Genomic DNA, 288,358 nt, shown 5'->3' with positions numbered 1-288,358 from the left:
TTGTACAATGGTAAGGCTGAATTGACTAGATGCTTCTAAAAATTCAGTGAGGGGCCTGAGGAAGATTTCCATTTAAGGACAATTGCGTTATGTTCATAAAATAGTAGAGAGTCCTAGGGGCCTTACGAGAAGCTAGGGAGACCACCAGACCCAAAAGACACATCAATCCTCATCTGAATAGTAGTAACTGAGAGGATGACAGAAATTACAGGCTTCCAGAATGTCTGGATTAATGAACACTGCCAGGAAAAATGAATGAAGTCTGCTAATTCTGATGAACACTAGGGATGGTCTCTTGATGTGTTCGGTTCCTAGTCCCAACCCAGCTGAGCAATCCCGACAGGGAGCTGTCACTGCACACCGCCGAACATGAGCAGCCTAGTCAGGGCGCGTGTATGTGCAGCTGCCTCACTGCCTATGACTGGCGGTGTGCAGTGATGGCTTCCTGGGGGATTGCTCAGGTGGGTTGGCACTAGGATCCGTACATGCCTGAGCCCATCCCTAATGAACACCTCCAGCACGTATGAGTTCACTTCTGCGTGTGACCTCGGAGGTATGGGGCTCTTAAAAATTTTTTTCTTATTTTTTTACTTTTTATTTTTTACACTGACCCTTCAATTTTTTTTATCACTTTTATTCCTATTACAAGGAATGTAAACATCCCTTGTAAGAGAAATAAGCATGAGAGGTCCTCTTTATTGAAAGATCTGGGATCAAAAAGACCCAGACGTCAGAGGTCACTATGGTCCTCCAAGGGTATAGAGCCAAGTGAGGGCCATCTTGCCCTCACCTTACTTCCTGCCCAGCCACGAATCAGACCAGATCGCTTCTAGGTTTATCTACGGCTCTGGTATCGCCTATAAAAGTGATCCTGCGGCGAATGCACCACTGGGACCACTTTAATCTGAAAGCCAGCTGCCTGCTGTAAAGAAAAATAGTGGGGTTAAAGCAGCTAGCTGCTGCCATACCCCGGTATTTAACGTCAAATTAATGATGCATAAGTACTAAGCCTGCTGAATATAATCGCCGAATCGCGATGCGACCCTTCGCGATTCTGCATCGATTCGGGGTGATTGAAAAATCGATTACCTAATGACGTCAGTTCCGGGGGCGGGGACAGAAGTGAAATGGCGGCGCTGGCCGGGCTTGTGGAACACGGAGCTCCTCCTTGCGGCGCGGGAGAGGAGAGCGGAGCTATCGGTGCTCTCTCTGGCCCCGGGATACACACGGCATGCCCACTTAACACGCTGCTGCCCAAGGGGCGTGGCTTCCGGCAGAGTGAATGGCGGCTTTTTAGCTCCGCTCTGCTGGCCATCGGGGACACTGACCTCTTCTACGACCCCTTGACACCATCTACAGCCTCTGCACCGCTTGGCTCCCCCTACCACCGCAGAACCGATGACTCACCGCAAATAGGACCCCGGTCAGCTAAACAAGCTGGGGGGGTTCTTCCTTCCGCACGGCTCCAGGCTCCAGAAGCATGGCGGCGGCGGACCGCACCATAATATGACTGCTCAACCACGGACATCTCTGCAGCTCTGCTTCCTGGTAAGTCGGGGCACTACAGGGCCCAGCATTCCTCCTTACCAGGGCCTGCTATAATACAACTAGGGGCACTACGCCCTGGTAAGGAGGAATGCTGGGCTCTGTAGTGCCCCTAGTTGTAGTACAGTAGGCCCTGGTAAGGAGGAATGCTGGGCTCTGTAGTCCCCCTAGTTGTAGTACAGTAGGCCCTGGTAAGGAGGAATGCTGGGCTCTGTACAGAGCCCAGCATTCCTCCTTACCAGAGCCTGTTATACTACAACTCGAAAAAGAAGTTTGGTTCCTCAGGCCAAAAAAGAGAAAGTGGGATTTTATAGGCAAGGTTAATTATTATTCATTTTATTAAGAAAGGATTACATATAAAAGTAAAAAAACAACAAAAGAATAACAATGGTTGCATAGGTAATGGGTATTACACAATAGACAATTTATGAACCATTTTACTTATTAAATGGTGATTCCTGGTTGTAGAACTAGGGTTCCGACGCGTTTCGGCATATATTGCCTTTGTCAAGGAAAAAACATCACCATTTTCTATAAAGTGAAAAAGTGAGAAATACAAAAAATTAGTGACTTGTTGTGAGAAATATATCAAAACAAACAAATAAACATCGTCTTTTCTTTTTGTGTACCTAGACTTCAGGAACATCTGTGCCCATGGGGAAGTGGGGGGAAGAGAGGTTCAGGTCCTGTGCCCCCCAGGCTTGTTACTGGATCCTTGGGCCTATTGGTCTGAAGAAGGGGGAAGGTTGGTTTTATGCAGGCATGTGTTGTTTAGTGCCATGTTTAAGCTAATAAAATTGGGTTTCCAAAATTACCTCAAGTATACGAATAATGCCTCTTAGGGATGAATAGGGTCCTGGGGTATGTAGCAAACCCCAAGCTTCTATGTGTAACCACAAATACTCCTGGTTTCCCTAGGAGAGTGGATAAAATTTCAGTATATAAGGTTGGCGTGTACAGAAAAGAGGCCTGGAAGTACGGTAGGTATGAAGCAACACTTACGTTTAGAGAAAGGGATAAAAGACACTGGTGTCCTCCGATTGGTCCCAAAGGTGTAAGCATATAATCCTATGTAAAAAATAATAATTTGCAATAAGGGAAGGGAAAAAGGGGATTTCCGAAATAATGATGTAATAAATAGTCGGTATGATCAGTGTGTTGGCTTACTGGAAGTTTTAAAGGAGAGGTCCTTGGATTTGACAGATTCCGAGATCAGTAGGGGGAACTGACCCTCTTACCGAGGATGCAGGGTCACTGAATCTCTGTCTGGCAGAAAGAATACATCATTTTAATATAATATAGGTAGTATTTGGGATTGGCCAGCAGGTGGCGCTGTGCCACAATTTGGCAACTTACTTTGTAAATGCTTGTCCTCTGCCACAGATGTATGAAACTCTGTCTGACAGGAGGAGAGAAAAATAACTAGTTTTAGTATGTAAAAAATGTGTTAGAAATGGCTAACAGGTGGCGCTGTAGCGTGGCTTACTTGGTATCCTGAGGGAGCAGTAGGAGGCTGAAGAGTCTAGGCAGGTGCAGACCGCTGGCTTCGGACGTTCACTCCTCGCTGGTTGGAGCGGAGTGAAGTCCTGTGGATCCCCGGCCGTCTTTATATGTAAGTCGCGCATGCGCAATGAAGCGCCGGGCGACGCCGATGTTAGGTCATTGACTGCGGCCGCACGTACTGTGTGCGTGCCACAGGCTGCGCGCGCAGCCTGTCAGTGAGATGACGCGGTGGATACATATTCAGATGCCGCCGACACGGGGGTTGGAGCCAAACTGTCCCAGCGTGTGCTGGGTGGATGCGAAAGCATCAGATCTTGCTTTGACTCCCAGAATGTGCCCCCCCTGGAGGGAACCAGGGGGGGCTTGCCGTGCCGGGTACAAGGGGCTGGATGGGCAGTAAGGACCCGATCTTCCTCCCACAAACATGGGTCTAAGAATCACCGAAGATCATGCATGCCACCTCCTTCCCAGGATTAAATGAGAATGAGAGCTACCGGGCATTCCTGGAAGGCTTCTCATCAGGAAAAACCAACTAAAAACCTTCATTGTTCCATATATTTTTATTTTTATTTCTATTTTTATCTTTATCATTTTTTATTTATCATTATATTATTATTTTTCATGTTTTTTACTTTATTTTCATTTTTTATTCCATATTATTTTTCTATTTTTATCCTTTATTTTTGATTTATTTTTCCAGCATTTCACACATTGCGGGGAACCATAACCCATTCCTTTCTTTTGGGTCAAATCCATCCCCATGCTGCCCCGAACCTATTTTTTTCCCCCATTGCCTCTCAGTGCATGATTGCTCCTTACTATCCAGGAGGATTCTCCTTTATTCTTGCCTAAATTGCTTCGTTGACCTTATAATAAAGAATTTAATGATTTTTAAATACATGTAGACATGTTTAAATGTTATTGTGTCCTAGATCTTCGGTGATTCTTAGACCCATGTTTGTGGGAGGAAGATCGGGTCCTTACTGCCCATCCAGCCCCTTGTACCCGGCACGACAAGCCCCCCCTGGTTCCCTCCAGGGGGGGCACATTCTGGGAGTCAAAGCAAGATCTGATGCTTTCGCATCCACCCAGCACACGCTGGGACAGTTTGGCTCCAACCCCCGTGTCGGCGGCATCTGAATATGTATCCACCGCGTCATCTCACTGACAGGCTGCGCGCGCAGCCTGTGGCACGCACACAGTACGTGCGGCCGCAGTCAATGACCTAACATCGGCGTCGCCCGGCGCTTCATTGCGCATGCGCGACTTACATATAAAGACGGCCGGGGATCCACAGGACTTCACTCCGCTCCAACCAGCGAGGAGTGAACGTCCGAAGCCAGCGGTCTGCACCTACCTAGACTCTTCAGCCTCCTACTGCTCCCTCAGGATACCAAGTAAGCCACGCTACAGCGCCACCTGTTGGCCATTTCTAACACATTTTTTACATATTAAAACTAGTTATTTTTCTCTCCTCCTGTCAGACAGAGTTTCATACATCTGTGGCAGAGGACAAGCATTTACAAAGTAAGTTGCCAAATTGTGGCACAGCGCCACCTGCTGGCCAATCCCAAATACTACCTATATTATATTAAAATGATGTATTCTTTCTGCCAGACAGAGATTCAGTGACCCTGCATCCTCGGTAAGAGGGTCAGTTCCCCCTACTGATCTCGGAATCTGTCAAATCCAAGGACCTCTCCTTTAAAACTTCCAGTAAGCCAACACACTGATCATACCGACTATTTATTACATCATTATTTCGGAAATCCCCTTTTTCCCTTCCCTTATTGCAAATTATTATTTTTTACATAGGATTATATGCTTACACCTTTGGGACCAATCGGAGGACACCAGTGTCTTTTATCCCTTTCTCTAAACGTAAGTGTTGCTTCATACCTACCGTACTTCCAGGCCTCTTTTCTGTACACGCCAACCTTATATACTGAAATTTTATCCACTCTCCTAGGGAAACCAGGAGTATTTGTGGTTACACATAGAAGCTTGGGGTTTGCTACATACCCCAGGACCCTATTCATCCCTAAGAGGCATTATTCGTATACTTGAGGTAATTTTGGAAACCCAATTTTATTAGCTTAAACTTGGCACTAAACAACACATGCCTGCATAAAACCAACCTTCCCCCTTCTTCAGACCAATAGGCCCAAGGATCCAGTAACAAGCCTGGGGGGCACAGGACCTGAACCTCTCTTCCCCCCACTTCCCCATGGGCACAGATGTTCCTGAAGTCTAGGTACACAAAAAGAAAAGACGATGTTTATTTGTTTGTTTTGATATATTTCTCACAACAAGTCACTAATTTTTTGTATTTCTCACTTTTTCACTTTATAGAAAATGGTGATGTTTTTTCCTTGACAAAGGCAATATATGCCGAAACGCGTCGGAACCCTAGTTCTACAACCAGGAATCACCATTTAATAAGTAAAATGGTTCATAAATTGTCTATTGTGTAATACCCATTACCTATGCAACCATTGTTATTCTTTTGTTGTTTTTTTACTTTTATATGTAATCCTTTCTTAATAAAATGAATAATAATTAACCTTGCCTATAAAATCCCACTTTCTCTTTTTTGGCCTGAGGAACCAAACTTCTTTTTCGAATTATCACAGGGATGATGGCAACAAATCCATCTTAGTTTTTATATCTCTAAAAAACCACCCCCGACTGTTATACTACAACTAGGGGGACTACAGGGCCCAGCATTCCTCCTTACCAGGGCCTGCTATAATACAACTAGGGGCACTACAGAGCCCAGCATTCCTCTTTACCAGTGCCTGTTATACTACAACTAGGGGGACTACTACAGACTCTGTACTGTAGTCCCCCTAGTTGTAGTATAACAGGCCCTGGTAAGGAGGAATGCTGGGCTCTGTAGTGCCCCTAGTTGTAGTACAGTAGGCCCTGGTAAGGAAGAATGCTGGGCTCTGTAGTCCCCCTAGTTGTAGTACAGTAGGCCCTGGTAAGGAGGAATGCTGGGCTCTGTAGTCCCCCTAGTTGTAGTACAGTAGGCCCTGGTAAGGAGGAATGCTGGGCTCTGTAGCTCTGTACAGAGCCCAGCATTCCTCCTTACCAGAGCCTGTTATACTACAACTATGGGGACTAGTTGCGGTCCATCCAACGCTGCCAGGTTGCCCTTCAGTCTGTTCAAGAGCTCAGTGATGCCCTGGTCCAGATCTGGGAAGAAATACCCAGGATACATTCCATTGCATCATTAGGAGCATACCCCCACATTGTCAGGCATGCATACAAGCATGTGGGGCAATACAAACTACTGAGTACCATTTTGAGTTGCTGCAATGACATTTCAGCAAAATGGACTAACCTTCTGCATCATTTTTTCACTTTGATTTTCTGGGTGTCTTTGAATTCAGCCCTCTGTAGGTTGATAATTTTTATTTCCATCAAACAATGTGTCAGGAAAGAGCTCACCTGCTGGTGGCACTGTAGCTCCCAGATCCATAGGCTGCAGTTCCAGTGTCCACCAGTGGGTGTCTCTCAGTAGTCAGAAGCGAACATCTCATGCAATCAGTCATCACCTGATGCTGGTTGCAGGAAGTATATTTAAACCCTGTATATGCTTCTTCTCACTGCCTTGGTATTGTCTCCATGTGCGCCTGACCTGCATGCCTGTGTCCCTGTATCCTGATCCTGGACTCTGATCCTGACCCTGCAGCCTGATTCCTTCCTTCCTTCCTGTTTGCTTACTCCGTCTCCTGCAACCCTCTCTCTGTTCTGTCTTGCTTCTCGGCCTTTTGGCTAAGATCAAGTGTAGTATCTGTTCTTATCAGTGTTGGAATGGAACCTGAAGGTTAGTATCGGTGGTGGCCGAAGTTAACCGGGGCGCTCTGGGCGTAACTGGAGGACCGGAGTAGGCCAAACCAGAGAAAGCCGGATGGTTCCAATGCCTTCCTGATTTGAATGGGTCCGCCCCTACCAGTTTGAAGGGAGCGAGAAAACTGGATCTGTGGCCAGTTAGTACTGCTCCTGGATGTGATTGGTAAGGAACGGCGGATGGCGGTGGGAGGGCCTTTCCTCCTGGGTTGAATCTGGCCTTGCAAAAGGCTTGTCCCCAGTTGAAGGCAGGCTCACCCTAAGCTGTCTAAAGTTCTGATGCCTCCTGGTAGGTTAGGGCTACACTTGGTCTGGCCTTAGGGCCGGGGTGGAAAAAGCCCGTAGTGTATGTGCCCCTGGGGTGGCAGCCCAGGGGTGCCTTAATTCTCACTGGTGAGGGGCAGCTCGCCTTGAGTTTTTCGGCACCATGGTCACTGCACCTACGCATGCTTTTTTAAGCACCTGCCTCTTGGGCAAGGCCTTTTGGCTTCGACCAGAGGAATTTTTATTCCGGCCAGAAGGCCTGCCCTTGTATTTTCACAAGGGCACTAATTCACCTCTCCACTTCCCCTTCCCCACCTTTTTGTTTGTGTGTGCTTTTTCTTTGTAGTTTGTCACTTTCTATCACCTTTTTTTCACTGCACAACTTGTAGGGTGTGGGTCCTCGGGCCCTGCCTTGAGTCTTGGGAGGGGGTGGATATGGCCTTTTGGCTTAGTCCGCCCTCTCTCATGGGGTCTCCCTTCGGGGGAGCCCTACTTAGTACTCGGTGGGGGCTGTTTCGGCAGTCCCCCTGAAGAACGGGGTCAGTCTGGTTTCGGCCAGACAGACCATGAGTACCTTAAATCCCTGTCAGGAGTCTTGCGCCCCGGGGGATCGAGGTTCGGGTCCTACCTCTTCGGAGGGAAGACCATTTGTGTTTGCACACCCTGTGCACTTTTTGTGTTCCTCACGTTTGTGTGTGTGCACTTTTTTATGCACCGGGTGAAGTCTTTTGAGTGTGTAAGTCCTGGAAACCAGGAAAGCTACTTTGTTATGGCGAGACACTTCTGTGTCAGAGTTCTGGTATTGTCACATGACCCCATGGCTAAGTCTGCAGACAACTCGTGGGACCCCAGCAATGGGGTACCTGCTGTTCTGAGGGACTTGAAGTATCAAATTCTGTACATGTCAGAGGATCTGGCCAGCAGGACACCCAGCCAGTTGCTTGACCTCAGCGGTGAGATACCCAGTCAGTGACCTGACCCAGGCGGTGGGACACTTTGCCTATCGTTGGATCTTGGCAATGGGGCATCTCGCTTGGAACCCGGCACTTCTTCAGCCTACAAGGAACTTTTGCTCTGGATTTGTGCAGCAAATGACTGTCTTTTATGGACTGGCTTAGCTAGGGTTTTTTGGAGGGTCCTGAGGCAGCTCCTTAGAGGGGGGGGGGGGGGGGTACTGTCAGGAAAGAGCTCACCTGCTGGTGGCACTGTAGCTCCCAGATCCATAGGCTGCAGTTACAGTGTCCACCAGCGGGTGTCTCTCAGTAGTCAGAAGCGAACATCTCATGGAATCAGTCATCACCTGATGCTGGTTGCAGGAAGTATATTTAAACCCTGTGTATGCTTCTTCTCACTGCCTTGGTATTGTCTCCATGTGCGCCTGACCTGCATGCCTGTGTCCCTGTATCCTGATCCTGGACTCTGATCCTGACCCTGCAGCCTGATTCCTTCCTTCCTTCCTTCCTTCCTGTTTGCTTACTCCGTCTCCTGCAACCCTCTCTCTGTTCTGTCTTGCTCCCAGCTCCCTCTGCTTGATCTCCCGTGTATGACCCCGGCTCTGTTACTATTACTATTCATTTATCCTGTTTTGTATATATTTGGTTTGAGCAGTTGTTCGCTGTGTGTCACTATTGTTTGGTTATCTGGTTGGATTTACACAGTTATAGTTTTCTGGAGGTGCGTTTACATTTGTGTTATTCACTTATTTTTAAATAAATTATATTCTTTACACCTTAATTATGTCTAATGTTCTCTGTGTCAGTCTACACATTTCTGGTCACACCTGTTGCTGACACAATGTGGCATACTTTCCTTCCTAACACATTAGCCAGTCCATATCAGTATAGATACCCAGCATAATCTTTTTCCCCATTGAGAGCTGATGTGTTTTCAAAGTGTTCCTTTCATTTTTTTTTGAGCAGTTCATATAGATATATATACACACAGTGCCTTGCAAAAGTATTCGGCCCCCTTGAACATTTCAGGCTTCAAACATAAAGATATAAAACTGTAATTTTGTGAAGAATCAACAACAAGTGGGACACAATCATGAAGTGGAACGAAATTTATTGGATATTTCAAACTTTGTTAACAAATAAAATATTGAAAAATTGGTCGTGCAAAATTATTCAGCCCCTTTACTTTCAGTGCAGCAAACTCTCTCCAGAAGTTCAGTGAGGATCTCTGAATGATCCAATGTTGACCTAAATGACTAATGATGATAAATAGAATCCACCTGTGTGTAATCAAGTATCCGTATAAATGCACCTGCACTGTGATAGCCTCAGAGGTCCGTTTAAAGCGCAGAGAGCATCATGAAGAACAAGGAACACACCAGGCAGGTCCGAGATACTGTTGTGGAGAAGTTTAAAGCCGGATTTGGATACAAAAAGATTTCCCAAGCTTTAAACATCCCAAGGAGCACTGTGCAAGCGATAATATTGAAATGGAAGGAGTATCACACCACTGCAAATCTACGAAGACCTGGCCGTCCCTCTAAACCTTCAGCTCTTACAAGGAGAAGACTGATCAGAGATGCAGCCAAGAGGCCCATGATCACTCTGGATGAACTGCAGAGATCTACAGCTGAGGTGGGAGACTCTGTCCATAGGACAACAATCAGTCGTATACTGCACAAATCTGGCCTTTATGGAAGAATGGCAAGAAGAAAGCCATTTCTTAAAGATATCCATAAAAAGTGTTGTTTAAAGTTTGCCACAAGCCACCTGGGAGACACACCAAACATGTGGAAGAAGGTGCTCTGGTCAGATGAAACCAAAATCAAACTTTTTGGCAACAATGCAAAACGTTATGTTTGGCGTAAAAGCAACACAGCTCATCACCCTGAACTCACAATCCCCACTGTCAAACATGGTGGTGGCAGCATCATGGTTTGGGCCTGCTTTTCTTCAGCAGGGACAGGGAAGATGGTTAAAATTGATGGGAAGATGGATGGAGCCAAATCCAGGACCATTCTGGAAGAAAACCTGATGGAGTCTGCAAAAGACCTGAGACTGGGACGAAGATTTGTCTTCCAACAAGACAATGATCCAAAACATAAAGCAAAATCTACAATGGAATGGTTCACAAATAAACATATCCAGGTGTTAGAAAAGCCAAGTCAAAGTCCAGACCTGAATCCAATCGAGAATCTGTGGAAAGAACTGAAAACTGCTGTTCACAAACGCTCTCCATCCAACCTCACTGAGCTCGAGCTGTTTTGCAAAGAGGAATGGGCAAAAATTTCAGTCTCTCAATGTACAAAACTGATAGAGATATACCCCAATCGACTTACAGCTTTAATCGCAGCAAAAGGTGGCGCTACAAAGTATTAACTTAAGGGGGGTGAATAATTTTGCACGCCCAATTTTTCAGTTTTTTATTTGTTAAAAAAGTTTGAAATATCAAATAAATTCCGTTCCACTTCATGATTGTGTCCCACTTGTTGTTGATTCTTCACAAAAAATTACAGTTTTATGTCTTTATGTTTGAAGCCTGAAATGTTGCAAAAGGTCGCAAAGTTCAAGGGGGGCGAATACTTTCGCAAGGCACTGTGTATATATATATAAATAAATAAATATATATATATATATATATATATATATATATATATATATATATATATATATTGTGACAGGAAGTCAGGTAAATCTGTGGATGTAGTCACAGACAGGAGATATATTTCCACCTGGTTTAGAAAATTCACCATTACTATAGGGTGTCGGCTGCAGAGATAGGCAGCAGGAAGTTGAAAACCATTCAGCTGTTCAGAATGAGGAAATGAAGGCCTCTATAATTTGTCCAAAGGAAGTCTAAGGATTGCTGCCTCTTGACGCTGTGTGGGCGTGGGGAGAGGAGGACAGTCAGATGTGTGCCCCCTGAAAGCTGTGTGAGCATGGGGAAGACCTCCTGAAGCGATGTGAAGCTGAGGAGGGTAACAAGTGTGAAGATTACTCAAAGTGAGGTCTTGGATCGTTTCTATGTGAAAAGAAACCAATGGACATTTCCTGTGTGAAGGGGAAATTAATTAAGACGGAAGACTACTCAAGGTGAGGTCTTGGACTATTTCCATGTGGAAAGAAATAAATGCACTGTGTTCAATGTGAAGAGGAAAAGGGACATGATCAATGGACATTTGTTGTGTGAAGAAAAAAAACATGGACTATTGAGTGTCTGCTGTAGGATCAGCAAAGTTTGCCCAACAGTAGGTTGGAGACAGACTCCGTAGGTAGGTTCCTGTATGTGAGAAGGTAGCCGCCCACAGTGGCAAGGATTTATTTTATTTATGTTTATTTTGAATTATGCTGTTTTTGAGGCTTGCACTTGTGTGAAGTAAATTGCAAGAATAAACCAAACTGTTGTTTGCAACCACTTCTCGGCTATCTCCCTGTGTAACTAACCCCCCCAAAGGGGTCATCCACGCCTACCACCGAGCTAATCAACCCCACATATGGTGGAGGTATGCATTGGGCAGAAGCAGAGATCCCTGCAAAGAAGTGCATATGTTCTATGAACTTTGTCTGGTGCATGAGATTGCACAATCTATGTGTGCAGGAGAGGAAATCCTGAATGAGAGAAAAACAACTTGTTTAAAGAGACAGTGGTCTCAAAATTTTTTGCTGTACTGTGAAAAATTTATTGTGGAGTTATTGAAGATGGGGCGATCAAAACGCCTGAAAGATGCAAAGATAGCTGAAATGAGAGACCGGATTCTATGGATGGAGGGGATGCTACCGTATGAACGAGCCCCATCCATGCCTGAACAGAATCTGCTAAAGAGAAAGGTTGTTGTCCCTAGCAACACTCAGGCAAATGTGGATTTTCAGCGGAGCTTTGCAGCTCAACAAAAGGCTCACCAAGAGAGCGTGGCAGGCTGGAAGCAGAGACACCAGCAGCCAATGGAGGCCATCGGTTTGGAGGAAACTGAGTATGTGTGCAGGGCTGAGTTGGATGCCTTGCAACGGAAAATGGATGAAAAGGAACACGCCCTGGAGTTGCTTAGGATGGAGCATAGAAACTTGCAGGCTCAGGTGTTACAGTGGGAAGAATCCACTGCTCTTCTTTTTTCCGAGTTACAAAAACGTAGAGAGACTATAATGGAGAAAGATACCATCCTCATGGAAAAGGAAATTGAAGTTCAGACTTTGCAGGAGCAAAGTATGCGTGATATGTTGGAGTTGCGTAATCAGCTGGAAAAAAGTCTTCAGTCTTTGGAAGCTACCAAAATAGACCTGCAGGGGGTGCAGGAACAGAATGTCGCTCTGAAAACGACATTGTCTCTCAGCGACAAGGAGAAAAGTGAGAGAGAGAGGCTAAATTACTGAGTACTGTGTATGAGCTCACCACTTTGAGCAATGTGGTAGATGAATTGCGTACGGACTGTGAAAGTTGGAAAGATGAAGCCCAACGTTTTCAGCAGCAGTTAAAGGAGAAAGAAGCCTGTGTGGCAGAATTACATTCTCGTTCCCAGAAGCTAGCCAATGAGGTGAAGGCTCTTATGCAGGGAAAAGGAGATTGTGAACATAAGAGGGAAAAAGTAGAGGCACAGCTTCTGGAATCGCAAGTCAAGGTTTCAGAAGGTGACCAATTGTGTGCTAAGCTGTCAGAGAAGGCAAACTGACTGCAGGTTGAGTTGGACAATGTCACAAATCAGCTTTCTCAAGCAGACAGCAAATCTAGAGAAATTGCGGAAGATTTTTCTATCTTGGATTCGCAGCTGCAAGACACTCAGGAACTCTTACAGGAAGAGAAGTGTCAAAGGCTGAGTTTTAGCACAAAACTAAAACAAATGGAAGATGAGAAAAATGGCTTCCTGGAAAAATTAAAAGAGGAGGAGGAAGCAAAGAAAAACCTATCTGAGCAAGTCGCAACATTGCAAGCTCAGATAGCGGATATGAAAAAACGCATTGAAGAAAGCATTGGTTTATTAGAGAATGTTGAAGATGTGAAAAAGAAGTTTGATCAGATGCTTGGTGAGGAGAAGACTGTGTCTGCAAAATATGCAGAAGAACGCGACCGTGCATAAGCGGAGGCGCGTGATAAAGAGAGCAAAGCCCTGTTCTTGGCTTGCTCCTTGGAGGAAGCTCTAGAGTGTAAGGTTGAACTAGAAAGAGTTAACAACCAGCTGTGTACAGAGATGGAAGATTTGGTCAGCTCCAAAGATGATGTTGTGAAAAGCGTTCCGGAGCTAGAAAAGTCTAAGCGAGCCTTAGAACAGCAAGTGGAAGAGATGAAAATTCCGTTGCAGGAACTTGAAGAGGAATTACAGGCAACAGAGGATCTGTCACAAAGAGGGGATAGTGTGCCTGATGCAGTTTATAAAAGGATCAGTGTTTTGGGGTCTGTCCTGAGTGAGCATCAGAAATTTGATGACATGTTGTTTGAATCACCCCCCTGGAATAAACATTTCCTTCAAAAATGCCACCTAGTGGAGAAAACTAAGGCTGTTGGTGAAAACGTGAAGCAAATGAAAAGTGCCTTTCAGGGAATATTTCCAAAATGGAACTGATGAAAGACAGGTGGCAGAAGCTTGAGCGTGATCTTGAGATACATTCCATGTGGAGTTCAGATAGAGAAAAGGAACTAGGTGACCTTGAGCGGTCAAATAGTTCAGCAGAAATGCAATTCAACCGAGGCAAGGAAATGCTGGGGGAGCTGCAGGGGAAAAGTGGTGCAATGGCAGAAGGTGCATTGAAGAAACCTGTAATAGACTGTGTTGCAGTTCCATGCTTCTTCACTGATGCAGAGAGGAGGTCTGTAATGGATACCACCCAGATCGCTGGGTTCAACTATCTACGGCTAATTAATGAAGCTACTGCCTTTGACCCATATGATGGTGGAAGGAAAGTTGATGATGTCGCTGGAAAAATGAACAGGGGTCACTTTGAAGAAATGTGTGACAGCCTGTTGTCGCAAATGGAAGGCCTTCTGCACAGCATCTTAGAGCAAGCCAAGCTCAAGAAGGCATTTCTTGGAACAAAGCCAAGTGAAGCAGAGGTTCTCAAAGTGTTGTGGAAATCATTTGTTGATTGCAGAGAGAGGCGTCTTAAGAATGTTGAAGACATTAAGACTAGCACAATTGAGTTGCCTATGGATCACGGACCTCCATGGCGGATAGGACAGACGGTTATGAGGGACAAGCTGTCTGACATTTATGAGAAATCTGTCAATGAAGATGACAGAAACAGTTTCATCCAGAAGCTTGAGGATAATAGGAGGCTTATCAGTGAGAGTCAGCAGTGCCTGACACATGCGTGCCTGGAAATATGTGTCCCAACCCTAGGGTTGAAACAAGAGGGGGGGGGGGTATGTGACAGGAAGTCAGGTAAATCTGTGGATGTAGTCACAGACAGGAGATACATTTCCACCTGGTTTAGAAAATTCACCAATTACTATAGGGTGTCGGCTGCAGAGATAGCCAGCAGGAAGTTGAAAACCATTCAGCTGTTCAGAATGAGGAAATGAAGGCCTCTATAATTTGTCCAAAGGAAGTCTAAGGATTGCTGCCTCCTGACGCTGTGTGGGCGTGGGGAGAGGAGGACAGTCAGATGTGTGCCCCCTGAAAGCTGTGTGAGCATGGGGAAGACCTCCTGAAGCGATGTGAAGCTGAGGAGGGTAACAAGTGTGAAGACTACTCAAGGTGAGGTCTTGGATCATTTCTATGTGAAAAGAAACCAATGGACATTTCCTGTGTGAAGGGGAAATTAATTAAGACTGAAGTGAAGACTACTCAAGGTGAGGTCTTGGACTATTTCTATGTGGAAAGAAATAAATGCACTGTGTTCAATGTGAAGAGGAAAAGGGACATGATCAATGGACATTTGTTGTGTGAAGAAAAAAAACATGGACTATTGAGTGTCTGCTGTAGGATCAGCAAAGTTTGCCCAACAGTAGGTTGGAGACAGACTCCGTAGGTAGGTTCCTGTATGTGAGAAGGTAGCCGCCCACAGTGGCAAGGATTTATTTTGTGTTTTATTTTTACTTAGCTGTTTTTGAGGCTTGCACTTGTGTGAAGTAAATTGCAAGAATAAACCAAACTGTTGTTTGCAACCACTTCTCGGCTATCTCCCTGTGTAACGAACCCCCCCAAAGGGGTCATCCACGCCTACCACCGAGCTAATCAACCCCACAATATATATATATATATATATATATATATATATTAATAAATAAATATTCAATAAAAAAATGTAAAAAATCTAATTTCTTCATCAATTTAGGCCAACATGTATTCTGCTACCTGTTTTTGGTTTAAAAAAAATCCCAAAAAGTGTATATTGATTGGTTTGCGCAAAAGATTTTTTTGTTTTTTTTTACTAGTAATGGGGGCGATCAGCAACTTCTCTGTCACTGTAATAATGACACTGGCAGACAAGGGGTTAACATCTGGGGCGATCAAAGGGTTAAATGCATCTCTAGGGAGTGCTTTATAACTGTGTGGGGGATGCTTTAACTGTGGGAAGACAGAGATCCTTGTTCCAGCTAAGCATTAACACAGGATCTCTGTCTTCCCTTGTCAGAGAACGTTGATCTGCATTGTTTACATAGGCAGACTGCTGTTATGCGTCTGTCGGGAATGATCGGCGGGTCCCTGCAGACATCGGGCCTGGTGGACCCGCTGAGCCCTGACACCATGGTAAGTTTACGCACCTCCATCATCTGCAGCTTTCCTTTCTGCTCTCCCCCGTCCTCTCCCCCTTCCCTGCCTGTCAGCTCAGGAGCCTGTGTCTCTGTCTCCACCCCCCCCCCCCCGCTGCTGTTAATAAAAAAAAAAACACTGCCAGCCCCTCTCTTTTAGGCTCCCATCCTGCACTGTATAAGTGTTTGTAAGAAACAAAGCCTCTAAATACCTTTTTTGTGCTGTATCTTCAGGCCGGTAACGTGATTCCCAGCTGCTCTGCTATTACGATCCAGGGCTACAGTGGCAGGAGCCGAGCTGCCAGTCATGCGGTCATGTGATTCCCAGCTGACGTCATAGGGAGAGCTTAGCTCCTCCTGCTGTAGCCCTGGATCATAATAGCAGTGCGGCCGGAAGTCACATGACCGGCCTGAAGATACAGCCCAAAAAGCTATTTAGAGGCTTCATTTCTAAAAAACACTTATACAGTACAGGATGGGAGCTGAAAAGAGATTGGCTTGCAGAAAAACATTTAGGGTTACAAACCTTTTAAGGGTATAACATTGATGATCTTGTAACAATGGCATCTGAAAGTCATTGGTTTATATTAGGCAGCATGTGACCATGTTGTCCCTGAAGTTGTGTTGAAGGCAGAAAAAATGGGCATCGCAGTTTGTTGTGTATGGAGCGTATGGAACGCAGGCTAGTGTGAGTCTAGCTAGCCTAATAATAGCATTCTTGCTATGCAGCTTCGGGGATTCTGTCTACAGTCTGTGTTAGTTTCCTTAAAGGGCAACTAACATGAATGGTAGGTTTTCCCATACGTTACACAGTTTTTACCGGATTGACAGGGAACTTCAGACAGAAGTATATTACCAAATTCCTAAAGCATAATTACAATATTTTACCTCTGAGCCATTCTAAAAAATGAATGTTAAGAATTGTGCAATGTAAAATTAAAAATCATTATGTAACTTTGTATAATGGGTTTTAAAATGAATGGTTACCATACAGTATGCTCCAAGTGTTGTGTCTGTGCTGTTCTTGTAGGCATATTCTACATGGAAAGAATCTGTAACCTTCCAGACGCATGTGTTTGGAAGATGATGTCATACATTCAGGCAGCTAAACATAAAGCATTTCCATCATACCCTGGATAGCATTGCCTTATGAGCTGGCCCGAGTGTACAGGATCAGACTGAGGAGTCTGTTCTCCGTAAACTACCTGCTCTTATGTCATTGTGGCACCATGTTTACAACAGTCAGAGGATCACTACATCATCCTGGCATAAAGCCTAGATAAAACATGAATGGAGATTTCCAATTCAACCTATTAATGTTTAACCCCTAATATTATCCTACAATACTACATATATGAAAAAAAGGCCCTGTTTTAACACCTCCACCATTTGTATCATAAGCAGTATGTACAGCATTTACCATTCCTTATGAAAATACCCAATTGTGGCCAATTAATAAAAAAATAAAAATAAAACCAGGAACCCAGATTATTTAGCAATCAAAAGTTAACCTCCATGGCGGTCTGATTATGTCAGAATTTTAGATCTCAAAGCGGTACATTGTTTTGCATGGAAATCTGTTGTTTTATATTTTAGGCCTGTAATTCTTAGGAATAACCCACCTAAATCTGTCCAAACAAGAGCCTAGTAGACATCCCGGGTATGATAAAGTTTGAAACACAAAATCATCAATTATAATATAATAATAATATATTTTATTCAAATGTCTTCTTTGGTCACTGGTTCCCACTTCCTGCATCTTAAAAACTTCTGATGCGTATCACATTGTTGCTCTTTTTTTTCAATAACTTCATCGGTCAGAAATAATTGTAAGTATGCCAAGGGGTTGTCATGGTCAACGTCAACTTTCATACCAGGTGCTCCAGTAAATGGAAATCTTGGGGGCGCTGCCTGATCCGTACCGCAGTCAATAGTGCACCAAGTCCGCACATCGCTGAGTTCAGTCGCAGAATCGTCGCTGTCGTCGCTTTCAGTACCGGATGATGAATTTTCACACGAATCACTATCGCTCAGTTCTTCAAATAATTCTGATCCATTGTCGCTGTTTTCCAGTTCGTCTAAAAGCACTTTTGAGCTAAAGGAACGCTTTTTGGACGCCATGGACATTCTCAATTTTCCAGGCACAGAGAAAAGTACAGGCAGGGTACTGGAAAAGTCACTAGGTGAAAAGCTAGGGTAAAATGGCTTGGTGCAAAGTTGTAATCCTAACAGATTACACTGTATTATGTCATTTGTTTTATTTATTTTTTGAATTTCCAGCCGGTTCCACCCCCCTGCGTCGTGGCGCTCGCAGGGAAGAGAACCGGAAGTCAGGTAACGGAATCAGCCGGATCACACAGCGAGGACAGTGGGAGGATGGCTGCAGGACGGCGGGGGAGGACGGCGGGGGATCGTAGCGGAAGGTAAGTGTGATTGTGGGGTAATCCCGAGTGTGCCTCGAGTTTACCGCTTCGGGCACTGCAAATTAACCCTGGGCCATAATCGGAAATACCACCAGGGAGGTTAATGTAACTATTTTAATTAGCACTTTCAATTTTAAATGCTTCACTATGGGGTTTGAGCTCTTGTTTCTCCTTTTTGTTCTACAAATAAATATTGATGTGCAAGGTGCAACCAATCAGATCTCTCTTAACTGGCACATTGGTTTAGGGTAAATTCTGATTGGCTAATTACTCTACTCAAAAGTGTTTGACTGCACATTACAACTATGGCTAAAGGGTGGCACTGGGCTTCTGTACAGTGCATGTCTATTTATCTCAGCACAAGTCCTCCTTCAGTCTTGGTCACAAAAAGGCCCAACACATGTAATTGTAATTGCATTTATACAACAAAGTTAAAACCCATAAGAACGTTGACCATTAAACTGATCAGGCAGATATAATAGACACATCTTAATGAAAGTCTCTACTTATTAGTACATCATTCAGTGTAAGTAAACCCCAAAACTATTTTTTTTTTTTTTTAGTATATTTGGCATCTTGTCTCACTATAGAGTATATTGATTTCTTTAGAAAATAATTTTTTGTGACTCTGTTGCACAGTGTCTTACCTGCCCGCACTTCTTCCTCACAATTAGCAGCAGGGTTATCAGCCTGCTTTTTACACTCTTCCAGTTGATTGTTGAGCTATCTATTAGATCTGTCAGAGAGACAGACCAAAGGCCAACTGAAGGAGTGTGCATGGTAGGCTGACCACACTGCTGCTAATTGCAGTGTAGGGGCTTAGCGTTGTCAGTCTGCAACAGGAAGTGTTGTCACTGACAGGATCTACAGGTGGGACACTTTTCAACAGAGTCCCAAAAAATAATTTTCTGAAGAAAATTGTATATAGTGAGACATTAGGCAAAACATACTGAAAATATATTTTTGGTGTACTTAAATCCAAACAGTGTTAAGTACCTTAAAGTGGATGTAAATCTTCTTCTATACCTAGTGAAGTGAATAGCCTCAGATGAGGCACAGAGATGAAACAAATCTCCCATATAAGTTTTATTTGTATATCTGCTGTCTTCAGCTTTATATACTGTTTAGAAAGAGTATACATTGTGTTAGATTATTTTTCTTCCTATTTCAGCTGTGGGAGCGAAGTCTTGGTATAAACAGTGTGACAGCTGATTGGAGGAAAGGCATGCCCCCCCCTCCCCCCCGTCCTCCACATAGGCAGAGGAAGGAAAGAATGTGCAGAGCTGTACTGTGAATAGACCAACTCTCTGATATTCTATTTATAGCACCCACCCTAACATACATTTTCAGCTGCTTTTATCTCCCGTCTCAGGGAACTTGTCAGAAGTTATCATGCTGATAACAGAAAAACGGAGCAGCATAAAGACATGAGACTTAGTTCTTTGGAGAGAGATAAGTATACACTATAGATATATGTTCCCAGTTCATATTTCAGGAATCAGGTTTACATCCACTTGAACTGGACCTGTTTTCAGCCTCTTGCAATCCACTGTACAGCAGAGCTTAGACTAGAAAAGAGAGATAGCGGGCTTAAGTTTGGGAGACAGCACTTAAGGGTTACACACTTCTCCTAATAATCTCAAGTTAGAGCTCTGCCTGTTACTTTTCCTACAACGTGAGCATGTAAAATTATACTGTGAGTTTTATAGCTGCTAAATAACTAGTGTGCATTGGGGCTGAAAATCAATACTTGTAATAAAGGAGAAACAGAATGATCTATCTTGTTTAGTGAAAATGGTTGTGGGCTATAAAAAGACCACCAAGGTTCAAGTAATTAAGAACAGTGTGGTGGGTAGGAAAGTGCGCTGATTCAATAAAGGGTGTGCTGCTACCTTAGAGTGTATGTTGTAGAATAGGTAAAGAAATCAGGTGCGCTGCCCTAGTGCATATGTGCAACATACAAAATGATGTAAACAAATAAACCAAAAATGCAATAATAATGCAAAAAAATGAAAACGTATGCAAATCGTGTAAAACAAAAAATGTCCAGAAGGTGACTAGTGATACACCAATGTGCAATAAACGTCCATATTATAAGTCCATAAATAAAGTGCAAAAAATGGTGACAAAAACTTCCAGCTTGGGGAAAGGTGAACTGTGATTGGAAGGTGCAAAGTCCCACCACCAGCTTGGCCTCTTACCAGAAGTTAAACGTTAAGGGCATATATGAATATGACCGCTCCAAAGGTCATGCAGCCAGGTAGAAAAGTTCCCAGAAATACAGAAGGCACTCTGACACACTCGTGCTCCCTAGACTCTTACCGGACAAAAGCCAAACAAGAAGCCTGGTTCTATGGTGATGAGTGGTCCTGCCGGGGGTTACTGGACTCTAGGATGGCTGATGTAGTTACTTGTGTCCAAGAGGAACAGACCCAGTCAGAAAGCCTGACGAAAGAAGATCCTGCCAAAGGTGGCTAGACTCTGACTGGCTGCTGTAACTCCTTAATCTGGTCGACCTCAATAATAGGGGACACAACAGAGGGGACCGCAATAGTGCATTACCAACAGTAGATTTTTATTAAAACAAATGGTTGCACTTACAGTTGTGAAGACAATAATAGCGAGTTCCCTCACGGAGGAGCTGTATGGCGGGGTCCGCCTGCAGTGCGGACCGCTGCCTGGTCTAGATGTGATGACGCGGCGCCTCCTCTCTGACGCGTTTCTCCCGATAGGGCATCCACTTAGATAGATAGGAGGGCATCCTCCTATCTAAGTGGATGCCTATCGGGAGAAACGCGTCAGGGAGGAGGCGCCGCGTCATCACATCTAGACCAGGCAGCGGTCCGCACTGCAGGCGGACCCCGCCATACAGCTCCTTCGTGAGGGAACTCGCTATTATTGTCTTCACAACTGTAAGTGCAACCATTTGTTTTAATAAAAATCTACTGTTGGTAATGCACTATTGCGGTCCCCTCTGTTGTGTCCCCTATTATTGAGGTCGACCAGATTAAGGAGTTACAGCAGCCAGTCAGAGTCTAGCCACCTTTGGCAGGATCTTCTTTCGTCAGGCTTTCTGACTGGGTCTGTTCCTCTTGGACACAAGCAACTACATCAGCCATCCTAGAGTCCAGTAACCCCCGGCAGGACCACTCATCACCATAGAACCAGGCTTCTTGTTTGGCTTTTGTCCGGTAAGAGTCTAGGGAGCACGAGTGTGTCAGAGTGCCTTCTGTATTTCTGGGAACTTTTCTACCTGGCTGCATGACCTTTGGAGCGGTCATATTCATATATGCCCTTAACGTTTAACTTCTGGTAAGAGGCCAAGCTGGTGGTGGGACTTTGCACCTTCCAATCACAGTTCACCTTTCCCCAAGCTGGAAGTTTTTGTCACCATTTTTTGCACTTTATTTATGGACTTATAATATGGACGTTTATTGCACATTGGTGTATCACTAGTCACCTTCTGGACATTTTTTGTTTTACACGATTTGCATACGTTTTCATTTTTTTGCATTATTATTGCATTTTTGGTTTATTTGTTTACATCATTTTGTATGTTGCACATATGCACTAGGGCAGCGCACCTGATTTCTTTACCAATTAAGAACAGTGTTATCCAGCATTTATTTAATATTCTTTTATCCGGAAAAGCTGGAAAATGGTAATACTATGCTATAATGTTGTTATTTTTTAAATATAATTTATGTGTGACTAAATCAAATTTGCACGTTAGAGGTACTGTATATGTGTCTCAGTGAAATCTATGAGATGTTATGGGCACTGCACTTCAAAGTGCACAGGAAAGTGCAAAGAACTGCAATTTTGCTATTCAGCTTAATACACCCTTAAGATCCAGCTTCTAGGGTATCTTGCTTTTTGATTCAAGTGCATACTAATCCTTGGATCCCAACACCTTGAAATGTGGCCCCAGCCACAGTTTAGTATAAAAAACAGCGCTGACTGCAATGCTCATCTCTGTTTACCCACTGTGTCCTGCAGTACATCTTTTCTACCATAAGATGTCCTCAGTATCCGGGTTAAATAATGCCATGCTTCATTCATTAAAGAAGACTGAGGACATGCTAGGAGTGCAGGGTGTCACAGGCCCACCTCTAAGGGGTTGTCACTACCGTGCCCTGTCCTCACAGTGTAATGATTCATCATTGGGGACTACCCACCACTAGGAGAAGATTTGAAGGGGAAGATAGAGGAGGATAGAATAAATAAAGTGAAAATAGCTTACTAAAAGAGGGTAAGATAACAAGGCATACTATTTCATTTCATTTCACGTTAACATCAGCTTGTATAATAAAAAAGTTAAATGGACCAGAGGAACCAGGTGGAGAATGTACGGATGATTAGAGTTCTGAAAATGATAACTTCAGTGTGTACTCCATCTTTAACATACATTAACTATCTGGACTGATTGAAGTCCCTAATTTAAACTATGTAACAATTAAATAAAAGCGTAGCTGCTGACTTTTAATAAACAGACACTCACCTGTCTCAGGATCCAGCACAGTCCTTACCCAGGTCGGTTTCTTTACTGGTCTTCTGTCCCAGTGCCTGCATATTAACTGTGGGCAGCTGGCTGTGACAGCTTACATCTTCCCAGCCAGCTGGCCACTGCGCACTGCACTTTGACATTTTCCAGAAGGTTGTAGGCTAGGGAAAAAACTTTTGGTGGATCACCGTGGAGATCTGATCAGAAGTGGGAGTGGATACCTGTCAAAACCACGTACTCTCAACCTCCCCCCCCCCCCCCAAAAAAAAAAAAAAAAATATGTGCCAAATATGTTGGGGGAGGGGGGAGTGTAAATTCCCCTTTTGGGTAAAGTTCCACTTTAAGCTAGGGAAAAAAGTTTAGTATTACCTTCCTGAAAATACTGTACATGTGCATGACCCCTGTACCCCCCCCCCCCCATTTTTACAACTAGCGGGGGATCTTCTCCCCTGTAACTTGCACCTATAGGTAAGCCTATGATAAGGCTTCCCTATAGGTACTGTAAAAATCTCCTAAGCATGTACCGTTTAAGAGATATTTACTTTGCTGGCGCATGCTCACTGAAGGAATGGCTGCCCGTGCCGTGAACAGTGGCTCCACTGCGCCTGCACGGGAGTGACGTCATCGTGGCTCCGCCCAATTTTGGGCACATTAACAGGTATTAGTTCTTTCAGCGTGTTTAAAGGGATAACACATAGGGAAATGTGCATGCATTCCAGAGATGTACTAAATATGTTTATTTTTATTTTGCCTCAAACATATGCTTTAAATTATTTTACTGAAAACATATGCATGCCTACTCATGTATGACATCACTTACTTTAAAAAATTGAAACATGATGGAATATATTACTGTATCATTGGAAGCAGAAGAGAAGAGATCAAGATATGGAAATCACCTCATGTCAATGGAATGTGTAGATTAGTGGGGTTTATATAATAATACCTTCTTCTCAAGACATTTTCTTCCTATGCTGCATGCAGTCATCAGTCTGTAATTCATTTTAATTACGCTGCACTGAAATGGCCAACACTGATAATGCCCAAATGTCATACAATATTCCCAAGTGATGCAACCAATTGAAGTTTTACTTGTATGATTTAAAGTACTGTATCTAAGACACAAATCCAGTTGGAAAGGGTTATAACCTCTGTCAGGTTTGTATTACTCGTTTGGCCGCCCCTAGGGAGATTCGTCCCCCCCCTGTTTGCCCTGGTGACCATTGACAGCTGTCAGTAGAACAGAAATAGAGAAGCCATTTTCCAATGTGGATAGTTCTGTTAACAACTGTTGTATGTGCAAGTGAGAGTGCCAGTGGCTATTACAGCTGGCATTATATGCAGAAGAGGAGTGCCTGGAGGTATGAAGGAGTGATATATTCTAGATACTGTATATATTACAGCAGGCAGTATGTGAAGAAGAGAAGTGCAGGGGGTATAGCAGTGGGCAGTATGTACAGGAGGGAAGTGCCAGAGGGTATGACAGCAGTCAATATGTGCAGGAGTGGAGTGTGGAGGAAGGAATTGGCAGGGGGGTATGATTGCAGGCAGTATGTGTAGAAGATGAATGCAGGAGCATGACAGTGGGCAGTAAGTAAGTAAGTGCAGATTAGTAGAGCAACGGGAATGACAGGGGGTTATATGTGCAGGAGAGTAATGCTGAAGGGTATGACAGGGGCAGTATGTATAAGAGAGCGATGCCAGAGCATATGACAGGGGCAGTATGTACAAGAGAGCGATGCCAGAGGGTATGGCAGGGGCAGTATGTACAGGAGAGGAGTGCCAGAGGGTATGAGAGCAGACAGTATGTGCAGGAGGGAAGTGTATAGGTATGACGGTGTGCAGTATGTGCAGGATAGTAGTGGGAAGGGAATGACTGAGTAGTATGCACAGGAGAGGAGAGCAATAGGGTATGATGGGGCAGACTGTGCACAAGAGGAGTGTAGAGGGTATGACAGCCAGTGGTATCTGCAGGACAGAAGTGTGCAGGTTATGATCAGGGCTGGCCCAAGGCATCGTGCTGCTTGGGTCCAAGAATTAAATGCTGCCCCCCCAAAAAAAAATTCACGCCCACCAAAAGGCCCCCACATCCATCCATGATTATTAAAACTAAAATTACATTTATCAGGAAGCCAGAATTACATATAACAAGCACCTTGTCTATGTGCAAAATTATATGACATACCATTATGTTCAATTCCAGACCACATACTCCAGTATTGGGGCACTGTGATAGCACTGATGGGGCACTGTGATTGCAATGATGGGGCACTGTGTTGACACTGATGGGGCACTGTGATGGCACCGTTGGTACTGTGATGGGGCACTGTATTGCCACTGATGGGGCACTGTATTGCCACTGATGGGGCACTGTGATGGTACTGTTGCCATTGTAATGGCACACTGTATTGCCACTTATGGGGCACTGTGATGACACTGATGGGGCCCTGTTGGCACTGTGATGGCACTGATGGAGCACTGTGATGGCACTGATGGGGCACTGTGATGGCACTGATGGAGCACTGTATTGACACTGATGGGGCACTGTATTGCCACTGATGGGGCACTGTGATGGTACTGTTGGCACTGTGATGGCGCACTGTGATGACACTGATGGGGCACTGTATTGACACTGCAGCAGCGTCAGCTGAATTGGCAATGGCGCCGGTTTGTTGAAAAGTGATCATAATTGGATGGAGCGATTAAACTGGCGTCATTGCCGGTTCAGCTCACGCTGCTGCGGGGACTCTTTCTCCTCTCGTGCTGCATCAGTGGTAAGGGGCCGCTGTCATTGCCCTTTACCCGGATCCATGATGCGCTAGGTCCTGCGGACCCAGCCATCACGGACACTTCAACGCATGCAAATGGGGGGGCCACTATATGATGGTCTCCCAGAACTAGCTGGCTGCGCTGTAGCCGTCAATCGGCTATAGCGCAGTTGGCAAGTGGGAGGGACCTGAGGAGCTGAGTAAACACATTAAAAAGAGCAACCAATTAAATCAGCCACTTGCATTATTACCTAGATTTATTACAACTCACTCACCAGCAAAGTGGTTTGCCTGAGCCTTCTTGCAGCACTGGTGGTAAGCGGGTTCTTGTGCTGAGTGCTGTGCTGCCTGGAAAGCTGCTCCGTTCTCTAACCCATGCGTTGCTCTTGCTCTGGCTCCGCCCCACAGCCTGCCAACCCACACTGCTCCAAACCAATGCCGACATTTGCGCTCTTCCTGCTCGGCCGCTCCCCAGCCAGCAGCATAGTGGGAGGTACAGTGCAACACTCTGGAGCCGAAACAGAGACGGCGGCCGGCCCCTGGACCAGTGTATTTGGAATATTCCCATCCGCGGCCGCAATAACACTTTAACCGGGTACTGGCAATTTAGCTTTTATTCTCCTACACTGGCTGCCTTTCTGGTGGGATGTAGTTACGTAGAGGTGACAGCCGGGCCGCGGCCGCCCCTGCTCAACTGCCGCCTGGGTCCATTGGACCCACTGGGACCCATTGTAGGGCCGGTGTTGGGTATGATGATGAACATTATGTGCAGGAAAGGAGTGCGTGACAGTGTGATGGGTGGTATATGCAGGCATGGGGTGCTACAGGCAGGGCCGCCATCAGGAGGGTACAGCCAGTACTCCTGTATGGGGCCCCGGCACATAGGAGGGCCCGGACAGCAGGAACATCGGTAGGATGACAGCATACCTCCTGCCGATTGTCCCGCTGTACAGAGGCTTTGTCCGGCATAATTCTGGTGATATATGTTACCTTCTAGCTCAGAAGGACCTGCAGCAGTTGGAACATTTAGAACAGCCAGGGATTGGCTAACAAACCAGCTGGGTGTGCACTATGCAGCCACAATGAGAGCCTGCACCTGTCAAATTCATGCTGTGATGTCGGTAATGGGCGAGACTGCTACTCAGACCCGCCCCCTGTGTCAAGCAACACGTGCATAGGGAAGAAGGAGAAGGAACATATGGCAGCCAGCAACAGAAAGGTATTTTAGAAAGGTAATCATGTGGAAGATGGGAGACCTTTGGGGAAGATAAGGGCAGAGGAGAGGTGTGTGTGTTGCAGAGGTTGTAGCAGTTGGGAAGAGGTGCAGTACAGAGGCATTTTTACGTACATTCGCTACTGTGTACAGCTTGGTATGGCACTGCTCCTGATTTTTAACATTGGCCTCAATGAGAAATCTTGGTCACCTTGGTATAGCACTACTCCCGATTTTTAACATTGACCTCAATGGAGAATCTTGGTCACCTTGGTATGGCACTGCTCCCTGTCTAACATTTGCATCTATGGGAAATCTTGGTCAGCTTAGTAAGGCACTACTCCCTATCTAGCACTCTCCTGAACCCTGTGCATAATGCACTCCTGCACTCCAGAACCCTGCATTCCTTATCTAGCATTCTCCTGAACGTATTCCTGACCCCTGCACTCTGTACGTAATGCATTCCTGACCCCTGCACTCTGTACGGAGATAGGGTTGTGAGGGATTTGGGGGGTTGCACTGTGAGGGGTGATTGGGAGAGATTTCTGCTAGGAAGAGGGATTGGGGGAGGGGGTGATAATATAATTTTGATATTTTCGGTGGAAAGGAGGGCCCTGTCAGGTAGGCTGTATGGGGCCCAAGGATTTCTAGCGGCAGCCCTGGCTACAGGGATATGAAAGCAAGCAGTTTGTGCAGAAGAGGAGTGCAGGGGTGTGACAGTGGGCAATATGTGCAGAATAGCAGTACAAAGGGTATGACAGGGGTAGTATGTGCAGAAGAGGAGTGTCATTGGGTATGACAGGGACAATATGCACCGGAAGGGAGTGCCAGAGGGTATGTCAGCAGACAATGTGCAGGATAGGAATGTGGAGTGTATAATAGTTGTGGTAAAGGCAGTAAAGGAGTACTGGCAATATGTCCAAGAGAGACGAGTGTATATGTTTGACAGTGGGCAATATGTGCAGAATAGCAGTGTGAAGGGTATGACAGGGGTAGTATGTGCAGAAGAGGAGTGTCATTGGGTATGACAGGGACAATATGCACTGGAAGGGAGTGCCAGAGGGTATGTCAGCAGACAATGTGCAGGATAGGAATGTGGAGTGTATAATAGTTGTGATAAAGGCAGTAAAGGAGTACTGGCAATATGTCCAAGAGAGACGAGTGTATATGTTTGACAGTGGGCAATATGTGCAGAATAGCAGTGTGAAGGGTATGACAGGGGTAGTATCTGCAGGAGAGGCATGCCAGAGGATAGAACAGGGGCAGTATATGCAAAAAAGGAGTGTGGAAGGTGTGACAGCAGGCATTATGTGCAGGAGAGGAGTGTCTGGTGGTGTAACAAGGCGGTGTAATCAGGAGAGGGGTGCTAGAGGGGTATGACAGCATCCAGTATGTGCAGAAGAGGAGTGTAGGGGTATGATGTTAGGCAATATGTGTAGAATACTATAGCAAAGTGATTTGCCAGCAGTGTATGTTTGACAAGGGCAGTATGTGTAGAAGAGGAATGCTGGAGGGTATGATAGCAGGCATTATGTGCAGGAGAGGAATGCGGATGGTATGACAGTGGAAAGTATGTGTATAAGAGAAGTACAGGGTATAATGGCAGGCAGTATGTGCAGGGAGGAGTGTCGGAGAGCATCACAGGGGTAGCATTTGGAGCAGAGGAGTGCCAATGGAGTATGTTGGTGGGCAGTATGTGCATTAGAGAAATGCAGGGCGGTCTTTAATATTGATTGGACCCTGGGCATACATTTTCTTGGGTGCACCCAAGCTATTTCGCTCTCCACCTGCTCTGAGACATACAATAAATAGCAACTAGACTAAAAATCAGTTTACTGAATCAGATCGGGCAGCAATTGCGATTGGTTGCCAGAGGTTACAGTGTTACATTACTGCTCACTGACTGGCTGCTAGAGGTTACAGCAAACCGTGTGGCTCACTGTTTATTTGCTAGAGGTTACAGCACATGACTTCTGCTTGTTGATTGGTTTCTAGAGATTACTGTACAAAAATACTGCTCACTGATTGGTTGCTAGAGGTTACTGGATATCCTTACAACTCGCTAATTGGTTGCTAGAGGTTACTTCACATTATTGCTGCTCACTGATTGGTTGCTAGAGGTTAATGCATATCATTACCGCTCAATGATTGGTTGCAAGAGGTTAGTGCATATCATTACTGCCCACTGATTGGTTGCTTGCCTTCACACCATAGACTGGGGAGGTGAGGGGACCCATCAATAGATAGAAAACTCCTAGGAATACTCGCGTCATTCCCTGCTAAACAGCTTCTGGGCATGCCTGCGCCAGAACTGGCTTCAGCTGCCCACACCTGAGATGGCAGCGCTGGACAAGAAATTTTCAAGGTAAGCATGTCTTCTAAAAGGTAAGTGAACCTGGGGACAGTTCAGAGGCTATCATTGCTGAAATGCACTAGCCCTGACTGTCCCGGGGGTATTTTTATCTAATTTTTTTTTTTTCAGGCCGGAACTCCGCTTTAAAGATGTCTCCTGATGGCAAGCATTATGAGCAGAATAGCAGTGTAAAGGGCATGTCAGAGGCAGTATATGCATGAGAGGAGTGCCAGAAGGTATCAGATGGACAGAATTGGCAGGAAATGACTGCAAATTGTGTGATTTTAGGCAGCATATGCAAGAGTGGATTTTGGAGGGTAAGTGGTAGTTTGTGCAGGAAAGGAGTGACAGAAGGGTGAGACAACAAGTAGTTTGTGCAGACGTGTGGCAGAGGGTAGGGGCAGTATTGGCAGGAGAAAAAATGTGGAGGGTATGAGAAGCAGTATGTGCAGCAGGAGTACAGAGCAGAGGTAGGAGAGCAGGCAGTGTGTGCAGTAGAGGAGTGCGGAAAGTATGACAGTTGGAAATATGTGTAATGCTGAGCACTTGTTGGTCCTCTGTACAGAAGAAATTGGTGAACAGGAGTTTACCCATCTCCTGCCACCTGGTATTCTGACAGTGATAGCTAAACTGCTAGGCTTATCTTCCTCTCATGAAAGGGTGGATTACAGCAGGATGTGGAGTGTTAAAAGTCTGGACTCCCAGAAGCGGAAGTGAGGCCCACACCCAGCCCAGTCCACTGCGGTGGGAACAATGATTTGTAGTGTAATGAAGTCACATCTAGCAGTCTCATGTAATATGCCCACAGGTATACACCTTCATTTTTTTTTTTTTAGTTCAACCAGCAGATTGAATGGATAAAAAAAAACCTAAAAGATGATTGCATCAACACAAGATCAGAGATGTATAGTAACGAAGTAGAACTACTTAAGTACTGTACTTAAGTACCGAAATGCGGTATCTGTACTTTCCTGGAGTAGAATTTTTTTCTCCTACTTCCACTTTTACTTCACTACATTTTTTCGATGATTTCGATACTTCTACTCAAGTATTTTTTTTTTGTGCTGCATAGTTACTCGTTACTTTTAAAAAAATTACCACTGCCAGAACAGTAGATGGCAGGTTACATAAAGCTCAAAAAAATGTGTATAATGTCATTTGTAAATCAGCGCATACGAAAATAAAGGCTGTGTATAATAAAAGCTGCTATACCAAATCTTTCCAATAAAAAGAAAATATGAAACAAACAAATAAATGGTGCTACAGCGCTTAAAGTGCACCAAGAAACTACTAACAAACACAACTTGGCTGTGCGAATAAAGTGCCTGTGCAATTGATATAATATCATCGTTGCCCCCAGTGCCCTGCCCACACTCCACACAGTACCAAAAATAAAGTGACATGAATGTGCTAAAGCCTAAATGCAGTGAAAATAATTATTCCCACAATGTAACAGTAAATTCAATTCATATAAAATATGACAATAAATCACAATAAAATAAGTTATGAAATAAGTTAGGTCCAGAGATGTATAGTAACGAAGTAGAACTACTTAAGTACTGTACTTAAGTACCGAAATGCGGTATCTGTACTTTCCTAGAGTAGAATTTTTTTCTCCTACTTCTACTTTTACTTCACTACATTTTTTCGATAATTTCGATACTTCTACTCAAGTATTTTTTTTTTGTGCTGCATAGTTACTCGTTACTTTTAAAAAAAATTACCACTGCCAGAACAGTAGATGGAAGTTACATAAAGCTCAAAAAAATGTGTATAATGTCATTTGTAAATCAGCGCATACGAAAATAAAGGCTGTGTATAATAAAAGCTGCTATACCAAATCTTTCCAATAAAAAGAAAATATGAAACAAACAAATAAATGGTGCTACAGCGCTTAAAGTGCATCAAGAAACTACTAACAAACACAACTTGGCTGTGCGAATAAAGTGCCTGTGCAATCGATATAATATCATCGTTGCCCCCAGTGCCCTGCCCACACTCCACACAGTATCAAAAATAAAGTGACATGAATGTGCTAAAGCCTAAATGCAGTGAAAATAATTATTCCCACAATGTAACAGTAAATTCAATTCATATAAAATATGACAATAAATCACAATAAAATAAGTTATGAAATAAGTTAGGTCAGGTGCGTGCAACAAGTTGAAGTGTGTAAACCTATCTATAACGAAAAGTCCATAAATGAATTCCAGTGTGCAAATCTAAAGTGTCACTTCACTTGTCAGATGCTTCCACCTCCTTCAGTGCTCGAGTGACCGACCAACACACTTAATGGTGGTGGCACTGGTGGATAGCGTCTGGGTGGCACTGGCACTGACTGCACTGGTTCAAAAAGCCATATATATTTAATTATTTCAATTCTCAATCTCATAGGTCCTCTCCTCATAAGATATTAATAACTTAAGATTAGGTGATGAACTTCTTGGCGGCCCTGGCAGGATGACGGGGACACCCGCCACTTCTGGAGCCGAGCCGCTGTGATTCCCCAACATGTGACAAAGTGACAGCCAGGAGATCTAGTGGCTAGTAGTGCTCAACAATACCGCTTTTATATATAAAAATGAAATAAAATATACTGACTCACAATTTAGTAGTAGTAGGTAGCGTGTAGCAGTAGGCAGCACAACTCAATTCAATCAATCCCACAGCCTCGCTCGCGCCGCAGCCCGCGGAATCACTGTCATAATCATCAAGTTAAGACCGCACTGGAGGAGCCGTGTTGCCGTCTTCCCGCTCGAGGTCTCTGCCTCTAGACGTGTTGTGTGTCACTCAGACTCCACCCCTTAGGGCCCTTACTGAGAGGAGTTGTGACACGGGCGGCGGGACTCGGAGCATTTTCTTCATTATCTCATCTTCTTCTCTATGAGGTGAGTGAGGTGGACCGTGGAGAGGGCCTAATCCTTGCCATGGCAAATGTGCCATTTGAGAATCAAATAATCAATATAAAATATTAATATATTACATACACACGGGTCATGGGTGGCTTTTTTGAACCAAGAAGAGTGAGACTGACGGCTATGATGATTATCCGACCATCCATGGTCCATGGACCATAAGTGTTGTGTTGTGGTGGTGCCTGTGCTTCCTGCGGCCTGCCTCTGCCTGTGCGGCTGTGCCTGCACTGCAGTGGCCACTGGCAGTGGCACTTGACTTGAGCAAAGCAAATGAGCACTACTAGTGTGAAGGACAGGTGGTGGAAGCATGTTCTGACAAGTTCTTATAATGAAAATAATATAGACAGCTTTTTGAACCATTGCAGTGCCAGTGCTACTAAGGTGAGAGGCAGAGAGAGAGGCTATCCAGTCCACCACTTTATTAGAGCAGATCACAGAAGAAAGGTGGAAGCATCTGACAGCAAGTGACAAGCACTTCTTAGATTGCACACTGGAATTCAGTTATGGACTTTTCCTTATAAAGTTTAGTTTACACACTTAAACTTGCACCTAACTTATTCACAATCACAACTTGTTTTATTGTGGTATTGTCATATATATTTTATATGAATTAAATTTTCATTGTGGGAATAATTTGCACTGCATTTAGCACAGACATGTCACTTTATTTTTGATACTGTGGGCGATGATTTTGAATACAAGAAGAATATATATATATATAGATATATATATATATATATATATATATAATTGCAGGCACTTTATTAGCATTTTTAGAACAGCCACTTTGTTAGTAGTTTTTGATGCATTTTTCACTTTAAGCGTTGTAGGTTTGATGAAGCTGGCCTGGCACATCATCAATTGAGCAAATCAAATCAAACCGCGATTAAGAAGACTGCGCATGCTCCTGTTCTGCCTTTTGATCAGCTGAAAAGATGGACGAACCAAAAACACCACCTTCCACCCCTGGCCCTTCAACTTCAAGTGATCTGCCTGGCTGTGAGAGTGAGGAAGCTCAGGAAGGAGACCACCCCTGGCTTTAAAAGGGGAAGGGAGGGACATACTTTATCTGTTTTTTGTTTACAAAAAGTTACAGCCTAAGGAATTGTGATTGTCCTTTAGGTTAATCATTTGAATAAATAATTTGAAATAATAAAAAAAAATATGTTCAAACTTTTGACTTCTTTCTTTAATAACTACATAACACAGTACTTGTACTTCTACTTTCAGTACTTGAGTAGAATTTTTTTTTCAAAACTACTGGTACTTTTTACTTTTAGTACTTAAGTAACACATTTTTTGAAAAAACTACTTGCAATACTTAAGTAAAAAAAATGTTGAATACTTTAGTACTTCCACTTAAGTAACTTTTTCTGCGAGCACTTCCACTTCTACTCAAGTCACTTTTTGATCGAGCACTTGTACTTTTACTCAAGTAGAAATTTTGAATACTTTATACAAGTCTGCACAAGATGCAGGCATCTCTCCTGCTGAACTATTGTACTCTAAGAGGAGGACTCCCATTGGCTACAGGCAGTGCCGGGACAAGGTCATCCAGTGCCCAGGGCAAAGATGCCAAACTGTGCCCCCCCCCTTCCCTTAGGGTTAGGGTCAGGGTGCCCCTCATCCCTGCAATAAATCATTGTGCCTAGGGCAGCCACCCTTCCTGCCCACCCCTTGTCCCAGCCCTGGCTGCAGGCTATGGTCAAATCCTAGTTTTCCAGCAAGACCATTTGACAGAAGCCGGGCGCTGACCCAGTTTCTGTTGAACAGACAGCGGTACACATATACTGAAAGTCAGCTAGTTCCTGCTGAACCGGCCAACTTTCTGTATGTGTGTATCAGGCTTCAGACTGTCTCCTGCAGTATGCTCCTGGTCTCCAGCCACTCTTGCAATATACACTCTCAGACCATCTTTTGTATCATGCCTACAGTCTTGGACTAACTACTCCCGTCCCGTATGTCCACAGTCCTAAAGCCCGTACATGTGATAAGAAAATCGGAAGTCAAATTTTGTCCGAAGAATGATCTGCTTATTTTCGGATTGTTAGTATAGTGCTTTCAACAGCTGATTACAAATTTCCGAATGACAAAAACTGAATGTGCAGGCTATAAAATTTTTAGTGTACATGCACACAATGTCTTATTTTCATTTATTTAGCAGAGTTTTAGTCTGAAAAAAATCATAAGAACAAGACTAGGCATGCTCGGAAATGAAAGAATACATACAAAACAATTCAACACATGACATCACTTCTGAAGTTGAATTCTGCCGTACGAGAATTTTCGCATTAAAGTAACCTCTTCACTTTCCATATGAGACTAGCATGAAACAAAAAACAGAGGAAAATTCATCCAATAATTTGATCGTGTGTTAGAGGCTTTAGTTTTCTCAAGCAATTTTCTGTAGCATCACAATCAGTAAATGTTATGGGCTGCCCTTAGGTGATGTCAAATGCCACAGTTTAGGCTCTGTTTATTTAGTAACAACCACTTAGTGCCTTAAAACACTACCAGCATGATAATGTATCTCTCATACATGCAGACAACTAAGGGTTAAAGAGGCCCGGATATGATATCACAGCGTAGATTTTAAATTAAAAATAAAAAAAAGTTAGGATCCAAAAGCCAGCTCCATAGAAAATGATATGGATAGTTTCTTCAGGCCAGACGCTCAACAGAAATTGTTAAAGAATCCCCCTGAAGGCAAAGTGGCTACGTGGCGTAATATGACATGTCAGAGGTAATGCATGTGATACAGTATCCTATCTCGTTCTCACACAGGTTACACCAGATCTGCTTAGGAATATTAACTACACTTTTACATACAAAGCTGTGCCGTGTTCTGCAGATGATATCATAGGAGCAGTGATAGCTGCATTTTACATATTAAAGGGCCAGTGACCTAAGCCCCAAGGTTTTTAAATATACAGCTATTAATAGCAATATTGATGATAATTCAGAAAAGGTTCTAGTACTGAGAGAGACATTTTCCTGCGCTCTGCTGACTTTCTGAAAGGCTTCATTTCCATACACTAGGTAGGTGCTAGGCAAAGTATAGTGGGTCTTAGCTGCTTAACAGCAGGGCCATGATTTTCATCTGTGCTGTCAAGTCTCCCAGGTGTGGTTATTGAGACTGGGGAGTCTCCCCACTGGCTCCAAGAGAGGGCTCACATTGGGCAGTGGAGGAGACCCAATCGATGGCACATTCAGGCCTGTATCTAACTCAGAAAGGCAGATTCTGCCACCCAGGATTCTGGGAGTGGGTATAAGTTTGAGGGGAATGCATGACGCAGCTTCTTTGGCCGGAAGCAGAGTCCCAGGAGGGAGAGTACGGCTGTCTCCCCTCCTGTTAGAAGATCAGGTGTCCCGGGCGGCTTGCCTGAAGGGACGGAGCTGAGCTGCAGAGAGGATCCGGTGTGCCAAGGACCAGCAGAACAGAGGGGGGTCCAGTTTCAGGAAAGCATTCCCAGTTCATGAGTACTGTAAACTGCCCCTGGGGATCTGCCTGGCAGAGGGGACTACTCCGGTGAAGGTCCAAGGGATCCAGGAGCCAGCTAGCCCTAAAGGGGTGCCAGTGTTGACCCTGAAGTGTAGAGGGGGTGCCTAGTGAGAGGACCCTGAAGTGTAGAGGGGGCGCCAGCTGTTGGGCCCCGAAGAGTTAAAGTGTACAGTGTTGAGAGTTGCAGCAGCACAAGCAGTTACAAGGAGCTACCTCAGTAAGTGAAGGGCTGGAGGGAGCTGTTTACAGGACTTTTGAGCTAACCAGAGTGTCAAAAGTCAAGTTCAAGCACAGTTCAGCAAGTCAGTACTGTATTTTCCAAGCGCCAGTAAGCTTTGGTCGGCATCCAGCTGGTGTCAAGACAGCGCTAACAGGCATTTTTCTGCAAAGTGTCCCAGTTTTACCTAGTTGAGCCAAAGGAGTATCCCACTCATTCCCTTCTCCCATCTCCGATATCAAATAAACATAACAAACCAAAGATGCCGGAATGGTCATTGTCTCCAATCTCACACTTGGGTACTCAGATTAAATGAGCTGAAGGTGTCACCGGTAACAATGGCAGACCCACCTCAGGCCCAATGCCTGGAAAACCTGCTACAACTATATTGTCAAAAGTATTGGGACACCTGCCTTTACACGAACATGAACTTTAACCACCTGCTGACCGCCCACTGTATATATACTGTGGCAGGCTGGCTCGGCTGCGTGAATCGTTGTACCTGTACCGCGATCTGCGGGAGCGATCCTGGGGGCGAGTCAGTGGGGAAGCTGATTCACATTGCCGCCGGGCACCCGGGATTGCTCCCTGTGGGGAGAAAACGGAGGTCTGCTGTTGTAAACACAGCAGACCATTGTTCTCTCAGGAATCAACACAAAACTCCTGTGTTCCTCCTATTTAGGAACACAGGTCTCTGTGTTGATTCCACAAGCCCATCCCCCTCACAGTTAGAAAACACCCCCTAGGCTCACATTTAACCCTTTGAGTGCCCTGAGTTAACCCCTTCCCTGCCAGTGTCTTTATTACAGTAACAGTGCATATTTTTAGCACTGATTACTGTAGTAATGTCACTGGTCCCCCCAAAAATGTCAATAGGGGTGCGATCTGTCTGCCGCAATGTCACAGTACTGCTAAAAATTGCTGATTACCGCCATTACTAGTAAAAAAAAGAAATGAATAAAAATGACATAAATATTTCCCCTAGTTTGTAGACGCGATAACTTTTGCGCAAACCAATCAAAATACGCTTATTGAATTTTTTTTTACCAAAAATATGTAGTAGAATACAAATTGGCCTAAAAGGATGAAAAAATTGGATTTTTAATTTTTTTTTTATATAGCAGAATGTGAAAAATATATATATTTTTTTTCAGAATTGTCACCCTTTTTTTGTTTATAGAGCAAAAAATAAAAATTGCACAGGTGATCAAATACCACCAAAAGAAAGCTCTATTTATGGGGAAAAAAGGACATCAATTTTATTTTGGTACAACGTTGCACGACCACACAATTGTCTGTTAAAATAATGCAGTGCCGAATCGCAAAAAATGGCCTGGTCATTAAGGGGGAAAATCTTCCGGTCCAGAAGTGGTTACTGGCGTCTCAGTCTTAGTCCGTAGGGTTTAATATTGAGTTGGCCCACCCTTTGCAGCTATACCAGCTTCAATTCTCCTGGGAAGGCTGTCCACAAGGTTTAGGAGTATGTCTATGGGAATGTTTGACCATTCTTCCAGAAGTGTATTTGTGAGGTCAGGCACTGATGTTGGACGATAAAGCCTGGCTCGCAGTCTCCGCACTAATTCATCTCAAAGGTGTTCTGTCAGATCAACCACACCACCACGATCTATCTGCCACAGTGCACCTTCGGGTTACCTGCACTGAGCCATGGACTTCTGTTATTAATTGTTTTCTGAAAGCTCCTAAAAGTAGGCATTTTGGTGTGCTTTCAGAAAGTGCACCACATCTGCAGCATATAATAGAAGTCTATGGCAAGGTGCAGGAAATCAACAGGTGTACTGCGCTGCACCCACAGTGAGGGTAAACCACAGCACATCAGTGTGAAAGCAGCCTTAGGCCCCTTTCGATCTGATCGAGTTCACCTGTACGTTTTAAGACGGACCCTCCATTCAGCTCTATGGAGCGGCAGATGTAAACAGACTTGTGTCCCTTTACACCTGCCTGCCTCCAATACGATCCACTAAAAAAACAGAATTGGATTGGGAGGCCCATGGAGTAGAGCGGGCTGTGTCTGTGTCCGACCTGCTTATGCAGAGTTGACACCAACCTGTAATCCATCCGCTCCGCTCCGCTCATTGTGGCCCACAACCAGTTAACAAATTGCTTAAATGGCCCTTGCTCTTCAAAAGGTTGGGCACCCCTGCTCTAAGACATTTGTCACTAGAACACATTTTTCCATTGGAAGATTTTCTCTCAACCCCCTGTTCGTTTAACAACTCAAAAATGTTAGATTTTCCATCACTTTCTGTACCAGGGACAAAGGCCACCAGAACCAAATGTTAGGGTAAATCTCCCCGTATAGGATACAGACAGCAATGAAAACCTGCCAGAGATTCTAACCCTTCTACATGTTATACAAAACAAACTAAAAAAATTGTGGATTTACATACACTTTTAAAAGTAACAGAAAAATATATTTTATTTCCATCATTCACTGTCATTGTATCTTTAAAGCGGAGTTCCGGGCAGAGAAACGTTTTTTGGATGAACATACCCCCGGGACAGTCAGGGCTAGCACATTCCACAATGGCTAGCCTCTGATCTGTCCCGGTTCGCACTTACCTTTTAGAAGAAATACTTACTTAGAAATTTTCTTCCACAGGCATGCCCAGAAGCTGTTTAGCAGAGGAATGCGGCATCGCCCGGAAATGACGAGCGGGGCCGGTGCGGCGCATTGATTCCTGGGAGCTATGACGTTTAACTCCCAGGAATCATCGCGAGGCAGGAAGTGACGGGGTGAGCCTCGGCGCTGGAGGAGGAAGCTGTCATAGGTGAGTATTTACGATCGTCCATAAAAAGGTGAGTAAACAAAAAAAAAAAAAATAACTATCCAATTCCTTTTCAGGTGCGGCATACCTAGCGGAGGGGCACAAAAAAAAAAAATCTTTTTTGTGCCCGGAACTCCGCTTTAAAAAACTTTGTGCTATAAAACACTGTGAGGATAGCCATGATTGCTATAAATTCCACAGGAGCTCCTGGAGGGTACTTCCAGGCAACTTCTATAATCAGTACTAGCTGTGCTAGTCATGCACACGGCATACTTCTAATTCTTGGCAACATACCGTCAGTATAAAATACTAAATAATAGTAAAAAAAAAAAAAAGGCGAGTATTCAGTTTTGCTTAATATAGTGCAAAAAGAAAGGTACGTTTTAAGTGAAATAATAATTTAAAGAGGATGCTGGGGCTTTATAAAAAAAACAAACATACATACTCACCGCCATGCTGCAACATCGATCTGATGCTGCAGCTTTCCCCTTGCAGGCTCTATGACCGAGAACTGAGCCATTGCGTAACTGCTTATCAGTCTGCCAAGAGTGGAGAGCAGTGACTGACAGTGACTGACTTGCTATCAGCTGACTCTGGGTCACAGGAGAGCAAAAGTAAGTGCACTCCTGTCACCCAGAAGAGAGGTATGGCCAAAAAAGCTTTGGCCTTACTTTTGTTTTAACTTACACCATAAATGTCTTTCCCTTTATGACCTACTAATAGGAGTAACATACTAAGCACAATGGCCCATGGTTTGTTTAGTGTGTTGCTCAGGCTCGATCACTGTGGGTAGTGTGGGTGATGCCGCGTCCGCTGCAGGAGTGCCAGCAAGGGATGGAGCTTTTCCCAGCTCTTGTAGTCACTGGAAGGATGAGAGGAAAGATCCCTTGTGCCACACATCACACATCCATGGAGTCCTCTGGTGATATGAAAGAGGCAACCTCAGTCTGGGCTACCGCCAGGCCACACATTGGGGCGTAGCCCGGTGGGAGCCCAGGCCGAGGTTGTCTCTTTTATACCACCATTGGACTCGGTGGATGTGTGGCACCAGGGATTTTCCTCTCTTCTTTCCAGTTGCTATGTGCAATGGTTTGGTGGTAATGCCTTGCATCACTGGGATTCTTTGTTCAAATCTTGGCTAGGGGACTATTTACATGGAGTTTACATATTCTCTCTGTGTTTGCATGGGTTTTCTCCTATGTTCCAAAGAGATGCTGGTAGATTAACTGTCTCTTTTCTAATTTGGCCCTAACATGTACCAATCGGCTATGCACATGTGTTATCACATTCTGCATGCCAATCCCAAACCAAAACAAGTGTGGATGTTTGGGGAAAGACCTAGGGACCTACCTTGTAAGAAAAATTCTTTAGGATAGAGGTTTCATGGTGTCAAGGGGGAGATTGCTGCTAAATTTGTTTTTGTTCTTCTTTCCATCATTACAGAGCTTGAATCCACACCAAGTGTCTCTTGCTGTGATCTTTTCTCCACTTGACTGTATGTTGGGAAGACAGAAGTTGAAGTCATGTAGGGCAAAACGGCACATCAAAGGTACCCAAAAGCCCAAGGACATCAAAGTCCCCCATAAGAGAAAGGACATACTCAAAAGTCATCCGAAGTTACCCAAAGGTCCAAGGACATACTCAAGGCAACCCATACAATTACATCGTTATTTCTTTAGTTTTAGTACCTGGGGGTATAGTGCTGCCGCACTAAAGGGAACCTGTCAGTGAACCTGTCAGCCATTCTAGTGGTTCCCATTTCAGGTCATAAACCTGAAGAGAAGGCACCACAAGGTAATGAATATACCTTCTGTAACCAGAGCAGCCTCTTCTCTGCACTCCTATGATTCTTGTTCTATTTGGGCTCATGTCACGCTTGTGGTCCTGAAGCTGATGACCACTTGCCAGAACTTATACAGGACATGGCAAAAAAATGTTCAACAGTTTCCACAGGCAGCTGCATTGCCAGGTGTTGCTGGGGGAGAGGTGGATGAATGACAGGACCCTCTCCCAGGTTCACAGAACACGCTGCATTCTCTGAAAACAATACAAGGACTTCTTGAAACAGGGCAGAAAGGGCCAGGTGGCTGTCGGGACTTCTTCCATGTACTGCAATGTTGGAGCCAAGGAAATTACCCTCCGCATTTCTGGAAGAAATATTTCTACGTTATGGAGAAATCAGCAGGACATGAGATATACTTCATTAGAGAGAAGTAATGTTACTGAACGTGAGTTCCAGAAAAACATTTTTAACTAAACTGCAGCTTTAAAGGGGTTGTAAAGGTTCAGATTTTTTAAAATAAAGATAACAAACGTCATAATTACCTGCTCTGGGCAAGAGTTTTGCACAGAGCAGCCCTGAACCTCCTCTTCTGGGTTGCCCCCGGCATTCCTGGCCCCTCCCCTTTATCAGGTGCCCCCACGGAGAGTCGCTTTCCATGGGGGTACCAGTGCGGGCGTGCTCCTAAGTCCCGCTGCTGTGTCTATTGACTGGGCGCCACTCCCTTATCTCTGAATTTGATTGACAGCAGTTGGAGCCAATGGCCAAAAAAAAAAGCATAAACAAGTGATCAGCCATCCCAACAGGAACCTCGATCACCTGTAAGCCGTGAACAATAAAAACCCTTTTTGGTAGAAATAATATGCACCATTTAAGAACAAACGCAATAAAAACAAAATGTAATATAAATATTTTTATGTAATTTGATCATTCTACAGTAACATATAATAAATGTACAAGGAGAGAGCGTTGATATAAGTGGAATATGTAGGTGTCTCAGTCCCAAATTTGTACACAAAACAGAGGGAATGGCCCATGGGACTTTTAAAGAGACACATACCAAATATTAACCACTCTACGACCGCTCACAGTAATACTACTGCGGCAGAGTGGTTCGTTATCGTCCAGCCACGTAGTATTAACGTGACTGGACACTCCCCCTTCTGGGCGGCGCTTGCGCACCGCCGGAGGCTCGCTCCCGCTGTTTTCATTCACAGCGGGAGTCGGGCCAGGGGAGGAGCAGCGGCGATCGCCGCTGCTCTTACCCGATCGTCGGGGATCGAGTCTGGAGATCCGCCCGCTGTGTGTAAACACAGCGGGCGGATCTCCATAGTGACAGGGAGTGACAGATCGGACTGTTCAGCATAGCTGGACATCCGATCTGTCCATGACTCACATAGTCACCTCCCCCCCTACACGTCAGTAAGCACCAGGCATACATTAACCCCTCCCTCTCCAATAAAATTAACCCCTTCCCTGCCAGTGTCATTTTTACAGTAACAGTGCATATTTATAGCACTGATTACTGCAGTAATGTCACTGGTACCCCCAAAAGTGTCAAAAATGTCAGTCAGGGGTCCGGTCTGTCCGCCGCAATGTCGCAGTCCCGCAAAAAAAATTGCAGATCGCCGCCATTACGCGTTAAAAAAAAAACACCAAAAATGACAGAAATCTTTCCCTTTGTTAGTAAACGCAATAACTTTTGCGCAAACCAATCAAAATACGCTTATTGCGATTTTTTTTACCAAACATATGTAGCATAAAACAAATTGGCCAAAAATTTTTAAAAAAATTGGTTTTTACATCTTTTTTGGGGGGAATTTCATATAAAAAAATGTTAAAAATATTGTTATTTTTTCAAAATAAACGCTCTTTTTTTGTTTATAGCGCAAAAAGTAAAAATCGCACAGGTGATCAAATACCACCAAAAGAAAGCTCTGTTTGTGGGAAAAAAAGGACGTAAATTTCGTTTGGGTACGGCGTCGCACGACCGCGCAATTGTCAGTTGAAGTCGCACAGCGCCGAATCGCAAAAAGTGGCCTGGATGGAAGACAGCAAAATCCTCCGGTGGTAAAGTGGTTAAAAATATACAAGTTTATTGCACATCATAATGTACATTTAAAATCCAATATTGACAAAATGGTGAATTAATCAATGGAAGCAACACAAAAAAGTAATGAAACACAAATTCATAACATATACAACTTCATATAGGAATAACAGTTTGTGCTGTATAGGTCTTGTTATGCACAATATAATGTAAAAAACAATAATCTATGCTGCATGGATCTCAACGCGTTTCACAAAATCTTTGATTCGCTTTATCAGGAGAAGCACAGATGCATATAAATGATACAGTAATTCGAATCGTTGCAAGTGACCAGGCGAGGGTCTATAGCATCCAAGTGGTCATCCCATCAATGAATATTATCGGCAAAGGTGACAGGGAAGTCCCCCCCCCCCCCCCCATAAAAAGGTGCATAAATCTTCCCCCCAGGAGTTGGGGAGAGGAGGAAAGTCCAATCACAGGGGTGTTACCAGCGTCCCCTGGGTGTCCCGGGGAATTGTCACGGTCTGACAGGGTCAAGCGGGGATGTCAAACCGGAAGAGTTTGACCTTACCCGCTTGACCCTGCAGACCGTGACATGTTGTACTTTTTTTCTGGAACTATAAAGCACTTGGAACCCATATAACCCACTTTCCATGCTATTTTGATGCAGGAAAAAAAGCACTGCACTGCACTGCATGTGTTGTGAACTGGCCCAATTAGATACTAACTTCTGCTAATCTATCTCCCTTGTCAATACAACTCTGCCACTGTCACTGCTGGTTTTATCTATATCTCATCTCATCCTCACCTTCTTCTAGGAGAGAGAGGGAGGGGGAGATAGAAATAGAGAGAGAGGGGGAAAGAGTATGAAAGAAAAAAGGAGGAATGGAGAAATAGAGATGGAGGGAGAGAGAAAGGTGGGGGGGAGAGGTACAGAAAGAGGAGAGAAAGAGCTACAGAAAGAGAGATTATGAGAGGTAGAAAGGGGGAGACAAAGGGAGAAAGAGGAATATAGAAAGAGGGAGAGAAAGAGAGAGAGAGAGAGAGAGAGAGAGAGAAGGAGATGTGTGAGTGGCTTGCGTGTTGGTAGGGACACAAGGCCCATGATCGCCTATTGCCCAGGGGCCCCATGAGTTGTCAGTCCGCCCCTGAATATGACTACAGAATAGCTCCCTCTTCCCATAACTTAGGGGAGGATTTGTGTAGTCCACATACTGAACTGAGCAGAGGTAAAAACAGACCAAAAGGGAGCAAATAGGAGACATGTAATGTTAGGGTTTACATGTATATAATGCTGACTGCTTTCTGCTGTATTCAGGAGTGGAAGGTAACCTGTACTGAGGAAATGATGCACGCTACTACTGCTGATCTGACTCTAAAATGCCATGTGCCTGGCTATCTCTCTCTGGCTTCAATATCTGTGTCCCTTGGATAAAGCATGCACTTATGTTAGAGTGAAGACAGTACTCTGGACCTACGGTACATACTTTTTCAAGGTTAACTACTTAGAAAGTACTAAATCCTTAGACAGCAAGGAATCTAAGTTATAGAAGTATCATGTAACAGAAGAAGAGGTCAGTGATGGCAGCCAGCATATTATCCTCTCAGTGGAAGTTCCTTTAAAACCCAACTTCAGGCATTACTTACCATTCTCTGTGGTCTTTTAGGCTTTACAATGGTCTAAATGCAGCGCTAGATAGTTCTGAGATATCACTAAATCCAAATCAAGAGATGACAGCTGCACTCACTATTATCCACACAAACAAATGATATAAAGCCTATAAAATCACATGTGTTGTGCTGTCATATAAATAATCAATACATTATCAAGTAAATGATTAATACATACGTGCACAAATCCAACAAATAAACCATAAAACAAATCCAAATCACAAAATGAAAAACAAACAAAAAAAGTCCAGTGCAGATATAATATACCACCAAAATGTCCATTCAGGGAAAAGTGCATCCAAATAATGTGTCCTATAAATCGTGTAATCCTCTTCAAAGTCACCACAGTGCACCCAAGCATGTGACACAAAATCTGTTTACCAGAAGATTAGACCCCAACACATTAGGGGTCTAACAGTACTTGTAGGGGGCAAACCCCAATGATGGATGGATAAGATCAATGGCCTATCCAGATCTAATTCATATTATAGTTGAATGTTATTATAAATTAACTTTCCTTTTCAATCTGCAACGCTGTAATTCTCTGTAAAGTGTAATGCAATATGGCTACCTGGAGGTGATCTGTACTCAAATGGTGTACAGAACAGAACACCCCCACCTGAAAATGTAATTTCCTGCTTGTGTGATTGGCTTACTGATTTTACCAGAAGTCTGCACTAAGATGCACATCAGATTTTTGGCATCCTCTGCAACAAAATGTCATTTCTGGTGAGATACTATCAAAAGGAAAGCAAGTCTAAAGGGATGCAGACCCTGTCACTTTGCTCATTAGAGCCTTGCAGGTGCAGCAGCTGATAATTCTAAAACAATGCCCATTCTCCATGCACACAGACAACAAATACCTGTATCTTCAGAATACCAAAAAGTAGGAATCTGCAACAAAGTCTTTTAAAATATTTGCAATGTACATACTGTAGATCATCCAGGGGGGATTTTTTTTTTTTCTTAACAAAAGTGGAGTTACGCTTTAAAGTGAAACTAGACATTCCTATCCTTTACAGCCAAGGAAACGTCCATCTTAGGCTCTGTTCCATCTGCAGTTGCCTTGCTGCTGCACATGTGATCAGCTATGACACCAGGCATGCAGTGAATGATAACTATCACAGTTGCTTGGGCTTTAAACCAAACTGTAAAGTCATCAAATGCCTGGTGTCACAGCTGACCATGACAATTGCAGATCAAACAGATGCTAAGATGGAAGCATCCTTGGCTGTAAAAGATAGGAGGGTTTAGTTCTGCTTTAACTTGGTGAGTTAAGGCCCGTACACACGATAAGAAAATCTGAAGGGGAATTTCGTCCGACGACCGATCTGCCGCTTTTCAGATTGTTAGTATGGTGCTTTCGACAGCCGACTCCGACTTTTCGGCTGACAAAATCCTGGTGTGCAGGCTATAAAATTTTTGTTGTCCGTAATACAACGTCTGATTTTCGTCTCATTAGTACAGATTTTGACGGGAAAAAATCTTAAGAGCAAGACTAGGCATGCTCAGAGATGAAAGAACACATAGAAAGCAATCCAACACATGACATCACTTCTGAAGTAGAATTCTGTCGTACGGGAAAATTTGTATGAAAATAACCTCTTCGCTTTCCACATCAGACTAGCATGCCACAAAAGACGGACGACAGATCGTTCGATAATCTGATTGTGTGTACGGGGCTTTAGGTTCCCTTCTAATCGGCAATTGCTGCATAGCTTTGGAATCAGGTAAGTGTTTCATTGTATTAGAGCCCCTTAGACTAAACAAGCATTATGTGCTGTGTAAAATGCTTGTGGGGAGGGGGACACCCAACATATAATTATTTAAAAGCAGACCAAAGTATATTTTTAGGCTATTCATTATGATAACATTCCTGCAGAACCGGGACAAAGGGGTGGGCAGGAGGGTTGGCTGCCCTGGGAGCAAATTCTTTATAGCAGGGATGGGGGCACCCTGTGCCAGTTGCTTCTGTTACAAAGCTGAAAGGAGTAGTGACAGTGACATCACTGCTAACCTAACCCTAACAGAAGGGGTAGGGGGCAGTTTGGCTTCTTTGCCCTGGGCGCTGGATGACCTTGTCTGGGCACTGCAATCCAGCCATTAGCACAAAGGAGCACAGTTGTTCCTTAGACTAGCCAAACACGGCTAGACTTTCAATAGATTCTTCTCATTCACGCCATATTGTGTGAGAAATCTCCAGTCCCGGCTATTGTTATCAGACGGCCACAGTTTCCGCAGCTGCCTGAATACCCGAACAGCAGAGATGTATAGTACCTAAGTAAAACTACTTCACTACTGTACTTAAGTACCGAAAGGCGGTATCTGTACTTTCCTAGAGTAGAATTTTTTTCTCCTACTTCCACTTTTACTTCACTACATTTTTTCATTGATTTCAATACTTCTACTCCGATATTTATTTTTTGTGCTGCATAGTTACTCGTTACTATTATAAAAATTACCACTGCCAGAACAGTAGATGGCAGGTTTCATGAAGCTCAAAACATGTGTATTATCAGCGCATACCAAAATAAATGCTACTGTATGTATAAATAAAAGCTGCATTTGAAATAATAAAAAACAATATGATGTTCAAACTTTTGACTTCTTTCTTTAATAACTACATAACACAGTACTTGTACTTTTACTTTCAGTACTTGAGTAGCAATTTTTTTTCAAAACTACTGGCACTTTTACTTTCAGTACTTGAGTAGCAAAATTTTTAAAAAAACTACTTGCAATACTTAAGTACAAAAAATGTTGAATACTTTAGTACTTCTACTCAAGTCACTTTTTGATTGAGCAATTCCACTTCTACTCAAGTCACTTTTTGATCGAGCACTTGTACTTTTACTCAAGTATGGGTTTCGAGTACTTTATACAACTCTGCCGAACAGTGGCTGCATCTCACTGTCACTGTTTGACTGGCAATTTTCCACATGGCTCAGTCAATTTTTAAATTGACTTTTGTGGTCAGGCAGATCAGCAGGCCACTCACATAATGAATTGTGGCTGATTCAGTGGGAATCTGGTGAAATTGGAGTTGTGTATAGCTAACATTAGAGGGCCAATAAATGCCAGATGGCTTTAAATCCAGAAGAAGAAACAAAATTAGGTTCACCATGTGATTTAAAAGTCAAAATTACATTTTTAGTCCTTGGTGTGACTAATTTAGGAAATATGTTGAAGAAAATTATTAACAGAAACTTAAACTAACGCTTATTTCCCTCAGCACAGCACAGGAAAACTGTATGCCCCCCAGTCATCCTCCAAAACACCCCACAGAAAGTATTATATGTTGAAAAATGTTGCCCACCTGTCTATATATTTAATTGCGGCTGCATACAGTACATCTTAGTCATTTCACTAATACTTTGTACACTCATACTTTGGATTGCACTCACTCTTAAAGAGGAAGTAAACTTCCATCTTTACGTTTTACCTATAGGTAAGCCTATATTAAATCTTAACTATAGGTAGTGTAAATATCTCCTAAACATGCACCGTTTAGAAGATATTTACTGAGCTAGCAGCCAGTTATGTCACTGATGCATGCGCTCTGAAGGAACAGCCACCCGTGCCGTTTCTTCAGAGAAGTGTGCGGTGACTGGCAGCTCCCATGCAGGCATGGGGGTGACGTCATCGGGGCCCTGGCCAGTCACAGAGTTGGAGCTGCGAACCTGGAAGGAAGACCAGGTAGAGGTGAATGCTTCCTCCAGTGATGGCATCACATTCCTGGAATGCTTCGTTTTCATACATAATATGCGATGCATACTAGCACATTATGCCTTTGCCTTGCAGGTAAGAAAAAAAAAAAAAGTGTAGCGGTTTACGATCGCTTTAATATACTGCTCAAAAAAAATTAAAGGAACACTTTTTATTCAGAGTATAGTATCAAGTCAATGAAACACCTGGGATAGTGATCTGGTCAGTTAAGTAGAAGAGGGGGTTGTTAATCAGTTTCAGCTGCTTTGGTGGTAAGGAAATTAACAACAGATGCACTAGATGGGCAACAATGAGACAACCTCCAAAACTGGAATGGTTTTACAGGTGGAGGCCGCTGACATTTTTTTTCCCTAATTATTTTTTCTGACTGTTTTTCACTAGTTTTGCATTTGGCTAGGGTCGGTGTCACTACTGGTAGCATGAGGCCATACCTGGACCCTATAGAGGTTGCACAGGCAGTCCAACTCCTTTAGGATTGCACATCAATACGTGCCATTGCCAGAAGGTTTGCAGCACAGTCTCATGAGCATGGAGGAGATTCCAGGAGACAGGCAGTTACTCTAGGAGAGCTGGACAGGGCCGTAGAAGGTCCTTAACCCATCAGCAGGACCGGTATCTGCTTCTTTGTGCAAGGAGGAACAGGATGAGCACTGCCAGAGCCCTACAAAATGACCTACAGCAGGCCACTGGTGTGAATGTCTCTGACCAAACTATCAGAAACAGACTTCATGAGGGTGGCCTGAGGGCCCGACATCCTCAAGTGGGCCCTGTGCTCACTCCCGGGTACCGTGGAACTCAATTCGCATTTGCCATTGAACACCAGAATTGGCAGGTCCAACACTGGCACCCTGTGCTTTTCACAGATAAGAGCAGGTTCACCCTGAGCACATGTGACAGACGTGAAAGGGTCTGGAGAAGCCATGGAGAACATTATGCTGCCTGTAACATCGTTCAGCATGACCGGTTTGGTGGTGGGTCAGTGAGGGTCTGGGGAAGCATATCCATGGAGGGATGCACAGACCTCTACAGGCTAGACAATGGCACCCTGACTGCCATTAGATATCGGGATGAAATCCTTGGACCTATTGTCAGACCCTACACTGGTGCAGTGGGTCCTGGGTTCCTCCTGGTGCACGACAATGCCCGGCCTCAAGTGGCGAGAATATGCAGTCAGTTCCTGGAGGATATAATAATTGATACCACTGAATGGCCCCACACTCACCTGATCACCTAAATCCAATAGAACACCTCTGGAACATTATGTTTTGGCCCATCTGACGCTGCCAGGTTGCACCTCAGTCTGTTCAGGAGATCAGTGATGCCCTGGTCCAGATCTGGGAGGAAATACCCCAGGACCAGTGGCGTACCTAGAGCATTTGGCACCCAGGGCGGATCCTATATCTGGCACCCCCCCCCCCCCCCCCGACTTTAAAATGTAAAAACACCCACAAAAAAAAGTAATGTTTTCAAGAATATTTTTTGCACAAATTTCACAGCCCCCCATCACAGTGCCCCTTGCAGTCTGCCCTCCGTCTCTCTAATCACAGTTCCCCCTTTTGCACTCTCTGCCTCCCCTGCACAGTCCTACCTTCAGCATAGATAGATAGCTAATATTATTAGCAATGTGTTTAAGTTTGAGTAATAGATTGTAGACTTGCTAGAGGAGATATTCAGAGACTACAGACATGATACAGGAGATGGTCAGAGACTGCAGACATGATACAGGAGATGGTCAGAGACTGCAGACATGATACAGTAGATGGTCAGAGACTGCAGACATGATACAGGAGATGGTCAGAGACTGCAGACATGATACAGGAGATAGTCAGAGACTGCAGACATGACACAAGAGATGGTCAGAGACATACAGACATGACACAAGAGAGGGTCAGAGACTGAAGACATGACACAAGAGAGGGTCAGAGACTGAAGACATGATACAGTAGATGGTCAGAGACTGCAGACATGATACAGGAGACGATCAGAGACTGCAGACATGATACAGGAGATGGTCAGAGACTACAGACATGATACAGGAGACGATCAGAGACTGCAGACATGATACAGGAGATGGTCAGAGACTGCAGACATGATACAGGAGATGGTCAGAGACTGCAGACATGATAGAAGATAGAAGAGCACTAGGGGGGCCGGAGAGCACAGACGAAGCAGAGAGCACTGGAGGTGCTGAAGGGCATGGTGGGGGGGGGGGGCTGGAGAGAATTAAGAGGGGGTTTGGAAAGCATTGTAGGGGGGTTGGAAGGTGCAGGGGGTGGATTGTACTGGGGGGGGGACAGGGAGCACTTGGGGGGCGATTAGGGAAAACCAGGGGGTGGAGAGCACTGGGGGGGGGGGGGGGCAGGGAGCACTTGGGGGGAGGGAGAAAGCACTGTGGGGAGCTGAAGAGCATGGGGGGGGGGGCTAAAGAACAGGGGGGGTCTAGTGCACTGGGGGTGGGGCTTAAAGCACTGAGGGAGGGATTAGGTGCACAGGAGGAGGTTAAGAACTTTGGGGGGCCAGCAAAAGAAGTTGTATAGGAGGGGGATGGGGCAGCTGTATATAGATGAATTGATCTTTCCCTATTCTTCCTGCAGGAGGGAGAGGAGGAGAATCAGTTATTCAGCAGGAAGAATAGAGAAAGATGAATTCCTCTATATGCAGCAGCCCCATCCTCCTATCCAGCACACACTTTTGCAATGGGCACTCACCTTCTTCCCGCCGAGGCTCCGCCCCTTCTTCCCGCCGAGACTCCGCCCCCTTATTCCTGCCGCGGCTCCGCCCCCTTATTCCCGCCACGGCTCCGCCCCCTTATTCCCGCCACGGCTCCGCCCCCTTATTCCCGCCACGGCTCCGCACGGACTGAAGGAGCTGCCACTGCAGCTGCCTTCACACTGCGGGATCTGTCTGAACACAACCGCTGACACCCCCCAGTGAGTGGCACCCGGGGCGGGCCGCCCCCCCGCCCCCCCCATTGGTACGCCGCTGCCCAGGACACCATCTGTTGTCTCATTAGGAGCATGTCCCAATGTCGTCAGGCATGCATACAAACACGTGGGGGCCATACAAACTACAGAGTACCATTTTGAGTTTCTGCAATGAAATTTCAGCAAAATGGACTAGCCTGCTGCATCACTTTCACACTTTGATTTTTGGGGTGTCTTTGAATTCAGCCCTCTGTAGATTGATTATTTTCATTTCCATCAAACTATGTGGCATCCTTTTGTTCCTAACACCTTACCCAGTCCATTTCAGTATAGATATCCAGCATGAGATGTTTTCCCCATTGAGATCTGATGTGTTTTCAAAGTTACATTTTTTTGAGCAGTGTACATGACTTAATACATATTTGTGCTATTACCTCCACTGACAGATGTTATCTAAATTTAGAGGTATTTTAGAATTCCTTAACCTGATATAAGAATATGTTGATGACACAGCAGAAAAATGTTTTGCAGTAAGGATTCTTTCACACCTGAATGCAGTGTGGAAAGCCCGCAGTCCATGTGCGTTTCCCGCACCACATTCAAAACGCACTGGGTGTGCAATCTGCTGTGCATGTCAATATATACGTAACGGCACCCCAAAAACGCAGTGCATACTGCAGTACCATACAGTTGTTTGCAGTACGTTTCTAAAAATCAGTGCATAAACACATTTTTGTGCGATTTTCAGCCCATTCAAATGAATGAGCCACGCAGAAATTGCTGAGGAACACAGACAGCGTTGTGTTCTAATTACAGATATACTATATTGCCAAAAGTATTGGGACACCTGCCTTTACATGCACATGAACTTTAATGGCATCCCAGTCTTAAGCCTCGTACACACGCATCGAAATTCGGCAGGGAATTTTCGTCCCACGACCGATCTGCCGATTTTCGGCTTGTTAGTATGATGCTTCCGACAACCGACTCCGACTTTTCAGCCGAAAAAAATCTGGTGTACAGGCTATAAAATTTTTGTCCGCCGTCAAAACATGGCCGATTTTCGTGCAGTCAGTACAGATTTTGACAGGGAAAATCGAATGAGCAAGTCTGGGCATGCTCAGTGAAGAAAGAACACAAAGAAAGCAAACCAATACATGACATCACTTCTGAAGTAGAATTTTGTTGGGCGAGAAAATTTGTGTGCAGTCTAGGCACATTCCAACCAACAAAACACCACTCTGGACGATTGGTCGGCTGATAATCGTTGCGTGTGTACTAGGCTTTAGTCTGTAGGGTTCATTGTTGAGTTGGCCCACAGCTATACAGCTTCAACTCTTCTGGGAAGGTTGTCCACAAGGTTTAGGAGTGTGTCTATGGTAATGTTTGACAATTTTTTCAGAAGCACATTTGTGAGGTCAGGCACTGATGTTGGAGAGAGGACCTGGTTCGAAGTCTGCACTTTAATTCATCCCAAAGGTGTTCTATCCGGTTGAGGTAAGGACTCTGTGGAGGCCAGTCAAGTTCCTCCACCCCAAACTCGCTCATCCATGTCTTTATGGACCTTGGAGCCAGGCCTTCTCATAGCCAGCCGTGCCCACCTACTCCCCAGCCTAGCAGTCAGGTGAGCAGTGAAGGAACAGTGAGGACCCAAATCTGACCCCTATTTCAATGCCTTTCTTACACCCCAGCAATGGGAGCTGGTCCTATTATGAGGCAAGGCAAATAGTCTGAAAATTGGGGGAATAAAACTGCAATACAGATTCTGCTACCTGATAGCCAACATTCATAAATAGAAAGGGAAGAAGATTATTGTGGGAGCACTTACCACTGATATTGTGGGTAATGCTGGCCATACACTATACGAAAAATTGTTCATACTCATTCTTGAAAAACGAACACTCGGCCGTAAGAGTAAACGATCGTGCCACCATGTAATGACCAATAAATCGTTCAATAGACATAAATGAATAAGTTTGTTGTTTGTTTTTTCACATATACCTTGTGTAAACAGTTTGGAAGAGAAACACATTAACCTTTTAATTTATTGTTCGTTCGGCAGAAAATGTCCAAACTTGTCCTTTTTTTTCGGCTCACAAACGTCACAACCGATTACCGATTTGTGGCCATTAACTGGCCTGAAAAACATTGTGTGGACACTTTGCATACCTCTGTCGATTTCCGCCCGCCCAATGACGTCATCTCCCGGCGCAGGAGCGGGACGACGGGAACAGGAGACGCCGGTGCTTCTTGGTGATACCGCTGGCTGTTTTCACAGAAGTGGCTGACGCATTGCCTCCCCAGTGCAGGACGGCACTTGTGTGCTTTAGTTCATCATTGCGACATGCTTCTGCTTGATTCCTCATCAGCCTCTGCCAGGTCCGGTCTCCACCACATCCCCTGCTTGTGGTTTCATCTTCCCCATTGCCAATTGTCACCTGCACTGGCTTCTGCTAAGGTACTGCCTATTTCTATCTATGTTGTTCCACATGGTGGCCAGCATCCTTATTATCATTACTTGGATCATTTATTGTGATGTTTTCAATAATAAACAGACTTTTGCACCTTCAGTCTTCAAGCAAGTTATGTCCTTGGTCTGGGGGAGCGCTTGTTATCCCATTTTGCTGTTTGTGTTATCTACCTCATTGGAATTGAGTGTGGGTCAGCAGCACCCCTGACAGGATTTATTGTCATTACACCTTACTTTTTGGTCTTTATACATGTCAATTCTCAGCGCCAGGTCTCTCTGTGTGTTTTTCCGAAAAACGAAAGAACTATCCAAATTACCGAATTTCAGCCGATTTTTCATATAAGGTATTGCCAGCCATAAGGAGATTTAAATAAAAAGGAATTTGGCAGCTCCTTTTGTTAAAAAAAATATTGAAAGGTTTTCTTTGTTACTGGTTAACCACTTTCTGACCAACCGCTGCCTTTTTACTGCGGCAGGGTGTCTCTACTGTGCAAACCGACATAGATCTACGTCGGTCGTGCATGGGAAGCTAGGGGGAGAGCGTGCGCCGGCAGCAGCGTGCTCCCACCCCCACTCGGCAGCGGGGAAGCCGATGCCTGTGTCAGGCGGCTCCGATTGCCGCCTGACACCCACCATAGCTCCCCGCAGAGAAGGACGGTCGGCTGTTGTAAACAGAGTCGACCGTTCTTCTCCCTGAAATGATCACAGAGCTCATGTGATCCTTCTATATAGGACCACATTTCTCTATGGTCATCTCAGAAGCCCCCCCCCCCCCCCCCCCCCACTGTTAGAATCACTCCCCTAGGGTCACATTTAACTTCCCTGCCAGTGTCATTATTACAGTAACAGTGCATATTTTTAGCACTAATTACTGTAGTAATGTCACTGGTCCCCCCAAAAGTGTCAAAAATGTCAGTTAGGGGTCCAATCTGTCTGCCGCAGTGTTGCAGTCCCGCAAAAAATCGCAGATCATCGCCATTACTAGTAAAAAAAAAAACAATAAAAATGACATAAATCTTTCCCGTAGTTAGTAGACACAATAACTTTTGCGCAAACCAATCAAAATATGCTTATTGTGATTTTATTTACCAAAAATATGTAGCAGAAAACAAATTGGCCTAAATTGTTAAAAGATTTTGATTTTTAAGGTTTTTTTTTTTGAGAATGTCATATAGCAGAATGTGAAAAATATTGTTTTTTATTTTTTCAAAATTGTTGCTACTTTTTTGTTTATAGTGCAAAAAATAAAAATCGCACAGGTGATCAAATACCACCTAAGGCTGCATTCACATGTCAGCGTATGGATCACGGGCAGAATCGCTGTGATTCCGCCCACAATCCGGAGATTATTGCAAATCGCGGGACGCCTGTGCGTTGCCTGTGATTTGCAATAGCCCCCCCAAACGCTGAGCGATGTTGCCGCGATTTCCCCCTGCCAAATTGCGGTAACATCGCGCAAAAAAAATCGCGGGACGCATTACGCCCAAAAAAGTACAAGAGCTTCTTTGGAGCATATTGCGTCCCGCGATTTTTTTTGCGCGATGTTACCGCGATTCGGCAGGCGGAAATCGCGGCAGCATCGCTCAGCGTTTGGGGGGCTATTGCAAATCACGGGCAACGCACAGGCGTCCCGCGATTTGCAATAATCTCCGGATCGCGGGTGGAATTGCGCCGCAATCCATACGCTGACATGTGAACGGAGCCAAAAGAAAGCTCTATTTGTGGAAAAAAAAGGACGTGAATTTTATTTAGGTACAGCATCGTACGACTGCGCAATTGTCCATTAAAATAATAAAGTGCAGAATCGCAAAATAGGGCCTGGTCATTAAGGGGGAAAATGCCGCTGGTCTTAAAGTGGTTAAAAAAGTTCTACTTACCTTTTTTAACAAGACATCCAGGTATGAGCAGATGTGTATTGCCTTCAATAACTATAAACGCTTAGGGATGTAAAAACAAAGCACTGATAAGGAAATGATGACTGAAAATTCAGGTTATAGAATCTGAATTAGGATGGGTACATATATATGCGGCAGTCCTGTGCGTTTCTGTTCACCGGTTTCAGATGTGATTCAGATGCAAAGTTTTTCCTGAATTTGCACCTGAACCAGACCCAAAAATGCACAGCGCCCTTTTCAAAACCACACCGCGATCACCTGTGTGAACTGGCTCATTTGAAAGCCAATCACATTTACGTGTTTTGCAAAATAAAAACGCATTCAATTTGCATATACGTGAACCCAGCCTTAGACACCAACTTGTCTTGGTCTTATAATCTATCACTAGCCTTACTAATTTATTTCCCAGTCAATCCCAATTGATCACTAAAATGCTGCATTTTGTGCTGTACCTACCTCCCTTAAGGTGGAAGTAAAGACCTTTGGTTATGTTTAACTTACAAGTAATACGTGGTTCACACCAATGCTTTTTTTAGTGCCTTTTCAGTTTTGCAGAAACACACTACAGACTATTTAACATGGTTTCCTATAGGTCACATTCACATCTGTTCATTTTATGGAAAGGGCCAGGGGCTCTTTTCTGTGTTTTGGTTCTATAGACTTCAATGGATTAAAACATTTATTGAAAAAAGCAAAATGTACTTGGAATATGAAAACTGCAACCTGCATAGGTGTGAACCAGGCCAAACCTATAATGACATATTTACTTGTGAAGCAGCCAGTGACATCACCAGTGCATGCGCTCTGAAGGAACGGCATACCCGTCCCGTTCCTCCAGAGCCCTGTTCCGTAAACAGTGACCCCCGTGTGTAAGCATGGGAGTGACGTCATCGTGGTTCACCCATTTAAAGGACCTGGAGCCCACCAACCTGGAAGGAAGACTGGATGAAGATGGAGATAATTGTGTAAACTGCTGCGCTAAAATGTGATAATGTACGAGGTGACTCAACTGAAATGAAATATAACTTATAAAATGTAGAACAAACACACGTACATACGGTATATAGGTGAAATATGAATACAAGTGAAAAAAATGTCCAGATTAGGTCTTCCAAAAAAACACAGAGACAATTTGCAAAAAAAAAAGGGTTCAATCCACTTTAAAAATCACCATGTGAGCCTTCGCCAATCAAAAACAATGGACTCTTACCAGAACATGAGGACTCCACTACAGAGTCAAATCAGCATCAAGATGACAATCCCATCAAGCAGAGTTAAGCAGAGATCCGGTTCATATTGTTTGGCTGAGGTTCAGCAGTATATCTCATGAATCCAATCAATGGTAACATCAAAGGCATCCATAAATGCATGCAATTCCACATAAGATCAAAATGGAAGAATTCACATAGCGTAAAACACTCGAAATGGTTTTTATTGCACTTCCAGGTATGAATGCTACTCACATGAAACAAAACAAAACGCGCTTTGTAGGCATAACAATCCCAAGATGCATTAAAGAGGTTCCAAACAATGCTTCACAAAAAATGACCAGTTCAAGTAGGCGTGGCAATGTCACATGCGTTAACTCAGCCCAATGCGTTTCGTCATATGTGAGAAGAAAGACAGAACAGAGCTAGGTGTATTGAAACAAAGCTGGATTTTGTTTCCCTGCAAAGCACATCCCTTAGTAAAAGCACCACATAGTAAACACAAAAATACTAGTTAGGCGCACATTAAACCCTTTGATCCCCCTAGATGTTTAACCCATTCCCTGCCAATGCCTTTAGTACAGTGACAGTATATTTATAGCACTGGTCACTGTATTAGTATAAAAAAATAAATAAAAATTCCAGTATATATACATATATATATATATATATATATATATATATATATATATATATATATATATATACCATAGTTTATAGACACTATAACTTGTGCAAATCATTCAATATACGCTTATTTGAATTATGTTCCTTAAAAACAAATATCAGAATACATATAGACCCGAACTTATAAAGAAGTTTGATTTTTTTACCATTTATTTATTGGATATGTTTTATAACAGAACAGTTAAAAATATTGTTTTTTTTTTTTTTTTTTTTTTCTTCTAAATTGTCTATTTTTTTATTTATTGCACAAAAAAAACAAAAACAAAAAAAAACAAAAAAGCTGTGGTGATCAAATACCACCAAAAGAAAGCTCTGTTTGTGGGGAAAAAAATACTATGAATTTAGTTTGTGTAAAGCGTTGCATGACCGCGCAATTGCCAAAGTAACACAGTAAAAAATGCTTCAGTCATAAAGGGGATGAATCTTCTGAAGGTGAAATGGGTAAGCATTAAAAAATAATTAAAACCATTAAAAAATAATTCCATGCATTTATAAGTGTTTACAAATCCCCTATAAACACATGCATGTCATTGCTACTGTGATTGTAGCCACAATATTATTTCCTAAACTGGGACCATAATAAGTTCCTTTCCCTTTCACCAAGCTGCTACAATGTATACTTGTAACAAGTATCTGAGCATGCGCAGTGCCCATACACATGGCTGACTTATTGGGCCCATCTCCCCATTGCGCATGCTCAATTCCCACAGACGTGGCCGCCCTTGTGCAGCAGTCCCCCTCTGAGCATGCGCAGTGATCACAGCCTCCCTCTAGATGCATCTAACGGTATCTGAGTGTGTGATGTGTTCTGGCTACTCCCATTATGACTTTACAGGGAAGATCCGCAACTGACAGCGGAGGAAGCAGAGCCGGGGCGGGTGAGACGGAGGTGACATGCTGGATGGAATGAATGGAGGGGGAGCCTGGGCTGCACGGAACGTGTCCGGATCTGCCCCCGGTGCAGCAATCGCCTCGCAGCACTATGTGGGGAAGCTGCTGACTTTACACTAGACACAGGAGAGCAAGCAGTCCTCCCAGTCCCTGCACCTGGGACCCGGATCCTGGGGACACTCTGCGGCATGTGAGTACCCTTCCCTATCCCCATCACTGACATCAGATCGGGGACTTTCTACATTGCAAGGGACTCATCGTTATCCCTGTGCTGGGCACTGATCATTACCCCTGTGCTGGGCACTGATCATTACCCCTGTGCTGGGCACTAATCATTACCCCTGTGCTGGGCACTGATAACATTACCCCTGTGCTGGGCACTGATAACATTACCCCCATGCTGGGCACTGATCATCACCCCCGTGCTGGGCACTGATCATCACCCCGTGCTGGGCACTGATCATCACCCCCGTGCTGGGCACTGATCATCACCCCCGTGCTGGGCACTAATCATTACCCCTGTGCTGGGCACTGATAACATTACCCCTGTGCTGGGCACTGATCATCACCCCCGTGCTGGGCACTGATAACATTACCCCTGTGCTGGGCACTGATCATTACCCCAGTGCTGGGCACTAATCATTACCCCAGTGCTGGGCACTAATCATTACCCCTGTGCTGGGCACTGATCATTACCCCAGTGCTGGGCACTAATCATTACCCCTGTGCTGGGCACTGATAACATTACCCCTGTGCTGGGCACTGATCATTATCCCTGTGCTGGGCACTGATCATCACCCCCGTGCTGGGCACTGATCATCACCCCCGTGCTGGGCACTGATCATTACCCCCCGTGCTGGGCACTGATCGATACCCCTGTGCTGGGCACTGATTGATACCCCTGTGCTGGGCACTGATTGATACCCCTGTGCTGGGCAGTGATTGATACCCCTGTGCTGGGCACTGATTGATACCCCTGTGCTGGGCACTGATTGATACCCCTGTGCTGGGCAGTGATTGATACCCCTGTGCTGGGCACTGATCATTACTGATCATTTTCCCTGTGCTGGGCACTGATCGGTTTCCCTGTGCTGGGCACTGATCGGTTTCCCTGTGCTGGGAACCGATCGGTTTCCCTGTGCTGGGAACTGATCGGTTTCCCTGTGCTGGGAACTGATCGGTTTCCCTGTGCTGGGCACTGATCGGTTTCCCTGTGCTGGGCACTGATCGGTTTCCCTGTGCTGGGCACTGATCGGTTTCCCTGTGCTGGGCACTGATCGGTTTCCCTGTGCTGGGCACTGATCGATACCCCTGTGCTGGGCACTGATCATTACCCCTGTGCTGGGCACTGATCATTACCCCTGTGCTGGGCACTGATCATTACCCCTGTGCTGGGCACTGATCATTACCCCTGTGGTGGGCACTGATCATTATTACTGTGCTGGGCACTGATTGTTATTTTCTGTGCTGGGAAGTGATCATTATCCCTGTGCTGGGCACTGATGGTTACCCCCCGTGCTGGGCACTGATTATTATCCCTGTGCTGGGTATTAATCAGAATTCCTGTGCTGGATACTGATCATTTTCCATGTGCTGGGCACTGATTAGAATTCCCAATGCCTGTGTTGGGAACTGATCAGAATCTCTGTGCTTAACACTGATCAAGATTCCCAATGTCCTAGCTACATACTGATCAGGATTCCTGTGTTGGGCACTGATTATTATCCCTGTGATGGACATGGATCAGGATTCCCGATGTCCTAGCTGGGTACTGATCAGGATTGTCCCAGCACTGCACAATGCAGATCTGCAGTCCACTTTGACTCACTCCCCCCCTTTACATCACTTCCAATGCGGCAGCCTAGCACAGCTCATGATCAGGACAGGGATGGATTATTTTCCAGTAATTAGCCTCCATCCAGTCCTATAACTTTACCATGCTGCCCAGCTGTCTCTGATGTCAAGTACAGTCCTATTCTGCCTATACACACACACTGAGCGTTTCTGTGGATTTAATCAGATTTTAGCTTTGTTTCTGATGCATCAACGCATGCCACTGCCATCTATGCCATAGAGATATAAAGAGCTGGTATGTGAAAGCTTGCTGTGCTTTTTGATTATTTGCTTTTGAGATTGAAAGTGTTAAAAGATTGCCCTGTGTATTAATGCAGCACTAGGGTCTGAGTTTTTTTCCGGAATATTTATTTATTACAAATGTTATTCAAGAAACTTTTTTTTATAGTCTAATAAATATTTTTAACCCATTCTAGTAGATATGTAATGGCACAGTAGTGTGATCCTCCCAGACAATATTGTGAACCTAACTTTGCAGCACTACCTCAACAGTAAATGGGACTTTTCAGGACGGGCTTATTGTTCCCACGACCAATGTGATTATAATAGTTGGTGTAACGCATGATTACATACTGTATATGTGTATTCTGGTGCTTTGCAGGGCATTTCTTATTGCACTCGGACACAACAGAAGGCACACACAAATAATACATTGTAGAGCAGATGCTATTTTTGTGCCTTGAGGAGTATTAACATCTTATTCAAAGTGAACTGACTGGCTAATGCACCAAATGTGCTTTATTGCATGCAGGGTGTAAAAAAGCTTAACACAAGGAGCAAACTGCTGTAGGCACCAATCAAAATGTATATCTCTCAGATCTGCCGGGAGCTCTGGTTCCCAACCTGTGGCCTAGAGGCAGAATGTGGCCTTTTGGCTTTATTGGTGCTTTGTTTCAATGCTTTCCCAATCCAGTAAAGAAAAAAAATTCTTTAAAGTAGCCAATTTTCAACCAGGGTTCATTCCGAGGTTGCTAGGGATACTTAGAGCTGTGTATGGTTGCTCTTTCACCTGATGGTGTCTGGATAGCTTCTGCCTCAGTGCCACTTGGCATTGCTAGCTGCCTTACACCAGTGATCTTTGAACTGGAAATCTGACCACCACTGTAATGGCGGCATTCTTCGCAATAACTCCTAATGTAAGGAGCTTTCTACCCGCTGACCCCCAATGTAAGGAGCTTTCTTCCCAGTGACCTCCAATGTAAGGAGCTTTCTTCCCAGTGACCCCCAATGTAAGGGGCATTCTTACTGACCCCAATGTAAGGAGCATTCTTTTCACTGACCCCAATGCAAGGTGCATTCTTCTCACTGACCCCAATGTAAGGTGCATTCTTCTCACTGACCCCAATGTAAGGAGCATTCTTCTCACTGACCCCCAATGTAAGGAGCTTTCTTCCCAGTGACCCCCAATGTAAGGAGCTTTCTTCCCAGTGACCCCCAATGTAAGGAGCATTCTTCTCACTGACCCCCAATGTAAGGAGCATTCTTCTCACTGACCCCCAATGTAAGGAGCATTCTTCTCACTGACCCCAATGTAAGGAGCATTCTTCTCACTGACCCCCAATGTAAGGAGCATTCTTCTCACTGACCCCCAATGTAAGGAGCATTCTTCTCACTGACCCCAATGTAAGGAGCATTCTTCTCACTGACCCCCAATGTAAGGAGCATTCTTCTCACTGACCCCCAATGTAAGGAGCATTCTTCTCACTGACCCCATGTAAAGAGCATTTTTCCCACTGACCACCAATGTAAGGAACATTCTTCTCAGTGACTACCAATGTAAGGAGCATTCTTCTCCCCATCAATGTAAGCAGTATTCTTCTCACTGGCCACCAATATAAAGAGAATTCTTCCCAGTGACTACCAATGTAGGGAGCTTCTTCTCACTGGCAGCCAATGCAAGGAGCATTCTGCTCACTGGCCACCAATGTAGGGAGAATTCTTCTCACTGGCCACCAATGTAGGGAGAATTCTTCTCACTGGTCACCAATGTAGGGAGAATTCTTCTCACTGGCCACCAATGTAGGGAGAATTCTTCTCACTGGTCACCAATGTAGGGAGAATTCTTCTCACTGGCCACCAATGTAAGGCATGTTCTTTCCACTGACCCCTAATGTAAGGAGCATTCTTATCATTGACCCCTAATGTAAGGAGCATTCTTATCATTGACCCCTAATGTAAGGAGCATTCTTATCATTGACCCCTAATGTAAGGAGCATTCTTCCTACTGAAAATCAATACATTATTTTTAGCAGCAGTTTTCTGAGAACTGAAAATGGTTTGAAAGGTTCCTCCAGATAATGTTGAGAAAGGCTGCTTTAGGGCTTGTGTGGCTCAACTGCCTATTTTTACCACCCTGGCCATAAGTGTTAATAAAACCTTAGAGTGTCCTCTAGATGTTATTGATTTGGTGAATTTTTTTTTTTTTTTTTTTTAATATCTTACTTTTTTTCTGTGCTGTATATGCCTGTTTTCTTTTTTCCCTCTCATCTTTCTTAGTGGATCTAGGAGAAATATCAAATGTGGCACAAATCATTTTAGGAGGGCTGAAGGAAGCACAAATGTTGAAGTATTGATTTGTATAGGTACTGAAATCTCAAGCAGTCTCTTGTGGTGTGTCTCCAGTCTATGACTGTCTCCTGAAACATTTTCTAGTTCTATAAACTTCTATAACTAACATGTTTCAGGCTCCGATTATCTCCTGTTCCTCGTCTTCAGTCCCTGATCATCTCCTGTTCCCTCTCTTCAGTCCCTGATCATCTCCTGTTCCCTCTCTTCAGTCCCTGATCATCTCCTGTTCCTCCTCTTCAGTCCCTGGTCATCTCCTGTTCCCTCTCTTCAGTCCCTGGTCATCTCCTGTTCCCTCTCTTCAGTCCCTGATCATCTCCTGTTCCTCCTCTTCAGTCCCTGGTCATCTCCTGTTCCCTCTCTTCAGTCCCTGGTCATCTCCTGTTCCCTCTCTTCAGTCTCTGATCATCTCCTGTTCCCTCTCTTCAGTCCCTGATCATCTCCTGTTCCCTCTCTTCAGTCCCTGATCATCTCCTGTTCCCTCTCTTCAGTCCCTGATCATCTCCTGTTCCTCCTCTTCAGTCCCTGGTCATCTCCTGTTCCCTCTCTTCAGTCCCTGATCATCTCCTGTTCCCTCTCTTCAGTCTCTGATCATCTCCTGTTCCCTCTCTTCAGTCCCTGATCATCTCCTGTTCCCTCTCTTCAGTCCCTGGTCATCTCCTGTTCCCTCTCTTCAGTCCCTGATCATCTCCTTTTCCTCCTCTTCAGTCCCTGGTCATCTCCTGTTCCCTCTCTTCAGTCCCTGATCATCTCCTGTTCCCTCGTCTTTAGTCCCTGATCATCTCCTGTTCCCTCTCTTCAGTCTCTGATCATCTCCTGTTCCCTCTCTTCAGTCCCTGATCATCTCCTGTTCCCTCTCTTCAGTCTCTGATCATCTCCTGTTCCCTCTCTTCAGTCTCTGATCATCTCCTGTTCCCTCTCTTCAGTCTCTGATCATCTCCTGTTCCCTCTCTTCAGTCTCTGATCATCTCCTGTTCCCTCTCTTCAGTCTCTGATCATCTCCTGTTCCTCGTCTTTAGTCCCTGATCATCTCCTGTTCCCCGTCTTCAGTCCCTGATCATCTCCTGTTCCCTGTCTTCAGTCCCTGATCATCTCCTGTTCCCCGTCTTCAGTCCCTGATCATCTCCTGTTCCCCGTCTTCAGTCCCTGACCATCTCCTGTTCCCTGTCTTCAGTCCCTGATCATCTCCTGTTCCCCGTCTTCAGTCCCTGATCATCTCCTGTTCCCCGTCTTCAGTCCCTGATCATCTCCTGTTCCCCGTCTTCAGTCCCTGATCATCTCCTGTTCCCCGTCTTCAGTCCCTGATCATCTCCTGTTCCCTGTCTTCAGTCCCTGATCATCTCCTGTTACCCGTCTTCAGTCCCTGATCATCTCCTGTTCCCCGTCTTCAGTCCCTGACCATCTCCTGTTCCCTGTCTTCAGTCCCTGATCATCTCCTGTTACCCGTCTTCAGTCCCTGATCATCTCCTGTTCCCCGTCTTCAGTCCCTGACCATCTCCTGTTCCCTGTCTTCAGTCCCTGATCATCTCCTGTTCCCCGTCTTCAGTCCCTGATCATCTCCTGTTCCCCGTCTTCAGTCCCTGATCATCTCCTGTTCCCCGTCTTCAGTCCCTGATCATCTCCTGTTCCCCGTCTTCAGTCCCTGATCATCTCCTGTTCCCCGTCTTCAGTCCCTGATCATCTCCTGTTCCCCGTCTTCAGTCCCTGATCATCTCCTGTTCCTCCTCTTCAGTCTCTGATCATCTCCTGTTCCCCGTCTTCAGTCTCTGATCATCTCCTGTTCCCCGTCTTCAGTCTCTGATCATCTCCTGTTCCCCGTCTTCAGTCCCTGATCATCTCCTGTTCCCTGTCTTCAGTCCCTGATCATCTCCTGTTCCTCCTCTTCAGTCTCTGATCATCTCCTGTTCCCCGTCTTCAGTCTCTGATCATCTCCTGTTCCCCGTCTTCAGTCTCTGATCATCTCCTGTTCCCCGTCTTCAGTCCCTGATCATCTGTTCCCCGTCTTCAGTCCCTGATCATCTCCTGTTCCCCGTCTTCAGTCCCTGATCATCTCCTGTTCCTCCTCTTCAGTCTCTGATCATCTCCTGTTCCCCGTCTTCAGTCCCTGATCATCTCCTGTTCCCCGTCTTCAGTCCCTGATCATCTCCTGTTCCCCGTCTTCAGTCCCTGATCATCTCCTGTTCCCTCTCTTCAGTCTCTGACAGTTTTCTGTAGTATTTCTTTCATTGAATATTATGTGGCCCTTTGATGATACCTAGGACCCCTATATCAACTAAGTTGACCACCATTGGTGTGAAGTAATCTGACTTACTACCACAATTAACCATACATTATTCCTTCCATTGTGGTAAAATTAAACTTCACCCTAAAGAGAAAGTTCTGTTTCACACCCCCCCCCATTTCTTTTCTGTTTTTTGCACTTTTTTGCGGGGTGGCGGGGGGGGGGGGGGGGCAGTGGGTACCTGGTTTTGACAGGTACCCGCTCCCACTTCTGGACAGATCACTGCGCTGTTGGAAATTCTCCTCCCCCACCTGCAACCTTCTGCGGGACCATTCATAAAGCACAACATGGCTCGCGCATGCACAATGGGCAGCTGGCTGTGCAGCCTCAAGGAATCACAGCCAGCTGCCAACAGTTAACATGCCAGTGCCAGGGACACGAAGACAGGTAAAGATCCAGTTTGGGTGGAGCCTGGAGCTGAACCCCTGGACAGGTAAGTGTCCTTTTATTAAAAGTCAGCAGCTACAGTATTTCTGGCTGCTTACTTCTCATTTTTTTTTTCCAGACAGGGTGAAGAACCGCTTTAAATACATCTCAGAAATTGTGGCCTCAGAAATTGTCAGATTTTGGCCAGCAAGTAAATATTTCACAGCGGGTACTGCCAACACTGCCAGAAGGCTTCTAGATGTTCAGACCTATAATTGCCATTTGCTCCCGCGCAAGTCATATGCTTCTTTTGGGTGGCTGATAAAGCAATTCATGTCTGAAAAGCAAAGTTTAATTGGGTCATATCAATTTGCACAAGTTAGAGTTTCTGTTGTAATTCTAAAAGATATGAACAGCTTGTTCACTGTTGGCCAATGTTGTGCGTTATGGAAATTCTTCTCATGCCATTGTTCTTAAATGTAATCGTCTAATATTAGAATAAATGGGGGGGGGGGGGGCTTTAAATATTTGCTCCCAAATGATTAGACTGCTTTATTATTGACATATAGGTTGTTTTACTGCATGGACATGTATTGTGTTACAGTCTGCTGTTGGAAAAGTGATACAAACCTATACCCAAAAGGGGCTTTGCTAGGACTACTGTGAGGAGCAAATTAAAGTAGGATTCCAGCTCTACTATGACTATAAATATGGCACTTTTCCACTGCAAGTACCGGCTCGTACCGGCTCGGCTCTACTCGGCCCTGCTTGGCCCGGTTTGCTTTTCCACTGCTGGTACCGCATGGTATAGTGTCGGAACGGTTCGGTACGGTACGGTATAGGTTTGCTTTTCCACTAAAGTAGTACTAAAGTTAAGTGGGTGGGATAACAACGGGGTGGGTGGGATTCTCTGACCAATCAGTGGCTAGTAGTGACTGCATGCAAAGGATTGTGGGATATGGTACCAGTTTGGTACCTGTTGGAACCACAATCGAGTAGGTACTGTTTTTTCAGAGCCGTACCGTACCGTTCGGTTCCATGCAGTGGAAAAGCAAACCTATACCGTACAGTACCGAACCGTTCCGACCCTATACCATGCGGTACCAGCAGTGGAAAAGCACAAAAGCGTGCCGAACCGGTACGGTTCCATGCAGTGGAAAAGCGCCAATAGTTTGTTGGGGCTAAGCTGGCCCAAATGATCAATTTTCTTTACATAACGATGTGGCCGCTGTGTGTGCTGCAATATACAGTTGTAGCATTAGCCGTATACAGTAAGCAGACTGTAGTCTGGCAGTACGGGTGTCTTTCTGTCTGTTGCCAGCACTAAAGCAGGTTGGCCTGAATACATCTCCATCAATCAGGAGAAGCCTCATATTTTTATCAGTGAATATGAGGCTTCCTCTGATTGGCTGAGATATAGAGGTGGTCACATGGTGTCACGATTTTTACCAGTCAGAGAAAGCCTTGTATTCATTAAGGCCGTGTTCACATATGTGCGAATTGGATGTGGTTTTCACCAATTCGCATGACATGTCAGTGTGACCGGCGTGGCTGCGGTGCCGTTTTCAAAAGGGTCCTGAATCGCACCTGAACCGAAGAACAGAAACGCACCGGACCCCAGGATGGAAACCGTGGCGACACATATGTGAACCTGGCCTGATGAAAATACAAGGCTTCTCCTGAGACGCATTTAGGCTGACTTTATTTAGTTATGCAGCTGAAAAGAAGTCTAAACTGCTGCTGCAACAAAGCACTACTTACTGTATGCAGGTAATGCTACTACGGTATAATACAGCGCACACCGAGGCCACGTCATTACATAAAGAAAATTGTTTGGTCCAGCTTCGCCCAAACAGTTGAAAGCCGGAATTCTACTTTATAGCTGAACTCTAGACATCTAAGACAAAGGCAGGTATTATTGCAGCTCTGTAAGTAGTAATCCATGAATGTATTTTTTTTAAGCAAGCATTACCTGAATTCAACTTATTATGAGCATCTTGAAGGCCTACTGTATAGTGGATTTTAGAGAGGGAGGTGGTAGCAGTAGAGGGACCCATTTAGCTGTGCTGCAGTGCAAAGAGCATGCTGATAGGTGGAGAAAGCGGAGTTGTAGGAAAATTAGCTTATCAATCTTCTGCTTCTCCTTTTAAAGGAAAAGTACAGCAAAAGCTCCTTCGGCTGTTCCTCTCCTGTGGATCACTGTTCTGCACTCCTGTTAACTATTTTCAGCCAACAACGGGCTAAAGCTTGCTGTCAGCAGACGTCATGAAGCCAGTCCAGGCTGGGGCTAGCCGCTCCTGCCCCCTCAACAGCCCAGTGCTCTATTGAGCGCTGGAGGGGAGAGCAGAGAACCACTGTCTGACAGTCACAGGTCTCTGCTCAGAGCAAAAGGGAGAACCGACCGATCAGCTGGGTTTACTCGCTCAGTTCTCAGCCTAAAGCTGTATACACACTATACGACTTCTGTTGTTCGATTTCCTTTAGATTTACCTTCAACTATGTAGTGCAAGGGTCTGCTTGATTGCATACAAATTGAAAGTGTTTAGGTCTGACCTCATATTATATGGTTTTGGTAAATCTAAAGGAAAAAAAAATTGTATAGTGTGTATCTAGCTTTAGAGGCAGCGGGGAACAGATGCAGCATCAGACTAATGATGCATGCTTACCTAGGTAAGAATGATTTAAAGAACAATCCAATACTTCTCCTTTAACTATCCAGTCACATGGTGGGGGATGGAGAGGAGACCAGTAAGTGAAAGTGTAACTGCAACAGAGAAAGATCCAGTCCCCTCCCTTGCTCAACAGGGCTGTGTACATCTTGGGGCTGGATGGACAGTCAGAAATACAGCTCATTTGGCAGGGAAAACAGCTCTCATATATACAGTATTTTCTCTGTGTATTTAGGCTTTTGCCTGAACAACAGTTTTGATTTATGTATTTTTTGGAGATCTTCGTACAAATTTAATGCTTCCCCCTTTTATTTTTATTTTTAGCATTTGAAATTTCCATGTTATTTTTAGTATAACTGTCACTAATATATGAAAGTTCAAAGTCAAACTCCTGTGTCAGAAATCAAGCCAGTGCAGTCTACAATTAGTAAGTGGGTTTAGTTATTTTCCTAGTGTGACAGATGAAAATGGTTTGTTATGGAGGACTCAGCTGTCTACAGTTATCTCTAGCTGGCTAGGAATACTTGTATGGACACATCATTCTTTGCTTACTGTTACTGTACAGCACCAAGAAATGTGTGAACCTCTTCTACAGGCACAGTGGAATCCTTAACTTCAGGGAAGTTTTAAGTTGGAACTCTTCTTCTTTGCTCCGGTGGTCTGGCTTGTGGAAGGGCCTTCATCATCCTCACATACAGTGCAGGGCTGCTGGTTCTGGATTGTACCTGATAACATCAGAGTGCCTGTGACCGATGGAGTGACATCCCTTTTGCCTGCTTTAGCCCCTTTAACCTTTCACCAATGCTCCACTATAGAGCGTCACATTTGGCGGTTGCAATGCCTGCGGAAAGTAACAGTAACAAGGTTTTTTGTTTAGGTTATAAAATTTTGTAAATAGATAAGTTTTTTCCTGCACTGATGAGGAGACACTGATGGGGTGGCACTGATGGGGTGGCACTGATGGGGTGGCACTGATATGCAGCACTGATGGACACTGATAGGTAGCACTGATAGGCAGCGCTGATGGGCACTGATAGGCAGCGCTGATGGGCACTGATAGGCAGCGCTGATGGGCACTGATAGGCAGCGCTGATGGGCACTGATAGGCAGCGCTGATGGGCACTGATAGGCAGCACTGATGGGCACTGATAGGCAGCACTGATGGGCACTGATCGGCGGCACTGATGGGCACTGATGGGCACTGATGGGCACTGATGGGCGACACTGATCAGCACTGATGGGGGGCACTGATGGGCACTGATAGGCAGCACTGGTGGGCAATAATGGGCACTGGTGGGCGGCACTGATAGATGGCAATAACGGGCACTGGTGGGCAGCACTGATAGATGGCATTGGTGGGCAGCACTGATAGGGGGGCACCACTGGCAGGCTCTCTGAGCCCTGTTTGCCATCCCTGGTGGCCATGGTGGGCATCCCTGGTGGCTCTAGTGGCATCCCCTCCCCCCAGGGCTGCACTGGTAATCAATCATCTGATTACCAGCACAGACCCCCCCTGTGATCAATGAGTAATTAGAAATACTCACTGATCACCCCGGCTGCAGAATCGATCCTCTCCTTCTCCTCACACTGACAGGATCTGTCAGGAGGAGAAGAGATCGAAGCCGTTACAACGGCTGTATTGACATTACATGACGGCTGTGATTGGTCACAGCCGTCATGTGATCAGGAGGGCCAATCACAGGGCCCTCCTGCCGAGTGATGTTGCTCTGTGTCCTAGGGACACAGGCACATCGAGATCGCGCCGCTGCGCGTGCCCGCGGCGGCGCGATCTCTCTCCTTCTGAAGGACGTTCCGGAACGTCCATTCAGAAGGACGAGACTCCCGGCCGTATATGTACTATGGCCCGGGTGGGAGGTGGTTAAGCAGGAAAATCTTCAGGTACAGAAGTGGTTAATAAGGATAACATAGGAAGTAGCAAGTGTCACTTAAAGAGGAGCTCCAACCACCTTTAAAAAAAAAAAAAATAGAAGTCAGCGGCTACAAAAAGTGTAGCTGCTGAGTTTTAAAAAACATCCACTTACCCGTCCCACGGTCCAGCGGTGAGCTCACTCCAGCCATCTTCATCTTCTGTCCTCTCTCAGCGGTGCCGGCATCTTCACTGTGGGCACCCGGCTGTGACAGCTTGCGGCTTCACAGCTGGGTGCCCAATGCGCATGCGTGAGTCGCGTGGCACATCCTGGATTGGTGGATGCAGTTTTCTGGGATCTGTCAGTGTCCCAGAAGACTGGGAGGGGAGAACTTCCATTCCGTAACGGAAGTGGGAGCAGGTACTTGTCAAAATCGAGTACTTGCCCCCCCTCCCCGCTCCTCAAAAGTGCCAATTGTGCAAGAGGAGTGGGGGACGAGTCCCTAAAGCGTAACTCCCCCTTTTGAGTGGAGTTCCGCTTTAAGGTAAAAAAAAAAAATGTGTACACTATACATTATTGTCATGTCATTACTAACGTTTCTAGTATCTTTTTTATAATCTGAAACCCAGATGATTGTATCAGTGGAAGAGAAGCATTTTGTGTTACAAGTGGGCGTTTTGTTTCTGTTTGTCCCTTGTAATGCTGTAAAGCAGAAGTGAAAACCGCCTGGCACTGCAGATTAGGATAGCATAGGCTGTATTTGGGAAATGAAATAGTGGATGCATGCCGTCTGAGGGATGCTTTGCACGGTTTCAATTGGCCCGATTTCTATTTTAATTTTCAGATCTGTACAACACTTCAGTTTTATGGAACATACAGTACTTGGGGTGGATTTATGCACACTCTGATGTATCCAAATGTATGTACTACAGTGCATCCAGAAAGTATTCACAGCGCTTCACTTTTTCCTCATTTTGTTCTGTTACATCCTTATTCCAAAATGGATTACGTTCATTATTTTCCTCAAAATTCTACAAACAACACCCCATAATGACAACGTGAAAAAAGTTTGGTTGAAATCTTTGCAAATTTATTAAAAATGAGAAATGAAAAAATCTCATGTACATAGGTATTCACAGCCTTTGCCATGACACTCAAAATTGAGCTCAGGTGCATTTTGCTTCCACTGATTATCCTTGAGATGTTTCTACGACTTGCCTGTAGTAAATTCAGTTAATTGGGCATGGGCATTGGAAAGGCACACACCTGTCTATATAAGGTCCCACAGTTAACAGTGCATGTCAAAGCACAAACCAAGCCATGAAGTCTAAGGAATTGTCTCTAGACCTCCGAGAAAGAAATGTATGGAGGCAAAGATCTGGTGAAGGGTACTGAAAAATATCTGCCGCATTGACGGTCCCAATGAGCACAGTGGCCTCCATCATTTGTGAATAGAAGAAGTTTAGAACTACCAGGACTCTTCCTAGAGCGGGCCACCCGGCAAAACTCTCGGGGGTGAGAGACCTTAGTCAGGGGGGTGACCAAGAACCTGGAGGTTCTCCAGTGTTTGTCTGTGGAGAGAGGAGAACCTTCCAGAAGAACAACCATCTCTGCAGCACTCCACTAATCAGGCCTGTACGGTAGAGTGGCCAGACGGAAGCTACTTCTTAGTAAAAGGCACCACAGTCCACCTGGAGTTTGCCAAAAGGTACCTGAAGGACTCTCAGTCCATGAGAAACAAAATTCTCTGGTCTGATAAAACAAAGATTGAACTCTTTTGCCTGAATGGCAAGCGTCATGTCTGGAGGAAATCAGGCACCGCTCATTACCTGGCCAATATCATCCCTACAGTGAAGCATGGTGGTGGCAGCATCATGCTGTGGGGATGTTTTTCAGTGGCAGGAACTGGAAGATTAGTCAGGATTGGGGGAAAGATGAATGCAGCAATGTACAGAGACATCCTTAATAAAAACCTGTTCCAGAGCACTCTGGACCTCAGACTGGGGTGAAGGTTCATCTTGCAACAGGACAATGACCCTAAGCACACAGCCAAGATAAAAAAGGATTGGCTATGGGACAACTGTGAATGTCCTTAAGTGGCCCAGCCAGAGCCCAGACTTGAACCTGATTGAACATCTCTGGAGAGATGTAAAAATAGCTGTGCACAGATTCTCCCCTTCCAACCCGATAGAGCTTGAGAGTTCCTGCAAAGAAGAATGGGAGAAACTGCCCAAAATAGGTGTGCCAAGCTTGTAGCATCATACTCAAAAAGACATGAGGCTGTAATTGGTGCCAAAGGTGCTTCAACAAAGTATTGAGCAAAGGCTGTGAATACTTAGGCTCCTTTCACACGGCCGCTCCGTGTGAAAGGTCCGCTGCGGGACTTTTTTTTTTTTTTTTACCACGGAGCGGATGACATTTCTGTCATCCGCTCCGTGTGCCCGCATATCATCCCATCCGTTTGCGGATGATATGCGGACATAATGTATGTCTATGGCACTGCGGATGTCAGCGGATGACACCGCTGACATCCGATTTTCCTTCCTTTCCGTGTTTTACACGGAAGAAAAAATGGGTTCTGTTCCATTTGTAAAAACGGAACAGAACTGAATGGAGGAAAATCGGGTGTCAGCGGGTGGTATTCCGCTGACACCCGCAGTGCCATTCACTTACATTATGTCCGCAAATCATCCGCAAACGGATTGGATGATTTGCGGACACACGGAGCGGCCATGTGAAAGGAGCCTATCTGTATGTACATGTGATTTTTTTTTTTTTTATTAAATAATTTGCAAAGATTTCAAACAAACTTCTTTCACGTTGTCATTATGGGGTATTGTTTGAAGAATTTTGAGGAAAATAATGAATTTAATCCATTTTGGAATAAGGCTGTAACATAAAATGTGGAAAAAATGAAGCGCTGTGAATACTTTCTGGATACACTGTATGTATCCTACTATATTGTCATTATTTCTAATAAAATAGTTTTCATGGGACAGTAGTCAGGATCTTTGATATACCCTTAAAACTAGAATAAAAACTTATATAAATGCTTCTAATTTATAAAAAATACAAGGACTCAAGACTTGGCTTAAAAATTGGCCGCGGCCGTTTATTACTGGTTAAGCTTCAATAAATAATCAATAAAATTTTTATTAAAATCCAGACAACCCAGCCATTACAGCTCAGGCTGCATCAATAAATAAAGCAATTTTTCTTCAAAACAAACTCCCATACTCAATAACAAACTTGTCCACCCTTGCATAGTTGCAAGAGTGACGTTCCACATAACAAACAGCCGCGACATAAGGGGAGGGGGGGTTGGGAAACTCCAATGTTGAGTGCTGTGAGGTGAATGAGCCCCTCAGGTAATGCCAGCTCCTTATATAACCTATTGGAACGTTCTAGAAATTCCTGAGGTGCCTTCCCACTTTCCTCACTAACTGACCTATCACCTGACAGACTGCCTAAACTCCACCCTTTACTACAATATCTCTAGGCAGGTTCCCTGAGGTAAATTCTACCTGCTATCTTCCCGCCTAAAACTGACTGGAAATATTCTGACCTGCCACTTATCCCATGAGAAAAAGGGGGGCATATGAAATGCCCCTTTTTCTTTCATTCTCTACACAGGCAAAATCATGATCACTAGAATTCAGGATTAGTACAGTAAATTAAAAGACCTGTAAACAGTCCTGATCCAATGCTGAATGCGATCTGCTAGTACTGCAGTGGTCAACAGCAATAAATAGCCTGTACCTTACTGCCGTCCTGAGCTTCAGTTGTAGCTGGGATAGGCAAGCAAAGGGTTAATATTTAAGCCAGGGAAAAATGATGTGGTTTGGATCTAGTGAGTAGACGGAAGGTCAGAGACAAGGTAGGAAGAGATGTATGAGCCAATAGGAGCAGAAGACTTCAACAGCAGAAAACTAAGATCTGTCGCTTTACCACTCCAATGCAGGGTCACTTTCACCCCCTTCCTGCCCAGGCCAATTTTCATCTTTCAGCGCTGTCACACTTTGAATGACAATTGTGCGGTCATGCTACACTGTACCCATATGAAATTTTTTATAATTTTTTTTTCACACAAATAGTGCTTTCTTTTGGTGGTATTTATTCACCACTGGGTTTTTTTATTTCTTACTAAAAAAAAAAAAAAAAAAAAAAGGAAAAAGACAGAAAATGTTGAAAAAAAAAGTTTTCTTATTTTCTGTGAGTACATTTTGAAAATAAGTAACTTTTCTCCTTCACTGATGTGCGCTGATGAGGCGGCACTGATGGGCACTGATGAGGTGGCACTTGTATTCTAAGAACGGGAGGTCTCCCAGCCATCAGAATACAATGATCATTGTTTGCAGGTATAGCTGCCAACAGTGATTTCCCCAGAAAAACCAGACAAGCTGGTTGTACTGAAGTGGATCGATAGATCCACTTCCGTACAACTAGCTTTCCCTTAGACCAGCCCTTTTCAACACAGAGGAACCCTTGAAATAAATGTCTGGTCTTGGGGAACCCTTGCTAAAAATTAATCTACAACTCATTAGTGTGATAGTCAGTGGGAAGAATTCTCCTTACTGTTGTCATCCTTGGGAAGAATTACCCCCCCTTACAGACAGCTAAAAGGAACAATGATGTCATTGGAAACTTATCTGAGAGTAGAAATTGCCCATTGCTTAAGGAACCCCCAGCAACCTCAGGAGGAACCCCCCAGCAACCTCAGGAGGAACCCCCATCAACCTCAGGAGGAACCCTCAGCAACCTCAGGAGGAACCCTCAGCAACCTCAGGAGGAACCCCTCAGCAACCTCAGGAGGAACCCCTCAGCAACCTCAGGAGGAACCCCTCAGCAACCTCAGGAGGAACCCCCCAGCAACCTCAGGAGGAACCCCCCAGCAACCTCAGGAGGAACCCCCCAGCAACCTCAGGAGGAACCCTCAGCAACCTCGGGAGAAACCCTCAGCAACCTTAGGAGGAACCCCCCAGCAACCTCAGGAGGAACCCCCCAGCAACCTCGGGAGGAACCCTCAGCAACCTCAGGAGGAATCCACCAGCAACCTCAGGAGGAATCCACCAGCAAACTCGGGAGGAACCCCCATCAACCTCAGGAGGAACCCCCAGCAACCTCAGGAGGAACCCCCCAGCAACCTCAGGAGGAACCCCCCAGCAACCTCAGGAGGAACCCCCCAGCAACCTCAGGAGGAACCCCCCAGCAACCTCAGGAGGAACCCCCCAGCAACCTCAGGAGGAACCCCCCAGCAACCTCAGGAGGAACCCCCCAGCAACCTCAGGAGGAACCCCCCAGCAACCTCGGGAGAAACCCTCAGCAACCTCAGGAGGAACCCCCCAGCAACCTCAGGAGGAACCCTAGGGTTCCACAAAACCCTGGTTGAGAAACCCTGCCTTAGATGGATAACAATTGTGATCTGTCTGTGGCCAGCCTTAGAACATTAGAAGGTAAGTTCCTATTAGACGAGGGCTGATATGGTGGGATCTATGTACCCTGTAATAGGTTTGTTCGATATACATAATAAATACTACCCTGGGGTCTATGGTCGTACATGTTAGAGATAAGACTTAGGAACATTGGTGACCTTGGACAGCTCTAATTTTATCCAGAGGAAAGATGAGCTGATGGTAGGGGTGTACTGTACGTAGCTTTGTCCATCTTCAGTACAAGAAAAATGCTAGCATTGCATTTTAATTTTATGTCTTCATAGCTATGCTATTTGCATCTGCTTCAGGCCCAGTATGTCACCGGCAGCTATGTGATCTATACTGTACACCCACATTCCACAGCTGTTAGTGAACCACTTTTTCAGCTTAATCCATACTTCAGATGAGTCTGGTGTACAGCAAATTGATTGTATTCCATACATGGAGAGGACATGTCCTGCACACACTTCATTCATCATACATATGGGGCTTCTGCACTCTTCTGCTTTATTGTATAAGAAATAAAATTCCCGTATTTCAAACCGTATGTATGGTAAAAGGGATTCGAGCACAGATGTTTATAATGAAGGCGAAATACAGTCTTGGAGCTGGTGCAATGAAGAAATAAAAAACACTTAACCGAATAAGCATCTTTCATCTTTTTGACCATGCTCCCGTACCAGGGAACTCAAGCAAATTTACACAACTATTGTTTTACTTTTTTCTTTTAGATGTACTAACATCATCACATTGTCTCTCCTGCTACAGAAACAGTGTGCAAAAGCTCAGCTCACTGGAATAGTCATAGCTTGTTAACTCCAGCAGTACTGGTCGGCATTGCCCAATGCAAAGACAATGCAAATAGCCTTATGTCCTATGATTTCAGTTTACTACAATGTGCTCCTGTTTGCATTGAATAAAGGTTTCACAGCAGTGGTTAAAACATTAAAGTTGTAAAAAGGTTAAAACAAATATGTACTGCAACTCATGATAAAGAACACATGCCAGCCTGCACGAGTAGTTCTGCACAAGGTTATGGACATTTCCTGGGTTGGGTGATTCTGGGTGTCCTTCAACAAGGGAGACTGAAGACATCTTGTGATAAAAGAGATTACTGCCGACGACATCTCTAGGGTGAGGGTGTATACTGCATCCTAAACTGTTTTTTTTTTTAAATACACAGACTCGAGGATATTTCTTTAGGGAAATAAGCCCGGAGTTGTGCTTTTATTAGCCAGGTGCGTTCATTTTTTACCTCTCAGCACTATACATTTCCAGCTTCTGGACACTCTGTTTCTGTCAGTATTAAAGTGTTGCAAAACTCACAACAGTAAAATCAGTCTGTATATGAAGAAAAGCATGCTTGTTATACTCCTTGTGGACCTAAGGGGTTAATCCTCCGCATTGTGTAAAAAGGCTGTTGGATCCTATTTTCTCTGATCCTCCTCTTTTTTACTGTCCATTATCCATCTGCTGATAGTACAGAGCCTTTGAGGCACTCTACACATGCTCATTTTGGTGTGTATTGCTAGAAAGCTTCTTTTTTTTTTTTTTTGGGGCGGGTGCATGTGATCAGCACAGGACCAATAAGCACTGTCCGGACAGAGGGTCAGGAGTCATGCAGCCTCATAGGACAATCGGAGGAGAATGAAAACTCCTCCTACAAGCTTTAGCCAGTGCTCAGCCGGACACTGATATAATTCACAAGACTGCTATATACTGCTGATGAGAAAAGGTATTTAGCAGGTGCATCTCAAAAAATTAGAATTTTATCAAAAAGTTAATTTATTTCAGTAATTCAAAAAGTGAAACTCATATATTATATAGAGTTATTACACAGAGGGTGGTATATTTTAAGCATTTTTTTTTCTTTTTGATGGTTATGGCTTACAGCTAGTGAAAACCCAAAATTCAGTATCTCAGAAAATTAGAATATTGGGAAAAAGTTCAATATTGTAGACTCATGGTGTCACACTCTAATCAGCTAATTGACTCAAAACACCTATCAAGGTTTCCTGAGCCTTTAAATTGTCTCTGTCTGGTTTAGTAGGTTACCCAATCATGGTGAAGACTGCTGACTTGATAGTTGTCTAGAAGTCAGTCATCGACACCCTGCACAAGGAGGATAAGTCACAAAAGGTCATTGCTAAAGACGCTGACTGTTCACAGAGTGCTGTATCCAAGCATATTAATGGAAAGTTGAGTGGAAGAAAAAAGTGTGGTAAAACAAAGTGCACAAGTAGCAGGGATAACCGCAGCCTTGAGAGGCTTGTGAAGCGAAGGCCATTTAACAATTTGGGGGAGATTCACAAGGTGTCGACTACGGCTGGTGTCAGTGCTTCAAGAGCCACCACACACTGACGTATCCAAGACATGGGCTACAATTGTCGCATTCCTTGTGTCAAGTCAGTCCTGAACCAGAGAAGTTTCCACAGTCAGTGATGATTTGGGGAGCCATGTCATCTGCTGGTGTTGGTCAACTTGTGTTTTATCAAATCCAAAATCAGGAAATTCTAGAGCACTTCATGCTTCCCTCTGCTGACCAGCTTTATGGAGATGCTGATTTAATTTTCCAGCAGGACTTGGCACCTGCCCACACTGCCAAAAGTACCAATACCTGGTTTATTGATCATGGTATCACTGTGCTTGATTGGCCAGAAAACTTGCCTGAGCTAAACCCCATAGAGAATCCAATCCAACCCAATAATGCAGATGAGCTAAAGGCCGCTATCCAAGCAACCTGGGCTTCTATAACACCTCAGCAGTGCCACAGACTGATCGCCTCTATGCCAGGTCACATTGATGCAGTAATTCATGCAAAAGGAGCCCCGACCAAGTATTGAGTGCATACTATACTGTACATGGACGTACTTTTCAGTAAGCTAACATTTCTGTATTAAAATCCTTTTTTTATTTTATTTTTTTATTGGTCTTATGTAATATTCTAATTTTCTAAAATACTGAATTTTGGGTTTTCACTAGTTGTAAGCCATAATCCTAAAAATTAAAAGTAAGAAATGCTTAAAATTATATCACTCTGTGTGTAATGAATCTATATAATATATGTGTTTCACTTTTGAATTGAATTACTGAAATAAATTAACTCTTTGATGATATTCTAATTTTTTCAGATGCACCCGTATTTACTAAAATAATTGCATTTCCATGTTCTGTGTACTGTGGGAGACCAGATATAGTGAATGCAGGCTCCTGGGTTTAGTAACACTTTAACACATTTCATCAAATGGCCACAAACCTGGCTTGGTCATACCAGTAAGCAAAAGTAAGATGGAAATGTCCAGTGTCTGCTTGGAATATTGGCTATGGCAAGGGGAACATCATGATACCTTTACAACTTTATATTTGTGTTGTGTTTCAGATGCACCAAAAATTCAACCCATATTGACCTAGTATCCTTTTGTTCTCTTCCTCCAGATGTGTGTCTGCTGCAGTCCTGGTCCTGGAAGGTTAGAGTCGAAGGACGGAAAGAGTTATTTTCATTCCAATGACTTCACGTGTTGGAAGTGAACAAAAATATATTGTTTATATTAGAGCACATTATTGGAAGGCAAGCCAACAACTACAGCTTTATGGATCAAGATAAGTGACAAGCAGCTGACTGATGCAATGCAAGATGCATACTGTTAGGTAGTATGCATACTCAATCAGGCCAGGAAGTGTTACCTAATCCAGAGAAGAGTCCCAACTGAGATGAACAATGAGAGTTTGAAGTCAATGCCTTGTTTGTATCTGCTGGGATCCGCACAGTGAATACAATGGAGCCCATGGATACAAGGTAAGGGTGTCTGGTCTTCTGTATTGTTTTATGTGTGTTACAACGAGACAAAAAACAAAAACTTAGGTAAAATGCTTTTTCCTATATTTAGCCAAAAAATATTTCCAACCAGTGTCAGGCTTTTCTTTTTTGGTGTTGGGATTCGCACTGTGCCCCAGGGTACCGGCGCAAAAAAGATTTTTGTTGCTGATCAATATCTAGTCAGTTTGTACAATGACCACCTCTGTTCATGTATGCACTTGTCATGCATCTTGGTTTGTTCATTTGCTTTGGTGCCAGAACTGAGTTATCCCCAGAAATCTTAACTGCCTTAAATGGTTTACAAAGTGATGTTCTTGTCGTCAGTTGATGGCCATATCGTAATGCCTATCTAGACAGTATAGGAGACATTCCAGTGCTGATCTGTGTATTCTGATAGGGGGGGAGTCCCCGCTGTCAGAAAACAATAGAACTACAGGGGAGCTCCCTGCATCCACATAGCTTGTGTGCTGGTTGAATGAAAAAAACCTTTTAAGTGTATTGCCAGCTTTAGCAATTTAGCAAACAAAAAAAAATCTGGGCAGGGCTGACACCACTTAGCCCACAAAAATGCTGTGTGTTGTCAGCTCAGTAAAGGAATTCTGATCAGAGTGCATTTCTGGCAGATCTTTAAAGGGATTAAACGTGAGAAAATGTGTATGTATCACAAAGATGTACTGTCCAGTTTATGATAGAAGTTGGAGACCCTTTGTCAAACCCTCTAAGGCCTCATTCCCATGGGCTCTGAGACCTGTAAATGGGCCATCCCACTGTTTGCATTCAGGGCTGCTCACCTGCAAGCCTGTGACATTAGGACGAGTGGCTCTTTGTTGTGCATTCTAATAGACTTGACAGGGCTGCCTGTACGCAGCACTTGGAGGCTAGGGGGCCAGAAAAAAAATGACCTGTTAATGGTATTTGGGCACCAGCGCCCATGTGCATAGAGCTGTGAGTCGTATGTGTATGTGTATGTGTGTGTGTGTGTGTGTGTATATATATATATATATATATATATATATATATATATATATATATATATATAATATAAAACCCAAAATTCAGTATTTCAGAAAATTAGAATATTACAGAAGACCAATAAAAAAATAAAAGAAGGATTTTTAATACCGAAATGTTGGCTTTCTGAAAAGTATGTCCATGTCATGTGGATATCTATACTGATATGGACTGGGTAATGTGTTAGGAACGAAAGGATGCCACATTGTTTGATGTAAATTTAAATTATCAACCTACAAAGAGCTGAATTCAAAGACACCCTGAAAATTAAAGTAAAAAAATTATGCAGGAGGCTAGTTCATTTTGCTGAAATTTCATTGCAGCAACTCAAAATGGTACTCAGTAGTTTGTATGGCCCCCTAGATGCTTGTATGAATGCCTGACCATGTCGGGGCATGCTCCTAATGAGACGATGGATGGTGTCCTGGGGTATTTCCTCCCAGATCTGGACCAGGGCATCACTGAGCTCCTGAATAGACTGAGGTGCAACCTGGTGGCATTGAATTGACCAAAACATAATGTCCTCGAGATGTTCCATTGGATTTAGGTCAGGCGAGCATGGGGGACATTTATTGGAATCAATTCCTTCATCTTCCAGGAACTGGATGCATACTCTCGCCACATGAGGCCGGGCATTGTCGTGCACCAGGGGGAACCCAGGACCCACTGCACCAGCGTAGGGTCTGACAATGGGTCCAAGGATTTTATCCCGATACCTAATGGCAGTCAGGGTGCCATTGCCTACCCTATAGAGGTGTGTGCATCCCTCCATGAATATGCTTAGTGATGTTACAGGCAGCATAACGTTCTTCATGGCTTCTACAGACCCTTTCACGTCTGTCACATGTGCTCAGGGTGAATCTGCTCTCATCTGTGAAAAGCACAGGGTGCCAGTTCAATGGAAAATGTCAGTCCCACTCCACAGGGCCGGGCAGTTAGCACAGGGCCCACTAAAGGACATTGGGCCCTTTGGTCACCCTTATGAAGTCTGTTTTTGATTGTTTGGGCAGAGACCTTCACACCAGGCCTGCTGGAAGTCATTTTGTAGGGCTCTGGCAGTGATCATCCTGCCTGTTGGACTGCCTGTGCAACCTCTTTAGGGTCCAGTTATTGCCTCATGCTACCAGTAGTGATACTGACCCTATCCAAATGCAAAGCTATGTCAGTGGCCTTCACCTGTAAAACCATTCCTGTTTTGGAAGTCTTCTCATTGTTGCCCATCTAGTGCACTTGTTAATTTCATTAACACCAAAGCAGCTGAAACTTAACTGACCAGTTCAATATCCCAGGGGTATAATTGACTTGATGCTACACTCTGATTAGAAAGTGTTGCTTTAATTTTTGTGATCAGTGTGTGTATTTATATGTATGTATATAATAAATATATATATATATACACACACACAAAAACACAAGGGATGGCCCGCGGGACTTTTAAAGGGACGGATACCAAATATTAAAATTATACAAATTTATTGCATATCATAATTTAAAAACATTGATAACAACATGGTGAATTCATCAGCAGAAACAACATCAATAAATGATGAAATACAAATTCAAACTATATACAGCTTCATATGTGGATAATGATTTATATTGTATAGATCCTGTTGTACACAATATCACATAGAAGCGACAGTCTATGCTGCATACATCTCAACGCGTTTCTCAAAATGTTACATTCGCTTCATCAGGAGAAGCACAGATGTGTATAAATAATGCAGCAATACAGATCGTTGCGAATGACCCAACAAGGGTCCAAAATATTTCAACAGTCATTCCATCAAAAAGGGTTGTCGATAATGGTAATGGAAGAAATCCCCCCAAAAAAATATATAGAGGTGCATAGATCTTCCCCCCCAGGAGTTGGGGAGGGGAGGAAAGTCAGATCACAGGCAAATCTCCAGCATTCCCTGGGAGTCCCGGGGAGATGTCGCTATCTAAGAAGGTCAGAATGAAATGACCAGCCAGGGTCATTTACAGCACTCGGTCTTTTTGGGTATGAGTCTATCAGCATGGCACATCTTGACTTGGCAATATTTGCCCACTCTTTGCAAAAACACTCCAAATCTGTCAGATTGCGAGGGCATCTCCTGTGCACAGCCCTCTTCAGATCACCCAACAGAGTTTTATTGATATTCAGGTCTGGGCTCTTGCTGGGCCATTCCAAAACTTTAATCTTCTTCTGGGGAAGCCATTCCTTTATTGATTTGGATGTATGCTTTTGGTTGTTGTCATGCTGAAGGATGAAGTTCCTCTTCATGTTCAGCTTTCTAGCAGAAGCCTGAAGGTTTTGTGCCAATATTGACTGGTATGTGGAACTGTTCATAATTCCCTCTACCTTGACGAAGACCCCTGTTTCAGCTGAAGAAAAACGGCTCCAAAGCATGATGCTGCCACCACCATGCTTCACTGTGGGTATGGTGTTTTTTTGGTGATGCGCAGTGTTGTTTTTGCACCAAACATATCTTTTGGAATTCTAGCCAAATAGTTCAACCTTGGTTTCATCAGAACGTAACACATTTTCCCACATTATTTCGGGAGACTTCAGATGTGTTTTTGCAAAATTTAGCTGGGCTTGGATGTTTTTCTTTGTAAGAAACGGCTTTCGTCTTGAAGAATATGGGAGATTGTTGTCACATGTACTACACAGCCAGTACTTGCCAGATATTCCTGCAGCTCCTTTAACCACTTCTGAACCGGAAGATTTTCCTCCTTAATGACCAGGCCATATTTTGCGATTCGGCACTGTGTTAATTTAATGGACAATTGCGCGGTCGTGCCATGCAGTACTCCAAACAAAATTAATGCCTTTTTTCCCACACGTTAGAGATTTCTTTTGGTGGTATTTGATCACCTCTGAGATTTTTATTTTTTGCGCTATAAACAAAAAAATAACGACAATTCTGAAAAAAAAAAACAATATTTTTCACTTTCTGCTATATAACATTCCCAAAAAAAGAAAATGTAAAAATCTAAATGTTTTTACATTTTAGGCCAATTTGTTTTCTGCTACATATTTTTGGTAAAAAAAAAAATCACAATAAGCATATTTTGATTGGTTTGCACAAAAATTCTACTAACTATGGGAAAGATTTGTCATTTTTATTGTGTTTTTATTTTTTATTTTTTACTAGTAATGGCAGCGATCTGTGATTTTTAGCCGGACTGTGACATTGCAGCGGAGAGATCGTACCCCTAACTAACATTTTTGGACACTTTTGGGGGGACCAGTGACATTACTACAGTAATCAGTGCTAAAAATATGCACTGTTACTGTAATAATGACACTGGCAGGGAAGGGGTTAACACAGTGGGTGATCAAGGGGTTAAGTGTGTACCTAGGGGCATGTCTCTAACTGTATGGGGGTTGGGCTTGTGAAATGATAACAGAGACCTGTAATCCTATATAGAAGGATCACAAGGGCTCCATGATCACTTCAGAGAGAAGAACGGTCAGATGTGTTTACAACAGCTGACCGTTCTTCTTTCTCAACGGGGGAACGATCGTGGGTGTCAGGTGGCAATCAGAGCCACCTGCCCCGTGAATCAGAGTTCCCGCGGCCGAGTGGGGGTGGGAGCGCGCCGCCAGCGGCGTGGCTCGCCCCTTAGCTGCAGGTGTGCGACCGACATAGACCTACGTAGTTTCACGCAGGAGGGGCCGCCCTGCCGCAGTAAATCGGTGGCGGGTGGTCCAGAAGTGGTTAATGTTGCTGTAGGCCTCACAGCAGCCTCCCTGACCAGTTTCCTTCTCGCCTTTTCATCAATTTTGGAGGGACATCCAGATCTTGGTAATGTCACTTTTGTGCCAAATTTTCTCCACTTGATGATGACTGTCTTCACTGTGTTCCATGATATAGCTAATGCCATGGAAATTCTTTTGTACCCTTCTCCTGACTGATACTTTTTAATAATGAGATCCATCTGATGCTTTGGAAGCTCTCAGCGGACCATGGCTTTTGCCGTAGGATGCAACTAAAGCCCCGTACACACGTACTGATCGTCGGCCGAACGATCGGCCGTCTTTTGTCCAGGGCTGTCGTGTCTGTTGAAAACTGCAAAAGACTGCACACGAATTTTGTCGGCCAACAACAGCCGACTGCAGAAGTGATGTCATGTGATGGTTAACTTTCCTTGTCTTTTTTCTTTTCTGAGCATGCCCAGTCTTGCTAATCTGCTGTCTGTCGGCCGAAATCTGTACTGACTGGCGAACAATCGGCCGTTCTGGTGACGGCCAACAAATATTTTAAAGTCTGCACGACAGATTCTGTTCGGCCGAAAATGCGCTGTCGGCTGTCGGAAGCATCATACTAACAAGCCTACAATCGGCCGATCGGTCGGCGGCCGAATATTTACGGCCGACAATCGGTACGTGTGTACGGGGCTTAAGAAAATGTCAGGAAAGACCTACTAGAACAGCTGAACTTAATTTGGGGTTAATCAGAAGCACTTTAAATTATGGCAGGTGTTTACTGACTCCTATTTACCATGAGTTTAAATGTGATTGCTTAATTCTGAACACAGCTACCTCCCCAGTTATAAGAGGGTGTGCACACTTATGAAACCACATTATTTTATTTTTACTCCAGCACTCCCCCCCTGGCCCCCCAAAAGATTTTAATTTGTTTTTCAATTGAGTTGTACAGTTTATATGTCACGTTAAAGGTCGAAAAAGGTGGAAAAAGTTCTAAAATTATTTAACTTCGTCTCATTTTTTTTCCATCACAGAAACCTGACATTTTAACAGGGGTGTGTAGGCTTTCTATACCCACTGTGTGTGTGTGTATGTGTGTGTGTTATATATATGATGTGTGTGATGGCCATGCTGATGTGACAACCCCTCTACTTTGGATACTTTGTTATTATGAACACACATTACATTTCTAGGAAGCGGAGTATTATGTACTTCTACCTCTCTTGGCAAATTTCTAGATGATATCACAGTGAAAATAGGAAACAGCTTGCATAGTACTTTCTGTAAACTTATATTCCATCTCTTCCCAGGAGTGAGATGAGGTCATTCGTTTTTCAAATTTCTTTTCCCAGGTTCCAAAACAAATGATAAGATTCAAAATAAAATTGTTCAGTTATATACTAATTCTGTTTTTATAGTGCATAGAAGGGCATTGCTGGGTTTCTCTGGAACACATTAAATCTCTAGGCAGATATAAAATACACAGATGAATGCAGCTCTGTAAATCATTAATACATCAATAAATGCAGGCTGTGTAAGTACCTGAATTTGTCCTCATATCACCTTCCTGCAGTCTATGTACTGCAGGGCTGAAGTGTGAGAGGAAGTGGTGGCTCTATTCACTTTACGTGTTAAGAAGCATACTGATAGGAGAAGAATTCAGGGTTTTAGCTGTCTATTATTAGTGCTTTCAGGAGACTTTAGTCCTCATCAAGCCTTAACCCAGGTCCCCTAGTGCATTCTGTCGTGATTTTGTTAACATCGAATGCTCAAGCCCGGAAGAAGGGGGAGGCTTTTTTCACCCAAAACACATTGGCTGTATTTGATGCTTCTAACCACTAAATATTTCAAAAGGTTTTCCACGTGCTCCTCAGTACACATTAAAGAATTTACCATCTGGCGAGTATTTCCTTTGTCACTATAAGAGAGGTAGCAGCATGGGATCAGATGTTAGCCAAACCGTTAAAGCGGTTGTAAACCTAAAAAAAAAAAAAGCTACTGTTCCTTTAAAGCTTTAATAGCAGCAAAGTGCTGTTGCTGTGTTGTCCCTTTCTATGTTCTAAAATACCTGGTTGATCCTGCCTGTTCCTGTGTTCCCCTATGTGAACTGACCACGGTAATCATGGCTGCTGATCTAGAATACAGTGATCAGTTTACGTACCTGTCTGCGGAGTACCCGAGTACCTGTCTGCGGAGTACCCGAGTACCTGTCTGCGGAGTACCCGAGTACCTGTCTTCGGAGTACCCGAGTACCTGTCTTCGGAGTACCCGAGTACCTGTCTTCGGAGTACCCGAGTACCTGTCTTCGGAGTACCCGAGTACCTGTCTTCGGAGTACCCGAGTACCTGTCTGCGGAGTACCCGAGTACCTGTCTGCGGAGTACCCGAGTACCTGTCTGCGGAGTACCCGAGTACCTGTCTGCGGAGTACGCGTAAACCTGTCACCAGCCCATCAGAGTATCTGATGGGCTGTAGACAGCTACTCAGGTACTTTGATAGGCTGGTGAAAGGTATTTTGATGGGCTAATGACGGGTCCTCTTTATTGGGAGGGGGGGGACAATCAGTGTGTTTACTGTGTACTGTATGATCGGTGACTAGCTGTTAGCACAATCTCCTCCTCACACAGGATTGGTGTGTGAGGAGGAGAGCCTGGTAATAGCTAGTTACCGGGTTTGTTTACAATCAGTGACTGGCTGTGATTGGACACAGCCGGTCATGTGGTAAAGAGCAAAATTTATTGGCTCTTTACCCAGATCGGGGATGGACTGTTTCAGAGTGACAATTTCTATCCCTGATCGCTGCACAGGGACAGTGCATGTGGCTGGCTGTGATTGGACACAGCCAGTCATGTGGTAAAGAGCCATTTTTTATTGGCTCTTTACACTGATCAACAATTGGGCTGTGTCCCGAGGGACATGCCGCATCCCTGATCATCGTGCTGCGCGCCCCCGGGGGCGCGGGAGAGCGGCGAGAACGGGCGAACGTCATATGACGTCCGCTCAGAGGGACATTCCTGCCAGCGTCATTTTACAATGCATCGGTAGGGAAGAGGTTAATAAAATATTTGAACAAGAAAAAAAATCCCTGTAAGCGTATAAAGATTGGTTTGCGCAAAAGATATTGCGGCTACAAACTATGGTATATATCCTGCAATTTTTATTTATTTATTTTTATACTAGTAACGGTGGCGATCAGTGACTTATAGTGGGACTGTGATATTGCGGCGGACAATCAGAAACTAACTGACACTTTTGACACTCTGTGTGAACCAGTGACACTAATACAGTGATTAGTACTAAAAATATGCACTGTCACTATACGAATGACACTGGCTGGGAAGGGGTTAAACATCAAGGAGCGATCAAAGGGTTAAATGTGTGTTAAATGTATGTCTAGCCAGTGTTTTTGTATACTTTGTGTGGTGTCTTTACTAGGGGATGCAAAGCAGGGAAAGAAAATCCATCACATCCCAGATGTCAGAATGGAGCTCTGCCTTGTTTACATAGGCAGAGCCCTACCCAGCCTCTATTCCCGATGATTTGGCGGGTGCTGGCAGCCATCCATTGGCCGACACAGCTATACAACCCCACAAATCACTTTTAGGTTCCATTCACACTTGTACGACTCCAAAGTTTTTGGAGTGCAACTTTGGTGCACATTTGCTGAAATGTTTGACGCAACTTTAATGCAGCTTTGGGTGGGTGTGACTTTGATGTTACATATAGTTACATAGTTACATAGTAGGTGAGGTTGAATAAAGACAATAGTCCATCCAGTTCAACCTGTGTAGGTGTGTGTGGCTGTAATCATCTCACATACCCCTGAATGTTCTGATCCTTGAGATGCAAGTCTAAGAGTCTTTTGAAAGCCACCATACTACCCGCAGAAACCACCTCTTGTGGTAGAGAATTCCACAATCTTGTAGCCCTAACAGTAAAGAACCCCCCACGTTGCCTGTGGTTAAAACGCTTCTCCTCTAATCGCATTGTATGCCCTCGAGTCCTCATGCAATCCCTTCGAATGAACAGCTTTTTCTCTAAGCTGGGATCCCCATTAAGATATTTATAAATTGCTATCATGTCCCCACTCAGACGTCTCTTCTCCAGGGAGAATAAATCGAGGGATTGTAGATGCTCTTCATAGTCAAGGTCCTCCAATCCCCTAATTAGTTTAGTTGCCCTTCTCTGGACTCTCTCCAGCTCCAACACATGTGACTTGTTGTCCCTCTACAAAGTCAGACCCACTGTTGCATGTAAAACATTGAGGTATGATGATTTTGAGCTTTTGAGGGTTAACATTGAAGTTTATTGCCCTCATGTCCAATGAAAGTTGGACCAAAGTAGTGCATGAACAGCTTGGAAGTCACTACAACTTTAATTGCACATATATGAATGGTCATCATTGGTAAACATAGGGTAGGACTTGTCATGCGACTTTGATGTCCAAAGTCATACGACAAGTTGCACGTGTGTGAATGAGGTGTTACTTTACAGCCACGAGCCGGCTGAAGAAAACGAGCAAAAGTTTATGGCTGCTACTGCAGCCATTAAAGTGATTGTATAATCTCTTGTGTTTTATTTTCTTTTTTTTTTTTTTTAATATAACAAACCTGTCATACTTATCTCCTCTGTGCAGTTGGTTTTTCACAGAGCAGCCCCGATCCTCCTCCTCTTCCCTGCTCCTGGCTCCTCCCTCTGGTTGAGTGCCCCCACAGTGAGCAGCTTGCTATGGGGCACCCGAGCCGAACTGCAGCTCCGTGTATCCATTCAGACACAGAGCTGCTGTTCGGTCCTGCCCCCTCTCTCTCCTGATTGGCTAACTGACTTAGATTGACAGCACCAGGAGCCAGTTGCGCCGCTTTGTTTCAGCCAATCGGGAGGGGGAGTCCCGGATAGCTCGAGGGACTCGTGGACTTGGCTGGATAAAGAGGGGTCTCAGGTAAGTATTAGGGGTGCTGGGGAGACTGCTACACACAGAAAGCTTTTTATCTTAATGCAAAGAATGCATTAAGATAAAAAAAACCTTCTGACTTTACAACTCCTTTAACTTGTACTTAACCCTTCAATCTATTGTCATCAGTTGCAGATTAAAAGCAATTTAAGCAGCCTTAACAGTGGATGCATTAGAGAAAGGTGTTTTTTTTTTTTTTTTCATGTATCCTTACAGAAATTGTAGGCACGGCTGATAATGCTTTCAAACTTTATAGTGATAAAAATTGCAGGTAAAAGCACAGAAAAACATAAGCATTTTAAATATTAAAGCAGTGTTCCAGCCTCCCCCTCCAAAAATTAAAAGTCAGCAGCTACAGTATGTTTTAATATTACGACACTTACTTGTCCTGGAGTCCAGCGATGTCGGCACTGCAGCCGATGCTTCCATCGGCTGTCAGGTGCTGCCGCCGCCATTGCCGGTGAGGGAACCCGGCAGTGAAGCCTTTCGGCTTCACGGGCGGGTCCCTAATGCGCATGTGCGAAGCGCGCCGCGCATTCGGATTAGCTTGGTGGTGGGGGAAGGAGGAGGGGGCCAAACTTCCGAGGGACAGCACTGCGGCACCGTCTCCCGGAAGTGTTTTTGACAGGTACTCGTCCCCCCCCCCCCCCCCCATCCAGGAGATGCGTAGGGTACCATTCATCCTAATGGCACCCCCACAGACTGGAAACTGCAGCACAGTTTCCCGCACTGGGAACCACACTGCATTATGTGGTTTTCCATGCGGTGGCGGTGTTTTCTGAAAAGGTGCAGGGATCTTTTCCCTGCGTTTTCAGTGGATACAGCAGCCCATCCAAATAAATGGGCCGCTGTACACGAGCAAACATGGCTGTGAGGGAACCGCATATATGTGAACCAAGCGTTTTGAGTGTTTATCATATGTAAAAGTGTTTGCTATAATGATGTGGGATTCATGCCAGAGTCACAATACCATGGTGTTCGCACTGTCCCTTCCCCCAATAACGGCTTTGGATTCGGCATGACCCTGGTTGTCTCAGCACCACCCTTCCCAGCTGTGATGTAGAATTGTAAATACATGATGCAATTTTCTTCACGATCCAAGCTTCGTCTCTGTTTATAAAAGATCTGCATCAGTTTCAGTGTTGCTAAATGTTGCTTTGTCTGTTTTCCTATCCTGTATGTTCTACATCTTCGTAACCTGAATCTAAAATTAGACGCTGAGTCATTGTTTCTTGTCCGCAGTCCCTGCATACTGTGAGCTGTGGCTTCGGATCCTCCTTAGAGTTTTCTGTGGACGCTGCAAAAGCATTCTGCACTGATCATTGTTATAATGGGAGTAATGCGCTCCATCTGTATAATAAAAATTTGCTAAGAGACAGAGAACATTGTGGGCATGCAATAACGTGAGGCTGCAGACAAACTGTGGGAATGTTATATTGTCTATGGAAGTGCCTCTGTGTGACCTCTACTGCCCCAGTGCCTTCCTTGTACCAATACGTGGACACACTTGTGGAATTTGCATAGCACCATTTGCTCAGTGGCTTGTCTGGTGGTGCATTGGAAAAGGACTGCATGACGCAATTTTCACTTAATATTTGTTCTTGTTGGATGGCTTGGACCACATTAAAGCGGAGATCCGGGCTAAAAAAAATTTTAAGCTAAAAATACCCCCGGGACAGTCAGGGATAGTGCATTTAAGCAACAATAGCCTCTGAACTGTCCCCTGTTTCACTTACCTGTAAGAAGAAATACTTACCTTGAAAATGTCTTAACCAGCGCTGCCATCTCAGGTGTGGGCAGCTAAAGCCGGAGAGTGTCCTCTTCGTGTCCTCTCGGTGACGTCGGAGTCCAAGAATGCCCCGCTCGTCACTTCAGGTGCAGGCGCGTCATCCCTGAACAGCTTCTGCGCATGCCCAGAAGCTGTTCATCAGGGAATGACACGCCTGCACTGGAAGTGACGAGCAGGGCCGGTGTAGGCGCATTGACTCCTGGAATCGATGGCGCTCATCTCCCAGGAGTCAATGCAAGGAGGAAGTCGCGTCATGGGCCGTTGCCGCAGAGGGAGGAAGAGGAAGGAAGGTAAGTATATTTTCATTAAAAACAAGGTAAGTGAAACAAAAAAACATTTTTAATTATCCAATTCTTTTTCAGGTTCATCTAAGCTAGCGGACGTGCAAAGATAGTTTTTAGGGTGGAACTCCGCTTTTAATAATGTATTGGCTGACTACAGTTAACCACTTCTGAACCGGGCCTGTCGGCGAGCTGTAGGCGGAAATCGCCGAACGCTGACGAGTGCTACCAAGTGTCGGGAACACGGCGGAGCGGAGATAGGCGAACGTGATAGCAGGACTGTCTGGGGAGCAGCGGCGGTGTCTTGATCCGGTACCCTGGGGACGGTATGATACTGGTGAGCCATCGGTCGCTGAACCTTCTGGCCAACTCCTCTCGTTTATATGCCTAATATTGATATTTTACATGTGAGTTTTATGTGAGGGGTACGGGGCTTGGGTTTTTTTACAATAAAGTTTTTTTTAGAACTACTGCCCTATGAGTTTTCCCTTTCATACACATGTGATGCCGTTCTGAGTGTTCCAGTCTTCTGTGAGCTTTCCTGAGAGAGATCCTTCTGGTCACCTGCCAGTGTTGATTATCCTGAGGAGTGATCCGGGATTTATATTGGTACTCTGAAGGCTCAGTTGTTTCAGGCATTCGGTGAGTGTTGACTGCCTAAGGGGTCACGCGGTGTGGTGGAAGTTTGCCATCCATTATCTTTTCACTTCATGGTGACGGGTCATCCCCTTTCCGATTGGTCAAGATGGACTTTTGTATTTATTACTAGTACATCTATCTCACTTGATTGCTGTATTTTGCACATATGGTTTATGTATGCACTCATTTAAGCGCTGCTTATGTGGTACTTCCTTGTCTTTGACTTTGAGGCTATTCACATCTTTTTATCAGTTTGTATTCATCAAAGCAGCTGCTAGACACTGCTATTTACTGTATTATACAGTTTAGCAAGTTCACATCCTCCTACCAGCGCAGGGTGATAGAGATATTGGGCTTAGGTTTATATTCTCTGTCTTTATGTTTTGCAATAAAATGGAGATCGTTGCAATATTTTTTATCACATTGTATTTGCGCAGCGGTCTTATTAACGCAATTCTTTTTTGGAAGAAATACACTTTTTTGAATTAAAAAATAAGAAAACCATGAAGTTAGCCCAATGTTTTTCTATAATGTGAAAGATAATGTTATGCAGAGTAAATAGATACCTAACATGTCATGCTTCAAAATTGTGAACGCTCGTGGAATGTCGACAAACATTTGTAGTTAAAAATCCCCATAGCGACATTTTATAAATTACCAGTTTAGAGTTACAGAGGAAGTCTCGAGCTCAAATTATTGCTCTCACTTTAACGATCGTGGCGATACCTCACATTTGTGGTTTGAACTCCGTTTACATATGTGGGCGTGACTTGCATATGCGTTCGCTTCTGTGCGCGAGCTAGCGGGGACAGAGCACTTTAAATTTTTTTTTTCCTATTTATTTTATCTTTTATTTTTTTATTTTTACACTGTCCTTTTAAAAAAAAAAAAAAATGATCACTTTATTCCTTTTACAAGAAATGTAAACATCCCTTGTAATAGAAATAAGCATGCCAGGACCTCTTAATTGTGAGATCTGGGATTAAAAAGACCTCAGATCTCACATCTACACTAAAGAAAAAAAAATGGGCTCTTTTAATCCGTTGCTAGGAAGCGATGTATGACGTCGCTCTGGTCCTCCAAGGCCAAAGAGTAGGGTGAGGGCCGTCTTGCCCTCACTCGTCTTCCTGCCTGAGAGGACAGTGGACCGTATAGTTTTCCCCGCTACCGACAGATCCGGTAAGCGGAGAAAACGGCCGGGAAGCAGCGGGGGGGGGCACCTCTCCCGCCGCCCATAAAGGTGATTCCGCTGGGACCACCTTTATGTTAAAGCGGACCACCTGCCGTTTAAAAAAATACTGTCCGCTGCCATAACCCGGTATTTAACGTCAAAATACTGACGTAAATACACGGTGGGGGATCCATAGATGGTTAATAGGCCCCTTGAAAAAACCCAAACATTTAATATATTGCAGTTTACCATGCAGTTTGCTATCGGGTGCTGATGTCGCCATCTTGACTAAGGGAAACCAGCACCTGTGAGGTGTTCAGGAAGGCTGCAGGGAAAGGGGGGGGGGGGGGCGCGAACGTAAGCCTCAGTTCACATCAGAGACGTCACCGGAAGTGACGAAGCGCGTAAGTTTTGAACGCACAGCGTACGTGACGTGGTACGCAGGTGGAACGCAAGTCGGAAGTCTTCCCGCTCGCTACCCTGCAATCAGTCTGCACCGATATCCACGGTCATGAGCGGCCGTTTTTGGCCTTTTTAATTGGCAAACTTTTTATATATAATATTTTTGCTTATATTGCTCTAAAGACCTTGTACTATTATGTTTTTTATCCAATTTGGAAACTAAAATTTATCAAAGTTACTACACTATCCGGAGCTTTTTTTGTCTTCCCTTATACCTGGCCTGAGGTGAGAGGAGAGAGAGGGGGAGTCCGTCATCCTGTCCAACCTTAGCAAGCCACGAGGAGACTCCTTCATAGCCTGGAAGGCTACCCAAGCTTGGTTGGTCTTGGTGCCATAAGGCATACACGACCCACGCTATTTGGTAAGTGATTCAATCTTACCATTTGTCACGGTGAAAATAAAAGCTACACTGACTGAGCACTACAGAGCGGATTGAGAAATCACTACGCTGAGCACTTGCACCTATTGTTTGGAATAAGCACTGTTTGCACCATAGACTCACTGTATTTATTTATTTTTTGGATTATTTATTAGATTTTAAACTTTGAAAACATTTTCTGGACTTTTTTCTTCTTCAACATTTCACTACAGTCACTTTATGGAATTTTTTATATGAATTTTATATATGGAATCATTTATATTAATCACTATATTGTCACCATTATCACCTTATGAAATTTATGTATGAATTTTAGGTGTAATAATATTTATTGAATTAATTGATTACAGCAAGCGCTATAGGTAGCCATTTTAGACTACTTACCTGCAACACGTATACCCTTTTTTTTATAGCAGCTGCTACAAACGCACAACTTTGTATTTATTTAAATTATTCACTATATTAATTTATTTTTCACATACTTATTCACATATTTATTCTGAACACTGGGCGCGGGGCATATACCAAAGTATATTCTTTACATAACAATTGAGTACTGTCCATGATACCTTTTTATTTCTATTAACATACGCTTTTTAAGGACAAGATTTCGGGGTATGCCCCCTTCATCAAGGTCCTAGCAGTTCTGATTCACAAAAGTTTAAATCAGTACTGCTTAGACCTCGATGAAGGGGATATACCCCTAAAGCTTGTCCTGAACAATTGTATGGTAGTGCAAATAAAAAAAGTTTCACAGACGGTACTCAGACGGTGTTTCTGTTGCAAGTGCACTAATACGGCTACAATCACCTCATACAGGAAGACCATTTAGGTGCTCAGTGACAACACTAAATTTGCTTTGGCGCATAGTACCACACTACTTTTGGTTTGGTGCTTAGTGACAAAACTACATTTGGTTTGGTGTTCAGTTTTAATTTTAAACTTGCAATAGCAAATTTTCAAAAAATGCCCTCCCCTGCTATATTTACACCAGTGGACCATTGAGCTTCACAGAACATATCCTATTTAATTGTTCTCAATGGACTGCATGCAGCCCAGCACTTCTCTCTGAATCATTTGATCGGCCCAAACTTCAGCAAAGTGAAGCAATATGCTGAGTCAGCACTATCCCAAAATGGCAAAGGGAAGTCACTGAGGAGCCAGAGAGGATTGACAACACCATGCACAGAAAATAGTAGAATTGTTAAACAAACTTTGATGCAGCTTGTCCAACAGTTGCATTACAATTTTAAATTATCCTTGAAGAAATGCCAACACTGCAGGCCATGATGCTTTTTTTTTATTTATTACAGCTCCTTATATAGAGCCGTCAATTTTAATGCAGCATTTGCCCTCAAGGAGCTTGCAATGCTTACAGTGCCTTTGCAAAAGTATTCGGCCCCCTTGAACTTTGCAACCTTTTGCCACATTTCAGGCTTCAAACATAAAGATATAAGGCTCGGTTCACATATATGCGATGCGGGAAGGCTGCGAATTCGCAGCCTGTTCCTGCATCGCACACGCACCCCCGGCAGTTCACACTGCCATATGCGATACGCTGGGGGTGTCAATGTAATCTTAACGACACCCCCAGTTTGATCGCATATCGCAGTGCGATCGTGCAGCTCGCACAGGATCGGATCGCACAAGTGTGAACCGCTGTGCGATCCGATCCTGATGCGGCTAGAAAAAAGGGTCCTGTGCGTGTTTGGTGCGGCTGCGGTGCGAATTTAGCCATACAAACTGTATGGCTAAACTCGCACCGCACAGCCGATCGCATGTAATGTCGGAGCAGTGCGCTCCGATATTACATGCGAACCCCGCACACGCACAAGTGTGAACCGGGGCTAAAACTGTATTTTTTTGTGAAGAATCAACAAGTGGGACACAATCATGAAGTGGAACGAAACTTATTGGATATTTCAAACTTTTTTAACAAATAAAAAACTGACAAATTGGGCGTGCAAAATTATTCAGCCCCCTTAAGTTAATACTTTGTAGCGCCACCTTTTGCTGCAATTACAGCTGTAAGTCGCTTGGGGTATGTCTCTATCAGTTTTGCACATCGAGAGACTGAAATTTTTGCCCATTCCTCCTTGCAAAACAGCTCAAGCTCAGTAAGGTTGGATGGAGAGCGTTTGTGAACAGCAGTTTTTAGTTCTTTCCACAGATTCTCCATTGGATTCAGGTCTGGACTTTGACTTGGCCATTCTAACACCTGGATATGTTTATTTGTGAACCATTCCATTGTAGATTTTGCTTTATGTTTTGGATCATTGTCTTGTTGGAAGACAAATCTCCGTCCCAGTCTCAGGTCTTTTGCAGACTCCATCAGGTTTTCTTCCAGAATGGTCCTGTATTTGGCTCCATCCATCTTCCCATCAATTTTAACCATCTTCCCTGTCCCTGCTGAAGAAAATCAGTCCCAAACCATGATGCTGCCACCACCATGTTTGACAGTGGGGATGGTGTGTTCAGGGTGATGAGCTGTGTTGCTTTTACACCAAACATAAGGTTTTGCATTGTTGCCAAAAATTTCGATTTTGGTTTCATCTGACCAGAGCACCTTCTTCCACATGTTTGGTGTGTCTCCCAGGTGGCTTTTGGCAAACTTTAAACAACACTTCTTATGGATATCTTTAAGAAATGGCTTTCTTCTTGCCACTCTTCCATAAAGGCCAGATTTTGCAGTATACGACTGATTGTTGTCCTATGGACAGAGTCTCCCACCTCAGCTGTAGATCTCTGCAGTTCATCCAGAGTGATCATGGGCCTCTTTTCTGCATCTCCGATCAGTCTTCTCCTTGTATGAGCTGAAAGTTTAGAGGGACGGACAGGTCTTCGTAGATTTGCAGTGGTCTGATACTCCTTCCATTTCTATATTATCGCTTGCACAGTGCTCCTTGGGATATTTAAAGCTTGGGAAATCTTTTTGTATCCAAATCTGGCTTTAAACTTCTGCACAACAGTATCTCGGACCTGCCTGGTGTGTTCCTTGTTCTTCATGATGCTCTCTGTGCTTTAAACGGACCTCTGAGACTATCGCAGTGCAGGTGCATTTATACAGAGACTTGATTACACATAGGTGGATTCTATTTATCATCATTAGTCATTTAGGTCAACATTGGATCGTTCAGAGATCCTCACTGAACTTCTGGAGACAGTTTTCTGCACTGAAAGTAAAGGGGCTGAATAGTTTTGCACGCCCAATTTTTCCGTTTTTTATTTGTTAACAAAGTTTGAAATATCCAATAAATTTCGTTCCACTTCATGATTGTGTCCCACTTGTTGTTGATTCTTCACAAAAAATGACAGTTTTATATCTTTATGTTTGAAGCCTGAAATGTGGCAAAAGGTCGCAAAGTTCAAGGGGGCCGAATACTTTCGCAAGGCACTGTACATACACATATTAGGGCCAGTTTAGACAGGAGCCAATTAACCCGCCAGCATGTCTTTACAGTATAGGAGGTACACGCAGTATCCAGAGGAAACCCATACAGGTAATAGGGGAACATGCAAACTCCAGGCTGGTAGTGCCATGGCTGAGATTCAAACTGACAACCCTAGTGCTTCTAGGCGGAAGTGCTAACCACACACAGCAATGTTCATAATGCATTTTTTATTTACCTGGAGAGCTGAACCGCTTCTCCTGCCCTGCGTTGCCAGCTCACAAGGGTAACATCAGGTGCTGGATCTTAGAGTACCGTAGCACTGATATCATTTCACTAGGGTTTCACAGCACAGTAGCCTCCTGGGTAAACATAGATGCTGCCACTAGGTGGAAATAAATCTGCTACAATGGTAGCAGGTGGTAGAACCCCTGGGGACCTCTTGTAAAATCCTAGGCTTCTGTTGGTTCCTGGTTGGGAAACAGTGTGTTTGCAGCCACTGTAGAAAAAAAAAAAACAGCGTAAATAAGACATCAGTAATTTGCCACAATAATACCCCTTTAAAGTGAAGTGCATAAGAAGCCTTCCTGAGTAGACACCAGTAGGTTTAATCATGCACTGGTATGTGAACACACTTGGGGATCCTTAGGAAATCTTCAATCCCTGATAAAAATAAGTGGTGTCATCTGCTGACTGTGGAGTTCTCCTTGGAGAGGAAAGTGAAATGTTGCTTCCCTCTGTCATATACATGTATCAAATGTTCTGTTAACTGGGGACGACTTAAGTTATTGATGGGTTTAAATACCAGTCTGTGCATAGTGTAAAGGCAGTCTTTGAACCTTTCCAGTAAGCTCGTCCATCTTTAGGCCGGGTTCACATAGGTGCGAATTGGATGTGGTTTTCACCGTATCCAGTTTGCTTGACAGACGAGTGTGGCCGGCTCTCTATGGAGCTGGCTCACATGTGTCCAGGGCAGCCACAGTGCGAATTCCAAAAGGATCCTGTGCATTTTTTTTGGGTCTGGTTCAGGTGCAAATTCAGACAAAAATTTGGACCTAAATCACACCTGAGCCGGGGAACCGAAACGCACTGGACCCAATGCTGAAAACTACGGCCGCAGATATGTGAACCCGGCCTCAGACTTTCTTGATATGGATTCTGTAGAAGTAATTCCTATCAATCTAGACTCACCGGCCACTTTATTAGGTACACCTTGCTAGTACCTGGTTGGGACCTCTTTTGCCTTTTAAAACTGCCTTAATTATTCATGGCATAGATTCAACAAGTTGTTAAAAACATTCCTCAGAGATTTTTGTCCATATTGGCATGATGGCATCATGCAGTTGCTGCAGATTTTTTGGCTGCACATCCATGATGCCAATCTCCCTTCCACCACATCCCAAAGGTGGAATTGAATTGACTCTATTGGATTGAGACCTGTTGACTGCGGAGGCCTTTGGAGTACAGTGACCTCATGGTCATGTTCAAGAAACCAGTTGTGAGATGATTTGAGCTTTGTGACAGTGCATTAGTCTTCCCCACTCCGATGTTTGGTTTGAACTTCAGCAAGTTGTCTTCACCACGTCTACATGCCTAAAGGCATTGACTTGTTGCCATGTGATTGGCTGATTTAGCCATTTTTGTTACCAAGTAATTGAACAGGTGTACCTAATAAAGTGGCTGGTGAGTGCATACTGTAATTTATTTTTGATTGAAGAGACCCTTGCTGTGGCTAAGGGCAGTCCTTGGTAACCAGAGACATGAACTCCTATCAGTAACTTGCTGTGACTTGATCACTTCCCCCTCAAACATTCCTTTACACGTTGACCTGTACAGAATTTTGTAATGAGTGCAGCAAGGTCAATATTATTTAAGTAATGGTAAACTCTGGGATCAGCAAATATTGTCTAATTACAAGTAAAGGGATATTTTTTAATTCTGAAATGCTTTGTGTATTTCTTCCAGATCTGTACAGTAATCCAGTATGAAACCTTTCCTCTGCACAGGAGCTTCCTAATTTTGTCATTGTTGCTCTCTCTCCTTGTGAAGATGACTGGTCTTATTTTCTCTTTTGTTCATTGATGGACACAGCTCCTGATCTTCTTAACCATTGGGTTATACTGCCCCCTACAGGAGTAGAACAGTAGGCAGAAAAAAAGACTGACTATGCCTATGGATAGTCCCAGAGGCTGACTGGCAACTTTTGGCCCAGGGGGCAAGTACAATCCTAAGGTCCATGGTGCAATGACTCGGCCCCACTCCCACTCTCCCTCTTCCCAGATTCTTTCTGACCCCCATTCCCAGCTAAAACTCCTGTCCAGATACACTCTAACCTCCGGCTGAATCCAGGTTTCTGCCCTAGCCAGCAGGGGGTGGTTGGGGGGAGCTCGGACAGCTCCGTTGTGGCTGTCCGGGGGAGAGTCTCCAGTGAGGCATGGAACAGGCCTTTCTCAGACACAGTTTACAAATTCCATGCTTGGGGCTGCACTCTGTCCTTGTCTTCATCCTGCACTCAGTAGGTCATCAACGGGGGCTTTTTACTTCTCTTCACCAGGAATCATTTATGTATGTCTGTGGCAGAAAAGGTGCAGCCTTTTTACAGGGCATCAGAGTGGCTCAGGGGGCAATTGCCCCCTTGCCCTCTCCTCCCCTGGGCAGTCCCAGGGGGGTATACTAACCCTCTCTGCTATAGGTGGTTTTTTCTGCCTAGTCAGGAGTAAGGACCTAGTTCCTTTCTGGGAAGGGTCCTGGCAATTTTTCCTTTTTAGAATTTTTTTTTCTTCTATTTTTTTCTACAATCAACTGCTGGAGTGGGCGACGGGCTGGATAATCTAGATCCAGTGATCACCCCAGTCTCGCACGTGCAGACCTCAGCTCTGCGCTAGGTTGGCCGTGACATAGCCCCACCGGACGGGGGCTGGCCTGCGAGTTAAACGCCTCGCGAGGTTGGATATGACCGGGTTTTGGCCTGTGTCTCAGCGTTCCTCCTGGCTGACAGCCCCCCATTTAGAAGGAGTTGAGGTTCTGTCTGGAGCAATGCCTGCCTATTTCCTGGTATGGTAAGTAGTTGTCCCCCCTCTTCCCCTGGAGGGTCTTGGGGTGGACGTAGGCCCCTCAATGGGAAGGTCAGACCCTCAGTTTCCACTGTTTCCCATTAGGCCCCCCCTCTGGTGGTGTGTGGTAGTCCCTGTGGGCCATCTAGCCCCCCTCCCCCTCTCTCTTCCTTCCACCTATGCTGGGATTGGTCTGGCCTACCTCTTGGGGCTGGGGCAAGGTACTGTACTGACAATGGGGGGGGGGGGGGTGCACCGCCTGCGACAGAGCGATCAGCTGTGGGAGGGTGTACCTAGTGGGGAATGCTGCCGGGGCCCCCCCTTCTTGCCTGTGCCTGTTTCTGAGGCCTAGGGTCCCTGGGAGCCTCGTAGTGCCGCGCGGGGCCGCCATTTTCTTATAGCCTCTATGCTGTAGTGAACGGCGGCCATGTTTGTGTAGTCCTGTGGCCATTTTGCGGTAGTCTGGCATTGGAAATAGCAGCGGCAATGATAGTGGAGTCTTTATGGGCGGCGATTTTGGCTGTAGAAGCCCCTCCTCATCCCCTGGTGCTGACTTCTGGGTCTTTTCATTTCTTGGACGCTGCACCTAGAGTGCAGATTATCCTGGTGTTGCTAATGCTTGTTCTGTGGGGTGGTGAGTCTGGTGTAGACCTCTCCCTCTCTGCTGCAGGATCGATTGGTGCTCTGTTTCTGGCAACTGGGAGGTGCCGCCAGAGCGGTGGGGGTGTCCCTTATGTGTTTTGCAATTTTTTTGTGGGGGGGTCCCCCGATTGACTCATGGAGTCCATGGAGCACGTTTCCCCACCTGACCCCCTCTCAGAGGCTGCGGGGCCCTCCCGGGTCCCAACCATCCATTGATGCACTGGCGGCGGTCCTGGAGTCCTTTGTGTCCCAGGTGGAGGTGGTTTTTGGGCGGCGGGCTAGGAAAAAGGTGCTGGTGGATGCACTGATTTTGTCTGTGTGTGAGACTTTAAAGATGGAGGATGCAGCTGAAGTAGCGACAAAGGCACCGGTTCCCTTTTGGCTCTCACAAGCCGTCAAGAACCGCAAAGGTGTTTCCTTTCCCCTCCTATTTTGACAGGATTGTTGCTAAAGAGTGGGGGCAGCCAAAATGTCCCCTTGTGGTCCCTAAGCGATTTGCTATGCTGTACTCCTATGAGGAGTCCCTTCACTGGTGTCTGACCCTTTGGTTTCCAGATTGAATAAGGCAACCATGATTCCAGTTGAAGAGTCTCTGGTATTTAGGGATCCAGCTGACAGCAAGGTGGGGGCTGTGGCCTGCAATATGTACACTGTGGCTGGTTCGGCACTTAGACTGGTGTTCACCATTGCTCTGGTTTCGCAAACTCTGACCAAGTGGGCTAAACTTTTATGCTGTGACCTGGACGGGGAGCAACTTCCCCCTGCCTTTGTGGAGCTAGCAGACCCGTTGGTCCAGGGACTGCAGTTTATCTGTGATGCCTCTTTGGATTCTGCTTCCCTACTTGCTAGGCTCTCTGTTTCGACAGTGGTCCTTAGGCATATTTTATGGCTCAAATACTGGTCTGTGGACCAGACTCCTAAAAAGGCATTAGGTGATCCCCTTGAAAAGGAAGATCAGTTGTCTGGATGACCTCATTAGGAGTCTCACAGGGGCTCACAAGAAGTTTTTTCGCCCCTCAGGGTTGAATGACAAAGGATCGAAGTCTTTCAAGGCCTCGGGAGGATCAAAACGACCTTGGTCTGGCAAGTCGAGAGCGGGCTTCTCCAGACCCACAGACAAGGCTCCTTCAGCATGAAGGTGCACCCTCACCCGTGCCTGGGTTGGTGGGATGTCTCCGCTGGTTCCTGAACCCCCGTGGACTTTCTTGGTGCAAGACAAGTGGGTCCACAAAGTCATACGGTCCGGCTACAAGATCGAGTTTTGTTCTTACCCTCCGGAAAGGTTATTTTCTTCCAACGTGCGCCTGTCCCCAGACTGCTTACAGGCTCTCTTTGGGGCAGTGCAAGACCTGGTACTTCAAGGGGTGATTGTTCTGGTTCCGGCTTCAAAACATTTTCAGGGGGTTTATTCAAATCTGTTTATAGTTCCCAGGAAGGAGGGCAAGGTGCGTCTAATCCTGGACCTCAAGGCACTGAACTGCTTTGTGCGAATGCAGAAGTTCATAATTGAGTGCATTCGCACGGTGGTGGCATCACTGCATCAAGAGGATTTTCTTGCCTCTATCGACATCAAGGACGCTTACTTACACATTCCAATATGTGTCAGTCACCAGCGCTTCCTCCGCTTTGCCATGGGAGAGGAGCATTTTCAGTTTGTGGCTTTACCCTTTGGTCTCACTTCCGCTCTTCGAATCCTCACAACAGTGTTGGCCCCGGTGCTAGCATTGTTACAACTGCGGGGGGATCACGGTATTGGGCTACTTGGACGACCTTCTCCTGTGAGCGGAGTCTCCTACTGCTCTAATGGACAATGTGGAGATCACTATACAGACTCTCTGAGGGAGTTCGGGTGGATTCTGAATTTTCAGAAGTCTGCTCTGGTTCCTTCTACAAAACTGGACTATCTGGGTCTGACTCTGGACTTGGCTCTAGCCAGAGTGTTCCTTCTGGACTTGCATGCAGGTGCTGGGCCTGGCGGTTTCTACCTTCAAGGTGGTTCCGTTTGCACAATTCCATACGAGGTCCCTGCAAAGGGAGATTCTGGCCAAATGGGACAAGTGTCTGCAGTCTCTGGACAATCGGATCCGGCTGAGCTGGGGATCAAGCGGGTCCCTGATCTGGTGGGTTCGCTCTCTGGCACTTCGACAGGGCAAATCCTTTCTCCCCTTGTATTGGACAGTGGTCACCACGGATGCCAGCCTGTCCAGGTGGGAAGGCGTCCTAGACCGAAACTCTGCTTAAGGGGTCTGGATACTGGAAGAGTCCAGACTACCGATCAATGTCCTGGAACTCCGAACGATCAGACTATGCCTGGATCATTGGACAGATCGTCTTCAGGGGTATCCAGTGCAAATTCAATCGGACAATGCCATGGCTGTGGCTTATGTCAATCACCAAGGGGGCACAAGAAGCGTTATGTGGCTCTGGAGGTAGCCAGCATTCTACGGTAGGCAGAACATTTCATTCCAGCCCTCTCCACCGTACACATTCTGGGGTGGAAAACTGGCAGGCGGATTATCTCAGTCGGCAGGCATTGGACCAAGAGGAGTGGTCCCTTCATCTGGAGGTGTTTAATCAGTTGTGTTTCTGGTGGGGCACCCCCGAGGTGGATTTGTTGGCATCTCTGCTCCACAGAAAGGTGCAGAGGTTTGTGGCATGGTCACTGGATCCTCTGGCTGACGCCACAGATGTGCTGGTGGCCCAGTGGGGCCGATATCTGATTTACGCCTTCTCTCCTCTCAAGCTTCTGCCAAGACTCCTGTTCAGGATCGAGGCAAAAGAGATTCCAGGCATTTTAGTGGCGCTGGACTGGCCTCGCCGGTCTTGATACGCCGACCTGGTGCAGCTGGTCGCCTGATGTTCCTTGGAGATTACCTCTCAGGGAGGATCTGCTGTCCCAAGGGCTGATCTTCCATCCTGCTTTAGAGTCGCTGGTTTTGACAGCTTGGCTGTTGAAAGCCAGGTGCTGAAGCATAGAGGTTTGTCTGAGTTGGTGATTCCAATGCTGATAAAAGCTAGGATGTCTACTTCTGGGAAGATCTACCATCATATGTGGAAGACGTACATTGCGGGGTGTGAGTCTCTCGGGGGTTCATCCTCACTCTTTCATGGTGGCTCGTGACTTAACCTTCCTTCAATGGGGGGTTGAGCATGAATTGGCTTTGAGTACCATCAAGGGCTGGTTGTCAGCCTTGGTGGTCTTCTTTCAACAACCTTTGGATACGCAGTCCCTGGTGGGTACCTTTCTTCAGGGGGTTCGAAAACTTGGCTCCTCCAGTGCGATCTCCGTTACCACCTTGGGACCTCAACTTGGTGGTCTCAGTTCTCTAGAATCCTCAATTTGAAAATCTTAGGGAGATTCTCCTGCTTACGCTGTCCCAGAAGGTGGCCTTTTTGGTGACAATCACCCTGCTCTCAGGGTGTCGGAATTGGCAGCGTTATCCTGTGGTTCACCTTACTTGGTGGTTCTTCGCCCCGTCCGTCGTTCCTTCCAAAGGTCGTCTCTAATTTCCATTTGAACAAAAACATTGTGTTGCCTTCCCTGTGTCCCAGGCCAAAACATCCTAAGTAAATTGCTTTGCGTGCCCTGGATGTGGTTTGGGCAATTCAGGTGTACCTGGCAGCTATGGAGTCTTTTAGGAAGTCGGACTCACTATTTGTGCTCACAGATGGGCTTGGAATGGACTGGCCGCTTCCTCTGCAACCATTTTCAGATAGATCGGACAGACAGTGGCTCAGGCTTATTCAATTAAGGGTCAGGGTCCTCCTTTCCCTGTCAAGGCACACTCTACTTTTCTTTTGGCTGCAAGGTTTTGCAGGCTGCATTTTTAGAGGACTTTGAGGTTCTAATGTTTTTTTTCAGGTGGGCTTCAGTTGTTTTTGGTTGAGCTCCTTACCTGGTTGGCTATGGTTTAGCCTTGGGTATTTTTTCTTGCTGTTCCCCTCCCTCATGTTTGACACTGCTTTGGGACATCCCAATGGTTAAGAAGAGCAGGAGCTGTGTCCGTCAATGAACGAAAAAGAAAATGGGATTTTTGACTTACTGTAAAATCCTTTTCTCTGATGCTCATTGATGGACACAGCACCCACCCCTCTGTGGAGTTATTCTTCTGACACTGCTTGTAACTATAGTACAATGCACCTATAGCAAAGAGAGGAAGTATACCCCCTGGGAATGCCCATAGGCATAGACAGTCTTTTTTTCTACCTAATGTCCTACTCCTGTAGGGGGCACTATAACCCAATGGTCAAGAGGATCAGGAGCTGTGTCCGTCAATGAACATCAGAGAAATGATTTTTACGGTAAAACAAAAATCCAATTTTTTGGTCTGTTGCAATTTATTGAAAACTCTTTATTTTAAGGTTTTTATGAACAAATTATGACCCCAGAAAAATTGAACACAACCACATGGCATAAGAAACAACAGGTCTGACAGTTGAAATAGAACTCTAGGCAAAACTTTTTTTTTTTTCCTTTTGGCTAGAGGGTCACAATACCCTGTCCATTTATTTTTCGTCATCTATGTCCCATTGGAGAGATTTCCCTTCACTTCCTGTCCCATAGCCAAACCAGGAAGTGAGAGTAAATCCCTACTAATTAGGGAGTCCCTTGGGGACCCTCTGGTCACCAGTACTAGTGTCCACATTGGAAGATTTTTTTTTTTTTAATCATCTGCGAGTACCGATACTTGTGCTCAAGTACTCATTGATACCGATTACTGATATGTTTTGCGGTGCAATTTGAGCCAACAAAAAAATGAATGGGCTCAAATAGCACTGCAAAAAATTGCATGTGATTTGAATAGGAAATGTGATGCAATTTTTGTGCGAACCACACGTGGTTTCCTGCACTGCTCCCGTGTGAACACAGTTTAAAGTCATTATGACAAGCCTAGGTTCACACAGGAGCTGTGGGGCAAAGCGCGTGTGGTTCGGACAGAAATCACACCACATTCCTGTTCAAATCACATGCGATTCTTTGCAGTACAATTTGAGCCCTTTCATTTTATATGGGCTCAAATGGCACCGCAAATGTATCGGTTTCCGGTATCGGAGCATTTGCGCAAACGCTTAGTATCTGCACTGATACCGATATAGTATCGGTGCAACCCTAGTAAGCAGGACAAATAGGGTGAATCTCCCTAACTGGGCACAGGCAGCAATAAAAACTAACAGATGTTCTAATCCATATTCACTTTGGCCAAAACAAAACAAAGAAGAGTTTTGCTTTTAGTTGTGCTTTAAGTCTGAGAACTGTAGCAAGAACCCCAGTTAAAGCACTAGGTATACAATCATTTCATATTCCTACCAGTACAATGTATTTAAAGCGGAGTTCCGGGCACAAAAAAGATTTTTTTTTTTGTGCCCCTCCGCTAGGTATGCCACACCTGAAAAGGAATTCTATAGTTATTTTTTTTTTTTTTGTTTACTCACCTTTTTATTGACGATCGTAAATACTCACCTATGACAGCTTCCTCCTCCAGCGCCGAGGCTCACCCCGTCACTTCCTGCCTCGCGATGATTCCTGGGAGCTAAACGTCATAGCTCCCAGGAATCAATGCGCCGCACCGGCCCCACTCGTCATTTCCGCGCCGGAAGTGACGAGAGGGGCCGGTGCAGTGCATTCTGGGACACGAAGACGCGGAAGAAGACAGAGAAGAGGACCGCGCCGGCTTCAGCTGCCCACAACCGAGATGGAAACGCTGTGGAAGAAAATTTCTAAGTAAGTATTTCTTCTAAAAGGTAAGTGCGAACCGGGACAGATCAGAGGCTAGCCATTGTGGAATGTGCTAGCCCTGACTGTCCCGGGGGTATGTTCAACAAAAAAACGTTTCTCTGCCCGGAACTCCGCTTTAACCCTCCTCTTATGTTAGAATTCTGTTACTATCCAATATGTTAATGGGTCAGTTTTGACCCGTGTTTTAAATCAGCCATAAAATACCCTCTGAATAATTATTTATCATCAAATTTGTTTCTTACCTCTTGGTTACCTTGTTAGTCTTCTTTTTCTTTGAAAAGATTGGTTTTTAATATTTTTGGTGTGACAACTTAGACCTTTCTTTTGATAGCATACCTCTCATTTTCAAATTTAAAAAATGGTAAAATAAAGTCAGCAACTCTGAAATGAATTTGTCCTATGTTTCTTCACTTTATTTAGAGTTGCAGACAAGCAGGAAAAGAGATAGGCCCCTCCCTAACTACAGCTCACAGGGTTGAGAGGTGATTGGCTGTCAGTGTTACTAAGCAGAGAGAGTGTTTATGATTTCAGTTTTGGCACTTATTAGTGTCCTAAAATCCTATATTATAACTGGGTCAGAATTGACCCTAACACCATGAACGTCTTAATTTTCACCACAGTATTTTATAATTTAGTGAAAAGGATTCTTTTTCTATTACATTGTTTAAATAGAGGTTCCTGACAAAGTAAAAAAATCTTGATGCAATAAAAAAATTTATGTGATACTTATAGACATTCAAAACCTGAAAACGGGTCGGTTCTGACCCTAACATAAGAGGAGGGTTATGCTAAATGCCATACGCCCATGAATGTGCAAACTTAGAGGCAATTTTTACTGCTTTCTGGCAGAAAAATGCAGCATATTCTAAACATAAATTCTTACGTCTGTGTGCATGAGGCCTTCTAACTTTTTTTTTTAGGGACATTATCTCTTTCAGTATTCTTTTTTATTCAACTATGGCTGAACCAATATCTAATGTTCATAAAGTGCCATAAATTACAGGCCCGGTTTACATAAAAAGCGGCGATATTTACCTGTTGCTGTGTATTCTATGTGACCCAGAGCCACTCTGCATGTAGAAGCACATTCTGAAGAACGATGCAGAGATAGTATAAAGTACTCTCCACGGCGGGCAGGTGTCAGCAATAAATGCAGACCTGGGGCAGAGTGTCATTATCTACAAGAATGCTTAGCAATCACTTTCTTTTTGTTATACTCAGTACTACACGTAAGTATGAAGTTTTAGTTATCATTTTACTTTAGCTCTTAACTCTTGCTATATTCATGTCCCTAGACCAGGGGTCTCCCAAACTTTCTAAACAAGTGGCTAGTTTACTGTCCTTCAAAATTTAGAGGGGCCGGACTGTGGCCCGTGAGAGAACAAATTGTCCTGGCATCAGTCGGATTAAACTATGCCCCATCATTGGTATTAGGGGGTGTAATAGTGTCCCATTGTTAGTATCAATGGAAAGAATAGTGCCCCATTGGTGTCAGTGGGATGAATAGTGCCCCAACATTGGTGTCAGTGGGATTAATAGTGCCCCATTATTGGTGTCAGTGGCAGGAATAGTGTCCCATCATTGGTATTAGGCTATGTAATAGTGCCCCATTGTTGGTATTAACGGAAGGAATACGTGCCCCATCATTGGTTTCAGTGGCAGGAATAGTGCCCCATCATTGGTGCCAGTGGGATGAATAGTGCCCCATCATTGGTGCCAGCTGGTGGAATAGTGCCCCATCGTTGGTGCCAGTGTGAAGAATAGTGCCCCATCGTTGGTACCAGTGTGAGGAATAGTGCCCCATCGTTGGTGCCAGTGGGAGGAATAGTGCCCCATCGTTGGTGCCAGTGGGAGGAATAGTAGCCCATCCTTGGTGCCAGTGGGAGGAATAGTGCCCCATTGTTGGTGCCAGTGGGAGGAATAGTGCCCCATTGTTGGTGCCAGTGGGAGGAATAGTGCCCCATTGTTGGTGCCAGTGGGAGGAATAGTGCCCCATCTTTGGTGCCAGTGGAAGGAATAGTGCCCCATTGTTGATGTCAGTGGGAGGAAAAGTGCCCCATTGTTGGTGTCAGTGGTAGGAATGGTGCTCCATCATTGGTGTCAGTGGGAGGAATAGAGCCCCATTCTTGAAGAACGATGCAGAGATAGTATAAAGTACTCTCCACGGCGGGCAGGTGTCAGCAATAAATGCAGACCCCGGGCAGTGTCATTATCTACAAGAATGTTTAGCAATCACTTTCTTTTTGTTCTACTCCGTACACGTAAGTATGAAGTTTTAGTTATCATTTTACTTTAGCTCTTAACTCTTGCTATATTCATGTCCCTAGACCAGGGGTCTCCCAAACTTTCTAAACAAGCGGCTAGTTTACTGTCCTTCAAAATTTATTGGGGCCGGACTGTGGCCAGTGAAAGAAGAAAATGTCCTGGCATCAGTCAGATTAAACTATGCCACATCATTGGTATTAGGGGGTGTAACAGTGTCCCATTGTTAGTATCAATGGAAGGAACAGTGCCCCATCATTGGTGTCAGTGGCAGGAATAGTGCCCCATCATTGGTATTAGGGTGTGTAATAGTGCCCCATTGTTGGTAACAACGGAAGGAATACTTGCCCCATCATTGGTGTCAGTGGGAGGAATAGTGCCCCATTATTAGTGCCAGTGGGAGCAATAAAGCCCCATCATTGGTGCCAGTGGGAGGAATAGTGCCCCATCATTGGTGCCAGTGGGAGGAATAGTGCCCCATCATTGGTGCCAGTGGGAGGAATAGTGCCCCATCATTGGTGCCAGTGGGAAGAATAGTGCCCCATCATTGGTGCCAGTGGGAGGAATAGTGCCCCATCATTGGTGCCAGCGGAAGGAATAGTGCCCCATCATTGGTGCCAGCGGAAGGAATAGAGCCCCATTCTTGGTGTCAGTGGTAGGATGGTGCCCCATCATTGGTGTCAGTGGGAGGAATATTTCCCCATCAATGGGAGGAATATTGTGCCAAAGTTTGGGTCAGTGAGAAGATTAGTGCTCTATTGTCAGTGTCAGTGACAGGAACTTTGCCTATCAGCAACAGTGTGTGTGTGGGGGGGGGGGGGGGGATTTTAGTGCCTCAAGGGCCAGATACAAGCACTGCCCTAGACAATTATTCCCAAACCTCTCCATAGATTGTAGGAATAAGTGGTACAGAACAAAATAAGCAATTTGTAAGAGCAGTTACTCATACCAACCAGTCTGATCCTAGTTTTACTCTAGTTATATCAGTGAAAGCATTAAAGCTGGTGATGCACCGATTTATTGGCTGCAGATAGTTATTGGTGAAAAAAAAAGAGGGAAAAGATAGAATTGGTGATTTCCTCTCACCTTGACCATTTGCAAATCACCTTGTGTTCTGTTCACAGAATGCGAGGTGTCCTGGGAATGGAAAAGGGGAGAGTAAAGGATAGGTAAATGACAGGGCCCCTTCCCTGTACAGGAGCTGAGGTTTCATAACTCTCATACCTGCAGTGCTGGCTGTACTTTTTTTTCATAAATGAAACAAGGATTTTGCCCTACACATCAGCAATCCAGATCTAGGGTAATCCTCATTAAAACTTGTTCGTACACAGAATAAAAAGTGTTCCCTGAATGAAGGGGAGAATAGGGACAGGTAAAAGACAGGATCTCCCCTTGTCCATTCTCAGAAGACCTTGTTGTGACAGACCCAACCAGGACAGGGGCTATTGGAGGGGACTGCAGGGTAGCTTCTTGCCTACGGACTATGGCCCCGGGCATTTGAGGGAGCTACAAGCATTCAGGAAGATATCCTGGTATATAATGCAAGATGACATTACTACATTTACCAGTCAATGAAGCCATGATGGTCTCTGCCAACTTGAAACTTATTGATAGGGATGGGCTCAGGCGTGTTCAAATCGTAGTCCCAACACACCTGAGAAATCCTGCCAGGAAGCGGTCACTGCACACCGCCAATCATGAGCAGCTTGTGTATGTGCAGCTGCGGGCCGGGTAATGCCTTACTGCTTATGATTGGTGGTGTGCAGTGAGGGCTTCCTGGTGGGATTTCTCAGGTGGGTTGGGACTATGATCCTAACATGCCTGGGCCCATCCCTACTCATTGAGAAGATGTATATAAAAGGAAAGCTGGTTAATGAGATTTGGACAACCCGGGCCTTCTTGAATACTGGTGCTGATTTCTCTGTGTAAGCACTGACCTGAGTCACCTAGGCTTGTCTAGGTGACTAATTGTTAATTAGCTTACTGTTTAATTAGATTACTGTTTGTTTGTGTTGGCTGTTTCTTAGATGTGCTATTGATAGTACTGTTTACAGTTTGCATTATTTAGGATAATGTGATCAAGCTCTCACCTTATCTTGTGTGGTAAATATTCTGTGTGAAATTAAAGTAGAGTTCCAGTTTGCACTTAAGCTAGTGTCGTCTAGTTCTTGGGTGCACTTCTCAGCTATAATAGCTGATTCCTGGTTCCAGAGTTGGAGGAAGCTGTATCTTGGTGGAGGCATCCAAGTGGAGTGGTAGGCAGTCTGTCAGGATAATTATTACAGGTAGCTTTTTTGTTCACAGCACAAGTCAGTGTCAAAGTTTCCTTGTAGAGTTCCACTTTAAGTAATAGTAGTTAGTAATGGAACTTCCAGTCTAGCTGGAACTGAGCAGAACACTTCAGAGCTGAATGAGACTGAGTCCCGGTTCACACTGGTGTGATGTGGGAAACACTGCGAAAATGTGTAACGTATGCCAGGCTGCCGGTGGGTGACTCATTCCTGGCCGTGGAGTAATTTATGAGCAATCTCTGCACACTCTACTGACTCATGTGTAGTAAACTGACTTCACTTAGTGTGTAAAACCACATAGAGCTCTGAGAGTAACCATTGTAATGGGTGATGGAAAATACCTACTTCAATCTTCCTGGCATCCTTCCCAGCTCTGTATGTGAGTTAAACATGCCACAAACCGTACACAAAAACGTGGACCGAGCGCTTGATGATTTAATGTCTTTCTCATTGTCTTCTGATGAATATTATAAGATTGCTAACTAAGCAATAGCTAAAGGAACACTGAGTGTATGTGACATGGGCTGAGCTCCATGACTTTTCACAGATGGATGCCAGTACGGCCTCAGGCTGCAGTGTCATCCCTCATCGACTCCTCAGCCAGTTCCATGCTGACATACTGCTTTCTGAGATGGGACAGAAAGTGAAGGGAAAGCTTCCCAATGGGCCATGGATTACAAGAAAAAAAAAAAAGCTGACAGAGGTCATAACCCAACCTTACTCAATCTAAGATGGGGGAAAAAAAAATGTTTGCCTTCATTTCTACTGTACACTAGTTGAATTAAAATAAATAAATTCAGATGCACAAAATGATTGAATTAAGTCCCAGCAATACCTATTTTTTTTTTTTAGTTTTGGATAGAGTGGAGAAGGATTGGAACCCTTTTTTCGCTATCCAAAGATCCATTAGTTCCAATGTCAAGGGTTTCCCCAGATGGGAAGTGAGGGAAAATCTCCAAAGGCAAAAGAGGCAGCAAAGAAAAGGCTTTTTATTTTTTGTTTGGCAAAGTAGGCTTTTTATAGCTGTCTATGTTCTTGTTGAAGAATCTCCCTAACTTACAGTCAGTGTGTGGACAAATGAAAGGATACGTTCACCTTTGGCAACATGTTACATCTATAGTTAGGTTGTAGCATGTCAATAAAGTGCACCTGCTTGCACATCCCGATCCCCCACCGTGACAGCAGGTAGGGGACCTTCTCCCCTTATCTACTGTCACAATTTATTCATTCATGATTCCGAAATTCTGGTTAGGGGGCGTGCAGCTTCTGCTGTGACAAATCACAGACGCTGATCAGCGGTGCCGGCCAGTGTATAATAAAATTCAGCACATCTCCAAAGCTGGCCATACATGGATAGAAAATTTTTTGAAAAAGCGTTCGATAAGCCCGATCATTTGACTTTGGAAACCTTAGATTGTCCGCTGCAATACCACAGTCCCACTATGTCGCTGATTATCGCCATTACTAGTATAAAAATATAAATAAATAAAAATTCCAGTATAAATCCCATAGTTTGTAGACATTCTAACTTTTGCGCAAACTTATCAATATATGGGATTATTATTATTATTTTTTTTTATATGTATTGGCCTAAATGCATGAGAAAATGTGTTTTTTATGTTTTTTTATCGGATATGTTTTACAGCAGAAAGTAAAACATTTTGCTTTTTTTTTTTTTTTTTCAAGCTGTCTGTTTTTTTTTTTTTTTGTTTATAGCATTAAAAATGTAAAAACGCAGAGGTGATCAAATACCACCAAAAGAAAGCTCTATTTGTGGGGAAAAATATTATTTAAATTTCATTTGGGTACAGTGTCACGTGACCATGCAATTGACAGCTAAAATAACGCAATTATGGCCTGGTCATGAAGGGGACTAAATCTTTCAGAGGTCAAGTGGTTAAAAAAAAGCCTGGCTGTGCAGGGCTTTGCCAGCACAGCCGCATCATTCATTCAGAGTTCTGTTTAAATGAACTTCAAGTCCCATCTGCCACTGCGGAAGAAAAGTTGTGTAGTTTTCAGTGAACAGCAAGGGCTCTGGTGGGCACTCTCTTACTTTATTGATTCTTCCTGCTCTTCAGTAACTGCCTGCCCGTATGGGAGATACAGGCAGACCACTGTACTGAGTGTCTGCAGGAGCCTGGCATTACACCCACAATCTGCTGAGCACTTGCAAGTGCAATGCTCTGCAGGCTCCTGAAAAAGTAGGTAAATGCGCTTTTTTTTTTACCTGAAAAAATATGTGCATTTATTTTTTATTTTTTTATTCACACTGATGTGGTGTGAATTTGCAGTGATTACTGTGTGTTTTCCGCACCGCATCACAATTGCACTCTTTTCATGCAAATTGCTTTCAGTGGGGCGTAAATGTTAAAGGAGATGTACAGTCAAAGCTTGTTTAGCTGTACATCTATGGATCACAGGAGTGCAGTTCAGTCTGCACTCCTGTGACCCGTTTTCAGCAGAGAGTGGGCTGAAGTCCGCTCTCTGCTGATGTCACAGATGTCAGTCCAGGCACCGCGTCATCGTGACCACGGAGTCGGGATCCGCCAGGTGCCTGGACCAACATCCGGCTCAGCCTCTCAGCAATCTGCTGAAAACCTCCCTGACCCTCCACAGCCCAGCACTTCAGTGAGTGAGGAGGGGGCAGAGCAGAGAGCGGTGACTAAAAGTCAGCAGCTCTCTGCTCAGGGAACCTCTCAGAACCGAGTGATCGGCGGTGTTCGATCCCTTGGTTCTCGGTGCAGAGGCCCTGGGGGACAGATGCATCACCGGATTGATGCTGCATCCACCTAGGTAAATAAGACTGGGGGAAAAAACAGAAACCCCATACTTCTCTTTTAATTCACCGACCCCTCAAAAATGGGTCGAAAAACGCAGTGCGATTGGCTGAATCAGATCGCATGGGTGTGAACACCAATATGATCTGAATTCCAGTGCGGCAAAAAAAAGGTGCAATTCACCTTTTTTTATTTGGATTTGTTGCAATTTGAGCCATTCTAAAAAAAATGGCTCAAATCACACTGCAAAGAATCATACGTGATTTGAACAGGAATGCGGTGCGACTCCTGTCCGAATCCCATTTAGTTTCCCACAATATGAACCAGCACTAAAAGCTGAACTTGCCCTTACACCAGACAGGAAGTGAGAGCTGAATATGTCGCCCCCCCCCCCCTTTTTTTTCTTTTTTAAGACCTCTTTCGCACTGGCATGTGCATTTTTTAAAAGGGCATGTAGATTTCTGCTGCCAGAAAACATATCTGTTTAGACACGTTTAAAAGCATTTACAGCTGTTGGTGCGTTTAAGTGCGTTTACAGGCTTTTGCATGTGGTAAAAATTCCAGATCTGTACTACTTTGAATGCCTCTCTGCTCTATTATACCACAATGCATTGTTCACATCTGGGCGTTGGGGTGTGATAAAAAGCGCGTGTATTGCGGTGCGCTGTCTGTGCATAGGGGTGCCATTTAGTGAGGTGCTATATAAGGCCAGGTAGAAACACATTAATGTATTATGTTTTTAGAATGAATGAATTTACACTATGGGTCAGAAAAGAGTACAAAAAAAACCATTTCTGCACCCGGTAAGATTTGGAAATGTAACTCCAATTGCAATTTACAGCACTGCCATTTGGCTACTGGTCCGTCCCATGAAGAAAGGAAATAATGGAGGTCCTTGCTATCAGATGTTTCCTGGATGTCATGTATAGGGGATATGTTTGCTCACAGAGCAGAGGCCATGGTACTAGTAACAGATGTCTCTGGGATCAGTTACTCCTCCATCTGTTTTCATAAATGGCAGCAGATGATTGTGTGCTGAACGCATGATGCCATCTGTCATTTACAGTAAACACTAACTAGAACCATTTACTCAGAAAATCAGGAAAACTTCTAGAAAACATTTAGGCCCTGTTCACACCTAAGCAGCGTTTCTCAGCTCATAATATACTCATTTCTGAAGTCTCAAAATGCCCAACAAGCAAAATCCCATTAGTTTCAATGGCCCCTGTTCACATATGAGCGTTTTGTCGCCTGAAGCTCAAAAAAGTGCATGAACTTCTTTTTTTTGCAGATTACAGGCAATTTTGTTAGATGTCTCCAAACACCTGCGATAAACACCCGAAAAAACGCCTGAAAAAACGCCCCCCAAAAAAAATGCTTGCAAACAATGCGCTCAGGTGTGAATGGATACTAAGAATTCTTGTTGCACATGCTTTCAGGAGTCAATTTTTGAATGCACCTTTGCAGCAGTGTTAATTTTGGCAGCAAATTTCAATTTAGTTTTAGTCTTAGTCTTAGGACTAAAATGGCATTTTAGTTTTAGTCCTATTTTAGTCTTCTGCAAGTGTTTTAGTTTTAGTCGTATTTAGTCGACTAAAACTCCAGTATATTTTAGTCGACTAAAACGCCCTACATTTTAGTCGACTAAAACTCATTTTAGTCATCTATAATCAAATGGGTTTAGCCACATCTTGGGCTCCAGCCCCGCAACGGATATGGACCATTGGAGACACAGACAGTTATCCAGGTTCATAGCTGCTCTTCCACGTCCGCTGCGTGACTCCAAGGATTTGAACCCAATTGAGGAAATATTGTCCCCTCGGGACCCCCCCCTTCACTCCACCTCGCAGTTTTACAAGGCACTTATCTCATTGCAAAGCCAACCTTACCCGGATTTCTTACACAAGTGGGAACTAGATATTGGATCTCAAATTTCCGATAGCCGGAAGGACAAAATTCTTGCATTGGCTCACGTTTCCTCTCTCTCCACCAAGGTGGCGGAATCCAACTACAAGTTATTGTCCCGTTGGTACTATACCCCGCGGAAAATGCACATTATTTCTCCGGCCATCTCCCCGTTATGTTGGAGGGGATGCGGAGATATTGCATCGCACGCACACATCTGGTGGCACTGTTCAATAATACAACCATTCTGGATGGAAGTCCTTCGGCTTATACATGTGATCACGGAAGTTACCATCCCATCAGATCCTTGGGTTGTCCTGCTGCATGGAACTAACATACCGCTCTCTAAGTACAAAAGATCAATGATCCCTCATATGCTTAATGCAGCCAAAGCCCTGATCCCCGCCCTCTGGGGCTCACCGACCATCCCCACGATACGTCACTGGCTACGGAAAATTGATATGACATATCAATTAGAGGAACTTACTTTCATAGCCCGTGACAAACTTGACCGCTTTCACTCTACATGGCAACCTTGGTCCTCTTTTAAAAGCACTTCTTCCTATGTGGCCCTACTCACTGAAGACACCCCCCTTGGTTTATTACCTTCTAATGTAATCCTATCTGATTAAAAGTTTTTATTAATTGGTACATAAGTCACCCGTGGCCTATTCTCCCACCCTCTCCTACCCCCTTTTTCCTCCCTGCTGCCCTCTTCTCCTCTTTCTCTTTCTCTTCTACTTTTTACTATCCCTTCACTTTCTTATAGGCTCTCTCTGACATTGGTTTTATGATGCAAGATGTTCTGCTATCAGTATGTTTTCTCAGCCTTTTCATGACTGGGCGTGCTTGACGCGCTCTTAGATGTTTATGTATTCATTGATATTGTTTCATGGCTACTTGCCGTATTCAATGTCGGACTGTGTGGTCTATGTTCTGTTTTTCTTTGTCTTCTTGAAACATTTTTTTCAATAAACAGAAATTAAACAAAAAAATAATCAAATGGGTGTAGTTCAATTGTAATTTGTAATGCATTATTTAAGCATTTCTCTACAATTTCCAAACTCATTATATACTAATGCTGGTCCTGGAGTGAAAAATCTAATATGTTATTATTTATGCTTTGAGCATGCACCAGTGTTAATTTTTGGCAGCAAATTTCGATTTAGTTTTAGTTATAGTCTTTTGACTAAAATGCCATTTTAGTTTTAGTCGTATTTTAGTCTTAAGACTAAAATGCCATTTTAGTTTTAGTCGTATTTTAGTCATCTGAATTGTGTTAGTCGACGAAAACGTTTTAGTCGGTTTTAGTCGACGAAATTTACACTGCTTTGCAGGCAGAGACATCTAAGGCCCCTTTCACACTAGTGTGACTTGTCCCTCGATTTTGGACCGCAAAATCGCATGACAAGTCGTTTTCCATTATTTTCAATGAGCCCCATTCATATCAGTGCGTTTTGAAGTCGCACCGACTTCAAAGTAGTTCCTGCACTACTTTGGCACGATTTTAATGCGTTTTGAGGTATATAGCCCTGAGCCATTGCTCAAAATCGCGTCAAAGTCGCGTCAAAATCGCGGTAAAATCGCGTCGCATAAGTGTGAAAGGGGCCTAAGTTGAAATGTTTGCTCCGTTTTGGATTGTAATAAAAAGCTTATGTCACGTATTTACGCTCATTTAGTAGCGGATACATTACTTCCGTTCGATAAATTATGTGCTAAATGGGAGAGGGATGTGCCAGGTTTAGGCCCAGAGGACTGAGATAAGATCTGGGATTTACCATGTAAAAGGACCGACAAATTCAGTATAAAATAGAGCTTACTCCTGCTAGATTACAGCGGATGTATCCATCACGTTCTCCTGAATGTTGGAGATGTGGAGACCGTGTGGGGAACTTTACACATATTTTTTGGTCATGTCTTAAGATCGTTGGGTATTGGGAGGACGTTTTGGTGGTACTTAATGCACATACAACAATCGTTATTCCTAGCACTATTGGAATCAGTTTACTGGGTCTGGTGACTTCTTTGTTACACACCAGAGCTGAAAAAGTATTAGTTAGTCTTCTATTTCATGCATGGAAGGCCATTACCTTACATTGGAAGAAAAGGGTTCCACCTACGGTTTCCTTTTGGAAAGGTCTGGTTAATAGTAATCTACCATTGTATAGAGAAACCTATGAACATATGGGTTGTTTGAGGAAATATGACAGGATATGGTCAGGGTGGCTGGCGGATTCTGGTACGGCCGCATAGGGGTTTGGTTTTACCTTCTTTAATCCTGGAAATAGGTAGGCATTGAGTAGGAGTTGGGAAACTTTGTTTGTAGATAACATCAAAAGTGGTGAGGAGGGTTATGCATGGGGGAAGGAGGGAAGGATGCAATAAAGGTGTTTTTTAATTGTTGTTATTATTTATGTGAATGTGTATTGTACGTTTTGATGTATGTACAAACTAATATACAGATTTATGAAAAAAAAATAATTCTTCAAGGTCCATACCACCAAATCCAGGACCCCCTTGTCTGTTTTGTTTGGTCCCATTTGCTATTATCAGCCATGTTTTATTCACCATATGTAGGTTAGAAATTGGAAACAGATTGGCCGCCGCACACAGCACCATCATCGTGAAGCACAGTGGGCACTAACCACGGTCTATCATTTGCTTAGAAGATCCCACGGTGCTGATTGTTGGGGCAAGGTCAGATGAGTCTGGGCATTTAAAACCTTTGAGATTGACATCACCTGGTCTTCCCAGACGATGATTGAGAACAATCCATGACACTGGCAGGTCTCAGCCTTGCAAAGGGGGCAGTGCATGCTATGAATTCTGTAGACGCCATTTTTTTGTTTTCTGTAATTTTGAAAGTGTAAATGATGGAAATAAAATCTAACTTTTGTTGGCATATTATTAGAATGTCTAATCTGTAATTGGATGCCTTTTGGAGATTTTTCTATCTTGCCTTGGCTTCTTTATGCACATTAATACAATTTTTTACCTGGGGTGCCCAAACTTTCGATCCCCACTGTGTATGTATGTATATATATATATATACATCCATTACCAATCACCTTTCTTTTTTAACCACTTGCCTTCTGGAAGATTTGACCAGGCCATTTTTTTGCGATACAGCACTGCGTTCATTTAAATGACAATTGCGCAATAATGCAGTGCTTTTACCCAAATAAAATGTGTCCTTTTCTTCCCACAAACAGAGCTTTTAGAGCTATAGACTAAAAAAGGCTGACCATTTTGAAAAAATTTTACTTTCAGCTATAAAACATATCCAATAAAAAAAAAAAATGTAAAAAAATTTCTTCATCAATTTAGGCTAACATGTATTCTGTTACATAATTTTGGTACAAAAAATCCCAATAAGCGTATATTATATATACACATATTAATGTATATTATATAACATATAATAATTATATGTTATTACATTTTTTACTATTAATGGCAGTACTTGGTGACTTATAGCAACAGTCAGGACACGATTTGACACTTTTGACACTTTTTGGGGACCAGAGACACCAATACAGTGATCAGTGCTAAACATATGCACTGTCAGTGTACTAATGGCACTGGCTGGGAAGGGGTTATATATCCGGGGCGATCAAAGGGTTAACTCTATGCCTAACCAGTGTGTTGTTGGAGGAGCTTTTATTAAGGGAAGGCATTGATCCATGTTCCTGCTTTGCAGGAACACAGGATCAATGCCTTCCCTACTGACAGAACGGTGATATGCCTTGTTTACATAAGCAGACTGCATAATGATTAGCAGGTGCTGGTCTTTGTCAGTGTTTAGAGTTGAGCGGACACCTGGATGGCCGTGTTCGGTCTGGGTCCGGCCGAACTTGAAAAAAAAGTCCGGGTCCGTGACCCAGACTTTTTCCGAACTTGACGCGGACACCGAACCCCATTGAAGTCAATGGTGACCCGAACTTTCAGGCACTAAAATGGCTCTAAAAAACCAATGGAAAGGGCTAGAGTGCTGTAAATGGCAGCAACATGTAGTTAAGAGCATGGCAAGTGCTCTGCAAACAAATGTGGATAGGGAAATAACTTAAAACAACAAAAAAAAAACAGAAAAATAAAACAATTTTCTTCATCTGAGAAGGACGAGGCCCATATGGAGTAGGAGGGAGGTTAAGGCAGAGGTGGCGGTGGATGTGAAGCGGCGGTGGAGGGGGACGAGGTAGCCAACACTGCTTTTTTTTTAGTCATTTTAAATTAGGGTACACCTCAAAAGAGTGAGAAAGATCAAAAATATAACAATGGCTGGGTGAGGCCGGTATCCATCTCTATTCTGCACAAGGTACGGAAGTCCTGTGGGATCCATGCCTGGTTCATTTTAATGAATGTGAGCTTGTCCACATTGTCTCTGGACTGGCGGCTGCGCTTGTCTGTAATAACGCCCCCAGCTGTGCTAAATACACGTTCAGATAATACACTGGCTGCAGGGCACGCCAGCACCTCCAAGGCGTAAAGGGAAAGCTCAGGTCATGTGCCCAATTTGGAGACCCAGAAGTTGAAGGGGGCAGACCCGTCATTCACTACATGTAGGCGTGTGCACACATACTGCTCCACCATGTTGGTGAAATGCTGCCTCCTGCTAAGACGTTCCATATGAGCTGCTGGTGCTGTTTGTTGTGGCATGCTGACAAAGCTTTTCCACATTTCGGCCATGCTAACCCTGCCTTCTGAGGTGCTGGCGGTGCCCTGGTTGCGTTGGTGACCTCTTCCTCCTCCTCCTCTGCCTTGGCCTTGTGCTTCCACTGTGGCCCCGCTGTCAGGTGGGAATGCCAGCAGCGTGCGCTTGTACTCGCGCATCTTGTGATCACTCTCCAGTGAGTGAATTAAGGACAGTACGTTGTCCTTGTAACGGGGATCCAGCAGCGTGGCCACCCAGTAATCAGCACAAGTTAGAATGTGGGCAACTCGGCGGTCGTTGTGGAGACACTGCAGCATGTAATCGCTCATGTGTGCCAGGCTGCCCAGAGACAACGAAAGGCTGTCCTCTGTGGGAGGTGTATCGTCTGTGTCCTCTGTATCCCCCCAGCCACGCACCAGTGATGGCCATGAGCTGGCCTGGGTGCCACCCTGCTGTGAACATGGTTCCATCTCCTCCTCCTCATCCTCCAGAACTGTGCCCCTGCTGGACAATTGTGTACCTGGCATTTGTGGGTGCAGGAACCCACCCTCGGAGCCACTTGTGAATGACTGCCCTGAAAGCCTTGGAAATGATCCCTCTTCCTCCTCCTCCTCCTCCTGTGCCACATCCTCTTCCATCATCGCCCGAATCGTTTTTTCAAGGAGGCATAGAAGTGGGATAGTTAAGCTGACAACGGCGTCATGGGCACTGACCATGTTGGTGGAGTACTCAAAACAGCGCAACAAGGCACACAGGTCTCGCATGGAGGCCCAGTTATTGGTGGTGAAGTGGTGGTGTTCCGCAGAGCGACTCACGCGTGCATGCTGCAGCTGAAACTCCACTATGGCCTGCTGCTGCTCGCACAGTCTTTCCAGCATGTGCAAGGTGGAGTTCCACCTTGTGGGCTCGTCACATATGAGGCGGTGAGCGGGAAGGCCGAAGTTACGCTGCATCGCTGACAGGCGAGCAGCAGCAGGGTGAGAACGCAGAAAGTGCGCACAGACGGCCCGCACTTTCTGCAGCAGCTCTGACATATCGGGGTAATTTTTAAGGAACCTCTGCACCACCAAATTCAGCACATGCGCCAGGCAAGGGATGTGCGTCAAACCGGCTACGCCCAGAGCTGCTATGAGATTTCGCCTGTTATCGCACACCACCAGGCAGGGCTTGAGGCTCGCTGGCAGCAACCACTCATCAGTCTGCTGTTTCATGCTCCTCCACAACTCCTGCGCAGTGTGTGATTTTTTCCCCCAAACAGGCAAGTTTTAAAACTGCCTGCTGTCGTTTACCCCTGGCTGTGCTGAAGTTGATGGTGAAGGTGTTACGCTGACCGGATGAGGAGGCGGTAGAGGATGAGGAAGCGGAGTAGGAGGAGTTAGGAACAGGAGGCAAACTGAAGTGCCCTGCAATCCTGGGTGGTGGAAGGACATGCGCCAAATTGCTATCCGCCTCAGGCCCAGCCGCCACTGCATCTACCCAGTGTGCCGTTAGGGAGATATAACGCCCCTGACCATGCTTACTGGTCCACGTATCGGTAGTTCGGTGGACCTTGCCACAGATGGCGTTGCGCAGTGCACCCCTGATTTTTTCCCCCACTTGGTTGTGCAGGGAAGGGATGGCTTGCCTGGAAAAGTAGTGGCGGCTGAGCTCGACGTACTGTGGGACAACCACCGTCATAAGGCTTTTAAAACTGTGCGTCTCCACCAGACGGAATGACAGCATTTCAAAGGCCAAGAATTTTGAAATGCTGGCATTCAGGGCCAGAGATCGCGGGTGGGTAGGGGGGTACTTCCTCTTCCTCTGAAGTGTTTGGAAAATGGAAAGCTGAACGCTTCCACGGGACATTGTGGAGATGGTTGGTGACCCAGGTGGTGGTGTTGCTGACAGATCGTCTGTTTGCGGGGTGGCAGGTGCCGGTATCACTACAGAGGTGGATGAAGAGGCCGAGACTGCAGCAGAAGAGGAAGCAGGAGGAGCCAGAGACCTTTCTTGGTTTTGAAGGTGTCTACTCCACTGCAGCTCATGCTTTGCACTTAGATGCCTGATCATGCAGGTTGTGCTCAGGTTGAGAAGGTTTATGCCTCGCTTCAGGCTCTGATTGCACAGCATGCAAACCACTCGTGTCCTGTCATCAGCACATTGTCTGAAGAACTTCCACGCTAGAGAACTCCTTTGACCTGGCTTTGGTGCGCTCGGTCCCTTGCTGCATTGGGCAGTAGCAGGCGTAGTGTCTAGGGCACGGCCGCTCCGCTTCTGCACCCTACTCCCTCTTCTGCTGTGCTGGTGGCTCTGTGCGACCACCGCCTCTTCCTCCAAATTACTCAGGTCACCTGCATGACCTTCATTCCATGTGGGGTTGAGGACCTCATCGTCCTCCACATCATCTTCCACCCAGTCTTCACCCCTGCCCTTCTTGTCGGTCTCCACAATTCTGAGTGCCGCAGCAGTTGGCACCTGCTTTTCGTCATCATCGGAGACGTGCTGCGATGGTCCTTCCATGTACTCATCTTGAGAAATAAGTGGTTGGGCATCGCTGCACTCAATCTCTTCCACTTCTGGGGCAGGGCTAGGTGGATGGCCCTGGGAAACCCTGCTGACAGAGTCATCAAAAAGAAGAGACTGCTGCATGACTTGGGGCTCAGACTGCTTGCCTGATTTTCAAGGGGGTGAGGTAAAAGACGGTTGGACATTGGCTGCAGGTGCCAACTCTGACCTTTCTGCAGTAGACTGGGTGGGAGACAATGTGAAGGAACTGGAGGCACTGTCAGCAACCCAATCTACTATCGCCTGTACTTGTTCTTGCCTCAACACTTGTAGAGGCGCATGATGCCCTACCAAATACTGCTGCAGGTTCTGTCGCCTACTCACACTTGAGGAAGGTGTTTCACTTGTGCGTGTTGCTGGCACAGATCGACCACATCCTCTCCTTGCAACAGGAGCTCTGCCAGCAGCACCACGACCCAGGCCACGGCCCCTATTTGACGTTCTCCTCATATTTCTGTAATTTATGATCTTGCCCTAGAAAGGTGTTTATTGAATAGCGGAACAAAACAACAACAGTATTCCACGGGTGTATCTCGCAGTCAAATATGCAAACTATGCCGCAATAGAAAAAAGTATATAAAACGTTGTATCTCACACGTACAAACACAGACTAGGCCCTGATTACAATTTTTTGTACCCTAAAGGGAGGATGAGGATGAGGAAGAGGAGTAGGAGGAGTTCGGAACAGGAGGCAAACTGAAGCGCCCTGCAATCCTCGGCGGTGGAAGGAGATGCGCCAAACAAATTTAAAAGGTGTATCTCACACGTACCGATACAGACTATGCCGCAATTTAATTTTTTTCACCCCAAAAGGGTGTATATTGAATAGCGGAATAGAAAAAAGTATATAAAACGGTGTATCTCACACGTACAAACAGAGACTCCCCTTTAAATTTGTAATTTTTAAATAGCAGATTAGAACAGCACAGTAAAGGCTGTATGTCACAGTAACGTATGAATGAAAAAAATTAATAATTATTTTTCACTTTAATTGGTGATTTTTCAATAGCAGATATGAACACAGCAGTGTCTTATGTTTTATGTCACGGTCAGCAGCAGGCTATGAAGGGGGAAAAAAAAAAAATTCCCCTTTTTAAATTTGTAATTTTTAAATAGCAGATTAGAACAGCATTGTGTAGTAAAATATAGCTGAACGCTGCACACAACAGACTGATAAAAATATTTTTTTTTCTCCCTCCTCCTCCTCCTCCGTGGGCTCAAGTGAGGGCAAAAAGATGGTTCACTGCACCACCCCCCACACAGCAAAATCGATGTAGATCGCTAACGGACGATTGTTCTGTCCTGTGTCTCCTAATCTCTCCCTGCCTACTCTCTCCAGCCTGTCCCTAAAATGCTTTTTTATCTTTCCCTGCCTACACTCCGACCTGTCCCTACATTCTTTTCTGCCACAATGTTTTTTTTTTCCTGTCTCTGTCCCTAATCAGCAGCAGCCAGCACCGTTGTGTGTGCTCTCTCCCTACACTAGAACAGACTGACACGCACCGCGCTGTGTCTCTAGCTTATAAAGACCTGGGTCACATGCTTCAGCTGGCCAATCACAGCCATGCCATTAGTAGGCATGGCTGTGATGGCTTCTATGGCACACCAGTTAAACGCTTGTTGATTTGCTGTTGAAACCGCGCCATTAAAACCGCGCCATTACATACAAAACAGGAAATAAAATTACCGAACACGGATTTTAAACCCGAATATACAGTAAAGTTTTTGGGTCCGGGTAACAAAAATCCAATTATCCGGTACGGACCCGAATAATACAGTCCGTGTTCGCTCAACCCTATCAGTGTTACAAAATTTTGAAGCCAGAGGATTACCATGAGAGCCCAGCAACTAGTATTTCTTTTTAGAAGGAAAGGTTGGTTCCCTCATCACTCTAATTAACTTTAGAGTTTCTCCTATTGTGGTCAATAATAATTGTTCTCCAGCATCTTTTAGGCTTCTTTCACACTGACTTGTTGAAAAAACGCCGTAAAAATGTTTTTGCCGTGCCTTCTGTACTTCTGATTCCAGTCATGCATCTGTAAAACTTGAATATGTGACTCAACAAAATGCACCAAAAATGCACCGCGGGTGCGTTTTTTTTTTTTTTTGCTTTTTTTAAAAAAAAGATCTATGGGAAAAAATCAATCAAATTTAAAAGCACACCAAAGAGGCAGTGTGCAGGACTTTTACAAATGCACCGAACCCGCAGCGCACTGGGGTGAAGAGTTCATAGGATTTAAAGCTATACATTTTTTATACATTCTTCTTCCACTTTTTTATTACCCCAAAAACACCTAAAAAATGGATCAGTAGGAAAGAGTGGTCATTGGCTCTCACAATCTATATTAATTCATGTTTGTGTGTATTTGGGTTTAATAAACATTTATTATAGCTTTTTTGAATAGTTTTGTTGTGAAGTTGCCTTGTACATTCATTAGAGAATATAAAACTGGTCTTGTATGTTCATGCGTGACATTAATTACTCTGTTTGGTTTTCCCTGGCAGGTTGGTCAGGGTAACAGTCCTACATGACTATGTTGGCTGTAGGACATTCGAGGTGCCCCTGTCAGCAGATGTGGAGGACATCAAGCAGCTTATCTACAGAGAAACAAATTTTCCTGTCTCAGAACAGCGCCTCTTGCTCCATGACAAAGAGGTAAGTAGCAAAAAAATTGTATTTCTTTAACTTTTTATATTCATAGTCATCTTTTAGGACTTCCACAGTTGAAGAAGGTTTGTGTTACCATGTGTTACCAAGGTTACCATGGTTCATGTGGCCTTGCTGAACTCAAGAGAGCAGTTTTTGAATAATGATGATGAAGATGACTACTGGCTCCCAGAATTATTTAGTGAGTAGCCATTGTCTGTACACTGGGACACACTATCTCAGGACAAGCCAACCAACTGCGTGGAGTTGGCCAAATTAGTCTCGTAACTGGAAACATTCTTAAATGAAAATCTCCCTATTGAATCACTTTGTCATGCATTAAAATACTGGTGTATCAGTTTCAATAAGTCACTATTGGATTAGGACTGAGTACAGTTAGGATGTTTTTTTTTTTTCATTTTCTAGAAACATAGATGAGTTACAGAAAAGGCCAAGTGGTCCATGAAGTCGATTCTATTATTTATTTAATACAGATCTGTGTTTGTTCCAAGCTGGAAATCTGTTCCAAGTATTACTACTTATCAGTAAAAAAAAATGAGTGCTAAGATTCGTTTTGAGTTTTCCTATTTTTAGTTTGGTGTCATGTCCTCATGTTATTGAAAATATTGCCTGAACATAATTCAAACTATTCTTTCTATTATTTTATTTCAAATTTTCATGATCTCCTCTCATCCTTTCCTCCCTTTCCATTCTACCCTCAAGACTGTGTTTTTTAAGTTTCTGAAGTCTCTCCTGATATTTTATCCCTCAGAACTTTTATCCCAATATTTTTGTTGCCCGTTTCTCGACTCATTCTATCTTATCAATATGTTTTTTGTAAAAGTAAGATTTTCCTGCTACCTCTTTGGCCCAACCTGCTTCTTGTGGTCACCACTATCCCAATAGGCTTTCAGCCAGCCATGCAGACAGGTTGCTCTTGCTCTTTTATTCTCCTAGATAATTCATCATGAGAAATAGAGTGCATCCTGCAGATTGATTACCAAGTACTCATGGCATTGGTAGAGACAAAGCAATGGAATTCAGGGTTTGCAACCTAAAAGCCCAACTGAACTGTCAGTTAAACACACTCCAGGTGTATCAAAACAAAAGGTGTGCAAAGTCCTGCAGTTCTTATTTTCTTTATAAAGCAATAAGGAAGGGGAAAAGTCCCAGGAGCCGCACATCACACAAAACTCTCATGTAAAGAGTGGGAGCAGCCTTAGCCTAGACTCTGTCCAGGCCACACCCCTGATGTTTAACCCCGCCCTCTTTACATGATGACTTTTTTCGGAAGAAAACACTACTAAATAAAAATCGTACAATCTGGTGTCATACAAGAAACATTTTCATGTTTGTCCCTTCGGATAATTTTGCATGATCTGTCGTGATAGGCTCTGGAAAGCTGTGTACTAACGATCAGATTATCGTACAATTGCGTACGAACTGTATTTTTCGTCCGATTTTCTGATCATGTGTACTAGGCTATAGCCTGCCACTACTGAACTCAGACAGTCAGGTATCCTTTATTAACATCTCCTGCTAAGCAAAATGCTTGCAAGAGGGAGGGTGCAGAGAGATTACCTTATCATTCTTTTTTTCTACTCCTTAAAGCGGAGTTTCACCCTATTTTTTCAGATTAAAAAAAAAACCTGAAAAAGAATTGGATAATTATAATTTTTTTTGTTGCACTTACCTTATTTTTAATGAAAATTTACTTACCTTCCTTCCTCTTCCTCCTTATGTGGCCGCGGCCCTCGACATCACTTCCTCCATTGCATTGACTCCTGGGAGATGAGCGTCATCTATCCCAGGAATCAATGTGCCTGCACCGGTGTCCCCTCGTCACTTCCGACTCAGGCGCATCATTCCCTGCTAAATGAATTAGAACAGCTTCTGGGCATGTGCAGAACCAGCTGCGGGATGACCCGCCTGCCCCGGAAGTGACGAGCATGGCATTCTGGGACTTCGACATCCAGGAAGAGGGACGCTACGGCTTCAGCTGCCCACATGGCAGATGGCAGAGCTGGACAAGAAGTTTTCATGGTAAGTTTTTCTTCTTACAGGTACACTAAGCAGGGGACAGGTCAGAGGCTATCATTGCTTAAATGCACTAGCCCTGACTGTCCTAGGGGTATTTTTATCCAAGAAAAAATTTGGGCCAAAACTCCGCTTTAAGTGTTCAGTCACAGGTAGCAGAGGAGTCGGGGTGCTAGGCTGACTGTGTTTTCTATCAAGGTTTTGTAAATCACAAGACTGGTCGGGCACAAATTTGAATCCTTTGTCAGCCAAGAAAACATCCATATATGAATTTCAATAGTGTATTTAGCTGTTTGCCTGGAGTTCAGCTTTAATCTGCGCAGTCCCATCTAACAATCCCCTAATTAGATATGGTTTTTGGTCTCCTGTTCCTGACCTCCAGTGCACTGGACACCTGTTCCTAGTTGTTCCCGATCACAGGGAAGCCACTGAACGGCTGTTATAAAATAGAACAACATTATGGCATCCCGCCAGAGACTGAGTAATGCTGTATTCTAGTTCAAGAGCCTCCACGGAGATTACACTAAAGCTCTAGTATCTTTGGAATTACCCATGTTGAATTTCAGCCAGTGTTTCTGTACCCCGCAACAAACTGCATTTTAAAACCAAGTGATAATTGACACATTACTGTAGTCTTTCATCAATTTAAAACTGTTATAGTACAACTGAATCCGTTTAGAAAAATGTCTGTAGTAATTTCGTAGGGATCTCCAACATTTTTTAAAATGCACTCTTTCCTAATCGTGCAGTACAGGACACTGGCTTTTTCAAAGGAAGCTTTTCTCTCTTGATTTCTTTCAATGATGATTCCTTAATCACTCAGCCACTGCAGCTCTTTATGCGGCTTCAGGATTGATGGACTCAGCGGAGCCTAGGGGGCCCGTACCTGGACCACACCTGGTAAAAGTTGCTTAGCACTGAATCCTGCTTACCAATGGCAAGTAGTGCAGTGTGTTAAGTGAGCTGCAGGATGCTTTACTGGTCCAGAGCATTGGCCTGGACCAGGCGAAGTCCAGTCTGTAAAGACCCCTGCAGGAGTATGCCCATCAAGTGGTTAATTTCCTCTTATTCCTACTTCTGATGCAGTGACTACCAGGGTGGAAGCCCTTTAAACATGAATCCCAGGGTGCCCAGTTATTCCCCTTTTGGGATGAGGTAAAACCATTTTCCACCCTGCATGGTGTTCCAGGATTTCTGAGGTTTATGACGGTTTGGCATCATTTAGTTGTCTTACTGCAGGGTACCTGGTGTTGCACTATGAGCTCCCCCTGTGTGTTGCACTACTTGGACCAAGAGGTTTATTAAATAACTTGGCTCTCTTATCTGTGCCCACATCCCTGATATTCATAAATCTATATAGACAAAGATTTTTTTGGGGGGCAGGACTTTTGAGGCACCACACAATTACAATCCTTTTTAGTAAAAACAATATATCTTTATTAATACAGTGTTTATTAAACAATGACATAAAATAGTTTTTAGGTAAAATAATAATAGCAATATGATGATAATGACCCCAAAATCTAGTCTAATTTTATCACCCGCTTTACTAGAATATTCATTAACAGACCATGGGTAAGCCCCATACAAAAATAATTTTCTCCTACAGTGACTTTGATTGATCAATGTGTTTCTTAGATTCAAAATATTCCACTTCCATATTTTGCTGTAAAACAATCAAAATCTATTTGTTAGAATCCATGTACATATATTTTTTTTGGTGTACATTCACTGTATGTCACCCAGGCATATTGCTCACCTTTTTAAAGGTCATTGTGTTTTATCTACCTTTTATTGATTAGGCTTCATTGTTTTTACTGAAAAGGATTGTAGTTGTGTGGTGCCTTTAAAAGCCCTGCCTCTAAAAAAAAAAAAAAAATCTATGTGTGTTTTAAAGCTTATGCACACTGCAGCTAAAAAAAAGAAAAAAAAAAAGCTGCTGTTATTTGTCTGCCTAAAAGCTTGTTTTTTTTTTTTTTTTTTATTGCACATTTTTATTGTGCGTTTTTGAGCTTTTTTTTATGTCACAAACCCTCTCCTCAGCTAATTTTTCCTATTTTCTGTGTGCTTTTTCAAGCCTTTTCATGCTTTTTGCACGTTTTTTGGGTGCTTGGGTGTGTTTTCTGCTTGAAAGCTCCTCTCAAATATGCGAGTTTGGTGGTTTTTTTTCTGCCTGTAAGTTGATATCTGCAAACTCCTGAAAAAGCCATAGTGTGCATGGACAAATTGGCTAACATGGAGGGGAGTTTCCAGGTAGAACAAAAATAAGCACAAAAAAAGCTCAAAAGCCTGTAGGAACGGCTTATTTCAACTTCTTTGAGATGCAGTGTGCATGAGCCCTATGATTGTAAGCGCTAACGAGCATGCCCCCCCCCCCCCCGATTCATCCAGTATTGAATTGTATTGTAACTGTATTGTTTACCCTAATGTTGTAAAGTGCTGTGCAAACTGTTGGCACTATATAAATCCTGTATAATAATAATAATAGTAATAATAATGATTCATCAACAGTACACCTCTTTTGAGATTTCTACACAAACCTCTTTATGGTTCCTAACTGAAGGGGGAAGTTGGGCCCAGTCATGATCTGAAGACTATCAACCTGTGGGCTCAGAAGTTTTGCATGAAAAATAGTCATTGCTTCCCTCCTTCCAGAGGATTAAGATTACAACATCTATCTCCTTTTAAAGGACCAGTCCTTCCTCTGTCCCTGTTGGCCAACAGATAGTACAGACTCTGCAGTGCTTGGTTAGAGCCTCAATCAAAGAAAGTTATCACTGGACTCTCACACATTGGAGTACCTGCACCTGACATTAGACACAGCCCTGTCAAGAATCTTCCTGCCTCGGGATAAACTTTTGTCCCTTCACTGTCATGCCTGGACCCAGAGGTAGCCCCATGCGTCTGACCCCAAAGATAATGCTTTCCTACTGTGCTGAATTTCAAACCCAGCACTGGAGTTAGGGAAACCCTTTGCTCCACAGACATGAAAGGGTCTCCCGATGGATGCCAAAGCTGACCTCAATTGTAAGGACACCTGACGAGAATCCAGTCGGGCAATGCCACAGCCATGGCCTACATCAATCATCAAAGAGACTGCATAAGTTGAATTGCTCAAGAAAAGCAGATTTGATTCTCTCTTGGCCAGAACGTTACGTTCTGCCCCCTGTACATATCCCAGGTGTGGAAAATTAGCAGTTGAAGAATAGGCTAAAGGTGTTTTAAGTCCTTTGCCACAGGTAGGGGGATCTGCTGGTGTCCTGATTCAGCAAAAAAATTGCCAGGTTTGTCGCCAGACCTAGGGATCTTTGGGCTTTCACAGTGAATGTTCCTTTAACGTCATCTGGATCTTTTGGTCCCAGGAGCCAGTTTTCTATCCTGCTTCTCAGTCACTGGCATGCATGTTAAAGCCAAGGTCCTGAGGGACAGGTGTCTTTCAGATTTTGCCAACCCTAATCTCTTGAAAGCTAGGCAGTCTACCTCTTGTAAAGTCTACCATTGCACCTATAAGGCCTATATGGCTTGGTACAAGTCTGGTCTGGATCAGTATCTGGGTTTGTATACCCTCAATGGACAAATCTAAGTCTTTATTGTTTAGTTTCAGAGATCTTTGGCCTCTCACACCTTAAATAGGGCCTTTGTTTAGGGAGTAGCTAATTATCATCCAATCATGTGCAAGCAAAAATGCTGTTTTTATTTTCCTGCAGTACAGTGGCCAAGACCATACAGCGGTTTAACAGGACAAGTTCCACTCAGAACAGGCCTCGCAATGGTCAACCAAAGACGTTGAGTGCACGTGCTCAGCGTCATATCCAGAGGCGGTCTTTGAGAAAAGGACATATGCGTGCTGCCAGCATTGCTGCAGAGGTTGAAGGGGTGGGCGGTCAGCATGTCAGTGCTCAGCCATGCAGACCACTGCATCAAATTGGTCTGCATGGCTGTCGTCCCAGAAGGAAGCCTCTCCTAAAGATGATGCACAAGAAAGCCCGCCAATGGTTTGCTGAAGACAAGCAGACTAAGGACATGTTTTACTGGAACCATGTCCTGTGGTCTGATGAGACCAAGATAAACTTATTTGGTTCAGATGGCGTCAAGCGTGTGTGGTGGCAACACGATGAAGAGTACAAAGACAAGTGTGTCTTGCCTACAGTCAAGCATGGTGGTGGAAGTGTCATGGTTTGGGGCTACATGAGTGCTGCAGGCACTAGTGAGCTACAGTTCATTGAGGGAACCATGTTGACAACATGTACTGTGACATACTGAAGCAGAGCATGATCCCCTCCCTTCGGAAATAGGGCCACATGGCAGTAGTATTCCAACATGATAACGACCCCAAACACACCTCCAAGATGACCACTGCCTTGCTAAAGAAGCTTAGGGTAAAGGTGATGGACTGGCCAAGCATGTCTCCAGACCTAAACCCTATTGAGCACCTGTGGGGCATCTTCAAACGGAAGGTGGAGGAGCGCAAGGTCTCTAACATCCACCAGCTCTGTGATGTCGTCATGGAGGAGTGGAAGAGGACTCCAGTGGTAACCTGGGAAGCTCTGGTGAACTCCGTGCCCGAAAGGGTTAAGGCAGTGCTGGAAAATAATGGGGGCCACACAAAATTTTGACACTTTGGGCCCAATTTTGACAATTTCACTTAGGGGCGTACTCACTTTTGTTGCCAGTGGTTTAGACATTAATGGCTGTGTGTTGCATTATTTTGAGGGGACAACAAATTTACACTGTTATACAAGCTGAAAGAATATAATAAAATATTTACAAAAATGGGAGGGGTGTACTCACTTTTGTGAGCTATTGTGTGTGTGTGTGTGTGTGTGTGTATGTATGTGTATATATATATATATGTATATATAGGTATATATATAATATATTCACACATAAAGCAAACGTTTAAATCGTCCCTCCTCTTGTGCTGTATCCACACGCTATTGTGGTGCTCTTCCCCCTCCTCCTATCCCAAGCCACCATTTTTAGAGATGATAACATCTGTGGTCTGCTTCTTCTTCCTTGTTCTTTGCCAGCCCACCAATGATGTTGATTGTGATTTCATGCATGCACCGTATGAGATTGGGGCAGCTTGTTACTGAAAAATAACAAGCTGTGCCAGATTAGATACAGCACATTATCCTAGCAGTGCTATAGTTTAGAGCTGTATGTGCCAAAGGACAAATGTCCAGAACACAGGTTGCTTGCCTTCCAAGTATTTGTCCCGGGGTGCATAGAACACTAAATGATAATACCACTTGGTGCAGATGCAGCATACGTCAGCCTCCCATAGTTTGAAAAGCAGCCGGCAGCAAGGCTGTACTGTCCAACTGTGCCTAAATGGCAGGGCATTATGTATCAGGACTACCCAGTGTATGCAGGGCTGTTGTTAGAAATCAAGGGCCCCCGTACAGCCTACCTGGCAGCCCCCCCCCCCCAAATATATTAAGACAATATTTTCACTAAGAATAAGCTGAAATCATTATTAGCGGACACAAACCTAACTGAGAAGCTGTGCGAGTTAGCCCTTTTTATTTGGTTCTTTTACTTTTTTTTTTTAATATATTTACTTTTTTTAAATTTTAAAAATGTTTACATTTATTTTATTTTACATCTTTTAAAAATGATTCAATACAGTCGTTTGATTACCGTATTTTTTTTTTTTTTTTTTACAATTTGTTATTTTTTTACAGGACAGTGAAGCCTGCAGCGCTGGGGGGGGGGGGGGGGGCGGGTCAGAGTGAAAGAGGGGCACACAGGGAGGGGGGGAGGGAATCAGAAGCAGGCAGAAAAGGGAGGGGGATTGGTGTCAGAGAAGTAATTACAGGAACAATGCCCGGTGTCTCTGTCTCTCCCTGCAGCGGCTGAAAGCTTGCAAGAGGGGGAGAAACTGGCTTTCAGCTGCTGCAGAGAGCCGCACAGGGCATCCTTCTGTAATTGCCCCTCCGCACGACCGCACTGGTTCCCCATGCTGTTGAGGCCCCCCTGTGTGCCTGGGCCCCCTACAGGAGGACTGGTGGTCCCCCCTATCAGCAGCCCTGAGTGTACATGAGGCCTTAAAGTGCAGTGTACGAAGTGCAGTAACCTATCGCACATGCTTTGTAATCATCATCAGGTTTTAAAGGTTCAACTTTGGCCCATTTGTCATCTTCCACCCGTATCCTGTCCCCTCTCCCCTTGCTCCCACTCTGTGTGGGGCTCTGCCCATGCAGACACATTCTTCATTCAAAGATTCCTGCCACCACAGCAGACGGACTTGTAGATTGAATGAACTTCAGCCATGCTGATCAACACTGCCTAAGGCCCCTTTCACACGAATGATCCGATCAGATCCGCCGGTCAGTTTTTTAGGCGGACCTGATCGGATCCTCCATGCATCCCTATGGGGAAGCGGATGTCAGCAGTGACATGTCCTCTGACACCCGCTGCCATCCGCATCCGATCCTGTCCGTGAAATCCGGATGGATGGAAACCCTATTTCTCTTACGTCCTCCGACAGTCGCCGCCTCTTCATATTGGTCACATATGGGGTATTAGAGTTTGCTCCGAAGGAGTAGCTAGGCAACAGAATATGTTAACAATAAAGCTTTAACATATCCCACCCTCAAGGGGTGGTCCCCTCAGTCAATACCCTCCTACTTCCTGCAACCATATCTCAGTTTTAATGTCTAGCTTGTCAGGAGTGGCTGGCTCTCTCTGTGCTGGGACTTTTTGTCCCAGACTCTTTCTTCTTTTTGATATTTTGTTTGAGTTTTCTCTCTACCTTTACTTAGCTGTTATTTTTGTCAGCATTAGTTAGTTCTTCGGACGAAGAGGATCATGCGGACTGGGTCTCGGGCTGATCCCCCTGGTCGCAGGTCGTGGGTCAGTGGCTTCCCAGTCTGCCATCGAGCGTTCAGCCAGGTAACGCTCCTGGCACAGTGAACGACCCATCCCTGTTCGGTGCAGGGATGATTGGTGAGGTGGCTACCTCACCGGACGCTGTGCGGTTTCTGAACCGCCATTGTGTGCGTCTTGAATTGCGACTCTCCCTGCCTCATGTGCAGCGGCTTGTTCGCCTGTGCGGGTTCCCCACGCCATGTGAGGTAAGTGTATCTATGTGGGGACCTGTCTGTCTGGGGGGGGTCTCAGTCTGGGACTGTGTAACCTGCCTTTAATCACACTGCTTGTCTCCCTATCTCTCGGCTGCATGCTGTGGGCTGCAAGGGGGGGGGGGGGAGCTGTATGACACTGTGTGTGTCAGGCTGGGCAGTGTGAGGAGCTGTGTGCTGTGGGGCATGTTTTTAATGGCATGTTGGGGCATATACAGCGATCGCTGCGGCGATCTAACATGTATCCATATAATGGGATAATATTGTGTGTGATTTTATGCACTGTGGAGCGGCGATTTCGGCGCCAAACGACGCCATTTTACCGGCGCCCGCTCCGGCCGCATGGTTTACATGCACGGCGGCCATTTTCTTGTAGCCTCCATAGGCTTACATAGAGCGCCCTGGCAGCATCACTTCCTCTCTCCTGGAAGCACCGCTCGAGGCAGCAGCAGCAGCGGAGTCTCCTCAGGTTTTATCCTTCTATTCCTGTGTTCCATTGCCTGTATTCAGTCTGTATATTCCCTGTGGGGGTCTCATTGTGCCTGAGTGTGGTGCGGTGGGCTGCGCTTGCCGCGCTTGCTGTAAGGGGGCAGTTAACCCTTGGTTGTCTGGCATACAGGGGCAATGGATTCTCAGGAGGGCAAGTTTCCCACAGTATTGGTGGAAAGCCAGGGGACCGCTGTTTCCCCCCCAGGGGGGGATTTAGCCGCTATTGTGGCTGGCCTTGCTGCACAGGTGCAAATGCTGGTGGCTGCTCAATCTACTAAACGGCCCAGAGTTGCTCTGTCCTCTGATTCTGAGGGTGAAGGTGATGGGGCTGTTCTGGCGGGGACCCCCCTAACGGGGTCCCGCTCCTCTCTTGATCTAGTGGGGTCTGAGGTAGAGGCTGAAGTTGAGGGGGTTGATAATTCTCCCCCGGGCTCGCCTGAAGAGCTTGCAATCATGGATGAGTTGATTGCTTCCATTAAGCAGACGCTACGTTTGCAGGACGAGGTGTGTCCCCCAGCTGCCTTGGCGGCTTATGGGACGCAGAGAAAACGCAGGACGCCGCAGGTTTTTCCCTGCAATGCTGATTTTCAGCGCGCTGTTAAGGACCAATGGCGCGATTTGCGCAAGCCTTTTGCGGTACCAAGTAAATTTAAGCTGCGTTATCCTTTCTCGCCTGCCACTGATGAACGGTGGTGTGTGCCTCCGCCAGTGGATCATGCTATTGCGGTTTTGAACAAAGCCACTGCGATCCCTGCAGAGGGATCCCCTGTTTTCCGTGATGCCACGGATAGGAGACTGGAGTCTCTTGCCCGTCATACTTATTCTGTTACGGGTTCTATGCTTAAGGCTCTGTTTGCTTCTCTCATGGCGGCCCAGGCGATCGCAAGTTGGACGCAGATGCTTAGGCGCGTCCTAGTGGCCGATTCGGCCTCGGCGGCGACCCTGGATATGGTGGATCAGATCCACCAGGGTGTCATGTATCTGTGTGATGCGGACCTGGACCTGATTCCGTTGGCCGCGCGTGTGCACAGCGTGGCGGTGTTGTCTCGCCGCCTGGTTTGGTTGAAATGTTGGTCGGTGGACCAATCTTCACGTAAAACCGTAGCCAATCTGCCTTATGATGGGTCTCGCCTTTTTGGGGAGTCCCTGGATGTGTTGATTAAGGGGATTACCGGGGGTAAGAGCACTCTCTTGCCCCATTTCCCCAAGGCTAAGGGGGCTTCTGGGAAGAAGCATGCTCATTTTCGGCCCCCTCAGGGGTCCTTTCGTGCCTTTCGGCCGCACTACAAGGGCAAACCGTTCAAGGGCCAAGGCTCTCAGAAGAAGCCCTGGTCTGGGAAACAGAAGTCCGGTCAATCCGGACCTGCGGCCCATAACAGTTCGGCCTGAAGGGGCGCCCTCACCCAGTTTTGGGGTGGGGGGACGCTTGCTCGGTTTTCTTCAGCCCTGGTTGGCCCGTGTGAGGGACAGATGGGTTCTGGAAATCGTTCGATCTGGTTACAAGATCGAGTTTCTCTCTCGGCCGGAGAGCAGATTTTTTCCCTCAAATCTTCAACTGTCTCCAGAGCGCCTGCGGGATCTGCACCTGGCGGTGCGGGACCTGAGGGCTCAGGGAGTGGTGGTTCCGGTGCCTCATCGGGACAGATTTCGGGGGTTTTATTCCAATCTGTTCACCGTGCCCAGGAAGGAGGGCAAGGTTCGTCCGATTCTGGACTTGAAAGCTCTGAACCGCTCTGTGCGAGTTCGCAAGTTCCGCATGGAATCCCTGCGCTCGGTGGTGGCTGCCCTGGTTCCGGGGGAATTCATGGCCTCCATCGATTTGAAGGATGCGTACCTTCACATCCCCATATTCGAGGGTCATCAGAAGTACCTTCGATTTGCCATTGCGGAGGATCACTACCAGTTTGTGGCATTGCCCTTTGGGCTCGCCTCGGCTCCGCGGGTCTTCACCAAGGTGCTTGCACCGGTTCTGGCATTATTGAGAGCCCAGGGCATTTCTGTCCTGGGGTATCTGGACGACATTCTGGTTCGGTCTGCGACCAGACAGGGTCTGGAGAAGGACCTGTCTGTCACGATGCAAACTCTGCAGGAGTTCGGTTGGACGATAAATGTTCCAAAGTCGACACTGAGTCCGTCGGTTCGTCTCCCCTATCTGGGAATGATACTGGACTCGGTGCAGGCGAAGGTCTTCCTGCCGGAAGACAAACTCAGGACTCTTCAGGAGGAAGTCAGGTCCCTCAGGGACGTTCCACACTCGTCTCTGCGGACGGGTATGAGATGTCTGGGATTGATGGTCTCGGCCTTCGAGGCGATTCCTTTCGCGCAGTTTCACACGCGGGGTCTCCAAGCGGAGATCCTGTCCAGGTGGGACGGGCGACCTCAATCTCTGGATCTTCAGATCTCGTTGAGTCATCGCACCAGGGAAAACCTTCTGTGGTGGCTCCAGTCCCCGTTGGTGTCCGGGGGCAAGTCGTTTCGTCCGATCTCGTGGACGATAATCACCACGGATGCCAGCCTGTCGGGCTGGGGTGGTGTTCTGGGCGTTCTGTCCGCCCAGGGGACCTGGTCGGAGGGGGAGTCTTCCCTTCCGATCAACATTCTGGAATTGCGTGCGATAAGGCTCTGTCTTCATCGCTGGACGGACCGGCTGCAGGGCTGCCCGGTTCGGGTGCAGACGGACAATGCCACGGCGGTGGCCTACATCAACCACCAAGGGGGCACCAGGAGTGCCCGAGCGGCTCGAGAAGTGGCCGACATTCTGTCTTGGGCCGAGACTCATGTCCCGGCGATAACGGCGGTTCACATTCCGGGAGTGGAGAACTGGCAGGCGGACTATCTGAGTCGCCAGACCCTGGATCAGGGGGAATGGTCTCTCCACCCGGCTGTCTTCCAGATGTTGTGCGCGAAGTGGGGTCTTCCAGATGTGGACCTGTTCGCGTCTCGCCTCAACTACAAGGTGAAGAGGTTCGTGGCAAGGACGCGCGACCCTCGGGCAGACGCGTCGGACGCGTTAGTGGCCCCGTGGCATCAGTACAGGCTGATGTACGCGTTTCCACCGATTCAGTTGCTGTCCAGGTTCCTTCGCAGGTTGCACTCGGAACGCAGCACGGTGATTCTTGTGGCACCGGACTGGCCTCGCCGGTCCTGGTACGCAGACCTCGTGAATCTGGCGGTCGACGCTCCTTGGCGTCTGCCTCTTCGAGACGATCTACTGTCTCAAGGACCGATTTACCATCCTGCTTTACAGTCGCTGGCTTTGACGGCCTGGCTGTTGAGACCGAGGTCCTGAAGGAGAAGGGTCTCTCTCCAGAGGTCGTTCATACTTTGATCAACGCGAGGAAGTCTTCCTCGGGGAAGGTTTATTACCGTACTTGGAAGGCCTATTTTGCCTGGTGTGAGTCCAGGGGGTTTTCACCCCGCACGTACTCGGTTTCCCGTGTGCTGTCTTTCCTTCAGACGGGTGTCGATCAGCGTTTGGCGCTGGCTACGATTAAGGGTCAGGTGTCGGCGCTGGCCGTTCTGTTTCAACGTCCCGTGGCTTCCAACTCCTTGGTTGGCACTTTTATTCAGGGTGTGCGGCATCTGGTTCCTCCTAGGAGGGATCCTTTGCCCCCTTGGGACTTGAATCTAGTTCTATCTGTGTTACAACGTGCTCCTTTTGAACGTATCAGGGAGATCTCGTTGTCTATGTTGTCCAAAAAGGTCGCCTTTTTGGTGGCGATCACTTCGGCTCGCAGAGTGTCGGAACTGGCGGCTTTGTCCTGCAAGTCTCCGTACCTGGTTGTTCATTTGGATAAGGTGGTCTTGCGACCTCATCCTTCTTTTCTACCGAAACGAGTTTCGGAATTCCATCTTAACGAGGATATTGTTTTGCCTTCGTTGTGCACGAAGCCTAAACATCCGAAGGAGGTGAGATTGCACTCTCTGGATGTTGTTCGGGCGATAAGGGTTTACCTTAAATCGACTGAGTCTTTTCGTAAGACTGACTCCTTGTTTGTTCTTCCAGAGGGTCCTCGGAAGGGCATGGCGGCTTCCGCCTCTACCATTGCCAAATGGATCAGGCAGACCATTGAACAGGCCTATGCCTTGCAGGGGAAGGTTCCCCCTGTGCCTGTGAAGGCGCACTCTACTAGATCACTGAGTACGTCTTGGGCCTGCCGTCATGGGGCTTCTGTAGCCCAGGTGTGTAAGGCGGCGACTTGGTCGACCGTACACACTTTCACAAAATTCTACAAAGTAGATGTTCAGGCATCGGCGGATGCTTCCTTTGGCCGCAAGGTTCTTAGTGCGGCTGTTCCATAGGGTCCCTTGTTGGGGATTCCTGGCTGTTGGGATAGTTTTTTGTATCCCCTGGTTTTTTTGTCTTTTCCTGGGTTGTTGCTCCTGTTGAGCACTTATTTTGCTGTTGCCCAGCTGGTTTCCTTCCTTTGGTAAGGTTCCTTTCTTTGATGTGGAGACTGCGTTGCCTTTCGGCGCGGATGCGTTTCCCACCCCTCATGTTTGCACTGCTTTGGGACGTCCCCATATGTGACGAATATGAAGAGGCGGCGACTGTCGGAGGACGTAAGAGAAAACGGAATTTTTGTAAAATCTTACCTGTAAAATTCCTTTCTCTGAGTCCTCCGACAGTCGCCGCCCCCGCCCCTCTTTTGGGGTTTGGATGTATACTCTACTGCTATTCCACTAAAACTGAGATATGGTTGCAGGAAGTAGGAGGGTATTGACTGAGGGGACCACCCCTTGAGGGTGGGATATGTTAAAGCTTTATTGTTAACATATTCTGTTGCCTAGCTACTCCTTCGGAGCAAAGTCTAATACCCCATATGTGACGAATATGAAGAGGCGGCGACTGTCGGAGGACTCAGAGAAAGGAATTTTACAGGTAAGATTTTACAAAAATTCCGTTTTTCCATCCGTCCAGAGGATGGAATCGGATGAAAACGGACAGGCAGTCTGCTCTCATCCGATTCCCCCATAGAGAGCAGCGGGGCTCTGACACCTTCCTCTCCGCACACAGTGCGGAGACAGAGCTGTCATCCGCATGCTCAGCGGGTATCGGCGGAACGATCCCCGCTGAGCAGAGAACGGTCTGCACCGGACAGCGGACCATGTGAAAGGAGCCTGAAGCTCTGAAAATGAAAAAGTGTACAGAGGCACGGGCAACAGAGCTGAAGGCAGTGTGTGTGCAGGAGCTTTACATTGCACCCGTGATCAGCTGGCTCCTATTTTAAAAAACATCAACTTTTTATTATTAATTTTTTTATTTTATTTATTTATTTGATGGAAAGGTGAAATGAACCTTTAACCGCTTGCCGCCCGCCCGCCGTCATATGACGGCGGAGCGGTGCGACCATTATCCTGGGCCGCCGTCATATGACGGCGGCACTTTAAGCAGGGCAGGCGCGCGATCGCGTGCGCGCCGCCCTGCACTGCCGGTGTCGGGGTGTCCCCGGGACACCCCCCGTCACCGGCAGGGGGGAAACAGCCAATGGGCGTGGCTGTTTCCCACGTGATCGGCTGTGTTCCAATGACACAGCCGATCACATTGAAGGCGTCCACAAGATGACCGCGCATGCGCGATCGGGAGCGCGCAGCGCGGTCATGTTGGTGGCACTGTGTTCCGTAGGAACACAGCTGTCACCGGCGGTAGTAAACAGTCACTGACAGTGACTGTTTACTAAGTGATCGGCTGTGAATCCATTCACAGCCGATCACAAAATGTAAACAAAGAGCAGTAACTCACTTTACTAGCTCTTCTCTCCTCATACAGTTTCCAGTATGAGGGGAGCAGAGCTAGAAATAGTCAGTTACTGCTCTGTACACCTGTAAAATGTAAAATCACACTGATAAACTTGTCCCCACACAGTCCTCAGCCCCCCCCCCCCCCCCCCAATGTCATCTGTCACCCAACAGTCACCTCATCAGTGCCCAGAAATTGACACCCATAACATTTACATGTGAGCGCAGCGATCGCGGGCAGAATCACCGCGATTCTGCCCGCGATCCGGAAATCATTGCAAATCGCGGGACACCTGTGCGCTGCCCCTGATTTGCAATAGCACCCCAAACGCTGTGCGATGTTGCTGCGATTTCCGCCTGCCGAATCACGGTAACATCGCGCAAACAACGCATGACGCCCAAAAAAGGTACAAGAGTTTCTTTGGGGCGTCATGGGTTGTTTGCGCGATGTTACCGCGATTCGGCAGGCGGAAATCGCAGCAACATCGCACAGCGTTTGGGGTGCTATTGCAAATCACGGGCAACGCACAGGCGCCCCCCGCGATTTGCAATGATTTCTGGATCGCGGGCGGAATCGCAGTGATTCTGCCCGTGATCGCTACGCTCACATGTGAACGTAGCCTAAAGTTCACCGGTCACCAGAGACTGCCATCCGTACCGCCGTGCACCATCGCCCGTCACCTGTCACCCATCAGTGACCATCGCCCGTCACCTGTCACCCCATCAATCAGCGTCACCTGTCACCCCATCAGTCATCGTCACCTGTCACCCCATCAGTCATCGTCCCCTGTCACCCCATCAGTCATCGTCATCTGTCACCCCATCAATCATCGTCACATGTCACCCCGTCAGTGATTGTCATCTGTCACCCCATCAATCATCGTCACTTGTCACCTCATCAATCATCGTCACCTGTCACCTCATCAATCATCATCACCTGTCACCTCATCAATCATCGTCACCTGTCACCCCATCAGTCATCGTCACCTGTCACCCCATCAGTCATTGTCACCTGTCACCCCATCAGTCATTGTCACCTGTCACCCCATCAGTCATCGTCACCTGTCACCCCATCAGTCATCGTCACCTGTCACCCCATCACTCATCGTCACCTGTTTGCCATATACATGCAATCACTTACTAACCGCCTAACGACTATATGCGTCGGCCATTAAAAGCTAAATACTGGGGTTATGGCAGCAGATAGCCCCGGTATTTTTTGAAACGGCGGGCGGTCGGCTTTCAGATAAGGGTGGTCCCAGTGGCGGATTCGCCGCGGAATTACCCTTACGGTGCAGGGGAAAAGGTGCCCCCCCCCCTCCTGCCGCGTCCCAGACGTTTTCCCAGCTTACCGGACCCGCCAGCAGCGGGGAAAACTATCCGGTCCCGGATCCTCAGAGACAGGAAGTCGAGTGAGGGCAAGATGGCCCTCACTCAACTCTATGGTCTTGGAGGACCGGAGCTACGTCAAAAGACGTTGCCTAGCAACCGGTTTAAAGGGCCGCTTTTTTTTTTCTTTTTCTTTTTTCCTCTTTCAACAATTTTTTTTTTTTTTTTTCTTTTTTAGTGTAGTTGTGAGGTCTTTTTGACCCCAGATCTCACAATAAAGAGGACCTGTCATGCCTATTTCTATTACAAGGGATGTTTACATTCCTTGTAATAGGAATAAAAATGATCAAAACATTTTTTTTTTTAAACTGTGTAAAAATAAAAAAATAAATAAAATAAATAGGAAAAAAAAAATAAAAATTAAAGCGCCCTGTCCCCGTTAGCTCGCACGCAGAAGCAAACGCATACGCAAGTCCCGCCCACATATGTAAATGGTGTTCAAACCATACATGTGAGGTATCGCCGCGATCGTTAGAGCGAGAGCAATAATTTGAGCCCTAGACCTCCTCTGTAACTCTAAGCTAGTAACCTACAGAAATTTTTAAAATGTTGCCTATGGGGATTTTTAAGTACCAATGTTTGGCGCCATTCTGTGAGCATGCGCAATTTTGAAGCATGACATGTTGGGTATCTAATTACTCAGCGTAACATTATCTTTCACATTATGGAAAAACATTGGGCTAAATTTACTGTTTTCTTATTTTTTAGTTAAAAAAAGTGAATTTTTTTAAAAAAAAATCGCATTTGGAAGACTGCTGCGCAAATATGGTGTGATAAAAAATATTGCAACGATCTCCATTTTATTCTCTAGGCTCTCTGCTAAAAAAATATATATAATGTTTGGGGGTTCCAAGTAGTTTTCTAGCAAAAAAAAAATGATTTTAGCTTGTAAACACCAAGTGTCAAAAATAGGCCCAGTCTTAAAGTGGATAAATGGACAACTTTGTGTAAAGCGCTACTTGGATGTTAGGCCTATGTATGTGGCCAGGCTGTGAAAAAGTGTTACATATGTGGTATCGCCATACTCAGGAGGAATAGCAGAATGTATTTTGGGGTGCAATTTTTGCTATGTACATGCTATGTGTTAGAAATATTGCATAAATGGACAGCTTTGTGTAAAAAAAATGTGTTTTCATTTTCTTTCCACATTTTCCAAAAACTTGTGGAAAAAAATGACATATTCAAAAGACTCATTATGCCTCAAAAATTATACGTTGGGCTGTTTGCTTTCCAAAATGGGGTCATTTTATGGGGGTTTCCATTGTCCTGGTGCTCCAGGGCCTTCAAAAGTGCGATAGGTTGTCAGGAAATTATATGTGTAATTTGTGCTCCTAGAATGCCGGACGCTGCTACTTGGATGTTAGGCCTCTGTATGTGGCCAGGCTGTGAAAAAGTCTCACACATGTGGTATCGCCATACTCAGGAGGAGTAGTAGAATGTGTTTTGGGGTATAGTTGCAAGTATACATGTGCTGTGTGAGAGAAATAACCTGTTAATACGGCAATTTGTAAAAAAAAAAAAAAAAAAAAAAAATCTTCATTTTGCAAAGCATTGTGGGAAAAAATTACAACTTCAAAAAACTCACCATGCCCCTTATTAAATACCTTGGAATGTCTACTTTCCAAAAAGGGGTCATTTGGGGGGTATTTGTACTTTCCTGACTTTTTAGTGTCTCAAGAATTGAGATAGGCCTTCAGTACATCAGGTGTGATCAAGTGTGATCAATTTTCAATGATTCACACCATAGCTTGTGGACTCTATAACTTTCACAAAGACCAAATAATATACACTTACTTGGGTTATTTTTACCAAAGATAAGTAGCAGTATAAATTTTGGCCAAAATTTGTGAAGAAAAATGACTAATTTGCAAAATTTTATGACAGAAACAAAGAAAAATGCGTTTTTTCACGATATTTTCAGTCTTTTTTTATTTATAGCACAAAAAAAAAAAAAACCCAGTATTGATCAAATACCATCAAAAGAAAGCTCTATTTGTGTGAAAAAAAGGACACAATTTTTGTATGGGTACAGTGTTGCATGACTGAGTAATTCTCAGTCAAATTGTGAGAGCGCTGAAAGCTGAAAATCGGTCTGGGCAGGAAGGGGGTGAAAGTGCACTGTAGGCAAGTGGTTAATGAATAGAAGGGGAAACCTGGTTACTCAAGGTCAATGTACAAGATTGCTATTTTCGCTGCTTTGCTGCATCATCCCAAAATAAATGAATAACCCCTATATGAATCAAATAGAGATTTTAATCCTAGTTTTGGAAGTGTTTTGCATAGTTATGAGAATAGATCACATGTACAAACATGCCACAATGTCATGAACTATGCTTGCCTTCCAGGCTACAAGCTGTCATTCTTTCCCTCTGCTTTTTCTACATTGAAAAGGGTCAGCATTTTGGATCTGTGCACCACATGACCCTTGTAAATTGCTCAAAGCTACTTTCACTGGCAAATACTTTCTTTTTTTTCAGCCATAAAATTTTCATTTTAACAAGACGGCTGATGGTAAGGATATCCTGCCAGGAAGAGCCGACTTGTAAAATCAATTGTTTTTTTTTGTAGTACTCTGTATCTCTTTACAATACACAGAGGAATTACGTGTCAATAGGGAAGATTGATTTTACCTACAAATAATTGGCTAAAGCTAATCAACCCCAGAGTTCACTGTTTACATTGATTTTTACGGTAATATTCTCTATAGCTGTGTCTGACATAAGGTACTCTATGTATAGCCTATAGTTGGAGTGTGCATTGTCTCCAAACTAGGCTTCAATGTGCAGTCCAAAGCTTGGTAAAAATGTTAAATTAACTGCTTGTATGGGCTATTTGAGTGTATCTCTGTACGTATGATTGGATCAGGACCAAATCCGGGGTCTGGCTGATTGGTTGGTATACCTGCCTCGCAGCACTAGAGTTACTAGCTCATTACCTTAGATAGGGTGGCTGTATTAGTTTTCCGTTTTCAGGCTAAAAACATTTGCAGCAAATACCTGTTGATTTTTGCTAGAAATGCAGTGTTCCTGTCACTTCCTGGGAGTATAAAACAATTTTGTCTTCCTCCCTTACACTACGCCCCCCCCCCCCCCCCATCTCCCATGCATTGAAGATGAACAAACGCAAATGTTTTTGAAGTCTAGCCTAGGTGGCAACCATAGATGCAGTAAATAAGTGAGAATAACCCGCAAGGGGCAGGAAGTGCTTTATTGAAAGGATTACCAGGTAAAAATAAAGGAAAAAGGGCTGAGGGAAAAAAACGAATGCAACCACCACATCTAACAATTACATTTTAGTTTGTTTGGTTAGATACGCTTTAATAAACGTATAAAATAAATGATGCTGTTATTATCTGTTCTCTTTCCTTGTCTGTTTTTGTTGACTTTTTAATGTTTAACTGGTATCTGATTCAAACAAATAGAGCCTTCTATCAATATGAGTATGCAGTGTCATGGGGGAAGGATGCAGCATTTCAGGAGGATGTGATAAATCTGTAATGTTCTTATTGAACAGAGGATATTATTAGCTTATATGAGTCATGGTAATTTGAGTTTTCAGTTTTCGGTGATAGAATCAGAATTTTCACCCATCTTGTGGACAATATACTCCTTGAATTATATATCTGTTCAATTCAAGAAGTGACATTCCTATATTTTATATAGATGTATTACACACAGAGTGATATATTTCAAGCATTTTTTGTTTGATTATTATTGCTTACAGCTAGTGAAAACCCAAAATTTACTATCTCGGAAAATTAGAATAATACATAAGACCAATAAAAAAAATTTAATACAGAAATGTTGGCTTGCTGAAGGTTTCCCTTATATGAATGGCGGCGGCCGCACCCAAGATCTGGTTGAAAAATCAGCTTCAGTGAGGACACCGCTGGATTTGTGGATAGGTAAGTGTCCTGATATTAAAAGTCAGCAGCTACAGTATTTGTCACTGCTGACTTCTAATTTTTTTTCCTGACGAAGCCTGGGGCTCCTCTTTAATACAACTTGTTCCTCCCCCAGCCTGAGACTGGACAGTGAAAGGAAAAGCAGCAGACTGATGAGCTCATTTCTCTTTTGTTCATTGACGGACACAGCTCCTGATATTCATACCCATTGGGTTATACTGCCCCCTGCAGGAGTAGGACACTAGGCAGAAAATAATTCCGGCTACACCCACGGGCAGTCCCTGGTCGTCAGTGCACACTTTTACAAAGTTTTATAAAGTGGATGTGTTGGCATCTGCAGATTTTTCTTTTGGCTGCAAGGTTTTGCAGGCTGCTGTTTAAGAGGACCTGATCCTCTTTGAGGGTGTGTTGTTTTTTTCAGGTGGGCTCCAGTTGTTTGGTTGATCTCCTGTTGCCAGGTTGGCTAATGTTTAGCCTTGGGAATCTTTTTGTTCCCACCCCTCATGTTAAACACTGCTTTGGGAAGTCGCAATGGTTATGAATATCAGGAGCTTTGTCTGTTAATGAAGGAAAGAGAAAATGGGATTTTTGACTTACCGTAAAATCCATTTCTCTGATGTTCATTGAAGGACACAGCACCCACTCCTCTGTGGAGTTATAATTCTCCTGACACGGCTTGTAACAAAACTGAGTGACTATAGCAGAGAGAGGGAGTATACACCCCTGGGACCGCTCATGGTTGTAGCCAGAATTATTTTCTGCCTAGTGTTCTACTCCTGTAAGGGGAAGCATAACCCAATGGTTATGAATATCAGGAGCTGTGTCCGTCAGTGAACATCAGAGAAATCAAAAATCCCATTTTTGCTGTCACACTGCTCTCTCCTTCTTTCAGCATGTTCCTTGCTAACCTGATCTATTGATACTGCTTCTATCTACCAGAGTCAGGTTGCTGTTCTACGGGGTTTACAAAAGACTGATCACAAGTCAAATTCCAGTACTTATACTATATGTTTTTAAAAATTCACCTAGCCCGTCCAGGCTCAGGAAAGATCCCAACCAAATGGTCAGGATCCACCTAGATGCCTAGACTGTCACCCGGCTCAGCCTCTTAGCGATCTGCTGAGAGGCCCCCTCCTGCCCCCTCCACAGCGCAGAGCTCCAGCGCTGGAAGGAAAAGCAGAGAGTCAGTGAATGACAATCACAGAGCTGAGAACTGAGCGATCAGCTGTGTTTGCTCAATTCTCACTGCAGGGCTGACAGGGGACAGATGCAGCATTGGTTCAATGCTGCATCCACCTAGATGAGTATAATTGTTTTATTTTTTTTAATCCCGAACTTCTCTTTTAATGATTTTTATATGCACATACCTGCATGAACTGGTATTCTTTTAATTTACCTGGAGTTTAGGTTGAAGACTACATATTAGGAGGGTAGCTTAGATTAAGAACATGGGAGTATTACTTAATATAGCAGGAGGAAAGTCTAAAGCTGAATACACACTATACAACTTTTGTTGTTCGAATTCCTTTAGATTTACCTTCAACTATGTAGTGCAAGGGCCTGCCTGATTGCATACAAATTGAAAGTGTTTAGGTTTAACCTCATATTATATGGTTTTGGTAAATCTAAACACTTTCAATTTATATGCAATCACGCAGGCCCTTGCACTACATAGTTGAAGGTAAATCTACCAACAAAAGTTGTTTAGTGTGTATCCAGCTTAAAGCTGGATACACACTATACAATTTTCTTTAGATTTTTCACTTAAAGCTGGATACACACTATCCAACTTCTGTGCTTAGACTTCCTTCAGATTTACCTTTTCTATGTAGTGCAAGGGCCTGCCAGATTGCATACAAATTGAAAGTGTTTAGGTTTGACCTCATATTATATGGTTTTGGTAAGTCTAAAGGAAAAAGTCTTCAGAAAATCTTATAGTGTGTATGGCCCTTTAGACTTACTAAAACCATATAATATGAGGTTAGATCTAAACACTTCTAATTTGTATGTAATCAGGCAGGCCCTTGCACTAAATAGTTGAAGATAAATCTAAAGGAAATCTACCAACAGAAGTTGTATAGTGTGTATCCAGCTTAACATTAGATTTCATTAGAAAGTATAATTTTACAAGAAGACTAGTGGATACCTGGAACATATTTTCAGCAGATGTAGTGAGTCAGTTATCAAATTTAAAGTGCACCTGGACTAAACCAATGATTTACATATTCTTTCCAAGCAATTGAAGAGCAAAACAAGCCATCACTGACTTTTCTAGCTGCTTTTAATATGAAGTTATTTCTTCTAAAATATCACAACAAAGACTCTAGTGACGGCAAACCTTTTCGAGCCCGAGTGCCCAAACTGCAACACAAAACCAACCAATCTATTTCAAAGTCCCAGTGGGTTAATACCGGTGGTGAGAAGCTGATATATCGCCTCCCAGCCATCTGTCAACTGCCTTCTGAAAATTGATCCACCATAGATTGCTTCTCAGAGGGACAGCAAGGGCTGCTGCATATGCACCCCAATCCAGCTGCTCATCTTTGCAGCCCTCCTATTTGCTTACTTCTACATGACCTACTCTGCTCACTATTACACCTCCACAGAGCTGCTGATCTCTGCACACTTCCTCTTTGTCCACCTTTGCACTCCAAATGGTTAACCCCCCCCTTCCATCTGCTCACTGCTGACCCAGTATTACAGAAACCTGAATGCTGTACCTGATGGAAAATCCAGCATGGCAGTGGTAACAGATCTCAAGCCTGCTTCCGTTTGTTTGCATCCACTTCTCTGGCACTATTCAGGAGATGATGGTGGGTGGAACTGGGGGAGGGGCAGGATTTGCATATGGTCGGTCACGTGATTTACATAGGAATGCCGCGCTATTTCTATATAAATAGTGCTGTTTACATGGGAATGTCACACTATTTGCACATACAGTGCAGCGTCCTGTAATTTTTCCTCTCTTCACACCACACCGATCCCCCTGTGTACCCCCCTGTCAGTGGTCCTGAGCGGAGTATCTGATAAGTGTGGAGGACATATGCGGAGACCCCAGGTGCAGGTGACACCAGCCTATTAGAATCTCACCTGGCTCCAGCGTCCATTGTCGTTGTGACTTCATCCAACCCGGCAGCACCGCCTTGTCTCGTCCACGCCCATCTCACACATCAGCCGCTGGCCCCAGAGTGGCGTGCCCACAGAGGGCTCTGCGTGCCTAGCAGGCTGTCTGTGTTGTGAAATTTTAAAGTTACCTTTCTCCTCCATGCTTAAAGATATAGAGATGAATGAGGATGTCTTTTAAAGTGCTTTTTCAGAATATGTAAATACATTAACGTGCATGATCTGGGCACAGGTTTCTTTAAACATGGTGGATAAACATGAATTAAAACACTAACAAAGGACAGCTAAAAGGAGTGTCAATTAGATGTCGAAAGAAAATCCCCAGACAGCAAACCATATAAGAAGGTTGGTTTATTAAATTAGTAAAACCAAGTATGGCTTACACGTCAGCCATCATACTAGCTCATGCATACTAGCTCATTATGCCTTTGTCTTACAGGGTTTTTTTTTTTTTGGGGGGGGGGGGTTTACAACCTCTTTTCTCATCAGGGAACCTTGTGACGCCTAATCTTCCCTTGTGGTACAATTTCTCTGTATTCTACGGAATTGCCCTCCAGGGATATCCCGCTTCCAAGCTGGATGGTGGCAGCTTGAGAAATGGAAATACGAGTTCCCACTGGTAGGTTTGATAGGTTTGATATGGTTCCTACTGGTTTGCCTGGTTTTCAGCTAGGTCTCAAAGCCCTGATAGAAAGAGCATGGCATGGAGGTGTGTTGGACGATAAGGACCCTTCAGTGTCCCATTGATCAACCTCCTGCAGGGAGTTTTTGATTAACAGCGCTTGGACTTTTTTTGTATTTTAAAATTGGATAAACATGAATGTATCCTCAGATGACAAAAAAAAAAAATATATATATATATATATATATATATATATATATATATATATACAGTATCTCACAAAAGTGGGTACACTCCTAACATTTTTGTAAATATTTTATTATATCTTTTCATGTGAGAACACTGAAGAAATGACGCTTTGCTACAATGTAAAGTAGTGAGTGTACAGCTTGTATAACAGTGTAAATGTGCTGTTCCCTCAAAATAACTCAACACACAGCCATTAATGTCTAAACTTCTGGCAACAAAAGTGAGTACATCGTAAGTGAACATGTCCAAATTGGGCCTAAAGTGTCAATATTTTGTGCCTCTTGGGCATGGAGTTTACCAGAGCTTCACAGGTTGCCACTGGAGTCCTCCTTCATTTCTCCATGACCACAATCATGGAGCTGGTGGATGTTGGAGACCTTGCGCTGATCCACCTTCCATTTTGAGCATTCCCCACAGATGCTCAATAAGATTTAGGTCTGAAGACATGCTTGGCCAGTCCATCACCTTTGCCCTCTGCTTCTTTAGCAAGGCAGTGGTTGTCTTGGAGGTGTATTTGGGGTCGTTATCATGTTGGAATACAGCCCTGTGGCCCAGTCTCTGAAGGGAGGGGATCATGCTCTGCCTCAGTATGTCACAGTACATGTTGGCTTTCATGGTTCCCTCAATGAACTGTAGCTCCCCAGTGCCGGCAGCACCCATGCAGCCCCAGACCATGGCACTCCCACCACCATGCTTGACTGTAGGCAAGACACACTTGTCTTTGTACTCCTCACCTGGTTGCCACCACACATGCTTGACGCCATCTGAACCAAATACGTTTATCTTGGTCTCATCAGACCACAAGATATGGTTCCAGTAATCCATGTCCTTAGTCTGCTTGTCTTCAGCAAACTGTTTGTGGGTTTTCTTGTGCATCATCTTTAGAAGAAGCTTCCTTCTGGGACGACAGCCATGCAGACCAATTTGATGCAGTGTGCGGTGTATGGTCTGAGCACTGACAGGCTGACCCCCCAACCCCTTCAACCTCTGCAGCAATGCTGGCAGCACTCGTACGTCTATTTCCCAAAGACAACCTCTGGATATGACGCTGAGCATGTGCACTCAACTTCTTTGGTCGACCATGGCGAGCCCTTTTCTGAGTGAACCTGTCCTGTTAAACCACTGTATGGTCTTTGCCACCATGCTGCAGCTCAGTTTCAGGGTCTTGGCAATCTTCTTATAGCCTAGGCCAGGCATGTCCAGCATGCGGCCCGGAACCGCAGGCAATGCGGCCCACTGCCCCCTGACAATTATTTTTTTTTTTGCTGGGGAGGAAGGAAGTCGAGTCGGGGGGCACGGCCACATCGGCTTCCAACTAACTGTAGGCAGAGGCTCCCTCGGAGCCTCTGTCAATGATAGACAGCACATTGGTGACTACTATCCTAGGAGCCAGTCCAGGAGGCAGGACTTCGTATGACAGCGGCCATCTGGTAAGTGGGAGATACCTGCTCTGTGTAATTCAGCGGCTCTCCCCTCTCTTCATTGCAGACTGCATTGGATGGGAGAAAAGGGCGTGGCGGCGTTTTATTACTTAAATACCTTAACTATAGTATAAGTTTTATATGCGGCCCGAGAAAATTTCTCTACACTCAATGTGGCCCAGAGAAGCCAAAAGGTTGGACACCCATGGCCTAGGCCATCTTTATGTAGAGCAGCAATTCTTTTTTTTCAGATTCTCAGAGAGTTCTTTGCCATAAGGTGCCATGTTGAACTTCCAGTGACCACTATGAGAGATCGAGAGTGATAACACCAAATTTAACACACCTGCTCCCCATTCACCCCTGAGACCTTGTAAACCTAACGAGTCACATGACACCAAGGAGGGAAAATGTCTAATTGGGCCCGAATTGCACATTTTCACTTAGGGGTGTACTCACTTTTGTTGCCAGAGGTTTAGACAATAATGGCTGTGTGTTGAGTTATTTTGAGGGGACAGCAAATTTACAGTGTTATACAAGCTGTACCCTCACTACTTTACATTGTAGCAAAGTGTCATTTCTTCAGTGTTGTCACATTAAAAAGTATAATAAAATATTTACAAAAATGTTAGGGTGTACTCACTTCTGTGTATATAGATAGTAGATCACTAATGGCACTTTTCCACTGCAAGTACCGGCTCGTACCGGCTCGGCTCTACTCGGCCCTGCTTGGCCCAGTTTGCTTTTCCACTGCTGGTACCGCATGGTATAGTGTCGGAACGGTTCGGTACAGTACTGTATGGTTTGCTTTTCCACTAAAGTAGTACTAAAGTTAAGTGGGTGAGATAACAACGGGGTGGGTGGGATTCTCTGACCAATCAGTGGCTAGTAGTGACTGCATGCAAAGGATTGTGGGATATGGTACCAGATTGGTACCTGTTGGAACCACAATCGAGTAGGTACTGTTTTTTCAGAGCCGTACCGTACCGTACCGTTCGGTTCCATGCAGTGGAAAAGCAAACCTATACCGTACCGTACAGAACCGTTCCGACCCTATACCATGCGGTACCAGCAGTGGAAAAGCACAATTAGAGCCGGTTCACATACAGGCGACCCGACTTGCCGGGTCGACCTGTGAAGTCGCGGTGCACAGCGCGCACCGCGACCTCGGAGCGACATGCACGGACTTCATATCATTGAAGTCAATGCAGGTCGCTCCAGGTCGCCCCAAAGTAGTACAGGACCCTTTTTCTAAGTCGGAGCGACTTGTGTCGCTCCTATTCGAACGGGTCCTGTGCTAATCTATGGCAGGCGACTTGTCAGGCGACCAAGTCGCCTGACAAGTCACCCCAGTGTGAGCCGGCTCTAAATCTTTTTTTGTTTACACTCTTCTATGTTTCTAAATTACAGTTGGGCCTCCCGCTAAGGTTAAGCAAAGGGTCAGGGTCTCCTGTGTGACATTGATGGTTAGTAATGTCACACTTTCCCCGCCCTTTTATTTACATGGCTGGGGATTCCAAGCCAGTAAATAAAAAAAGCCTCGGGCCCCCACCACTTCATTTGTAACCAGTGACCGATAGGAAGGTGTCATAGATAATATACTATGTATGATGTTTGGTTCCTGCTGCACAGGCTAAAAGTCCGACATTCGGTCAAAAGCCTGAACAGCCAAAGTTCAGTCTAAACCTTCACCCTTACTTGGGAGCTCCCATGTCACTCTCCTGGTACCTATAAGATGGAAATCAGTTGGTGATTCAGCCATGGCTGAACTTAAACACCTTCTTTTTGATGATAGTATTTTTGAAACTTCATCCTTATTAAACCTGACAGGTTATTGTCTAAAATTATAGAGTTGTGTCTAAAAATGAAACTATTTTATAATAATAACTTTAGACCCTTATATAATTTGATTTATTTTTTCTAGCTATCTGAATGGACCAAGATCGGAGACCTGGGATCCAACAGTGAACAAATATTTCTGAACCTCCAATCCAAAGGCCTGAAAGGAGGAGGTAACTATATGTTGTCTAACAGTGCTGTCCTTAGTGTGTCTCATTGCTTTTCTGTTATGAGGCTGTATGGTATACGGTATGACATTAGTTAGCACATGGAAATTTATCGCTGATTGACACTCAGCATGCTCTATTGTATTATTTTTCACGTTGCGTATTTTAGGAATCTAGGAGAAATGCCAAATTGAAGTTGGTGACGTATAAATGGACTATTAGCCTAAATAAAATGCACTGAAGCCCTTCTGTGCTAATTTTTCACACCCTTTCTTTGGTGAAACTTTTAGGCTTCATGTACACGGGACGTTTGAAAACCTCTCCTGAACGCTGGAACTTGACAGCTAGTAACCGACGGTTAAAAACTTCAGTTTTGCCGTACATGCCACGTTTATGCGTGTTTAGCATCAGAAATGTATCCCCATTGAAAATACCTATAAATTTAAACGCTTATAAAAGCGAGTTACCGCGTTTAGACACGTTTGCACGCTGTTACAACCATTTGGCGTTTCAAATGCTGATAAACTTCCGTCTAAATGCATTTTTTTTGCTTTCGAAAAAATGCCATTAAACTCAACTGCCTCTAAACGACTATAAACATCTCAGAGTACATGGACAAATAAGATAACATTGAGGAGAGTTCAGGGGCTGCTGAAAAAAGCACCCAACTGCTCCTAAAGGTCTGTTTATCAGCAGCAGTGTACATGAGGTTCTAAATGCAGAACATTTTTTACCTTGCATTCCTTGTATTAAAGTATAACTAAAGGCAAAACTTTTTTTGACGTTTTAGATGGAGTGAAGATGGATTAGAGCGCTTGTCAGTTTTTATTGCTGTCAGTGCCCCTGTTAAGGAGATTCCCCCTCTCTGTTTGTCCTTTTCACCATTGTTATTGAAAGTGAAAGTAAAAGAAAATTCAAAATTTTGGGTTGTCCCCAGAAAAGTAATAGCGGGGAAATCTTCCAATGGAGACACTAGTTCTGGTGACCTGAGGGTTCGCAAGGGATTCCCTTAAAGGGATTGTAAAGTCTCTTTTTTTACCCCCTATAAAATAACAAACATGGTATACTTACTTGCTCTGTTGCAGTGGATTTGTTCAGAGCAGCCCGTATCCTGCTCTTCTCGTGTCCATCTTCTGCTCTCCTGGCCCCTCCCACCAGGTGAGTGCCCCCACAGCAAGCAGCTTGCTATGGGGGCACCCAAGCCAAGTCACAGCTCCCTGTGTCTATTCAGACACTGAGCCCCGCCCGCCCGCTCTCTCCTCTGATTGGCTTGCTGACTCTGATTGATAGCAGCTCTGCTGCTGTGTCTCAGCCAATCAGGAGGGAGAATCTCTGATGGCTGAGACACTCGTGGACATTGCTGGACAGACAGGGACCTTAGGTAAGCATTAGGGGGGCTGCTGCACATAGAAGGCTTTTTATCTTAATGCATAGAATGCGCCCAACCCCCCCCCCCCCCACCCCCCATAACCAGTGGCTTGCTATGGTGGCACACGCAGATCTAGAGGAGCCTAGAGCGCTCATGGGACACCCTAGAAGAGGAGATTCGAGGCCACTGTGCAATACGGTTGCACAGAGCAGGTAAGTATAACATGTTTGTTATTTTAGAAAAAAAAAAACAAGCCTTTAAAACCACTTTTATTGATCTGGTTGGTACATGCAGTGAAGAAAAAAGTCACCCCAAAAATGTAATTGCAGTTTCAAAGTAGGGATCGACCGATTATTGGTGGGGCCGATTATCGGAGGCCAATATTCCCTTTTTTGTACTGTATCAGTCACAAAACTTGCACATATGACCGATATGGTGCATTCCGTATGTTGCGCCACTGGGCCTACACGTTCTGGCTTCTTAGGCCGCCTCCCTCATTTTGTACAGTGCATGTCACGGAGGACACGCCAGCCAGCAGCTACCCACCTACAGCCCCTGTGCCAGCCACAACAGGATGCCAGTCAGCCACAGCAGGGTGCCAGCCACCCACAGCAGCAGGGTGCCAGCCAGGCACCTACAGCTTGGTGCCAGCCTGCCACCCACAGGCCGGTGCCAGTCATCCACCCACAGCCCCTTAGCTAGCCAGCCAGCCACCCACCCACAGCAGGGTGCTGTGCTAGCCAGCCACAGCAGGATGCCAGCCATTCACAGGGAGCCAGCCAGTCAGCCACCCACAGCTGCCCGGTGCCTGCCAGCCACCCACAGCTGCCCGGTGCCTGCCAGCCACCCACAGCTGCCCGGTGCCTGCCAGCCACCCACAGCTGCCCGGTGCCTGCCAGCGACCCACAACAGGGTGCCAGCCAGCCACCCACAGCAGGGTGCCAGCGGCCCACAGCAGGGTGCCAGCCACCCACAGCAGGGTGCCAGCCACCCACAAAAGGGGGCCAGTCAGCCACCCACAACTGGGTGCCAGCCACAGCAGGATGCCAGCCAGCCACAGCAGGATGCCAGCCAGCCACAGCAGAATGCCAGCCAGCCACAGCAGGGTGCCAGCTAGCCAGCCACCTACAGCAGGGTGCCAGCCAGCCACAACAGGGTGCCAGCCAGCCACAACAGGGTGCCAGCCAGCCAGCCACAACAGGGTGCCAGCCAGCCAGCCACAACAGGGTGCCAGCCAGCCACAACAGGGTGCCAGCCAGCCACAACAGGGTGCCAGCCAGCCACAACAGGGTGCCAGCCAGCTACAGCAGGGTGCCAGCCAGCCAGCCACCTACAGCAGGGTGCCAGCCAGCCAGCCACATCATGGTGCCAGCCAGCCAGCCACATCATGGTGCCAGCCAGCCAGCCACATCATGGTGCCAGCCAGCCAGCCACATCATGGTGCCAGCCAGCCACAACAGGGTGCCAGCCAGCCACCCACAACAGGGTGCCAGCCAGCCACCCACCCCCTGTGCCAGCCAGCCACCCACAGCAGCAGGGTGCCAGCCAGCCATCCACCCACAGCAGGGTGCCAGCCAGCCACCCACATATCCTCCCACTGAACAATAGGTACTTCCATTATCCATTTCTCCCTGCATTTTGTCACCGCGGGGAGTGTTTTCTTGAACAGTTCTTTGTAAGCTACAGATAAGGTCTTAGGTAGATCTTCCACCGATAATAGGCTTTCAAGAGCAGAAGTCTCAAACCTACTATCACGGAACTGTACTTGAAACGCGTGACGAATTTGAAAATAATAGGAATTTGGAAGGTAAAATCTTGCCTTTAATTGGTCGAATGTGAGAAGTTCCCCTTCCATGCTGATATCCTCAACTGTTGTAATACCTTTAGACATCAACAACATGGGATCAGGCAGACCATAATAGTGTGGGAGCCATGGATTCATTCATAAAGGAGAGGAAGGAGAGACCCCAGCATAACCAGGTCTTGCCTGGTAACTTTCTTGGTTGTAATAAGGGGAAGGGTAGACTGGGTCCCCTATATAATGCTAAACGCAGGCTTTCATAGAAACCCAGAAGTGCCACCTCCAGAACAGTAGTCGAATCCCCCTCATCTCCAATCAGCCAATGGTGAGCTAACACCATTTGACCTGCCAGATAATATTTCTGCCAATCCGGCAAGACCAATCCTCCTTGACCCAGGGTTCCTGTAGAACCCGAAGTCCTATGCGAGGGGGTGATGGGGACCACAGGAATAAACTGATAATCCCATTGAGTTTTTTAAAGTAAGATTTGGGTACTCTTATCGGGGTATGTCTTAGGCAGTATAGAATAACCGGGGGGGGGGGGGGGAGGAGGGGAGGGGGATGGGGGGCTTTAATTTTGAGGAGATTTATTCGGCCTATCAGAGACAGCAGAAGTATTTATATACTTCCCAAAAATTTATATGCATTCCCAAAAAAAATTAAAAATCTAAATTTTTTTAACATTTTATGCCAATTTGTTTTCTGCTACATATTTTTGGTAAATAAAATCGCAATTGGCTTAATAGTTATCGCGTGTATTAATTACGGGAAACATTTGTAATTTTTTATTGGTTTTATTTTTACTAGTAAGGGCGGGGATCTGCGTTTTTTTTTTTTTTTGGGACTGCGACATTACAGCGGACAGATCGGACCCCTAACTGACATTTATGACACTTTTGGGGGTACCAGTGACGTTACTACAGTAATTGGTGCTAAAAATATGCACTGTTACTGTAATAATGACACTGGCAGGGAAGGGGTTAACAGTATAGGTGATCAAGGGGTTAAATGTGACCCTAGGGGAGTGATTCTAACTGTGGGGGGGGCGTGGCTTTTGAGATGAACACAGAGACATGTGATCCTATATAGCAGGATCACATGAGCTCTGCGATCATCCCAGGGAGAAGGACGGTTGGCTGTCTTTACAACAGCCGACCGTCCTTTTCTCTCAGTCGGTAACGATCGCAGGTGTCGGCGGCAATCGGAGCCGCCTGACACACGTGTCGGCTTCCCCGCTGACGATCGGGGGGGCGGGAGCGCGCCACTGGCGGCGCGCGCTCGCCCCCCAGCTCCTCTCATGCGAGCGACGTGGGTCTACGTCATTTTACCTGCCCGAACCACCCTGCCGCAGTAAATAGGCGGCGGGTGGTCAAGAAGTGGTTAAGATGTGGAATACTGCATGCAGGAAGGGTCCATGGTCCTTTAAAAAAAGGATAAATAAATAATAAAATAATCAGATCATCAGCCTAGAGTGCTAGACATTTTTAATGGATCCCACCTGAATGGCTTAGACTGCTGGGGATGATCAGAGGGCTATTGCCAAGGGCTCCATTGCTCGGGCAAAAAGAAAGGGAGAAATGGGAGATCCCTGCCTGGTGCCCCTACCAATATCAAGAAAAGGGAAAACAGAGAGTCCAAGCCTGACTGCCACATGGGGTTTACTATATAGCAATGTAATCAACCTTTGAAAAAGGGGACCAAACCCATAGGTTCCAGGACTTTATGCATATATTGCCGATCGACTGAGTCAAAAGCCTTTTCTATATCTATGGAAACTAAGATTCTGGTGGGTGGGCCTTCGTTGGGAAGCCTTTTCAGATTAGTATCTGTAGATTTTCCTGGCATAAAGCCAGGTTAATCTATGTTAACCAATGAGGAAATTATTTTTGCTAGCCGGGTTGCTAAGACTTTAGTGAGGATTTTAAGATCTGTATTCAATAGGGCTATTGAATCGTAAGAGGAACATTCAGTAAGGTCTTTGCCGGACTTAGGAGGGAGGACCATATGGGCCTCAAGCTTGGAAGGCAGGAGGATTTGTTGATCTAGGCAATGGGCAAATAGTGCGCTTAGTCTAGAGGCCAGGAGTTTGACATAGGTCTTATATAAATCCATAGGAAACCCACCAGGGCCTGGAGCTTTGTGAAGAGGAAAAGCAAATATAGCCGCCTCTTTCTCCAGTGGCGTAATTTTGGCTTTAAGGGCATCCCTGTCACTGTCAGTTAAAACTGGAAGAGCTAAATTCATCAGTAAGGAATCAAGAGCTGTTGGGTCATATGATGGAATTGGAATAGGTGCATAAAGTGAGGAAAAAAGCGTAGAAGTTCCGTCATTATACTCAAAGGTTCAGTAGCTAAGTCACCCCCTCTTTTCGTATACTGGGAATGTTGGTAAGAGATTTGTGATCAGCCACTAACATAGCCAGGAGCTTACCATTCTTGTCCCCTTGAGCGAATAGAGACTCAGCCCTGTGCCCCGACTCTGTGTGTGCCAAATCAGAGAAGTGTACCGAGAGGCATTGCATGCCTCCAACAGAGAGGTATAAGGCATCTGAAGGAGATGTGGCATGTTTCTCCGCATACTCTTTCTTTCTCCTGCAAAGCAACAATTTCATCATTATAATGCTTTTGTGCCATTTTAAAAGCAGATATACATTCCCCCCTAAGACTGCCTTAAACGCATCCCATACCACAGGAGGCTCAGCCGAGTCCACGTTAGTGGTCCAGTATGAGATGATGGATGTTTGGAGATGGGAGGACACCTGCTGAACCTGCAACCAACTCAGAGATAACCTCCAAGCCCCCCTTCCAGGGCCAGCTGGAGGCTCAATTGTCAGATATTCCGCCAGCTAAATATGCCACATTCTGTAGCAGTGACAAAAAGGGGTGGTTACCGAAAGTCATATGTATACGGGCTGAAGAGCCATGCATTCTGGAGAGATGGGAAAAGCTCCTAGAAGTTGGGTGTTTCCAACGCCATATTTCAGAGAGCCCCACTGTTTTGGCCCAGTTCTATAGAGTCTGGCAGGGTTGGAGGTATCCAAGGCAAGTCAAGGATATTATTATAGTCACCCGCCAGCACCATGGGCAGATGTGCATAGGAGGCCAGTTTAGTGAGTAAATCATTCAATATTTGGGGTTGGAATGGTGGAGGTACCTATACATTTACAAATAGCCGTTTATAATTGCATATTTCTAAGACCACTGCCACATATCGGCCCCCAGGTTAGAGACCACCTGATGTATGGCACAGGGCAACAGCCTTGCTGATGAGGATGGAAACTCATCTTGCTAAAGAGGAATAAGTGGAATGCAGAGCCCTCTGAATCCAGGGTCTGCGCAAGGCCAGGATCCTATTGCCATCAAAATGCGTCTCCTGCAGGAGGACAATATGCGGCTTAAGTGGCTTGAGGTATTGGAATACTGCCGCTCTCTTGAATTTGTCATTCAACCCTCTCACATTCCATGAAACAATACTTATACGATTAGCCATAATAGGATTTGAATCCGCTTCAAAATACAAACCAGTAGTAAGTGCTGATAAGTTTTAGTTCAAGTGCGTATTGACAGTAAAAACAGCAAAAAAGTAAGCAGTGCAAAAAAAGTTGTGAGGTTGGTTAGTTGGGTCTAGAAAAAAGAAAAACATCCCTGCTGTTGTACCAGAACTAGAACTCAAACAAAAAATATAAAAAGGGGTCCGGTAGACAGCCTAATCCCAGAACTGAGAAAAAACCGTTGATCGCAAAAGTTTGACTGTTCTTGATGACTCTTCTGTGTTTCCAGGGGAGAATCCATAGACAGGATAGGCCAGCAGTGAAATATGTCAGAGTCAATATAATGGATAACATATAACCCAGGTTCCCCATAACAAGAGAATGCAACATTTTGGGGTTATTGAATAATTCGTGTTTCCAGACAATGACATGCCTTTAGCAACGAAATATAGTAACAGCTAGGCTGATGCAAGGTGCGTTGCTGTAGGTATTTCACGGACCAGTGTCAAGCCAATCACTAGATTCTTGTGGGGTGTCAAAGAACTTGACAGTGCCTTTATGTTGGATTCGGAGCCTACTTGGGTGGAGCATGCTGTATTGGAATCCTTTGATCTTCAGCCACCTCCTGATCTCATTAAATGAGCATCGTCTCCTCTGGGTTTCTGCAGAGAAATCTGGGAACATTTGAACCTTCCATTCTCAAATTTAGGTTCCTGGTGTTTCCTAGCTTATGCCAGAATCTTGTTCCAGGAGGGACGCGGTAAGCTCTTTCCACCACATACGTTGGAGGAAGGTCATCTAGGGCTAGTAGTTGTTTAAAGAAGTTTTCCGCGAAAATGACAGTTTTGGTGCCCTCTGTCCCCTCTAGTCCCAGAAATGCACATTATTTCTGCACTGCCTGTCTTCAGCGTCATCAGCCCTGTTTTGGAGTGCTCTTCTTGTAACTCTGATAGTTGTGACCCATGGTAGTATGTGGTATCCTCCACTTCAGAAATGTGGTCTTCAGCCGTAGTTAGCTTGCCCCGGATCTTATCAAAGTCATGTCTGATGAGGGTGCACTCTACTGCCAGGTGATCAATACAGACCATCAATGCCACCTTACAGGCATCTATGGCCTCCAGGATAGGTTTGGTGAAGGAACCGGCATAGTCATTGGCTGCTGGGGGCGTTGATGAAGGAGCCCAAGGTTCCTGTGCAGCTGCTGCCTCTGTAGCTTCCATGTTGGCGGATAATGTCTGGCCACATTGAGAGACCGGCACTAAAGGTAAGATGGCGGAGGCGGGGCCTGAGTCCCGTCCACGTGTGGAGCGGTTCGGCCGCTGCTCTAACTGCGCCTTCACCCCCTGTTTGTTAGCTCCAGCAGGCTTCCCCAAGGTGTCAGGAGGGTACCCCGCTGTCAGAGGGAGGCTCTATAGAACCAGGTGAGGAAGCACTACTAACCGCATTAAAGCAGGAGTATAACGGAGCTCCTGAGAGACACGACCAGCCTTGTTCACATCCAGTCACGCCCCCTACCTTTGTACCTTAAACAAAACTTTATTTGGGGGTCATGAACTTTATATGGACTATATAGGTACAAACCGAGTATCATTAAAACAATTCTTTATTAAATGTCATTAAAACAACACAACACATATTAAAATACTCTCTGCTTAAAGGTTCACATCATGTACAGATTCCAACATAATTCACATGTAGACTGGATGCGTTTCAGGAAGCCTTTTTAAGAAGCACATTTCTACATAACATGCTGGAATGATGTGGAAAACAAAGGACCTATAGATATGTCCCTATGATCTTTTTGATGGGCACGGACTGGGATAACTTTGTTATCATTAGGATGTACAGCACATCCAGAAAGTATTCACAGAGCTTCACTTTTCTCTTTCGTTCATTGACCGACACAGCTCCTGATTCTTCTTAACCATTGGGTTATACTACCCCCTACAGGAGTTGGACACTAGGCAGGAAAAAGCTAGACCACGCCTATGGGCAGTCCCAGAGAGTATACACCCACTCTTAGCTATAGGCACTCAGTTTTTTTTCTGCCTAGTGAGAAATAAGGACCTAGTTCCTTGCTGGGATCTCTGGTCCTGGCAATTTTTTCTTTTTAGATAGAAATGTTTTCCTATCTTTCTTTTTTTGTTCCAGTGAGAATCTACAACCAATTGCCAGACTGGGCGACGGACTGGATAATCTAGATCCAGAGGGTCCCCGCAATCTGGCCAGCGAGCAACATAGCCCCACTGGACGGAGGCTGGCCTGCAAGTTAAACATCTCTCGAGGGCGCATACAACCTGGCCTCGGCCTGAGTCAAAGCATTCCTCCTGGTTGGCTTCACTGGGGCTCGGGTCCAAGCAGCTGGTAATCCACAAAAATTTCGTCTGCGACTTGCGTCCTACTAGGCCAATGCGGCCAAGTCGGGCGTCTCCGTTGGGGGGCGGCCCCAGTGAGTTTTGCTGAAGTCCCCACTCTTTCTTTGGCATCTGACGGACTGAGATCCGTGCACTTGTGGCCTCCACAAAAATTTAGGCCGTGGCTTGCGGCCTAAAAGGCCATGCAGTCAGCTTGCAGCATCCCTTGGAAGGGGTGGCGCTGTGGGGGCAGTTCAATAAAAGACTTGATGCCATTATTGTGTGGGGCACCTGCCCCCTTTTAGCGCTGTGGGACCAACCGTGTACCCTGCATGCGTGTCCTCCTCACAGTGCACCGCCCCCTTTTTAAGGGGGCTATTTACTATTATGCGGGTCTCTATGGACGGGCTCGGAGGGTGACCCCCTTGTCTCCTTTTTGCGGGGTCCAGTAGGTGGTCCATTGGGGGCCCTCGGTCGGCGTCCCCTTGGCGGGATCGCAGTCGGCGGCCCTCTCCTGGTTGTTGCATCAGATCCTGAAATTCTTTCTTGGCTGCCGCCGACGCGAGTCACCCTGCTGGGTCTGCATCCGCGCACACTCTGAGTGCTCAGATAGCGAGGATGATTCCTCTGCACCTTTAGCTACGCATGAAAAGGCACTGGTGGATGCACTGTTTGCGTCAATGCGTGAAATTTTAAAAATGGAGGCTGCGGCTGATGTTACGTTGGAGGCATTGGTCCCTTTTGGCACCCTCAGGCCCACCAAAGCGGCGAGGGTGTTCCCCTTTCCGCTTACTTTGACAAAATTTTCAACAGTGGGGTTGTCCAAAATGCAGTGGTTCCTAATAATTTTTGCCTTGCGGTATCCTTTTGAGGTGTACTGCTTAAAAGGTGGACAGTCCCACCTGTAGCGGACTCGTCGGATTCCAGGTTGAATAAAGCTACCTTCATTCCTGTTGAGGAGTCCCCGGCCTTTTACAGATCCAGCTGATAGGAGGGCGGAGGCTCTGGCCCGCCATATGTTCGCTGTGGCTGGTTCGGCACTTAGGCCGGTATTTACTATTGCCCTGGTGTAGCAAACTCTGATCGAGTGGGCTAAACTTTTACACCGGGACCTGGAGGGGAAACTGCTTCCCCCTGTCTTGTGGAGCTGGCGGATCAGTTGATCCAGGGGCTACAGTTTATCTGTGAAGCTTCTTTGGATGCGGCTACTTTAATTTCTAGGCAGTCTGTATCAGCATTGGTCCTTCAGCGTATTATCTGGCTGAAATGCTGGTCTGCAGACCAGGTTTCTAAGGCTCCATGTACACGGGACGCTGGAAATGGCCGTTTAGGAGCAGTTGGGCGTTTTTTTCAGAAGCCCCTGAACCCATCTACATTTTATCTTATCTGTCCATGTACACCAGGTCGTTTACAGTCATTTGCAGGCAGTTGTGTTCAGGGACTGTTTTTAGAACGCAATTATTTGCGTTCGAACGTGTGTTTCCCGGCGTTTCAAACGCACAAACGCGTCCAAACGCGTCTGAACGCGTCCGAACGCGATGACCCGCGTTTAGCGTTCGCGTTTTTCCATTTTAAAGGGGAATAATTTTTTTGACCTCTAGGAACGCTTCTAAACGCAAACGCCCGCAAACGCCGATGAACGCCCGCTAAACGCGGGTACAAACGCGACTGAACGGACGTTTCAAACGTCCTAAAAATTCCAGCATTCAAAGGGACTTTAACAACGTCCCGTGTACATGGAGCCTTAGAAGGCCTGACCTGATCTCCCCCTTGTAGGGAATCGTCTGTTTGGAGCTTCCTTGGATGACATCGTTAAGGGTCTCACAGGGGGGAAGAGTACTCGTCTTCCGCCGGCTACCAAGGGCTAGTAGCCCCATCGTAGATGTGGGCCATTCTCCTCAGCTCATGAGAGGTTTATTCGTCCCTCAGGGTCTCAAGACAAGGGATCAAAAGACAGGGCCTCCACTGGAGGTTCCAAGAGGACCTGGTCTGGCAAGCCACGAGTGGGCTCTTCTAGACTTGCAGACAAGGCTGCCTCTGCATGAAGGGGTGCCCTCACCCATAACTGGGGTGGGAGGATGTCTTCGCTGGTTTCCGGATCCATGGACTTCCCTGGTACAGGACAAGTGGGTCAACTAAGTTATTCAGTCAGGCTACAAGATCGTCTTCGGTCTTATCCTCCGGAAAGGTTCTTCCCTTTCAACCTGCACTTGTCCCCAGGTCGCTTACAGGGTCTCTTTGGGGCAGTGCAAGACTTGTTACTTTAAGGGGTGATTGTTTCGGTCTCAACTTCGGAACCGTTTCAGGGGTTTTTACTCAAACCTCTTTACAATTCCCAGAAAGGAAGGCAAGGTACGTCCAATTCTGGACCTCATGGCGCTAAACTGCTTTGTGCGCGTACTGATGTTCTGCATGAAGTCCATTCGCACGGTAGTGGCATCCCTACATCAGGGGGTTTTCTTCTTGCTTCTATCGACATCCATGATGCCTACCCACACATTCTAATATGTGATGGTCACCAGCGCTTCCTCCAGTTTGCCGTGGGCGAGGAGCAGTATCAGTTTGTGGCATTGACCTTTGGTCTCGCCTCCGCTCCTTCGGTCTTCACAAAAGTGTTGGCCCCGGTGCTGGCATTGTTTTAGTCAGCAGGGGATCGTGGTACTGGGCTACCTGGGCGATCTTCTTCTGCGAGCGGAGTCTCCAACTGCTTTAATGGACATCTGCAGATTACGCTGCAAACTCTGTGGGAGTTCGGTTGGATTCTGAACCTTCAGAAGTCTGCTTTGGATCTGTCCTCCATAACTGGTCTATCTGGGTCTGACTCTGGACTCTGCCTCAGACATAGTGTTTCTTCCTCTGGAAGAACTCCATACATTGCAGGAGACAATTCAGCTTCTGTTAATCAGCATATGGTCATCCCTCCGGGCTTGCATGCGGGTGCTGGGCCTGATGGTGTCCAACTTTTGAGGTGGTCTGTTTGCACAGTTCCACACAAAAAGAGATTCTGGTGAAATGGGACAAGGGTCCACGGTCTCTAGAGGTGACTTCATTCTCTGGTGCTTCGACAGGGAAATTCCTTTTCCCCCTGTGCTGGACGGTTGTCGCCACGGATGCCAGCCTGTCCGGATGGGGAGGCATCATCAGCACAGATGTGCTCAGGGGGTCTGGACTCTGACAGAGACCAGATTGACGATTAATGTACTGGAACTCCGAGCAATCAGACTTGTCTGGCTCATTGGACAATTTGTCTTCAGGGGTGTCCGGTACGAATTTATTTGGAAAAGGCCACGGCCGTGGTCTATGTCAGTCAACAAGGGGGCACAAGAAGTGTCCTGGCGGCTCGGTAAGTAGCCAGAATTCTAAGGTGGGCTGCTGATTCGTTCCAGTCCTCTCAAACTCCTGCCACAACTCCTGTGCTGGATCCAGGCAGAAAGGATTCTAATCATTCTAGTGGCTCCAGACTAGCCTCGCCGGTCTTGGTACGCCGATATGGTATGGCTGGTCGCTGATGGTCCTTGGGGACTTCCTCTCAGGGAGAATCTGCTGTCCCAAGAACCAATCTTCTATCTTACTTTACAGTTGCTTCGATGGCTTGGCTGTTGAACGCAAGGTGCTGAAGGATAGAGGTTTGTCTAAGTCAGTGATTCCTACGCTGTTGAAAGCTAGGAAATCTATTTCTTTTTTTTTTTTAATCTTTTTTCCTTTTTTATTGATAGAAAACATAAGCTACAATACAAAACAAAACTTCAACAAAACAAACAAAAAAGACATGGGCAATATGTCACAGTGCAGCAAAGCAAAAAAAGGACTTACGATTATATAATGCATACATTACTCGGTCAAGTACAGACGAGCGAAAAACATAAAAGAGCTGAGGAATGACAAAAAAACAAACAAAACTCAAGCATCCGAGGACATATCGGAAGCTGTCGTAGGTTCCCGCTAGCTACTTATACCATACTTTATCATATTTCTTCGGACATCCCCTGTGAGTGTATGTATCTTTTATAAAGTGGTAGATTTTTATTTGCAAGCTGTTTCCAAAAAGAAAGGGAAGGCGGAGAAGGTCGTTTCCATTGCATCGTAATAGATTTTCTGGCATAGAAAAGAAGAAGGCCAATCAAAGTGCGCTCCTCTCCAGTCAGTGACAAGGGTTCAACCATGCCCAATATACAGGCCTCCATTGTAGGTCTAATGGAAAGAGACGTGACTAAATTCATTAAATCTAAAACCTCACTCCAGAAACAGACTATTTTCAGACAAAACCAAAAAAATATGGGAGAAATCTCCCGGGGTGGCCCCACATCTCCAAAAGTCAGAGGAATGGGAAGGATTTATTTTGTGGAGTCTGTAAGGAGTAAAATAAGCCCTATGAGCTATTTTAAATTGAACGAGGCGGTCTCGCAAGGAGACCAAGATCTTAAAGGGGAAATCCCAGATATCATCCCAATCCTCGTCATCAAGTTCCTTAATGTCCTGTTGCCAGCGAGATCGAAGTCCGGCTAGAGTGGGCAGGGATACTGAGATCAGATGGAAATAGAGACGGGAGGAGGGCTTAGCCCCGCACTCCCAAGCGGAAGAACCCCCTTCAGGGTAGATTGTGCAATATGACCTGGAGATTGTGAAAACTGAGCTTTGAAGGCATGGGAGACTTGTAAATATTGAAATAAATAATAAGTTGAAATGTTATAAGTGGAATTAAGATAGGAAAAAGGGACTAATGATTGTTGTGACACTATATGAGATCGTATTAAGTGAATGCATAAGGTTCCGAGTTCGTATAAAAATGAAGAAGAGGGGCATTCTGGGATACTGCTGATTTAGGATAATTTTCATAGGCCAGCCCAGCCCTCCAGACCCGGAGAGTCGTTTGCATGGAAGGGGTTAAGTCATATGGGGCCTCTGAAAACACTAAATTTAAGTGCCTCCAGGAACTCAACAATGGCCGCTTCTAGAAGTGTGGAAGGATTAAGTAGATCAGGGTTCAACCACCATGCCACTGTCACCAGCTGAGTAGCCAGAAAGTATTTATGGCAGTCAGGAAAAGCCAATCCGCCTTGAATGCATGGACGCATCAAGGTACTCAATGTATAACATGGTGATGAGGGACCCCAAAGAAAGGACGAAAATATTTGATTCAGTTTTACAAAAAAGGATTTGGGTATCCACTGTGGGGAGTGCCTAAATAAATAAGTTAATTTGGGGTTTATTTTCATCTTGATTAAGTATGCGGCCTAAAAGGTATAAGGGAAGATTCTCCCATGCCTTCAGTGTCTGTCTCACCGTCTGTAGAACCGGGGTCAGGTTCAAAGAGATAAAGTCTGAGGCCTGACGAGAAATTATCACCCCAAGATACTTAAAGGCATCCACCCATTGTAGAGGATTATCAGGAAAATCTGTAAATTTAGCCTCTTGATCAATAGGGAACAACGACGATTTGGACCAATTCACTCGGAGACCAGTATACTTGGAAAAGGAATTAAGTACCTGAAGGGCACCCCGCAACGAAGGGCCGGCATCATTAAGAAATAGCAACATGTCTTCGGCATACAGGGCTACCCTCTCCTCCAGCCAACCAATTTTTAGACACCTAATGTTTTGAGAGGTGCGCAGTGCTTCTGCCACCGGCTTAATCGCTATGGCAAACAGTGCTGGAGAGAGAGGGCAGCCCTGCTGCATTCCCCTGTACAGGGCAAAGGGTGCAGACAAACCTCCCCCCTAGATAGATAGTGTAATCAAACCGCGCTGACTCTGTGGTCAATAAAAGCTGCCAGCACTTCAACTTGACACAAGAAGTGGTCATCAAACGTAGATAAAATAAGTGCAGCGCTAAAAAGGTATATACATGAAATCATAAAACACCTTCAAATGAATGAAGTAAAAAAATTAAATAAAATAATGTTACAACTAAACCTCATAAAAAGAGTTGAAATCTTTGTGAGAAAATGTCCATATAGAAATGTCCATATAGAATTGCAGAAACGGAGTCCCAAGTGAAAAGGTGACTTTGAAACAAATACTGGTGATAATTGTGATAGAATCCAACACCAACAAGGTAATACAAATGCGCTCACCAGAAGTAATGAACCCAAAATTCCGTATAGAATGTGGGTCATTAAAGCAGATTATGGCAATACGTCCTCTCTCTCAGCATACAGTTGCCCAATGTACATGCCAGGATGGATAGGGTGGTCAGCAATGGAACGGCCAGACTTCCCAATGGATGATATATACATGAAAATGACCAAACGGTGCAAACATAGCGTAAAACTGTTTCTCAAAATGTATTAAAAAAAGAGAAATACACTTACAAAGTCATCATGTAAGGCAACGCATGTAGTGAAGAGATGGCAGAATAAGGTTCTGACGCATTTCATCCAATAGGATATAATCGTAGGAGAATTGCCATCATTTGTATTACCTTGTTGGTGTTGGATTCTATCGCAATTATCACCAGTATTTGTTTCAAAGTCACCTTTTCACTTGGGACTCTGTTTCTGCAATTCTATATGAACATTTCTATATGGACATTTTCTCACAAAGATTTCAACTCTTTTTATGAGGTTTAGTTGTAATATTATTTTATTTAATTTTTTACTTCATTCATTTGAAGGTGTTTTAGGATTTCATGTATAAACCTCCCCCCTAGCCTGACAGAGGAAACGGGGCTGGAATAAATGATCTTGAGCCAATCAATGAAGATCAATGGAAAGCCCATCCTGTGTAGCGTTTCTCACAAGAAGGGCCATTCGACCTTGTCCAATGCTTTTTCTATGTCAAGCGAGGCAACTACCCGGGAGCCGACGTTGACATGGGGGGCATGAATATTCATAAACAACCTACGGATATTAACATCCGTGGCCCTATGGGGCATAAAACCCGTTTGGTCCGAATCGATAAAAGAGGGTAGTATAAGATGAAGACGCAAAGCGAGAAGCTTCGTCAAAATTTTCAAGTTATTATTAAGGAGAGCAATGGGCCTATAAGAGGTAAGAGTTTAGGATCTTTGGGCGGTATATGTATAAGGATGATATTGGCCTGATACATAGAGACATGAAGCTTCCTGTCCGCCAAACATTTGGTATATAAAGATGCCAACAGTGGAGCCAGCAACTTCCCCTGAGACTTATAGAAGTCAATTGGTAGGCCATCTGGTCCCAGGGCTTTCCCCGAAGGGAAGGACTGGATGGCATTCAAAACCTCCAGAGCGGTAAAAGGTGCTACTAAGGCCTTACGCTCTCCATCAGAGAGCCATCCAAGTGCCAGAGAATCCAGAAACCCCTGCATATCTTTTGGATGAAAATCAAAGGGAAAGGTGGAGGAGTACAACGTCTCAAAGAAGGTTTTGAATGAGTCCAGAATCCCTGACGAGGAGATGGCAGACTCACCAGATGGAGTGGTAATTTCAGGAATTACCATAGGGGGATGATCATGCGGGGCCTGCCTGGCCAACGACCGACCGTTCCTATCCCCTTGCTCAAAAAAACATTGTTTATTCTTATAAAGCTCTAATCTAGTAATCTCAGACAAATGTAAATGTAGCTCCCGCTGAGAGGCCAACAATAGATCAAAGTTTTCAACTGTGGGAGCTGAGGTATATACGTCAGTGTGTTGCAAGACTGATTGCTGGAGGAGGTGGGTAGTAGCAGTCAATTCCTTCCTAATCACAGCAATGGAAGACATGTACTGGCCCCTGGTGTATGCCTTGAAGGCATCCCATGTCATCTCTGGAGAAGAGGACCCTTCATTAAATTCCCAAAACTCAGTCAGCAGTGGAGAGACCCTATGCGCCACAGCCGGGTGGGTGACCCTCTGAGGACCAAGACGCAGAGAGACGCATTACGAGAAGAGGGCAAGCGTAACACCAAAGCCAGGGGGTTATGATCAGAAAGTCCACTGGGTAAATAGCTTGCATCCAGAACATCTGCCAAGAGCTCTGGGTTTGCAAAGACCAAATCAATCCGGGAGGCGGTCTTGTAAGAGGCAGAGAAGCAGGAATACGCCCTAATATTGGGGTGTTTCCACCTCCGTCAATTCCGCTGACCATGTCCAGATGGACAAATCCAAGCAGAAATATTTGGGAGGGACTGGTCTATCCAGATCAGGTGATAAAATGGCATTGAAATCTCCCATAACTAGCACCTTAGCCGGACAATATATGGCAATCTTATCTAAAATCAAATACAATAAAGCAGGAGAAAAGGGAGGGGGCACATATACCGATACCACTACTATCCCTGCGACCACAGGGTAAAAACCATAAACATATATTTACACTGGGGGTCAGTATGAATTTCTTCAACTACACACGGAAAGGCTTTATGAACCAGGATCGACACCCCCCTAGCAAAGGTGGAATAAGTGGCATGAAACGCTTGTTGCAGCCACGGTTTTTTGAGAGACAGAAGTTTGCTGCCCATGAGATGCGTCCTAAAGAGGAATAAGTTGAGGGGAATGAGATTTCAAATATTGGAATAGCAAAGCCCATTTAAATTTTGAGTTAAGCCCCCGTACATTCCAAGAGACAATCTTAAAAGAATTGTCAGCTCTATTGGCCATAATCGGTTGAAAGAAAAAGAAATAACAGTGGGAACCTAAAAAGATCAGAAAGGCATTTCAGAAGCAGCATCTCCCGTACAGACCAACACCAAAAAGAAAAAACATATTGCCCAACAAAAAACAAATACCCATTATGCACTGAGGTGCACACCCTGCCCATAACTGATTCCAAACCAAAAACAAGGAAGGATCCAGGAAGAGGCCTAATACCCTTAACATGACTGGTGATAGCAATCAATATATGTCCAGTTGGGCTTAGAGACCTCTAGTACAGCGTTTTTCAACCTGTGTGCCGCGGCACACTGGTGTGCCGGGAAGAGTGCCCAGGTGTGCCGTGGCAAAATTACCCCATCTGATCTACAAACTGTGTTGGCCACTCAGTTAAGCCTTGTTGTTACAGCGGTTCTGGTCCGCTGTCTAAAGCTCACTTCCCGCTGCCACAGGCATTTGGGAAGCTGTGCGGGCCGTCCGATCGCATCTTGCCAACCGATGAGGTCATTGGTTGCTAGGGGCGGGTCAAGCGTACCCACAGCTTTCTGGGATGTGCGAGACGCAGGTCCCAGGCGCGCTTTTCCCCGAGGGGAGGTGAAGCAGAGCATGAGGAGAGGAGGAAGAACAGGGAGGAGGCTTTTCAGTGGCTGCATATGAGCTCCTCTGAGCTCCATGAGGTACAGCAATTGTACCTGTAATTTACCTGCATGTTTTTGTTTTAGGTATAATTGCAGGCATGGTGATTGTTTTTTTTTTTTTTTAATGCAATATAAATATACATAAGATATGTTGGTTATTATTATTGGTAATAGTAACTATACTTCTTTAATTGTAACTGCACTTCTTTTTATTTTGTCTTCCGCTTGCACATTGCTCTGCTGCAGTTTGGCCGCAGTGCAAGTGTAGTGCAGGGTACCTGCGGTTTTCATGTGCATTACCTGCAGTTTCCTATAGACTTCTATTATGTCCCTCATTTTTGGTGTGCTTTCAGAAAATGTAGGACATAATAGAAGTAGATGAGAAACAGCAGGTAACGCACATGAAAAGTGCAGGCACCCTGCGCTACACCTGCACTGCAGCGAGTCATAGTTAAATATACGTTCCGGCTCTGAAATGGTTTTTCGGGGTTATGGCTGAAGATATCAGCCATAACCTCAGTATTGTTTTTTACAGCCCACGGCTGGCTTTCTAATGAAAGGGTTCCAAGCAGCACATGAGCCACTGGAATGCTTTCAGAAGGATGTACCCCCCCTCTGACCGGCTCACCCGAGAAGCAATCCAATAGTGCAGCCGGCTAGTCCCAGGGGGTGATGAAAGAGTATATCCTCTTTAATAGCCTCTATGGCCTTGGAGGGCCAGCGTGACGTCATGTTGTTCCGTCCAGTCCAGGCTGCATTTTTGGTTGGTGTGCCTTGAGATTCTTCCAGATTTTAAAGTGTGCCTTGGGTGAAAAAAGGTTGAAAAACACTGCTCTAGTATAGCACTGGCATCCCTGGCCGAGGGACCCAGTTGAGGGGGGGGGGGGGGGGAACCAACAGTGTGTGGCCTAGGCAAAACAAAAAGACAAATCCACACGCTGTCTGGATTGAAGAAAAAGCAGCTGGAGCTTTTGAATGTAATGTTGCAACTGAACCATTTAAAGTTAATGCTATGAGTCATGAAAATACCTTTCTTCAGGGTGTCTGACATTTGGTTCCTTTAGTGCGGGCTCCGTTGCCGCCCTGGGATCTTAATTTTGGTTCTTTCAGCTCTACAGAATCATCCCTTTGACAATATTTGGGAGCTTTTCCTGCTTTCGCTGTACCAGAAGGTGGCCTTTTTTGGTGGCTTTCACCTCTGCGTGCAGGGTGTTGGAACTGGTGGCAGTTTCCTGTCGTATACCTTATGGTGATTCACAAGGATAGATTGGTGCTTCGCCCCATCCGTCATTCCTTCCTAAGGTGGTCTTTGACTTTCATTTGACTGAGGACATTGTGTTGCCTTCCATGTATTCCAGGCCTAAACATCCACAGGAAATTGCCTTGCATGCCTTGGATGTGGTCTGGGGAATTAGGGTGTACCTGGCAGCTCAGGAGTCTTTTAGGAATTCAGAGACTCTATTGTGCTCACAGACGGACCTCACAAAGGGTTGTCCACTTCCTCTGCGACCATTTCCAGATGGAGCAGACAGATGGTGGTTCAGGCTTATTCTATCAGGGGTCAGTCTCCTCCTCCTGTCAAGGCGCACTCTATTAGGGCGCCTAGTGCCTCCTGGGCTTTCCGTCGTCATGCTTCAGTGACGCAGGTTTGCAAGGTGGCCACCTGGTTGTCGGTGAACACTTTTACAAAGTTTTTATAAAGTGGATGTGTTGGCATCTGCAGATGTTTCTTTTGGCCGCAAGGTTTTGCAGGCTGCTTTTTAGAGGACCTGGTCCTCTTTGAGGGTGTATTGTTTTTCAGGTGAGCTCAAGTTGTTTATGGTAGAGCTCTATGTTACCTGATTGGATATGGTTAGCCTTGGGAATTTTTTTCTGATGTTTTTCCCACTTCTCATGGTTAACACTGCTTTGGGACGTCTTAATGGTTAAGAAGAATCAGGAGCTGTGTCCGTCAACGAACGAAAGAGAAAATGGGATTTTGTTTACCGTAAAATCCATTTCTCTGATGTTCATTGACAGACACAGCACCCACCCCTCTGTGGAGTTGGCTTTCTTCTGACACTGCTTGTAACAAAGCTGAGTGCCTATAGCTGAGAGTGGGTGTATACCCCCTGGACCTGCCCATAGGCGTAGTCAAGCCTTTACCTGCCTAGTGTCCTACTCCTGTAGGGACAGTATAACCCAATGGCTAAGAAGAATCAGGAGCTGTGGCCGTCAATGAACATCAGAGAAATAGATTTTACGGTAAGTCAAAACTCAAATTTTCCACTTTTTTTTATGTTACAGCCTTATTCCAAAATGGATTAAATTAATTATTTTCCTCAAAATTCTACAAACAATACCCCATCATGACAGTGTAAAAGAAGTTTGTTTTTAAATCTTTGAAAATGTATTAAAAAAACGAAAAAAAATCACATGTACATAGGTATCCACAGCCTTTGCTCGGTACTTTGTTGAAGCATCTTTAGCACCAATTACAGCCTCAAGTCTTTTTGAGTATGATGCTACAAGCTTGGCACATTTAGTTTTGGGCAGCTTTTCTCATTCCTCATTGCAGGACCTCTCAAGCCCCATCAGGTTGGATGGGGAACGTCGGTGCAAAGCCATTTTCAGATCTTTCCAGAGATGTTCAGTCAGGGTCAAGTTTGAGCTCTGACTGGGCCACTCAAGGACATTCACAGATCTGCCCCGTAGCCACTCCTTTTTTATCTTGGCTGTGTGCTTAGGGTTGTTGTCCTGTTGTAAGATGAACCTTCGCCCCAGAGCATTCTGAAGCAGGTTTTTATCATGGATGTGTCTGTACATTGTTTCATTCATATTTTCCTTGATCCTGACTAGTCTTCCAGTTCCTGCTGCTGAAAAACATCACCAGAGCATGATGCTGTGACCACCGTGCTTCACTGTAGTGATGGTATTGGCCAGGGGATGAGTGGTGCCTTTTTCCTCCAGACACGATGCTTGCTATTTAGGCCAAAGAGTTAAATCGTTGTTTCATCAGACCAGAGAATTTTGTTTCTCATGGTCTAAATTCTTTAGGTGTCTTTTGGTAAACTTCAGGTGGGCTGTCATGTGCCTTTTATTGATGAGTGGCTTCCGTCTAGCCACTCTACCATACAGATCTAAATAGTGGAGTGCTGTAGAGATGGTTGTTCTTCTGGAAGGTTCTCCTCTCTCCAAAGAGAAATGCTTGAGCTCTGTCAGAGTGACCATTGGGTTCTTGAGCACCTCCCTGACTAAAGGCCCTTCTCCCCTGATCACTATGTTTGAGTGTTGCCCAATCAAGGACCGTACACACGTGCCAAATATAGGGCGGCATCGGCTTGTAGACAGCCCCTGTCTACGGCAGCCAGTCTGACAGAAGCCGGCTTCTGTCGAAGGGGCATGACTGAAAAAGGTCTGCTGATTGGCACCTGATAAACTGAAAGCACTGACAGATGTGTTCTGGCGGGGGTGGTGTATGCTCCCTCTCCCCCCCCAGTCAGAATACAGTAATTCAGCGGGGACATCTCTGCACTAACATCAGATAAGGTTTTTTTTCGTTCATCCCACTGGGTTGAAGGTAAAAAAAACCCAAAAAAACAGATAGTATGCTGATAATATGCTAGGCTGTCATACTGTAAAAGTACCTAGCATTTGCACTTAGGTAATAATGTCCTTGTACTCAGGAGACTTTGATGATTATATTTTTCTGGGTTTTGTTTTTTTTTTTTGTGTTTTTGGTGCCGGGGGTGGAGTTTAAGTAAATTTGTAAAAGCAACAACTTTTCCTCCATTTTTTTTTTCTAAGAAAAAACTTACTTAAAAAATATTTATGGTGCCCACCTGGTTCCTGGTATGGTGAGTAGCTGTCCACCCTCTCCCCATGGAAGGTTTTGGAGTGGATGTGGGCCCCTCCTTGGGACGGTCGGACCCCCGGGTTACCCTCCTTACCGGCACTCCTCTTCATCTGTCCCCCCCTCTCCACTTATGCCGGTGTTCCGTGAAAAAACCATACCCATGAAAATTCCCAACCCACGTCACTTCCGGTGCACCTACGTCATTGAACAGCTGAGCAGCTTACTAGTGCGCATGCTCAGAGCTCCAGAGGGTTACACCGCATCAGCTGTTGCCGCTGCCTCTCCGCTCATACCCCTGTCACTTCCCTGATCTCGCATACTAAATGTTAAAGCGGCGGCGGGTCTATGAAAATATAAATCACGGAGCCAAGATCTCCGTGATTTATATTTTCATACACCCGCCGCTTTTACATTTAGTAGCCTAGATCGGGGAAGAGACAGGGGTATGAGCGGAGATGATTTTATGTTGCACCAGAGATGTTTTAATCTAACAGTTGATCTGGTGTAACGGTACATAACACTACCCTGTGAGAATTCCCTACCTTCCGGGGCTGTGGACATGCGCACTGCTATGCTGCTCAGCTGTTAAATGATGTATGTAAACAGGAAGTGACGAGGGTATGGAATTCTAACGAGGTAGGGTTTTCTAACGTTACACCGGGGCTGTGTGGGTGGTCTGGTCCGTGGGGCCGCCCTCTTTGCTGTAGCCTGTGTGTTTTCTATGTGTGGCGGCCATGTTTGTGTAGTCCAGCGGCCATTTTGCTGTGGTTTGCAATTGAAAATAGCGGCGGCCATGACAGTGGAGCCCTGTGGGCAGCGATTTCGGTGGTGAGAGCTCCTCCTCATCCCCTGGTGCTGACTCCTGGATCTTTTCACTTCCTGATCGCCGCATGTGGAGTGAAGATTATCCTGGTGGCTGCAGGTGCCTGTTTCTGCTGGGTGGTGAGTCTGGTGGGGTTGTATACCTCTCTGCTGAGGATCGCTTAGTGCTTTGTGCCTGGCGACTATGTAGTGCTGCCAGTGCGGTGAGGGTTGTCCCTTTGCAGTGTGTTACACCCCCTGGTGACTCATGGAGTCTTTGGAGCACATCTCCCCACTTGATCCCCTCTCGGAAGCCACAGACATGCTGGTGACCCCGTGGAGTCAGTATCGTCCGATTTACGCCTTCCCTCCTTTCAAGCCTCTGCCAAGACTTCTACGTTGGATTGAGGCAGAAGGGATTCCGGTCATCTTAGTGGCTCCGGACTGGCCTCGCCAGGCTTGGTACTCTGATCTGGTGCGGCTGGTCATCGATGTTCCTTGGAAACTTCCTCTCAGGGAGGATCTGCTGTCTCAAGGGCCAATCCTTCATCCTGATTTACGGTCGCTGGCTTTGACGGCTTGGCTGTTGAATGCCAGGTGCTGATGGATAGGGGTAAAAATGCTGTTAATAGCTAGGAAATCTACTTCTAGGAATGTCTACTATCATACTTAGAAGGTGTACATTGTGTGGTTTGAGTCTCTTGAGGTTCATCCTCACTCCTTCTTGATGGCTTGGATCTTGACCTTCCTTCAACAAGGGTTGAACACAAATTGGCCTTGAGTACCCTCAAGGGCCAAGTGTCGGCTTTGGCGGTCTTCTTCAAACGACGCTTGACTACACACTCCCTGGTACATACCTTTCTTTAGGGTGTCTGACAATTGGTTCCTCCAGTGCGGTCTCCGTTGCTGCCTTGGGACCTCAATTTGGTGCTTTTGATCCTCCAGAAGCCTCCCTTTGAGAATCTTCGGGAGATTCCCTTGCTTAGTCTCAGCAGGTGTCTTTTTTGGTGGCGTTATCCTGTCATTCACTTTACTTGGTGGATCACAGATGGTTCTTCGCCCCTGTCTGTCTTTCCTCCCAAAGGTTGTCTCTGATTTCCATTTGAATGGAAGGACATTGTGTTGCCTTCCCTGTGTCCCAGGCATCCTAAGGAAATTGCTTTGCATGCCTTGGATGTGGTTCGAGCAATTAGGCTAAATGTACACAGGACGTTTTAAAAAGTCCTTTGAACGCTGGAATTTAAAGGACGTTTAAAAAGGCAGTTGTGTCGCGTTTGCATGCCGCGTTTAGCGGCATTTAGCGGGCGTTTGCGCTCAGATCCGTTTATAGATGTCAAAAAATCATTCCCCTTTAAAGAGTAAAAACGCAAGCGCTAAGCGCGGGTGACCGCGTTCGGTCGCGTTTTGCATTTGAAACGCCAGTAAACACACGTTCTGAACATCCTGAACGCAAATAATTGCTTTCCAAAAAACGACACTGAACTCAACTGCCTCTAAATGACTGTAAACGACTCAGTGTACATGGACAGATAACATAACATAGAGGAGGGTTCAGGGGCTTCTGAAAAAAACGCCCAACTGCTCCTAAATGTCCGTTTACAAGTAGCAGTGTACATTAGGCCTTAGGGTGTACCTGGCAGCTACGGAGACTTTTAGGAAGTCAGATTCATTATTTGTGCTTATGGATGGCCCTCGGAAAGGGTTGTTTTCAGGCCTATTCCATCAGGGGTCAAGTTCCTCCTTTCCCTGTCAAGGCACACTCTACTCAGGCACTCAGGCGTCAGTGTCACAGGTTTGCAAGACGGCCACCTGGTCATTTGTGCACACTGTCACAAAGTTCTATAAAGTGGATGTGTTGGCATCGTCGGATGCTTCTTTTGGCTGCAAGGTGTTGCAAGCTGCTGTTTAGAGGACCTGATCCTCTTTGAGGGTGTATTGTTCTTTTCAGGTGGGCTCCAGTTGTTTTGGTTGAGCTTCTGTTGCCTGGTTGGCTACTGTTCAGCCTTGGGAATTTTTGCTGTTCCCACCCCTCATGTTTAACACTGCTATGGGATGTCCCAATGGTTATGAAGATCAAGAGCTGTGTCTGTCAATGAACGAAAGAGAAAATGGGATTTTTGACTTACTGTAAAATCAATTTTTCTGATGTTCACTGATGAACACAGCACCCACTCCTCTGCGGAGTTGTAATTCTTCTGACACTGCTTGTAGCAAAACTGAGTACCTATAGCAGAGAGAGTGAGTAAATCCCCTGGGACTGCCCATATGCGTAGCCAGATTCTTTTTCTGCCTAGTGTCCTACGCCTGTAGGGGTAGTATAACCCAATGGCTATGAAGATCAGGAGCTGTGTCCATCAATGAGCATCAGAGAAATGTCAAAAATCCTATTTTTTTGACAATAGGAAATTGAAAACATATCAAATGTTTAAACTGAGAAATTATACCATTTTAATAAAAAAAGGTCATTTTGAAATGAATGGCAGCAACACATCTCAAAAAGGTTGGGACAGGGCCATGCTTACCATGGTGTACATCCCCTCTTCTTATAACACTCTGTAAACATCTGGGAACTGAGGAGACCAGTTGTTGAAGTTATGGGAGAAGAATGTTGTCCTATTTTTGCCTGATATAGGATTTTAACTGCTCAACAGTCCTGGGCTTCTTTGTCATATTTTTCGTTTCAGGGTGTGCCAATCATTTTCAATTGCTGAAAGGTCTGGACTGCAGGCATGTCAATTAAGCACTCAAATTCTTTTATTATGAAACGATGCTGTTGTTTGCAACACAGCAAGTACAGAAAATGCCTGATGATCTTGTCCCTTCTTGTGAAAGCATACAGCTATTTTATCTTATCTGTGTAAACTACTAATACCATCATCCCTCAAGTAATACAGATGAACTGAGGCAGATATGTGTGAAGCCCAGCCTGGGTGGCAATCATGGCTCCCCCATATATGCCAAGAACATGTGTGTACGTCCCTTAGAGAAAGGAAGTGTATTATTCACACAGTTACCCAGGGTAAGTTTAGGCAAAAAGTCTAAAAAAAAAGAAAGAAAAGTACTGGTAATCTGCAATTTCTAAAGTTTTTTTGGTTTTGGGTTTAGATACACTTTACACTTTAATTCCAGCTAGCCCTGATTTGTAGGACTTCAAGCTATTTTGAAGCTAGAAAAAACCCCTTTAGTACTGTTCAGTTTGCTATCCTAAGTTATATTTTAGACCAAAATGTAAATGTAAAATTATATATCTGAAAATATAATCTAAAGAAGAAAAAAAAAGGGAGATGAAAAATGATACATTTGTCTATTATTGTGTATTTATTAAAAATGCCCCCTTCTCTCACACTTGTACCTCATGATGAATATAAAAATGTGATGTTATGTAAGAGCTTTTACTTTGTCTCTTTCTGCTCTCTGTATACTTTTTTAGTAATATTTTTTTTTTTTTTTGTGGCAGGTAAATTTGGACAAACAACTCCACCACTTGTTGACTTCCTCAAGGACATTTTAAGGAGATACCCAGAAGGAGGACAAATTCTAAAGGTGACAATCCTCTTTCTGTGCTGTATGACTTGACAGCAAGCAACTGGGATACTAATAGCATTCAAATTGTTTAATATGGTGCTTGAGTGATCAAGATACAGGTGAAGTAGGCTTTGCATGAAAAAAAAAAAAAATAACAAATTCTAAAACACAAATCTATTTTTTACCCTTAAAGTGGGACTAACGTTCAACTGTACCACACTGTGAGTATGCAGGCTTTTTATTGCAAAAGAGACATGCAATAAACCTACCTGCCTGATCACAGCAATCCCTGCATGCGCAGCTCAGCTTACATTGGCTGGCCTGATCCTGTGTGATGGGATGAATAGGTCCTGCACATGCGCAGGAGGGACATTATCTTGCGCCGGCCAAAAAAAGAGGCCCGAAAACCGACCCACAGGAGAAGATGCTGGCTCTGGAGGGACGGTTGGAAAGGTGAGTATCTCTGCCTTTAGTTCCAGTTTAACTGTGTGAAGCAAGTGAAATATGTATTTTTTCTGGTTTGAAATTTCCAGCTCCACCCAGCTGACACACTGTGACATTACCAATCAAATAATCCTGCAATTTTCCTGGTTATGTGACATGTGATGACGACTATCCCATACACTTCCACTGTGGCTTTACTCTGAGGCCTGTTGCAAAACAATCTCTTTATGTAACTTGTGGCTGCTCAGGGTGGCAGCTCCTTGGTGTATACCAGATGTCAGTAAATGGCGGACTGTGGTCCAAATCTGGACCTAGTGATAGTCACATCTGTGCTGCCGTGTTCATGCCATTTAGGAACCGGGTCTGTCGTTCTATCCTGGCTGGATTGTAGAACCTTCTCCTGCTTCCTTCCCCACAGCCACTGCACCATCATCCTCGCAGCAGGGCAGAGTACGGGAGAGGCGGCAGGTCTGGACTGAATACAGGAGCTGCAAGCAGGTGACACTGGGTGGTCCTAGCAACCATTTACCAGCTTGTTAGCAAGAAAAGCAGGGTACCTCCCTTCCAGACCTGCCTTGTGTAAGGTAGGAATGAAAACTCTGCTGTAAAAAGGAAGGGGCGGAAGGAGGGGGGAGAATACTGCTGAAAATGAAGGGGAGGATGAGGAGACTGCTATGAATGGATGGGAGGGGTGGGGACACTGTTATATGAAGGAAAGGGGTGAGGACACTGCTATAAGGGGGGGGGGGGGGTGACGACGCTTTTTAAAAGGGGGAGGGGGTGAGGAAAATTCTACAAGGGTGGGTGGTAGGGACACTGCTAAAAAGGGTTGGGGGGGGGGGTAGGGATGCTGCAATGGTGGGGGGGGGGCTGAGAACACTGCTATGAAGGGGAGGCCAAAGGGGTGGGGGACACTGACATGATAGGAGAATTGTGACTGTGACATGGAGGGAAACTGTGATGCAAAGGGCGGTCTGTGACATAAAAGGAGGGGAGGGGACTGTGATGTGGTGTGAACTTGACGTAAAGAGGGAAAAACTGTGATGTGAAGGGGGACTTTGATGGGAAGGTGGGACTATGATATGTTTGGGGGGGACTGAGAACATTGATTTAAGAAGATGACTGTGATATAAATGTGGTGGTCTGTGATGTAATGATCTTGGTCATCAGACAAACATGCTATTCTGACCTGCAAGAATAACATTCTACTGATCAGACCTCCATTAAATGTATTACCCTTTGTTTATACTGTACTATATATAAGTGAAGTGGCCAGACTAGCTCTACCTTCTGCTGCAGGAGACTTGCATCACAAGAGGCTGTCTTTAGCATGGGCAAAACCAGCCCCCCTGGCCATTCCATATGGCCCTCTCACCTAGGACTTTTTTTTAGCTGGAAAGGGGTTGAACTCTGTTCCGCCACCTCCAGCTCTGGTACTCCACTCACCACTGTCACTTGTAAACACAGAAGCTTTCTGTGTTTACAAGGACAGCTTTCCTCTAGGCGGCTCACGGGTCTCACAGATCCCTGCTTGCCCTGCATGCACTCACAGCAGGGGGCAGATGCTGACCAATGATCTCCCCCTGCAAAAGAGAAAGGAGGAGCTGTTTACACTGCCTGCAGGTACTAGTGCCTGGCAGTGTAGGTGAGATTCGAGGAAGCTTTTGGGGTGGGGGGGGGGGAAGATGAGGGCTGTGGACAGAGATGTGTACGGAGGTGGGGGATGGGGAAGAGTAGTGCAAAGGTTAGAGCCGAGGAGGAGGAGTGGAAGTGAGGTGTGGACAACCTGTGAAAGAGAGCTGAACCCTGCACTCTGTGCATAGCACACTCCGAAACCCTGCACTCTGTATGTAGAACACTTCTCAGCCATGCACTCTGTACACAGCGCTCCCCTTAACTCTGAACACTATGCTGCATACTCCTGAACTCTGTACGTAGTGTACTCCTTGAAACCTGCACTCTGTACATAATACCCCCCTAAACCCTTCACTCTGTACGTTACGCACCCCCAAACCCTGCACTCTGTACATAACGCACTCCTGAATTCTGTACGCCATGTACTCCTTAACTCTGCACTCTGTACTTAACCCACTGCTGAACTCTGCTCTCTGTACATAACCTACTGCTGAACTCTGCTCTCTGTGTGTAACGCACTGCTGAACTCTGCTTTCTGTATGTAACGCACTGCTAAACGCTGTACGCCACATACTCCTGAACTCTGCACTCTGTACTCCACGTACTCCTGAACTCTGCACTCTGTACTCCACGTACTCCTGAACTCTGCACTCTGTACTCCACGTACTCCTGAACTCTGCACTCTGTACGCCACGTACTCCTGAACTCTGCACTCTGTACGCCAGGTACTCTTAAACTCTGCACACTGTATGCCACGTACACTTGAACTCTGAAATCTGTACACCACGTAATCTTGACCTCTGCACTCTGTATGCCACTTACTCTCGAACTCTGCACTCTGTACGCCACTTACTCTTGAACTCTGCACTCTTTACTCTGTACGCCACGTACTTTTGAACTCTGCACTCTGTATGCCATGTACTCCTGAACTCTGCATTCTGTACGCCATGTACTCCTGAACTCTGCACGCTCCTGAACTCTGCACCCTGTACAGAGTGCACTCCTGAACTTTTCTTTTTTTTTTTTTTTTTAAATTTTATTTATTTATAACAAAGAAACAAAAGAGGTTCATTTGAACAACATTCACAAAGTCTGATCCATTATAATCATTATGCCAACATATATAATTACATCCGTAATTGTTTTAAATTTATTATTGTCTATAAATAACCAGCATTTCTTTTTTGGGGATCAGTCTGTCCTAACTATCCTGATTTGCCCAAGCCTCAAAGACATTTTTAAATTTTTTAAAAAGGAGAAGAAAAAAAAAAAATTCTTAAAAGTAAAAAAAAAAAAAAAAATATATATATACCGAAAAGGGAAGGGAACAGGGACAGGGAGGGTATATTAGGAAGGGGGAATTCCCCATAGCTAGTTCCACATCTATATTAAGTTCCTCATTGCTTTATCTTATCATGGTGCATAATATAAGTGTCTAAATGCCTATTTTCCATATCTAAAACCTCTAGAGTATTCTCTTATTGGGATACCTGGGGTACTTCTGAATAAGAGAAGTGGCGTGGGAGAGGAGGGAGAGGGGGAAAAAAAAAAAAGAGGTGAGGGATGTGTAGGGAAAGTAGGGGGGTTAGTGAGAAAACCTCCAACTGTACAAGATGCAAAATGTTTTCCCACTGGACTTGTGCATAAATCCTAGATCCTATATACTGTGTCTTTGTGTCTGTGTTCCTCTCGTGCCTTTCTTTCAAACCATCTCATCTTTCCATCTTGTGTCATTCCACCTCGTGTTCACTTTCAATCTAATCACCTCTTAGTATATGTGTCTGTGCCAGTAGATCTAGCCAAAAAAAAAAAAAAAGGTGTTGGAGGAAAAAAAAAAGTGGGAAGCGTGCAAAAAGTCGTTATTGTTTATCTAGTTTCTACCTCCCACCTTCGTGTCTCTTTTTCCTTCTTATTTATCCTTTATACTTACTAAGTCCACTCTGTGTGTCTCTGTGTTTCTCAATAAATTAAAATATCACCCTCTGGTGAGGACAATCCTGGGATAAAAAAAAAAAAAAGAACCATCTCCCTTTTCTTCCCATTTTCTTCCCCTTCTCTTATCAATTGTTGTTTATATAATCGTCCCTTTCTCCCTTTGTGTCCCTCTGAGAGGTACTCTATATTAATCTCTACTGTTCCATAGACAGTGCCTCCCCTTCATCTGACGCTATGAACTGATTCCATATTGCCCACTTTTTAGTGTATTGTTCATGTCTGCCTTGTCCTGTTAGGATCATATCTTCAAATTTATTTATTTCTTCTATCTTATTCTTCCACATATTAATAGTTGGGGGGTTGGGGTCTCGCCAGCGTAAAGGAATGCATGCTTTTGCCGAGTCCAAAAGATGGTATATAATGGATTCTTTTATTTTTTCTACCTGATATTCCTGGTGCATGAAAAAGAAGAAATACCGGGTCGTCAGGTATAGTGTGTTCAATAACTTTCTGGGATATCTCCCTTATTTGCCTCCAAAATCCCTTCAGCTTAGGGCATTGCCAAAAGATGTGTAGGAGGGTCCCTCTTTCTTCCTGACATCGCCAACATTTATCAGATGTTTGTGGTGAAAATGTATGTAAGCGTGTCGGTGTGTAGTACCATCTGGATAGTAGTTTATAGTTTGTCTCCTGAATTCGTGTGCATCTCGAAGATTTAAAAGTGAATTTTATTATATGTTGTACTTGTTTGGGTGTGAATCTACTTTCCAGTTCTTTCTCCCATCCATTTATATACTGCGGCCTGTATTCTGAAGGTGGTGCTGTTATCAGGGAGTAAGTTTTTGAAAGTGTATGAGATATCGCGCCCTTTTGTACGCACGGGCTTTCAAAACTAGTGAGTGGCCTATCGAATTCCCCAGGGGTAGGTAAAGATTGTAAAAAGTGATTCAATTGCATAGCTCTCCAATAGTCCAACCTAAAACCTCCTCCTGAGTCCATCAAAGTGCTTAAGGTTACCCAAGCCCCCGACCTTAAAAAATGGGAGGCTTGAAATTTCCCTTGCTCTCTCAATCTGTAAAAATGATTATCCAGATAGCCTGGGGTAAATAGTGGATTCCCCAATACGGGATAGAGTGGTGAATATTTTGTGGAAATAGCTGGGTTACGAAATAGCTTTGCACATATCCTGATCGTTGTTCCTACTGTCGGGTGTCGCATTATTCCCTTAGTCAGGGTACCTAGGCACCATGGTGTCCTGTTCAGGGGTATTTCGCATTGCGCCTGTTCTATATTGGGCCAAATTTTGGTCTCCGTGTGACGGCACCAGTCTAGAAATCTACCCAAATGCACTGCCTGATAGTATTTTGATATATCCGGGACTGCCAATCCTCCATGGCTCTTGGATAAGAAGATTAGTGATTTCTGCAGCCTAGGTCTGCGTTGTATCAATATATATTTTGAGAATACTGTCTGTACCTGTCTAAAATAAGTAGGCGGGATCGAAATGGGCAAAGCTTGAAGCAGATACAGGAATTTCGGAAGTATGGCCATTTTTAGTATGTTACATCGCCCGAACCAGGAACTTAGTCCTGTTTGCCATTTATTTAATTGATCGCCCAATTCACTCAGCAGTGGTGGGAAGTTGAATGTATACATCTGGGAAGGTTCTGGAGGCAAGAAAGTTCCCAGGTACTTCAACGCCCCTCCCGTCCACTTTAGATTGAAAGTTGCGTGTAATTGTGATCTAAGAGAAGTGGGCATCCCAATTCCCATCGCTTCTGATTTGCCCAAGTTGATCTTCAAATTGGACAATACCCCGTATTGACGGAATTCCTGCAGTAGATTTGGTAAAGAAATCAAAGGGTTTGTAAGCGTGAAAAGCATATCGTCCGCATATGCAGAAACTTTTTGCTGGGTGCCTGCTGTCTTTATACCCCAGATATCTGGATTGTTCCGGATAGTACAAAGAAAGGGTTCTAAAGTAAGGGTAAATAATAAAGGAGACAGTGGACATCCCTGTCTTGTACCATTTGAGATCTTAAATTCTTCAGACAGTACTCCGTTTGCTTTGACCCGGGCTGTTGGATTTGAATACAGTTGAGATATCCAATCTATCATCCTATCTCCAATCCCCACATATTTTAACACTTCAAACATAAATTTCCAACTAACCCGGTCAAATGCTTTTTCAGCATCTGTCCCTATAAAGGTACATGCTTGGTTAGAGTTATAGGCCAGGTGTAGAAGATTAAGGGCTTTTGCTGTGTTATCTCGAGCTTCTCGGTTAGGTATGAAGCCCACCTGATCCAGGTGTATCAGAGGAGGGAGATGGGCCTGCAACCTAGCCGCAACTATTTTGGATAGTAATTTCAGATCCGCATTTAGTAATGATATGGGTCTGTAACTGGGGCATGCTGTAGGGTCTTTTCCCTCCTTTGGCAGCACCGTTATGTGTGCTCGGAGCATATCTCTGTGTAAAGGAGATTATGCAGTAGACTTATTAAATAGGTCTACCATCTGTTGGCCAAGGATTGGAAAAAAGGTCTTGTAATATTGTATTGGTAGTCCATCTGGCCCCGGTGCTTTCCCTATTTTAGTGTTCTTAATTGCTTTTTGTAGCTCCTCTAATGAAATGTTGGTGGCTAGTGTCTCCCTCACCTCCTCCGATACACCTGGCATACCAGATCTAATAAGGTAATTAGTTATCTCTTCTGATTCTTGTGGCTGTGGAGTCAGATTGTAAAGTGACTCGTTATACTTCCGGAAATCCCTAACTATGTCCTCTGGTCGTTCTGCTTTCTGGCCTGTTGGGGATACTAGTTTGGGGATGTATGTTCTCATTCTTGCGTCTCGCAGAGTTCGGGCTAGCATTTTCCCACATTTGTCCCCTGATTCGTATATTGCTTTTCTACTTCTCTGTAGTGCCGCTTTAGCTTTATATTGTAAAAGATCTGTTATCTGTTTACGGGTAGAGGTAAGTTCTTTCAACAACTCCTCATTAGGGGCGTGTTTATGTCGTGATTCCAGTTTATGTAAAGCCTGAAGTAGTTGGGTCATTTGTTGTGTGCGGCGTTTCTTGAGCCGTGCTCCATATTTAATAAATACTCCCCTGATCACTGCCTTATGGGCTTCCCATATCACCCCCGGGCTTAAATCCTCTCCCTCATTCGTTTGGAAATAAAAAGCTAATTCTTTCTCTACTTCAGTTGTAATTGTTGTATCCTGCAAAAGGCTTAGGTTCAAAGACCAAGTCTGCGATCTAGTTAGGGGGGTCTCTTGCAGGGTATATGTAAGTATCAGTGGTGCATGGTCCGACCAAGTTATCGGGCCAATGACCACTGATTGTATAGAATGCAATTGTTGGTGTGGTAACAGGAAATAATCTATCCGGGAGTATGATGCGTGTGGTGGAGAATAGAAAGTGAAATCTTTCTCTCCGGAATGTAGCAGCCGCCATGCATCGATCAGATGCGCCTTATGAAGTTGTTTTGAAATCCTTTTACGTATTCTAGGGGGAATTGAGGAGGAGCCTGATGATGTGTCCTCAGATGGAATTAAGGGCACATTCATATCTCCACCTAAAATGAGCTGACCTTCCTGAAACTCTTGGAGCTGTTCCATACAATTCTTCAGGAAATTGTCTTGTTGAATATTTGGGGCGTATATTGAGGCTAATGTTATCTTAACAGTCCCAATATTCCCTTTCACAAAAAGAAATCTGCCCTCTGTATCGGACATAACCTGAGAGCATGACCACGGTATTTTCCCTGAAATCATTATTGATACACCTCTAGTTTTGCTATTCGAGCTAGTGGAATGATATATCAGGGGATAAAATCTGTTTTTGAGTAGTGGTGTTTTTGTTTCCTTAAAGTGGGTTTCTTGTATATAGGCTATATCAATAGATGAGCTTTTCAAGTCGGAAAATAGTATACGCCTCTTCTCAGGGGTATTTAACCCCTTAGCATTTAGTGAGCATATTCTGATTGTGTCCATTTTGCACAGCTATGGGGAGAGAAGGGGGGTGGGGGGGTAGAACCAAGAAGAGAAAAAAAAAAAAATCCTCTTAAAGAAAAAAGAAAATTTAGAAAAAAATGGGCGTTTTAGGCGTCCAATCGTCTTAGACCAACTATTGGGCGCGTGCCCTAAGGGGGCAGAGGTTAGAAGCAACCAATGAGGTTTCTCCAGCCTCCCTCCCCCGGCCCCTTTTTTTTTTTTTCTTTTTTCCCCTTCAATCAGCAGGCCCTTTCCATATTGACTATATATGTCAAATTGTAGTATAGTCCTCACCTTCCGTGTCTATGGTACCACATTAAACCAGGCTATATATATGAGGGTAATAAAATAAAAAAAAATTTAAGAAAAGTATCCCTTTATTTATTCCATATTCATTCTCCATTCCTTCGCCCTCCTCAATACAGGGGCCTTTCCTATGGTCTCCAAAGCCAGGTATTTAGAATCCTTTTGTTGCATCATAATTTCTATTATATGTAAGTTTAAATATCCCTTTTATTATATTTTCCTCAATTCCCTTGCTGTCAGGGACCACCAGGAATATCCCTGTATCCCCTCGTCCTCCTCTAGGATTTCATATCTGGCTTAAAGTTTGTATGCCTAAAAAATGAAAAGGAGAATGAACCGGTATAGCCAGCAAGGATGGGTAGGAGTGAAGGGGGTGGGTGTCCCAGGCCCCCGGGACCGCTGAGGGACTAACTGCGAGGTGTATCTATACATTACAGGCCCACCTTCGAAAGTTGATGTCTATCTGTTCTATCTTTTTAGACCCATATTTCACTCTTTAATCTCTTATTCTGATATTTGGTCCGACTCTCTATTTATGCTGTATTTATATTCCCAATCTAGACCAAGTCCTGCATTCCCTATTAATTAATGTATCCTTATTCTACCTATATGCAGGGTATTTGTTTGCCCCTTTACTGGAGAGAGACCCCCCATAAGTATCCCCACATTCTCCCATCTCTCCAGGACATGTATAGCTCCTGTGGTCACCTCTGTATTCACAGACCTATTATAGAGATGGGTAGGAGAGAGGGAGCAACCCCTCTCTCCCCGATCCAAAATATTGTCTCTCGCCAGGGAAGGGGATCTTTATTTAAATCCTAAAAATTATCCCTTTTTATACACAATGTTCCGTCTTCTTTCATACATATAAGTTTACATTCTACATTATCCTTATTTTTAAATATATACAGATATCACGTTTACAATTCCTGGTATCCCTCTCTCTCCTTCCCTTCCCACCGCCCCCCCCCCCCCCTTCAATTATCTTGACGTCTTGAGTTCTGTTATATAGATAATATAAGAAATCAGCCCCTAAGAGCTAGTCCCATATCTGAAGGGGTGGACCCCTTTCCTTTCTCCTCTTCCTCCCTCCTCCCTCCCCCCTCCAGAAAAAAAAAACAAAAAAACAAAAAAAAAAAAAAAACACGGGAGGGAAAGATGAAAATCGCTCTTCCCTCTCGGCTCCCTCAGCTCTTCATAAAAAATAAGAAGAGTGGGGGAGAGGAAAAAAAAAAAAAAAAAAACGGGGGGAAATGAGAAAAAAGGAGGGAGTCCAAAAACGGGGGGGCAGTTCAAATACAGTTATCTCAAAGTTCCTTAGAGAAAAGGCACACAGAAGCGTAAGAAAAAAAAAAATTCCGGTTTTAGTGGTCATGATATAATGTTTTAGGGGTGTCATTATGTATATATTTTCACATGTAAATTTATGACTCACGCTACCCGTCCATCGGCACTGCTGTTGATTCCTTTTGCGGCCTCAAAGGTTCTGTCCCTGGGGTCTCCCTGTTGTGTCCTGCCTTCTGACCAAGGTAAGATGATTAACCAATTTGGAACCTGTATAGGATTGACTCCCAAAAAGGAAAAAAAAAGCAGGTAGCTCTCTAATGGTCTGCAGGGTAAATGATTTGGCTTCTTTCCTAAAAGTTACTGCCAATGGGTATCTCCATCTGTAGGTACATCCCGCCCGGCGTGCTGCCTCTAACGCCGGGCGGAGAAGAGCCCTCCGCTGCAATGTTGCTTTGGATAGATCCGGAAGAATTTTGATGGCATCCCCATCCATGTCCACCGTTCCTAGCTCCCATGCCTTTCGCAATATGTTTTCTTTTTGGGAATAGTAATGAACCCTGCAGATCACATCTCGCGGTCTGTCTGGATTCATTGGTTTGGGACCCAGGGCTCGGTGGATTCTGTCCAATTCTATTGGGTCTGAGGGGGTTAAACCGAGGGTTTTTTGGAAAGTGGATGTTACTTTCCCTCTCAGATCTTCCCCACCTATAGATTCTGGTATGCCCCGGAGCCGTAAGTTATTCCTACGGCTCCTATCTTCCAGATCTTCCAGCTGTAATTGGAGTGTTATTTCCGTACCTGTAGAGTCATCTCTTGCTTTCTCCAGGGTTGTTAATCGTGTCTCCAGACCCGAGACCGCCTGTTCCCCTCTTTGCATTCTCTCCGTCACTGCCTGCACCTCTGTCTTCACAGCCTGCAGGTCCCGGCGGTGAGTTTCCTCGATCCTATGCACCATAGACTCTATCTCGGAGCGTGTGGGTAAGGCTTTTAGTAGTGCCCAGACCTCCGGATCTGTCTGAGAGCTTGTCGCCAGTGGAAGGTCTGGAAGATCTGGGTTGGATGAAACGGCCATGGCTGTTACAGTCTCCGGTCGGCTCTGACTTCCTTCTTCTCCCTGCATTGGCTCCCCGCTGCCCGCTATACTGCCGCTAGCGTCCGCAGTGATTACGGGCTGTGGGGGTCGAAAGTATTGGATAATTTCCTCCACCTCCTTTTTCCTTCCAGGTGTACGAGAGGCAGAGCTTGCACCGGGCCTTCTGCCTGGGGTCATGCCGGGATTAGTAGGCTGTATCGGGCCGGGTGTGGGAAGCCTGGAGCTCGGTGTTTAGCGTGCACTCATGCAGCTGCGTCCAGACCACGCCCCCCCGTTTTTTTTCCCTTTGCCTGAACTTTTCACCCTGTATGTAACGCACACCCAAACACGGCACTCTATATACAGCATATTTCTGAACTCTGCATACATAATCTTAGAGATAGAACCAGCCCTTTGAGGGTAACCATAATGCTGATGGGGCCTGCGGTTAAATCCAGTTTGACACCCCAGACCATTAATTTTTTATAATTATAAGAACTTATATCTTAGAATTTACATAATGGTAGGCTGGATTAGAAAATTGTTTGTGTAATGCATGGAGTTGCTACAATAAATGCAATATACTTCAGAAAAACTAACATTGTGTTCTTACTGTAGGAGCTGATTCAAAATGCAGAGGATGCTGGTGCCAGTGAAGTGAAATTTCTCTATGATGAAACACATTATGGCACTGAATCTCTTTTCTCTAAAGAAATGGCCCAATATCAAGGTGGGTTTCGCAGAAAATCACTTGTGCAACCAAACATCCACATCTATGAACACAATGAGATTGATTTACTAAAACTGAAGAGTGCAAAATCTGGTACAGCTGTGCATGGTGGCCAATCAGATTCTAACTTTAGCTTGTTCAAATTAAGCATTGACAAAAAACCTGGAAGCGGATTGGTTTCTATGTAGAGCTGCACCAGAGTTTGCACTCAGACAGATTTAGTAAATCAACCCCATTGTGTTGAGAATTGTTTGAACTGTTGCTATATGAAGTTGCAAAAGGATTGAGATTTACACAATAGTGCTTTTCAGCAGACTACTACCTATTGGTATGTATTAGTGATCGACCGATTATCAGCCGATTTATCGAGGGCCGATATGCACTTTCCCCGATATATCGGAATTGACCACCAAGGTGACCGATATTGCCGATATTTCGGAAAGTGCTTGTACCAGAGTGATGCCTGCAGCTAGAGGCATCACCCCGTTACCGGCGTCCATAGCCGACGGTCGGCTGTCTTGTAATGACAACTGATGCGGCTGAGAAGCCGCTCGACTGTCATTACAAGGAGTGGGAGGGGACGTCCCCGCCACCTTCCGTGGCTCGCCCGGGTCTCCTGTTCCACCAGCCTGCGAGGCTGCCGAAGACCTGATCAAAGCCGCTATCGGCTCTGATTGGGTCTCCATGTAAAAACCCGGAAGTGATGTCATGACATCCCTTCCGGGAACTCGCGCCAGATTAAAAAAAATGACAGGATTCAAAACAGCCAAACTTGGCGTTTTTAATGCTTATAAGTGCAGAGGAGGGGTTTGGGGTCTTTTAGACGCCCAGATCCCTCCACAAGAGTACCTGTCAAGTGATAAAAAAATAAATAAAAATTTAATATACGAAAATATCGGCCGATACCAATATGCATTGGCCAAAATATCAGCATCGGGAAAGAAAAATCAATATCGGTTGATCACTAGTATGTATCAACTGGTGACTGGGATGCCTTTCTTAACATGCCAATGAGATTTCCCCTTAGGTGATGCACAGTTACTGATAGGTGACCGAATGATGCATACTTACATTTATGGGCACGGTGCCCTACCCCAGCATCGGTAAGTCACATATTTGCCTGTACCAACTCCAACAAGATGTTGTCTGTGTAGCCTGCTGGAACAAGTAGAGCTATGGGAGTAACTGATTGGTGAATGCCCTAAAAAAATGAATGGATGACATATGATGTCTTTTCACCTCTGTCTCACAGAAGACTATTTCCTTCCACTGGAAAGCCATTGTCCATCTCTGAGGCTGCATGCACATTGCCAAGCCCAGTAAAGCTGAAGTGGCTTCACTACATCGCAACTAATGTGTGACTCAGGGGTTGGACATGTGCTGCTTTTAGTAGTGCCTTCTAGCAACATATCTTTCAGGAATAAAAGGGTCATGACCGAGTGACCACAATGTACCATTTTTGTGTGTCCTGAATACTCTTTTACTAACTCAGTGCATGTTTTTCTGTTTTTAGGACCTGCACTTTATGTATACAATAATGCAGTTTTCACCCTTGAAGACTGGCACGGAATTCAAGAAATTGCAAGAAGTAGAAAAAAAGATGACCCCCTGAAGGTTGGAAGGTTTGGAATCGGGTTCAACTCTGTGTACCATATAACAGGTGTGAAGCGTTGTCGGACAAATAATGGTTGGGTAACAAGATGACCTTTTTTTTTTTTTGGTTACATTACAGCTATGGTGGTGATACATATATCTGTCTAGCTCCTAAATACAAATGCAACTTTGCCAAAGTGTCATTGCTATGTTGACACGACCTCTTAAAAAAAAAAAAACATTCCAACACACCAGCTATGGTTCATTCCAAAATGTCTTGGGCTTGACCCTCCGCTCAGTGCACCCTGCCCTCCCTTTCCCTACTCCCTTCCCTACTCCTCTACCTGTGCAGTTAGTCTACACCCTCTATAACAAGGTGTTATCTCCTTTTTCTTACTTTATCTATCTTCTGCTTCCTCTTTCCTTCTACTAACATCACTCTTTCCCACCTTTCTTTTTTTCTTCAGCAATTTTCTGAGATGCTTATCTGTTTATTGCCGGTCCATACCTTTAACTACCTCACTACTGGGCACTTTCATACCCTTCCTGCCCAGGCCAATTTTCAGCTTTCAGTGATTTCACACTTTGAATGATAATTGAATGATATCTACTCAGTCATGCAACACTGTACCCGTATGACATTTAAAATTTTTTTTTTTTTGATCCTGCAGGGAGAACTCACCTGTCAGTACCAGGGCCCCCCATCCTGTCGATCCCGTCCAGGAGGCTGGTGGGTCCCCTCGGGGGCTCCCGGAAGCTCCACAGGCCGTGTGGGCCACCATTTCCTTGTAGCCCATGTGCTGCATAGGATCAGCGGCCATGTTTCTGTAGCCCGGCGGCAATTTTGCAGTGTATCCCCATTAAAAAATCAATGTGCCATGTTTTGGAGTCCCTAGAGGCGTTTTTTAGGTGGTGGAGCCCCTCCCTATTCCCTAGTGCTGACACTCAGGTTTTTTTCTTCTGATCAAGATTGCTGCAGACACCTGGGTCTTCCTGGTGCATCTCTGGTGCGGGTGGTGAGTTTGGGGGGGTCTCTCTTTCTCTTCTGAGGGTCTTCAGTGCTTTGTGCCTGACCTCTTGGGGGCGCTTTAGCGTGGTGGGACGTTCCTAAAACACGTTTCCCCACCTGACCCCTCTCGGAGGCTGCTGGGCCCTCCAGATCCCAGCCATCCATAGATGCACTGCCTGCGGTCCTGGAATCTTTTGTGTCCTGGGTGGAGGCGGCCTTTAAGGGGCAAAGTACCAATAAACCCCCCCCTCCGCCTACCCCTGCCTCAACTGATGGGTTCGATTCTGAATCTGATTCAGCCACCGCAGACTTGGGTCTCCCTGCCAGGTCTACTGCCTCGCGCCCTGTCTCCTGTGATAGTGAGGATGACACCTCTCCCTCTGCCACTGCGAAAGAAAAGGTGCTGGTGGACGCACTAGTTGTATCTGTGCGTGAGACCCTAAAACTGGAGGACGCAGCTGCAACTGCGGCGCAGGTTAAGTTTGGCACTCACAAGCCATCCAGAGCGGCAAAGGTTTCCCCTTTCCCGTGTATTTTGACAACATGGTAAAAAAAGAGTGGGACCGCCCAAAGCGTCCCCCTGGGGTGCCTAAGTGGATTGCTAGACACTACCCCTTTAAGGAGTCCTTTATAAAGAAATGGACTGTGCCACCTACGGTGGACCCTCTGGTCTCCAGACTGAATAAAGCTACCATGATTCCAGTGGAGGATTCCCCTTCCTTTAAGGTTCCGGCGGATAGAAAGGCGGAGTCTGTGGCCCGCAATATGTACTCCCTGGCAGGGTCTGCACTCAGACCAGTGTTTACTATTGCCCTTGTGTCACAAACCTTGACTGAATGGGCTAAGTTACTATGCCGTGACCTGGAGGGGGAACATCTCCCCCCTGCCTTTGCGGAACTGGCAGACCAGTTGATTCAGGTGCTGCAATTTTTTTTTTCTATGCCTCGCTGGATGGGGCTCCACTATTGGTGCGACTGTCGGTGTCAGCAGTGGTCTCTTGGCGTATACTTTGGCTAAAATGTTGGTCTGCGGATCAGACCTCTAAGAAGGCCCTTTCAAGGTGATCGCCTGTTTGGCGCTACCCTTGATGACATTATCAAAGATCCTTCAGGGGGGTAAGAGTACCTTTTCTTCCACAGGCTAACAAGGGTAAGGACCCTCGTTGTAGACAGGGTCCCTCCTTTTCACCGCAAAAAAAGTTTCTTTTGTCCCTCAAGGTCAAGTGATAAGGGATCAAAGGCCTTCCAGGCCCCCTCGGATGGCTCCAAGTGACCCTGGTCTGGCAAACAGAAACTGGTTTTCTCCAGACCTGCGGATAAGACCCCTTTGGCCTGAAGGCGTGCCCTCATCCGTATCTGGGGTAGGGGGACGCCTTTGCCGATTCCCGGACCTGTGGCTATCCCGGATACAAGACAAGTGGGTTCTCGAGGTCATACGGTCGGGTTACAAAATCGAGTTTCAATCCGTCCCTGCGGTAAGGTTCTTCGCTTCCGATGTGCGACTTTCCCCGGATCAATTACAGGCTCTCCTGCTGTAGAGGACCTGTTACAACAAGGAGTAATAGTTCTGGTTTCCGAATTTGGAACGTATTCAGAATTTTTACTCAAATCTGTTTACGGTCCCCAAGAAAGAACGCAAGGTGCGTCCAATTCTGGACCTAAAAGCACTGAATTGCTTCGTGCGAGTTCCCTATATGTGCAGGACATCAACAGTTTCTGTGTTTTGCGGTGGGAGAGGATCACTATCAGTTTGTGGCATTACACTTTGGGCTCGCCTCTGCTCCTCGGGTCTTCACAAAGGTCTTGGCTCTGGTCCTGGCGTTGTTACGCCAGCGGGGAATATTGGTCCTGGGTTACCTGGACGATCTGCTCTTCCGTGCAGAGTCTCCCACGGCGCTGGTGACAAAAGTGGAGGTCACCATGAGAACTCTGAAGGAGATTGACTGACTGGATTCTGAACCTTCAGAAGTCAACCCTGGTCCCTTCCATGAGACTGGTTTATCTGGGCCTGACTTTGGACTCGTCCGCAGCCAGGGTGTTTCTTCCTCCGGACAAACTCCAAAAACTCCAGACTGCGATTCAGCTATTGCTGTCCAGCAAATGGTCATCGCTTTGGACTTGTATGAGAGTTCTGGGACTGGTGGTGTCATCCTTTGAGGCGGTCTCTTTCACTCAGTTCCACACGAGAATCCTCCAGAAGGAAATCCTTCTCAAATGGAACAAAGATCCAAATTCCCTGGACAACCAGATCCAGCTGAGCCAGGTGACCAGGGGATCCCTGATATGGTGGCTTCGGTCCTCGGCGCTCAAACAAGGAAAATCCTTCCTCCCCCTATGTTGAACAGTTGTCACCACAAATGCCAGTCTGTCCAGGTGGGGAGGTGTTCTCTGCAAGCTTTCTGCTCAAGGACTCTTGTCCCTGGAAAAATTCAGGTTATCGCTCAATGTTCTGGAGCTGAGAGCGATCAGATGGAGGAGTACCTCCATCGGATGGAGTACCTTCAGGGCTGTCCAGGATGCATTCAATCGGACAATGCAACGGCCGTGGCTTATATCAATCACCAAGGGGGCACCAGAAGTGTCCTTGCGGCCTTGGAGGTGGCAGGCATCCTTCGATGGGTGGAACGCTTTGTTCCGGCTCTCTCCACTGTTCACATTCCAGGAGTGGAAAATTGGCAGGCTGATTACCTCAGTCGACAGACTTTGGATCAAGGGGAATGTTCTCTCCATCCGGAGGTGTTCCAGCAGTAATGCCTTCATTGGAGCACCCTGGAAGTAGATCTGTTGGCATCTCGGATCAACAGGAAAGTGCAGAGGTTTGTGGCCCGCTCTCGGGACCCGGCGGTACTCCTGACGCCTGTAAATGCACCTAAACTTATATAAAAGCTTTAGACACTTTTACAAGCGTTCTGGCTTTTTTCTGCCAAAACACTGCTGCCAGGAGGAAAGGCTTTTAAGAGTTTGGTAAATGTCCAATCTGCATTAAGCTTAATGGTTCCAGTGACAATGGGTTCACCAGAGTAGAGTAGGGGATTGCTAAAACCCCTGTCACCATTTTGTTGTTGTCAGAGATGTACCGAACTGTTCGCCGGCGGACAGTTCCCGGCGAACATCGCTTGTTCGCGTCCGCCGCTGCGGGCGAACATATGCGATGTTCGGTCCACCCCCTATAATACATCATTGAGGCAAACTTTGACCCTGAACCTCACAGTCAGCAGACACATTCCAGCCAATCAGCATACCTCCCTCCCACACCCTCCAACCTCCTATAAATAACCAAGGGCAGCATCCATCTTAGATCAATCTGAAGCAGTGTGTAGTGAGAGCAGGGAGAGTGCTGCTGTTGCTGCTGCTGTTAATAGCTAGGGACAGTTGTTAGTCAGTGTTCCCGGTCTTGTTAATCAGTGTTCTTGGTCCACTCCTGCTGTAAGGACAGCATCCTGACAGCACCCCAAAAAGCCCTTTTTAGGGCTCGTATTTGAGTAATTTTTTATATATATATAATATATCTCTATTGTGCACTGCAGTTGCCTGCCCGCTGTGTGTGAGAGGCCACAGACCCACCACAGACTGTACTGTGTGCACACCACACTCATTTTGGGTGGCACAGGCACAGTACCTTGCAGTTTAAAAAATATTTTTTTTCCTCTGTCATAATTGCAGTGAGTGTCAGGTCCACAGAGTGTACTGTACCCACTGCAGTGCCCACCACTGATATTTATACGGTGGCACAGCAGCTTGTTGCAAATTTAAAAAAAAAATTATTTTTTATAATTGCAGTTGCCTTGGCTGCCAGTGACTGTCAGGTCCACAGAGTGTACTGTGCCCACTGCAGTGCCACTGCCCACCACTGATATATACGGTGGCACAGCAGCTTGCAAATTAAAAATATATATATTTTTTTATAATTGCAGTTGCCTGGGCTGCCAGTGACTGTCAGGTCCACAGAGTGTACTGTGCCCACTGCAGTGCCACTGCCCACCACTGATGTATACGGTGGCACAGCAGCTTGCAAATTAAAAATATATATATTTTTTTATAATTGCAGTTGCCTGGGCTGCCAGTGACTGTCAGGTCCACAGAGTGTACTGTGCCCACTGCAGTGCCACTGCCCACCACTGATGTATACGGTGGCACAGCAGCTTGCAAATTAAAAATATATATATTTTTTTATAATTGCAGTTGCCTGGGCTGCCAGTGACTGTCAGGTCCACAGAGTGTACTGTACCCACTGCCCAACACTCCTATAGGGTGGCACAGCACCTTGCACTCATAGTACCACAAATCTAAAAAAAAAATGACAGGCAGAGGCAGGCCACCCCGCAAGGGCCGTCGTGGTCGTGGTGCTGTGATTTCCTTTGGCCCTAGAATAATGCCCAGTGTTCAGAAGCCACAGACCCTGAACTCAAAAAATTCTGAGGACATAGTTGACTGGCTTACACAGGACACCCAATCTTCTACAGCTTCCGCTCTGAACCTTAATGCACCATCCTCCTCTAGCTCAGCTTCGGGCACCTCTCAATTTACCACTCGCCCGTCCGCCGGCACCACCACCAACACTAGCACCACAGCCGCTTCACTTGATCTGTCAGAGGAGTTATTTACACATCAGTTGGAAGAAATAAGTGATGCGCAACCATTAGTGCCAGAGGATGTAGATAATGGGGATATGTCTCAGTCAGGCAGCATTATACACATGGACGTACATTGTGATGATGATGATGTTGTACCTGCTGATGCTGCCTTTGCTGAGTTGTCAAGTGAAGCGGCTGATGATGACGATGTGTCCGTGGATGTCACCTGGGTGCCTGCTCGAAGAGCAGAAGAAGAGGGGGAAAGTTCAGATGGGGAGACAGAGAGGAGGAGGAGACGAGTTGGAAGCAGGGGGAGGTCATCGCAAGGAGCTAGTGGCACAGTCAGATAGCATGTAGATTCGGCACCCGGGGTCAGCCAGACAGCACGCCAATCAACGCAAGCTGTTGCCACCACCAGAATGCCGTCATTGCAAAGCTCAGCAGTTTGGCATTTTTTTTGTGTGTCTGCCTCTGATATCAGCGATGCCATTTGTAACCTGTGCCAAAAGAAACTGAGTCGTGGGAAGTCCAACACCCACCTAGGTACAACTGCTTTGCGAAGGCACATGATCTCACATCACAAACGCATATGTTATCAACACATGAGTAAAAGCAGCACACAAACTGAAAGCCACCATCCTCCTCCTGGTCCAGCATCTTCAGCCATGTCAACCACTGCTGTCCTCCTTGCCCCCTATCAACAACCCGCCCCTCCGCCTCTCACCTTCAGCAGTTCCTGCTCATCTGCCCACAGTCAGGTGTCTGTCAAGGAAATGTTTGAACGTAAGAAGCCAATCTCACAGAGTCACCCCCTTGCCCGGCGTCTGACAGCTGGCTTGTCGGAACTCTTAGCCCGCCAGCTTTTACCATACAAGCTGGTGGAGTCTGAGGCCTTCAAAAAAATTTGTCGCTATTGGGACACCGCAGTGGAAGGTACCCGACCGAAATTATTTTTCACAAAAGGCAATCCCCAACCTGTACTCTATTGTGGAAAATGAAGTCATGTCATGTCTGGCACACAGTGTTGGGGCAAGGGTCCATCTGACCACTGATAGCTGGTCTGCAAAGCACGGTCAGGGCAGGTATATCACTTATACTGCGCATTGGGTAAACCTGCTGGCGGCTGCCAAGCATGGAATGCGTGGCTCTGCTGCAGAGGAGTTGGTGACACCGCCACGACTTGCAGGCAGGCCTGCTGCCACCTCCTCTACTCCTCCTACTCCATCCTCTTTGCTAACCTCCTCGGCTGAGTCCTCTTCTGCTGTTGCGTCTTGCTCCACACCAACTGCACCCCCCCCCAGCTCCCCAGGGGCTATTCCACATGCCGGATACGACAGTGTCACGCTGTCTTGGGGTTGACTTGCCTGAAAGCAGAGAGTCACACCGGACCAGCACTACTGTCCGACCTGAACGCACAGGTGGATCAGTGGCTGACCCCGCACCAACTGGAGATCGGCAAAGTGGTGTGTGACAACGGAAGCAATTTGTTGGCGGCATTGAATTTGGGCAAGTTGACACATGTGCTGTGCATGGCACATGTGTTAAATCTGATTGTATAACGCTTTGTGCAGAAGTACCCAGGCTTACAGGACGTCCTCAAGCAGGCCAGGAAGGTGTGTGGCCATTTCAGGCGTTCCTACACGGCCATGGCGCACTTTTCAGATATTCAGTGGCGAAACAACATGCCAGTGAGGCGCTTGATTTGCGACAGCCCGACACGTTGGAATTCAACACTGCTAATGTTCGACCGCCTGCTCCAACAAGAAAAAGCGGTCAACGAGTATTTGAATGACGGGGGTGCTAGGACAGCCTCTGCGGAGCTGGGTATTTTTTTGCCACGTTACTGGACGCTCATGTGCAATGCCTGTAGGCTCATGCGTCCTTTTGAGGAGGTTACAAAGCTAGTCAGTTGCACCGAAGGCACCATCAGCGACATCATCCCATATGTTTTCTTCCTGGAGCGTGCCCTGCGAAGAGTGCTGGATCAGGCCGTAGATGAGCGTGAAGAGGAAGAGTTCTGGTCACCATCACCACCAGAAACAGCCTTACCATTGCTTGCTGGACCTGCGGCAACACTTGAAGAGGAGTCTGAGGAAGAGGAGTCAGAGGAGGAATGTGGCTTTGAGGAGGAGGAACACCAACCACAGCAGGCATCCCAGGGTGCTCGTTGTCACCTATCTGGTACCCGTGGTGTTGTACGTGGCTGGGGGGAAGAACACACCTTCAAAGACATCAGTGAGGACGAGGAATTGGACATGAGTAGCTCGGCATCCAACCTTGTGCAAATGGGGTCTTTCATGCTGTCATGCCTGTTGAGGGACCCTCGTATAAAAAGGCTGAAGGCGAACGACCTGTACTGGGTGGCCACGCTACTAGACCCCCGGTATAAGCAGAAAGTGTCTGATATGTTACCGAATTACCGGCAGTCGCAAAGGATGCAGCAGCTACAAAATAAGTTGAAAAGTATGCTTTACACAGCGTATAAGGGTGATGTCACAGCACAACGGGAATCCAACAGGGGAAGAGGTGAAAGTAATCCTCCTCCTACCACAACCACGCCAGCAAGGACAGGACACTTTACAGACATCTTGTTGATGGAGGACATGCAGAGCTTTTTTAGTCATACGCATCGCCACAGCCCTTCGGGGTCCACCCTCAGAGAACGACTCGACCGACAGGTAGCGGACTACCTTGCCTTAACTGCAGATATCGACACTCTGAGGAGCGATGAACCCCTTGACTACTGGGTGTGCAGGCTTGACCTGTGGCCTGAGCTATCCCAATTTGCCATTGAACTTCTGGCCTGCCCCGCTTCAAGTGTCCTGTCAGAAAGGACCTTCAGCGCAGCAGGAGGTATTGTCACTGAGAAGAGAAGTCGCCTAGGTCAAAAAAGTCTAGATTACCTCACCTTTATTAAGATGAATGAGGCATGGATCCCGAAGGGACTGACAGTGGGGGATGCATTTGACTAAAAAAGGCCTGATGAGATGCCTTGGGCTAAAAATGGTCCACACGCTGCTGTATTTAATCTCTGCATGCCGGATGACTTGCGTGACGTCTCCGCCACCAACTACGGTTCAAGCCGCAATGTTTTAGTGCACTTTCTGCCTTGAAAACCTAATTTTTTCAGGCCACTGCTACAGCAGCGGCTGCAACAATACCTACTTTTTCATGCATGTGTACATGCCTAATTTTTCTGGCCTCTGGTGCTACACTGTGGCTGCAAAAAAACAAAAAAAAGGCACATACATGTGTCAATTCCCCTTCGTGATCGTTACCTTGTTGTGGTGAAGGGGCTTGCGTATCACAATGAAGCGATCACCTCTAGGAGTGTGTTGGCACACCCCAGATGATAAGGTCGTTGCTTCATTGTGAACAGACCAAAAGCGATCCGCGGGATAATTTTTCATAGAAAAAACATTAATTTTCTTTAATTTAAAAAAAAGAGGACAGCCTCTGTGGAGCTGGGTATTTTTTGGCCGCGTTACTGAAGGCTCATGCACAATGGCTGTAGGCTCATGCGTACTTTTGCGGAGGTGACAAACCTGGTCAGTCAAACCCAAGGCAACATCATCGACCTCATTCCATATGCATTTTTTCTGGACCGTGCCCTGCGAAGAGTATTGGATCAGGCCGTAGATGAGCATTAAGAGGAAGAGTTGTGGTCCCCATCACCACCAGAAGCAGCCTTGTCGTTGTCGATTGCTGGACCTGTGGCAACGCAGAGAGAGGAGTCTGAGGAAGAGAAGTCTGAGGAGGAAGGTGGCTTTGAGGAGGTGGAAGACCAACCACAGCAGGCGTCCCAGGGGGCTTGTTGTCACCTTTCGGGGACCCTTGGTGTTGTACGTGGCTGGGTGGAGGAAGAGACCTTCAATGATGTCAGTGAGGACAAGGAACGGGACATGGCTAGCTTGGTATCCAACCTTGTGCAAATGGGGAGTTTGCGGTTGTGCAAATGGACGGACTGACTGACTGACTGTTAAACGGGAAGTTTGGTCTGTCGGAGTTTGGTCTGTCACTGTGAAGCGGGCGTAACCCTTACACTACTTGATCGATACAACATCATACCTGATCGTATTCACACACTGGTTGTTTTAAAGCATGTTATTCCAAACAATTTAGGAATGTTAGGTGATTTATGCCCTTTATGGATTAAAACCCGACTCTGCGTCAACTACGTAATTTTCCATGGGAGTTTTGCCATGGATCCCCCTCCGGCATGCCACAGTCCAGGTGTTAGTCCCCTTGAAACAACTTTTCCATCACTATTGTGGCCAGAAAGAGTCCCTGTGGGTTTTAAAATTCGCCTGCCTATTGAAGTCTATGGCGGTTCGCCCGGTTCGCGAACATTTGCCGATGTTCGCCGTTCGCAAAACGGCAAATTTTAGGTTCGCGACATCACTATTGTCAGTGTCCCTGTTTTGATATTTTTGCTTACATCCTTTCTGGTAAAACAATTGTCACTAAGCAAGATCCCAAAATCATCTATAGTTGATTCCTATTTCTATTGCCTCTAAACGTGGCAGAATATGTAGGGAATACTAAACTGCTTTTCATTTTTTTGTGTGGGGCACAGTGCAAGTTTGTCAGTAATGATGGGTTGTTGTAAATTAGGAATAGGAATGTGAGAAAAATATAGAGAAAAAAACTTTAGAGTGAATAGTAAATACAACTCTATATTATGAGAAAGAGCTAGAGAAGGTAGGAGTACTAGAAAAGATATAACAGAGGAATTACAGTATCTCACAAAAGTGAGTACACCCCTCACATTTATGTAAATATTTTATTATATCTTTTCCTGTGACAACACTGAAGAAATGACACTTTACTACAATGTAAAGTAGTGAGTGTACAGCTTGTACAACAGTGTATATTTGCTGCCCCCTCTAAATAACTCCACACACAGCCATTAATGTCTAAACCGCTGGCAACAAAAGTGAGTACACCCTTAAGTGAAAATGTCCAAATTGGGCTCAAAGTGTCAATATTTTGTGTGGCCACCATTATTTTCCAGAACTGCCCTAACCTTCTTAGGCATGGAGTTCACCAGAGCTTCACAGGTTGCCACTGGAGTCCTCTTCCACTCCTCCATGACGACATCACGGAGCTGGTGGATGTTAGAGACTTTGTGCTACTCCACCTTCTGTTTTAGAATGCCCCACAGATGCTCAATAGAGTTTAGGTCTGGAGACATGCTTGGCCAGTCCATCACCTTTGCCCTCAGCTTCTTTATCAAGGCAGTGGTCGTCTTGGAGGTGTGTTTTATGCAGTGTGCGGCATATGGTCTAAGCACTGACAGTCTGACCCCCCACCCCTTCAACCTCTGCAGCAATGCTTGCAGCACTCATATGTCTATTTCCCAAAGACAACCTTTGGATATAACGCTGAGCACGTGCACTCAACTTCTTTCGTGGAGTGGAGCCTGTCCTGTTAAGCCACTATATGGTCTTGGCCACCATGCTGCAGCTCAGTTTCAGGGTCTTGGCAATCTTTCTATAGCCTAGGCCATCTTTATGTAGAGCAACAATTCTATTTTTCATATCCTAAGAGAGTTCTTTGCCATGAGGTGCCATGTTGAACTTCCAGTGACCAGTATGAGAGAGTGAGAGCGATAACACCAAATTTAACACACCTGCTCCCCATTCACTCCTGAGACCTTGTAATACTAACAAGTCGCATGACCCTGGGGAGGGAAAATGACTAATTGGGCCCAATTTTGACATTTTCACTTAGTGGTGTACTCACTTTTGTTGCCAGCTGTTTAGACATTAATGGCTGTGTGTTGAGTTATTTTGAGGGGACAGCAAATTGACACTGTTATACAAGCTGTACATTCACATTTACAAAAATGTGAGGGGGGTATTACATTTGTGAGATACTGTAAGTATTATGTACACCCATTCAAATAATATAATGGGAAGATAAATGAAACGTTTTTGTAAAGTTATATTTTAATATCTAGAGGGTGAGATGCACAGAGAATTAGTGCATCAAATATACACATTTCTTTTTAATTACCCATAGATTTGAGATTGATCACATATTTGCTTCTGTTTTTGAACTGCTAAAAAAATAGCTTTTTGTTGCTAATCTGAAGATGCATAAAGATTTGTTTCTATTTTTCATTTGCAGATGTTCCCAGTATTTTTAGTGGAGAACAAATTGGGATTCTGGATCCACACCAGGTACTCTTTGGACGCCATGAGTCAGGCCAGTGTTGGAACATTAAAGAGGACAGTAAAGAAATAAGTGAACTGGAGGACCAATTTGCTCCATTTGTTAACATATTCGGAAGCACTAAAGAAACCTTTGCAGAAGGTTGTTTCCAAGGAACCTTCTTCAGATTTCCTCTTCGCGTTCAACCCTCTTTGCTAAGTAGCAATTTGTACAATAAAGAAAAGGTTCTAGAACTCTATGAATCCTTCAGAGCTGATGCAGACACTGTTCTTCTGTTTTTAAAGAATGTCCAAAAAGTGTCTCTTCACATAAGAGAGGCAGATGGTTCTGAAAAGCTAATTTTCCGAGTTACAGCTAGCGAGAACAAGCTTCTGAAACATGATAGACCCAACTCTATTAAGATTCTTGGGTCATCAATCGATGGCTACTGCAAAGGTGTGCCAAGCAATAGTATAACTTGTGTTACTTATCATGTAAATATTGTTGTTGAGGATGAAAGTGTCAAGGAAACACAAACTTCCTCGTGGTTGGTATGCAACAGTGTTGGAGGCCGGGGAATATGCAATGAATTAGATTGTCTTGCTGATGACCTCAAATTTGTTCCTGCTATTGGAATTGCCATGCCTTTATGGAGCAATGGTGAGGAAAAGGGAGCTGAGTCACAGTTTGTTGGAAGGGCCTTTTGCTTTCTTCCTTTACCTCCTGGAGATGAAAGTAAGACAGGTCTTCCAGTTCACATCAGTGGTTTCTTTGGCTTAACAGACAACCGTAGGAGTATCAAATGGAGAGAACTGGACCAATGGCGGGATCCTGCTGCGCTTTGGAATGAACTTCTTGTCAAGAATGTTGTCCCAAAAGCATATGCCACTCTCATCTTAGAAGCCATTAAGAGAATGGCGACTGAAGAGAATCCAGACTTCCCTTTGGCTGCTGAAAGTATCTACAGAGTGTGGCCAGAGGTGGACAAAATTAAGACACACTGGAAACCCATTGTAGAACCTCTAATGAAGATGTTATTCCAGAATGCAGTGATTTTCTCCACCAAAAAGTGCTGGCTAAAAGAATGTGATGTCAACTTCATTGAGATAGATGAAAGCAAAGAGTACACAAAAACCATCCTGAACTACCTCCAGAACTCAGGGACTCACATTGCCAAGGTACCGGCAAATGTTGCTGCTGCATTCCAGATCCCATTAAATAATTCTAAGCCAGTGAAGAAGGTCACCCCAGCTCTTGTCCGTCAGGTGTTGCGGAAATGTGCACATAAGGGACCTAAACATGAGAAGCTTCACCTACTTGAGTTCATACTCAGTGATGAGAACTACAGTGAACTTATAGGATTAGAAATGCTTCCTCTGCAAAATGGGAATTTTATTTCTTTCTCTTCATCTGTATCTGATAAGGATGTTGCTTACATCACCTCCGAGGAGTTCCCCAGGTATAATTGTGATATTAGCACTTTTTTGTTATTGAATTGTGTGTTTTGTTTTTTGTTTTTTTTTAAGTTAAAATGTTATTGTGTACTTCAGCAAGAAAGTAAGAGTCGGTTCACACTGGGGCGGCACGACTCTGTACTACTTCGGGGGCGACTTGTGCATTCCCATGCACCACGACTTCGGAGCGACTTGCATGGACTTCACATAATGGAAGTCTATGCAAGTCGCTCCGAGGTCGCCCCGAAGTAGTACCGGACCCTTTTTCTAAGTCGGAGCGACTTGTGTCGCTCCTATTAGAACGGGTCCTGTAGCAGTCAATGGACCGCGAGGGAGCGCGACTTGTCAGGCTGACAAGTCGCGCTAGTGTGGACCGAGTCTAAATGTTAATACTTCAGCAAGAAAGAAAATATTAATACAGGACTTAATGGTGCATCCAATATCACAGTAATTGTAGAGCAGGATGAGTCGCAGCATATCTTAGGTACAAAAATGGCAAATGAAGATAAAGCATACCTGCCACGTAAAAAAGGGTGACATTTAGTTTAATTATTTTGTTCTGTGTACCTGTTCTTGTTTTGGTTCACTTTGTCACTTAACAAAAAAAAAAGTAGCTTATGAATTGCCTATGCAGGACCAAGCTGCCCTCAAGAGCTGCTTATACAAATCCTCTCCTCACCTCCCATACCACCCCGTCTTCCTCTGGGAGAAAGGATTACGTGCCCCATGTAAGCTCCCAATTGATGCCAGACAGAACTCATGTAGGGCTGAAGAATCTCGCCAACGCGCGTTGTTTCAGCCTAGGACTAATCACCATGCACCAATGTTGTCAAAGGAGAGGAAGGGAAATCACATGAATATTGTACCTGGAAGTACAGGTATTTGCAATATACAGATGCATCTAGAAAAAAATAGAATATCCTCAAAAAGTTAATTTATTTCAGTAATTCAATTTTAAAAGTGAAACTCCTATATTATATAGATTCAATACACACAGAGTGATATATTTCAAGCATTTATTTCTTTTAATTTTGATTATCATGGCTTACAGCTAGTGAAAACCCAAAATTCACTATTTCAGAAAATTAGAATATTGTGAAAAAGTTAAATATTGTAGACTCATGGTGTCACACTCTAATCAGCTAATTAACTCAAAACACCTGTAAAGGTTCCCTGAGCCTTTAAATGGTCTCTCGGTCTGATTCAGTAGATTACAGAATCATGGGGAAGACTGCTGACTTGACAGTTGTCCAAAAGACAGTCATTGACACCCTACACAAGGAAGGTATGTCCCAAAAAGTCATTAGTAAAGAAGCTGGTTACTCACAGAGTGCTATATCTAAGCATATTAATGGAAATGTGAGTGGAAGGAAAACGTTTGGTAGAAAAAGGTGCACAAACAGGGATAACCACAGCCTTGAGAGGATTGTGAAGCAAAGGCCATTCAAGAATTTGGGGGATATTCACAAGGAGTGGACTATGGCTGGTGTCAGTGCTTCAAGAGCCACCACACAGTGACGTATCCAGGACATGGGTTACAACTGTCGCATTCCTTGTGTCAAGCTATTCCTGAACCAGAGACAACATCTGAAGCGTCTTAACTGGGCTAAGGAGAAAAAGGACTGGATTGTTGCTCAGTGGTCCAAAGTCCTCTTTTTGGAATAAAGTAAATTTTGCATTTTGTTTATAAATCAAGGTCCCAAAGTCGGGAGGAAGAGTGGAGAGGCACAGAATCCACGTTGCATGAGGTCCAGTGTGAATTTTCCACACTGTTAAAAGTACCAATACCTGGTTTATTGATCATGGTATCACTTTGCTTGATTGGACAGCAAGCTCAACTGACCTAAACCCCATAGATAATCTGTGGAGTATTGTCAAGAGGAAAATGAGAGACACCAGACCCAACAATGCAAACGAACTGAAGGCCACTATCAAAGCGACCTGGGCATCCATAAAACCTCAGCAGTGCCACAGGCTGATTGCCTCCATGCCACGCATTGATGCAGTAATTCATGCAAAAGGTGCCCCAGACAAGTATTGAGTGCATACTATACTGTACACGGACATACTTTTCAGTAAGCCAACATTTCTGCATAAAAAATCCTTTTTTTATCGGTCTTATGTAATATTCTAATTTTCTGAGATACTGAATTTTGAGTTTTTGCTATCTATAAGCCATAATCGTCAAATAAATGAATCTATGTAATATAGGTGTTTCACCTTTTGAATTTAATTACTAAAATAAATTAACTTTTTGATGATATTCTAATTTTTGAGATGCACCTGTATATATGACAACTGTTTTTTATTGTTTGTCTCAGTAATAATTTATGTTTTATTATTTTTGTTTCTCTGAATTTTTAATTTGTGTTTTAGAAAATCATGTGTGAGGAGTAGCCAGCATTTAGGTAAATGCCAGAGACATCTGCTTGGATCCTTCTGTGGTTTATTTCTATGTACCTTCAGTTATCAGATCTAGGATAGCAGTTGCTCTTAAACCTAAAGCAGAATTTTGAATTTCCCTTTGGGATTATGAAAGCATTCTGAATCTGAACTAAGCTGTATGTGAGCACCAAAAACTGAAAATGCCATTTAATTTTTAATGTTCAAAGCAAGCTTACCTATCCATCTGTATCTCCATGCTTTTTTTGTTGAACAATCACTTTGAAACACAACCCCCTAGCATTTCTAGCCATGGCTACCTTGGATAAGGAAGATGCTTCATGTAGCATTTGTAGTCTTCCTGGAATCCATCTACTTTTAGCTTTGGCATGCAGGTAGGGCTGAGAAAGCCCTTCCTCCCCTCCACTATTTGAAAACAAAAATAGTTGCCATTGAAGATTCCTGGGATGTATGACATCATTTTGGCCGGAGGCATGATGGCATGCTGATTGGCTACAGGGGGAGCCAATCAGTGGGTATGATGGACCCGATGTCTGCCGGCCACCCGTGATTGTTCCCGAGAGACACAGAATGGCTGTCTGTCTATGTAAACAAGGCAGATCACCGTTCTGACAGGAACACCGATATCTGTCTTCCCCCAGCCAGAACAACCCCCACACAGTTAGAAGGCACTCACAGGGAACACATTTAACCCTTTGATTGCCCCTCATGTTAACCCCTTCCTTGCCAGTGTCATTTGTACAGTAACAGTGCATATTTTTTTAGTACCGATTATTGTAATAATGTCACTGGTCCCCAAAAAAGTGTCAAAGTGTCAGGTGTCCGATTTGTCTGCTGCAATGTCACAGTCCCACTATAAGTCGCTGATCGCCGCCATTACTAGTAAAAAATAAACCCTAAAAAAATAATTCCATAAAAATATCCCATCGTTTGTAGACGCTATAACTTTTGCGCAAACCAATAAATATACGCTCATTAAGATTTTTTTACCAAAAATATTTAGCAGAATACATATTGGCCTAAATTTATAAAGAAATTAGATTTTTTACATTTTTTTTGGATGTGTTTTAAAGCAGAAAGTAAACAAATAAATATTCGTTTTTTTTTTTTTTTTTTTAAATTGTCACTCTTTTTTTTGTTTATAGCGCAAAAAATAAAAATCGCAGATGTGATCAAATACCACCAAAAGAAAGCTCTATTTGTGGGGAAAAAAAGAACATCAATTTTTTTGGGGTACAGCATCGCACGATCGCGCAATTGTCAGTTAAACTAACGCAGTGCCATATCGCAATTAAAATGGCATATGGTCATTAAGGGGGTAAAACCTTCCAGGGCTAAAGTGGTTAAGAAAGCACATATGCATCTCCAAAACAATACGTGAAATAATTTCATAATTTTCTTTTTCTTTTTTTCCGCTTAGGGCATTATTCCCTGGTCTAGAAGGAAGGCTTCTTTCTGAAGATTTAAAACCAGAAATTTTGACTGCTTTGAAGGAAGCAGCAATAAGTCGAGGTAATAGATTGTAAATTATTTTCTTTTGTTAAGATTCTCATATGAAGTATGATTAAAAATGTAATTTGTTTTTCGAAGTGAAACCAAACTGAAAAAAAAAAATGTTTGAGCACATACTACTCACTATACTATAAACAGTTAAAGTTAAAATCACTAGAAAAAGAGATAAATCAAATTAAGACTTAAAAAGTAAGCACTGCAGATTACGGAAAGGTAATTAAAAAAAAAAAAAAAAAATTCAAATATAATATGGCTTGTGTAACAATTATATACACTAAATTATTATTTTTTGCTATTTTTTTTTTTCTGATGAAAGTGGAGTTACACTCTAACCTTCCCCTCACCTGATTCCTGATATGTAAAGTGAACCTGTGCCCAGATCATGCAAATGATGCCCCTTGCACATGGGGCCATGAGCCCAGGAATGACAGGTGTATTACCCAGCCCCACTGCAGGCAGCTTGGCAAAGTCTTTGGCTGCTTCAGCTGGAATATGCTGTACCGTGTAAATGGCTCTGTGTGCAAGGAGCCTAAAGTATTTACATAATCTGAATATGCTGTAAAAGCATTTTAAAGAAGCCCTCATACATCTCTATATCTGTAAGCATTGGGGAGAAATACATTTTCAGAGTTATAGCATAGTTATTTTAAATCTCAGCTTTTTTTTTTAAAGGAGAGCTGAATCTTGTCAGCTTGCTAGCTTTGTAATGTAGACACACAGCGGGTGTTTCTAGGCACTCAGCATGTGACCCCCAAGCTTTTGGGGCACCATTTAGACAGCGGAGTGGCAGGGTGCTGGGCACTGTGCTGTGTGTCAGAGTAAAGTAAAAGTAAAGTAAAGAAAAAGAATGTTTCATGTTATAAAGTAATTGCCACCAATGCGGGGTGAGGGTGGTTAACTTTGTTTGCCACTGACTACCAATGATTGGGTGGTTAGTGTTCCCTGCCACTGACCACCATTGCCGGATAACTTTGGTAGTTAACTTTCACTGTCATCGATCACCAATGCAGGAGTGGGGGGGGGGGGGCAAATGGGAGGTTAAAAGTACTGACACCAGTCCTTGAGATTAGTATTGCATCCACTGACACCTACATTGGGGGTTATAATTATTGACACCAATGCGGTGGCTGTTTTACACCGACTCCCTCAATGTGCATTGCAATGCAGCAGAATTGAAATGTTTTGGCAGTGGGGGGGGGGGGTTGGAGTTTAATAGTACTGACACCAGTCCTGGAGATTATTATTGCATCCACTGACACCTATATTGGAGGTTATAATTATAGACACCAATGCTTGGGCTTTTGTACACCAACTTCCTCATTCGCACAGCCTCCATGACTAATCCCTGCAATTTGTGTAATATGTGTATTTTCCATGCTTGTCTGCGTTATCTACTAGCCATAAAGCAGGGTTTTCTTGAAATAATGCAGTTAGGAAAATACCGCAATATGGCCACTAGATGGAGCTGATGATAATGGGAAGTACACACATTAGACACATTGCAGGGTTATTTATGTTTATATTTTTTTTAAATAAATAGACTCCTTAATTTTTGCAGAAATATTTTATACCTATTCCTCAACCGCTAAGGTGCCCTGAATCCCAGTGTTCTCTAATATTCAAGTAGTGAAATTAGCCTTAGGTTTAGTATTTTCATTGCAAAGCACCAAATAATTCAAGGCTCTCGGGTTATCAGAGAAGAATATAGGCACCTTTGAATGCATTTCCATTTGTTATGTTACTATGAGCATTTACGTATGATTCTGACTAATTCACTTTAAGTACGTCTTTGTCATAATATGTATCCCTCAAATATCATGTTCTTAATAGTGTGATATTACATTGTAGCACAACAGCTTCTGTGGGGATATGCAGGTACAGTAAACTGTGATTGCAGAACTGGAGATCCATAGAATGCTGTAGTGTCTTTGCACTAGTATGTTTTTTCCTAACAGTGTGACAAATTATGGTTTTAAAATACTAAGTGTTTAACAGATGAATATTATTGAGAGGCAGCATGTACATTCTTATTTGATTAGTGTTACCTAGGATGGAAAAACGTGATACTGAAATTTGCACATAAGTATCACAATTCACCTAACTCTATCTTTGCTTCCAGATTTGTACTAATGGAATGTGATCTCAGGGAAGGTAATCATATTGACTCCCAGGTGGTGACCACTGGCACTCCGTAGAATACCACACTTCCTCTGAACAGTTGAGCAGCGCTCAGCCTGACTTGATTTTGTTCCGAGAGCGGGGCTGGAACACAGAGCTGTATGCTGTATGTAGCTGAGGCTACATACAGTTTATACAGCACTCCCAACTGCTGAAGCACAATATACGGCCAATACTGTATTACCAAACGTATTGGGACGCCTGCCTTTACATGCACATTAACTTTAATGGCATCCCAGTCTTAGTCTCTAGGGTTCAATATTGAGTTGGCCTACCCTTTGCAGCTATAACAGCTTCAACTCTTCTGGGAAGGCTGTCCACAAGGTTTAAGAGTGTGTCTATGGGAATGTTTGACCATTCTTCCAGAAGCGCATTTGTGAAGTCAAGCACTGATGTTCGAGAGAAGGTCTGGCTCGCAGTCTGCACTTTTATGCATCCCAAAGGCATCTGTCGGGTTGAGGTCTGGACTCTGTGCAGGCCAGTCAAGTTCCTCCACCCCAAACTCGCTCATCCACGTCTTTAAGGACCTTCCTTTGTGCACTGGTGCCCAGTCATGTTGGAACAAGAAGGGGCCATCTCCAAACTGTTCCCACAAAGTTTGGAGCATGAAATTGTCCAAAATGTCTTGGTATGCTGACGCCTTAAAAGTTCCCTTCACTGGAACGAAGGGTCCAAGTCCAGCCCTTGAAAAACAACCCCACACCATAATCCCCCTTCACCAAATTATATGGACTTGTGCACAAAGCCAAGTGCAGACTACGAGCCAGGCCTTCTCTCCAGCATCAGTGCCTGACCTCACAAATGCGCTTCTAGAAGAATGGTCAAACATTCCCATAGACACACTCCTAAACCTTATGGAAAGCCTTCCCAGAAAAGTTATAGCTGCAAAAGGTGGGCCAATTCAATATTGAACCCTACTGACTAAGACTGGGATGCCATTAAAGTTCATGTGTCTGTAAAGGCAGACGTCTCAATACTTTTGGTAATATAGTGTATGTGAGTATAGAGTACATCCACTGAACAGATGAAATGTAGCTCAAACAAGGGCCTTGATTGTTCATGGCTGAGTTTAAAGAAGTATCACTGTAATATAAAAAACCCATCGTACCCCCCAAGAGGTATATAGCACTTGGTCGGGTTCCAATCCACAATGTGGTTGCTGGCCAGGCAGCTGGCTCCCATCCCTCCCCGACCACTGTCTGACCATGCTGCTTACAAGGAGACAAACACATAATTAGGTGTGATTGCCCGAGCTTGCCTCTGGCATGCAGGCGTATGCTGGAGAAGAGTGCCATCATTCAGCACAGTAGGCAGAAGGATCTGCTCCATTCACAATGCTTTCTAGTCTTGCAGAGCAGGATGCCTCCACACATTCATGCTAGGTCAACATAGCATTGATGCACACAGCTCCCTGAGGGGGACTGCTGAGGGAAAGGGAAGACAGGCACCTTCAGGCGATTCCACAGACTGTTAAAGCAGTGGTGGCTGGGTTTGCAGCGGTCTGCATGAAGATAAGGCAATGGAGCAGAAGGGTGGCGTCCCAAGGGAATAATAACAGCCTATCTGAGCAAGGATCTCTGTGGTCCAGCTGGCTGCTGGTAAACACACTGCACTCACAATAATAGAGGATAAGTCAGCGCTGGTAAAGTTTGCGATCTATCAGCCAGCAGGTAGACCACTCTGACCTGCCAGTGCTGACTTAACCTATCATTGTGAATACAGTGTGTTACTAGCAGGCGCTTTGGTCAGATAAGCAACGTGTTCCCTCAGGGCAGCGCCTTCCGCTCTATTACCCTATCCTTATGTCGCCTACTGCTGTAATAGCCCATGGAGTGGTCTTGAGTTGCCTGTCTTCTCTATCCCTCAGCAGCTGCCCTGTCAGGAGTTGGGTGCATCAATGCCACCTTTACCTGCAGTAAGCGACAGGTTCTCTAGAGGGTGGGATTGCAACACAGAGAGCAATATGATCTTCCATTTTACTATTTTATTTTGCAAAGTGAGAAACTGGGAGAGGAGATCAGTGGCTTTAATGTTGGCTGTGACTCCCCCAAAGGAACATCCAGACTTCAGCCTGGAATCGGGTTAAGGCCAGCATAAACAGAAATAAAAATGGGCTTATAATGTACAATGAGGCCACAGGGAAATCATCAAGGTTTTTTCATCAAGGTTTTTACAGAGTATCCAGCCCTTATATTACCATATCTACAGTATACATTTAGCTTACAGTTGTAGGCTGTTCTGCAGCAATTCAGGTATGATTTAGGACCTCTGTGAGAATATCCAACTCATTTAGTAACATTTGAGTAAAATAGTTACATAATGGTACCTGTTTTCAACTGTATATTTTAACTGAACTAACCAGTGAATTTAGGATAACTTATGGTACAGAACATTTAACAGCTGATGCATGAATAGGTTGGATGTTGAAATATTTTTGTATTGTTTAGCATGGAACGGTGTAGCTAGTTGTTCTCTGCATGAATTTGTTCTACTGGTTGGTTGTTGAGCATGGAAACTGTTTACCTTACTAATTCTTTTGCAGTATATGCAATGCATAAAATCTACATTTTAAACTTAGTACTTCTTTTTTACTATAACTTAACCTGAATCCCAGACACCTCCCTGCCCCGTACATTTTTAGAAAAGTATACCTCATTTACCTAAAATCTGGGTTTCTTCAACATTGGTGGTAAGCAGTTTTTTCTGATGCGCAGATGCAAAAAGTTGCAAAGTTTTAAACTGAGAGACAAAATATAAACAATGAGGCGGGTATAAATGTAAAGGGCTAAGTTGCGCTAATATGTACTAAATCGACAGGTGATCATCAGATAAAGCACAATAATTGATAAATAGTCCACAATGATTTCAAAATATGTATCCAAATGACAGACACAGTCCAAATTCCAGAATTCCAGGGTCAGATGAATAAACCAGTGTTCATATAGTCTCCTTACCAGAAAGCGGAATAGAGTTCGCCCAAAAACTCAAATGAAGTAGATTCAACCAGCCTCCAATCGATATGCTCGAATATTCCTCTCATCAACAGGTGGTAATCATATATGGGAGAAAAATTGAAACTCCATAGCATAATACTGTTATATATTCATGGATCACCCTGAGAAGTGCACACCGTCACCAGAAGGCAGATAGTTAGAAGCACCAGCACCCTTGAGTCCCAAATGCTTACCAGATGGTAAATATTAAGTGGTATGTATGGAATACAAGTGACACACAAAGTCCTCTCCCGACACCACTGCCTCTTACCAGATTTCAGTAGGTTCAAGCCAAACAATCCGTCATGCGGTCCTCTGAGCCAGTAACTCTAAAAGGATCACTCCAAAACGGGATAAGGTTCACCCACAAACACAGATGGAATTGAGTCGACCAGCCTCAGATGAATGTGCTCAGGTTCGCCTCACATCAGTCAATGGTAATCGTATATGGGAAAAAGTAGACTCCATAGCATAATATTGTTAATGCTTAAAGGTCACCCTGAGAGGTACACACCATCACCAGAGTCAAATCCCCAAATAGAGCACCAACACCCTTATGCACTAAATGCTTACCAGATAAATAAAGCTTAAAGTGAAAAAAAGGGGGAAGAATGTGGCACACAGAGGACCTCTCCCAACACCACTGCCGCTTACCAGACTGCAATGGGTTAACAGCCACACTCTCCAAAAGCCGATCTTAGAGCAGGTGTCACCGGGAAGATCACTCCTGAACTAACTCGATCGTAACCCCAATGTAGTGTAATATGGAAGACAAAGGCACTACATAGTGCATTACCACCACACTTTATTAGAAAACAAATAGACAGCAACTTACAGAAATGTAGATAAATCACAGCGAGGATTAGGCAAGCCGCCGGCCGGTCGGCTCCTCCGCCCGTCCTATCCAATAGCGTCCGCACAAGCAGGTGACGTCAGCACGCCGCGACTGATGCACGTTTCGTCAAATGTGATGTTTTCAAGGTACGGGCAGCGCGCTGACGCCACTGCTTATGTACAGAAGATACACACCCCATGTGACCATCCCGAGCGGCCCAAACCGCCATATTGGATGTGGGAAAGACAGCGATATTGCCCAACATTAGAAAGGCCGCTGCCATACATGTCAAATCATATAAAAATTATTTTAAAAGAGAATCATATAGATAAGGAATCAATACCCCAATAGGCCAAAACTAGGGTGAATCTCTAAAACGAGTTTAAAAATTGAGTGGTATTAGTAGCGCCACCTGCTGGCAAACACAGATGACGCCTTTGATGTCAGTACTTTGGATTGTGTGGAAATTAGGCACCTGCACTATGGTGCCACACAGCCACCACAGTTGTAAACCAGGAACGAAATTTCGTTATAGCCATATAATCCAAATTAATTAAAATTATAAATATTAAACATGAATTAAACAACCACTCAAAAGTCTAATTGAACCACCTATAGATGAACACAGGTATTCATTAGACCAGATACTGCCAATAGGGTATCGACCACATCAAGTATGTACCCAATTGGCATGATACGCATATTGATGGTTAAAATTGAATTAAATACAAAGTTATACTAACATATGGGTTGTATTGATGAAAATGAGAAATATTATAAAATTAAATAAAAATAAAAATAAATTTAAAATATATAAACAAAGTGACCATCCCTTCTTAGATCTACCAATTATGTATGTCAACAAGGGACGGATCCCTTGAATCAGTCAAAACCCCATAGTCACTAGGCTGTGTCAATGAAGGCGTTGACATCTGTGTCAACATTGAGTCCATACGGCTTGTAAGTTCTGACCCTATGGATCCAGGACATCTCCATCTTGGAGATGCTCCGTACCAGAGGCTCACCCCTCCAATTGGGGGAAAATTTATCAATCCCCAAAAATAACATGTTTTTTGGATCTTTATTATGGGTTGTCAAAAAATGTTTCAAAACCGAATGCCTATCAAAGCCTTTGCGAATATTTGCAATGTGCTCATTGAGCCGAACATTTAAAGGGCGCTTGGTCAGCCCTATATATTGTAACACGCACGGGCACTGGAGCAAATAAACCACCCCATTGCTCGTGCAGGAAACAAAGGGGCTTATTTTGAAGGTTTTACCATTGCTGGTGGAAACAAATTCTTTGGTATTCCTTTATCTGATGCAATTCAGCCGACAAACCTGGCATCTATTGCATTTATAAAATCCCTTAAGTTGTTCCAAAAACGTTGGTTGTTTAACAGGAGGCTCGATAACATTTGGAGCAACCAGATCACGAAGGCTAGGTGTCACTTGATTTTGTTCCGAGAGCGGGGCTGGAACACAGAGCTGTATGCTGTATGTAGCTGAGGCTACATACAGTTTATACAGCACTCCCAACTGCTGAAGCACAATATACGGCCAATACTGTATTACCAAACGTATTGGGACGCCTGCCTTTACATGCACATTAACTTTAATGGCATCCCAGTCTTAGTCTCTAGGGTTCAATATTGAGTTGGCCTACCCTTTGCAGCTATAACAGCTTCAACTCTTCTGGGAAGGCTGTCCACAAGGTTTAAGAGTGTGTCTATGGGAATGTTTGACCATTCTTCCAGAAGCGCATTTGTGAAGTCAAGCACTGATGTTCGAGAGAAGGTCTGGCTCGCAGTCTGCACTTTTATTCATCCCAAAGGCATCTGTCGGGTTGAGGTCTGGACTCTGTGCAGGCCAGTCAAGTTCCTCCACCCCAAACTCGCTCATCCACGTCTTTAAGGACCTTCCTTTGTGCACTGGTGCCCAGTCATGTTGGAACAAGAAGGGGCCATCTCCAAACTGTTCCCACAAAGTTTGGAGCATGAAATTGTCCAAAATGTCTTGGTATGCTGACGCCTTAAAAGTTCCCTTCACTGGAACGAAGGGTCCAAGTCCAGCCCTTGAAAAACAACCCCACACCATAATCCCCCTTCACCAAATTATATGGACTTGTGCACAAAGCCAAGTGCAGACTACGAGCCAGGCCTTCTCTCCAGCATCAGTGCCTGACCTCACAAATGCGCTTCTAGAAGAATGGTCAAACATTCCCATAGACACACTCCTAAACCTTATGGAAAGCCTTCCCAGAAAAGTTATAGCTGCAAAAGGTGGGCCAATTCAATATTGAACCCTACTGACTAAGACTGGGATGCCATTAAAGTGGGGGAAAATTTATCAATCCCCAAAAATAACATGTTTTTTGGATCTTTATTATGGGTTGTCAAAAAATGTTTCAAAACCGAATGCCTATCAAAGCCTTTGCGAATATTTGCAATGTGCTCATTGAGCCGAACATTTAAAGGGCGCTTGGTCAGCCCTATATATTGTAACACGCACGGGCACTGGAGCAAATAAACCACCCCATTGCTCGTGCAGGAAACAAAGGGGCTTATTTTGAAGGTTTTACCATTGCTGGTGGAAACAAATTCTTTGGTATTCCTTTATCTGATGCAATTCAGCCGACAAACCTGGCATCTATTGCATTTATAAAATCCCTTAAGTTGTTCCAAAAACGTTGGTTGTTTAACAGGAGGCTCGATAACATTTGGAGCAACCAGATCACGAAGGCTAGGTGTCACTTTGAAAATGACACGCGGTTTTTCTACCAAAATATTCCTCAGGACAGGGTCATTTTGTAGGATGTGCCAGTGGCGCTGAATAATTTTTTTGATACCCATGTGTTGGTTGGAAAAGGTAGTGATGAAAGATGGACAAGCATTAACATCAGCACCTCCCTCCCGAGCACTAGGCCTCATCAGACTTGATTTGTCCAACCTACTGACCATCTCTAAGGACTCACTTAGAGAATCATGGTCATAGCCCTTCTCCAGGATCCTCTCAGTGAGGACCCATGCCTGGGCCAAAAATTCACCATGTTCCGAACAGTTGCGCCGTAGACGCATAAATTGCCCCTTGGGAACCGCTCTCAACCAGGACTCATGGTGGCAACTGTCAACTGGGATGTACGAGTTCCTGTCGGTAGCTTTGAAATGCGTCTTTGTAATAAACTTGTCATTTTGAATCGAAATTAACAGGTCCAAAAAGGTGATATTACTCTGGCTTATCTCATAATTTAAATGGATACCTCTAGTGTTATTATTCAAGGATTCCAAAAAGCCAACCAAGTCTGACTCTTGACCATCCCACAGGAGGAGGATGTCATCTATGTACCTGGCCCACAGCACCAACTGCGGTCTGCTGTGGCCATAGATGACATCCTCCTCCCATTGGGCCATGAACAAATTGGCCAAGGACGGGGCGTATTTAGCGCCCATTGCAACCCCGGTGTCCTGTCGGTAGAAAAGTCCACCGAACCAAAAGTAGTTATGCTTGGTTGCAAACGCTAGTAATTCAATAATAAATGAAATCTGTAAGCTTGGCAGGCCTGATTCCCTGTCTAAGTACATATTGACTGCACCCAGACCCAGCTCATGAGGAATGATTGTGTACAGTGACGACACATCTGCCGTCACCATCCACATACCATTAGTGGGGGTAAAATTGGAAAGGGTGTTGATGACCTGTCTGGTGTCCCGGATGTAAGAAGGCATCCTCTGCACCAGAGGCTGCAAATAAAAGTCGATATATTTCCCCACCCGGGACGTCACAGAGTCAATACCACTGACAATGGGACCCCCCAGGGGGAAGTCAGACTTTTATGGATCTTTGGTAAGTAATATATGACAGGGGTACGCGGACATTTCGGCACAAGAAAAGATCACAACAATACTCTCCAATTCACGTTTATAAAGGCCCTTTGGATCCTTTGATAGAACAGAATAGGTGGAGCCATTGTCTAGGATGCGATGCATCTCTCGCAGATAATCGCACCTGTCCAGAACAACTATGGCTCCGCCCTTATCCGCAGGTCTAATAACTAGTTCCCTATTTTTAAATAAAGAATCCAGTCCGTCCTGCAAATCTCTATTCAGTTTACATTTGTGCACCTTCATAGACTCAAGGTCTCTAAGTACAATATCCCTAAAGACCTTAATGGATGGGGCCAAAGTCCCCGGAGGGTTAAATAAAGAAGCGTTCGCTAACCCTGAGTGATGAAACTCAGATGTCATACGGTTTTCCTTAATGGGATTGCTGGCCATATAACGCTTAATATTAACCCTCCTGATGAATTTGTGCACATCCATGTAGGTCTCAAATTTGTTGAGGGTTCTTGGGGGGGCAAATTTCAGACCCTTATCTAAAATCCTTTTCTCAGATTCAGACAAGACAGCCTTACTCAAGTTAAAGATACCAACTCCTGCTACATCCTTACTTTTTTTGATTTGGATCCTTCTCCCTCCTCTGGTGCCTCGTTTTGGTCTGCCTGCCTTTTGGTGCCTTGGTTCACCCTGGGAAAACCCCATCCTGGGTAACCCTGGCCTAGTTGTTGTGTACCTGGGAGGGGAGTGCCAGTATCAACAACCCTACGTGGTTGTGGTAATTGAGAGCTAGTGGATCCCTCATCCTCAGGGCATTCATTATCCCTTAAAGGGAAAAATTGGTTTTTAGTTGGTACATTGTAATACTGACCCCCCTGACGTTGGTCATTACCATAAGGGCCCTCTTCATAATCCCCACAGTCATCCCGACCATAATCTGGATTTATCCATGGCTGGTTATGCCTGTAGTTAGGTGGTCCCTGTCTCCATTGAGGAGTTTGGTCATACCCATAAGAGGTATGTTGACCCGAAGGATGGGGTCTCCATTGGGGGCCAAAGTTCCGATAAGGTCCCTGTTTACCACCCTCAAAACCTCGCCATTGGGGTCCCATCCATGGGCCACCTCTCGGTCCCATGTCAATGAGGCGGGTAGCCCAATGGACTATTGACATTGCCACTGATTACTAGCTAGAAGTTGCAGCTTGAAGCAGCCATGGGTTATTGGTGAGACACTGTGAAAACAAAAAGGAAAGGACAAGTGCAAACTTCATAGTGTAGTGAACAAGGTGGACAATATTTATTGATCAATAAAAACACACTGACAAAGGGGAATCTTGTGCAAAGCCACAAAATTCAAAGCTGCTGCCTCTGGAGCCCGGAGCCGCTGTGGAATTCCCCTGCTTTGGCCATGAGTAAAGGTAGAAGAGCACAGGCAGGAGGAAGCCGCCACTACTGCAGGAAGACAACCTGACCAGGGATGGAAGCCAGAGCCACAGGGAGCTCGCTGGGCGATAGGGAAGGCTGTGGTTGTGTTGTCTTCCTGCAGCAGCGGCTCCCTTCTCCCTCTAATCACGGCTGAAGCAGGGGAATTCCACAGTGGCTCTGGGCTCCAGAGACAGCAGCTTTGACTTTTACCATTTTGCTCAAGCTTCCCCTTTTGTGGGTGTGTTTTTAATCATCAATAAATATTGTTCACCATGTTTACTACACTATGGATGGAGGTTGCGCTTGTCCTTTCCCTTTTGTTTTCACAACCACTTTAATGTCAGTTTTATAACAAGGCAGAGACATAATTACCAGAGGCCAATCATTGTAACCAACTACATACCATATTATCACAAACAATGAATTACCATATACAGTGCCTTGCGAAAGTATTCGGCCCCCTTGAACTCTGCAACCTTTTACCACATTTCAGGCTTCAAACATAAAGATATAAAACTGTAATTTTTTGTGAAGAATCAACAACAAGTGGGACACAATCATGAAGTGGAACGAAATTTATTGGATTTTTCAAACTTTGTTAAGAAATAAAAAACTGAAAAATTGGGCGTGCAAAATTTTTCAGCCCCTTTACTTTCAGTGCAGCAAACTGTCTCCAGAAGTTCAGTGAGGATCTCTGAATGATCCAATGTTGACCTAAATGACTAATGATGATAAATAGAATCCACCTGTGTGTAATCAAGTCTCCGTATAAATGCACCTGCACTGTGATAGTCTCAGAGGTCCGTTTAAAGCACAGAGAGCATCATGAAGAACAAGGAACACACCAGGCAGGTCCGAGATACTGTTGTGGAGAAGTTTAAAGCCGGATTTGGATAAAAAAAGATTTCCCAAGCTTTAAACATCCCAAGGAGCACTGTGCAAGCGATAATATTGAAATAGGAGTATCAGGCCACTGCAAATCTACGAAGACCTGGCCGTCCCTCTAAACTTTCAGCTCATACAAGGAGAAGACTGATCAGAGATGCAGCCAAGAGGCCCATGATCACTCTGGATGAACTGCAGAGATCTACAGCTGAGGTGGGAGACTCTGTCCATAGGACAACAATCAGTCGTATACTGCACAAATCTGGCCTTTATGGAACAGTGGCAAGAAGAAAGCCATTTCTTAAAGATATCCATAAAAAGTGTCGTTTAAAGTTTGCCACAAGCCACCTGGGAGACACACCAAACATGTGGAACAAGGTGCTCTGGTCAGATGAAACCAAAATCGAACTTTTTGGCAACAATGCAAAATGTTATGTTTGGCGTAAAAGCAACACAGCTCATCACCCTGAACACACCATCCCCACTGTCAAACATGGTGGTGGCAGCATCATGGTTTGGGCCTGCTTTTCTTCAGCAGGAACAGGGAAGATGGTTAAAATTGATGGGAAGATGGATGGAGCCAAATACAGGACCATTCTGGAAGAAAAACTGATGGAGTCTGCAAAAGACCTGAGACTGGGACGGAGATTTGTCTTCCAACAAGACAATGATCCAAAACATAAAGCAAAATCTACAATGGAATGGTTCACAAATAAACATATCCAGGTGTTAGAATGGCCAAGTCAAAGTCCAGACCTGAATCCAATCGAGAATCTGGAAAGAACTGAAAACTGCTGTTCACAAACGCTCTCCATCCAACCTCACTGAGCTCGAGCTGTTTTGCAAGAAGGAATGGGCAAAAATTTCAGTCTCTCGATGTGCAAAACTGATAGAGACATACCCCAAGCGACTAACAGCTGTAATCGCAGCAAAAGGTGGCGCTACAAAGTATTAACTTAAGGGGGCTGAATAATTTTGCACGCCCAATTTTTCAGTTTTTTATTTGTTAAAAAAGTTTGAAATATCCAATAAATTTCGTTCCACTTCATGATTGTGTCCCACTTGTTGTTGATTCTTCACAAAAAATTACAGTTTTATATCTTTATGTTTGAAGCCTGAAATGTGGCAAAAGGTCGAAAAGTTCAAGGGGGCCGAATACTTTATACGAAGGCACTATATGCTGGCGTATAAGACGAATGGGCGTATAAGACAACCCCCTAATTTTCCAGTTAAAACAGGTTTTGGGCTATACTCGCCATATAAGACTACCCCCTACCCCATGATGGGGTCTTGTCTAGCAGCCCTTTACACCCACTTATCAGGCAGGAGTATAAAATGTGACCCTTAAGAGGACTTTAGGCTTAGGACTACCAAGCTGGCCCAAAACGAACGTCTCTAATCTGTCAGCCCGCTGGATGTGTGGTAATACTGTATGTACTGTAGCTTCGGCTACATACAGTATACCGCGCTAAGCCAATCACGGCGAGCAATGTATTCTATTAATGAATACAAAGCCAGCTCGGATTGGCTGAGTCAGAGGTTAAAGCATTATCAGCCTGCCTCTGTGACTCCGCCAATCTAAGCCAGCTTTGTATTCATTAATAGAATACATCACTCACCGTGATTGGCTCAATGCAGTATACTGTATGTAGCCGAAGCTATGGTACATATACTGTATTACCGCACATCTAGCGGGCTGACAGATTAGGAATGTTTGTTTTGGGCCAGCTTGGTAGTCCTAAACCTCGAGTTCTCCAAGGTTCACATTTTATACTCCATGTATAAGACGACCCCCCCGACTTTTGGGGGATGTTTTTAAGGTTAAAAAGTAATCTTATACGGTAGTTCTTAATTTAAGTTGGTGAAATTACAATGCCATGCTGAAGAATGTTGAAATCCTTTTCCTAAAAAGCCTAGAATCAGAGATCTTACAGTAAGTGAAATGTAAAATCGTGAGGACATCAAACCAGGGTTCTAAGTAAGGATTTCAATGTAAGACAAGAGGAACTTTGCAGATTATCAGCTATTACAACATATCTTTGCCCACAATATTACCACAAGAGAGTTTTTAAATACTCAGCGTTGGAGAGTTTATTAGCTGGTAATTCTGTTTTTGTGACTTACTATTTTAAGAGTTAAATTTAATGGAGAAAAGAGGACATAGTTTAGTCTAACGAGGATTGGACTGTGCCACCGTATCTATCTGTTACAAAAAGGATATAAGTCATAATTGTGTTATCCAGCTACACAGAAACTATGGCAATCAATCAAGTGCTTCATTCTCAAGCCTATTTGGAGTCCAAAAAAAATTTCAAGCTTTGAATAGAGATGAGAAGGAAAAAAATTGATGTCATATTTTTATTGCTCTCTGGGACTGGTAGAGAGATTAGCCCTCACTTTCTGTCCTGGTAACAATTTCATAAGACAGGACTCAACAGAAAATCTGCAACACAGACAGACAGAGGCAGACAAAAAAATCTGAACTAAAAACCTTCCTAAATTTTACGTTAGAAAAGTGACTTTATTTCTATGTTGCTGTTAAATAATCCCTTTCACTTGTAAAACCCTATAGGCACAAGAAGTGAAGATAAATTCCTCTTATGAAGAAAGCAGTACAAATCTTACAGGGTTCTAACCCTTCTCCACTCTATCCAAAATTAGGAAAAAAGTTGTGTGTGAACATACACTTTAGTATTCCCTCTTTGACATCATGAATTAATATTTAGAAAAGTAAAAAAAAAAAAAAAACCTGAAATCTAAAATTCGGGAAGGGTTTAATTTTTTTACAATGGGTTTGTAAATATTAGACAGTGTTGCTTTATTTAGGGAAATGTAACATTTTGTTAATCTACCTTTGTTTTTACCAAAGATTTAAGATACATATTTAATGTTCCATGTAAATGCTGGCTGCTGATGTATTTTTCTTCTTTAACAGGAAGGCCATGCACTCAGCTGCAGCTCCTGAATCCTGAACGTTTTATACGTCTTACTAAAGAGGTTATGAATATGACATGGCCGACAAGAGACTTGGTAGTCAACTGGTCCCCAGGCAAAGACAAAAAACATCCTCCCATCTCATGGCTTAAAATGGTCTGGAAACACTTATACATTCATTTTTCAGAAGATCTGACATGTCTTGATGATATGCCACTAATTCCTACAAGGATTCTAGAAGAAGAGGAAACCACACTGGAACTCATTCGCCTGAGGTCACCATCTCCCGTAATATTTGATGATGTGGCAGACACTCAATTGCCTGAACATTTGCCAGAAATAATTAAAAACCTTGGTGGCATTGTTCTCCAGTATTTAGATCCTGCCATACAACATCCACTTCTTAAAAAATATGTCTATCCTCCAACGCCCAGTGCTCTTCTTCAAATAATGGACAGGATGTCTCTTCAGAAACTCTCCAGTCAGATTGCGTCACTGACCCCAGCCCACAAAGACACTCTGAGGAGATTTCTTGCTAGCCTTACAGACATTAACGAAAAAGAGAAAAAGATCATTCAGGAATTAATGGTCTTTAAAAAGGTAGAACAGACCTCAGACCAAAAAAATTCCTATGTTTTCTTGAGAGGTTGTAAAGTTCTCCATCACAACGCTAGACTTCCTCCGAATACTCGCCTCTCCTTTCCTGTAATTGATAGCAGCGATGAGGAAACCATTCGATTGACCAAGATGCTCAAAGTTGAGCAGCTAAAAAGTACAGACTGTGTAAAAATTATTTTACAAGATGTAGAGAGAGGTTTTTACTCAAGTGAAGAAAGGACAAGTATTGTCCTTTGGGTTCTTGAAAATTTTACCTTTTTAAAGAATGAAAATCCAGCTATAATTAACTGGTTGTCTAATCTTAAATTTTTGCCCCTTAACAAAGACAGACTTGTATCAGCTAATGAACTTTTTGATCCAGAGGTAGTTGTCCTTCAAAGTCTTTTCTGTGCTGAAGAACATCTGTACTTTCCACCTGTTGCTTTTACATCTTCTGATGTTTTGCATTCCCTTCGACAAATAGGACTCAAAAATGATTCTCATATTTTAGAAAAGGACATTGTGCAGATAGCAAAGAAAATTGAGGCTTTACACAGTGGATCTGGAAAAAATGGCGACATAGTGTTAAAAAAGGCAAAGACTCTACTGACAGTTTTGAAAAAAGCATATAAACTCATACAGTCACCTGAAGCAAAAGCTGTATTAAATAAGATCAAATGGATTCCTTCTATTAAAGAACGTCCACCAAATTATCCCAATTCTTTGGTTTGGATGGGAGACCAGTTCAAACTGTATGCCCCAGGAGAAATGTGCAACATGTGCTACGCTGTCCTTGTAGGATCTTCTGTTCCGCTGGTGGAGAACATGAATGACAACGTTGAAAAGGTCCTGGGTATTTCCAAAGAGCCTAGCATTGAAGCTGTGTTGAAACATCTAAAGGTTGTGGTTGACTGGAATAATTCCAAAACAATCACTGATGAAGACTATTATCAATTTCAACACATTTTATTGGAAATATATGGTTTTATGCAAGAGTCTCTTGAGAAAGGTAAAGAGCTGTATAAAGCACTTTCATTTCCATGGGTTTGGACAGGCAAAACATTTTGTTCTCCAAAACAAGCAGTGATAACATCAGTACACAGTCTTGACCTTCAGCCCTTTTTGCATAGTATACCAAACACAATGGTGAAATTTCACAAGTTATTCAAATTCTGTGGTTCAATTGAGGAGCTGACTCCTGACCATATCTTTAAAGTTGTAAATATCATTTATGAGAGAAGCAAGAAAACCATGGACAAAGAAGAGAACAGGCAGAACCTTAACATTATGCTGAACATTGTGAGATGGATGTATAGTCATCAAATTGTGGTGAGTCCAGAAGACCCATTGCCTGTGCATTACAACAAAGATTCTTCCAAGCTTGTAATGAGGCCTATACATGAGTGTTGTTACTGTGATATCAAAGTCGACGACTTGAATGACCTCCTTGAAGATTCAGTTGAACCAATAATATTGGTACATGAAGATATACCAATGAAGACAGCAGAATGGCTGAATGTACCTTGTTTAAGCACAAGACTTATTAATCCAGAAAACATGGGATTTGAACAATCGGGGCAAAGAGAACCTCTTACAGTGAGAATCAAAAATATTTTAGAAGAATACCCTTCAGTTTCAGATATTTTTAAAGAGCTCCTTCAAAATGCAGATGATGCCTCAGCCACTGAATGCAACTTTTTGATTGATATGAGAAGAAATATGGACATAAGAGAAAATCTTCTGGACCCTGGAATGGCAGCATGTCATGGACCCGCTTTGTGGTCCTACAACAATTCTGAATTCACAGATAAAGATTTTATGAACATAACTCGACTTGGGGAGTCCTTAAAAAGGAGTGAGGTGGACAAGGTTGGAAAGTTTGGTCTGGGATTCAATTCTGTGTATCATGTTACAGACATTCCTATTATTATAAGTAGAGAATTTATGATCATGTTTGATCCAAATATCAACCATATCAGTAAACACATCAGAGACAAATCTAATCCAGGAATCAAAATTAACTGGAGCAAGCAACAGAAACGACTTCGCAAATTTCCCAATCAATTCAAACCTTTTTTGGGTGTTTTTAAGTGTGATCTACCCCTTGCTGTAGAAACACCATACTGTTACAAAGGCACACTTTTTAGGCTGTCCTTTAGAACACAGCAAGAAGCAAAAGTAAGTGAAATTAGCAGTGCTTGCTACAACACTGCAGATATTTATACACTTGTAGATGAATTTAGCCTGTGTGGTTATAGGCTGATTCTATTCACTCAGCATGTAAACTCTATGGTTCTCAAATACTTAAAGCCCGAAGAGTCAGATCCAGGTTTAGCAAAAGACACAGTGACTATTAGAAAAAACGAATGTTCTTCAAAGGTTTTAATTCACCCGACACGACTTCTAAAAGAAGCTGCCAGAGTGATGCACAACTGCAGTACAACAAAAAGATTTCCAACAGATATGCCAAAATCATCCTCCATCTTGCAGATTGTCGTCCAAGAGTTTCACCATGTATTTAGACGAATAGTTGATCTGCATTCCCCCTTATTCCGAGGCCCAGAAGATGAACCAGCAAACATATTTGAGATGGCCAAATCTGGACAGAGCAAAAGAATGACAGAGGAACTTCCACAAAAAACCGTAGACTCAACAACATGGCTTATATGTTCTTGCATGGACATTGGGGAAGCTTTAAAATTTGCTTTAAGTGAAAGTGGCAAAAGGCTTGGGCTTGTGCCATGCGGGGGAGTTGCAGTAATGCTTTCTGAAAGTCAGAATGGTAAATGGACAGTGAAACCACTCTCCACTAATGTTGGAGAAGTGTTCTGTTACTTGCCTCTACGGATAAAAACTGGTCTTCCATTGCATATAAATGGTTGCTTTGCAGTGACCTCAAACCGTAAAGAAATCTGGAAAACTGATACCAAAGGAAGATGGAATATGGTATTTATGAGGCATGTTATTGTTCGATCTTACTTAGAAGCTCTTTGTGTCCTAAGAGACATGTCCATCAGTGAAGAACTACTCAATTACAACTACTATTCAGTGTGGCCCGATCCTGACTATGTGCATGACGACTTTTCTGTAATCTGTCAAGGAATTTATGAAGACATTGCCAAAGGGAAAGGCAAAGACAGAATGAAAGTTTTTTCTGATGGAACGTCATGGGTCTCAATGAAACACGTTCGATTTCTTGATGACTCTTTACTGAAGCGACCAGATATTGGACCTGCTGCTTTTCAAATTTTCCTTAAATACTTGAAAAAGACAGGCTCTAAAAATCTGTGTGCTGTAGAACTTCCCTCATGGGTTAAAATGGGCTTTGAAGAAGCAGGCTGTACAGATGTATTGCTGGAGAATACTTTTTCTGAAAGTCAGTTTTTTTCTGAAGTTTTTTTTCCACATATCGCAGAGATTCAACCTGAATTACGTGATCCATTGATGCTTTTTGTTTTGAATGAAAGGATACAAGCTTTTGGTGAAATTCTGCAAGTAACACCATGCATTCCCTGTTCCAGTGAAGGTCATCCTTTAGTTGTACCTTCAAGGTTAATTCACCCTGAAGGTAGGGTTGCAAAGTTGTATGATGATAAAGATGGAAGATTTCCTTTTGGAACTTACCAAAATTACCTAAACCCTGTGGTGTTAGTGAAACTAGTCCAGCTAGGAATGATTAAAGATGACATTTTGTGGGAGGATTTAATTGAACGCATTGAGTCCATATCAGAGGTCAATAAAAGTGACCATGCTGCAGCTTGCATGAGAAGCAATATTATTTTAAGTTTGATTGATGAAAAACTTAAGTTCAGGGACCCAAAAGCAAAGGAATTTTGCAAGAAATGTCAAACTACTCAGTTTTTACCATTTTCAACAAAACCTGCAGGCTTTTCCTTGCGTTGGAAAGGAAGTGAATATAAATCAGAGTACTTGTTTGCAGCTACTGATCTGTATACCACTGAGCACCAGGATATTGTTTGTCTTTTGAAGCCAATACTCAATGAAAACTCTCCTTCCTTTAAGGGTTGTGGACCCATATCATTAGCAGTCAAGGAGTACTTAGGTTTGCTCAAAAAACCATCCCCTGAATTAGTGATAGAACAATTGAAGGAAGTTGCAAAGCATTTGGATGGAAACACTCTGTACCAGGACAATATCACAAACGCTTGCTATAAATTTCTTAATGAAGCTGTATTGCTGAATGAAGCCACAAAAGGCATGGTGGTCACAGAATTGAGGACAAACCCTTTCATTTTTATTGATAGCATTTACGTTGTTCCAGAAAAAGTGGCCTTTCAACTAAATTTTGAAGCAGCGCCCTACTTGTATCAAATGCCCACCAAGTACAAAAATAATTTCCGTGAATTGTTTGAAAGTGTTGGAGTGAAACTTTCCTTTACGGTGGAAGATTTTGCATCAGTTCTTCAGGCCATCAAAAATGCAAACAACAGTAGAAAAATATCAGAAAATGACTTCCAACTTTGCAGACGTATTGTTAGTGAAGGAATTTGGGGACATATTCGAGAAAAGAGTCAAGAATATTGTGAAAAGAATTATGGCCAAATTCTTCTGCCTGATGCTAACCTCTATCTACTTCCAGCGAAATCCTTATGCTATAATGACTGCCCGTGGATTCGAGTGAAAGACACAGCTGTAAAATATTGTCATTCCGATATTCCAAGGGAGGTGGCTGTAAAGCTGGGGTCCATTCCAAAACGACACAAAGCTCTAGAAAGATATGCTTCAAATATTTGTTTTACTGCACTTGGAACAGAATTTGGACAGAAAGAAAAACTTACCAGCAGAATTAAAAGCATTCTGAATGCATATCCATCAGAGAAGGAGATGCTCAAAGAACTTCTACAAAATGCAGATGATGCAAAAGCCACAGAAATTTGTTTTGTCTTTGATCCAAGACATCATCCATCAGACAGAATATTTGATGAGAAATGGACTCCACTACAAGGTCCTGCACTATGTGTATTCAACAACCAACCTTTTACAAATGATGATATACGAGGTATCCAGAACTTGGGAAGAGGAACAAAAGAGGGCAACCCTGGCAAAACTGGACAGTATGGAATAGGGTTTAACTCTGTTTACCACATCACTGACTGCCCCTCATTCGTATCTTCAAATGACATAATTTGTATTTTTGATCCTCATGCAGTATATGCCCCAGGGGCAACTTCATTAAGCCCAGGGCGCATGTTCAGGGACTTAGATGCTGACTTTAAAACACAGTTTTCAGACGTGCTAAATCTATACCTAGGTAACCACTTCAACCTTTCCAATGCTACAATGTTTCGATTTCCACTTCGGAATGCAGAAATGGCGAAAACCTCTGAAATTTCTTCAGTACCTTGCTCCGATAGAATGGTACAGAACCTTCTTGATAAGCTGCGTACAGATGGAGCTGAACTTCTTATGTTTTTGAATCACATGGAGAAAATCTCAATTTGTGAGATAGAGAAAACAACTGGTGCCCTAAAAGTGCTATATTCCGTCAAAGGCAAAATTACTGATGGTGACCGATTAAAACGCAAGCAGTTTCATTCATCTGTTATCGACAGTGTTACCAGAAAAAAACAACTAAAAGATATACCTGTCCAACAGATTACTTACACAATGGACATTGAGGATACTGAAGGAAATCTCACAACATGGTTAATATGTAACCGGTCAGGGTTCTCAAATATGGATAGAGTGATGAAAAGCGTAATCTCTGCACATAAAAATGAAGACATCACGTTGTTTCCTCGTGGAGGAGTTGCTGCTTGTATTACTCACAACTACAAAAAACCATACAGAGCTTTCTGCTTCCTGCCCCTTTCTCTTGAGACAGGACTTCCATTTCATGTCAATGGACATTTTTCTTTAGACTCTGCTAGACGAAATTTGTGGAGAGATGATGATGGAGTCGGAGTAAGAAGTGACTGGAATAATAGTCTGATGACAGCCTTAATAGCGCCGGCCTATGTGGAGCTGTTAGTGCAGCTGAAAAAACGAAACTTTCCAGGTAGTGATCCAACAATCTCAGTTTTGCACAATATACCAGTCCATGCCGTTAAAGATATTTTAAAGAAGTTTTTGTCATTTTTCCCAGTTAACAGACTAGATTTGCAGCCAGACTGGTATTGCCTTGTAAAAGCTGTATATTCTTGCATCTATGCTGATTCCAAACGTCTCCTGCCTGTTGTGCGTACCCCAAATGTTGACGGATCTGATGGGCAGTCGGCTGTCATTGTTACGTGGGTAAACATGTCTGCAGTGAATTCTGGCAAGCCATATTTTGACAATTTACTACAAGATGAGTTGCACCATATGAAAAATATTGAGTATAACATAACTACCCGTAAAACAGTAGCTGAGAATGTTTATAGGCTTAAGCATCTTCTCTTAGAAATTGGATTCAACTTGGTTTACTACTGTGATGAAACCGCAAATCTATACCACTGCTTGGTTGATGCAGGAATACCAGTTTCCTATGCAACACCTTCTGATGTCCGCAACTTTCTGATGACCTTTTCTTCTCCTGATTCAAGCTGCCACATTGGAAAGTTGCCCTGCCGCCTTCAGCAAACAAACCTAAAGCTATTCCACAGTCTGAAACTACTGGTAGACTACTGCCTAAAAGATGCTGAAGAAAATGATATTGATATTGAGGGCCTTCCACTTTTGATTACTCTGGACAATGTTTTGCAGATTTTTGACGCAAAGCACCCCAAATTTCTAACCACCTATCATGAATTAATCCCATCCCGGAAGGATCTGTTTATGAATACCCTTTATTTGAGATACAGCAACATCCTGCTTTCAAACAAAGTCGCAAACGTTTTTGACATCAACAGCTTTGCAGAGTTGCTGTCATCTGTTCTTCCCAGAGAATATAAAACAAAAGTTTTTGTGCCCTGGAAAGATAACTTTGCTAGTGAATCGTGGTTAAAAAGTACCTGGCATTTCATCAGTGAGTCATTTAATGTCAAGGATGAGCAAACCGACATGAGCGCAGCTTTTGATACAGTCGTAGAAACACTTAAGGATTGGGCTTTGTTACCAGGAATAAAGTTCACTGTGTCACCCGGCCAACTGATTATTCCAGATGGTGATGTTTTGCTGCCATTAAGTCTCCTGCACATTGCAATCTTTCCAAATGCACAAAGTGATAAAGTGTTTCATACTTTGATGAAGACTGGATGTATCCAACTGGCTCTAAATAAAATCTGTTCAAAAGACAATATATTGCTTACCTTGTTGGCAAATCACACAGCAAATATCGACAATCCCATAAGCATCCTCAGAGCTGTGCATCACATGATTCAAACATCAAGTTTTAAAACTGAAAAAATAGCAGATAATGACTTTGATGCACTTTTAATGTATTTTAACTGCCATCTAGATCAGTTGGCATCAGAGGATGCCATTACCATCTTAAAGACTCTTCCTTGCTATAAGTCAGTAAGTGGTCGCTATATAACCATTTCAAAGTATGGGACATGCTATGTTCTTACAAAGAGTATACCATCACCAGAGGTGGAAAAGTGGTCTCACTCCTCATCCTTTGCTTTTCTTGAAGAGAAAGTTAACCTTAAAGAACTCTATACAGCAGTAGGCTGCATTCCTGTGGATGATCTGGAGATTTATTCTAAGCACTTGTTGCCAAAGTTTGAAAACCTCTCCTACAATGCCAAGTTAGAACATCTAATTTATCTGAAAAATAGACTATGTGATCTTGAGGAGGCTTGTGTAATAAAGGATCAGCTTTATGCAAAATTAGAGGATCTTTCTTTTATTCATGATGCCAGTGGTCGTCTGAAGCCTGCCAAGAATTTTTATGATCGAACTGTTAAGGTGTTTGAAGTGATGCTTTCTGAAAAATTATTTGTACCGCTGGATTTTTTTAAGAAACTGGAACAAATGACAAAGCCAAAGAACCAAGCTGCCTTTCTCCTCTCATGGATCAAATTCCTTCGAAATATAGGCATGAAGCATGTTCTTTCTCAGCAGCAGTTGCTACAGTTTGCAAAAGAAATCAGCATGAGAGCCACCACTGAGGGCTGGTCAAAAGAAGTGCTGCAGAACACAGTTGATGTAATTCTTTATCATGTCTTCCAAGAAAGAACTGATTTGCTGTCAGGGAATTTTTTAAAGGAACTGTCTATGATACCTTTCTTATGCCCTGAACGGGCACCTGCAGAGCTGGTACGTTTCCACCCTCAGTACCAAGAAGTAAATGGTACTCTACCTCTGATAAGGTTTAATGGGGCTCAAGTTAATCCAAAGTTCAAGCAAACAGATGTTATGCAGCTACTGTGGACATCTTGCCCAATTCTTCCAGAAAAAGCAACCCCACTGACCATTAAAGAACAAGAAGGAAGCACTCTTGGCCCACAGGAGCAACTTGAGCAGATTTTGACAATGCTTAATGTGAATGTAGACCCTTCTGTTGATAAAGTCATTAACAATTGCAGAAACATATGTAACATTACAACCGTTGATGAGGAAATCGTGAAAACAAGGTCAAAGGTTCTGAGAAGTATCTATGAGTTTCTTAACACTGAAAAGAAAGAATTTAAGTTCCAGCTGAGAGGAGTTTCTTTTGTCATGGTTGAAGATGGGTGGAAACTTCTAAAACCAGAGGAGGTAGTTATTAATCTGGAATTTGAGTCAGATTTTAAACCTTATCTATACAAACTGCCTCTGGAGCTAGGAACATTCCATCAGCTGTTTAAAAACTTGGGCACCGAAGATGTTGTATCTACAAAGCAGTATGTTGAAGTTCTTAGTCGCATTTTCAAGAGCTCTGATGGAAAACAACTAGACCCCAATGAGATGCGTACTGTAAAGAGAGTAGTTTCTGGTCTTCTCAAAAGCCTTCAGAACGATTCAGCGAAAGTGCGCAATGACTTTGAAAGCATTCGTGACCTGGCACTTTATTTGCCAAGCCAAGATGGAAGACTGGTCAAGTCAAGTATCTTAGTATTTGATGATGCACCCCACTACAAAAGCCGAATTCAGGGAAACATTGGGGTCCAAATGCTGGTGGATCTCAGTCAGTGCTACATGGGTAAAGATCATGGATTTCACACAAGACTTATAATGCTTCTTCCACAAAAGTTAAGGCCGCGACTTCTTAGTAGCATCCTTGAAGAACAGTTGGATGAAGAGACACCAAAGTCTTGCCAGTTTGGGACCTTATGTTCTCTGCAGGGGAGACTGCAGTTGCTTCTTTCCTCTGAACAGTTTATCACTGGACTTATTAGAATTATGAAGCATGAAAATGACAATGCTTTTTTGGCAAATGAAGAAAAGGCCATTAAACTTTGTAAAGCCTTAAGAGAAGGCTTAAAGGTTTCCTGCTTTGAGAAATTACAAACCACATTAAGAGTAAAGGGGTTTAATCCTATCCCTCACAGCAAAAGTGAAACACTTGCATTTTTGAAAAGATATGGACATGCTGTAATTTTACTATACATCCAGCATTCTGACAGTAAAGACATCAATTTCTTATTAGCCTTAGCAATGACATTGAAATCTGCAACAGACAATCTAATTTCTGATACATCATATCTCATTGCTATGTTGGGATGTAATGACATTTACAGAATTAATGAGAAGCTTGATAGCTTAGGCGTTAAGTATGACTCATCAACTGAGCAATCAAAGCTGGAACTTCCAATGCCCGGCACTCCCATTCCAGCAGAAATTCATTACACACTCCTTATGGACCCAACCAATGTTTTTTATCCGGGGGAATATGTTGGCTATTTGGTTGATGCTGAAGGTGGAGACTCATTTGGTTCATACCAGCCAACATATACCTATGCCATTATTGTTCAAGAAGTGGAGAAAGAAAATGACAATTCAACTTTTCTTGGAAAGTTTTACCAAATAGATATTGGATATAGTGAATATAAAATTGTTAGTTCACTTGACCTGTACAAGTTTTCTAGGCCTGAGGAAGGTCCTCAGAATAAGGACAGTGCCCCATCTACACCAACCAGTCCGACAGAATTTCCACCACCTGGTCCCAGAACTGCACCTTCTTTTCCAAGTAAGGAAGGCAATAAGACAAGCTCTTCAAAACATCAGTCACCAAAAAAGATCAAGTTGAATTCTTTGCCAGAGATTCTAAAAGAGGTCACTGCTGTAATTGAGCAGGCCTGGAAATTATCTGAATCAGAACGGAAGAAGATTATTAGACGGCTTTATTTAAAATGGCATCCAGATAAAAATGCAGAAAACCTTGATATAGCAAATGAAGTTTTCAAGCACCTGCAAAACGAAATTAATCGACTAGAGAAGCAAGCTTTTGTAGACCAAAATACTGAACGAACAGCAAGAAGGACCTTCACAACACAGTCTGCTAGGTTCCAGTCTGACAAAAGCTCTTTTCAGAGGTTTTATTCTTCTTGGAATCAAGAGGCCACAAATCACAGGTCAGAAAGGCAACAATATAAAGAAAAGTTTGCCTCTACCCCAGGCTCATACGATTCCAAACGTTTCTTTGTACCACCAACTTTCAAGACAGTTGGGAACCCTGTTGAAGCTCGGAGATGGCTAAGGCAAGCAAGGGCTAACTTTTCAGCTGCAAGAAATGATATGCACAAAAATGCCAATGAATGGGTCTGTTTTAAATGCTATCTCTCCACAAAATTAGCTTTGATTGCAGCGGACTATGCTGTTAGAGGGAAATCAGACAAAGATGTAAAGCCAACTGCTCTCGCACAAAAAATTGAAGAATATGGTCAACAGCTAGATGGTCTTACAAAAGATGTTCAAACTTTAGAAGCCTATGGTGTGGACGGCTTAAAGACCCGTTATCCAGATCTGCTCCCCTTTCCACAGATTCCAAATGATCGATTTACTTCAGATGTTGCCATGAGAGTCATGGAATGCACTGCTTGTATAATAATAAAACTTGAAAATTTTATACAAAATAAGATAATTTAAAAATTAGAGCATATTCTTTTACAAATGCAACTACAGCAGATATCATTTTAAAGCTACATAGCACAGGATACCTAACAGTACCACAAAGCCAGAGATTTCTTTTTAGACTTCTCAACTGACCCAAGTGATTTTAAACTAGACTTTGTTTCTAAAACTAATGTTAGTAACATTCCCTACTGTCAGTATTGCATAATTAGAACTCGAGAGAAAGTTCTGCCCTTTAAGAAGTTTTCTCCTATACAAAGAGATGTCAGCTTAATAATCCTGTTAAAGGACACTGCCAACAACATTTACATGAGGTGAATGTTACTAGCAAATTGTGCAATCTAGTTTACTGCCCTTGGATAATATGTATTTTAGGTTTACCACCCCTTTAAATTTATAACTAGAAATTATATATTTAAAAAAGCATAGATATGTTTTGCAAATTCCTTGCTGCTATTTAAGATGTGATTATGCAAGTGCATACAATGCTTTTCTAGACTTGAAAGGTACTTCATAATTATTTAAGAGGAATAAAGTTTAATTGGTAACTGTATATCAGTTGAACACGCATTAACCATGCAACTGGAAGAGACCTAAATCATAGATACATAGTAGAGATTTAAGATATGATGTGTGTTTAAGTAATTCTAAATTATTTTTGAAGACATTTGCTAAGTGATGCTAAGTGATAAGAATGCAGTATGAGCTTCAAGGTCGCATTTATAATGTGAATAGAACAGCAGCAAAAATGTACATACAATTGAATCTGTATAGTTGTGCATATTAGGAAAAGAGCACTTTATTTAACCAAAGCTGAGCAGCACATTAGACAATCCCTTCACCCAGAAATTCCATATTCTCTCTGTAACCAGTATTGTTGTAGGTCAGCGGCCCAAGTTCCTGCTGTTTTTTTTTCTGTATGACCTTTTGTGTTCCAGTAGCTTTATCTTAAACTCTGGGTCCAAAAAAAATGATTTTTCATCTATTGGTAAACACTTGCTTGTTGAATCGTTTACTTCCTTGGACCCCAATGTTAACATCTCCTAGCCAGATTACAAGATCTATCCAGCAATGCCCATTTTAAAGCCAAGCAAAGTTGTGACATTTTCCCTGAAAAATATGTTTAATGGTTACTTCACCTGAAACTGATATTTTAGTGCTATATCCAGAAAGGCAAACTCATTGAATGATTTCTGTTTTTTAGGGCTCTTTCAGACGGCCGCTCCGCTGTTCTTATGCGCTGCAGGACTTTTTTTTTTTTTTTTTTTACACAGAGCGGATGACACTTGTGTCATCCGCTCCGTGTGTCTGCATATCATCCCATCCGTTTGTGGATGATATGCGGACATAATGTAAGTCTATGGGCATTGCGGATGTCAGCAGATGACACCGCTGACATATGATTTTCCTTCCTTTCTGTTTTTTACACGGAGGAAAAATAGGGTTCTGTTCCGTTCCAAAAAACGTATCAGAACTGAAAGGAAGAAAATCGGATGTCAGCGGATGGTATTCCGCTGACATCCGCAATGCCATTGACTTACATTATGTCCGCAAATCATCCGCAAAAAAATAGGATGATTTGCGGACAAGCGGAGCGGCCGTGTGAAAGAGCCCTTAAAGACTCCAGCATTGATTGATAAACTTAAGATCTCAGGCCTACATGCCTGCCAAGGACTTTACAAAGGGTTCCTCCTCTACCTGTTGGAATTTGAATTTGCACACCAAAAACCACCTTTAACTTAAAGTGTTTGTTTCCCCAGCATTTCATATTCCTGATATGTATCTTCTGTACCATGTACGTGTATGAAAAAGTATCCTGTTTTCTTTGTATTGTTTCCTTTATGGGAAATCCCTGCCAGTCCCTTTGCTTTCCTATTAAAAACTGACCACATTGAGCAGCACACATTCATCAGTGCTCTAGCTATGCTGGGAACTCAGCCCACTCTCCTTCAATGATCAGGCTTGTCCATGCACAGCCCTCCCCCCCCCCCCCCATTTCCACGCACAGCCATTCACTGTGAAACGCAATGTACTTTTGCTTCTCCTCCCTCAGCTCTTATGCAGCTGAGAACAGAGGGAGCAGAGGGAATAGGATCACTTCTAAAAAGGGGTGAAAATGGTATTTATAATGTTGTTTTTTTTTTTTAATATCTATATATGTGTTTTCTTTTTGTTTCAATCTTAAACTGAATGGGCTGTTTTACAAGATGATCGTTTACAATCACTTAAAGTATTTCTTTTGACCAAATTTAGTTGTCAGGTGTTCCAAGGTTTAACGGGAGTTCAAGGCTTGCTCACTTCATCTGTGTCCACTTACGACTTGGCTTTTAAAGGGCTACTGCACTTAATGTAGATCAGTAGATGGCATGGATTTAGGTTAATATGTAAATAACACTAACCTCCATTGACTATTCCACCAAACATCAGTCCAACTTTGAGTATTTTCAGGATCTGTCAGCTGGTGGTTCCTTCTACCTGATTGAAGATCTGTTACAGACTTCCAAAAACTGAAACAGGCAGACGATGATCAGAGTTGTTGGGTCCAGAGGTGCTTAAAGTGGGACTTTAAACATGTAGATTGGCCAGGCAGGGAGGTGAAAGAGTAATATTTATGTACAGTGCTCACCTTTCACCTCACCAGTGCATAGTAGAAATTCTCTTTTAACATCCTGCTCTAATCAGCTGGATCTGGTTTGATATTATGGCAGGTCAGGGCAAAATACAGTTTTTAACTCACTGCAGTTCCATTGCATAATCATGTCTATTACTGCCTTGCTTTTTTAAATCGTCTGCATTTTTTACTGTACAAAATAGATTTTCATTGCATTTTTTAACAAATGTAATACTAAATTGTAAACAAATTAATGTTAACATTGATTAGAGATGTGCACTGAAATAATTAGCTTTTTGTCTTTAAACAAATGCTGGAGCCTTATTTTTATTAACAAATGTATAAAGCCTATGAATGTTTTAAGTTATATGTGTTTAATGCCTTGTATTAAGTATAGCATAAAATAGTGGCCTAATAGTTCAAGTTTTCTTTTATACAAGCCTTAAAATGCTGTTTCATCCACATTGGTCATTTTTAATAAAATGGTGAACTTATTTTGTCTGTTTGCTTGATGTGATATAATATTCAGTACTTGTTAAGCACTGATAGAATTTGCTGGTTTTACAAGGACTACTTTGGAAACATTGCATTGGGCAGTCAAGGAAGGGGCCACTTATAAATGCACATAGACTAAAATTTACCAATATCAGCACTTTTCTAAATACTGAAAGGTTTACATGATATTTGAATTTCAAAAAAGTAAAGAGCTGTGCACTACAAATGTGTTACTACTTAACGTCCAAGCCTATTTCTCACACATGTTGTTTACAAGTTAAAATCAGTATTTTTTTTTTCTAGGAAATTACTTAGAATCCCCAAACATTATACAGTATCTTACAAAAGTGAGTACACCCCGCACATTTTTGTAAATACTTTTTTATATCTTTTCACGTGACAACACTGAAGAAATGACACTTTGCTACAGTGTAAAGTTTTGAGTGTACAGCTTGTATAACAGTGTAAATTTGCTAAAACTGAAAACAAGAGGTTGGGAGACCAAGAGAATACAGATATACCCTGTTACTCTGTATCCCAACAACCAACTAAGGGCACCAAACACGAGTTTGAATAAAAATAGTAGATTTATTTGGCACGTATGCCATAAAAATTGATTTCAAGACAGAAAACAGACACTTGGGTGGTGAACCATGGTGACACTAACTCACAAAAAATAAAATAAAATCAACAATTAGGCACCCATGCATGTGAGAATATACCATATACTCAAGAACATTATACCCCTGCGCAAGCCAGCATACCTAGTAGGCTGGATAATGCGCAGGGTATAATGTGAGGACCTCAATAATACCCCTATGGACACTAGGGTTAAACAAGACCTGGCTGAAATTCACCAATTGGTGAACTGAAATATGATGTAAATAATCTTGAAAAGGTATTGATGATGTAAATGGTTGTCAGTCCGATGACTTTCAGTAGATTTTTAACATGCTTGTCCAAAATTAAGTCATTGGTTGCAGTGAATGATTCTCCAACATTAAGGAGGTGTTGAATATTGTGAACAAGTGGCGACTTATCAATTAGATCATCAGGGTAAGGACAGTCCTCGATATTGGGAAAGACTTCAAAATAGATTTTAGGTGGACAGTCAATGTACCTGAGATGAGTAGTTGATATAGAAAAAGTTTCACCGTCCTGGTTCACAGACTCAATAGATCATATGTTTACCTTTTCATTCTAGGTAAGCCAATGTCCTGGTCATGTAGCGGGGGAGGAAGATGAGTAGAGGTATTAGGCGGCACGGTCCCCCAGATCCCGTAGAACTGGCGCTCTTACCCGTCGGCGTTCTTCCCCTCCATGCGGCTTAGCCAGCGGCCGTGGCGGTTGACTTCCGGGTCAGAGGATTTCCTCCCGGTCGTCACTTCCTGTGTAGCCAAACGGCCGGACGCCTCCACGGGGAACAGCCTGGGGAGCGATAGATGGGAACCAATCCGTTTAGGGGAAACGTGTCAGCGTCCGGCATTGTGTACCAAGCTCCCATGCAACAGGCGACAATTGAGTTCCCAGCATAGGATCCACATCTATCGCTCCCCAGGCTGTTCCCCGTGGAGGCGTCCGGCCGTTTGGCTACACAGGAAGTGACGACCGGGAGGAAATCCTCTGACCCGGAAGTCAACCGCCACGGCCGCTGGCTAAGCCGCATGGAGGGGAAGAACGCCGACGGGTAAGAGCGCCAGTTCTACGGGATCTGGGGGACCGTGCCGCCTAATACCTCTACTCATCTTCCTCCCCCGCTACATGACCAGGACATTGGCTTACCTAGAATGAAAAGGTAAACATATGATCTATTGAGTCTGTGAACCAGGACGGTGAAACTTTTTCTATATCAACTACTCATCTCAGGTACATTGACTGTCCACCTAAAATCTATTTTGAAGTCTTTCCCAATATCGAGGACTGTCCTTACCCTGATGATCTAATTGATAAGTCGCCACTTGTTCACAATATTCAACACCTCCTTAATTTTGGAGAATCATTCACTGCAACCAATGACTTAATTTTGGACAAGCATGTTAAAAATCTACTGAAAGTCATCGGACTGACAACCATTTACATCATCAATACCTTTTCAAGATTATTTACATCATATTTCAGTTCACCAATTGGTGAATTTCAGCCAGGTCTTGTTTAACCCTAGTGTCCATAGGGGTATTATTGAGGTCCTCACATTATACCCTGCGCATTATCCAGCCTACTAGGTATGCTGGCTTGCGCAGGGGTATAATGTTCTTGAGTATATGGTATATTCTCACATGCATGGGTGCCTAATTGTTGATTTTATTTTATTTTTTGTGAGTTAGTGTCACCATGGTTCACCACCCAAGTGTCTGTTTTCTGTCTTGAAATCAATTTTTATGGCATACGTGCCAAATAAATCTACTATTTTTATTCAAACTCGTGTTTGGTGCCCTTAGTTGGTTGTTGGGATACAGAGTAACAGGGTATATCTGTATTCTCTTGGTCTCCCAACCTCTTGTTTTCAGTTTTGACAATTTATGCTTGTGCCAACGGTCACCAAACAAACTAATGCAATTCAGTAAATATTTGTTACTTAATATTGGTGAGGTGTTCATTACAATATAGTGAACTTCTCTGAGCCCCTTATAGAACACTATTTTTTGTTTTTTCATTTAGTGTAAATTTGCTGTCCCCTCAAAATAACTCAACACACAGCCATTAATGTTTAAACTGCTGGCAACAAAAGTGAGTACCCCCGAAGTGAAAATGTCCAAATTGGGCCCAAAGTGTCAATATTTTGTGTGGCCAACATTTTTTTCCAGCACTGCCTTAACCCTCTTAGGCATGGAGTTCACCAGAGCTTCACAGGTTGCCACTGGAGCCCTCTTGCATTCCTGCATGATAACATCACGAAGCTGGTGGATGTTAGAAACCTTGAGCTCCTCCACCTTCTGTTTGAGGATGCCCCATAGATGCTCAATAGGGTTTAGATCTGGAGACATGCTTGGCTAGTCCATCACCTTTACCCTGAGTTTCTTTAGCAAGGCAGTGGTCGCTTGGAGGTGTGTTTGGGGTCGTTATCATGTTGAAATACTGCCCTGCGGCCCAGTCCCCGAAGGGAGGGGATCATGCTCTCCTTCAGTATGTCACAGTACATGTTGGCATTTATGGTTCCCTCAATGAACTGTAGCTCCCCAGTGCCGGCAGCACTCATGCAGCCCAAGACTATGACACTCCCACCACCATGCTTGACTGTAGGCAAGACACACTTGTCTTTGTACTCCTCAACTGGTTGTTTTTTTTAATGGTTACCAGTTTAGAGTTACAGAGGAGGTCTTTTTCTAGAATTATTGACCTCCAATGATCGCGGCGATACCTCCCATATGTGATTTGAACACCGTTTTCATTTGCAGGCGCGACTTATGTATGCATTTTCTTTGGTGCGCGAAGCTCATGGGGATGGGGGTGCTTTAAAAAATATATTTTTTCCTATTCTTTTATTTTATTTTTTATTTTTAACAGTTTAAAAAAAAATAAAAAATTAAACATCCCTTGTGACAGTGATAGGCAGTGACAGGTACTCTTTATGGAGGGATCGGGGGTCTAAAAAACCCCAGACCCCTCCACTGCACTTCAAAGTATTCAAAATCCCGGAAGTGACGACGTGACTTCGCTCCAGGGTTACATGATCGTAGACCCAATTGTCGCCCAATCCAACTTTGTTCGGGACTCCAACCAGCCGGCAGACATGCTGGCTAGTTTCTCAGGTCTCCCTGTGGGACGGGCGATCCGGGCGGAGCCGCAAAAGGCAGAGGGAGGGGGGTAGAGGGTTATAACGGCCGAGCAGCTGCTGAGCAGCATTGGATGTTATCTCCTGAAAGCTGACCGCTGGCTCTAAACACGGTACCTGGGTTGATGCCTGCAGCTGCAGGTATCATCCCGGTACAACCACTTCTTCAGACCAACGTATTTGCGGGAAGTGGTTACAGTTGATTTTTGAGTATTGCAGATTCTTACATAGTTACACTTGTCCAGCTTGGACCAATGTAAGTATGTATGCGCCATAACTGTGGTATCCCTGTGGAAGCTGGAAATCAATGTAGTGGGCAGTGATTACTGTTTGTTTCCGGGTCATATAGTCAGTGGCTGCCCTGCCACATTGTAAACACAGGGGATTGCTCACACACCATGGGCACCATTCAGGGAACACTTTGCATTTTCTTAATGAACGCTTTGATGTGTTCTCTGATTGGACAAGGTTGAGATTATGGTATCAGCACCTGCCTTTCCACCTAGTCCATTCAGAGAACACTTCCAAATTGAATCAATCTAATTACAGTATGTAAAAAAATCCATGCTGCTAACATTTTGTGGATCAGTACTGCTTGGATCTTGATGAAGGGGACATACCCCGAAAGCTTGTCCTGAAAAATTGTATGTTAGTGCAAATAAAAAAAGTATCACGGACAGTACTCAATTGTCTCTGTCGCAAGTGCACTAATACGGCTACAATTACCTCTAAAAAAATCCTTAACTTAAGGTTTAAAGCCCAAGTCTAGCCTCCTATTAAAAGCGAAAGCCCTCCCTGGTGTCAAAAAAAAAAAGGTTTTGCCCTCTACTTTTACCCCCCTCCACCAAAGAACATCCTTTACTGTGGTTCCACAACACTGATCCCTTTTTGGGTTTAATCATCAACCCAAATTCCAGTGAGCTTAGATAACCATTGACATGCCCCCTGTGGGTGCATCATAAAGCTAGCTTGGGGTAATCCGAAAATTATGCAGAGAAAAAACACACTCTGTGCAGCATTCAGGGCCACCCATAACTGGATGGCTAAAGTTTAGCTAAAAAACATTTTTTGCTCTACAGCGTTAGTTACATAACTTACCTGAAATTAAGTTTGTCCCATGATGTGCAGACTACTGCAGTTTGAGCCCCGAAACCCAAAGCTGTTAACCCCAAAAATGCTGGAAGTTCAACAGAAGGAAGAGGACAGGACAACCTTGCAGTAAAGATTTCTACAGAATTTACAATCTGCAAAAGTGCGACATACTTCAATACAGGTAAGTAATGTAAATAAAGCTATAGAGAAAAATGTTTTTTAACTAAATTTAAGCTTTAAGAAAAACTCGCTCTGGGAAAAGAAAAAAAAAAATATATACAACATATAGAAAAAGAAGCAGTTTTTAGGTTCCACAAGTTTCATACAGGTCTCCTTTTATCCATTTCACAGTCCAACACATACTTGTACACACTTCCTCATGCTTACAATGCATCCGGAAAGTATTCACAGCATTTCACTTTTTCTACATTTTGTTATGTTACAGCTTTATTCTAAAACATTTTTTTCATTTTTTTCCTCAAATTTCTACAAACAATGCCCCATAATGACAAAATTAAAAAAGTTTGTTTGAAATCTTTGCAAATGTATTAAAAATAAAACAAAACAAAAAATCACACGAACATAAGTATTCACAGCCTTTGACATGACACTCAAAATTGAGCTCAGGTGAATCCGGTTTCCACTGATCATCTTTGAGATGTTTCTACAAATTGATTGGAGTCCACCTGTGGTAAATTTAGTTGATTGATCATGATTTGGAAAGGCACACACCTGTCTATATAAGGTCCCACAGTTAACAGTGCATGTCCGAGCACAAACCAAGCCATGAAGTCCAAGGAATTGTCTGTAGATCTTTGAGACAGGATTGTATCGAGGCACAGATCTGGGGATGGGTACAGAAAAATGTCTGCAGCATTGAAGGTCTCAATGAGCACAGTGGCCTCCATCATCTGTAATTGGTTTAAGTTTAGAACCCCCAGGACTCTCTTCCTAGAGCAGTGGGCACCTAGCCAAACTGAGCAATCAGGGGAGAAGGGCCTTAGTCAGCAAGGTTACCAAGAACCCAATGGTCACTCTGACAGACCTTAAGAGTTTCTCCGTTGAGAGAGGAGAACCTTCCAGAAGAACAACCATCTCTGCAACACTCCACCAATCAGGCCTGTATGGTAGAGTGGCCAGACAGAAGACACTCCTCAGTAAAAGGCACATGACAGCTTGCCTGAAGTTTGCCAAAAGGCACCTGAAGGACTCTCAGACCATGAGAAACAAAATTCTCTGGTCTGATGAAACAAACTCTTTGGCCTGAATGACAAGCGTCATGTCTGGAGGAAGCCAGGCACCGCTCATCACCTGGCCAAAACCACACATACAGTGAAGCATGATGGTGGCAGCATCATGCTGTGGGGATGTTTTTCAGTGGCAGGAACAGGGAGACAAGACAGGATCGAAGGAAAGATGAATGCAGCAATTTACAGAGACATCCTTGATGAAAACCTGCTTCAGAGCACTCTGGATCTCAGATTGGAGCGAAGGTTTATCTTCCAACAGAACAATGACCCTAAACACACAGCCAAGATAACAAAGGAGTGGCTATGGCAAAACTCTGTGAATTTCTTTGAGTGGCCCAGCCAGAGCACAGACTTGAACTGGATTGACCATCTCTAGAGAGATCTGAAAATGGCTGTGCACCGACGCTCTCATCCAACCTGATGGAGCTTGAGAGGTCCTGCAAAGAAGAATGGAAGAAACTGCCCAACAATAGGTTGCCAAGCTTGTAGCATCATATTTAAAAATACTTGAGGCTGTAATTGGTGCCAAAGGTGCTTCTACAAAGTATTGAGCAAAGGCTGTGAATACTTATGCACATGTGATTTTTTAATAAATTTGTAAAGATTTCAATCAAACTTCTTTCACATTGTCATTATTGTTTGTAGAATTTTGACGAAAATAATGAATTTATTCTCTTTTGGAATAAGGCTGTAACATAACAATATGTGGAAAAAGCGAAGCGATGTGAATACTTTCTAGATGCACTGTACTTATAGCAGTGATGTACAAAGTGTAGATTTCCACAAATTAGAGCAGTCATAACAATGAAGTGTTGTATGTTTGTTATTTAGGTCTCTACAAAACCAGGTTACTAGTAGCAAATAAGCTGGTTGCTAAGTTTTTATGGTAAAAGAAGAATCTAATGGGATCTCCCACAAACCAATCAATCATTGTAGACAGACATGGAGATCTTGCATCCTTACACTTACGGTTAAAGGTCCAGTACATGCTAAAGCATTTTACTTGCAACTCTTGCATCCAAATGGTTTGTTTTCCTCAAGGATGTTTATCGGAAGTTATATTCGGTTTCATGTACTGCACCCCCATCAGGGTATAGATCAGTTATTTTTTTTTTACAAATCATGGTAAAGGCCTCATTTGTAAGGACAGCTTTTTCTGACAGAAGACAGGAAACGCCTAAGAAATAGGCGTTATTCAGAGAGCATAAGAAAAGAGGTCATAATGCACACACAGGAAGAGCAGACAATAGCAAGGTCATGTTGACTACTAACTGCCTCTACTCAATTTAGTAATATAAATAATACTAATAAGAAATATTTTTGTTACAAATAAAAATTTTTATGGTTTACATGCATCATCTGCTGCCATGCCACATATGCTTAGGGCAGCAAGTAGTAAGTCCTACGATAATGACTGCTTAGCAACACCAGATTCCTGATCTCTAAGAAAATGCCCACCCATTGTATAATCTTAATATTACTTTAGCATTTCGTGACTGGAGGCCACTACATTTTTTACATGTTTTTATACATGCACATAATAAACCAAAGCATTAAGGATAATTAGAAAATGTTTCTAAGGCTATCTTAGGTCTATGAAAATTCCTTTCTCTCTTGGAAAATAAGCAAGAATCTTGACACTCAAAGTCAGGGGTAGGCAATCCTAAAGAGGTGGGAATCTACCTGAACAACATGGGAGAAGTCAAAGATCACCGGGCACCGTGTCACGTTCTCACACCCAATTTAAACCTCTAATTGCCGTACTCCCGAGGCAACATATCGCCCCCTCACCACCTGTCAAACACACTCGGATTGCCTTTCAGAGGAGCAGCCCTGAAAGCTGCACTTGTGAATGAGCCCATAGTTGCATTCGACAGCAGCACCCTTAGGGCGCGTTCACACGTTGGGGAGTGGCAAAAGGTTGTGGTTGAGTTACAGTTTTACTGCCCCCAATCCCTACCCCCTTTAGCAACTGAGGCAGCAGCCAAAGGTGTGCCAATGCTGCAGCAGGAATTAATCCCCTATATCTTTTGGTGGGTGGTAATGCCTGCCAATCCCAACCCATTCAAGTAAACAGGGCCACTCTGCAAGTGTTTCGCAACTGCATGCTTCTGCAGGGCCAAGGCCTACCAACTGTTTGCTGTACTGCACAAGGTTGCAGGGCATTTTCAGAGTGGCCTCATTCACTTGAATGAGTCATGCTTGGCAGGTGCTACACCCAACAACCATGACAGGGTGTATAACTCATGCTGATGCTGCAACATGTGTACACCCCAGGCTACTGCAGCTAAAGGGGTTGCAGTTGGGGCGAGGGTGATAAAAACATGTCTTAACTATGGGGTTTTACCACCCCCCAACTGCAAATGTAAATGAGCCCTTACTGGTCTCAGCCCACTATAAGGCTGCTTTTGTATTGATGTGCTGAGGTTTACCTGCACCAGGGGTGCAGCACAGTGCATCTACAACTGTCCTGGGTTAGCTGCGCTTTGCCATAGAAAGTGCACCCAAACTCCCAGAATATAATCAAAATCTGCAGCCACACTGCACTGCACCTGCGGTGTGGGTAAACCACAGCGCATCAGTATGAAAGCACACAGTCACACTGACCTGAACATCTCTTTCCTGCTGCCACTCTGGAGACTGCTAGCCGGGATAAGAGGTAGAGTGCAGTTGGTATCACCCAGCATTGGACAGGAGCCAGGACTACAGAGGATCAGCTTATGCCGCTCTTGTTCTCTACTACAGCTCCAACTTTACAAGTAGTCCCTCTGCATTGCACTCTGTTTAATGCTCTGGGATGGCGGGTCAGCAAGCCCAGAGCGCGATCTACCAGTCACCTATATGCAATCTACTGGTGGATCACGATCTATAGGGTGGTGACCCCAGCTCTAGGTGTTCTCATGGTTTTTATATATATATAAAAAAAAAAAATACAAAGTAAGAGATTGTCATACAGGTTGAGGTAGGGAGTTCCAGAGCATAAAAGATGCTCTGGAGAAGTCCTGGAGGCAAGTTTGGGAGGAGAGAAATAGATGGTTTTGGTAATATTTAAAAGTGAGATTCATGATGTAGTGAGGCATAGTTGTGATTTGCTTTGGATGTTTTTTGAATTTTATTCTTGGGTAATTCGAAAGTCAGTGGAGAGAGATAGTGGGCAATGAGCAGTTGGTAAGGTAGATGGTTTAGCAGCAGCATTCACGATAGACTGAAATTTGTATAGCCTGTGCAGAGGTAGGCCAAAGAGGAGAGAGTGGAAATAGTCAAGCTGAGAAATAAGAGAGTGAATTAGCAGCTTTGTGGTGTCATTAGTTAAGAAGAAAGGGCCTATTTTGTAAATGTTATAGAGATGAAGGCAGCAAATGTGTTTGGATATGGGGCAGAAAAGATGGGTCACAGTCCAAGATTACACCTGGTTTCCTATTGTGAATGGAGGGAAGGATAGTTGTGCCACTGATACTGATGTAAAAGTTAAAGTGGGCTTTATGAGCTCTGTTTTTGAAAGATTGATTTTAAGAAGTGGTGTGACATTCAAAAATGCCAGTTAGGAAATGAATGATGTGCAAGGAGATTGAAGGGGTGACCAGAGGGCTGGAGAGGTAAATTTGTGTTTCATCAGCATAGAGATTGTATTGGAAGCCATGTGAGATTATTTAGCCGACCAAGTTAAGAGGTGTAGATAGAGGTGGTCCGAGCACAGAACCTCTGGGGCCCTTTATGGAAAAAGGAGGAAAGAGAGTTGTAGGTGACACTGAAGAAGCATTTACAGTGGGTAGGAAATGAACCAGGAAAAAGTCTTTGAGGCCAAGGGAAGGAGGCCAGACTGTAAGAGGTTGAGAAGTTTGCTATTAGTGAGAGAGCACTTTAGATGTTCATAGACTAGGTTTTCAAGATGTTTGGAGGTAAACAGGAGAAGAAGATTGGTCTTAGGTTGTTCAGACTGGTGGGGTTCCAGTAATGGCCTTTGATTATAGAGGTAACCAGTGCATGTTTTAGAGGGGAGGAGAAGGTAACTCTTGAGAGGGAGAAATTCAAAATGTGATTTAAAGAGCACCGAATAGAAAAGTGGGTGGCTGGAGTAGTTGTAAGGCAATAGGAGCCAGGGGGGCAGGTGATGAGCTAGGTGTCAGAACAGTTTAGCCACCTCCTCTGTAGTAACTGGGTCCAAAAAGGAAAGTACTGAATGTGGTGGTAGACATGGTATGTTAATAACAGGTCCTTGGGCTTCTCATCACAAATTGCAGCTATCTTGTTTTTGAACTGATTTGTAATAATTTGGGCTGTAAATGAGTTAGTTGGGGGTGGCAGTGGGGGACAAAGTAGATTGAGTAAAATATCTCAAGAATTTAGGACAAGCTGCACAGTGAGAGATGATGGCAGCAAGCATTAAATGAATGAACGTGCCCCAATATCCTAGGGGTTATGTCTGCATGTGGGCTCAGAATGAGCAGGAGGTGAGAAGTGTAGTAATTGGGAGAGGACTTAAGCTCAGGTTATACAGTATATACAAGGTGTAGGGTGGAGGTGAGGGGTACAAGAACAAGAGTTTGAAGATTGAAGAAACTATTGTGAGAAGGAAAGAGCGAGCATATTACAGTATAGAGAAAATAGTAAAGTGCTGGATGGCGCAATACAGGTTCAACTGCAGTTGGCCAGAAGCGCTGTTATTTGTAGATACTTTCTTATTTTTTTTGCCTTAATCAAAGTGTCGTTTAGAGGTGCTATGACACTTATAGTATGTCAAAATAGACACTTTGGGTAAAATAGACATGTCAAGAGTGTCTTTGCACAATGGTTGCTCTAAATATTAGGAATTTGGGGTGTATGTCAATTAATCAGTTAGGCATAGTTGCCAACAGTTGAAAAAAATTTCCAGGGACACTTTGCAGCACAGCTATCAATTACTTACCACACCCAATTCACGGAAGCTCCGCCCACTCCACATAATTAATCTACGCCTTGTCATCAGATTGTAGGGTCTACTCAATAAAGAGAGAATTACAGGAAATTGAAAAGGCAGGTGCACGTATAATAAATGATATCATAAGTGACACATGCTCATTATATACACTTTGGTTACATTTGCCCTCCCTTAAGGCTGAAATTGTCATTTAAAATGGTTCTTTCAATATATGCTTTTCCAAGTTTTAATGCATACCGTTGTTTTTGTAAGCGAAGCCTTGCACTCATAAATCCTATGTTTATTTTTGGTGAAGGGTGGTAGGTGCAGAATAAGTTTCCAATGGTCCTTGTAGTCCTATTGTTTAATTCCAGGAAGTGCCTCTGCTTATCTCTTACATTTTCTCCTTTGAATGCTTCTACTTGTCAGAGATTGGCCCAAAACCCATTCAAAATTAAAGGCTTTCTCACCTTCCACAGAATATGTTTATCCCCTGCAAGGGGCAAGTAGTGTCCAGCAGCACTCCCGAGTGATGGTCCTTCTCTGCTCTGCAGCTGACTGTGGCGGACGGCGCCGGCAAGGCGCTGCTGAGAACAAGTGCCTTTGATTTAAAAATGGCGCCATTAGATAACTGCGCACACGCCCGCCTGGCCGAGCTTGTACGAGCTTTCCCAAGCCCGTCAGGCGTCGGAACGGCACATGTGCAGTTACGATGTCGGCCTGCAACCATTTTTTTTACGGGCACCTGTTGCCCGTAATGGGCATTTACAGACAGCCGGGACAAATTAAATTACCCGGGACAGGGTCCTATTTGCTGGGACTGTCCCTGCAAAAATGGGATAGTTGGCAGGTATGAGTTTGGAATACATTTATAACCAAGCACAGTTAGCCTTATATTTTTCTTTAGGTCTTGTTAACCCTTTCTCAAAAATGGTTTAAGTTTGAAAATATATGACCGTGGTAATGAAATGAGACTTGTGTGACTCATGCAGCAGTCTCATTTATGCTTTTAACGGGTTAGCTGGTCAGAATGTCACATGACTCCAAGCACTTAACACAATATTCTACTTGTAAAAGTGCTTCATGTACATCACAGTCCTATGTGACCTTTATTAAATCTTACAAGCATTTTAGTAAATGCAAAGTTTTACATCCCCCTAATAAAGATGTCAACTAAAAATGCACAGACAATGCAAAAGTACTTTCAGCTAAATTCCAGTCACAACATTTTTCATTTACATACAGTGGATATAAAAAGTCCACACACCCTTGTGAAAATGTCAGGTTTCTGTGATGTCAAAAAATGAGACAAAGATTTCAGAACTTTTTCCACCTTTGATGTGATCTATAAACTATACAGCCCAATTGAAAAATAAACTGTAATCTTATAGGGGGGAAGTAAAAATAAAAAACTAAAATAATGTGGTTGCATTAATGTGCACACCCTCTTATAACTGGGGATGTAGCTGTGTTCAAAATTAAGCAATTTCAAACATATTAAAAAGGAGTCAGTACACACCTGGCATCATTTAAAGTGCCTCTGATTAACCCCAAATAAAGTTCAGCTGTTCTAGTAGGTCTTTCCTGACATATTCTTAGTCGCATCCTACAGCAAAAGCCATGGTCTGCAGAGAGCTTCCAAAGTCAGGAGAAGGGTACACAAAAGAATTTCCAAGGCATTAGATATACCATGGAACACAGTGAAGACAGTCATCATCAAGTGGAGAAAATATGGCACAACAGTGACATTACCAAGATCTGGATGTCCCTCCAAAATTTATGAAAAGACGAGAAGAAAACTGATCAGGGAGGCTGCCAAGAGGCCTACATCAACATTACAGGAGCCGCAGGAATATCTGGGAAGTACTGGCTGTGTGGTACATGTGACAACAATCTCCCATATTCTTCATATGTTTTGGCTATGGGGTAGAGTGGCAAGATGAAAGCCTTTTCTTATGAGGAAAAACATCCAAGGCCGGTTAAATTTTGCAAAAATACATCTGAAGCCTCCCAAAATCATAAGGGAAAATGTGCTATGGTCTGATGAAACCAAGGTTGAGCTTTTTGGCCATAATTCTAAAAGATATGATTGGCGCAAAAACAAAACTGCACATCACCAAAAGAACACCATACCAACAGTGAAGCATAGTGGTGGCAGCATCATACTTTGGGGCTGTCTTTCTTCAGCTGAAACAGGGGCCTTAGTCAAGGTATCGGGAATTATGTACAGTTCCAAATACTAATCAATATTGACACATTGGTCATTTTCAACATGACAACGACCCAAAGCATACATCCAAACCAACAAGGGAATGGCTTCACCAGAAGAAAAATAAAGTTTTGGAATGGTCCAGTCAGAGCCCACAGCTGAATCCGATTGAAAATCTGTGGGGTGATCTGAATAGGGCTATGCATAGGAGATGCCCTCGCAATCTGACAATCTGAGTTGGAATGTTTTTGCAAAGAAGAGTGGGCAAATATTGCCAAGTTAAGATGTGTCATGCTGATAGACTCATACCCAAAAAGACTGAGTGCTGTAGTAAAATCAAAAGGTGCTTCAAGCAAAGTATTTTAAGGACGTGCACACTTATGCAACCATATTATTTTCGTTTTTTATTTTTGCTCCCCTCCACCTAAAAGATTTCAGTTTGTTGTTTAACTGAGTTGTACAGTTTATAAGTCACATTACAAGTGAAAAAAGTCCTGAAATTATTTATTTTTGTTTAATTTTTTTACATCACAGTAACGTCACATTTTAACGGTTGTGTGGACTTTTTATAATCACTGTATATTCCTCAACAGCCTCACAGGATATACAGGTGCATCTAAAAAAAATTGAATACCATCAAAAAGTTGATTTATTTCAGTAATTCAATTTGGGAAGGCTCTCCACAAGGTTTAGGTTTTTGTCTTTGAGAATGTTTGTGAGGTCAGGACTCTGTGCAGGCCAGTCAAGTTCTTCCACCCCAAACTCGCTCATCCATATCTTTATGGACATTGCTTTGTGCACTGGTGCACAGTCGTGTTGGAACAGGAAGGGCCACCCCCAAAGTGTTCCCACAAAGTTAGGAGCATGAAATTGTCCAAAATGTCTTGGTATGCAGATGCCTTAAGACAGTGGTGTCCAAACTTTTTTCAAAGAGGGCCAGATTTGATGAAGTGAACATGCGTGAGGGCCGACCATTTTGCCTGACATTTGAACCATTAAAATAAATATACACACATATATATATATATATACATATATATATAGGAAATAATAAGCATCAGTACTTTATGAATAAAATCACACTTACAGAAACAGGAAGAAGGATTGTAGAAGTGACACCTCCTCGGTCAGCTCCATACATACATACATACAGTACATACACACATATATACATACATACACACACATACATACACATGCATACATACATACACACATACACGCACATACATACACACATACACGCACATACATACATACATACATACATACACATATATCACACTTCCAGAAACAGGCAGTAAGATTATAGAAGTGACATCTCCTCGGTCAGCTCCACAAGATCCTCAGTCGGCTCCTACAGGTGGCTGTGTACGGTGAAGGAGAGAAGGCATGCAATTTTCAAATTCCTTCTGCACTCCCGCTCAGTCGTGGGCGGCGCCGGGCAGATAGAGCCGAGCGGTGGGGCGGAGCGGGACTCGGCCCCGCCCCCGAGCCATGGCATCGGCATCGGGACGGGGATGTGAGGAGTCTCCGAGAGAAAGGCATTTTAGTCAGCAGTGTCTCAGGGGGCCGTATAAAACTAAAGGATGGGCCGCAACTGGCCCGCGGGCCGGACTTTGGACATGACCGCCTTAAGAGTTCCCTTCACTGAAACTATGGCTAGGCCCAACCCCTGAAAAAACAACCCCACACCACAATCTTCTCTCCACTAAATGATTTGGGTCAGTGCACAAAGCAAGGTCCATAAAGACATGGATGAGCGAATTTGGGGTGGAGTAACTTGACTGGCGTGCACAGAGTCTGGGACGCCATTAAAGTTAATGTGTGTGTAAAGGCAGGTGTTCCTAATACTTTTGGTAATATAGTGTATTTCAAGCATTTTTTTCTTTTAATTTTGATGATTATGGCTTACAGCTAGTGAAAACCCAAAATTCAGTATCTCAAAAAATTTGACTATTACATAAGACCAATAAAGAAAATGATTTTGAGTACAGAAATGTTGGCTTACTGAAAACGATGTCCATGTACAGTATAGTATGCACTTTATACTTGGTCAGGGCTCTTTTTGCATGAATTGCTGCATTAATGCGGGGTGGCATTGAGGTGATCAGCCTGTGGCACTGCTGAGGTGTTCTGGTAGCCCAGGTTGCTTTAAAAGCGGCCTTAAGCTTGACTGCATTGTTGGGTTTGGTGTCTCTCATCTTCCTCTTGACAATAACCCACAGATTCTCTATGAGGTTTAGGTCAGGCGAGTTTGCTGGCCAATCAAGAAAAAGTGACACCATGGTCATTAAACCAGGTATTGGTAATTTTGGCAGTGTGGGCAGGTGCTAAGTCCTGCTGGAAAATGAAATCAGCGTCTACATAAAGCTGGTTAGCAAAGGGAAGTATGAAGTGCTCTAGAATTTCCTGGTAGAGGGCTGCACTAACTTTGGAGTTGATAAAACACAGTGGACCAATACCAGCAGATGACATGGCTCCCCAAATCCTCACTCACTGTGGAAAGTTCACACTGGACCTTATTAAACTTGGATTCTGTGCCTCTCCACTCTTCCTCCAGACTCTGGGACCTTGATTTCCAAATGAAATGCAAAATTTACTTTCATTAGAAAAGAGGACTTTGGACCACTTAGCATTAGTCTAGTCCTTTTTCTCCTTAGTTCAGGTAAGACGCTTCTGACGTTGTCTCTGGTTTAGGAGTGTCTTGACACAAGGAATGTGACAGTTTTAGCCCATGTCCTGTATAAGTCTGTGTGTGGTGGCTCTTGAAGCACTGACACCAGCCGTAGTCCACACCTTGTGAATCTACCCAAAATTTTTGAATAGCCTTTGCTTCACAATTCTCTCAAGGCTGCGGTTATCCATGTTGCTTGTGCACCTTTTTCTACCACATGTTTTCCTTCCACTCGACTTTCCATTAATATGCTTCGATTCAGCACTCTCTGAATAGCAAGCTTCTTTAGCAATGACCTTTTGTGACTTACCCTTCTTGTGGAGGGTATCAATGACTGTCTTCTGGACAACTGTCAAGTCAGCAGCATTCCCCATGATTGTGTGCCCTACTGAGCCAGGCTATGAGACCATTTAACCACTTTACCGCTGAGTACCATAGTACTACTGCGGCAAAGTGGCTCTTGTAGGTCTGACGACGTAGACCTACGTCGCCAGACTCCTCCCCCTGTAGGCGGCGCTCGCGCGCCGCCGGAGGCGCGCTCCCGCTGTTTTCATTCACAGCGGGAGTCGGGCCAGGGGAGGAGCGGTGGCGATCGCCGCTGCTCTGCCCCGATCGTCGGGGAATCCAGTTTGGAGATCCGCTCGCCTGTGTAAACAGAGCGGGCGGATCTCCTAAGTGACAGGGAGTGACAGATCGGAGTGTTCAGCATAGCTGAACATCCGATCTGTCCCTGGCTCACTCAGTCACCTCCCCCCCCCCACACGTCAGTAAGCACCAGGCATACATTAACCCCTCCCTCTCCAATAAAATTAACCCCTTCCCTGCCAGTGTCATTTTTACAGTAACAGTGCATATTTATAGCACTGATTACTGTAGTAATGTCACTGGTACCCCCAAAAGTGTCAAAAATGTCAGTCAAGGGTCCGATCTGTCCGCCGCAATGTCGCAGTCCCGCAAAAAAAAATTGCAGATCGCCGCCATTACTCGTTAAAAAAAAACCCACCAAAAATGACAGAAATCTTTCCCTTAGTTAGTAAACGCAATAACTTTTGCGCAAACCAATCAAAATACGCTTATTGCGATTTTTTTTTACCAAACATGGGTAGCAGAAAACAAATTGGCCAAAAATTTAAAAAATAATCGTTTTTTACATCTTTTTTGGGGGGAATTTCATATAAAAAAAATGTGAAAAATATTTTTTCAAAATAAACGCTCTTTTTTTGTTTATAGCGCAAAAAGTAAAAATCGCACAGGTGATCAAATACCACCAAAAGAAAGCTCTGTTTGTGGGAAAAAAAGGACGTAAATTTCGTTTGGGTATGGCGTCGCACGACCGCGCAATTGTCAGTTAAAGTCGCACAGCGCCAAATCACAAAAAGTGGCCCAGACGTAAGACAGCAAAATGCTCTAGTGGTAAAGTGGTTAAAGTTTTTTTTTTTTTCTTATTAACATTTGCTTTTCCTGAAGGCCAGCTTTAAAATCAAGGGCGAGCTCATGTGCTTAGTGTCCTGGTTTAAATGACTATTTCCTGTGTGTATATAACAAAAAATATTATGTATTGCTTTATGAAATACAAAGAACCACCCACACTAATCCCTGCATCGGACATGTTTACACTGCCTTTGGGCTCATGCATATTAGAATGCGGTGTGGGAAACCTGTGTTGCATGCATGTTTTCTGCAATGCATTCAAAACGAACTGCACTTGCGATCTGCAGCTGGTGTCAGTGTTAACTTTGATTTCAACAAACGACACCCCAAATGCAGGTTGCAAATGCAGTGCTTTGCCTGCACTGGATTGGATGGTACATTAGTACTATGCAATTCGATTGCATGTGTTTTGTAAAGTAGTGCATGCACTACTTTTGGTGCAGTGCTGCTCAATTTCAGCAGTTTCAAATTAATGGGCTAAAATCAGACTACACCCTGATCGCATGTGAATGCTCAGTGAGTTCCTGTGCATTTCATGGTGTTAACTGGCTCTTAAAGCGGAGTTCTGGCCTCAAAATTGAAAAAATCGATTTTGGGCCATCCGCTTGCTGAGGGCCACCTGAAAAAGAAATGGATGCTCCCAATTTTTTTATTTTTTTTTGGTCACTTACCTTGACATTGAAGAAAATATACTTAGCTTCCTTCCACTTCCTCCCTCTGCGGCCGTGGCCCGCGCTGTCTCTTCCAGTTTGCGATGACTCCTGGGAGCTGAACGCCATCGCTCCCAGGAGTCAATGCGCCTGCACCAGCCCCGCTCGTCACTTCCGGTGCAGGTGCGGCATTCCCTGCTAAACAGCTTCTGGGCATGCCCAGAAGCTGTGAGGGATGCCGCGCCTGCACCAGAAGTGACGAGAAGGGCTGGTGCAGTGCATTGTGGGACTCCGATGTCACCGAAGAGGCCACAGAAGAGGACGCGCTAACTTCAGCTGCCCACACCTGAGATGGCAGCGCTGGAGAAGAACTTTTCAAGGTAAGTATTTCTTCTTACAGGTAAGTGCGACCCGGGACAGTTCAGAGGCTATCCATTGTGCAATGTACTAGCACTGACTGTCCCGTGGGGTATTTTTATCTAAATTTGACCCCCGAGGCCGGAACTCCGCTTTAACCCACATCTGTACTGTAAACCGGCAGTTTTGGATGTACAGTCAGCCACATGGGTAAAAAAAGAATAATTTACCTGGCTCTGCCCACTACCATAGATGAAATAAGTTTCAATCATTTTTGGCCCACTATAAACTGTATGGTTGTTCTCTGTCAGTCCATAAGCCTGACACTGTGGAAGTCATGGTTTAAATACGCTACACCAATGATGGCCAACTAGCTTCAAGCAGGTGCTTAAATTATTGCAACTTCTCTCAGCTGAAGACAAGCAAATCCTAAAATACAGTTCAAGTAACACTTTACTTCTCAGTACAGTTCTCAAAACAAGAGAATATGCATTTCTGCCACTCGGGGGCACTGCAGCAGAAAGCCTTCAGTTTAGTTTGCTTGTGGGCTCAATCTTGTACCTCTCACAGTTGGGATACAGTAGATGATCGTTTCTGCTCTCTCAGGCCTTGATTGACAGGTAAGATGGTGAACTTATCTGACAAATTAGTTTATCTTTATAACCTTTAAATGATTCCTATTAATGTTCTCCATCACAGCATAATCTTTCCCTATAGTCTGGTCAGTAAATAGTTTCCCCCCCCCCCCCCCCCTCAGTAAAATACTGAGATCAACATGTAGAGTATGGAAACATTTTCACAGTGCAACTTCTGCCAAGAGCATAGCTACAATTTGCAAATATTGTGAGAAGAAATATTCTTTCTCTTACGTCCTCCGACAGTCGCCGCCACCTCTAAGTCATCACTGTTGGGTATTGTCCTCCCATCCGCAGGAATAGCTAGGCATATAGACTTAGTCCAAAGACAAAAGGCATTAGCATATACACACCCATGGGGGCTGTCCCATCTGGTCAATACCCCCCTGCATCACCACTCCCAACTCAGTTTTAATCTGCCTAGCATCAGGAATAGTCAGGCTTCCCTTGTGCTGGGGCTTCAGTCTCAGCCTTCCTAATCTTTTATTTGATTTTCTTTAAAAATGTCAGTTTTTTTCTCTTAGTTTACTAGCTGTTTATTTTATCAGCTTCTAGTGTTAGTCTTCTCTTCGGATGAAGATGGATCGTGCAGTGCTGGGATTCGGACTGGCCGCCCTGGTTCTCCAGAGCAAAAGGGTCAGATGGACCCCCAGCCCGCCATCGAGCGTTCAACTATGGTTTGCCCTGGCATTATGAACGACCCATCCCTGTTCGCTGCAGGGATGCAGCCGTGAGGTGGCTACCTCACAGGACTCGTCTGCGGTGCTGCAGCGTCATGTCCCTGGCTCACGGCACTCTCTGTCAGATGAGGACAGAGGTTTTCCGTGCATAGAGGCTCCCCACTCCATCTGGTACAGGTAAGTACTTTTCTGTGTGGGGCCTCTGTCTGGGGTGGCAGTCTGTGTTGCTGTGTGTTCCCCATGTCTGTGCCTGTGTGACTCCCTATGCGATCCCTGCGGGGATCGCTTGTGCAGATACTGTATGTTGCCTGGGGGTCCCTGTCCCTGTGTCACCTAGGTGCATTGTTGGGGGTGCAGACGGTTAAGATTGTGCGGCGACCACAGCGGGGCATTTTCGCGCGGTCCGCCACCTTTGCTATGGGCACACATGTGTAGCTCCTCTGGGGCGATCCTGCATGTCATTTTGGCGCCATCCGCCGCCATTTTGTGGGCGGTGGAACGATCGGTCCGGCCGCATGTCGGCGGCCATTTTGGTGTAGCCTCCAATGCATCCCTATGGGGCAGCCATTTTCCCAGGGTCTGGCATATAGTCCAGCCCTCTCCAGCAGCACTTCCTTTCCATCAGCAGCAAGGACACTGGTAGCAACGCTCTGCGGGCTCTGCAGGTTATCACTCTCGATTTCCCTCTGTATATCGCTTCTGGCTCAGTTTCTTTTCTCTTTTGGGGGTCTTTCATCACTGTAGCAGTAGCGGTGGGCTGCGCACACCGCAGCGTTCTTAAAGGGGACAGTACACCGTTTTTGCACTGTAGTTTGTTCTGATAAATTGAACCATGGATTCTCAGGAAAGCAAGTTTCCTCCAGCTTTAGTGGGGGGCCCCAGTTCTCCTGTGGCTCTGCTGCGACCCGATCTGGCTGCTGTGGTAGCGACTTATGGTGGCAAATATGGAAATGCTGATGTCTGAACAGGCTGCGAGAAAGAGGCGCAGGTTGTCTCTCTTCTGATTCAGATGGGGATGGCTGCTGCTGCTGCTGCTGCGAGTGTGCCCTTTTCAGGGTCCGCTCATCCTTAGACCCCCCGGGGTCTGAGGGGGAGGCTGAAATGGAGGGTGTTGATACATCCTCCCCTGGGTCACCTGAAGAACGGGCGACCATGGATGAGTTAATTGTTTCTGTTAAAGAAACCTTGCATTTAGAGGATGAGCCCTGTCCTCCGGGCGTTGTGTCCTCATTTGGGACGCACAGGACCCGCAAGTCTGTGCAGGTTTTCCCCTGCCCAGCGGAATTCCATTACACTGTTAATGAAATGTGGCGCACGTTAAAACGTCCATTCCTGGTACCTAGTCGGTTCAAATTGCTTTATCCTTTTGCGCCGGCTACGAAATCACGATGGTGTGTGCCTCCACAGGTGGATCACACTGTGGCCGTGTTGAACAAGGCTACCTTGGTTCCTACTGAGGATCCCACGGACCGGCGGTTGGAGTCTCTTGCTCGCCATTCCTATACGGTGGCGGGTTCATTGCTCAAACCCGTTTTCGCGTCCGTTCTGGTGGCTCAGGCGGTGGCTGATTGGACTAAGATGCTTAGGAGCAATCTCGTGTCTGATGACGTGCCGCCTGCCCGGCTGGAAATGGTGGATCAGATCCACCAAGGAGTCATGTACTTGTGTGATGCAGCCGTAAATGAGGCTCCCCTGGTGGCTCGCCTCTCGAGTGTCGCGGTACTTAACCGGTGACTGATATGGCTGAAGAGCTGGTCGGCCGACCAGTCCTCGAGGAAAACTGTTGCTGATTTTCCCTATGCGGGCTCTCGCCTTTTTGGCGAGGCGTTGGACACCTTGGTGAAAGGCGTCACGGGGGGCAAGAGCACCATGCTGCCCCAGAACCCGAAGAACAAGTCTTTCCGAGGCAAGCGGGGTTCTGCGCCTAGATCCAATCAGGGGTCCTTTCGTGCCTTTCGGAACCAATCCAAGGGCAAGCCCTTAAGGCCCAGGGCAACCAGAAGAAGCCCTGGGCGGGTAAGCAGAAGGCCGGCAATGCCGGCTCGGTGGGACAATCTGCCTCTGCCTGAAGGGGCGCCCTCGCCCATTTCAGGGGTGGAGGGCCGTTTGTGCGGTTTCCTTTCAACCTTGGCTGCTCCGGATATCGGACAGGTGGGTTCAGGAAATCGTTTGATCAGGTTACAAGATCGAATTCCTTTCCCGGCCGGTGGACAGATTCTTTCCCTCCAATCTCCATCTGCTTCCGGGGCGTCGGCAGGACTTGCATCAAGCGGTGCAGGACCTGCTTGCTCAGGGAGTGATTGTCCCGGTGCCTCATCGGGACAGGTTTCGGGGGTTTTTATTCAAATCTGTTCACTGTGCCCAGGAAGGAGGGCAAGTGCGTCCTATTCTGGACCTGAAAGCGCTGAACCGCTTCGTGCGTGTTCAGGAGTTTCGAATGGAGTCTCTCCGTTCGGTTGTGGCCTCCTTGAGTCCAGGAGAATTCCTGGCTTCGATAGATCTGAAGGATGCGTACCTGCGCATCCCCATTTTCGCAGAGGACCATTACCAGTTTGTGGCGTTACCTTTCGGTCTCGCTTCGGCACCAAGGGTGTTTACCAAGGTGTTGGCGCCGGTTCTGGGCCTGCTGCGGGCCCAGGGCATTGCGGTCCTGGGGTACCTGGACGATCTGCTTCTGAGATCACGTGCCAGCCAGGACCTTGTGCGCAATCTGTCCATCACGGTACAGACGCTCCAGGAGTTCGGATGGAACATCAACGTTCAAAAATCGGCGTTGTCTCCATCGCTTCGCCTTCCCTATCTGGGAATGGTGCTGGACTCTGCTCAGGCAAAGGTGTTCTTGCCGGAGGACAAGCTCCGGACTTTGCGGGACGAGCTCAGGTCCCTAAAGGACAGTCTGTCCTCGTCACTCAGAACCTGTATGCGGGGCCTGGGGTTGATGGTGTCGGCCTTCGAGGCGATTCCCTTTGCCCAGTTCCACACACGGACTCTCCAGACGGAGATCCTGGCCAGGTGGGACAGACTACCTCAGTCCTTGGATCTGGATGTCTCCTTGAGTCGCCAGACCAGATTGGCTCTTCTGTGGTGGATCCAGTCCCCGTCGGTGGCGGAAGGCAAGTCCTTCCGTCCGTTGGTGTGGACGGTGGTTACCACGGACGCCAGCCTGTCGGGCTGGGGTGGAGTCCTGGGCAACCTGTCTGCCCAGGGCACTTGGTCGGAGGAGGAGTCCTCCCTCCCGATAAATGTGCTGGAATTGCGAGCGATCAAACTCTGTCTCTTCCAGTGGTCGGACCGTCTCCGGGGCCTGCCTGTTCGCGTACAGACGGACAATGCTACCTCGGTGGCTTACATCAACCACCAGGGGGGCACCAGGAGTGCTCGAGCGGCCCGGGAGGTGACCGACATTCTGTCTTGGGCCGAGACTCATATCCTGGCGATCTCAGCAGTTCACATTCCGGGTGTGGAAAATTGGCAGGCCGACTATCTGAGCCGCCAGACCCTGGACCAGGGGGAATGGTCCCTACACCCGGAGGTCTTTCAGATGCTGTGTGCGAGGTGGGGATCCCCAGACGTGGATCTGTTCGCATCCCGGCTAAATCAAAAGGTGGAAAGGTTCGTGGCAAGAACGCGCGATCCATTGGCGGACGCCTCGGATGCGTTGGTGGCCCCTTGGCATCAGTATCGTCTGATGTACGCCTTTCCTCCGATTCAGTTGCTATCCCGGTTCCTTCGCAGATTGGTCTTGGAACCGCACATGGTGATTCTGGTGGCTCCGGACTGGCCTCGCCGGTCCTGGTACGCCGACGTTGTTCACCTGGCAGTGGCGCCTCCGTGGCGTCTGCCTCTGCGGGAAGATCTCCTGTCTCAAGGTCCGATCTTCCATCCTGCTTTCCAGTCGCTGGCTTTAACGGCCTGGCTGTTGAGACCCATGTCTTGAAGGACAAGGGTCTCTCCCCTGAGGTTATCCCTACCCTGGTCAAGGCTAGGAAATCCTCCTCGGGTAAGGTCTATTACCGTACCTGGAAAGCCTATTTCGCCTGGTGTGAGTCCAGGGGGTTCTCCCCTCGTTCTTACTCGGTGTCGAGAATCTTGGCTTTCTAGAGAGGATCAGCGCCTGGCGCTGGCCACGATAAAGGGCCAGGTGTCTGCACTGGCTGTCCTTTTCCAACGCCCTGTGGCGTCTCATTCCTTGGTGCGCACCTTACATAGTTACATAGTTAGTGAGGTTGAAAAAAGACAACAGTCCATCCAGTTCAACCTATGATGTGTGTGTGTGTTTGCATTTAACTGTACATTGTATACCCCTGTATGTTGTGGTCTCTAAGGTGTCCATCTAACAGTTTTTTGAAACTATCAATGCTCTCTGCTGATACGACTGCTTGTGGAAGAGAATTCCACATCCTTACCGCTCTCACAGTGAAGAACCCCTTACGCATTTTAAGGTTAAACCGCCTTCCCTCTAGTTTTAGTGAGTGGCCACGCGTCTTATTGTATCCCCTTACTCTGAATAGTTTGTTCCTTATGCCAGGGTCGCCAGTACAGTATTTGTACATTGGTATCATATCCCCCCTCAATCTTCTCTTCTCCAGAGAGAATAGGTTCAGTGCTTGTAGTCTTTCCTCATAGCTGATGTCCTCCATTCCCCTAATTATTTTTGTTGCCCTTCTCTGGACTCTTTCCAGTTCCAGCACATCCTTCCTGAGGACCGGTGCCCAGAACTGGACAGCATACTCCAGATGTGGCCGGACCAGAGTCTTGTAGAGTGGAAGAATAATCTCTTTATTTCTGGAATGAATCCCCTTTTTTATACATCCCAGTATTCTGTTGGCTTTACTTGCAGCGGCTTGGCATTGCATGCCACTGCCAAGCCTGTTGTTTACCAGTACCCCCAAGTCTTTTTCCATCCTAGACTCACCCAAAGGTTCCCCCCCTAGTGAGTAGCTTGCTTTCTGGTTTTTGGCCCCCAAGTGCATTACTTTACATTTTTCAACATTAAACCTCATCTGCCATGTAGTTGCCCACCCCGTTATTTTGTTCAGGTCCGCTTGTAAGGTTTCCACATCCTGCATAGAAGATATTGGCATGCCTAGTTTAGTATCATCTGCAAATACTGAGATTGTACTAGATATCCCCTCCTCTAGATCATTTATGAATAAATTAAACAGGATTGGTCCCAGGACAGAACCCTGGGGGACCCCACTTTCCACACCCGCCCAATCCGAGTACTCCCCATTAATCATCACCCTCTGGACTCTCCCCTGGAGCCAGTTCTCTATCCAGGTACTCACCTTATGGTCCATACCTACCTTCCTTAGTTTGTACAGTAAGCGTTTGTGGGGAACGGTGTCAAAGGCCTTTGCAAAGTCCAGATACACCACATCCACAGGCTTTCCTTTATCTAGGTGGCAGCTCACTTCATCGTAGAAGGTTAATAGATTGGTTTGGCAAGAACGATTTTTCATAAATCCATGCTGATTGCTACTAATAATACAGTTTTCATTACTAAAGTCTTGTATGTGGTCCCTTAATATCCCCTCCAAAATCTTGCAGACTACAGATGTTAGGCTGACCGGCCTATAGTTCCCCGGGATACACCTTGGCCCCTTTTTAAATATTGGTACCACGTTGGCTTTTTTCCAATCAGTTGGCACCATACCCATCTGTAAACTATCCTTAAAGATCAAGAATAATGGTCTGGCAATCACCTGGCTGAGCTCTTTAAGAACCCTCGGGTGCAAGCCATCCGGTCCCGGTGATTTATTTATGTTAAGTTTCTCTAGTTTAGTTCTAAGTCTATCTTCTGTTAGCCATGGCGGCACTTCCTGAGGTGTGTTGTTTAGTTCGGCCTTACAAGCTAGGTTTGTGTAGCCCCCCGATTCTTTTGTGAAGACTGAAGAGAAGAAATGATTTAACACTTCCGCCTTTTCTCTGTCCTCAGTGGCCATATTTCCTTTGTCATCTTTTATGGGGCCGATGTGTTCTGGCCTCGCTTTCTTACTGTTTATATACTTAAAGAACTTCTTGGGGTTCTTTTTACTCTCCTCCGCTATATGTCTCTCGTGTTCTATTTTAGCCGCCCTGATTTCGTCTTTACACTTCTTATTACACTCTTTGTAATGCTTAAATGCTGCCAATGACCCCTCAGTCTTGTGTTTTTTTGAAGGCCTTTTCTTAACACTAATATGCATTTTTATGTTGGAGTTTAGCCACCCAGGGTTTAATTTTGCTCTTTTAAATTTATTTCCCTTTGGAATGCACTGGTCAATCCCCTTGTTAAGTATGCTCTTGAAGCACTCCCATTTTTCCTCCGTGTTCTTTGTTCCCAGGGTTCTATCCCAATTGATATTTTCTAGCAGCGAGCGCAGTTTTGGGAAATTGGCTCTTTTGAAATTCAGCGTCCTTATATTACCCCTCTGCTTCCTATAACTGTAATTAATACTGAAACTTATTGACCTATGGTCACTGCTTCCTAAGTTCTCCCGTATTTCTATATCCGTGAGCAGGTCTGTATTGTTGGTAATCAGTAGGTCAAGTACTGCATTGTTTCTTGTCGGTGCATTCACCATCTGACCCATGAAATTGTCCTGCAAAATATTTAGGAACTGCCTAGCCTTGGCTGAGTGTGCGGTTCCTTCTGCCCAGTCTATTTCTGGATAATTAAAGTCCCCCATTATAATGACGTTTCCCGTCCTTGCTGCCAATCCTATCTGTAAAATGAGGTCCGCCTCCCCCTCCTCCCTCAGGTTGGGGGCCTATAGCATACGCTCAATATTACCTTCCCCACCGTGCCTTCCCTTTGAAGCTCTACCCATAGGGATTCTGCCTCGTCCTTAGCTCCATTATTAATATCATCCCTCATATTTACCTGTACACTGTTCTTAATATACAGACATACCCCTCCCCCTTTTTTACCCTCTCTATCTCTGCAATAAAGGGAATACCCCTGAATGGTCGCCATCCAATCATGAGAGCTGTCAAACCAAGTCTCAGTTATCCCCACAAAATCTAAGTCCTCCTCAAACATCAGTAGCTCCAGCTCTCCCATCTTGTTGGCCAGGCTTCTGGCATTGGTATACAAACCTCTTAATTTTGGCCTGGTTACATTTATCCTCATTTGATGTTTTTAGGCTGCTCTCTTGATTTTTCCCCATACCCACCCTGCTAGGAGCTCCGAACACCCTACCGCTAATGCCCCCATTTCTGCCCTCTGAAACTTGCTTTCCACTGGCTAATTCTACATCTGTACCCTCCCCCCCATTCCCTAGTTTAAAAGCCCCTCTAACTTTTTGGCCATCCTCTCACCCAGTACGGCTGCACCCACCCCATTTAGGTGCAATCCGTCCCTACCAAAGAGCCGGTGGCCGACTGAGAAGTCGGCCCAGTTCTCCAGGAACCCGAAACCCTCCTTACTACACAAGCTCCTCAGCCACTTGTTAACTTCCCTAATCTCCCGCTGCCTCTCTGGTGTGGCTCGAGGTACAGGTAGTATTTCGGAAAATACTACTTTGGAGGTCCTTCTCCTCAGCTTAGCGCCTAAGTCCCTGAAATCGTTTAGGACTCTCCATCTTCCTCTGCCTATGTCATTGGTACCCACGTGTACCATGACAGCTGGGTCTTCCCCAGCCCCACCCAATAATCTGTTCACCCGATCCGCGATGTGCCGAACCCGAGCGCCCGGCAAACAACAGACTGTTCGGCGCACACGGTCTTTGTCACAGATTACACTATCTGTCCTTCTAATAATTGAGTCCCCTAACACCAGCACCTGTCTTTCCTTTCCCTTTCCCCCGGCCTCACTGGAGGAGTTCTTCCCCTGGCAGCTAGGGGCGTCGCTCTGCTCCAGCAATGCTGGTCCCTGACTGGTTTCCCCAACATCACACAACAGGGCGTATCTGTTGGGGTGCTCCAGCCCAGGATCAGCCTCCTTGCCTTGTTCCCTTCTACCCCTCCTAACTGTCACCCCTCTACTCTGCTCTGATGCCTGCACCTCCAATACTCTGCCCACCTCTGTGCAGACCCCTGCCTGCACCTGACTGGTACGATCCTGGCTCTCCTCCGGTATGGACATTCGTCTCAGTGTTGCTAGCTGCCTCCCTAGATTCAGGACCTGAGCTTCCAGGGAAGCAACTTGCTTACATTTTGCGCATTTGTATTCGCCCTCGATCACATGTCCGAGGAACGCATACATATCACAAGATGTACATCGAGTCGCATCTCCACACCCGCCGGGCATTGTACCTACTAGTCTAATCTAATGGGGATTCAGTAATTTAAGTCTATCCTATGTGGCTATTTCCTGGCTTCCTAACTCTACCTTCTCACCCTCTGGTACTCCGCTTCACTCACTTGACACTCAGTTGCACAACACTCCCAATCTCACAGCCCGGTCAGTCGCACAACACTCCCAGCCGCACCACCCGGTCAGTCGCACACACTCCCAGTCGCACACACTCACAGTCTCACAGCCCGGTCAGTCGCACAACACTCCCAGCCGCACCACCCGGTCAGTCGCACACACTCCCAGTCGCACACACTCACAGACTCACAGCCCGGTCAGTCGCACCTACTCTCAGTTGCCCAACACTCACAGACTCAAAGCCCGGTCAGTCGCACCACACTTCACAGACACACAGTCCGGTCAGTCGCACAACACTCACAGACACACAGCCCGGTCAGTCGCACAACACTCACAGACACACAGCCCGGTCAGTCACACAGGTAGTAACAGGTACTCCCAGACACTCAGGTAGTAACAGGTACTCCCAGACACTCAGGTAGTAACAGGTACTCCCAGACACTCAGGCAGTAACAGGTACTCCCAGACACTCAGGCAGTAACAGGTACTCCCAGACACTCAGGCAGTAACAGGTACTCCCAGACACTCAGGCAGTAACAGGTACTCCCAGACACTCAGGCAGTAACAGGTACTCCCAGACACTCAGGTAGTAACAGGTACTCCCAGACCCTCAGGTAGCAACAGGTACTCCCAGGCACTCAGGCAGTAATAGGTACTCCCAGACACTCAGGTAGTAACAGGTACCCCCAGACAATCAGGTAGTAACAGGTACCCCCAGACAATCAGGTAGTAACAGGTACTCCCAGACACTCAGGCAGTAACAGGTACTCCCAGACACTCAGGCAGTAACGGGTACTCCCAGACCCTCAGGTAGCAACAGGTACCCAGGCACTCAGGTAGTAATAGGTACTCCCAGGCACTCAGGTAGTAACAGGTACTCCCAGACACTCAGGCAGTAACAGGTACTCCCAGGCACTCAGGTAGTAATAGGTACTCCCAGACACTCAGGTACTACACTACACTACACCCTCAGTCAGTGTTCAACCTCAGTCACCAGTCTTACTTACCTAATGTGTGTCCCTTTAAGCCTGTCACTTGCAGTTCCTCCCTCTCCCTCAGTCGGTCAGTCTCCTCTCTGCACCCGCCTCCCTCGGTCCCTTCCCTGTCAGCTAGTCTCCTCTGCTCCTCTCTGTGTGGGGGGGGGGGTTCCCGCACCGCTCGCCACAAGGGGGATTCACTGCCGCCCGCAACAAGGGAGGGAGGGGGGTTACCGCACCACTCGCCGCCCGCCTCTACCTCGGGGGGGGGGGGGTTCTAGCACCCGACGCCGCCGCAGCAAGGGAGGGTTGGGGGGGGGGGGTTACCGCACCGCTCGCCGCCCGCTTTAGTTCGGAGGGGGTTCTAGCACCGGACGCCGCCGCTTCTACTGGGGGGGGGTACTCACACACACAGATCTGCAAAACACCTGCTTCTCTCACACGCACGCATGCAACTGATCCCGCGCTCTCTGCTCCACAGCACCACCTGCAGGATCCACCGAGCAGCCGCCTTCATTCAAGGTGTGCAACATTTAGCTCCTCCCAGGAAGGAGCCTTTACCTCCATGGGACTTGAACTTGGTTCTGTCCGTGTTACAGCGTGCTCCCTTTGAAAACATCAGGGAGATATCGTTGCCTCTGCTGTCGAAAAAGGTTGCTTTTCTAGTGGCGATCACTTCGGCTCGCAGAGTGTCGGAGCTGGCGGCGTTGTCTTGCCGCTCCCCTTACTTGATAATTCACAAGGATAAGGTGGTTTTGCGACCACCCCCATCCTTCCTTCCCAAGGTGATCACGGAGTTCCACCTTAATGAGGACATTGTCCTGCCTTCGCTTTGTACGAAGCCTAAACATCCGAAGGAGATTGCCTTACATTCCTTGGATGTTGTCATGGCGATCAGGGTTTACCTGTCGTCTACAGAATCCTTTCAGAAGACGCATTCCCTGTTTGTCCTTCCTGAGGGATCTCGGAAGGGCATGGCTGCGTCCGCAGCAACTATTGCCAAATGGATCAGACAGACCATTGAGCAGGCTTATGCCTTGAAGGAACGCTTTCCGCCCTTCCCTGTTAAGGCGCACTCTACCAGGTATTTGAGTGCAACCTGGGCTTATTGGCATCGGGCCTCGGTGGCCCAGGTGTGCAAGGCTGCGACTTGGAAGACTTCTGGTTTTCCTCCGACGTTGCTATGCCAGCAGCGACGCTGAATTGAGCGGAGTGATGCATATAAAAAGAGTGACGTCCGCCCCTCCGCCCATACGCTGAGGAAGTCCCGCCCACAGACGATACGCGTGCGCAAGGGAGAGGAGATCGTGACGTCACTCGTAGCCCCTGTCAGCAGAGCGTTCCGCTCTGTCTGGAGACCAGCTGGATTGCTGTACTGCTCGTTTTTGCATTACCTTGAAGTAAGAGGCTGTCCATTTGTTTTATCAATAAATTGTGGTGTTTGAAACATATTGCACTATGGTCTGCCCCCTTTCTATTACATGGGGATCGTTGTGAACACCTTAACAAAAAGGAGAGATGCCCTCTGTGATTGCTGTCCTGGTCAGGATTTTCACATTGCTGGGAGTGTACTTTTAAGGCTGTCTTTTCACAGCCTACAGGTGAGAGGCTAGCACCTCTGGTGAAGGATTGCACTGAACAAGCACTTGTGTCCTGTTTACTGATCAGCACTGAGCACTTTCATTGGGATTTCTTATTGGACTGTTTTCTCCTCTTTTTTACAAGACTACTGTGTGCCATTCATAGACTCTTCATTTATCCATTGATGTTTTTATTGTCTTATTGTTTTAGCGCTGCACTTTTCATTATCAGTCTTACAAACATGGCCTCAAAAAAATACACAATCCTTTCATTTATAGATAAAATGACACCTAAAATTAGGAGAACATTCATCAAGCTTTTGCGAGAGCAATATATTCTTCTGGATCAGCATTGTTAATAACTGAAAATGCATATTGGCAGGAAGGTTTTACATTGTTTAGAGGGAAAGGGGGTGGTTACCTGTTCTCATGTATAGTTGAAATGTTCTTAACATATTCAGTCCATGGTATTCAATTTGTAATAAAAAATACAATTTTAAAAAGAAAATGTAGTTTATTGAATAAGCTGTACTTCTGTTTCAAGCATAATATTTTATATACACTGCATTTCACCTTCCCTGTGTAACAAAATGACTTTCAATTTGTAGAGCGACTATTTTTAGAAAATTTCCTTTTTTTTCCTGAAAAAGAAGGGAAAAAAGGCTTCAACATTTCTGTAAAATGTACATCATGATTGATTCGATCTAATGATTAGAAAATTAGTGATGATTACTAATGATTAGAAAACCGAACAAACATACTTAACTAGTGTACAGCCAGCTTTTGTAATGTAAGAGTACGCACAACTTAGAGACAAATAATGTATTGTGATGTTTGTGGATTATGGAAGGAGGCCAAAGCATCCAGGGGAAACCCTGCAGATACTGTCACTAGTAGCAATTAAATTGAGGATCCCAGATCTGCAAGGCAAGAATGCTATGTAGGGGTCTATTTATAGAAGAGAGTGGGTACTTCTATCAGCTCTCTGCCACACCTTATGAGGCATTCAAAAAATGCAGGCGGCATTGAGAGCACTCCGATTGCAGGAAAAGCTAGTCATATTGCTTTTACGGGTCATGTGAGTGGGCTTTCTTCCTTCTGTTTTTTTTTTTTAAATTTATCTGAAAAGCACTCCCACATCCCAGTGAAGTCATATCACTGCTTAATATTGGTGCCCTTATGCTCAGTATAAACAGGCCATAAATCTGCCCAAAACTGTCTTTCTGCCCGGATGTACAGCTCCCTGTCCGACAGAAGCCAGTCTTAACCACTTAAGCCCCGGAAGATTTTACCCCCATTCCGACCAGGGGGTATTTTGCGATTCGGCACTACGTGACTTTAACGGAGAATTGCGCGGTCGTGCGACGCTGTACCTAAACGAATTTGGCGTCCTTTTTTTCCCACAAACAGAGCTTTCTTTTGGCGGTATTTGATCACCTGTGCGATTTTTTGAACACGCGCTATAAACAAAAAAAGAGCGTCCATTTTGCAAAAATAGCAATATTTTTCCCTTTTTTTTATATGAAATTCCCCCAAAAAAATGTAAAAATCAAAATTTTTTAAAATTTTCGGCCAATTTGTTTTATGCTACCTATGTTTGGTAAAAAAAATCGCAAAAAGCGTATTTTGATTGGTTTGCGCAAAAGTTATTGTGTTTACTAACTAAGGGAAAGATTTTTGTCATTTTTGTTGTTTTTTTTTTAACGCGTAATGGCGGCGATCTGCGATTTTTTTTGCGGTACTGCGACATTGCGGCGGACAGATCGGACCCTTGACTGACATTTTTGACACTTTTGGGGTTACCAGTGACATTTCTACAGTAATCAGTGCTATATATATGCACTGTTACTGTAAAAATACACTGGTAGTGAATGGGTTAACTTTATTTGAGAGGGAGGGGCTGTGTGTGTCCCTAGGGGCGTGATTCTAACTGTGATTGGCTGGGGCTTCAGCTGTATGCAGACTGATCAACGGATCTACATAGTAGATCCAGATGATCAGCTCTCATACAGCGAGGAGAATGACAGGCAGCTTGTTTACACAAGCTGCCTGACATTCTCCCTCTCCCCCGCCGATCGCAGAGTGGCCGGCGGACATCGGGTCCGCCGGTCACACGCGCGGGGGGGTCCGTGACCACTCGGGAGCGGGAGCGCGCCTCCGGGGGCGCGCGCTCGCTCCCTAGACCCTCACAAGCTAGTGACGTAGCCCTACGTCACTTTGCCTGTGAGGGGCTGACCGCCGACGTAGATAGTCGTGCGGCGGTCGGCAAGTGGTTAAGAGTGTGCTGGAAAACCAGCATCCGATCAGCGCTCGCAGCCAATGCCCACCCCCTGGGTCGCCCTATCAGAACACAATAGCTCAGCAGGGAGATCGTTGCACTAACATTGCATGTATTAGTACGGTGATCTGTAAGTTTTAAAACTTAAAGTGTTACCCAGTTTTAGGCTTCTTTTAGATAGGTAAGCCTATTGCTCTCTGAAAAGCAATCCGCGGCATGTGCACAGCCCAATCAGGCTGTAATGTTAGAATTTGGGTGGGAGGCCAGGGAGCATTTAAACTGCGACTCAGTCACCTGTTTTTTACCACCCTCTAGCCGCTTATGTGAAAGAGCACTTAAGCTTGCCATAGACAGTTTGAATCTCAGCCGGTTCAGCAGGGATTGATCAGCTTGGGTACAACCAGCCTGTCAGATTTTCCATGCACATATTGCAGTGTTATCACTGTGTTCTCCCAGCAGGGGCGGCTCCCCCGCTGGGAGAACACAATGGCTCAGTGGGAGGGATTCCCCCATCAACACTAACTGTGTTGAAGAAAAGAAAATCACTCAGTCTGTTGATGACTTAAGTTTCCAAAGATGTTTAACCAACACTATTTACTTTTTGAGTGTAAGCTAGTGAAGACTGACCCTGAGATAAAGCAACTGATTTACAAATAGATATGAAAATGTTCACACAATAAATTCTTTAAATATTTCATTCCATTACCCAGTCATGTGCAGGAATGTCCTTTTCACAATTGGATAACTGAAGTGAAGAGATGTGTTTAATCACATTAACACTCCCATATTTGTGATGCAACACAGAGGAAATGGTAAGGCATGAATTGGATGCTGCATGACCCAAAACAAGCAGTTACTTGTCACTTTAGTGAATAGAGACAAGCTAGGTGAATGAATATATGAACATAGGGGCATCGATCAGCCAGAACACTACAAACTGCAGTCACAACATGTGAGCCCTTTTTTAAGGCTTCCACTACCACCTGACGCTTTCACCACATGCCAAGATACTCCAAGTGGCTAAAGAGATCTTTATTTACATAAGGAGAGGGTGATTTGAAAAGATTTTGGAGAAACTGTTCATATTTTGACATATCTCTCCAAATCTTTTGAATACTCTGGAGCAGGGCCTAAATAAATTGTAAGGAAAACCTTTATAAATATAATAAAATAAATGTGACTATAAAAATATAAACTTAGCCTACCTTAAAAGTGGACCGCGTCAGTCAAAATAACGGTAGACGGTGTCTATATGGCAGTAGAGCAGTGGATGATGTCAGCAGTTTTTTTTTTTTTGTTATTTTCATATATATTTATTTTTGTTATTTATTACATTTTTTTTTTTTTTAGAAGTCCTGTTGGGGGGCTTTATTGAAATATCAGGAGTCTAAGCAGACCTCTGATGTTTCACCTTTGAGACCGAGAAAAGAAATTGAGGACACAGCCTTTAGGCTACATTCACACCTGAGCGTAGCGTTTTTCGCGCGTTTTTTACCGCGATTTTACCGCGATTTTTGCGGCGTTTTTTACCGCGATTTTACCGCGATTTTTACCGCGATTTTTGTGCAGGCGTTTTTAGATTGAATAGAGATCAATGGAAAACGCCTGTAATCTGCCCAAAAAGAAGCTCATGTACTTTTTTGAGCGTTGGGCGTTTTGTATACAGCGTCAAAACGCTCAGATGTGAACAGGGGCCATTGAAATGAATAGGATTTGTCTTGTTGGGCGTTTTGAGAGCTGATCCTAGAGCAGAAAAACGCCCCAAAAACGCCCCAAAACGCCTAGATGTGAACGGAGCCTTAATCTCCATCTCTTCAGCCTCAGAGAATTAATGGACAGGAATAACACAGTTCATTCTGCTTCAGTTATGCATGGACACAGGAGTGATCGGTACCGATCACAGTACTCAGGGCTCGAGTCCTGCAGGAACGCATGGGAATAGCATTCCTGTACTTTTTCCACAGCAGGAGCATCTTTCCTGTTAGTAGCCAGGTCTTGCAGGACTGGCCTTTAAAGTATGCAGGCTGTGTGGCAGCAGTGGAGTCACTGGGGGTGCTAGAGGGGGGTCATGGCTCCCCCAACATTATACTGTGCACCCCCAATAGGATCCTGCGCCACCTTCTGCTCTGGGATGGTGGGTCGGTAAGCCCAGATTGCGGGTTCCCTACCTGCCATCCTCCAGCATCAGTGTGAAGGCACTAGAGGTAGCAGAGCCGATGCTTCCTGTATAGGGCCGCTCCTGCCACAGGCCGAGTGATACCAAATCGGCTCTGCTCCCTATTGCAGCTGCATGCTTTCTCTAGCGCCGGCACCTGTCACTCAGATGCTCTAAGATGGTGGGTCGGGAACCAGCCAGCAGTACCAGCCCTGGAGGACAGCCAGCAGCAGCCACCAGCCATACCCACCTGGGGAACAGCAACAGCCAGTGATACCTGCAGCAATCCTGAGGAAGAAGTGAAGATTGAGGTCAGTTGAGGTGCATGTAAACTGCAGTGCATCCGTGTGAAAGCAGCCTTAGGCCCCTTTCACACAATCGGTCCGATCGGGTCTGCCTGTCTGTTTTTCAGGTGGACCCAATCGGACCCTCCATTTACCCCTATAGAGTGGCAGATGTAAACCGCCTTTTGTCCATTTACACCCGCCTATCTCCATTCTGATCCACTTAAAAAAACAGAAAGGGATCTGTCCCCTCCTGTCTAGGCGGATCTGATCGGAGGGCCCATAGAGTAGAGCAGGCTGTGTCTGCTCTGCAAATGCTGAGTGGACACGGACCTGTCATCTGCCCGCTACGCTCATTGTGGCCTGCGACCAATTTCCAGGTTGCTAAAGTAGCCCTCGCCCCTCAAAAGGTTGGGCCCCCCTGCTGTAGGGGCATGAATCCCAGATGGAGAGGTGTGCTGTAGCAGCCTTTCTCCTTAGTTTTGCCACGGAGGGAAGGTGTCCTGGATGGAGAGGTGTGCTGTACTGTAGTGCATCAGGAGACCCGTAGGGGATCACAAAGATCTCCTGTGAAGTTGATAAAAATGTTAAGACTATCGTGACTGACCTTAACACTTTCATCACTGTGGTTGGCAGGTCTCACTATTCTTCCCTACCTCCTCTGCGCTGATAGCATGGCATCAATACTAGGCTTTATTGCTGCGTAAACTGGCACCATTACTAGGCTTTATTACCGCATAAACTGGCACAAATATTGGGCTTTATTACTGTGTAAACTGGCACAAATACTGGGCTTTATTACTGCATAGACTGGCACAAATACTGGGCTTTATTACTGTGTAAACTGGCACCAATAGTGGGCTTTATTACTGCCTAAAATGGCACCAATACTAGGGGTTATTTCTGTGTAAACTGGCACCAATACTAGGCTTTATTACTGTGCAAACTAGTACCAATACTAGGGGTTATTACTGCGTAAACTGGCACCAATACTAGGCCTTATTACTGCATAAACTGGCACCAATACTTGGGACTATTACTGCATAAACTGGCACCGATACTAGGCTTTATTACTGGTCAAACTGGCATCAATGCTAGGGGTTATTACGGCATAAACCGGCACCAATACTAGGGGTTAGTACTGCATTAACTGGCACCAATACTAGGGGTTATTACTATGTAAACTGGCACCAATACTAGGCTTTATTACTGCGTAAACTGTCACGAATACTGGGGGTTATTACAGCATAAACTGTCACGAATACTAGGGGTTATTGCTGTGTAAACTGGCACCAATACTAGAGGTTATTACTGCGCAAACTGGCACCAATACTAGGCTTTATTTCTGCATAAACTGGCACCAATTCTAGGGGTTATTACTGCATAAACTGGCACAAATACTAGGGGATATTACTGTGTAAACTGGCACCAATACTAGGTTTTATTACTGCGTGAACTGGCACCAATACTAGGCTTTATTACTCCGTAAACTTATACCAATACTAGGTTTTATGTAAAATGGCACCAATACTAAAGGTTATTACTGCGCAAACTGGCACCAATACTAGACTTCATTACTGCGTAAACTGGCACCATTACTAGGGCTATTTCTGCTTAATCCTGCTCCAATACTAGGGGCTATTACTGCTTTAACTGGAACCAATAAAAGGGGCTATTACTGCTTAAACTGGCACCAATATTAGGGGCTATTACTGCTTAAACTGGCACCAATATTAGGGGCTATTACTGCATAAACTTGCACCATTACTAGGGGCTATTACTGCATAAACTTGCAACATTACTTGGGGTTAATACTGCCTAAACTGGCACCAATACTAGGGACTATTACTGCATAAACTGGCATCATTACTAGAGGGTTATTACTGTAAGTTACATATTTACCAGTCCCTTCCCCCACTCTCTATCTATAACGTGAAACAATGTCAGAAAGGTGGAATTCGCCTTTAAAGATGAACTTTGGGATCATCAATTTTTTTCTGAATAAAACTCCTTGAGTTTTGGTGGGCCTCTCTACCCTTGTGCAGGGTGACTTGTCTTGTCTCCGCCCCTTCCTGAGCCTGCTGAGTCCTCCCACAGTTCTTCTCTTCGTACAGGCCATGTACAGCACAGTGATGATATCACTGCTACCTTTACAAGGTAATATCTAGATTTGTATAGGCATTTGGTGTACACAAAGTGGATTTCTATCCACTGTGGTTATTAAAGAATACAGTACACTAATCACTCTAAGACCACTAACATGTTAATTTAATAAAATGGATTCAAAAGGGTGTAGGATATGGGACTTTTAAGGTGCTTTTAAGGTGCTCAGATACATAACAATACGAGATCTTTATAAAAATATAAGCATTTATTGTATCAAAGAGGGGTATAAAAACACTTATACAGCCAACCCCCAGGGCACCACTTTGCTATCAATATATTTGTCAAAATACTGTTTGTGCCAATTACAGACATGTCTTTCTATCCACCAGTCTTTGAAGTTTCACAAAGTATCTATTAAAGTGCTGTCAGAGCGAGCTTTCTGGACCTCAGTTACAAATCTCGTTCTGTCGTCTGAGGTCAGCGAGGTGGAGGGGGTATATAGAGGGACCCGCCCATATCCGGCCTAAACGCTGGACCACCAGGAAGCTTCATGTCCACCATGCAGTGATTGCAGGTATTTCCAAAAGTGATCTGTGTATGAACGAGAGATGGTCTTTTGCATTGTTTAGTCTGCTGACTTACCTTGTAGAACTTACCTTTCTTCTCACTATATGCTCCCTCTCCTTTGTACACATAGATTTGCAATGGTAAAGGAAATAACTATGCTTTAGCGCTTGGTGCACTTTGAAATCCAAGTAAAGTGTTTACATCCAATTAAACAGCAGAGCGCCATCTAGTGGAGGTCTTATTATATATTCACTATTACAATTAGAGCGCCATCTAGCGGAGGTCATTGCACATATCCACTACTACATAATGTAAGTGAACCATTACAATTAAATTATGGATAGAATTGTGAGTTACAGGGTTTTGTTTTTAAAAAATGCCTTTGGCCTTTGTCTTTTGATGCATTGTTGATACAGGATTAAAAGCTAACTTGTTGGCCACTTAGAACCCCCTCTGCGGGAGACACATTTTTGTGGACTTTTCTCGCTGACTTTTCCCTGGATATTCGGATGTGTGTAGCCCTGGGGGACAGATCCACTACTACATAATGTAAGTGAACCATAATACCATTACAATTAAATTATGGATAGAATTGTGAGTTACAGGGTTTTGTTTTTAAAAAATGCTTTTGGCCTTTGTCTTTTGATGCATTGTTGATACAGGATTAACATCTAACTTGTTGGCCACTTTTCACCCCCTCTGCAGGAGACCCATTTTTTCGGACTTTTCTCGCTGACTTTTCCCTGGATATGCAGATGCATGTAGCCCTCGGGGACAGATTGAAATTCACTTTTTAACTGACTTTACAGTATACAAGTATGGAGCTACTATTCAGGAACTTCTGCAGGATTGATCAGCCTAACCTTGTGCTTTTTGAATCTGTAATAATATTGTATTTGTATTTTTTAGTTATATATATTTCTTGTCTATTCAGTAGTATAAACTTTTTGCGCATTTCTCTGAGAAATCTGTTTTGGCGAAACCGGTTAGAAGTGAAGGCGCAGTGAACAATACTACATTCACACAGTAAACCTTGGCTGTATAAGTGTTTTTTTTACCCCTCTTTGATACAATAAATGCTTATATTTTTATAAAAATATTGTTATGTGTCTGAGCACCTTAAAAGCCCCGTATCCTACACCCTTTTAAGCTATAGTTTTTTCGGGATGTTGGTGCTTTTAATTTATTTTTGGTCCCCATCCACAACAATCCATAATGCGGATAAAATGGATTGTCTCATTACAATGGCAAAACTATTTTCTCTGTCGCTCATTGACAGACGCAGTCCTCTTTGATTAATATCAAATTGGGTTATACTGCCCTCTACAGGAGTAGGACACTAGGCAGAAGAAAATGTTCTGGCCACACCTTAGGGGCAGTCCCAGAGGGTATATCCTCTCTCTCTCTGCTACAGGATGTCAGTTTTTTTCTGTCTAGTCAGGAGTAAGGACCTAAGTTCCTTGCTGGGATCTTCGGTCCTGGCAAGATTTTTTTTAGATAAATACTTTTTAGTTAGCTTTTTCTCCAGTTGTTCCTGTGAGATCTTCAAGCAATTATGCCGGATCTGGGCGACGGGCTGGATATTGAGGTCCAGTGGTCACCCCAGCCGGCCTACAAGCGCGTGCAGATTCCAGCTCCGCGCTGGGTCGGCCGCGATACATTCAAGCAATTATGCCGGATCTGGGCAACGGGCTGGATGTTGAGGTCCAGTGGTCACCCCAGCCGGCCTACTAGCACGTGCAGATTCCAGCTCCACGCTGGGTCGGCCGCGACACATGCAAGCAATTATGCTGGAGCTGGGCGACGGGCTGGATGTTGAAATCCAGTGGTCACCCCAGCCGGCTTGCGAACGCATGCAGGCCCTAGCTTCGCGCTGGGTCGGCCGCGACATAGTCCCACTGGTCAGGGACTGGCCCTGCGAGTTAAACATCTCGCCAGGACGCCTACGACCAATCTGTATTGGAGTTGCGGCGTCTGTGTTGGCCGACAGCCCCCCAGCCACGGTGAAGAGGGGTTCTGTCAGGAGTTTGTGCCCGCTGGTTTTGGTATGGTAAGTAGAAGGTTCCCCCTCTTCCTCTGTCGGGTGGACGCGGGCCCCTCCGTGGGATAATCGGACCCTCATAATCCCGGGTTCCCCTTTTTCCGGTAAACAGACTCCTCCTATCTTCCCCACCAATAGAAGGTTGGTAAGTAAGACCTGTCCTGTAAAGATTCCAGGAGGCTTGGCTCAAGAGCTTACTATCCTGTAAGTCACGACACAAGGTGTAAAGGTGGAGTATGGGGCCGCATTACTTGTAACTCGGTCATACAGTTTGTCAAGACACTTACCGTTCAATCGCTAAGGTTGTCAGGGGCACGGAACAACATCCCTTCAAGGTGTCAGGTATGGGGATGGCACCGCAGGCATTCTCACTATCAGATACCTACCGGTGGTTCGGTCGGTTGCAGCATGGAACACTGGTGTTGGATCGATCGGTCGGCTGCAGCATGGACCCAGGACGCCATCAAGCGTCAGTCTAAAGGGGTCAGGTATGGGGCCGCGGGAGTTACCGATGTAACTCGGTCGGCTGCAGAGCGATCACGGCGCGCGGAGCGCCATGCTATCGTGGGCCACGCGGGGCCGCCATTTTGGCGTAGCCCAGATGTTCCCGCTATGGCGGCGGCCATCTTGGATCCACCCAGACTCGTGGAGCAGCGGTGGGAGTGCCGAAAGGGGCGGGGCCACTTCCTTTACCCGGGTAAAACAATCCACAAGACTTCCTGTCCTGTAAAGACAGCGCTGAGAGCAGTTCGATAGGAACTTCTGTGCATCAGGTGGTAAGCCTTGGGGGTATCTCTTTCTCTCGCTGAGGGGGCTCCAAAGCAAGTGGTCACTGAGGGGCGCTATTGCGCTGAGGGATTACCTTAAAGAGAAAAAGTTTTTTCTTTAATTGCTAATTTTGTCATTTGTTTGCTGACAGGTGCCTGGCTTTGCCATGGACCCTGCGACACATGTATCCCCACCTGATCCCCTCGAGGTGGCCACGGGACCCTCCAACTCTCCACTCACTATAGATGCATAATCAGCGGTCCTGGAGTCTTTTGTATCCCGGGTGGAGGTGGCCTGTCAGGGACGGGGGGCGAAGAAACGACCCCCGCCTACCCCTATTTCATCTGATATATCAGATACAGATTCTGAGCCTGTCGCTGCGGCTGCAGGTTCCTCTTCGGGGGCTTGTGTCTCGGGTACCGTCTCCTCAGATAGTGAGGAGGACGTTTCTGCTTCCGCCATAGCACAAGAAGAAGCGTTGGTGGATGCACTAATTGTGTCTGTCCGGGAAACCTTAAGACTTGAGGTTACACCGGCAGAGGTAGCGGATACTGAAATTCCTTTTGGTACTCTCAAACCTACCAAGATGGCGAAGGTGTTTCCCTTGCCCGAATGTTTTGGTAACATAATTAAAGAGGAATGGGGTCGTCCAAAGCGGACCCCTGGTATTTCCAAACGGATTGCTAGGCGCTATCCGTTTGAGGAACCTCTACTTAAGAAATGGACGGTACCACCATTGGTGGATTCACCGATTTCCAGACTAAATAAAGCTACTGTTATCCCGTTGGAGGACGCTCCGTCCTTTAGGGATCCAGTGGATCGTAAGGTGGAAGCGCTATCCCGCTCCATTTTTTCCCTGATAGGGTCAGCCTTTAGGCCAGTGATTGCAATTGGTTTGGTTTCACAAACATTGACAGAATGGACCAAGTTGTTACGCCGTGACCTAGAGGGGAGAAGTATCCCCCCGGCAGTATCGGACTTGCTGGAGCAGATGATACAAGGGCTACAGTTTGTCTGTGACGCCGCTCTGGACGCCACTCCATTGTTGGGGCGTGTATCGATTTCAGCAGTGGTCCTCAGGCGTGTGTTGTGGTTAAAGTGCTGGTCGGCGGATCAAGGTTCCAAAAAAGCTTTGGCTAATCTCCCCTTTCAAGGGAATCGCCTGTTTGGGGCCACCTTGGATGAGATTATTAAGGATCTCACTGGGGGCAAAATCACTTTTTTGCCACAGAATACTAAAGGTAAAGGACCTCGTCAGAGACGGGGGCCTTCCTTTTCCGCTCATAAAAACGTTTTTTCGCCCCGCGGGGGCGGGCGATAAGACAAAGTGCTCCAAAGCCCCTCCAGGGGGTTTCAAGGGGCGCTGGTCGGTTAAACAAAAGTCCGGCTCTTCCAGAGCTGAAAATAAGACTACTAAAGCCTGAAGGTGCGCCCCCACCCATATCTGGGGTGGGGGGACGTCTTCACCGGTTTCCGGATCCATGGCTTTCCAGAATCCCGGACAAATGGGTTCGCGAAGTCATATGGTCGGGGAATACAAGATCGATTTTCGATCACTTCCACCGATGCGATTCTTCCCTTCCAATATTCGACTATCCCCGGATCGCTTAGAAGCTTTGCGGGGGGCAGTAACGGATTTGATGCAACAAGGAGTGGTAGTCCACGTTCCTTGGACAGAGCGTTTTCAGGGGTTCTATTCGAACCTATTCACAATACCCAGAAAAGAGGGCAAGGTGCGTCCAATTCTGGACTTAAGAGCACTCAATCTTTTTGTCAGGGTACAAAAATTCAAGATGGAGTCCATTCGCACAGTAGCATCAGGGGGATTTTCTGGCGTCTATAGACATCAAGGATGCCTATCTTCACATTCCCATTTACGCAGGACATCAGCGTTTCCTGCATTTTTCCGTAGGAGAGAACCATTATCAGTTTGCGGCGTTACCCTTTGGTCTCGCCTCGGCTCCTCGGGTCTTCACAAAAGTGTTGGCCCCAGTTTTGGCGCTGTTGCGACAGCGAGGCATAGCGATTCTAGGTTACCTAGACGATCTTCTGCTTCGTGCGGAGTCTCCGCAGACTCTGTTGCTAAACTTGGAGATCACCATGATCTCTTTGCAAGAGTTCGGTTGGCTGGAATATCTGGGTCTAATTTTAGACACATCCCTGGCAAAAGTGTTTCTCCCTGCGGAGAAACTCCAGAAGATTCAATCAACGATTCAGTTGTTACTGTCCGTCAACTGGCCTTTCCTTTGGACTTGCATGAGGGTCCTGGGTCTGATGGTGGCTTCCTTCGAGGCAGTACCATTTGCCCAATCCCATACCCGAATCCTTCAAAAGGAGATTCTTCTCAAATGGAACCGGAATCCCGATTCCCTGGACAATCGGATCCGACTGAGCGAGCGGACCAGGGAGTCTCTGGTCTGGTGGCTTCGGGCTCCGATGCTCAGCCAGGGGAAGTCATTTCTTCCAATATACTGGACGATTGTCACCACGGATGCCAGTCTATCCGGGTGGGGAGGATTTCTCTGCAAATTATCTGCTCAGGGGCTTTGGACCCTGGAAGAGTCCAGGTTACCGATAAATGTAATGGAACTGAGAGCGATCAGACTTTGTCTGTATTACTGGACCGAGCAGCTCTGGGGCAGCCCGGTGCGGATCCAGTCGGACAATGCCACAGCAGTGGCTTACGTCAATCACCAGGGGGGCACCAAGAGTGTCCTGGCGGCCATAAAAGTGGCCAGCATTCTTCGTTGGGCGGAACGATTTGTTCCAGCTCTCTCCGCGGTATTCATTCCGGGGGTGGAGAATTGGCAGGCAGATTATCTCAGCCGTCAGATTCTGGATCAAGGGGAATGGTCTCTTCATCCAGAGGTATTCCACCAACTGTGCCTTCGTTGGGGCACCCCGAATGTGGATCAGTTGGCATCTCGGCTCAACAGGAAGGTGCGGAGGTTTGTAGCTCGCTCCCGCGATCCTCTAGCAGATGCCGCAGACGCGCTGGTCGCCCCGTGGGGCCTGGTACGCCGACCTGGTCAGGCTGGTCGCAGACGTTCCTTGGCGACTTCCTCTCAGGGAGGATCTGCTGTCTCAGGGACCGATCTTCCATCCTGCTTTACGATCGCTGGCTTTAACGGCCTGGCTATTGAGACCCAGGTGCTGAAGGACAAGGGGTTGTCAGCTTCAGTTATTCCTACTCTAATTAAAGCAAGGAAAGCGACTTCCAGAAAGGTCTATCATCGCACATGGAAGTCTTATATCGCGTGGTGTGAATCCCTTGGGTTCCCTCCACGTTCTTACTCGGTGGCCCGAATATTGGCCTTTCTGCAAAAGGGGGTTGAGCAGAAACTGTCCTTGAGCACCATCAAGGGTCAGGTTTTCAGCGTTAGCAATCTTCTTTCAGAAGCCTCTGGCTACTCATTCCTTGATGCGGAGTTTCATCCAGGGAGTGCGGCACCTGGCTCCGCCGGTGCGCGCACCCTTGCCGCCCTGGGATCTTAATTTGGTGCTGTCGGTTCTCCAGAAACCTCCCTTTGAAAATATCAGGGAGATTCCCTTGCTTACTTTATCCCAGAAGGTGGCCTTTTGTAAGATTCTGGTACCTTCGGTACCCTTCCAGCCCATTTCTTCTGCATATAGCTACCTGTCCCTTTAACTCTCATGACGTCATCACTAGGCGCCGCTCTGAGCGGCTATTTCAATCGCCGGCTTTCACTCACAAGGTGTTCGTGCAAACCGCTTGTTATACAGCCTTGTCTGACGCTGCCGAAGCCTCCAGCTATTTCCCCAGTATCTGGATAGACCGGAGTCTCGCTACTTGATCCTGTATCTCGCTACTGATCCTGTATCTCGCTACCTGATCCTTATCTCATTACCGGACCCCTCATCACTCTAAACCAACTAGTGATAAGTACCCCACAGGGGATTCCTTCCTATCAACTTACACTATCTACTCTCGCATACTAAAGACTGTTGCTATCTATGCATTACTATTTCTATCATCTGCACTGTTACATAGATTGCTAGCTCTTGAGCCTACTACCATCTATATCCTTGCACTGAGTTAGCAATTCCTGTACACTTCATCTGCTGTCCCCTACCACCTGTTATTTGTACATGATTGCTAACCTATCTGCATACTATCTATCACCATCTGCTAACACTCCTGAACATTACTATTGAGTGCCTATCATTGCTATGACTACTCACGCCTGTCCTTTCAGCACATCACCTCTATACTATCGTATACAACCTATCACTCCAGGAACATCTTATCTGAGTGTCTGTATATTTGCATGCTGAGGCAGGCTGGGCCACAATGATGAGTCTGGAGAGTTGGATATGGTAATTCAACACATCTCTACACGACTACTGAGTGGAAATTCTGCAGCTGCAAATCCAGTTCACTAAACAAACGCCGGAGCGTTACAGATTGCACGAACCTGAAAAAAAAAAAAAATGGATTCAGCAGAATTAGCCACTCATGTGATACAACGAACACAAAAGGTAGATGCATTAATCCTTTCCCTTGCCGAAGTGAAAAATGAAAATCAGACTTTGAGACAGCAGATAGCCCGTGTTTCACAGCTCACTGCTGCTCAACCTCGTGAGCCCAAAATAAACCCTCCTCTAGTGTTTACAGGTGATCGGAAAAAATTTAGTGAATTTTAAAACGCATGTCAATTGCTTTTTAATTTAAAACCTCGTACTTACACTACAGACCAAATTAAAGTCTGCACCACTATCTCATACTTGTCGAGTGATCCACGGGCTTGGTCAGACTCTCTCTTTGAGAAAAATGACCCTCTTCTTAACTCCTATCCTTTATTCTTAGCAGAACTCGCTAGCTTATATGAAGACCCAAATAGGCAGAGTACTGCTGACAGCCAATTGAGGGCTTTAAAACAAGGAAGGAGACCTGTTGAAGACTTCGTAGCAGAGTTCAAAAGATGGACCCTTGATTCAGGGAGGAATGATGCATCTTTGCGAACCCAGTTCAGACTCGGGTTATCAGAAGCCGTTAAAGACGAGCTCGCCCGAGCGGATTTACCTGGCACTTTGGATGCCTTAATACAACTTAGCATCAATATTGACAGGCGACTGCGAGAAAGAAAGGCTGAGAAAATGGGAGTACCATTATCCAATCCTTCTCGGGTTTCGCCCGTTGACCCTACTCCTATGGAGGTAGGAACCATACACCCACCATTATCGTCTACTGAACGAGCCAGGAGAAGATCTGAAAATCTCTGCATGTACTGCGCCTCCCCGGATCATTTGATAAGCGTCTGTCCCCTTGTCCGCAAAAAAGAGGGTGAGTGTTCACATGTCTTGCTAGGGGGATTAACGACTTCTTTTTCTAATCCCTATCTTTTTATTCATTTGACCTTACAGTGGGACCACAATAGGATCACCACCAAGGCTATGATCGACACAGGATCTTGTGGGAACTACATTGACACTAGTTTTGTTGCTTTAAATAAAATACCTATTATTTCAAAATCTAAACCTGTCTCTGTTAGTTTTATTAACGGTATTCCGTTATCTTCTGGTCCAATTACCAATCAGACACAAGCACTCCTTGCTACTGCTAACGAGTCTCATGCTGAGACCACCACTTTTGATGTATTACCTTCACCACATTTTCCCATTATTTTGGGACTTCCCTGGTTACACATACATCAACCAATCATTAATTGGAAGACACGGACTCTAACCTTCCCCTCTCACTACTGCGAGACCACGTATAACCTCCAATCATATAAAAAAATCCTGTCCATGGTGTCAGATGAAATTTCACCACCACCATGTTATCAGGATCTATCAGAAGTCTTCCTTGAGAAAAATGCTCAAGTATTGCCTCCCCATAGGGACTACGATTGTTCTATTGATCTACTCCCTAATAGTAAACTACCTTTCGGTCATGTTTATCCTCTTTCTCAGGATGAACTTTCTCATCTCAAGGAATACTTGGATGAGAATTTAGCGAAAGGGTTTATTAGACCCTCTACTTCTTCCACAGCTGCAGGACTTTTCTTTGTCCGCAATAAGGATTTAAGTCTCAGGCCTATTATTGACTATAGGCAATTAAATACCATTACGATAAAGGATCGCTATCCTTTACCTCTCATTCCCGAACTCATTGAACAAGTGTGAGGAGCTACCTACTTTTCAAAATTGGACCTAAAAGGGGCATACAACCTCATCCGAATCCGTAAGGGGGATGAGTGGAAGACGGCATTCAGAACCAGATACGGATTATTCGAATATCTAGTGATGCCTTTTGGGTTGTGTAATGCTCCCGCAGCATTTCAGCGATTCATAAATGACATCTTCAGAGACTTACTTGATGTTTGTGTTGTGGTATATCTGGATGATATACTCATTTATTCTCAGTCCTTGTCCGAACATGTAAGACATGTAAGACTTGTGCTATCCAGATTACTCGCACACAATTTATACGTAAAATTGAAAAAATGCCTATTTCATAAGGAAGAAGTACTATTCCTAGGATACATCATATCTAAGAACGGTATCAAGATGGATATGAGCAAGATATCGTGTATACTGGATTGGCCTGTACCAACAACTCGTAAGGCATTACAACGATTCCTTGGATTTTCAAACTTCTATAGGAAGTTCATCAAGAACTTCTCTTCTATTGTGAGACCGCTCACACAACTTAGAAGTGTAAAGAAACCATTCAAATGGTCTGAAGAAGCAAATAAAGCTTTCCGCTTGTTAAAATCAAGCTTCACTTCTGCTCCCATACTACGCCATCCAGACCCATCCCTCCAATACATCCTGGAGGTAGATGCGTCAAATATGGCTGTAGGAGCAGTTCTTTCCCAACGACCAACGAATACTTCACCACTTCACCCAGTTGCTTTTTTCTCTAAATCATTAAGTAGCCCAGAGGTGAATTACCCAGTGGGTGAAAAAGAGTTGCTTGCCATAAAACTGGCACTAGAAAATTGGCGACATTTACTTGAAGGTACTCGATTGCCAATACTCATTTAAACAGATCATAAGAATCTCCAATACCTTCAGACCAACAAGACTCTTTCCCACCGGCAGGTACGTTGGTCATTATTCTTCCTAAGATTCAACTTCCTAGTGACCTACACGCCTGCAGACAAAAACAAAAACGCGGATGCGCTATCACGGCTAACCGAAGATAACTGCGCCGAAATCCCTTCACTTCCTATAATACCCCATGACCGTATTATTGGTGTTGTTCGTTCCTTGAAGGAAGAGATTCTGCACAGTATAGGACTGGATTCACCACCACCACAACTAAGTACTGATGCAGAAGGCTTCCTCTACTTTAACGACAAACTCTACATACCTCCTGGTATGCGTACCAAGATCTTGGAATTATCACATGACGTACCTATGGCAGGACATATGGGTATGACTAAGACATTCAATTTGCTCACCAGGCAATTTTGGTGGCCTGATATGAAGACGTCTGTACAAAAATTTGTTTCCTCATGTGACATCTGTGCAAGGTCCAAAATTGACACTACAAAACCATCTGGTCTACTTTGCAGTCTACCAATACCCAAAGTTCCATGGGAAGTTGTTTCCTTAGACTTTATAGTAGAATTACCACCTTCCAAAGGATTTACTACCATTCTAGTGTCAGTGGACCATCTGACAAAGATGGCACATTTCATTTCTATTCGCAGACTACCTTCATCTAAGGAAACAGCGGAATTACTAGTGAAACATGTGTTCAAGCTACATGGAATTCCAAAGACTCTTTTATCTGACCGAGGTTCACAGTTCATCTCCAAGTTTTGGCAAGCTCTATGTCATATACTACGAATTGAGCGAAAACGTACTTCTCCCTACCACCCTCAGACCAATGGACAAACTGAAAGAGTCAACCAGTGCATTGAACAATATTTGCGTTGCTACACCTCATACCTACAGGATGATTGGGTGGACCTCCTCCCTCTGGCAGAATTTGCTTACAATAACGCAACCCACAGTACTACTAAGCAAAGTCCATTCTACCTAAACTATGGGTTTCATCCCACACTTCTTCCACCACGCATCCTGCCATCAAGTAACCCAGTAGCCTCTGACTATCTTACCCAAATAAAAGACTCTCTGGGTTTACTTAACACCACCATCTCACATGCTCATAGCCAACAAAAAAGGTACTACGACCTCCGTAGAAGACCTTCTCCTCAATATGCTATTGGGGATCTCGTTTGGCTATCTACGAAAAACTTAAGGTTAAAGATCCCCAGTAAAAAGCTTGGGCCTTTGTTTCTAGGACCTTTCCCAATTGAGAAGCTCATTGGGAGAGCTGCAGTTCAACTCACCTTATCGGCAGATCTTAAAATACACCCCATCTTTCACGTGTCGCTACTGAAACCACGTGTTCCCAACCAAGGAATAAGACCTACCATCTCGCCTCCACCTCCA

The 288,358-nt window shown here is 44.7% G+C and overlaps 1 protein-coding gene across 1 annotated transcript; it reads left to right on the top strand.

Moving 5' to 3' along the window:
- The first annotated feature begins 78,531 nt into the window (after positions 1-78,531).
- SACS (sacsin molecular chaperone) lies at positions 78,532-236,999 on the top strand. The gene is made up of 9 exons (XM_082248457.1): positions 78,532-78,615; positions 124,772-124,922; positions 152,893-152,980; positions 179,270-179,355; positions 190,631-190,742; positions 192,256-192,402; positions 204,050-205,532; positions 209,351-209,442; positions 224,527-236,999. Exons 1-9 carry the CDS (start codon positions 78,596-78,598, stop codon positions 236,073-236,075), a joined length of 13,728 nt encoding a protein of 4,575 aa, XP_082104583.1. The 5' UTR covers positions 78,532-78,595; the 3' UTR covers positions 236,076-236,999.
- The last annotated feature ends 51,359 nt before the right edge of the window (positions 237,000-288,358 follow it).

The sequence above is a fragment of the Pelophylax lessonae genome, assembly GCF_965119305.1.
Source record: "Pelophylax lessonae genome assembly, chromosome: 2".
Classification (NCBI taxonomy): Eukaryota; Metazoa; Chordata; class Amphibia; order Anura; family Ranidae; genus Pelophylax; species Pelophylax lessonae.
The sequence above is the reverse complement of the archived record's forward strand: the minus strand, read 5'-3'. Positions and strand labels throughout refer to the sequence as shown.

What these genes read in the sequence shown, in the direction of transcription:
- SACS (XM_082248457.1), top strand. Translation starts at nt 78,596, where the DNA reads ATGGAGCCCATGGATACAAG. An exon ending in AGAAATGGCCCAATATCAAG is followed by an intron (nt 190,743 to 192,255) that starts GTGGGTTTCGCA and finishes TTCTGTTTTTAG; the next exon opens with GACCTGCACTTTATGTATAC. An exon ending in ACCTCCGAGGAGTTCCCCAG is followed by an intron (nt 205,533 to 209,350) that starts GTATAATTGTGA and finishes TTTTCCGCTTAG; the next exon opens with GGCATTATTCCCTGGTCTAG.